This window comes from Mesoplodon mirus (assembly GCF_964341445.2).
Source record: "Mesoplodon mirus genome assembly, chromosome: 5".
NCBI classification, from domain to species: Eukaryota; Metazoa; Chordata; class Mammalia; order Artiodactyla; family Ziphiidae; genus Mesoplodon; species Mesoplodon mirus.
The window spans coordinates 143,251,169-143,539,526 of NC_138980.1; the positions used below are offsets into that span (position 1 = coordinate 143,251,169).

A 288,358-nucleotide genomic window follows, 5' to 3' on the forward strand; every position below is an offset into this window, starting at 1 on the left:
CTTTTATAGCTCACTGGCATCCTGCATTCACTATAACTAAAACTGAATTCATCTTCCCACACACAGATTTATAAACAGAAAACCAAATAACACCAGAAATGAATGTTTCATCAAATAAGGCATGTTAAGAATTTTGTTTTGTTTTGTTTTACACAATAATGGAAAACTAGAGAAGTATCTAATTTTTTGGTTTTTGCAGATGTCAATTTTGAGTAATATTTCTTCCAATATTTCTTCACTTTGCCTTGTTCCACATGGACCATCCTAGTCGTGGTGCAAATGCTGCAGGAATGGAAAATCTGACTTTTATTCTGTATATGAATTTTAACACATTGATCTTCTCAAGTCATCAAAAACTTTATATATAGTTGTTTTCCTGTTTAACCATTATAAGCCATATTGAATGCTCATGGACTATGCACGTTGTAAGTGCTGCTCTGACATCACACTGAGGTTTGTCTTTATGTTTAAATCAATTTTTATTGAGGTATAATTTACATTCACTAAGATCTACCAAATTTTAAATATAGAACTGATATGGAGTATGTCCTAAGGTATACTAAGAAAAACACACAGCAGGGTACAAAAGAGTACATATAGTATGCTTCCTTTTGTGTAAGAAAGGAGAAATATGAATATGTACATTTGCTTAATTTCCAAAATGAAACATAGCTAAGATAAATCAGAAAGTAATAAAATTGGTTACCACAGAGGGTGGGTAAGAATGGAACTCCTTCAACTTCTTAGTACAATTTTGATTTTTGAACCAGGTTAAAATTTTACATGTTTAAAAATCAGTAAGAAAGAAAAAATGCTATACATGAATACAAAGGAACAAATGAACCTAACTGTATATGAAAATAGATAATATAAAGAGTTAATTCAAGGAACTTGGGAAACAGTGCCCTCTCTTCTTTCTTCTTTTTTCTGAAGAAGAATTGTGAAGAAATCTTGAACTTTACCTTGTATTTTGTTACTGGTGGTATTAATGATTTCAAAACCATTTTGTGTGTATTGTAGGATAGAGTAAGAGTAATACACTGATGTTAGGAACCAGGATTCTCACTGTGAGAGAAGGGTGATATAATATTCAGTGGGGGTGAGGGAGAGTAGAGGAGGGAGATGCAGAGAAAGAACTCTGAGCTACTGGACTGGAATTGGAGGTTATCAAGATATAAAATATAAGCATGTGTGTAAACTCTGCTCACTTACATGGGTCTATATAGTACCCTAAATTTTTTTTTTGAAGTAGAATTTATAAATTTGTGTTAATTTTTGCTGTACAGCAAAGTGACTCAGTTACAGGATATTGAATATAGTTCCCTGTGCCATTCAGTAGGACCTTGTTGTTTATCCATTCTATATATACTAGTTTGCATCTACTAATCCCAAACTCCCAATCCTTCCCTCCCCCACCCCCCCTCCCCCTTGGCAACCAAAAATCTGTTCTCTAGTTCTGAGTCTCTTTCTGTTTCATAGATATGTTCATTTGTGTTGTATTTTAGATTCCACATATGTGATATATGGTATTTGTCTTTCTTTCTGACCTAATTTGCATGTATGATAATCTCTGGGTCCATCCATGTTGCTACAAACGGCATTATTTCATTCTTTTTTTATGGCTGAGTAATACTCCACTGTATTTATATACCACATCTTCTTTATCCATTCATCTGTTGATGGACATTTAGGTTGTTTCATGTCTTGTCTATTGTAAATAGTGCTGCTATGAACATAGGGGTGATACCCTAACCTTGATTTCTAAATATTACTTTCCGCTAAAAGGAAACAGGGCTCCTTGGAGAAATGACTGATTCCACGTCTGAGGGGGGAATGTACAATGTAAACCTAAAATATATTGTTCCAGAAATCCAGGAAGTGTTAAAAAGAGGGTAAAGATATGCGAAAAGGGACAGAGGCGCCAGCTTGAGGGAGCTCCCAAAGGTGAAATCTGGGACATTAAATATAATGAGAATAATGAATACTAAATAAAAAAGAATCCATAAATCAACAATAGTAATTAATAACAACAGCAAACCAGTAGGGCTAGCTAGTAAAGGGAGAATTGACAGAACTAGAAAATTACCATTTGCAGTCTCTGGTGTAATACCTGATTCAGGTAAGGACAGTCCAAAAATGCTTACACAGTTTGGTAAAGTTTTCTTGGGAAACAGGATTTATGCAACCTCAAAGCATCAACCCATAGATTATGTACTAATTAAGAGATAAAAGTACTTTGTGATGGAGACTCTGGCATGTACCACCTTAACCAAGTGATTACACTAACATCACCAATAATTGGACAGTGATTTTATGTGCCTCCAGGACTGATTCCTTGAGAACAACAAAAAATTACTAATTATTGGTGATATTAAGTTTGATCACTTGGTTGAGGTGGTACGTGCCAGATTTCTCCATCATAAAGTACTTTTATCTCTTTTAGTTAGTACATAATGTATGGGTTGACTTTTTTTTTTTTTTTTTTGTGGTACGTGGGCCTCTCACTGTTGTGGCCTCTCCCGTTGCAGAGCACAGGCTCCGGATGCGCAGGCCCAGTGGCCATGGCTCACGGGCCCAGCTGCTCTGCGGCATGTGGGATCTTCCCAGACCGGGGCACGAACCCGTGTCTCCTGCATCGGCAGGTGGACTCTCAACCACTGCGCCACCAGGGAAGCCCGGTTGACACTTTGAGATTGCATAAATCTGCTTCCCAACAAAATTTCACCGTTGTTTTAACATTCTTTGGATTATTACCAAGAATGTTTAACTTTAATCTCATCATGAGGAAACAATGAGAGAAAGCTAAATTATGGAACATTTTTTGAGGACTAGCCTGAATTCTTTGAAAACACCCAATGTCATGGAAGAAACAAAAAAGCAGGTGAACTGTTCAAGATCAAGGAGACTAAATTTAATATATAATTATTGATTGGATCCTGGACTGAAATAAATCAGTGTAAAGAACAATATAGGGGCAACCTGGCAAAGCCTGAATATGGACAATTTTTAAACTATCAAAACAGTCACATTTTTAAAAATTGTGACAATATTGTGGTAATATAGAATAATGTCTTTTTTCTAAAGAGATATTTCCCTAAGTATTTAGAGATGGTATGATGCCTGCACCTTACTTTTAAATGAAGATTGTGGGGAGGAAAGGAGGGGAGAATACATGTGACAAAATATTAACTAGTAAATTTAAGTGAAGGGTATATGAGTGTTCATTTTTAACCTTTTTTTTCTTATAATAAAAATTTATGGAAAATCCCACTGAAAAGGAAAAAAAATTAAAAATATAATCAGTGATCTTTAGATTAGGAGAAAATCTATTACAGTATAATATATTATTATGATCCCATACCATTGTTGGCAGGCTTTGGTCACAAAATCATCATCATGAGCTTCCTACCATAAATAATGACATTTCCTAGACTTATTCTTGTTAAATTGACAACTGGAGAGACACTGGAACTTCTCATTAGGTTCCCAGAGTTGCCATATATTCCAGCATTCAGTTTCCTCAACCTAGATCTACCCCTAACCAGGATCCAAAGCACAGGCGTAATCATGTCTACATCTATGGGTAATCAATTAAATCACAATTTGAAAATCTGTTTTTTTCCAATTTTGTGATTTAATCTTCATTACCCATGTAGGTTTAATATTTATCTTCCAAAAAATCCACTTTAATTAACTTTTCCTCAGTTTTTGAGAATATATGGGAGATTATTTTAACAATATTTAAGATAAAGCAAGATTGTTTTATAAAATTTAAAAAAAGTCTGAGTTCTAAAATTTTAAAAATCCATTTAAAATTAACACTTGAGTGGTCAGTATAATTCTTAGATGAGTGTAAATAACATCAACTTTTGAACAGCTATTGAATAGAGTCCCAGTAAATATCCACTAACAGTTTCAAAGACATATCAACTGAAAACTAGAAGAGAATGAGACAAACCAGGTTTGGTTTGTATTCAGAATCACTGAAACAGTCAAACTGACCATTGTTTATTGTGCTTTCCCACGAGTGAGCCTTTGTAGAAGACATTGAGAAAGAAATTTCAATACTTACAGTTTTAGTCATTTGCAGTCTGGCTAGGGAGGTAAGAGTTATATGTTTTTAAATATAAAAGCAAAAAACTGGGAAAATCAAAACGTTGAAAAACAGAGGTTTAAATTGTATATTACATGCCACAATATAAAAAATGTCTTGGGAAAACACGATATATTCAGTGAAAAAAAGGGTTTGATACCAATGCAATTTTGTTTTTCTAAAAAACATATAATGTTATTGCAGTTTTGTTTTATAAAAGCAACATATGTGTATGAAGAAAACAAATACCAGAAACATACACACCAATTGTATAACAATGGTTATCTTGGAGTGGTGGAATTTGTGATTATATTCTTTATGATTTCTATATCAAATATTTTTGCAACACTTTTATAACCAAAGCACAAATATTTTAAAGAAATAATTTAAAGACATCATTAAAAATACAAAGCAGTATACACTTTAAGCACCAAACTGCCCTGAAAGTTAGTTCTACAACACCAACTTCATATGGCTGGAGTGCTCCAGAGTATCCTCCTAGCCCACACGATGTGTAACACAGTGCCCTGTGCATGAGAGAGTAAGGGCTTAATAAAGTCACTCTGATTATATTAATTTTCACCTACCCCATTCGGTAGGTACCCCCATTTTGGAGATGAGGAAACTGAGAGAGAAATTTAATTAACTTTATAAAGATCACCAAGCTAGTAAATGACTGAACCAGAATTCAAGTCCAAGTAGTCTAACTCAATCTTTACTCATACTAAATAATTAGCAATTGCTGGCAGAATATAAGCTTCCTCTGTAGGTCTATAACACAAGAGCAGGGCAACCTTGTCAGTCTTGTCACTATGGTTCACAACCAAGGACTGGATAACTTAAACCTGGGGTTCAGATTCAGTCAATAAAGGTAATAACTTTATACCCACAATCAAAATGATGGTACTAAAAACTTTAAATTAAAATTGTGTAAAGGAGTAAGATAAATGATGTTAAAAGTCATTAAAACATGTTTGTTATTGACACTCTATTTCAGGACTATTGGCGAAGTACTTGGTTTTTGACTTAGAAAATTTATATCACGGGATCCTTTAGCATAAGACAGATACTATAAAAATGAGAGCCGTCTAGGTTATTTTCTTTGTTTTTGGATCTGTCATACTTACCCCAAAAGGCAAAACACTATTTAAAAAGGGGGGGGGGTCTCCTTTATGCTAGTCTTCTAGAAATTAAGTTATAAATTACATGAAATATGAACATAAAAGTCACTGTATCAGCAGCTCCTATAGAATGATGAGAGATGGAAACAACCCAGAAACAGTTGAGCATTGACTTATTGTGTAAATAAGGACCAGATATTACAAAAGAAAAGAATACTGAATTTTCAACAGATGCATGAGGTGGCCCATGAAGTTAGTTCTACCAGAGTAACAACAGAAATAAAAAGTGTTATATTTTATGCTAAAAACCAAAGTAAGGTGGAATGCTAAATAATTTTTTGAAGAAAACTTGCTTGTATTGCCTTACTGTATGGGATGTAAGTAGGTTTTATTTTGTTTTAACTGAAATTTAAACTCATACTCACTGAAATATCTATGGAACTTCTTAACAGCTATATTTTATCATTTTGTAGTTTACCATTTACTTAAAATTCTAAAATAGCAGTAATTAAAATGTATAATTTTTCAAGTAAAGCTTAAGATGGCAAGATATGAATTGTAGTGTAAAAATATATATTTATTATTATGTATATTTACTTATAAAACAATGTATCTTTACAGTAATATATTCAAAAAGCATACTGAAAGTTAAATAAATGTGAAAGACCCAAGACTCCTTTCTCCCACAACCAGTGGCAACCAGTAAAATCATGTTAGTAGTTTCTCATATATTTTTCCCAAAATATTCTAGATGCATATGTTAGCTCCTGCTGCCCCACCTTACACCAGATATTATCTACTACTATGTTTTTTCACTTAGCACTATACCTTGAATATCATTTCAAACAGCTCATACAGATTATTTCTTGTTCTTTATAATAGCTGTATAACACTCCATTTAACTTCATTCCCCTTTTAATAGACATTTAGATTGTTTCAACTTATTAGCTATTAGAAACAGTTCTGTAATATCCTTGTACATTCACTTCTGTGTACATCCATAGGCTATTTGCCTAGAAGAGGATTTTTAAAATTAAATGGAATGTGCAGTTAACATTTTGAAAAGACACTACTAATACGCTCTCCAAAAACAATATCGTACAAATTTTTACTCTGACGTGTTTTCTTTGTTGGGCTAGGTCAGTGTGCTATGAGTGTTTTTATGAAATGTGATTGTGAGAGACTGTATATTTAGTATATAATTTTTGAAACATCGAAGAATGTATTAGCAATCCAAAGAAATCATCTGCTATTAATCAATCCTATTTCTCTGTAACTAAAGTAATTAACAGTATGGGCTTTGAAGACAGACAGACTTGGGTTCAAGTGCCAGCTTTCACTTAGGTGATTTTGAGCATGTTATTTAGTCACTTTAAGCCTTGATTTATGTCTTTGCAAAATGGGGAAAATAGTGAATTATTATGAATTATTATGAAGATTAGTATAGAATGTTTATTGAGGTAACCAACAAGAGTGTGTGCTTGGTAACTCATACTGTATGACCTAAATGATTAGCACATAACAAAAGCATATATCTATATTTTCTAAAAATAACAGTGAATACTAATCATCTCTAACAAACAAAGAACTGGTTTTTATATTCTGAGTCTTTTAATTCACAAGAATATAAAATCTTTACCTGAACCTCACAATCATGAAGTGTTGATTTGTGGGCAGCATTTAGTATGGAACACAATTCATTCAGGCTCAAAGAAACTTAGAGAATATTTCTAATTAAAGAAGAGAATTTCAATAATAAGGAGATTTGGATTTAGGTTTATCAGATTGCAATGTAATCATGAATTTCTTTACCTATGATAAAAGGAAAATTTCTAAGACAGCATTTTGATAATGATGGCTGGTAGTTTATAAATATTATTAACTTGAGAATGGTCATAAAAAGCAAGTATAAAACTTCAATATTGCAGATTTCAAGTATTCCTTTTAATAGATTTTTAAGTGCCGAAATTTCCTAGAGGTATGATCACCTGAAAAAGTCTCTCTATAAAGGAAATTATAACAAGTTTAATTTGAGACATCAAAAAACATTTAAAATTACACCACAAAATGTATCTGTAGTTTAAAGTTCAAATTTATTAGGAGATTGAGGTGTAATATACACGGACTATAAATACTGAACAGCTGACTTTATTCACAGTCAAGCAGAGATATAATCCGTGCCAACCTATTTTGTGGATACTCTTGTTCTTTTGTTCCAAGAAAAGTTCGCGCCATAAGACTTTGACTTTGGTTTCGGAACCCTTCTCTCTTCAACATCATAGCTCCATCCTAGAAAACAAAAACAAAAATAAACACATAAGAACAGAATTAAAGAGGATACCTGAAGAACACAGCGAGCAGAGGCTAACTTTCATAAATTTAATGTTCATTTATCACGAGTATGTGTCAACACATTTGAACTCTAAATACTTAGTATTGCGTTCCCTTGTAATCCTGTGTGACAAGAGGGTCTAAAGTATTGCCTGAAGATGATTTACCATATCTTAAAGGTGTAAGCCATGATTTAATTTCTCCTTGCTGAATATTACTTGTTCAAATATCCATTAGTTATGTATTATGTAAAAATTTCCATTCCTCTTTGTGGTTTAATATGTGATTTCTTTAGCTGTAATGAGCAACACTGAACAATATAACCCATCTCACTGCTTTCTAAGAGCTGGTGCCTTTATAACAGTTTGGAGCTCACTTGAAGTGATACAGAGAAACATGTACAGAACTATCTATATAAATCAGAGTTAGAGGAGACCATAAGATATTACTTGGTTGAGCTCCCTGGAGTTTGACAGGCTGATTAAACTCAAAACGTTTTTCAACATTTGTTTTAAGGGCTGTCTACGTTAGAATCCCATTGAAGTATCTGATAACAGTGAAAATTCTTAGGCCTGACCAGAGATCCATTGGATCAGAATCTCTTGTGGGGACCTGGGAATCTGTACTTAATTGATCCCAGGAGATTTTTATGCATAGAAATTTGAGTACCACTGGTCTAAACTGTCTATTCCCTTCTGAGAGTTTATACCTTCTCTCCAAAGCCCTTCTCAGTGTTTTACAATTTTGAAAACTAGATTCATATATGTCTATATCTTCTGCTTTAAGTATAGTTCAGTTCTTCTAAGACATGGAGAAAAACCAAATAAAAACACACTCCTCCTTGAAAATATAATTAAGTAAGTCATACTTTTATTCCCTAGTCCAAGCAACCTATCTATATAACTCACTTTTCTTCATTAGATCCATTTTCCATCTCTGTAATTTGTCATTCTCTTCTAGAACTTTCTTCAAATAACTCATCTTGAAACATTTGATTCATGGCTGAATCATGCAGTCAAATATAAAATGTCCAAACTGAATACTGTAGTCTAATTAAGTAAGCTTCTTGATCTTGTGAGTTGTTATGAATTCTAGTGCCTCTAGGTGAGTATCGTATTTGCTACCACAAAGCTTACGTTTCAACAAGCCTTTTAGAATTCAATTTTGCCATAAAAGTGAAGCCTATGAAACTCAAATCATCAAAGTATACTGCTAGTATGCCTATTTCAGTGCCCAAAAAGGGGAAATAATTAATAAGTCCACTGCTAGAACACTATCTTCAAAGAGAGCCCATCTGCTATAAGGAAATGGAGGAGGAATGCAAATGAAACAAATGGTTTAAAATACATCTTACTTTCACAGAACCCAAAATACTGGTATATTAACAAGTGGTTGTTTGAATTTCAAAAAATTTACTAAAGAGCATAAGAATAGTATCTACTTTATAGGTTGTCATGAGGATTAAACAAGCTAATTCATGTAAACTCCTGGCATTTATTAAGTTCTATGAGAAAGGTATTTTTCTAAAACCTTTATATGAATTAATATTAGTTCTTTTATATAACTGAGGAAACTGAGGCACAGAATGGTTAGGTAACTAGCACAAGGTCACTCAGCTAGGAAAGGGCAGAAACACGATTTGAACACAGTCTGATTCTGGAGCCTGTGCCTTAACTATACTCTGTTGTTTCTTGTGGTTTATAGTAAGCACTTGATAAACGTAAAGCTATTATTTCTCCCTCAAGTTTGATTTGCAACTTCCTAGCAACTTATCTTCTATATGAAGTATTAATGTGAATAAAATCTGTCATATTGGAACCCATTAATTTTGAACTTATGATGCTTTGAATCTAGTTAGGCATAATTTAGCCTAGTTACTAACTACAGAAAGCGGTTTTGGTAAGCAAATTAATACTGTGAACTAAGCATAATTTTAACATTATAAACTTCTCAAGCATTTCCTACATTAATCAGCAAGTGGTGCTGATAATTATAAAATCCTTAATTCAGTAAAGCAGGTATAACAATAATATTTACTGAGCATTTGTTATACATTTAACAAATATTATCAATTGCCTTCTTTCTGTGTCAGGAACTGTTTAGACACCAGAGGTAAAGCAGTAAACAAAAAATTCCCAAACTTCTTCAAGTCAGTAGGGGAGGAGAAGTTAATAAGTAAATGCATAGTATATTACGTGCTAATATAGTAAAATGTACAATTAAAAATATATATTATACACTAATGAGTACTAAAGAGAAAACATTTTAGAGAGGGCAGATAGGGGCACCTTCCGTCCCTGAGAAGATCACATTTGAGCAAAGACATCAGAGAGTTAGTCATGTGGATGTCTGGAAAGAGAGCTTGAAGGCAAAAAGAACACAAGTACAAAGACCTCCATTCAGGAATGCGCCTGGTATTCTGTGTTCTAGGTCCTGCACTGAGTTTTAAAATTGAGTTCATAGGTTGCCTGGCTTATAAGGTAGGCATTATAAATACCCTGATTTTATATCTAATTATGAGGAAAAATAGAGAACATAAGCAGCCTAAAGCCACGTGGCTAATAAGTGGCAAAGCCTGGATTTTAATTCAGGTTAAGTCTATGCACCCAACCCCCTCAAAATAAAATGGCATTTCCCTGTAACTGCAATTTTTATCTATTTCCCCCATCTCCTTTCAACCTGTGTGATTTCCTAACTTTTTTTTTCTGTTTATTTTTGTAAATGAGTTGAAAAGACTGTTTTAAGAATCCCTGGAAAGTAAGGCTACGTCCTCCATATGTCCCCCCATAGTTGTGAAGAAAGGAAATCGTTTCTAGTGTGGATTCTATGTCTGGTTATTGTAATGATTACTGGTAAGTTACCCAAGACTCTGTGATCTTTTCTTGCCAAATGATGGGTGAGACGACGTACGTTTCCTCCCCCTCTGCCTCCCTACACACACTCTCCAGCCCAATAAAGACACTAAGAGGAACTGAAGAATAAATGAGAAAGCACTTAGAAATATTTAGTAATTGGTACTATACCCACACACACATACTTCATAATCACTCCCATTTACAGTTAATCCTTCAAGCACGAAGGAGAAAAAGAATTTTTTTTTTTTACTGCATCAGAATGCAGACATAGCTCTATTATCTGTTCTGTCCATGGAGTCTGAAAACGCTGTCAGGGTCACTGCAATGTGAGAAGACTGGGGTTTTGTACACATAAAAGAACAACTGGTTTGGGTTTTCTCCTGGTAACTAAGGAGTGAGCTGACTCTTGGGAATTGTGAGCCAGATTATAGTTGCTGTTGATAGTGATAACAACAATAAATAGAAGTATCATTATAGGGATTGGAATGTGGATGGGCAAAACACCCTGTGAAACAAACAGAAACACCCATGGAAGAAACGTGCGTTTGCTAACGGCATCCGTCTCTATGCTATTACTTTCCACTTTATCACAGCCACCAGTGATTTTTCTGCGGAAAACTCTGTTCCCAAAGCGATACAAGCAACTGTGTTTCTCTGATTAAGTAAAAGCAAAGAAGGGTATGAGGAAGTCTAATGACAATTCACAATAGAGACTGAAACTCAAGTCAGAGTATACGTAAAATCTCCCTTTGGATTTTTCAGCAGTTTTCTACTATGTAGGACTGACGTTACGATGAAAATTTGCCCTTTTCTGGAACCCTGTTAAGAATCTGACCACATTTCCAAGCATCCCTCTACAAAGTGTTTACCTTACAGTGCCTGGATGAACAAATTTACTGGTCCCACTAAAAACTTCATACCACAATCTTTCCCAAATTATTTTTTGTAATATTGTAGCAATACAAAGGCTACTGGAGCAAGCTGTAGCTTTAACTAAAAAGACAAGATAACTACAAGAGTAAAAGCACTTGAAAGGACATTGAACATTTGTACTTAATGAGTATGTTACATGAATTGTACTCATCTTTTCTACTTCCTATTTGAAACTTGTTCTTAGAAGGATAGAAGATAATATAACCTGCGGGAAATAAAACATAGACCTTTAAGAATGGAATCTTATTTGTGAAATGCTTAAATTTCCACAGGAATTTTTTTCAACCTGAAAAAAATTTTTTAAAGAAATAACTCAAACTTGAGTTTTTGAATGAGATTATGAAAGTGAAAACGCTTGCACTCTCTGAAGAATGCTGGTATAAAATCAAGGTGTAGTCTATGACAGTGGTTTCATGTATTGTTCTGTTGTTCTGGTTGTTCTGAAAACCAGCCCTTGCTCCTCCCAGCTGTGCAACAGAAGAAGATCAAAGCAACTGAGTCTAAGGCAGCTGCCCAGGGATGGGGTAAAGCTCCTCGGGCTGCCGTCACTTCCCACTGAGGAGAGCAGCCATATGGCATGGATTAGCCACAAATCCAACCAACAGCACCCAAATGATGAGAAGCTGACTCCCTTTGCTGTTTCACACACTGGAATGCTTTCACAAAGATATTTTGAACTTTAAGCCCTAGTATCAGAGAAATACCTCTGGCAAATGCTCCAATAAACTTAAAATGTGATCTGTGATATCCCATGCTCAATTTCTTTTTCAGAAATATGCCCATTTATTTTGTTGACCTCCAGATTGTGGCTGGGATATTCTACTTCCTAGATATGAATGTCTGGTGTAACCTTTTCAAATACTACCAAAAAACAAAAACAGAAAAGCCTCTGAACGAAACGAGACCCCAATAATTTATGAATTCCATGTATAAGACAAAAGAAAATCCCATTCATTTAAATTTACAGAACCATTTTATTTATGGTTCAGTAATGCAGAAATACAGAGAAACATTCATCAGTGTTTTTACTGCTTGTGAAATATGTTAACCTCTAGTAACCTTGGTTCAAGTCCTGTTAAAGGTCTTTCTCCTCCAATAACCTAATCGCAAACTCTGATAATATTTGGAAGTGAACGATTTAATGATTTTTCCTACTGTCCATTTGTGTACAAAGTAAGAACGATCACATAATTTGGCACAAACTGACATACCTGGCAGTCACTGCTAACAGAGGCATGGGATCAGAATAGCAAAGACTTTGAGAGGTATGTTGATACTTAGAAAGTTTCAAGATTCCCCACCAGGCCATGGACCCATACTATGCGTCTAGGTAAAAGCAAAGCATAAACTTAAAATATAATTTAAGGAAGGAAGGGGAGAAGGAAGAAAAGTAGCTTTACAGGCGCTCAAAAGTACCTCGGGACTTCCCTGGTGGTCCAGTGGATAAGCCTCTGCGCTTCCACTGGAAGGAAGCGCCGGTTTGATCCCTAGTCGGGGAAATAAATAAGATCCTGAATGCCGCGTAATGTGGCCCCCAAAAAAGTACCTCTATTTGAAATTCTCACGTATCTAATATTTTGGGGGAGAGGAAGAGGTTCAGCATAATTTTAAAATATCTTAGATCTTCTTTTAGAAAATATTATAGAGGAGAAATGTATTTTGGATGCACTGGCAAAGCAATTCTTTCTATGAAAATTATATAAGATGGATTAGCAACACCCTACACCTGCCACAGCTGCAAGACCAAAAAAAAAAAAAACCTTTGATATGATAGTTAATGCTCCCTTAAATTTTATCTGTTCAAATAATATATTTGCTATACCGTATTATTATTTTGGAGCCACATTATTCAGAATTTGCCACAAAACAAACTGGTTTGTGTTCCAAAAGTACATTTGAAAATCAGTCATTAGAAATTTACAACACATTTGTCTAGAGAACGAAACTACAAAACAAAGGTAGATGTTCAAAAATCACTCAGGGGCTTCCCTGGTGGCACAGTGGTTGAGAGTCTGCCTGCTGATGCAGGGGACGCGGGTTTGTGCCCTGGTCTGGGAAGATCCCACATGCCGCGGAGCGGCTGGGCCCGTGAGCCATGGCCTCTGAGCCTGCGCGTCCGGAGCCTGTGCTCCGCGACGGGAGAGGCCACAACAGTGAGAGGCCCGTGTACCTCAAAAAAAAAAATCACTCAGATTTTGACATAATTGATCTGGGTGTGGTCTGTGTGTAGGGATCTCCAGAATCCTGTAGATTTCCAGAATCCTATATAACCCAAAATACACTAGAACCTCACTAAGCCACCATGTATAACACTATCTCTATGAGAAAAATTATTTCAGACTTCCAACAGGGAATCTAAGGAACTCACATCTGTCTGTCTGTCTGTCTTTCTCCTTAGCAGCCAAACTGAACATTTCCCTAGCCGCAAGACAGTCAGTACTGGGACTGGGGACTGGGAAGAAAGAATTATGTAGAAAAAAAATTTGGTGCTTCAGTAGAGACTACGCAGTGTTTATAGAACAACGATCATAGCTCTGTTAATCTTCTTTGAGTTACTTTGCAATTCCAAATGTTGTATGCACAAATAATCTTCATTATTCTCAGATACTGTATTTTCAAATTCGCCTACTCACTCAAATTCATTTGTAAACCCAAAATGAATACTTGTGATGCTTCCCATGGTCATTCATGACATGCACAGAGCAATGAAAATTTTGAGTCACCCAACACACATGCTCCAGCTGAGATCAAACGAGGTAATGCTCTGCCTTCTTGTTTCAGCTCTCACACTGTAAACAAGTATCCTTTTTGTAGTCTATTCACAGCCACGTTTTTTGCATTTTTGCGCTTCTTGTTGGTAATTTCACTGTTTAAAATGACCCCCAAGGGTAGTGGTTTAGTGCTGTTTAGTGTTTCTAAGTGCAAGAAGGCTGTGATGTGCCAACTTGTGTTAGATAAGCGTCATTCAGGCATAAGGTATAATGCTGTTGGCCATGAGTTCAATGTTCATGAAGAGACAAAATACATTAAATAAGGTACTTTTAAACAGAAACACATAAAAACAAGATGGTGTATTGACTGGCTGACAAAATTTTGTGATCAGAGTCTCACAGGAATCATTTTCCCTAGGAGCAATATTTCAGTATTCACTAATTTAGTGTTTGTGGTGACTTTATAAAACATAACTACCATGAATAATGTGAATCAACTGTACTTGATGGATATATAAATTCTGTCCTGCCTGGTGACTCCCTAGGCCTTGCAAAAACCAGTTTTGTCTCTATTTGCAATTCATCTCATTCTTTCACTCTATATAAATTTGTGCTGTACAGACTTTTCCTTTGAACTGGTTATAACGTCTGCCTGGCTCCCTTATTTCATGAGTAAAATAAATTCTTCAACACATGTTCACTTATATCTATATTAAATCATAATCTCATCTTTTTCAGGCTATTCTTTTAACAATTTTGGAGGTCCTACTGAGATGCCCAATAGGTTCACCAACGAAAACCAAGTAAACTTCTTCACCAGAAGTTGTGTACCTTATTTTAAGCTCAGGCATATCTTTTCTTGGCTTTTGAAAGAAAGAGAACTTTGCTGATTCTCGTTTTTCAAATTTCAATGTTGTTCTCTACTAATTTGGGGAACTGATTCTAAGGTCTGATCATTTAATGATTCCCTTAAAATGGATTAATGGGGACTTCCCTGGTGGCTCAGTGGTTAAGAATTGCCTGCCAATGCAGGGGACACAGATTTGATCCCTGGTCAGGGAAGATCCCACATGCCGTGGAGCAACTTAAGCCCGTGCACGGCAACTACTGAGCCCTTGTGCTGCAACTACTGAAGCCCGCGTGCCTAGAGCCCATGCTCCGCAACAAGAGAAGCCACCACAATGAGAAGCCCACGCACCACAACGAAGAGTAGCCCCCGCTCACTGCAACTAGAGAAAGCCTGCACACAGCAACAAAGACCCAATGCAGCCAAAAATAAATTTTAAAAAATTATAATAAAATTTTTAAAAATTAATTTAAAAAACACAAAATGGATTGATGGCTTTAGAAATCCATTCTCAGATGAGAAAAGACAAAGTCTGGTTTGTTAGTCCTTTCTATTTGAGGTCAAATAAATGAAGAAGTTGTAATCACTGAGTAGAGAACAGCTCTTTAGCGTGGACCAGTGAATATTAAAATTCTATGTTTACTATTAGCCCATGGCTGAAATTTCAGAATTGAAATTATAAGTTCTTTGTGTGACTATGTGTCTGTCTACATAACCTATTAATTTAGAAATGCCTTTACTTCTCATTATGTGTGTGGCTAATGTTTTTCTACCTCCAGATGGAATTAATGAATTAGATTATAAAATATCTTTAAGGGGCTCTGTTCTGACTGGGTATAGAGAAAATACGTGCTTGTATAAGTGGAATATTCCTAAAATGAGGAAACTGAATTTCTAATACCTTGAATGTGCTAGGTTTAAAAAGTATTCTTATAGGACCTAACATTTAAGAATTCAAATTCAAGTAATATAGGTAAATTTTGGCAAACGGCAAATTTAATTTTTGTTTAATAAAAACAGCTATGTTTTCTCTAATATATCAGTGTTAAATATAACACAAGCATAGATTTTTATTCTACCTGAATACGTTCTTTCTAAACTTATACAAGTTTTCTAATCAAATAAGCTAACATTACTTCTGTTCAATGTTTTACAATCCTGCAAAATGTAAATTTGTGTTTATCTATAATGATTAGTTATTCTAACAATTTTATTTCAACACTAATTACATTTTGCAATATGTCATCTTTAAAATTAATTTCCAGGATCTTTAGGTAACCTACAACCTTAAATGATATTAATGAATATTTATTAGATACCTAGATAATTTCTACAATAAAATACTGAACAACTGGTTACTAAGCAAAAATTTTAATTTAGGTACTTTTGCTTCTTTTATATGCTACAGGGAGGCTGTATCTTTGGTTTGTTAATGGACACGTTCATTTTTGCCACTTGGATAAGTTGGACTGTAAGGAATGCACACGGAAGATGGCTTACTAGGAGGAAGCGGAATTTGCATCTCCTCACAACTAGGGCACCTACCAGGCACCGGTGGGGGACCACGGTCATCTAAGGGGACGGGAGAAACCCCCAGCGACTGGGTAGGATGTGGGGAGTGAAGGGGGAGGAGAAGTGGAGGGGGGATGGGACTGGCACCCCTGAGGAGCGGCTGGGGGAGGGAAAAAGATCCCACGCCTGAAGGGGGAAATTGGTGAACCATTAGGAGGGCAGAGGATCAAAAGGGAGCGTGGCCAGGTTTCCCCTGCCCACCTGGATCCCCAGGAACCTGTTGAGATCCTGGGCCGAATTCTCTGCCCACCTAGGCACCCCCCCTCCAGCTGCCTGGGTCCTGAGGGAATGGGAGGGAGGTAAGGCGGTGCAAAAGTAAAGGCCGGACCTCTGGGACCGGCACCCTTGAGTGGTGGCTGGGGGAGAGAAGGAGTTCCTACACCCAGTGGGATCCACCCACAGTTAGAGGTCCAGTGGCGACAGGGGAGACCCTGGGGGAGATGGTGGGGAAGGGGTGCGAAGTAACGGAAGGAAACACAGCCAGTGCTTTCCCTGGCCACGTAGGTAGGCACCAGGAAGCCTGTTGGGTTCCTGGGCCTAATCCACTGCCCTCAGAGCCTCCTTCCTGCTGCACAGAGCCCAAGCCCACCCCTACACCCCCACCCAGGGCCCTACCTCTACACTCGGAGAACCCCTCCAATGCGCTGGGCGTAAACCCCACCCACACGCCCTCACCCAGGGCCTTACCTCCTAACTCCAGAACTCCACACTCCAGAGGCCCTTCCTTTCCACTTACTGCCTCTCCCCTTCCCGACAGGTCCTAAGCAGAGGCCCTTGCCCCATGCTTAAAAATCGCCCACCTAGGCCATGCCCAAGGGACCTTTCCCAGCTATGTGGGTACTGAGCCTAGGCCGTGCCCCACCCTAAACCCTGCCCCTGCCTAAGTACCACCCCCTGCCTAAGCTCTGCCCTCATAGACAAGGATGTTTTCTTTTCTTTTTTCTCTATTAGATTGGAGGTCTGTTTTACCTTGTTGATTCATTGTTGTCCATTCTTTTATATCTTTATTTTTCCTAATCTTTTATTTTTCTAATTTTATTTTATTCTTTATACTTTGTTAATGATCTCTCCTTTTGGCTTGTTCCCCATGCCCCCCCCTTTTTTTGTTGTTTTCTTTTTTCTGCTGTGGTTTTATTTTACCTTGTTGCAGTTGTTTCAATTATAGTTTTATTTTTCCTAATATATTTTTTATCTTTCTAATTTTATTTTCTTTTTTATTCTTTGATATTATACTGCTCCTTGTTTCCTTCCCTCCCTCCCTCCTTCCTTCCCGTTTTTTTTTTATTTTGCCATGAAGCTTGTGGGATCTTGGTTCCCAGGCCGGAGGTCGGGCTTGAGCTCCTTTGGTGGGAGCTCCAAGTCGAAACCACTGGACTAACAGACAATCTCAGACGCCAGGGAATATCAGTCGGAGTGAGGCCTCCTGGAGGTCCTCATCTCAGCACTAAGAATGAGCTCTATCTATCTAACTAACTACCTGCAAACTCCAGTGCTGGATGTCTCAGGCCAAACAACCAGTAAGAGAAGAATACAGCACCACCAATCAAAACAAACAAACAAAAAAGAAATGACAAAAAAAAAATATGTTAGAGACGAATGAGCAAGGTAAAAACCTCCAAGACCAAATAATAAGTGAAGATGAAATAGGTAACCTATTTGAAAAAGAATTCAGAGTAATGACAGTAAAGATGATCCAAAATCTCAGAAACAGAATGGAGAAAATACAAGAAACATTTAACAAGGATTTAAAAGAACTAAAGAGCAAACAAACAGTGATGAACAACACAATTACGGAAATTAAGAATACTCTAGAAGGAATCAATAACAGAATAACTGAGTCAGAAGAATGGATAAGTGAGCTGATAGATAAAATGGTGGAAATAACTGCCAGGGAGCAGAATAAAGAAAAAAGAATTGAACACAATCTCAGAGACCTCTGGGACAGCAGTAAACACACCAACATTTGAATTGTAGGGTTCCCAGAAGAAGAAGAGAAAAAGAAAGGGACTGAGAAAATATGTGAAGAGATTATAGTTGAAAACTTCCCTAATATGGGAAAGGAAATAGCCAATCAAGTCCAGGAAGCACAGAGAGTCCCATACAGTATAAAACCAAGGAGAAACACGTCAAGACGCATATTAATCAAACTATCAAAAATTAAATACAAAGAAAAAATATTAAAAGCAGCAAGGGAAAAACAACAAATGACATACAATGGAATCCCCATAAGGTTAACAACTGATTTTTCAGCAGAAACTCTGCAAGCCAGAAGGGAGTCGCAGGACATATTTAAAGTGATGAAAGGGAAAAACCTACAACCAAGATTACTCTACCCAGCAAAGGTCTTATTCAGATTCGATGGAGAAATTAAAACCTTTACAGATAAGCAAAAGTTAAGAGAATTCAGCACCACCAAACCAGCTCTACAACAAATGCTGAAGGAACTTCTCTAGGCAGGAAACACAACAGAAGGAAAAGACCTACAATAAAACACGCAAAACAATTAAGAATATGGTAATAGGAACATACATATGGATAATTACCTGAAATGTAAATGGATTAAATACTCCAACTAAAAGATACAGACTGGCTGAATGGATACAAAAACAAGACCTGTATATATGCTGTCTACAAGAGACCCACTTCAGACCTAGGAACCCATACAGACTGAAAGTGAGGGGATGGAAAGAGATATTCAATGAAAATGGAAATCAAAAGAAAGCTGGAGCAGCAATTCTCATATCAGACAAAGTAGACTTTAAAATAAAGACTATTACAAGAGGCTAAGAAGGACACTACATAATGATCAAGGGATCAATCCCAAAAGAAGATATAACAAATGTAAATATTTATGCACCCAACATAGGAGCACCTCAATACATAAGGCAAATGCTAACAGCCATAAACGGGGAAATAGACAGTAACACAATAGTAGGGGACTGTAACACCCCACTTTCACCAGTGGACAGATAATCCAAAATGAAAATAAATAAGGAAACACAAGCTTTAAATGACACATTAAACAAGATGGACTTAACTGATATTTATACGACATTCCATCCAAAACCAACAGAATACACTTTCTTCTCAAGTGCTTATGGAACATTCTCCAGGATAGATCATAGCTTGGGTCACATATCAAGCCTTGGTAAATTTAAGAAACTTGAAATCAAGTATCTTTTCCGACTACAACACTATGAGACTTGATATCAAATACAGGAAAAAAACTGTAAAAAATACAAACACATGGAGGCTAAACAACACACTACGAAATAACCAAGAGATCACTGAAGAAATCAAAGAGGAAATCAAAAAATACCAAGAAACAAATGACAATGAAAACATGATAACCCAAAACCTATGGGATGCAGCAATGGCAGTTCTAAGAGGGAATTTTATAGCAATACGATCCTACCTCAAGAAACAAGAAACATCTCAAATAAACATCCTAACCTTACACCTAAAGCAATTAGAGAAAGAAGAACAAAAAATCCCCAAAGTTAGCAGAAGGAAAGAAATCATAAAGATCAGATCAGAAATAAATGAAAAAGAAATGAAGGAAACAATAGCAAAGATCAATAAAACTAAAAGCTGGTCCTTTGAGAAAATAAACAAAATTGAAAAACCATTAGCCAGATTCATCAAGGAAAAAAGGAAGAAGACTCAAATCAACAAAATTAGAAATGAAAAAGGAGAAGTAACAACTGACACTGCAGAACTACAAAGGATCATTAGAGATTACTATAAGCAACTATATGCCAAGAAAATGGACAATCTGGAAGAAATGGACAAATTCTTAGAAGAGCACAACCTTCCAAGACTATATGCCAAGAAAATGGACAATCTGGAAGAAATGGAGAAATTCTTAGAAAAGCACAACCTTCCGAGACCGAACCAGGAAGAAATAGAAAATATAAACAGACCAATCACAAGCACTGAAATTGAAACTGTGATTAAAAATCTTCCAACAAACAAAAGCCCAGGACCAGATGGCTTCACTGGCCAATTCTATCAAACATTTAGAGAAGAGCTAACACCTATCCTTCTCAGACTCTTCCAAAATATAGCAGAGGGAGGAACACTCCCCAACTCATTCTACGAGGCCACCATCACCCTGATACCAAAACCAGACAAAGATGTCACAAACAAGAGAAAACTACAGGCCAGTATCACTGATGATATGCAAAAATGCTCAACAAAATACTAGCAAACAGAATCCAACAGCACATTAAAAGGATCATACACCATGATCAAGTGGGGTGTATCCCAGGAATGCAAGGATTCTTCAATATATGCAAATCAATCAATGTGATACACCATATTAACAAATTGAAGAAGAAAAACCATATGATCATCTCAATAGATGGAGAAAAAGCTTTTGACAAAATTCAACACCCATTTATGATAAAAAAAACTCTTCAGAAAGTAGGCATACAGGGAACCTACCTTGACATAATAAAGGCCATATATGATAAACCTACAGCCAACATCATTCTCAATGGTGAAAAACTGAAACCATTTACACTAAGATCAGGAACAAGACAAGGTTGCCCTCTCTCACCACTATTATTCAACATAGTTTTGGAAGTTTTAGCCACAGCAATCAGAGAAGAAAAAGAAACAAAATAATCCAAGTCAGAAAAGAAGAAGTAAAACTGTCACTGTTTGCAGATGATATGACACTATACATAGAGAATCCTCAAGATGCTACCAGAAAACTACTAAAGATGCTACCAGAAAACTACTAGAGCTAATCAGTGAATTTGGTAAAGTAGCAGGATACAAAATTAATCCACAGAAATCTCTTGCATTCCTATACACTAATGATGAGAAATTAAGGAAACACTCCCATTTACCATTACAACAAAAAGAATAAAATACCTAGGAATAATCCTACCTAAAGAGACAAAAGACCTGTATGCGGAAAACTATACGGTTCTGATGAAAGAAATTAAAGATGATACAAACAGATGGAGAGATATATACTATATTCTTAGATTGGAGGAATTAATATTGTGAAAATGACTATACTACCTAAAGCAATCTACAGATTCAGTGTAATCCCTATCAAACTACCAATGGAATTTTTCACAGAACTAGAACTAAAAATTTCACAGTTTGTATGGAAACACAGAAGACCCCGAATAGCCAAAACAATCTTAAGAAAGAAAAATTGAGCTGGAGCAATCAGGCTCCCGGACTTCAGACTATACTATAAAGCTACAGTAATCAAGACAGTATGGTACTGGCACAAAAGCAGAAATACAGATCAATGGAACAGCATAGAAAGCCCAGAGACAAACCCATGCACATATGGGCACCTTATCTTTGATAAAGGAGGCAGGAATATACAATGGAGAAAAGACAGCCTCTTCAGTAAGTGGTGCTGCGAAAATTGGACAGCTACATGTAAAAGAATTAAATTAGAATACTTGTAACACCATACACAAAAATAAACTCAAAATGGATTAAAGACCTAAATGTAAGGCCAGACACTCTAAAACTCTTAGAGGAAAACACAGGCAGAACACTCCATGACATAAATCACAGCAAGATCCTTTTTCACCCACCTCCTAGAGAAATGGAAATAAAAACAAAAATAAACAACTGGGACCGAATGAAACTTAAAAGCTTTTGCACAGCAAAGGAAACCATAATCAAGATGAAAAGACAACCCTCAGAATGGGAGAAAATATTTCAAATGAAGCAACTGACAAAGGATTGATCTCCAAAATATACAAGCAGCTCATGTAGCTCAATATCAACAAAACAAACCACCCAATCCAAAAATGGGCAGAAGACCTAAATAGATATTTTCCCAAAGATATACAGCTTGCAACAAACACATGAAAAGATGCTCAAAATCACTAATCATTAGAGAAATGCAAATCAAAACTACAATGAGGTATCACCCCACACAGGTCAGAATGGCCATCATCAAAAAATTTAAAAACAATAAATGCTGGAGAGGGTGTGGAGAAAAGGGAACCCTCTTGCACTGTTGGTGGGAATTTAAATTGATACAGCCACTATGGAGAACAGTATGGAAGTTCCTTAAAAAACTACAAATAGAACTACCATATGACCCAGCAATCCCACTACTGGGCATATACCCTGAGAAAACCAGAATTCAGAAAGAGTCATGTACCACAATGTTCACTGCAGCACTATTTACATTAGCCAGGGGGCTTCCCTGGTGGCGCAGTGGTTGAGAGTCCGCCTGCCAATGCAGGGGACGCGGGTTCGTGCCCCGGTCCTGGAAGATGCCACATGCCGCGGAGCAGCTGGGCCCGTGAGCCATGGCCACTGAGGCTGCGTGTCCGGAGCCTGTGCTCCACAACGGGAGAGGCCACAACAGTGAGAGGCTCGCGTACGGCAAAAAAAAAAAAAAAAAAAAAAATAGCCAGGATATGGAAGCAACCTAAGTGTCCATCGACAGATGCATGGATAAAGATGTGGCACATATATAAATGGAATATTATTCAGCCATAAAAAGAAATGAAATTGAGTTATTTATAGTGAGGTGGATGGACCTAGAGTCTGTTATACAGAGTGAAGCAAGTCAGAAAGAAAAACAAATACCATATGCTAACACATATATATAGAGTCTGAAAAAAAAATGGTTCTGATGAACCTAGGGGCAGGACAGGAATAAAGACACAGACATAGAGAATGGACTTGAGGACACGGGGAGGGGAATGGGTAAGCTGGGACAAAGTGAGAGAGTGGCATGGACATATAGACACTACCAAATGTAAAATACATAGCTAGTGGGAAGCAGCTGCATAGCACAGGGAGATCAGCTTGGTGCTTTGTGACCACCTAGAGGGGTGAGATAGGGAGGGTGGGAGAGAGATGCAAGAGGAAGGGGATATGGGGATATATGTATGCATATAGCTGATTCACTTTGTTATACAGCAGAAACTAACACAACACTGTAAAGCAATTATACTCCAATAAAGATGTGAAAAAAAAAAAAGAATGCACACAGTTGTAGAAAGTTGTGTTATGTGTATTAATGACCTTTGCTTGTCTACTAAAATGCTGGTGTGTAAGAGTTTTCAACTTATGTCTGTTTTCTCTATGAAATCAAAGTAACTTTCGTCAAAAGATAGAATTAATACACACAAATGAAACTCCACTGGGAGTGATGGTGGCAAAGGGAATAACTTTGTATACAAGGTTATGAGATGTGTTTTTGTTTACCAAGGGGAAAAGGGAATAGTTAGTAAAATGGCTGTTCCAGAATGAGAAAGAGAACTATGAAGGACAAAACCTGAATGGGTACAGAAAGTTATGTAAGATTTGGAAAAAGTAAATTTTATTTGCCTTAGAGTACAGTATGTCTGGAAAATAAGTCTGAAAAGCTATGATATGTGTTAAAATCCTTGCAAAGTCTGCTCCATTTTGATGGGCTTGTTTCATTAGTTTACTGTTTATTGCTTTCACCTACAAAATGAAGGGTTATTCTTTTTGTCTAATCTGCCTAGATTGCAAAGATTCTGTGGCTTAACAGAATAATTTTATATGCTTTATGTTGACTTTAAGTACTTGATGACTTATTGTAAGAGCTCAGGTTCTTCACAGTTATGCTAACTTCGATGTTTATAAGTTTGTCACTTTGACATGAGCAGTCAAATACTGTTTCTCAGGCACCTGTGATTCTATTTCCTAAATGTTCAAATCTATTGAAAATGTTTTATTTTTGCCTGCCACAAATCAAATCCTAAATGTAAAATAAAATATTCAGCGTATCTTTGCATCTAAAACTATCTTTGTGATTCTCCACAGGCCCTCTGGGGAATCTCAAAGATGTGTGCTTTCAACTTTGTAAAAAGAGATGTGCTAGACACAATTAGATTTATTTGATATGTTACTATTGATGAGCTACATTGGAAGAGCTGTCAAGTCAGAAGAGATGCTTAACCATCCTGAGGTTAAATCTGTATGGCTAAAATGTTACTAATGTAAGTATTTCACAAATTGTATGCTATATGCTAAGTATAGAGATTTGTCAATACCCTCACTGTCTATGATAGGTTTTATTTATCTGATCTCTGGTGCTGCTTTGCCTGATATCAGAAAACGGTATAGGTTATCAGTCACAATTTCAGTTAATTTTAAAAACATTAACTTGGTTACATCTTCTTTAGTTTAGAACTTTTATGTTCTAGGCCACTATATGTCAACTAGGAATCCATACTGCATATCTATGGAGTTTTATTAATATACAGATGTTTAGGACCTACCCTAGACTTACTGGATATTTTTACTTGATACATTTTTTGACATATTCTTACTATGTTTGGTATAGTCATGGTATATTATGTCTCAGGATTACTTTGTTTTAAGATTTTTTTCTCTGTAAAGAGTATGTTCATCTATTTTCATAAATTCGATGAACAGTCACTGTCTTCTTTGAAAACAGGCTTACCTAATTGTGTACAGATATTTTGCTTGTAACATTTTTTGGAATGCCTTCAAATTGCATTATTCTTGTTATTAACTCCTATCATATATTTCACTTTTGAAATTTATCTGTAATGTTAACTACATCCATTTTAAGTCTTTAATCATTTATGAAAAGATTGTTAAATTTTACTCTACTGCTTTCCTAAGAGCTCTTGCAAACAGCTACAGGCAGAGAGCTTTATCTTCAACAACGAAAGACTGTCTCAAAGCCCTGTGAAGAATATGTATAGGCTTCTGATGGCATCACTTAAACAATTATAAGACCGCATCAGTGGACTCAGTCAAAATTTCCAGAACTCTAGTTAAGAAGCAGGTACATTTATGATCCAGTGAAACAAGAATTAGTTATACAGGACTGAAAAATTTGATGAGAGATAATTCTATGGTTTGGGGGAGAATATTTTTCATATTGTTTTAATGTTCTATTTTCTGGACATATCAGGAAGTTCTTCCCCTCTCCTCTTGAGGTATCTATAACTCATTACAATTTAACAGAAACAATGGTTATGCAACCAAGGCCTTACCTGGAATGACATATTTGAGAATGATGCTCATTTACTCAGGTATGACCAGACATTTGTAAGGAACTAAAGTTGATTTTATGGAGCCAATGCTTCCAAAGTCCTTCCATGGCACTAGGGCTTACAAAGTTCCCTAAGGTATTAAGGAACCTTAGGATATTTTTGGGACCTTGAGAAGGGAGGAATTTGCCCAATTTAATAGGTACTGCAGGAGAAATCTGGTGGCAAGTTATTGGCTTGGCTTCCTAGTCTTAAAAGGGTTTGAAAAATCCAATTTGAGATTCCTTCTGAAATTTTCAGCAAAGCAAATGTAAGAAAACTTATGTGGTAAAGAGGAGTAGAATATGCCATTCCAAAATATGCCTCTTTGGCAATAAGGATTGTCTTGAGCTGGTTATTTTTAAGAAACAGTAAACACAGGAAATCTCTGAAAACAGAGAAGTTGCCCTATTCTGAGGGGCATTTACATTTATAAGGGAAATTTCCATTTGTAAGCTGTCCCCTTCTCTGTAGCAGGAGGAGAAAGGATGACTGAAACTCTAGAAACTTATCAATGGAGAAGGCTTTAACTTAAATCTGCATAACAACCATACCCTTGTTTATGATACTTTGCCTGATAACCTCCCATAACTCACTCCCCACCCACAATATCTCTCGTCTTTAACTGAAGACCGTATTTAAGGACTAAGAATTAAATTGACATGAGATAGATGAACAGGAGAAAATCAAACAAAAGTTTAATAACGTATAGACATGGGAGAGACCCAGCAGAAGTAAGTAATTAAAAACTGCCAAAGCCCTCTCCTTAAATACCATCCTCAGCTAAAGACAAAAGAGAACACTAAGGATAGGGAAAGTCAATTCTGTGAGATCACCAGGAAAAAAAACAGTAAACAAGGGTGAGACTGTTATGCAGATTTAAGTCATTGCCTTCTCCACTGATAAGAGTTTCCGGAGATAAGGTCATCCTCCTCTTTCAGGTACATCCAGGGAGATACCCTTACAAATCGATACTTCCCTTATAAATGTAAATGCTTATTACAAAAGGGTAACTCCTACTTTCCTCCAAGTATGCAGTTTCTTAGAAAATAATCAGCTTAAAATAATATGCCAAAGAAACGTATTTGGGGGTGGCAAATTATGCTCCCCTACAGAGTAAAATAAATCCTTTAACAAGCATTTTATATCTATACGAGAGTGATAATTCTTACTTTTGTTTTGAAAGTTGTCTTTTCTTGTTCGTTTTATTTTTTTGAAAGTTGTTTTTTTAATAATAGATATATGGATGTGAGGTTGAGACCCTCATTACAAGGTTTACATTAGGTGGAAATCCAGACCTTGCTGATGGTGTCCACTTCTGGGGTAATTCTACGTTCTGGGCTGCAACTCCAATTATCTCTTTATTTTCCTGAATCCAGGGCCTAACCTGTCTGCTTCCTTAGTTGCTTCCACCTTCTTTTACTTCAGAGGTGGGTTTTCCTCCCCAAGAGACCACTACAGCAGTTTCAATGCTTATTCACTATGGTCCTATTCCTGAAGGAAACCCTCCTCTATTTTGAGAATTTCAAAGAGTTTTTACAGCTAACAGCAATGAGAAAAACACAGGGGGTAAAATGACATACCAGAGGAAACTCACAAAGTTTCAAATCAGATCAAATGGGGGTGGGGAGGGGAGCCTTTCTGGTTCATTAGCATGTAAATGGTAGCAGATCCTAGCTTGTTATGGAAATTTTCCACAGCTTCTACCTCCTCTCTCAAGGATGCAGCTTCCTTCTCCTCCCCCCACCCTTTGACTCCAACATGAAACAAGAAAAGACAAAAGCCACATGGGTGAGAAAGGTGGGTCTTTTCTGTACACAAAGAACTAAAATAAGGTTCATCTACATTTCAGAGGAAACCTCAGATAACCTTTCTTTGTAAACAGAAAAGAGTTTGAAGAGTTCCTCTGGAATATATGCTCTTTGAAGAGTTCCTCTGGAATATATGCTGCGTTCAAAGGGGGACCTTTAGGATGAGGAGGATGAGGCTCTGGAGTTAAAACCCAAAGACATAGGGGTATTTGTAATTTACTTTGTGTGTGTTGGGGGAGGGAGAAGTAAGAGGTGGGAAGCAGGGGGAAAAAGAAGCCATGGGAAAGCATTCAGTCTTTTCTTCTATCCAAATCCTCAGTTCACAGAACCAGCCTTCCACAGGAAGTGAGCTATGGTGAGAAGGGAGACCTAGGCAAAAAAGAGGAGCAGAGAGGTAGTTGCTGGAATTATCAATAGCAGGAAGAAGAAAACTTTTAGTCTTAGAGATGAGGGCATTCTTAGGTAAAAAAGATGGACTTACACAATGCTTTATTTGATTAAGAAATTGAAAATAGGTGATTAATATGGGTTTTATGATGTAATATAGGTCTCTTTTAGCTATTTTATTTCGCTATTATATATAATGTAAGAGTCTACACTTATCCTTGATTGATATTGGGTAAGAGTGTCTGAAGAACAGAACTGCATTTCTTTTTTAAAATTTTTTTAAAAAATTTTATTTTTTAGTCAAGCCGTGCAACTTGTGGGATCTTAGTTCCCCAACCAGGGATTGAACCCAGGCCCTTGGCAGTGAAAGTGCTGAGTCCTAACCACTGGACTACCAGGGAATTTCCTGCATTTCTTAAGTAATAAAATGTGAACTTTTAAAAATTGGGTAAGTAAGTTTTCCTGTTTTTTTTTATATTCACCATAGAATATATATTAATGAAATACTTAGAATATGTGTATAATGAATGTCTTGTATAGCTTGAAGTATTCTAGATTAGTGCTGTCCAATATAAACAGAATGTGAACCATACATATGATTTTAAATTTTCTAGGAGCAACATTTTAAAAAATGACTAAAAAGAAACAGGTAAGCCTTTAATCATTTTTTTCCTAGCCCAATACATATGTGAAATATTGTCATTTAAATATGTAATCAATACAAAAAGATATTTAATGCTTTTTTATACTAAGTCGCTGAAATCCAATGTATATTTTACACTTAACAGCACACCTCAATTCCAACTAAACACATTTCAAGTGCTACACAGCCACGTGTGCCTACCATACTGGACAGTGCACATCTAGATGACTGATTTTTTAAGATCTACCAGCAGCATAGTATCATAGAAGAAACACTGGACTTGGAACCTAGAAACTTGGGCCCTATCAGCTGGGAGCTATGTGATGGATACTGGTCTTGTTTTATTAACTTCTCTAGGTCTCAGCATCCTTTAAAAAGAAAAGTTTAGAACAAATAGCATACAGCTTGGAAATAACTCTAAAGTTATGAAATAATCATCTTAAGTACCCTGGAATATACTTTAGGGTACTAACTCTTAAACTAAGGATAAGCTTCAAATTAACTTCACAGAAAAACGTTTACTGGTTGCATTTTACAAACACACTAAAATATAAGAAATTGCTAATCATTCTACTATAATTTTGTTTCTTCAGGTTTCTCCTTAGAGGGAATTAACAGTTCTTCTAAAAGATAGAACAAGTAGCCAAATTAATTTAAAGTGATTTAAGGAAAAGTTTAAAACATGATCTGGAGAATAATTTATAACATCACTAAATATACTGTTGAATTTACCAGTTTTTATTGAGCACATTAAAAGATGAAGATGAATGAGACTGGGTGTTTTCCCTGGTAGGTGCTTATAATTCAGTAAGCAGGGTAAAGTATTACAGTTTGAGTAAGAGGACTATGCCTTATTAACTAATGATCCCCAGAACCTAGCCACCACTGCTGGCATATGACAGGGTACTCAACATACGTATGACTGAATGCAATACAAAAGAAGTAAAATACAATACCATACTATAAGAGCTGTAAGAAAGGAACAAATAACTGTGGAAGTTAAAAGGAAGAGAGAGCACATCTATTTGGAGGTGGGAAAGGGAAATAATAAGAAAAGGGATCAGGAAGGAGATAACACTTAAAATGTATTTTGAAGACTAGGTTGGAGCTCACAGGCAGGAAAAAAGAAGAGAAAGGGAACAGAATGAGGAAGAGGTTATAGGAGGAAGAAACTAAAGCAGGCTTGGGGATAAGGGCAGGAAGAAGAGCTGAGGCATGGTATGATAAAGTTAGGTTAGTACTTGAGTGATAATTCAAGTTCTTCACAATATAAGCACTAACTTATCAATTGAGAAAAGTGTATCTATTAAGCACAGGCCTTTTGAAGTGTCTGAATAAAGAGTATTTTGGATTTATAAAAATGTCAGGGAAGAAAGGGTCTCAGTATTGAGGGAATACATATAATTGTTTAGACGAGGGGTCAGGAAATATTTTCTGTAAGTGGCCAAGTAGAAAATATTTTTAGACTTTGGGGGCCATAAGGTCTCTATTACAACTATTTAATTCTACTATTATAGCTGAAAAGAGGTCATAGATACTACATGAATGAACATACCTGTGTTCAAATAAAACTTATCCCCTTATAAGTATGTGGCCTTGTTAATGTTATAATATCTCTAAAACCTCAACTTCCTTGAACTGTAAAATGAGAATAACTGTTCTTGCTTCATAGAGTTGTAGTGAGAATGTAAATTAGAATGAAAAGCACTTAGCATAGTGACTAGCTCATGACTTGGTGTTTATGAATGTTAGCTTTATGTTATGATGATACCCATTAACTGAGTCTGATATATAGGCATTAAAAATGTTTTCTAGAAAGCAACGGAATCTGTAAATCTTGTTCTTCATTGTACTGATTCTCTACAGTACAGTCTTTTGTGTCAAGGGAAATGATGGTCATGACTTTTTTAGAAAACCATTTAAAAGTAAGGGAAATTAGAAAACTAAGGAGGAGATGAAAGGTAGATTGTTTATTTTCAGAACAGTTCCTTTAGTGTACAAATTATCTTTTTTTTTTTTGTGGTAGTTTTACCCTAACCTCCTATTTCTAGACACTATTGAAAGGCAAACTAATGCTCATAACTGGATTGCCAGATTTTACTATCAACACAGAATTATCTATATCAACAAAAACAAATGTTTCCTTCTAGAGCATATGATGAATAAGGCACTGGGTTAGGCAGTAAAGAAATAAAGATATATATGAGCTGGTTCATGGGCTTGACATCCTTAAGTCTATAGTTTTTGATCATTACTCAATCCAACTTATTTTAAAGATGAAGAAATGTTTATCAATGGCTATAGTGAAACATGACTTGCTCAAGCTCTCCTGTGGGGCAATTACAGAACGAGAATCCTAGTTTCTAGCCTCTTAATCCAATAGTCTTTCATGTTAGTGCTTCTGAACCATTTCTTTTTATTGTCTTAACCTACCAGAACACTGGTTCACGTAACCTTCAATAGCACTAGCTTACAACAAAATGATGTTTGGTGTGGAGGGGAAGCGGGCATCCGTTTGTATGCCCCCCACCACTATGCACCTACCCAAGAGAGCAAAATCAGAATAGAGGACATGCTGGGCAATTTGGAAAAGATCCTCCATCCCATGATTCTGTACCATTTCAATGGTGTTTGTTTAGACTTGCTGCCACAATAGCTGTAGAAACAGGACTTATCTATTTAAAGACAGACATATAATGCTAAATGTTAAATAAATGAGGAATGAGGAATAATCATTGAGGACTTCCCCAGGAGATGAAAGTGGCTTCAAATTCTTGAGTAGAGGAAAATATTTTAGAAAGTCAATAATTTCACCACATAAGCAAGTGTCCATTATATACGTTTTGTGTTATGTTGCTTTGTTTCCAGTATGTACCTAACTCTTGCTACATTGTAGGTTAGAATTCCTGATCCACTGTTTTTCTGTTTTTGTTTTTATTTTATGTTGGCTATGCCACATGGCTTGCGGGATCTCAGCTCCCCAACCAGAGACTGAACCCGAGCCACAGCAGTGAAAGTGCCAAGTCCTAATCACTCAACCACCAGGGAACTCGCCTGATCCACTGGTAGCTTATAGTTTTATAAGGTAATATCCTCTAAACTTTTTCAAGTTTTACTGTCTATTGACTTTGATAATGTTCCTCAATTTTCATTCTGGTGTTGGGGGTAGAAATCAGAATGGAAAGGCACTTGATTTTAACAGCAGCAGTGGTTAGGTCACACCTGCAAATCACATGGCAACTATAGTCAGGCAGTCCTTGTGCCCACTCAGAGACTAGTCAGCAATGAGTTTAATTAGATTTCCTGTCATTAAACTCACAGTACAGACATTTTTGAAGTGTCAGACATGAAATACGGTAGGCTGCAAAACATTAACAGAACTGTTGCTGATAAGCTATATAACAGTTTAATTTTAAAAAGAGCAATGTAAATGTTAAATCATAATAATATTTTAAAGACTATAACCACTTTGAGAATATGTAATTCAGAAATTTGGAAATTGCCAAGAAAGTATTAATAAGGAATCACACTTAAATCTTTTTAATTTCAGAAGTCTACTACTAATAAAATAAACTGATATACTATTACATACTTACTTAACTATGTTCTAAGCACTTTAATTAACCCATTCAATCCTCACAACAATTTCCATTGTACTTCCATTTCCTCCTGTACAGAGTCAAACAGTGATCCGACATGGATTCAAACCCAGGCAGTTTGGCTTTAGACTCTTAATCGTAAGGTATATATGAACTTAGGATGAAAAGAAAATATTTCAGATAATAATAATCTTTACAGTGCTTTCACGTTTATATCAAATGTTAGATAATGCTAATAATCTTTTACACTTATATATTGCCTTATAGTAATAACATACTTAAATGGACAGTATGTCATTCAAATAGATAGCTAAATTAGATTCAAATTCAATTTGACCGACTAGAACAACAGAATGCATTAGATACAAATGCACAGTACTGCATTAAAATCCGAGAGAAACAGCAGAAATAACAGATGGAGAGGGAGGTAAGGAACAGGACTAATAGTTACCAAACGTCTATTATGTATCAAGTGCTGGACTAAGTACACCTTAAGATAAGTACCATTATTTCAACAACGAAGAAACATTAAGTCCATGATGAAATTAATCCAAAATCATGTAGCTTCAAGTGGCATAATAAGGATTAGAATTCAGAATGGTCTGCCTCCAAAGCCTCCTTTCACTACTGTGTTGCATGGCTTAACAGCAGGAAATGAGAAAAAAAGACATTCTGTATTTTTGTTGAAAGCAAGACCAACATAGGCCAATAGTTTTAGGTGGCTACAGTAGTTTTGAGGTATAATATACTCTGAGGCTGTATTAATATAATTGTAGACATGAGATTATGCTTGGTACTAGGCCCAACATATCAATAAAAGTGGCAAATGTAGACATTTAGGCTTACATGAAATTTTAGAGGAAGTATGATAATGATAACTATTTTCAAATAATTGAAAAGCTATTAGGTAAAGTAACAGACATGAGATTTTGGCTCAAAGTAAGAAAGTAAGAAAATAATAACCAGATGTCAAAACTGGAATAGGTTGCCTTATGAGATGTTTAATTGGAGTTTAGAGACCTAATGTTAATGATTTTGCAGAGGAATTCATAAGCAAGATAGGAATTAGACAAGTAGTTTTATTCCCTGTCTCTACTTCAAATTTAGAGCAGTTTGACTTACGTTACATGTGCATTTACTTTTATATTTTTTTTTGGAGGGGTATGTTCTCAGGTTGTAACAAAAAATCTAAAAACCACTGGATTAGATACATTGAGAGATTTCATTCAACTTAATGCCAGTTAGGGATATAGAATCTGACTAAGGTTAAGAACATAAGATCATATCTTGATTTTATTTGTCAAAGCAAAACAAAAACAAACCAAACTTACCATTTTTTTCTGCAAAGGCAATTGCGTCATCTTTAGTACTGAAAGCTAGAACCATGTTGGACAATGGATCAGCCCTGTAAGAAACAATTTTTTTCCAGGATTTAACATTAGCCTCTGGCTGAAAATTACTTATTTTAAATCATTTCTTTAAAACTGTTAAATGTTTGAATATGTTTTTCTGTGTTAAATTTGACTTTTCTAACATGTATTGATTGCCAGATTAAAAAATTTAAAATTGCAGAGATATTCAGCAATCTTTAATCTCAAATAAAATCATTTATTAAACTTAAAAAAAACTAGAGGAGAATGAGAATCCTCTTGGGTTTTTCTTTAAAACTTACAAATTCGTCAAAAGGAGAAGGAACGTGGCCAAAATGGTGGACTACGAAGACCCTGAGCTCACCTCTCTCACAGACACACCAAAATTAAAACTATTTACACAGCAATTATTGAGACAAACTGGAATCTAGTGGAAAAGATCTTCTATAACTAAAGATATAAAGAAGGAACCACAATGAGACAGGTGGGAGAGGGAGACCCCTACCCATGGTGGGCTACCCACAAAGAGAAGGATAATTACAATTGTAGAGGTTCTGCTCAAGGAGCAATGGGTCTAAGCCCCACATCGGGCTCCCAAGCCCAGGGATCCTGCACTGGGAAGACGAGCCCCTGTATAGCCAATGGACCTTACTCTCAGGAGACCCAGAGGGCTGTGGGAAGTAGAGACTAACTCTTAAAAGGTTCACACAAAATCTCACATACTTTGGGACCCAGGGCAGAAGAGTAATTTGAAGGCAGCCTGGGTCAGACTCACCTACTTATCTTTGAGAGTCTCCAGAAGAGGCAGGAGGCAACTGTAGCCTGGGTATGTAGAAAACTGGCAACAGCCATTTTGGGGAGCTCATTCTACCACGAGGACAGTGGCAAGTGCCATTCTGGAACACTCCCAATACCTTATTACCACTGGAACCCACAAGGCTGTAGGCACCAATTGTGAGGTGCCTCAGGCCAAGCAATTAACAGGGTGGGAACACAGCTCTACTCACCAGCAGGCAGGCTGCCTTAAAAACTTCTGAGCCCATAGTCGCCCTGGGACACAGCACTCTCCACCAGAGGGCCCTGCAGCCAGAGACCCCAGGACCACAGCACACCCTCAGCCTGCCATAGAGGACCCAGCCAACCCACCAACAGGCAGTACCAGCCCTGGGACCGCATAGGCCCTGGCTCTGTGGACCATCAGGACGACACCAGCTCTGAGACACCGTGGATCGTGGATCCCTCACAATCCCTCACCTCCCTCAGCTGTCCTGGTACCACCCAGCAGTGGACAACAGCAGTTCAGCAGGAACCCCCAGGATTCTGTAGCCAGAGATCCCAGGACCCAGCTCTGCCTACCAGTGAGCCAGGACTAGCCCCAGAACCCCTTGGCCTTGGCCCCACTCACTATTCGTTCGACACCAGCTGTAGGACCCCTGGGCCCTGCAGCAAGAGACCACAGGACTTAAATTCATGCAACAGTGGGAGGACATTAGCCCCAGAACCAGACCCTGCCCACCAGCAGGTGGTCCCAATCCCAGGACCACTGCAGCCCCACAGCCTGCTTTATCCAGGATCCAGCCAACACACCAGGAGGTTGACACCAGAACTGAGACATCTTGGACTACTAAACCAGCTGACCTGGAGTCCAGCCCCACTCACCATGAGGCCAGCATTAGTGTTGGGACACCATAGAACCCACAGCCAGCCATGTCAGGAAATGACCCCACCGACCAGTAGGCTGACACTAGATCCAGGAACCCAGCTCTGCCAACTAGTGAGCCAGCACTAGCCCTGTGACACCCTGGGTTTCTGCAGCCAGCCTCCTCCACACAAGGTAAGGCCTAGCAAACAACTGGACCAGGGGCCAGCCACATCTATCTGACTGCCCACAGTAGTCAACCTGCCACAACAGAAGGACCCATGCAGCCCACACAAGCGGCACGCCTAGCGCATATAGCTTTGGTGACAAGAGGGGAATGTGCTGCTAGGACACATAGGACATCTACAAAAGGCCACTTCTTGAATGTTGGGAAACAAAACTAACCTGCAAGATACATAGAAATAAAAAGAGCAAATCAGGCAAAATGAGGCAAGAGAATCAGTTCCAAACGAGGGAACAAGATAAAACACCAGAAGAACTAAGTGAAGTGGAGATACCCGATAAAGTGTTAAAAGTAATGATTGTAAAGATCAAAAAAATCAGGATAAAAATGGATGACACAGTGAGAAGTTTAACAAAAAGAAGATGTAAAGAAGTACCAAACAGAGTTGAAGAATACAGTAATTGAAATAAAAAGTACACTAGAAGGAATCAACAGATGATGCAGAGGAATGAATCAGTGAGCTGGAAGTTGGAGTACTAGAAATCACTGAAGCTAAAAAAAAAAAGAAAAAAAAAGAAAAGAATAAAAAGAAATGAGGACAGATTAAGAGACCTCCGGGACAACATCAAGCACACTAACATTTGCATTATAGGGGTCCCAGAAGAAGAAAGGAGAAAAAAAGGGGTAGAGAACATATTTGAAAACATAATAGTTGAAATCTCTAACCTGGGAAAAAGAAACAGACATCCAGGTCCAGGAAGCACAGCAAGTCCCAAATAAGATCACTCCAAAGAGGACCAGAGCAAGACACATTGTAATTAAAATGGCAAAAATTAAAGATAGCGAATATTAAAAATTAAGAGGGAAAAGCAACAAGTTACTTACAAGGAAACTCCCCATAAGGCTACCAGCTGACTTTTCAGTGGTAACTTTGCAGGCCAGAAGGGAATGGTATAATATATTTTAAATAATACAAGTAAAAAAACCTACAAACAAAAATACTCTACCCAGCAAGGCTTTCATTCAGATTTGGTGGAGAAATCAAAAGTTTTACAGACAAGCAAAGGCTAAGAGATTAGCATCACCAAATCAGCTTTACAGGAAATGTTAAAGGTAGTAAATCAACCATGTAGAAAGCTACTAGGAAGATTAAAAGACAAAAGTAGTAAAATCATATATGTCCTCATAAGCAGTTAAAAGATACACATAACAAAGATGTAAAATATGCTGTCAAAAACTGTATTCTTAGGGGGAGGGGAGTAAAAATGCAGGGTTGTTAAAATGAGTTTGAAATTAAGAAAGCAACTTAAAATAACCACACACACACATATAAATTGCTATATACAAACCTAATGGTAACCACAAACCAAAAATCTATAATAATACACAAAAAAGAGAAAGTAATCCAAATATAACACTAAAGATAGTCACCAAATCCCAAGGGAAGAGAACAAAATAGAAAGGAACAAAAACTATAAAACAACCCAAAACAATTAACAAAATGGCAATAAGTATATACCTGTTAATAATTACTTTAAATGTAAATGCTCCAATCAAAAGACACAGAGTAGCTGAATGGATATAAAAACAAGCCTCATATATATGTTACCTACAGGAGACTCACTTTGTACCTAAAGACACACTGAAAGTAAGGTGATGGAAAAAGGTATTCTTTGAAAATGGAAGTGAAAAGAAAGCTGGGGTAGCAATACTTATATTAAAACAACAACAACAAAACAGACTTTAAAACAAAGACTGCAACAAGAGACAGAGAAGGACGTTACATAATGATCAAGGCATCAATCCAAGAAGGAAATATAACAATTATAAATATATATGCACCCAACATAGGAGCACCTAAATACATAAGCAAAATTAACAGACATAAAAGAAGAAATTGATGGGGCTTCCCTGGTGGCGCAGTGGTTGAGAGTCCGCCTGCCGATGCAGGGGACACAGGTTCGTGCCCCGGTCTGGGAAGATCCCACATGCCGCAGAGCCGCTAGGCCCGTGAGCCACGGCCGCTGGGCCTGCGTGTCCAGAGCCTGTGCTCCGCAACGGGAGAGGCCACAACAGTGAGAGGCCCGCGTACCACAAAAAAAAAAAAAGAGAGAGAGAGGAAAAAAAAAGAAGAAATTGACAGTAACACAATAATAAAAGGGGACCTTAATACTCCTTCTATCAATGAACAGATCACCCAGACAGAAAATCAATAAGGAAACACTGGCCTTAAATGACAAAACAAACGGCCTTAAAAGTTATACATTTGTATAAAACTATATATATATCCAACAACATTCCAAACACAAGCAACAGAATACAAATTCTTCTCAAGTGCACATGGAACATTCTCCAGAATAGATCACATGCTAGGCCACAAAACAAGTCTCCGTAAACTTCAGAAAACTGAAATCATATCAGTCATCTTTTCCAACCAAAACACTATGAGACTAGAAATTGACTACAAGAGAAAAGCTGCAAAAAAACCAAACACATGGAGGTTAAACAATATGCTACTAAACAACAATGATCCAAAATCTATAGGATGCAGCAAAAGCCACTCCAGGAGATAAGTTTAAGGTGATACAAGTCAACAACCTCAACAACCTCACCTTATACGTAAAGGAACTAGAAAAAGAACAAATAAAACCCAACGTTAGTAGAAGGAAAGAAATCATAAAGGTGATAGCAGAAATAAATGACAGAAACTAAAAAAATAGAGAAGATCAACAAAACTAAGAGCTGATTCTTTGAAAAGATAAACAGAACTGATAAACCTTTAGCCAGACTCAGCAAGGAACAAAGAGGGCCCAAATCAACAGAATTAGAAATGAAAAAGGAGAAGTTACAGGCTGCACCAGAGAAACACAGGAATCATAAGAGATTACTATGAACAACTATATGCCAATAAAATGGACAATCTAGAAGAAACGGACAAATTCCTAGAAATGTACACTCTCCTAAGACTGAACCAGAAAGATATAGAAAATATAAACAGACCAATTACCAGTGATGAAATTGAATCAGTAATTTAAAAACTCCCAACAAAAGGAAGCCCAGGACCAGATGGCTTCATAGTTTAATTCTTTGATTCTACCAAACATTTAGAGAAGTTAACACTTACCCTTGTCAAACTATTTCAAAAAATTGCAGAGGGAAGAGCACTTCTGAACTCATTCTACAAGGTCAGCATCTTCCTGATACCAAACTAGACAAAGATATCACACAAAAAAAGGAAACTACAGGCCAATATCACTGATGAACATAGATGTAAAAATCTTCGACAAAACATTGGCAAACCAAATTCAACAACACATTAAAAGGTTCATCTACCATGATCAAATGGGATTTTTCCCAGTGATGCAAGGATGATGTAGTATCTGCAAATCAATCAATGTAATACACCACATTAACAAACTGAAGAATAAGAAACATATGATCATCTCAATAGATGCAGAAAAAGCTTCTGATAAAATCCAACATCCATTTATGTTAAAAACTCTCCACAGGGCCTCCCTGGTGGCGCAGTGGTTGAGAGTCCGCCTGCCGATGCAGGGGATACGGGTTCGTGCCCCGGTCTGGGAGGATCCCATATGCCGCGGAGCGGCTGGGCCCGTGAGCCATGGCCGCTGAGCCTGCGCATCCGGAGCCTGTGCTCCGCAACGGGAGAGGCCACAACAGTGAGAGGCCCGCGTACGGAAAAAAAAAAAAAAAAAACTCTCCACAAAGTGGGTTCAGAGGGAACATACCTCAACATAGTAAAGGCCACATATGATAAGCCCAGAGCTAACATTACAGTCAATGGTGAAAAGCTGAAAGTCTTCCCTCGAAGATCAGCAACAAGTCAAGGATGCCCCCCTCACCACCTGTATTCAATATAGTACTGAAACTCCTAGCTATAGCAATCAAGACAAGAAGGAATAAAAGGAATTCAAAGTGAAAAAAGAAGAAGTAAAACTTTCACTGTTTTGCAGATGACATGATAGCATATACAGAAAATCCTAAAGACACCAAAAAACTACGAGAGCTCATTAATGAGTTTGGTAAAGTTGCAGGATACAACATCAATATACAGAAATCTGTTGCATTTCTATACACCAATTATCAGAAAGGGAAAGTAAGAAAAAACCCCATTTACCATTGCATCAAAAAGAATAAAATACCTAGGAATAAATCTAACAAAAGAGGTAAAAAACCTGGACTTGAAAAACTCTAAGACTCTGATGAAAGAAACTGAAGACGACATAAACAGATGGAAAGATCGACAGATGGAAAGATATACCATGTTTATGGACTGAAAGAATTAATATTGTTAAAATGATCATACTACTCAAGGCAATGTACCGACTCAATGTAATCGCTATTAAAATACCAATGGCATTTTCACAAAACTAAAACAGATAATTCTAAAATCTGTATGGAAACACAAAAGATCCTAAATAGCCAAAGCAATCTTGAGAAAGAACAGAGCTGGAGGTATCATGCTCTCTGACTTCAGATTTTTCTACAAAGCTACAGTAATCAAAACAGTATGGTACTGACATAAAAACAGACACATAGATCAATGGGACAGACTACAGAACCCTGAAGTAAACCCCATGCACTAATGGCCAATCAATCTATGACAAATGAGGTAAGAGTATACAATGGAGAAAAAACAGTCTTTTCAACAAATGGTGCCGGGAAAACTGGACAGCTCCATGTAAAAGAATGGGATTAGAACATTTCCTCACACCATATACAAAAATAAACTCAAAATAGATTAAAGACCTGAATGTAAGACAAGGAACCATAAAACTAGAAGAAAACATAGGCAGAACACTCTTTGACATAATTCATAGCAATATTCTTTTACATCTGTATCCTAGGGTAAAGAAAACGAAAGCAAAAGTAAACCAATGGTACCTAATCACATTAAAAGCTTTTGCACAGCAAAAAACAAACAACAAAAAAAAAAACTGACAAAATGAAAAGATAACCTACTGAATAGAAGAAAATATTTGCAAATGATATGACTGATCTATCTAAAATAAACAGCTCAAACAACTCAATATAAAAAAAAACAACCTACCAAAAATATACAGAAGACCTGAATAGATATTTTTCCAAAGACATACATACAGATGGCCAATAGCCACATGAAAAGATGTTAAATATCCCTAATTATTATAGAAATGTAAATCAACACCACAGTGCGATATCACCTCATACCTGTCAGAATGGCTGTCATCAAAAGGCCACAATAACAAACGTTAGCAGGGATGTGGAGAAAAGGGAACCCTTGTGCACTGATGGTGGGATTGTAAATTGGTGCAGTCACTATTGAAAACAGTATGGAGGTTCTTCAAAAAAACTAAAAACAGAACTACCATATGACCCAGCAATTCCACTCCTGAGCATATATCCAGAAAAAAATGAAAACACTAATTTGAAAAGACACATGCACCCCAAAGTCCACAGCAGCATTATTTACAGTTGCCAAGATATGGAAGCAACCTAAATGTCCATCAACAGACGAATGGATAAAGATGATGTGGTATTCATATACAATGGAATACTACTCAGCCACAAAATAGAATGAAATTTTGCCATTTACAACAACATGGATAGACCCAGAGGGTATTATGCTTAGTGAAATAAATCAGACAAAGAAAGACAAATATATATTTACAAAATACATATTTATGTTATCCCTTATATGTGGAATCTAAAAAAATAAAACAAATTAATAAATATAACAAAACAGAAACAGACTCATAGACAACGAACTAGTGGTTCCCAGTGCGGAGAAGGAAGAGGGGGTAAGATAGAGGTAGAGGAGTAAGAGGTACAAGCTACTATGTACTAAATATATAAGCTGCAAGGATATATTGTAGGGACTTCCCTGGTGTTCCAGTGGTTAAGAATCCACCTGCCAATGCAGGGGACACAGGTTGGATCCCTGGTCCAGGAAGATCCCACAGGCCGCAGAGCAACTAAGCCTGTGCACCACAACTATTGAGCCTGTTGCTCTAGAGCCCACGAGCTGCAACTACTGAGCCTGCATGCTGCAACTACTGAAGCCCACGTGCCTAGAGTCCGTGCTCTGCAGCAAGAGAAGCCACAGCAATGAGAAGCCTGCACACTGCAAGGAAGAACAGCCCCCACTCGCCACAACTAGAGAGAGCACCCATGTAGGTACGAAGACCTAGCGCAGCCATAAGTAAATAAATACATACATATATAAATAAAAAATTTTAAAAAAGGATATACTGTAGAGCACAGGATATATAGCCAATATTTTATAATAACTTTAAATGGAGTATAAGCTGTAAAATTTTGAATCACTATGCTGTACACCTGAAACTAATATAATATTGTACATCAACTATACCTCAATTTAAAAAATTTAGTATCAAGAAAATTGCTGAGTATAACCGTTACTGCTACTATCATTACTGCCTCCCTGCCCCAAATAGATGGCAACAACACCTACTCTTCCTAATGAACCTTCATCATTATGGAGAATACTCTTTAGAATACATCATACTTACAATACTATTTTCAGCTTTCGGCCAGTTTAAAAAAATAATGCTCTAAGATCTGACATCTAATTGAGTTCTTCAAACGAGGATAGTGGTAATGTTTACAAATCTACATAGACTCTTTACAAAATAACCATATAATTTCAGAAATGTCACTTTTATTAGCATGTTTATTAAAAGACTGTTTTGCTACAAATATTTATTTTGAATCTCTAAGCCAAGTATAGCATTCTGTGAAACATTGTTTAGATACATGGAATAAAAAATATAGAAAAGAAGGTTCAGGAAGTAATTTGGATAGTGTAAAGATATGAGATATACACAGAAGAGAATACATGGGAAATAGCACTCACTGAAGTGAAGATTCACAAGTTGTACAAAATGGTTACTATTCTGGGACTCCCGTAAGATCCCTATATGCCAGATTAATCTTCCTAAGTTCAACTCCCAAATTCACTGTCCAACTCAAAAACTTTGAAAAAATGGAACCACAGTAGATTTGATCCAAATTTATACAATTTTTCCCCTAAAGGTGCTCTCTAGTTCAGACAGCTAGGAGCATCAAGCACTCAAGCAGAAGAAAGCCATAGTCTTGTAAGCACAAGAAGTCTGGAGATGGAATTTAGTATATTCCCAGAGAAGCTGGAAATTTAGGAGCAAAAACATTAAAAAGGAGGAATCCCCAGAACAGAGAACTTTTGAATTGCACATGAATGGACAAGGCTTTAAAACAATAGCTGAGAAGGCTGAGAGAACCCAACAGAGATTTCAGCAGCTGTCCACTTGCTACAGTGGAGACTGAGTTTGGAGTTCCACAGAGTTAGAAGGAGTTAGTAAACACCTTGTGCTTTCCATCAAAACCTCAGAAAGGCCATGCCTTTTTATTTTTCCAGATTATGTTCCAGGATTAAGAAGAGGGGTAAAACTGCAACAGACCTACCCTAATAAAGCATAAAATATATCTTCCACAAGTTCACGGTTTTCTATCAGTAATTTAATTGTCATTAACTATATAAGCATAAGGGATGGAAATTAATAATTATTGATATTTCTTAATATAAATTGGTTTATTAACTGATAATTAATGTTTCAGGGATTAATTAGCATCTTATTAGTATGAAGTCATACATTCACCAAAAGATATGTATAAGAATTTTCATTTTAGCATTATGCATAATAACGCCAAATGAAAACTACCCGATGCCATCAATAGATAGTGCAATGGATGAACCTTGTGTATAGATGAACACATTAAAAGATCATGTGACTTAAAAAATGAGTAATCTTAACATTTCAACCATTGGGTATAGACGAAGTTATTCCTTATATACTTCTTTAGTCTCTATGAGTGTGTGATTTACAACAACACTCCATATATTACATGAAACATAAAATCTAAAGATACCAAAACACCTGAAAAACTGTGCCTATGTATCATTCTGCCAAATAAAATATAATTCTATTTAAACTGCAACATGGCAGATATTTTAAACAAAAATTCTCCCAGGTACATCATCAGGAAAAGATGTTAAGTGTCATACTTTTCTAAAATGAGACATAATTTAAACTGATAACTACCTTCAACTGGAGACTAAACACATATAATGTTCCAGTAGTCTCAGTAAGAAAGATAATATTCTTGAATATCTAGCTATTTTCTCTAGTAGCAGCTTCTTTCATTCAACTAGAGGCAGTCCTGCTCTTTAACATTTGGGCCTTATCTACCATAGAGATTCAGGTCACTGATTTCATTAGTGCCACAGAATTTATGACTACTTTATTCCAATGCCTGTGAATTTATTAATCACAAGATCTCAGGAACTTACAAGTTTCCCTCAAAATAGCCAATTTCTAAACTTATCTAATCTCTTCTTATAAATAACAAAAAAATACTTTATAAGTTTTATTTTATAAACAAGTAAAAGTGTCACTAAATTATTAACACTATTCATACAGTGTATCTTAAACTAATATATATAGCTTGGGGACCATGCTAAGAGTGCTCACAATGTCAGCCATTTTTATCCAATAAATAGTACTCTGAAAAAGACTGTTTTTATGGTTTATTTTGCTGGGCCACACTTATATGAACATTATATATATATTATATATATGTAATATATACATCTATATCATCGAACATAGTGATATCTACACAAATTATCTCAAAAGGTATTGTCATAAAGCATTCTGGGGACTTCCCTGGTGGCAGAGTGGTTAAGAATCTGCCTGCCAATGCAGGGGACACGGGTTTGAGCCTTAGTCCGGGAAGATCCCACGTGCCGCGGAGCAACTAAGCCCGTGTGCCACAACTACTGAGCCTGTGCTCTAGAGCCCATGAGCCACAACTACGGAGCCCACGTGCTGCAACTACTGAAGCCCATGCGCCTAGAGCCCATGCTCCACAGCAAGAGAAGCCACCCCAATAAGCAGCATGCGCACCGCAACGAAGAGTAGCCCCTGCTCGCCGCAACTAGAGAAAACCTGCGTGTAGCAACGAGGACCCAACACAGCCAAAAATAAATAAATTAAAAAAAAAAAAGCATTCTGTACCCAGAAGAGTCTGAAAATCAGTGTCCTTAAAAGGAAAATCTACACAGAAAAACAGAGCTGAAAATAATATTCAAATAAACCAAAGTACTCACGTTGATGCCCAACCCATCAAAGGATTTTCCCATCTCTCTCTGGTATCAAACTCCATCTTCCATTTCTTCGTGTTGTTTACTCCAGACTGCATGTTATTGCGAGCAGGAACAAAGATCCTGACTTTTCTAGTTTTGATATGCTCTTCTGGAACACCAGTTAAAGCAGTAATATCCTACAGAAAAACAAGCAAACGTGTTTCTAACAGCCCACATACACTCTAAAGTGTTTTTGTTGCTTTTTGTATCTTGCAATTCTATTCATACTTATTTATAAATTTTTTTAAGCTTTCTGACTTAATTCACTACTTTGTTATTTTACCATGTAAACTGCTATTCTGATATTTGGAAAAGATATATTGGGGGAGTGTTAGGGTACAGTGGGGAAGGGTTCATAAAAAAAATTAGGTCCCTTCTGTACAACAAAGCACTGGTAATTTCTGAAGATTTTGCTGGTAGAAAAGCCTGTATACAATAGACTGTTATTTCATAAGCAAGTAATTACCTGCTAATTAGTTAGCAGAGAGAAATGTAAAGGGATATTAAAAATAATGAAATATAAAAAGTGACTAAATTTTAAATAGAAAAAAAAAATCTATTACCAATGGTTTCCATGTCAAACTGCTTACAACAAGGCATTCCCTTCAGAGGAAGGCCTGACCCTGTTTGTAAACAATTAAAATCAATTAACAACTTTAACTAGCATTTTGATTTATCTCCCTTTGGTGAAACCTATTGAAGAGAAAATGATATCAAATAGATGTCAAATCTATTCTGCAAAGCAGAGCCAAAAAATTTGCACAATTTTTGCAGAAACGTAAGATGGAAACAATGGTAACTTTCTTGACTCTTTTTCTATATTTCTATCCAGTAACAAATGCTCAACTGATGAATGCATACAATTTTGATGCCCTAGATTAGATATATTTATCAATTTATAATAGCAATCAGGATGCAAAATAATAAAGTAATTCCGAATTTAAGTCTCCATTTAGTATGGCAAAATACTTTATCAACATAAGAACACAGTAGGGTCAACTATATTATTCTTATAAATGAAGCATTTTAAAATCATGGTTCACTTACTAAGGTAAATTTTAACTGGTTAAAAACAACAGGTTTAACCTGGAAATGAGTATACCAAACTTGTGAAAACTAGAAAATATAGCCCATTTTGTCAATTTTAATTTCACTGTAATATGTCCTCTAATAAAGGCTAACGTTTATCTGTGGTTCCACTCTAATCAATGCTGTGGACCAAAGAATTAGTATAAGTACTTAGTTGCAATATGTACTGGGAAAAAACTAAATGTATTTCTGACTCGACTCGTCTTTCTACCCACAGATTAAAGAACCAATTCTTTAAAGTTATTTTAGCTGGCAACTATACCTTTCCACCTGTACCAATAATTAGGTGTGGTTACTCTGTCACAGCTTGTCTGTTTGGAGAAACTATTGAAATGATCCATACAAATATTTACACAAAAATGTATTTCTAGTATATGCCTACATTTTTTAGAAGTTTCTTTGCTTATAGGATAAAATAAAAACAAAACAAGTGCAATTGGTACATAATTTTTAAAGACATGAATATGTTTTAATTAGTAACTTCTAATTGTCAAGTTAAACCTCAAAGAAAAGTAATTTCAGGTATTATTATATTTAATGACTTTCTAAAGCATATTCTTCTACTCAAGAGCTTGAAAGAGACTCAGCTCCTGGGAAGTCCTTGATGTTTATTTCCCCCTTTGAATTCACTACAGTATTTGTAATCTTTCATATTAACTTATTATTTAATACTATATATCTTCATAGTAATATGTCCTATTTCTTCAGTTATAGTCGAAGCAAAGTATAAATAAACAGTGTAATAAGTGTATTACAAAATTATGGGGTGAGGCATCCTTGTCAAACTCCATAGCAACCCCTCCATTCTGAGCTGAGATCATAAAAACTGGAGCTGTAAGTTAGCTATTCTTTTAATTAAGACTTATAGAAAAGGAAATATATTAATCTCTTAATACCAGTTACCTCAGAAAGATGAGATCATAAGAAACACACTTACTTTTTCTTAATAAATGTCTATATTGTGTGCATATGCCAAAGTAATTTGAAAACCAATAAAGCTTTAATAAAATGGAAAGAGTATCTCTTGATTTGTACTATCAAAGCAGAAAGGGATAGAATGATTTTTTAACGATGGAAAACCTCTTTAAAATCAGTGGCTATAAAATATTGCTAAGCTCCTAGCTGCCAGTGCTTCCATGCCCCCTCAAATTACGGCAATTATTTACTGATATCTTCCCCCAATAAAGCTGGCATTCGAACAAATGAGTTTCCAAATTTTGAAGCCCAAGTTGTTCTGACATAGAATCCCTGTCTTTGCCTGCAGAAGACATGTAAGGTACTGCAGCCGAGTTGAACTGCTGCCAAAGACAGAATAAAAAGGCTTGGCATCTCTCACATACTTGACACCTAAAGGGCACAGAAGCTCTAAAATTCCTAGTCCCTCTAGGCACACTCTCAGTCTAGACAAACTGATTTCTCACACTTTTTAAATGCATCACAACACTCTATTGTTATCATTTCATCCACACAGCTTCAGCTAGTGACAGAAGAACATGTCCTTTAAGCGACATTTCAATGGGCTAAAGCTCCCATTCCAAGATTCCATTAAAACAATGTAATACTTGAAAAGAACTATGAGGCACTATGTTGAACTTTTTACTTGTGTCTTCAATGCTTTGCTTTCCTCAAAGTTGTCACTCACCTACCTGTGACTCAACTTTTGAAAATAAATAAATAAATAATCTGCAAACTACTTAAACTATATTGAACTAATGATATTCTCTCTAGATTTCTACTTCTCTATTGCAATATGGATCATCTGTGATTATTTTAAAAACCCATTTACAAAAGAGAGAAGTGCTCTGAAGATGCCCATGTTGCCTTCTACAGATTTCCCATTTGATTGGTAAAATAGGCAATTTATAAATAATAATTCATAAATTTTCTATGACTACAAAAAAGTTAAATCACATAAGATACGAGAAGCCTTCAAGTTGGCACCTGAAGAACCTCAAGACTCACCAGTTAATAATGATCTATAAATTCTAATAAAACAAGTAACCCTATAGATAATATATACAGACTTACTGAATTTTAAAACTTAATTTTAAACAGTTGGGTCAAGCCTGAAACCTGTATTTATATTATTAAAGAATGTCACTATCTTAATAAAGTTTGGGAAACACAATCTTATGTACAGTATGCTATTTTAAGAAACAGTAACTAATTAGCTCATCATGATTCATAGATTAAAGGGCATTCAAATTTAAAAATTTGCTACTGAAAAGCAGCATATCATAGTTCCAAAGTTCTACTCTTTCAGTACCATCTCTTCCACAATTTAAATTCTAGAAGAGCTGATAGCAGACCTACCATTTCACAAGTCTAGTTTAGTTAAAATGGAAGAGGAATTTGAAAAATCATTAAGAAAGTATATGCCACTATATGTAAATGAACTTTATTTTTTCAAACACCAATTTCCATTATAAAATATTAGTTTTCCATACAAAAACTGTATGACTCGGTTATCAACTGTCCCCATTTATCTTGTGTGAATTCAACTTTTTTTTTTTTTTTAAACAAAGGAAGCAGGGAACAAGCAATGGGAAGTTGGTGTCAAAATGCAGAAAAACCTCCCAGCAAGCTTCTTGCAACCACCCAGGATTTAGAGTCTTGCTGGCCGCTCTCTTTTCAATACCAGAATTTCACACATTTCAATGACTATTATGACTTCAAAGAATCAAATTTTCATCATTGTCCGTCATCTGCCAGTTGATTTGTATAAAGGAGTTCTTCTGCATGCATTCCAAACAAAAGCCTCCTTACTTTTGTGGCTATATATCAAGTTTAAAAGTTTTGTTTGTGACAGTTGTGTCTTTGGTAAATTAGGGTAACACTGAAGGAGTGCAGCTGCTCTGCAGGAACCTCCTTTTTGGCACCATTTCACTTAAATAAAAACTGAATAATTAGCTTCTGCCTTTATTAAACCACAAAAATGCCACTGGCCTTAGTAATTACTTCCGGTTGCCCCACCCACTTAACCTTAATACTTTACACTTGTCATAAAGAGAAATTAATGAAAAAGGTTTTCACCACTTTGGATGAATTTTTGATAGATCTCTCAGTACACCCAGAACAGCCAAAATTTTTACCAGGCTTTTTGGTAATAAGTTGACTAAATTGCATGTTATTATGGATCAATGTTGAAAAGTTTTAATAGAGTACATATTGGAACATTAAGTACAAATATTGCTCATAGAAACTTGTTCTATTGCAGGCTATTAGTTACCAATTATGTGTTTAAATTTATTTTAGGGCTAAAACTGATCTAAATTTGATGATCGTGTTTATATTCTACTTCAACCATGAAAGATGTTAAAAGAAAAACAATCCTGAATCTGTAATAAAAACTTCCTTTCAAGTGCCCTACAGAAACTTAACACAAGAAACTCATTAAGTGGTCTTATAAGTAATGAAGGACATTTACAAAATAAATCTTACAGTTTGAAAATTAACAAAGAGTTGGCAGATAGCATAACCATATGTATTTACTTACCATGGAAGAACTTTAAACATTTCTACAAAGTTAGTGGCCACAGCGATTCAAGATACAATCAAAACTGTAAAAATACATTAGAAGTGTGCCAGCAGAACCAATTTTTGTTTGTTTGTTAAAGCAACATATTGATGTAGGAGTCTAACCAGGTAATGAAACAAGTGTTGAAATATGATATCCATTATATCTTGCATATTGGGCAAAGTTACCATGAAACCAAAAGTTAAGTTTTAAATGGAATGTTGTCAAGATATTAACAATGGATCAAGCAAATGATGCAGCTAATCATATAAAGAGCAAAAAAAACTAAGAATTAGAGACATGTGTCTCAATCTCAAACTATTTTCATTACTCCTAGATCCTTCTGAGCAGGATAGGGTAGAGCAATGGCTAAAAGCAAAGGGCCGAGTCAAAACTGGGTTAGAATCGCAACTTATGTTGGGTAAATTAATAGACTTCTCCTAAATCATCATCTATAAGGATCAATTAAACAAAGTAAAATGAGGACTAAATAATGTATATAAAGTGCTTGGGCAATAAAGAGATGTCCCATGTATATTTAATGTCTACTATGTATTAGACAATGGACACAATGCTCAATAGTATAGACATGATCTCCATTCTCATGAAAAGTACTATTTGACTTTTCAAAAAGGACAGAGTGAACAAGTAACGAGAGGCTGTTGTTAAGATGAAAAAATTCCCATCTTCTTTGAAGAATATGAGTTAGTAAATAAAATACAACAAAAGGAACAAGGTATAATCTACCTTTGTTCATTTCAATTCAAATGGACAGATCCTACTATGCCAAGTTATCTATACCAGGGACTGAAGAGAATATAAAAATAAGACGTTAGTCCTGAATTTTAAAAGTTTATAATCTGTGTACCCATAAGGAGGGGGGGATAACGAAGTAATCATTACTGTAAAATACAGTATTAGTTAAGATTCAGATAAATCTCGAAGAACCCAAGCTCCACTGTTTGCAACCTATGCGGTATTGATAAGTTGCTTAAACTCTGTCAGTTTCCTCCTTTAAAAAAATGCACTACAAGGAATTCCCTGGCAGTCCAGTGTTTAGGACTCTGCGCTTTCACTGCTGAGGGCGCGGGTTCAATCCCTGGTGGAGAAACTAAGACCCCGCAAGCCCTGCAGCTCGGCCCCCCCAAAAAAAGCACTACAAAACCTACCTCATAGCAATGTTTGGAAGGATTAAGTCAGGATATGAAGTAAAATGTGATAAATGCCATGGGGGTCAAATAAAAGAAAGATTGCATTTGGTTTTAAAGGTGCAAAAGTATCAGAAAATACTTTTTCTGACTAAAGAGGGAGACAGAAGATGATTCTTTCAGGATACTTATGATTTTAAGAAGATACAGTTAAAACATTATAAAAAAATTAAAGAAAAATTTAAAAAATGTATCCATATGTTTAAAACCCTAGTAACTGCTTTTCTTATGCATATTACCTACCAATAATTATCTATATACATATCCACTGTGTATAGTTATAATAAAATTATTTTGCATTATTGTTAAGTATCACATCACTTACTTTTTTCTCCATGTAGTTACCCAGTTTTCATATTTCTTGTTTTAATGGCCTTATTGATAATCTATAAAGTTGATATGCCACAATTTCTTAGCTAATTCATTATTGAAAAATCAAATTGTTTTGTTATTATTTCTTTTAAAGTACAGATTACTGCAATGAAAATCTCAGTAGCCTAATTCTTTAAGGTTAGTCACTGAGGGTAATACTAACTGGATCAAAGGTTATAATAATTTCCATGGTTCCTGATGTTATCAAATTGCTTTCCAAAGGGGTGGTAAATTTTTATATTGCCAACCACATGTGGGCCAATTTCCATTTATGCTCTAAAGGCACAGAGAAACAGGTATATATTAATTGGATTGAATTTATTTATTGTGTATTCTTCCATATAGAACTATAAAGCAGATGAGTTTGATTTTTGATTTGTAAAAACATTATCCTCAAAATTGACCCTAATGATATTACTTTATAGGAGCTGATACCAGTAGAAACAGGTGGGAAAAGGTAACACCTAAAATCTAATTAACTGTTCAAAATATAACTCTGGAACATCAAAGAGATGTATAATCTTTTTGTAATGGTGTAAGGATGGTGAATATTTTCATATTCTGAAATACTGTACATAGTTACAGTATATGATTTGACATATGGCATAGCCAAATCAAGCCTACTAAACAACTATTTTAAGACAGAATACTATAATTTTTTTTTTTTTGGCTATGCCACGTGGCTTACAGGATCTCAGTCCCCAACTAGGGATTGAACCCGGCCCACGGCAGTAAAAGCCTGGAATCCTAACCACTAGGCAACCAGGGAACGCCCCTGGAATTCTATAATTTAAAAAAGATTATACAGGGCTTCCCTGGTGGCGCAGTGGTTGAGAATCTGCCTGCCAATGCAGGGGACACGGGTTTGTGCCCTGGTCTGGGAAGATCCCACATGCCGCAGAGCAAGTAGGCCTGTGAGCCACAACTACTGAGTCTGCGCGTCTGGAGCCTGTGCTCCGCAACGAGAGGCCGCGATAGTGAGAGGCCCGCGCACCGCGATGAAGAGGGGCCCCCGCTTGCCACAACTAGAGAAAGCCCTTGCACAGAAACGAAGACCCAAGACAGCCAAAAAAATAAATAAATAAACAAATGTGGAGTTTAAAAAAAAAAGAAAAGTATTTTTTAAAAATTAGGAAAAACTGAAATTAAAAAAAAAAAAAAAGATTATACAGAAATAAACTTTTTCCCCAAAATCAGGAAAAGTCTTCCATTGGAAGACTTCCTTCATTTTTATAAGCAAACACTTGAAACAATCTTCATTTTCTACTAACTTTGAAACAACTGAAAGTTACTTTAAAAAAAATGCTTAATAAATAAATCAACAGTCAATACTGCCTCACTGAAAACCAGTATGCTTCACTGAAGCATTCTGAAAGTTATTAAGCTAATAATTTTTTAAACTTAAGAGAAAGATATAACATATTAATAATGATCAACTTTTTAATACATAAACCCCTCTCCCCTTTTGCTTTTTAATCCAATGTTCCAGAATTTTTTTGATTTTTAAATCACTAACTCATGTAGCTATATTAGGTCACATAATAGCTTTTTCAGAAGCTGAAATAAAGGGAAAAAAATTTTGGACACAAAACACTTGGAACTTATATAGCATATTATATTTTTAAAAGATCCAATCTGTTATTTCTTAATCAAATAGTCTTCCTCATACCCTGGTAATAAATTAAAAAGTTGACATACACACAACATACATTAAGAATTATGAGAACAAAAGCCACAACAGCAGAGAACTAAATACGAAATAACTGTTGAATATACATCAGGGCAAAGGAAAAGAAGGTAAATAAACATCTGGAAATCAAGTGATGGTTTAAGCAATAACTGAAATTAGTTAAATCTGGAAAGGAAGCTGAAAATAATGAATCTAAAGCTGAATGTTTCTAGCTTAATAAAGCAATACTCAAGAGGCAATGCTGTGAAAGTCAAACTAGATTTCAAGGAGACACAAAATGTATAAGACAATCCCTCGTTAATTTAGCATAAGAATAGAAGTTAAGCTATGCAATAGAAGTCTCCTTTCTGACTTAGGAACTGATAGTTGTTCAGTTAACTGAAAATATTAGTGAAAATAGAGGATCATTAAGTAATACACACATGCACGCATACACAGCCACACTTTAAACACTGTATTATAACTTAAAAAGCATACATGTACATTCTTTCAATAATCTTCTGATATAGGACCAGTACCTTTCCTTTGAGTGTAAGTCCAGTGGTAAGAATTCCAAGTGTTGTTTCTTCCATAAACTACCAAGAAACTGCATATCTACAATTTATAGTTTTGGTTTTTTAAATGCGAAGTGAGAATACAAAGACACTTGTAAAACATGAGTCCAAAATCTGTCTAGATTTGCTTTTACATCACAACCTTTAATACAATTGTTTCACCTCCACCTAATTTGACAAAGATTGTGTTAGAAATTCACCTTTATTGTCTTTTCAAAGTATTCAAAAGACTGTCATATAAAGAACTCTTTGTCCCCCATATAGCAACATTCAGACTGTAGTATCCAATTAAATTATGTAATTACAATGGCAAGTAAAACTGGCATAGAAGGGTGTGGAAACAAGCACAGCTGAGTCTTGGTAAACATGACTCATTACTGAGAGCTGAAGTCTGGTAGTATACTAAAATGAAACCTAAATTAAGCCATAGTATGTAGTGTGTTGGTAAGGATGTTTTATAGAAAGAACTGAGAGCATCAATAACAGAGCAAATTGTTAAAGGTTGGTTTAAAAAATTAAAGATTCATTAAAGCCATTATTGTAAAAGATTGTCACAGTGTAGTATATGGATTTTCACTGGGATCCATGATGGAGCAACACATACCAGACTACCACTGTTGCCATGTAAAACCATAAAACTGGGAAAGTTAAGCAACTTTTTTCAGATATTAGACAACTAGATAATAGGCAGCATCATACTGTCATCCCTGAAAGAAAGAAAATTCATGTTGTAGTCCTACAAATGTCCCAGCTTTATGCCTGGAGGCACATTCCAGACCATGATGGAGCCCAAGCAAAACAACGTGGAGTCTCACTGATCAGGGAAGGTAGGGATTAGAGTTCAGGGCTACTAACGTTTGTGAGGCAGAGTTCAGAAGAGGAACAATTAGGCAAGAAAAATAAATTTAAGGCATCCAAATTGGAAAGAAAGAAGTAAAATTATCTTTGTTCACAGATTTGTAGGATTCTACACACAATCACAAAACCTGCTAGAGCTAATGAACAAGTCAGCAAAGTGGCAGGATAAAAAAAAAAAATCAACACACAACAAATATCGGTTGTGTTTCTATACACTAACAATGAACAATATGAAAATGAAACAAAGAAAATAATTCCAATTTAAAAGATATATGCACCCCTATGTTCGCTGCAGCATTACTTACAATACCCAAGATATAAAAACAACCTAAGCATCTACTGATAGATGAAAGGATAAAGAAGATGTATGTATAAATACAATGGGATATTACTTGGCCCTAAAAAAGAATGAAATCTTGCCATTTGCAACAACATGGATGGACCTAGAGGGTATTATGCTAAGTGAAATAAGTCAGACAGAGACAAATATTATATGATTTCATTTATATGTAGAATCTAAAAAACAAAACAGAAACAGACTCATAGATACAGGAAGTAAACTGGTGGTTACCATTGGGAGGAGTGGTTGGAAGGTGGACAAAATAGGTGAAGGGGATTAAGAGGTACAAACTTCCAGATATACGGAATATACTCAATAATACTACTATAACTGTATGGTAACAGATAGTAACTGGATTTATCGTAGTAAAAAAAATAAGGTGGGGGGAAACGTGCCAAGACCATTTCAATGGGGAAAGCACCAACAAATGGTGCTGGAAAAGCTGCATACCCAAATGCCAAAGAATAAAATTGGATCCTTTACTTTATACCATATACAAAAGTTAGCTCAGAATGGACCAAAGACCTAAATGTAAAAGCTTAAAACTATAAAACTCCTAAGTTTTGGGCACCAAAGGACATATATCTGATAAAGGATTAATATCCAGACTATATAAAGAACTCCTACAACTCAACAAGAAAATGTGCAAAGTACCTGAACAGACATTTCTCCAAAGAAGATATGCAAATGGCCAATGAATGCATAAAAAAATGCTCAATATCACTAGTCATTAAGAAAATGCAAATCAAAACCACAATGAGATACCATTTCACATCCATTAGGACGGCTATTATCTAAAACATGGAAAGTAAGTGCTGGTGGGGATGTAGAGAAATTGGAACCCTTGTGTATTGCTGGTGGGAATGTGAAAATGGTACAGCCACTGTGGAAAACAGTATGGTAGTTCTTCAAAATGTTAAACATAGAATTACCATATAATCCAAACAATTCCACTTCCACGTATATACCCAAAAGAACTGAAAGCAGGGACTACAACAGATATTTGTACATCCAGGTATATAGCAGCATTATTCACAACATGCAAAGGTGGAAACAACCCAAATGTCCATCAGTGGATGAATGGATAAACAAAATATGGCACATATATACAACATAACCTTAATAAGGAATGAAATTCTGACACATGCTACAACATGGATGAACCTTGAAAACATTATGCTAAATGAAATAATCCAGTCACAAAAGGACAAATATTGTATGATTCTGCTTATATTATACATGATTTGGCAAATTCGTAGAGACAGAAGGTATAATAAAGGTTACCAGGGACTAGGAGGAGGAGGTAATGGGGAGTTATTGTTTAACGGGTTCGGAGTTTCTGTTTGGGGTCATGAAAACGTTCTGGAAATGGAAAATGGTGATGGTTGCACAATACTGTGAATGTGCTTAATGCCACTGAATTGTACACTTAAAAGTGGTTAAAATGGTGAATTTTGTGTTAGGTATATTTACTACAATTTTTTTTTTTAAGAAAATGGAATGACATCTTTAAAGTGCTAAAATAAAAACCATCAATCTAGAATTCTATATCCAATGAAAAGGTTGTTATGGACTGAATGTCCATAACATTCAGCGTCCCCCTGCCCTTCAATTCATACACTGAACCGTTAACCCCAAATATCATGGTATTTGGAGACAAGGCCTTCGGGAGGTAATTAGGGTTAGATGGGTCATGATGTGGGGTCCTTATGATGGGATTAGTGCCTTTATAAGAAGAGACACCAGGGTGAATCCTCTTTCTCTCTCTTCCCTGCCATGTGAAGATTCAGTGAGAAGGCAGCCATCTACAAGCCAGGGAGACAGTCCTAACCAGAAACCAACCACGCAGACACCTCGATCTTGGACATCTAGCCTCCAGAATTATGAGAAAATTAATTTCTGCTGTTTAATCCATTCAGTCTATGGTATTTTGTTATGGTAGCCTGAGCTAAGACAAAGTATTTCAAAAGCAGAGGCAAAATAAAGGCATTTCCAGATAAACAAAAGCTAAGAGTTTTTGTCCCAATAGATCTGCACTACAAACAATGTTAAATGAAGTTCTTCAGGCTGAAGGAAAGAGACACCAGATGGAAATCTGTATCTATAAAGAGGAATGAAGAATACCAAAAATGGTAAAATTTTAAGTAAATATAAAATATTTTTCTTCTTGTTTCTTTAATTTCTTTAAAAGATAACTGATTATCTAAAGCAATATTAATAATTTACTATGAGGTTTATAAAATATGTGGAAGTGAAATCTATGTCAACATTAACACAAAGGACTAGAGAGACAGATGGAAGCACTGATTCAAGATTCTTATGTTACATGTAAAGTGATATATTATTAGTTCATGGGAGACTGTACAGAGTTAAGAATGCATGTTGTATTCCCTAAAGCAACCACTTAAAAAAAAAAGAGATACAGCTAAAACATCAACAGAGAATATAAAATGGGTTTCCAAAAATGTACTCAATCCAAAATGAAGATGAGAAAGGTAGGCAGGAGGAGAAAAGAAATCAAATGGGAATTAAAAGGCAGAGATTGTCAAACTAGATGAAATAAAAGCAAGAGCTTTTTTTTTTTTTTACACTGGCAAAAAAGAATAACCATTTATTAAAGTAGATACAGAACACTTGTTTCCTCAGATTTTAATACTGCTTTACATACTGTGTTTGTGGAACAGTGCCTATTATAACATGTTTATAAACCCAAATTTCAACTGATTACAGATTTATTTTTCACTTGTCAAACACATAGTTGATAATCTTGAGAGGAAAATACATCAAAGGAATTTATACAATTATAGAAGTTCTTTTTATACATGTCTCATGGAACATACATTTATTTATTACTTTTTATATTCAGACTGCTTGATAAACTTCTTGTGGTTGAGGTCCTTCATTTTATTTTTCGTGATAAGAAAATCTAAAATTATTAATGTTGAATTTCTCACTGTACATTCATCTAAAAACACAGTAAAAAAAAAAAACCTGTAAAGATTGTAGATTGGTTAATTTAGGTGTTTTATAGTGGCTTATTATGTAATTAACTGACTGCTGGGGATATCTGCTGGAGAAGGAAGAAAAACAATCTGGAGAAAATTCTCCCATTTATTTATATCTGATAAACAAATAAAATGAAAACACAAAGGACAAAGAGCTGCAAAGCCACATGATGCTATTTCTGGCCTAGTACATTAGGTCGTGATGGACATTTAAAGTGTTTTCTTTTTCATAAAGGTAAAAATCTGAAAAGAAAGACACATTGTAGGGACTTCCCTGGCGGCGCAGTGGTTACGAATCTGCCTGCCAATGCAGGGGACACGGGGTTGAGCCCTGGTCCGGGAAGATCCCACATGCCGCGGAGCAACTAAGCCCGTGTGCCACAACTACTGAGCCTGCACTCTAGAGCCCGTGAGCCACAACTACTGAGACCACATGCCACAACTACTGAAGCCCACGTGCCTAGAGCCTGTGCTCCGCAACAAAGAGAAGCCACCACAATGAGAAGCCCACACACCACAACAAAGAGTAGCCCCCGCTCACCGCAACTAGAGATAGCCTGCGCGCAGCAACAAAGACCCAACGCAGCCAAAACATAAATAAATTAATTTTTTAAAAAAAGAGAAAGACAGGGCTTCCCTGGTGGCGCAGTGGTTGAGAGTCCACCTGCCGATGCAGGGGACACGGGTTCGTGCCCCGGTCCGGGAAGATCCTGTATGCCGCGGAGCGGCTGGTCCCGTGAGCCATGGCCACTGAACCTGCGTGTCCGGAGCCTGTGCTCCACAACGGGAGAGGCCACAACAGTGAGAGGCCCGCGTACCGCAAAAAAAAAAAAGAAAAAAAAAAAGAGAGAAAGACACATTGTACATGTTTTTTCCCAAAATAGATTTTACAAAAATATATACACATAATATATAGAAGCTGAAATTATTCAAAACCAATAAACAAAACAGCACAGAAGAGTAAGTGGGTGCAGCATAGAGATTATAAAATGACCCCATAGCAGTTTGGGGGCTTCCCCCTCCTTTACCCATTTCATGATTTTACAATCATACCTATGTATCATCAAGCCTGAAATAAAGGCACTACTGACATCATGTAGTGCAAAGAGTTCAGATATTTCTTTAAGTATAAAATACTTTAAATGAGTAGATGAAAATGCAAAATGGCACATTATTTCAACTCATAAATACGTGCAAGGTACAAGCTTTAGCTTTACCTTGGATTAAAGACCTAAATGTAACGCCAGACACTACAAAACTCTTAGAGGAAAACACAGGCAGAACACTCTTTGACATAAATCACAGCAAGATCCTTTTTGACCCACCTCCTAGAGCAATGAAAATAAAACAAAAATAAACAAATGGGACCTAATGAAACAAAAACTTTTGCACAGCAAAGGAAAACATAAACAAGACGAAAAGACAACCCTCACAATGGGAGAAAGTATTTGCAAATGAAACAACTGACAAAGGATTAATCTCCAAAATTTACAAGCAACTCAAGCAGCTCAATATCAAAAAACAAACAACCCAATCCAAAACTGGGCAGAAGACCTAAATAGACATTTCTCCAAAGAAGATACACAGATTGCCAACAAACACATGAAAGGATGCTCAACATCACTAATCATTAGAGAAATGCAAATCAAAACTACAGTGAGGTATCACCTCACACTGGTCAGAATGGACATGATCAAAAAATCTACAAACAAGAAATGCTAGAGAGGGTGTGGAAAAAAGGGAAGCCTCTTGCACTGTTGGTAGGAATGTAAATTGATACAACCAATAGGGAAAACAGTATGGAGGTTCCTTAAGAAACTAAAAATAGAACTACCATATGACCCAGCAATCCCATATACCCTGAGAAAAATATAATTCAAAAAGAGGCATGTACCACAATGTTCATTGCAGCTCTATGTACAATAGCCAGGACATGGAAGCAACCTAAGTGTCCATCGACAGATGAATGGATAAAGAAGATGTGGCACATATATACAATGGAATATTACTTAGCCATAAAAAGAAATGAAATTGAGTTATATGTAGTGAGGTGGATGGACCTAGAGTCTGTCTGTCATACAGAGTGAAGTAAGTCAGAAAGAGAAAAACAAATACCGTATGCTAACACACATATATATATGGAATCTGAAAAAAAAAAAAAAGGTTCTGAAGAACCTAGGGGCAGGACAGGAATAAAGACGCAGATGTAGAGAACGGACTGGAGGACACAGGGCATGGGAAGGGTAAGCTGGGACGAAGTGAGAGTGGCATGGATATATACACTACCAAATGTAAAATAGATAGCTAGTGGGAAGCAGCCACATGGCACAGGGAGATCAGCTCGGTGCTTTGTGTCCACCTAGAGGGGTGGGATAGGGAGGATGGGAGGGAGACGCAAGAGGGAGGAGATACGGGGAGATATATATATATATATATATATATATGGGTTTTTTTAATTAAAAAAAGAAAAAAATAAATTAAAAAAACAAACTTTAAATATAAGCTCACAAATAGGTTAAAAGTAAAAAGGTGGAATAAGATGCACCATGCAAAACTAAGAATAAGAAAATGGAAGCAGCTATATTAATGTCATCAGAGTAGACTTCAGAACAAGGATTAGCGCCAGGATAAAGAGGGATGTTACATAAGGATAAAAACATCATTTCATCAAGAATACATAACAATCTTCAATGTTTATGTACCTAATAGGAGAGCTTCAAAATCACTGAAGCAAAAAAGTGATCCAACTAACAGAAGAAACAAATTATATTTTGAGATGTTAACACTTCTCTCTCAGTAACTGACAGAAGACAAAGACAAAAATATCAGTAAGGATAAAGAAAACTTGAACAATGCTATTAACCAACCTAAACTTAACTGAAATTTATAGATCACCAAACCGTAAAACTAAAAAAATACGCATTCTTTCCAAATGTACGTGAAACATTAATCAGAAAAGACCATATTCTGAGCCGTAAAAATAAAAAGTCTAAAAAAATTTCGTAATTGAAATCGTGAAGAGTGTGTTATTGACTACAATAAAATTAAATTAGAAATCAAAAATAATGTAGTTCACCAAATAAATGATGAAGATAATACTGTAGATATATTAGTGGATGATCACCTTGCATTGTTCTGGAAGGCTTTGTAATAAGAAAATATAGACTGACACATAAGATCTGGAGGATATTTCTCAGATACATTCTTTATATAACAAACCCTGTTACAATGCATTATAAAAAATAGAATAGCAGTAATACTAATTGCTATGCAGTGGCCTAATATTTTACATTTATTTATGATATAAATTTATCAACCTGCACACCCACAGATTGATAGTACGGTGATAGCTAAGTTCATAATGCTGATCCTCAGGATGTATTAAGCTTTGAAGTACTTTCTAATTCAATGGTACATCATTTAAGTACTATGCGTTTTTATTGTTTTCTAATTCTTAGATGTATAGTATTTATCTATTGTACAGAACTTGTTAAACCCCATGTGTCAGAGTTGGAAAGGCATCTATAGAACTGGATAATGTATACTAGAAAAAAATATAGCCCATGAAGAGCCATATCTCTAAAATTATATATAGTTAATTAGTAAAAACCTCTCAAGAAGGTTATTAATTATCTTTAGGTATCAAAAATATTTAAAATATTAATACTAAATAAGCCCTTTGATTTAGTAATCCCACTTCAAAGAATCAATCCTAAAATAAAGATGTTATCAAAGATTAAACTTAGGGGGCTTCCCTGGTGGCGCAGTGGTTGAGAGTCTGCCTGCTAATGCAGGGGACACGGGTTCGGGCCCTGGGCTGGGAGGATCCCACATGCCGCGGAGCAACTAGGCCCATGAGTTAAAACTACTGAGCCTGCGCGTCTGGAGCCTGTGCTCTGCAACAAGAGAGGCCACGATAGTGAGAGGCCTGCGCACTGCGATGAAGAGTGGCCCCCGCTTGCCACAACTAGAGAAAGCCCTCGCACAGAAACGAAGACCCAACACGGCAAAATTAAAATAAATAAATTAATAAACTCCTACCCCCCAACATCTTCTAAAAAAAAAAAAAAAAAAAGATTAGACTTAGGAATAGAGATATTCATTCTAATATTGTGTATAATTGCAAAAAATTGTAAACAACCTGCAGTATAACAAGAGAAGTTATTAGGTATAGCCATATAATGGGAGATTATATATCCATTTACAATCATTCTTTTGAATAATTTTAAAGACAAAGATATTCACAACATAATGCAAATAAAGTGAAAAAAAACAGGACATCAAACTGTAAAGCATAATCTGTGTTTTATATAAGTATGTTGGCTGTTGCTGTGTTTAAATATTCATATAAAAAAGAAGTAAATTCGGGCTTCCCTGGTGGCACAGTGGTTGAGAATCTGCCTGCTGATGCAGGGGACACGGGTTCGAGCCCTGGTCTGGGAGGATCCCACATGCTGTGGAGCGACTAGGCCCGTGAGCCACAACTACTGAGCCTGCGCGTCTGGAGCCTGTGCTCCGCAACAAGAGGCCGCGATAGTAAGAGGCCCATGCACTGTGATGAAGAGTGGCCCCCGCTTGCCACAACTAGAGAAAGCCCTCCCACAGAAACGAAGACCCAACACAGCAAAAATAAATAAAATAAATTAATAAACTCCTACCCCCAACATCTAAAAAAAAAAGCATACAAGAGAACAAACTATACCTAATAAAATACAGGTGTTGGAGGAACAACAGAGCAGAACAGAATTAAACCAGAGCCCCTAACTCCTCACTAAAAAAAAAAAAAAAAAGTAAATTCACCAAGACTATGACATTAAAGGCGATTTTAATTTTTTATGTTAATATTTCCAAGTTAATGTTTCTACAATGTACATGTTTATTAAAATCAGTAAAAAAATTTTTAATTACATACAGTTTAATGACCAAATATGAAGTTTAATACCATGAATAATGCCTTCAAAAACTCCTTTGGAGTAATACAGTTTAAAATTCGCACCGTTAAAAATAGGTTATAAATGACTAAAGAAATTTCTCATGGGAATGATAATCATACAGCAATACATCTACACAACTGATCGGCAGAAACTATGTAAAGAAAAATAGTAATATCACAGATGATTTAGTAAAATGCCATAGGCTGTAAGAAAAGGCAAGTTATATGACAAAAATCATTAAATACCAACTCGACATACATTGACATACACAAATGAACACACTTCACTAATATAAGACCACTGTAATCGAGACCAATATTTTGCTCCAAGATCCCCAAGAACTCAATACCTGAATAGCAAATTGACTTAGAACAGTAGTCTCCTCAATTAATTCAGTTTCAATTAAGGATAAGGGTTATAATTTCAGTTTGCTTTTCTTTTCAGACTAATAACTCCAAACAGGAAAAAAAGGGGGGGGGGGACTTTTACTGAATGATGAAATAAACAAGATGTTGTCTTCTCCTACTGTTTAATGTAGGTATTCTCAATTAACTTTCGAAACAACTCTAAGGACTTGTCTGGTGGTGCGGTGGTTAAGAATCTGCCTGCCAATGCAGGGGACACAGGTTCGAGCCCTGGTCCGGGAAGACACCACATGCCACGCAGCAGCTAAGCCCATGCGCCACAACTACTAAGTCTGCGCTCTAGAGCCTGTGAGCCACAACTACTGAAGCCCGCGTGCCTAGAGTCCATGCTCCACAACAAGAGAAGTCACCGCAATGAGAAGCCTGTGCACCGCAACGAAGAGAAACCCCCTCTCACCACAACTAAAGAAAGCCCATGAGCAGCAACGAAGACCCAAGGCAGCCAAAAATTTAAAAATTAATTAATTAATTAAAACAAAAAAAATACCTCTAAGTGTTTTCACTTTATGAGGACAATCACAGAGTTTAAATAACATGCTCAAGGTCACACGGCTAAAAGAAGGGATTTAAAGATCTAATGCTGGGCTTCCCTAGTGGCGCAGTGGTTGAGAGTCCGCCTGCCGATGCAGGGGACATGGGTTCGTGCCCCAGTCCGGGAGGATCCCCCATGCTGCAGAGCAGCTGGGCCCGTGAGCCACGGCCGCTGAGCCTGCGCATCTGGAGCCTGTGCTCCACAATGGGAGAGGCCACAACAGTGAGAGCCCCGCGTACCGCAAAAAAAAAAAAAAAAAAAAAAAAAAGATCTAATGCTATGTCTATAGTAAGTCCATGGTCTTTCTAGTATCCCAAGTTTCTCACTAGATTGAAAATTTCAAGTAATATAATGTACAAGTCATGGTATTTCTTCTTACAGTTAGTAAATGTCTTCAAAAGTCCTGTATATTACCAAAGGGGGAAATAAGACAGTGAAAGAAAAATGCAGTTAGAGGGTAGAGTCATCTCTGTCTCTCCTCTCTATATCTGATGTAGCTCTTCCATCATTTTGGAAGAAGGAGAGGAAAAAAAGAAACAAAGAAGAAAAAGGGCAAAAGGAACATAAGTGTGGAGAAAGAAGAGCAAGAGAGGAAGAACAACAAGGGGAACAGAAGAGACACATAAGAGTGAAAAAAAGAAAAGAATAATGATAGCCAAAGAATTGGCCAGAGAGTCAAAGCCAGACAGAGACAGAGGTGGAAAGTGCAGAGGAGGAGAAAGAAATAGCCATTGAAAGGGGGGGACAGTACGGGGGTAGGAGGAAACACAAGCAGCCAGAAAGAGAGAGACAGATGACTATCAGCTACATAGTCAGCAAAAGAAGAACAGAGAGTCACAGAGACAGACGGAAAAAGCCATATAAACAGTGGGTAATACAAACATATCTGGGGCTTTGTCAGCACCTAATCTAGTGGACAGCAGCTCAGACAATTTATCTTTCTTCACCCTGATGACAAATCTCCACTATTTCCCCGCCCCTTTTGGGGGTGGGGGTGGAGAGGAGTCAGTGTAGGAGGGCCATGGAGAGTGGAAAATTAGAGGAAGAAGATGAATTTATTACTCCAGGTCACAATACGACCTTTAAAAAAAGCAATTTCAAATTCAGAAGATTCTTTAATAGACAAATCAGTGAATTGTTATACCATATGTAAAATCTAAAATGCACAGACAAAAACTGTGGTCCTTTTTAAAAAGTAGTTGTTAAAAACTCAATTGCTGGGCTTTCCTGGTGGCGCAGTGGTTGAGAGTCCGCCTGCCGATGCAGGGGACACAGGTTTGTGCCCCGGTCAGGGAAGATCCCACATCCCGTGGAGCGGCTGGGCCCGTGAGCCATGGCCACTGAACCTGCGCGTCCGGAGCCTGTGCTCCGCGATGGGAGAGGCCACAACAGTGAGAGGTCCGCGTATTGCAAAAAAGAAAAAAAAAAAAAACTCAATTGCTTGTAGAAAACTTTGTGAAAACTATAAAAAATTCATGAATGTCCAAAAAAGGCATATGAGTAAATAAAAATAGCAACAAACAAATCACTTCCTTTAAGCTTCTTTGAAGTGACCTTTAACTGTAATAGCTAAGTAATTCTCAAGCTTTTTTTAGCAGTAAATCAGATCAAATCACTTTCCTACTTAAAACCCTATAATGGGGCTTCCCTGGTGGTGCAGTGGTTGGGAGTCCACCTGCCGATGCAAGGGATACGGGGTCGTGCCCCGGTCCGGGAAGATCCCACATACCGCGGAGTGGCTAGGCCCGTGAGCCATGGCCACTAAGCCTGCGTGTCTGGAGCCTGTGCTCCACAACGGGAGAGGCCACAACAGTGAGAGGCCCGTGTACCGCAAACAAACAAACAAACAAAAAGCCTATAAGGGCTTCCCATTAAAATTAGGATAATATTCATACTTGTTACCATGGACCTAAAATCTTACCTAATCCAGCTCCTTCCTACCTCTCTGACCTCACTTCCTATCACTCTCCCCATTTCTCACTATGTCACATAGCTTTCCTTCTCTTCTTTGACTACTACCATCAGCTAGTTAACACTTGAAGGCATTGCTGGCTTCTCACATGGCTGGCTCCTTCTCATCATTCAAATCTTAGTTCATATTTCATATCTTCTCAAAGTGTCTTTCCTTGATTGCCCTATAAATAACCCTTATTCTACCCAAACCCCCAGGTAGTCTCTATCTTATCACCTTGCTTTTTTTTTTTTCTATAACATTCATCAATCTATGCAAGTATTTTAATCATTTAGAAATAAAGTTGGCATATGCTTACACATGAAAATATTGATATAAGCTCTAAGGGGAATGATGCTGTTCCTTATTTACTGTTATATCCCCAGGGCCTAGAATATGGTACATAGCAGGTGCTCAAATAACTGAATGAACAAATGAAAAAGTACAATATGATTTTATATTATAAATAAAGGATGAGTTAAAAAAAAAAATCCCTTGAAGGATCTTCACAAACAGCTACAGACTGTCATAGTTGAAAACTCCCAGCCCTAGAGGAATTTTAGTCTCCAAACACTCCAGGCACATGCCATACCAGCCATGGTATGAATGTTTTATACATTATAAAGCTTACTAAAACAGGAACCTTATTTTAATTTTTTGGATGTCAAATTTCTAACTACTGAATTAGGCTTAAAAATCTTTTTAATTGATAGATTTTAATTATAACAATACATATTCAGTAGTCATTGTAATAGATGCAAATCAGTACACTAATCAGATCCTCAATTCTTGAATTTAAATTAGCATTCTCAGCCCAACATTTTGGTATATTTGTGTCCTATATGTTGCTTAGAGAAAGCCAAGATCATTTTTTATACCTCTTTTATTGGAAGTATTAAAATTAAAAAAGACCCTCATTAACTAACATGCAATAAACTCAAAGTTGAAACAAATAAAATATTAAACATGAAATAGGAACTGAGCAAAATGCCTATTCACACATATCTTGAAAATTATGCCTAATAAAGAGAGAGTTTTGTGGACACATAGTACACTGCAAGCAGTAAAGCTTCCATATCACTACCCTACATTTTAAGCCTCCTCATCTTGTAAAACACCAATGATATTTGCAAGCTTTCAAGTGGCATCCTAAAGAGTAAAATCAGAGCACAGATTAAGTCATATAAGATTAGCAAGCCTGAAGACAGAAACAGATTCGATGTTTGCTAGTCTCAAATTCCAAGGTCTGCATTTTCCTTTCCTTTGCTCGAATTCTATTCCCGGAGATACATGATATAAAGAGAAAAAATAATTGTCACTACAAGATGTTACTCCTATTTTCTTCATTTCTTCTCACTCCTGCCTTCATTAAGAACTTACTATAAGATGATGGACATGAGGCTTTTAACAAGTTTAATGTGGGTATTTGGAATTAATTTTTGAAATTATCTGGCAAGCTGGCCAATGAAAAAAGCTATAACTCTAAAAACAAAATATTCTCTTTCTACTACCAAAGAAACAAACAACAACAACAAAATCCTGCCTACACTCAAATACAGTATAAAATAAAGCATCATATATCTACATACTCTGATATAAACCTTGATGATTAGTTTATATTCAGTTAAATAAATAAAATTAGACAACCAATTTTCAAGAGGATAATATACAGCTTATGACTTTGAATTCATTTTTTTAAAAAGGTAATGTATTTTCACATATAAATTGTATAATTTCTAAAAAATGGCTAAAAAAATCTTAATGTAAAATCCAAACAAGTAAAATATTATCAATTCTACTTTATTGAGGGCCAAAGCTCCTACATAATAACATGCAAGAATTTTAAATTCTTGAAAGCAAGTGTCAAGTACTATACACAATTTCCATACACAGCAGGTAGCAAAGCAAGAAAAGAACTGACACAGTTACTCTCCTTAAAAGAGACATACAATAGAGAACTGTTATACAGCGCTAGCATACTACAGATCTATGCATTAAAGATGTTGTGGCTATTAACAGTTTAAACCTTTACTGTATTTTACTAATTGGTACATAGAACTTTAAAGCTTTTGAAAGATAAAACATTCCAGTCAGTTCAATTCTCCAGCATTGTTCAAGTATTCCAAGTAGGAACAAAGAGGAAAATAAATCTGCTTTAATTGCTGAAGAATCACAGATAATAGAGATGGTTGAATACTTCAGAGGAAAGGTCTTTTGTTCCTTAAACAATTTTAATAAAGAAAGATCATTCTCTATTTAAGTTTAAATGGTTCCTGTCTGCATATTAAAACTATTATAACATTCATTTCCTCTGTATTTAGTTAGTACAACTTTTATATAGCTTGACAGTATGTAAAAATAACTTATTTTAATTGGGAGTATATTTTAGAACACAAAGTTCTGTATTTACCAATATAATTTTATTTAAAATAACTGTATATAATAATTGATCTGACTTGTTTTAATCAGTATTAAATGTAAGAGTTAACCGAAGTTGTTTTAAAACTAATGACATGTCATTAATAAGAGTAGAAATATTTCTATTTAAATGATTAATTCTATTAATTTAACAGAATTCAGTAATTTAAGAGCATGTTTTACCCATAAACATAAAACAAGCTATTTTAATATAAGTTCAAATACTGAGGTATATTATGTCATGTAACAGGAATATTATATACAATTTAATAATCTTCTAAACATGTAAGCAACCACTTACTATGGGGATTAATGCTACTGGTACATAATACATTTACTGATTAACCTATACCAAAAGTGCAGAAGGAAACACATTTATTTCTAGCTATGCTAAGTCTTAACATTTTTCATTACTTGAATTTTTATATTTTCCAAAATCAATGCCCTCCCACCCTCCACACACACACACACACCAGTACTTAAAAAAAGGCCAATTAAAGAATGGCCATTTCACTATAAAATTTATACTACCAAAATCATTAGTCATTACTTCTTCCTTAGAATTTTAAGCAATAGTATTGCTACAATCTTAAAAGCTATTCACCAATTTTCTTCAGTAGTTCGTGGGTAACGTAAAACCAACAGAGAGCAAGCAGTACATTGTAAAAAACTACTGCTGTTTTTAAAACCTAAAACTATACTGCAAACTAACATTTATATTTAGTCAACACTTTTCTCTTTTTAATAGTCTCATCTAAATACAAGAATATAAATAAGCATCTGCAAAGTAAAAAACATGAAAAAACATTATTCCATATTTAGTGCAAGTCTTAAAGAAAAAAAACTTTCATGCTAAACTGCGACCATGGAAGGTTCTCAAAGGCTGCTATTCTTTGATGTAAAATGAAATACTACTTAGTGAATAAAACATAAAAAACTCCTGTCTACCCTTCAAAGAGACATATCCTTTGACCCGGTACTCCAGACTAAAGCCTTGAAATTTTTGCACAAGAATGCTGCGTGAGGAAAGTCCAGACAAAACAGACACTTGAGATGCTAGAAGGCTGTATAACCCCAATCGCAGACACTACTCCTTCCAATAATCTAGCAGAGATAGCGCTGCCATACACCAAAAGAAAGTAATCTCACCAAAAGAAAACTGACCCCTTAAAAAAAAAAAAAAAAGCAAGCAGTCAAAGCAAATATAAGCCTTTAACTTAGGTTTATCTTTTTGTGCAGTTCACCTCTTAATGACCGAATTTTAATTCAAGTTTCCAGACTTATAAAAAGTTTTCATCTATAAACTTTTAGTATTGTAGGAGGCAAAAATAACATAAAACAAATACTGTTGCTGCAAATATGGTTTTATTTTGAAAGACTTGCAAAAATCATTTTTAAAATTTCTTACAGTAATACAAGCAATGAAAAATTTAAAACCTATTAAAGTGGCAATAAATTTATATTAAATAACTTGCTGCTTGCAGACATTCTAAAACAGCAATATTTGTTGGCTGAATGTGTTAATAACATGTGCTTAATCAAGTAGCAATTACTTATTGCAAGTATCAACAAGTAACAAACCTTTAACTGCTGTGTTATTGCTATTTGGAAGTAACTGTCAAAGGGCGAAACAAAAAATTGGCAACATTCAAAACACTGACTATTTATTTTATGTGCACACCTAATTTTTAAATAAAGATATTAATACAGACTACTTAAATATCCAAAATATTAGGATTTTACATTAATAGTGTGTACTATCATGTAATTTTTCAAAAAAAAAAAAAGTTTCGAAATGGTAGCCATCCTTCACACCCCTCACCACAGATTTGAGATTTACAGATAGCTAAAAAAAAAAGTTTCCTTTCTCACATCCATGTATGTTGAGATTGCATGTGTAACTAAGTGTAACACCTTTATAAGATTTAAAACAGGTGGTACGTAATAGTTTTTAGATAAAATAACCAAGTACCTAAATGAAAACAAACCACTGAATGTATCAATATAAACACTGATGGATAGTGCCTGGCACACTTAAGTGCTCAGCCAGTATTTACTGAATAAATAAATGAAGAATGAAGGAAAGATGGCATGTAACATAATTTTATGGAAGTAATATACTAATGTCAAACTATTAAAGGCTTATTTCACATTATTTTTATTAATAAACTGAAATCAATTCTTATTTTATCGGGGTAGTTTTTTATTTTTGTGTTAAAAGATTAACTATAGCAGTTGATAGCTGATATAAGGTAATTGTGAAAAACAGTAATTAGTATTTTTTAAATACTTAATACAAATGATTAAAAAGCAAATCAAAAATGTACCTATGCAGGTCTAAGTTATGCTTTAGTTGCTTTGTGGGGGAGCCTTTACTCAAACTCTTCAAAGAGTACTGAAAATTTAACTTCTCTCTTTTGTATAATACAAGTGAATATAAAAAGACAATGTGTTCATTGGACTTGCGTATTCATCAAATGTACTGAAAGGAGACTGGGGTGGGGTGGCATAAAGAAAAAAAAGTTACTCTCTTAATAAGCACAAAGGCAAAGACATTCTTCACCCAACCTCCAAGGCACAGCAGCCCCTGCCACAAAAAACAAGGGCCTAGCAAACAACCATTCGTTGGCTTTCCTTGTTATCTGTAGGAAGTATCACATATTTGAAAATAATAATGGTGCAACCCACGAAAGTTGCCACACAAAAGTCTTTTTTTAAACACTGTGCTTCTACATAAATCAACAAGATTATTTTAAGACACTGTCATCACCTCTTCTGATATTTAACATTTTATTAGTTGCAAGAATAAATGAAAAGGATAGTTAGCAATTTATACACAACAAACAAGAGAGAAGATATTAAGAATGACTGATTAAAAATTTACCATGTGCTCTGATATAAAATTCATTATTAGCAGTTATCCAGGAATTACTACAATTTTATTCTCTGAAGATTTGTTTTCTAACAATGTGAACATTATGTATAGTTCTAAAATGACAGAATAGAATTCTTTACACTAGAAAATGCTAAGCAGACTTTACCCCTCTACATTCTATTTCTAAAAAAAAAGGATAGGATACAAGTTGTCAATATACAACTGATGCGCAGAATAAAATGTTTTTTTCTTTGTATGGTATCGACATCCACAAAACACTATAAAAATTCCTATAATTTGTTATGTTATATATATATTAAATTCTGCCTGTCAGATATAACAGTAAAAAAAAAAAAGAAAGAAAATTAAAGTTTACTTGGTGACATGCCCCTAGAGCTAATCTAATAACAGTTTAAAATAATAAGCATTGGGCTTCCCTGGTGGCGCAGTGGTTGAGGGTCTGCCTGCCGGTGCAGGGGACGCGGGTTCGAGCCCTGGTCTGGGAGGATCCCACGTGCCGCGGAGCGGCTGGGCCTGTGAGCCACAGCTGCTGGGCCTGCGCGTCTGGAGCCTGTGCCCCGCAACAAGAGAGGCCACGACAGTGAAAGGCCCGCGGACCGCGATGGGGAGTGGCCCCCGCTTGCCGCAGCTGGAGAGGGCCCTCGCACAGAAACGAAGATCCAATACACCCAAAAATAAATAAATAAATAAATAAAAAGCAGTTTCTTTAAAAAAAAATAAAAAATAAAAAATAAAATAAAATAATAAGCATTATAGGGAGTTCCCTGGTGGTCCAGTGGTTGAGAATCCACCTTTCAACGCACGGGACATGGATTTGATCCCTGGTTGGGGAACTAAGATCCCAAATGCCACAGGGCAACTAAGCCCACATGCCGCAACTACTGAGCCCATGTACCACAACGAAAGATCCTGTGTGCCACAACTAAGACCTGACACAGCCAAAAATAAATATTTTTTAAAATAATAATAAGCAGTATATACTTAAGATGAAAGAAATGAAACATGACAGGACAAATAAAAAAGGGTCTGAGGTTCTAGCTCTCCATGAAATCCACATAAGGAAGAAGTATGAGGACCTAAGTTTTAAGTTGCCTTACTAGACTGCTAAGATTAAAAAGAACAGAGGTGGGGCTTCCCTGGTGGCGCAGTGGTTGAGAGTCCACCTGCCGATGCAGGGGACGCGGGTTCGTGCCCCGGTCTGGGAAGATCCCATATACCGCGGAGTGGCTGGGCCCGTGAGCCATGGCCACTGAGCCTGTGCGTCCGGAGCCTGTGCTCCACAACAGAGAGGCCACAACAGTGAGAGGCCCGCGCACTGCAAAAAAAAAAAAGAGAGAGAACAGAGGTAATAATCTCCACCATATCCTGCACCATACATCTGGAGTATCATGAGAAATCCTGGCAACAACATTTTAAAAGGGATTCAGTCAAACTGGAAGGTAATCAAGATGATGAATTAACTGAAGCTCATGTAAAATGAACCAAAGCCCTGGGGATATTTAAGCCAGAAAAGAGAAGACTTAGGAAAATGATTCTCAAACATTTTAGTCTCAAGACTCCTTTACACTCTTAAATATTATTGGGACCCCAATGAGATTTTGCTTATATGAGATATACCTATAGATATTTATCATACAAGAAATTAAAATAGAGAGAAATTTAAACATAAACTTAGTTTAAAATAATAATAAACCGATTATATACTACTATAAATAACATTATAAAAATATATTTCAAAAACTAAAAATTTGAGAAGAGTAGCACTTTTGAAATCTCTAATGTCTAGCTTAATAGAAGACACCTGAATTCTAACTTCTGTTCTTACATTCAAACTGTTGGCTAAGTTGTCTTGCTTACTATATATGAAGAGAACTCATCCCGGCACAGATATGTAATTAGAGGAGGGAGCAATATTTTAATAACCTTAATATTTTCATTCTCTCATTAAATCCATGGTTGGTTCTTGCACTTTAATTGAAAATTTTACCAGGACTTCCCTGGTGGCGCAGTGGTTAAGAATCCGTCTGCCAATGCAGGGGACATGGGTTCAATCCTGGCCCGGGAAGATCCCACATGCCACAGAGTGACTAAGCCCGTGCGCCACAACTACTGAGCTTACGTTCTAGAGCCTGCGAGCCACAGCTACTGAAGCCCGTGTGCCACAACTGCTGAAGCCCGCGTGCCTAGAGCCCGTGCTCCGCAATGAGAAGCCACCGCAATGAGAAGCCCACACACCACAATGAAGAGTAGCCCCCGCTTGCCATAACTAGAGAAAGCCCGTGCACAGCAACGAAGACCCTGTGCAGCCAAAATAAGTAAATAAATTTACTAAAAAAAAAAAAAAGAAGAAAAAGAAAGTTTTACCCATTCATGATTTTATAACCATCATATGTTAGTTACGGAAAATACTGGTTCACAGAAGTATGCAGATCTTCCAAATGTTAACATATTTCATTACACAGTATTTTAAAAGTCACATTCATTAATATCACTACCAATCCCATTAGAACAGTTCTTAAGTACTGGGAAGTTGTCAAACTCATTCAAATCAGCGGCAGAATCAAGTTCTACAAAAATTCTAACTTTCACTCGAAAGCTTGAAGTTTATCATGGGCAACACTTCCTGTAAGTGACAGGTTTATTTCTGAAAAGATGTCTGCCACGTGCTGAATGCTGAATAACCATAATGTGTCTGTCGTCTGTTATTGTTTTTTCACTAAAAGGTGTTCCATGAAGAAAAGGACTGGGTTCAGTTTGCAACAGCAACTCAACCATACAAGTGTTTTTCCTTGATACAACGGTACTTCGGTATGCCGAGGAGTTTTACGCATACTTCTGTTTTGCTACGTGGGACATAAAAAAGATGTACATGCAGAATTGAGATTTTTGAAAATTAATAATTTTCACTGCTTCATCAAAGACATTAAGTGAAACTAGCTTCTTTTTTAAGAAACCTCAAATGCAGGGAAGTGAAGGATACAATGACAGGTGCACAGTTAGGGCCACTGCCTTGATTTACACTAAGGTGCTAATAGTTTTGCCACAGTTGCTTTTGTAACATACGTGTCAAAGTCAACACAGTGAAAAGGGCAAATAAAGTCTTTGAATAATTATGAAAATAGTTTGACTCTGTGGACCTTCTACAAGGGTCTTGCTCCCTCAGCGCCCCACCACTCTTTGAGAACCACTGATTTAGGACCAAAGAGCTGTTTTCAAATATACAGAAAGCTATCATGTAGAAAATGGCATGCCCCGTGTATTATTAGGGCAGATCTTTTTTTTTTTAATAAATTTATTTATTTTATTTTATTTTTGGCTGCATTGGGTCTTCGTTGCTGCGTGCAGGCTTTTCTCTGGTTGTGGTGAGCAGGGGCTACTCTTCATTGTGGTGCACAGGCCTGTCACTGCAGTGGCTTCTCTTGTTGTGGAGCACAGGCTCTAGGCATGTGGGCTCAGTAGTTGTGGCATGCGGGCTCAGTAGTTGTGGCTCTCGGGCTCTAGAGCGCAGGTTCAGTAGTTGTGGAGCACAAACTTAGTTGCTTGGTGGCATGTGGGATCTTCCCAGGCCAGGGATCGAATCCGTGTACCCCGCATTGGCAGGCAGATTCTTAACCACTGTGCCACCAGAGAAGCCCAAGGGCAGATCTTGAACCAATATTTATAAAGAAACAGCTTAGCACCACATTAAGAAACCTTTTCCCTTTAAAAAAAATTGATGAACAGTAAAATCCATCCTTTATACTGTACAGTTCTGTTTTTTCCAACAAATGCATCACAAAAAATACCAGTTTTGACAAAAAAATCAACACCACAATCAAGATATAGAACAGTTCCATCACCCCCTAAAATTTTCTAATGCCCTTTATAGTTAATTCCTCCTCCCACATCCAATCCTGAAAACCACTCATCAGTTTTTTGTCCCTAGAATTTTGCCTGTTCTAAAATGTCAAATGAATGAAATCACACAGTATGTACGTAGCCTTGGAGTCTGGCTTCTTATTAGCATAAAGCATGCTAATAAGCATGCTAATAAGAAACATGTTTGTTCCTAATCAGTGTGCAGAAATCCACTGACAGAGTGTTTCCAGTTACTGGAATTATTAATAAAGCTATTAAAAAACATTTACATGCAGGATTTTGTGTAAACATAGATTTCATTTCACTTTGGTAAATATTCAGAAGTGAGACTACTGCATATGTTTATAAAAAACTGCCACACTATTTTCCAAAATAGTTGTACCATTTTGCATTCCTATGAGAGTTCTAGTAGCTCTGCATACTTGCTAGCATTTGGTATGGTCAGTTTTTTTAAGCCATTCAAGTAAGTGTGTAGTGGGAGCTCATTGTAGTTTTAATATGCAATTTCATAATCACTAATGATGTTAAGCATCTTTTCATGCATTTATTTCCCATCTGAGTATCTTCTAGGTAAACTGTCTGCTCATTTTTATTTGAGTTAATATCTTATTATTTAGTTATAAGTGGTGATTTATTTTCAGATACAATTCCTTTATCAGATACATGTTTTGCAAATATTTTCTCCCAATCTATGGCTTGTCTTTTCATTCTTTTAACAATGTCTTTCAAAGCAATTTGAAAGAAAATTTTATTTGTGAGGAAGTCCTACTTCATAATTTTTAAAAAAATAAATTATGCTTTGGTGTTATAGCTAAAAAATATTTACCCAAACCAAAGTTACAAAGATTTTCTCCTACATTTTCTTCTAGAAGTTTTACAACTTTCAGTTTTATATTTCAGACTATGAGTTTATATCTAGGGCTTTGAGTTAATTCTTAAGTATGGTGCAAGGTATGAATGAAGTTTTTTGTTGTTTTTTGGTTTTTTGCATTTGGATATACAATTATTCCATCTTCCTTTCTTTTTTTGGTTTTTAAAAGAAATTATTTATTTATTTTTGGCTGTGTTGGGTCTTCGTTTCTGTGCAAGGGCTTTCTCTAGTTGCAGTGAGTGGGGGCCACTCTTCATCATGGTGCGCGGGCCTCTCACTATCACGGCCTCTCTTGTTGCGGAGCACAGGCTCCAGATGCACAGGCTCAGTAGTTGTGGCTCACGGGCCCAGTTTCTCCGCGGCATGTGGGATCTTCCCAGACCAGGGCTCAAACCCGTATCCCCTGCATTGGCAGGCAGATTCTCAACCACTGCGCCACCAGGGAAGCCCCTTCATTTGTTTTAAAGACTATTCTTTCTACATAAGAAACACGCTTCTAATAATTATGACTGATCGGTAACATAAAGAGCAGCCTCAAAAGAAATGAGAATCAGCTGGAAATTTTTAAAACAGAAGTTTAAGAACCAGTTGTTCAGTCCAATAAAAAAAGGGCAGAACATTAAATTATCCTTCCAACTCTCACTCTATGCAGTCCCCAGAGGGGCATGTTTTAGGGAAGACTTACAGGTCTTCTTCCCTCATGTTCTCAACCCTTACCCTCCAGCAGTTCAGCTTTTATCTAGTTTATGACTAACTGAATTCCCACATAAGATTTCTCTTGAATAAAAGGTTAAACAATTTTTTAGATGAAAAACAACCTGATGCAGTAATATAACTAGGCAACATCTAAAGTTATCCTTTGGTTTTAAATTCCTAAGATCCATTTTCTAAAACTAGAATAACCACTGAAATTGGTCCCCAACTAAGTTTAGTCCATATGCTTAATCACTGGGCTTTAATAGGCATACCTGTATTAATTTTAAAAATATATAACAGGGCTTCCCTGGTGGCGCAGTGGTTGAGAGTCCGCCTGCCGATGCAGGGGACATGGGTTCGTGCCCCGGTCCGGGAAGATCCCGCATGCCGCGGAGCGGCTAGGCCCGTGAGCCATGGCCGCTGAGCCTGCTCATCCGGAGCCTGTGCTCTGCAAGGGCAGAGGCCACAACAGTGAGAGGCCCACGTACAGCAAAAAAAAAAAAAAAATATATATATATATATATATAACAGTGTTCAATAGAAATCATAATAGCTAGTTCCCTTACCTTCCAAATAAGATTCAAGCTTCTATCCAATTTCAGATACAAATATAACAGTAGTCTATAACAGTAGTGTTAATTAATAAAAATGGTATACTAAGTTAACAAATGGGTTTACCTTATATAATAGTGACATTAAAATGCTGTTTCCACATCTCATGAGGAACACTCATGAGGATTTACTTCACATTTTGAAATATTTTTATCATTAGTATTGATATATACATTTTTAGAATCATTTTTTGTTCAAAATGCAAGCATAATCAACTCCAATTGCTCAATATTTCTGGAAGTACCATTCAGCCCCTGGTCTTGTCATTATGCTACTTATTAAACTCTCCATCCAACAGTGTGTAGGAACAAGAAGACATGAAACCCCTACTGGCATTATGTTACCTATCTGATTATTTAATACTTTCATTTTAATATAAAACTAAATGAATGGCAAAAACTTAGGTTTGAAAATTACCTATGGGTTTCCATATTAAGTATCATTTCAAGAACTATGAATAATTATACATAAGACTTCAACTGATTTCAACTGGAATATCACACTGACATTTTGACTACTATACTTCAAGAAAGACATAACAAAGCTAGGGAAAATCTAAAAAGGGCAACAAAATTCATTAAAACTATACAACTGATTTTAGGGGATATCATTAAAAACACAAAATTCAAAGCAGTCTGTATACCTCTCTGGTATGCTTCATAGCATCTTTTTAGAGCAATAGATTGCTGTCTGACTTATTCATTTTGCAAACGGAATAGTAAGAAAAGAACTCAGAAGTGCTACTAACAAACTCTCTAAAATTTGAAACTTTATTATAGAGAGTAAACCTCATAATACTGGAACAAGAAAGTAATCTCTTGGGGCTTAAAAGAGATGGTCATTGGAAAAGGTAAAATAATAGTACCCTCATTAATTAATGAACATGTCGCATGTGTAATTCCTCCTCCTCTCACACACACACCTGTCTCATTTTTCTTATACTTGACTAAGCAAGTGACATTTGGTTTTTTTGTTTGTTTTTTGGGGTTTTTTTTGGCTGAACCACGTGGCATGCAAGATCTTAGTTCCCCAACCAGGGACAGAACCTGGGCCCTCTGCAGTGGAAGCATGGAGTCCTAACCACTGGACCATCAGGGAATTCCCAGCAAGTGACATTTGATTAACACTTGATGAACAGGTAGATGGTACCTGGATGAAGAGCTAGGGAATTGGTAAAAAGCATCTGGGCATAATTAACTGAAATCTGAATGCCCTGAAGCAGGAAACAAGAACAGCAAGTTCCAGGCTTGGTATGGCTGAAGCACAGAGTGTAAAAGACAGAGGCACAAGATAAACTTAGAAAGGTAGGAGTTAAATCACACAAGACCTCAAAGGCCATGATAGGATTTTAATGTTTACTCTCAGGTCAGTAAAAAACAGCAAAGGATTTTACACAAAAGGATGACACAACCAGCATTTTTAAAAGACTATTCTGGTTATCTGTGGAAAATGAATTAGAGGAAGATTAAAGTATCTATGGAGATCAATTAAGAAACACTACAGCAATCTAGGTGAAAAATGATGGTAGCCTTGACTAGGATGATGGCAAGGTCGGGAGGCAGATCTAAGAGATAATTTAAAGACAAAACCAAGCAGTCTGAGGCATAACCAGCCTTACAAATTGTCTGTACTTATCTATTTATTTATCTGTTTGTATCTTTAATGGTGCAAAAAGAAACTTAAGTGTGACCCATTATTTAAATTATGTTTACAGGTTCAAAATTAAGTGACAAAAGAATGTACAGTTAGAAAGGGAGTAGTTAAGAAACATACCTGTATATCTGATAATTGTAAACCAGATATAAAATGAAAACCATGTTTATATGATTACAAATTTTTACTAGAAGTCTTAGAAACTTTACAAAATTTATGCCATTGTACAATATAAGCATAAATAACAAGTTGCATCTAAAGTAACACCACACACTGAAAAATTCTGTAAGTGACGATTACCAAAATTCTATCTGCTGCTGATTAACAGAAGAACCTTATTCATGTATTGGTAGTTGTAATCTCTCATGCATAATGAAGAAATAGGATGTGTGTGTGTACACATACCTATATATACACAGTAACAATTACAATAATTGGTTCCAGAAAAACCCAATATACTTAATTTTAGATAGTACTGGTAAGTTCTTACAACTTAAATAGGAGTGTAACTGAGAAAATTAAAAATAATATATTCATTCCAAAAATAAAAATATTGATTTCTACTTATAAATGCCACAAAAATGGAAGCCTTTTGTAATTTTAATGTTTGTATATAATATTTGTGTAAAATGCTTAACACAAATTATCTTTTTGTAATGATTATTTCTTCTTAAAATTTATATACACTTTTCCTAGAAGAACCCAGAACACCATCTGAAAAATCTGTTGTACAAAAATAACCCTGAAGGCAGAATCCTAGCAGTGTATAGTAGAGAATTCTTACCAATTTTTCATCAACCGTTATGAGTTGCGTGTCTCGAGTTTGGTCCTGTGCCAACCTCCATGTGGAAGTGCTCAGCGACCTGCAGTGAAAGACTTTAAGTTAAAAAGTGATCCATGCAATGAGAAAAGAGAGGCAGACAAATCTTACAGAAACCAGCTACTTTAACAGTTATCTGTCTTATAAAACAAAAGGAATAGAAAGAAGTAGAAGAGGGCACAAAAATCCTTTTTCTCCCCAATTAGTTCTGTCTGCTGAGTTTTTGGCAGACTCTCACTTGACAGTTCACAACAGGCTGTACTTTATGGCAGTCTATAGGCTCTCTGTCATAGAAGGGCCGCCAGTGACAAGAACTGTTCTGCTCTCTATGAATGCACACTGGCTAGTTTGTCATTACAAGGAAGAAAAATGCAAAGCTATATCAACACTTCTGGAATGCTGATTCCTAAATGATGGCATCAGAAAGAAAAAGAAAAATCTCCATCATATTCTTAATGGACTAAAGTAAAAGTTGTAGAATTTAATTATATAATGTTAACAAAAAGTTCCTTCACTCTAATTTCAAAACAAAAGTTTAAATAAGAATGATTTGCATGATCATTTAAACCAATGTTATTGGTTTAATCCTGTGACCCATTCACAGAATTGAATAAAGTCTGAATAGCTGAAATAGAAATATTAAGTCAGAAATAAAATCAGCACAGAATCTAACTCCTTTGTATTAGCATGGTCCCACTCTCACCCCAAGGAAATTATGAAAAGCTAACAGATTTTTTTTATTTCATGTACACACTGTAGTTTATACTAATGAATGCAATAGCCATCGATGATTGTGACAATTTCGCATTTTAGAATTTTCCAAAATATTAAACCATCCTACGTAGATTTCTCTTTAGAAAGTAAGTTAGTATACACAATTGACTTGAGTTTCCAAACCAACTGAATATAGAGTATTCAATTCTTTTATTTAATGCAATATAATCACCAATAATTCATGCAAAACTTCATGCCAAATGTTCAACTTTCAATAGCTATACTGTACACAGCTTTATAGAAAATCTACCTACTAATAACATAAAGATAACTCATAATACAAAAGGCTTTGTTTCATGAACATATATTTTTTTAAAATATCAATTATTTCCCCTAATTAATACAATTCATTATCACTATAAATACCTTGCTCAGAAATATATCCACACAAAATACACCTACATGGATATTATTTTATTTTATTTTTTTTTTTTTTTTTTTTTTTTTTTTTTGCGGTACGCGGGCCTCTCACTGTTGTGGCCTCTCCCGCTGCGGAGCACAGGCTCCGGACTCGCAGGCTCAGCAGCCATGGCTCATGAGCCTAGCCGCTCCGCGGCATGTGGGATCTTCCCGGACCGGGGCAAGAACCCATGTCCCCTGCATCGGCAGGCGGACTCTCAACCACTGCGCCACCAGGGAAGTCCGATGGATATTATTTTAAATTATTTATACAAACAGTTAAAATATATGTTCTAGTTGTTATAATACTAAAGAAGTATAATTAAGTACCTTTTAAAATCTATTTACTCTGGAAATCACTAAGAGCAATAATATGACAATAAGAACATTTTGAGTATTTATAACTAAATCCATATATTGCAAGAAAAAAGTGAGGCAATGATAAGGGAACTCAGGAAAACTTGAAATATTAGAAGTATTAGAAAATGTAGGGACTTCCCTCGCGGTCCAGTGGGTAAGAATCTGCCTTCCAATGCAGGGGACGCGGCTTCGATCCCTGGTCGGGGAACTAAGATCCCACATACCGCAGGGCAACTAAGCCCACACACCACAACCACTGAGCCCACGTGCTCTAGAGCCAGTGGGCCACAACTACTGAGTTCACACACCACAACTAGAGAGCCCACGCACCACAACTACTCAGCCCGCGTGCTCTAGAGCCCCCACTCTGCACACAAAGCCCACACACTGCAACGAAAGATCCCTCATGCCACAACTAAAACCCGACACAGCCAAATAAATTAAATAAATAAATAAATATTTTAAAAGGAAAAGAAAATATAGCTATATTTCAAGAAAATGGAACTACCTAATTCCTCTAATGAATAGAAGTGTTAGATCAAAATAGTGGAAATTAGATTAAAACTCTGTAATTCACGAACTGTATAATTTAAAATTATACAGTAGGTTTGATTGATTTAAACAATTTTCTTTTAAATTGTATGTTAAAATCTTATTGTGCATTAGTTGTAACCCAAAGTAAATTTTTTTTTTTTTTTTGGGCGGTACACGGGCCTCTCACTGCTATGGCCTCTCCCGCTGCGAAGCACAGGCTCCAGACGCGCAGGCTCAACGGCCATGGCTCACAGGCCCAGCCACTCCACGGCATGTGGGATCTTCCTGGACCGGGACATGAACCCGTATTCCCTGCATCGGCAGGCAGACTCTCAACCACTGCACCACCAGGGAAGCCCCCAAAGTAAATTTTTTAAAATGTTAAAGTATATATACTTTAATGGTAGATATATTTTAATAATTTTAGATTGATCTCCAACTAATCATAAGAATGAAGCTGTATGTCATTTTGTGTAAACAGATAACTATTATAAACAAATACACAGATGCAAAATTATGCTTATATTTTTATCAGCCTGTATGTAAAATGCAACACAATAAAAGACAAAGATGTTAAGTAAAATAATATAACCAGGAGAGTTAAAAATAAAAATAGTTTGTAAGAAAAAGGCTAGAATGCAAAGAAATTATAAGTAGAAATTCTTATTTAGTATTTGAAACAATATATTCACATATAATTTATTTCAGAAAAATTTGCCTAAGTAAAAAACACACAATGTATATAGGTATATGTATATATATGTGCATATGGGTTATATATATTAAGTCATGTACTAAGTAGCTACTCCTGAAACACAGAGACAGCAATTCTTAAAAAACAAACCTCATGGGCTTCCCTGGTGGCGCAGTGGTTGAGAGTCAGCCTGCCGACTCAAGGGACATGGGTTCATGCCCCGGTCCGGGAGGATCCCACATGACGTGGAGCGGCTGGGCCCGTGAGCCATGGCCGCTGAGCCTGCGCATACGGAGCCTGTGCTCCATAATGGGAGAAGCCACAACAGTGAGAGGTCCGCGTACCGCCAAAAAAAAAAACCCTCAGATGTGGAGAAAAATTTTCCTCCAATTCTAGATAGTTAAGGTAGCAACAGAGATCTAGAGTCAGTTACGAACGCAGCATTTAATTAATTATACCTACAAAATATAATCTACAGTTAATTTTAGATTAAATGTGAACTATATAGCAAATATCTTTTTGTTTATTAGCCTGTACAGAACACCACAACAGTGAGGTGGAAGAAAATATTTTTAGTCATATTAGAGTATAAAAACGTTACTAAACAAAATATAAAACCTAGAAAGCATAAAGTAAAAAATGACAGAAGCTACTACAAAAAAACTTCTAAACCAAAATACGATAAATTAAGAATAAGACAGGTAACAAACAAGAAATCTTTACAACACAAAACAGTAAAGGATCAATATTCAAAATAGGTAGGGAATTCTCTGGCGGTCCAGTGGTTAGGATTCAGTGCTTTCACGGCTGGGGTCCCAGGTTTTATCCCACAAGCTGTGCAACAGGGCCAAAAAAAAAAAAAAGGTAAAAGAGCTCCTATAAATTGGTACATAGGAATAATGAGTTTCAAAGGAGGGAGTCAAACAAGAAAAAAACAAACAACCCAATTACAAATGGGAAAAGAATTTGAAGCCACATTTATCTAAAGATCTACAAATAACCAATAAGCACATGAAAAGATGCTCAACATTACTAATCACTAGGGAAATGCAAGTCAAACCCACAATGAGATATCACTTCATACCCATTAGGATGGTTACAAAAAAATAAGCATTGGTGAAATATGGAGAAATTGGAACGCTTCTGCATTGCTGGGGGGAATGTAAAATGCAGTTGCTGTGGAAAACAGTATGGCAATTCCTAAAAAAAACTAAACAGAATTAACATGTGATCCAGCAATTCCACTTATGGGTATATACCCAAAATAACTGAAAGGAGGGACTCAAACACATATTTGTAATATTCATAGCAGCATTATTAGCAACAGCCAACAGTCAAATATTAATAATCATATTTTATTGGGTCATGCATCATAATACTAGGAAGTTAAGTGTACATACAGAAATGACTAATATGTAATGATTAGTAAATAAATGCTAATTTTATTTTGCTATTTATTTCCCTTTTTTTTTTTTTTTGGCTACATTGGGTCTTAGTTGTAGCACACGGGATCTTCATTGAGGCCTGCGGGATCTTTTGTCTCCACGCACAGGCTCTTCGTTATGGCGCACTGTCTTCTCTCTAGTTGTGGCGTGCGGGTTTTCTCTTCTCTAGTTGCAGTGTGCAGGCTCCAGGGCGCATGGGCTCTGTAGCTTGCAGCAGGTGGGCTCTCTCATTGAGGCGCATGAGCTCAGTAGTTGTGGCGCATGAGCTTAGTTGCCCTGCAGCATGTGAGATCTTAATTCCCAGACCAGGGATCAAACCCATGTCCCCTGCATTGGAAAGTGGATTCTTTACCACTGGACCACCAGGGAAGTCCCTAGTACCCATTTTTGAGAAACTTAGAAATTTTGTTTGCTTCATGAACTTGCCTTGCTATCCACCCATTTGTTTTAACTGGTCTGTTCACATTTCCAAGTTTCTTAAGTGTCAATCTTAATTCTGAGCCCAAAAGATAAACTATGAGGGCTGTGACTGTTACTAATCAATTATTATTAGAGTATACAAACAATTTATTCTATTTAGTTTTTTTGTATGTTTCCTGTAAGACAATGAGGTATCCTGGAAATGGATATTAAGAGATCTTATTTCTAACTCTGAATTTTACTACTTACTGTTGTGTCTATGAGCAAATCACTTAACGTCTCTGCATCTCGATTTCATTTTTGTAAATGTGTAAAATGAGGACTTGTTCCTCTTTTTTTCTACTGAAGAGTCTATGTGATTCTAATAAGTGGAACTGATTATAGTTCTAGTTTGTTTTAATAATCCCCTATGAAAATGCTATGGAATAACTACTCAACTCATAATCTGATTTTCTTTAAAAATCTAAGGAGTTACAATTTTCAAAAGCATATACACATTTGTTTATCCATTAATTTCATGATGAACATTTGGATTGTTTCTGCTAAATATATTCACATGCAGTTTTTGTGAGGACATAAGTTTGCAACTCTTTGGGTAAATACCTAGGAACACAACTCATGGCTTATATGTTAAGACTATGCTTAGCTTTGTAAAAAACTGCCACACTGTCTCCCAAAGTGGGTGTTCCATTTTGCATTCCCACCAGCAACAAATGAGTCTTCCTGTTCTCTTCATTCTCACAAGTGTTTGGTGTTGTCAGTTTCTTGGATTTTACCTATTTTAATAGGTGTGTAGTGGCATCTCATTGTTGTTTAAATTTTCAATTCCCTAATGACATATGATGTTGAGGCACCTTTTCATATGCTTATTTTCCATTTACATATCTCCTTTGGTGAGGTATCTGTTCAGATCTTTTGCCTATTTTTAAATTGAATTTTTTTTCCTTATTGTTGAATTTTGAATTCTTTGTATATTGTAGATAAAAATTATTTATCAGATGTGTTTTGCAAATATTGTCTCCAACTCTGTGCTTTTCTTTCTCTTAAAGTGTCTTTCAAAGAGCAGAAGCTTTTAATTTTAATGAAGTCCAACTCATCTATATTTTTCTTTCATGGATGGTGTTTTTGATGTTGTATCTAAAAACTCAGCACCAAACCAAGGTACCTAGATTTTCTCTTATGTTATTATGTTCTAGAAGTTTGATAGTTTTGTGTCTTACATTTAGATCCATGATCCATTCTGAGTTAATTTTTGTGAAAGGTGTAAGGTCAATGTGTAGATTCTTTTTTTTTTTTTTTTTTTTTTTTTTTGGCATGTGGTTATGTTCCAGTTCCACTTATTAAAAAGATTATCTTTTCTCCACTGGATTGCCCTTGCTCCTTCCTCCAAGATCAGTTACCTATCTTTGACTAGTCTATTTCTGGACTATCAATTCTATCCATTGATTTATTTGCTGATCACTGTCTTGATTATTGCAGCTGTATACTAAATCTTGAAGTCAGTTAGTGTCAGTCCTCTTTGTTATTCTTCTTCACTATTATAGTGAATATTTTGGGTCTTTTGCCTTCCAGTATATAATCAGTTTCTTGACATCCACAAAGGAGCTTGCTGGGGTTTTGATTGGAACTGTGCTGAATCTATACATCAAGTTGGGAGGAAATGACATTTTAACAATATTGAATCTTCCTATCCATGTATATTTATTAGGATCTTCTTTGATTTTTTTTCATCAAAGTTTTGTGGTTTTCTACATAGATGTCTTGCAAATACTGTTTTTAATACTTCAAAATATACTCTTCAAAAAGTCTTAATGGTAAAAAGATAAAAAGAAATCATTTGCACTAGAAAATAGTATCTGAATAAGAATCATATTGCTGACTCCAAGTACTAACACTACTCTCCTCTTGAAGCAAATTAACTTTATCAGCTAAGAATAGTAAAACTCCCATATTATTGTAGCAGTTTTAAAACATGGCTCCAAATTCCTTTGACACTCCTCCTTCCCATGAGGGGCTGGAGGTCTATGTGCCCTATTCCTAGAATGTAGTCCTGTGACACCTTGATCAATATAATACGGAAGTAAGGCTATGCGTGTTTCCAGGCTCAGACCTTAAAAAACTAATGGTTTCCACTTCTTGTCTCTTAGAACATTGTTTCTTGGGATACTGTCTCTTGGAACCCAGCCACCATGTTGTGAGGAAGTCCAGCCTGCCCCACAAAGACCCATGTGAAGAGGAATCAACAGCCAATACCACTTTGCTAGCCAAGTGGGTGAGCTATTAGACATGAATCCTCTAGCCCAAGTTGAGCCATCCCAGCAGACACTACCTGCAGCAAAGATAAACTTCCCTGCCAAGCCCTGCCCAAATTTCAGATTTCTGAGTAAAACAAATGACTGTTGCTGTTTCAAGCAACTGAATATTGGGGTAGTTTGTGTTCAACTATAGATAACAAAAACATCCCTACAAATAACTGAATATGGTTTTATAAACATTAAAATTAAACCAGTAACTTCTAGGGACCAGAAATGATCTGCTGGACTTACAAAGTAAAATTCCTAATCCTATAAAAATTATTAATGAATCAATGAATCCTCAGCCTTTTGACTAAAACCAATTATGCTTGTTGTCAATTTACCGCAAACTGAATTAACCCAAATTCACATTAAATCAGAAAGTGTTCAGTTCCATACTAAAACATAAGGAAATATTACTAGAAGTTCTAGCAGAAATAATAAGATAATAATATATCCATATACTTTGTACCACAATAACTATCTCAGGCTTAAAATATGTTGATATTTGGGTCAGTCACCTTCAAGTTGATGATCTTAAAGCTCTTCAAAATCTTGAATCTATAGAGAAAATTTAAACTGTCTTCATCACACTGTACTCACTAGACAGAAGCAAGAAAGAACTAATTGTTAACAGAAAAAATAAAGATGGGAGGTCAAGGGCTTCCCTGGTGGCGCAGTGGTTAAGAATCCACCTGCCAATGCAGGGAACACGAGTTCGAGCCCTGGTCCGGGAAGATCCCACATGCCGCAGAGCAGCTAAGGCCATGCGCCACAACTACTGAGCCCACATGCCACAACTACTGAAGCCCATGCACCTAGAGCCCGTGCTCCACGAGAGAAGCTACTGTAATGAGAAGCCCTTGCACTGCAAAAAAGAGTAGCCCCCGCTTGCCGCAACTAGAGAAAGCCCATGCGCAGCAATGAAGACCCAGTGCAGCCTAAATAAATAAATAAATAAATAAATAAATAAATAATTTTTTAAAAAAGAAAAGAAATGGGAGGTCAGGAGACCATCTTAATATTCTGGGAAAATATAGAGAGTAAAAGGAAAGGCAAAGATCCTATAAATTTAGTTAATGCAGTGGAAATAACAGTGATGACAGTTTATAATCTATTCACAAATTAGTTATTTAATTCTAAATCAGATTTATTGCAATAACTTCTTATCTTTACCTAATATTATCTTAAAATGTTCAACTGGTCAAGTCAGTAAAAATTATAATATCCTGCTCATAGATATTTTCCCTTTCTTCTGAGCCAGGTAGAACTTGTAGCAGGATCTTATAGCTGTTGTGCCTCTGGACACAGCTCAAGCCAAAACCTTAAAACCTTAAAGTAATCCTTTGAGAGTCATCCAACAGACTAAGGAGATTTGTGCAAGAGGGATAAGAGGAATTATGCTCACATACCAGACTTTGGAATGGAACTGAAGAGTAATAAGGAGGAGAATGTGGGCAAGGTTTCACAGGGTGGTAACAAAGAAACTGGAGGGCATGATGGAAAATGTAAAGGAGAAAGAAATATACCCAAGTTTATACCAACAGGATATCAAAATAAATATACATGAGCTTAAAACAAAGAGAATAAGAGATATAGATGTCATGGTGATGATAATTATATTACAAAACAACAAATACATGTGAAAAGTTCATATTTAGGGGCTTCCCTGGTGGCGCAGTTGTTGAGAATCTGCCTGCCAATGCAGGGAACACGGGTTCGAGCCCTGGTCTGGGAAGATCACATGCCGCGGAGCAACTAAGCCCGTGCGCCACAGCTACTGAGCCTGCGCGTCTGGAGCCTGTGCTCCGCAACAAGAGAAGGCCGCGACAGTGAGAGCCCCGCACACCACGATGAAGAGTGGCCCCCGCTTGCCGCAACTAGAGAAAGCCCTAGCACAGAAACGAAGACCCAACACAGCCAAAAATAAATAAATAAAGAAATAAATTAAAAATTTTTTTTAAAAAGTTCATATTTAGGAAGGTCAAATCATTGAGCTACACTGGCCATTAAAGAATAACTTTACTGGTTTGGAACGCCTTAAAGGAAGGAATTGAGTTGCTGTACTTTGTCATGTCTTGTAAATAACTGGAAGCTAATTTACCATAAAGATGTCAGTTGTTAATCAACAGATTAAATATATTAATAATAAACATCCTAGCAGAATTTTTATAAAATTAGATGATCCTTATCAGGAAGAAAAAATTCACAAAAATAACCAAGAAAATTTTGAAAACCAATTACAGGCATACCTCAGAGATATTACAGGTTCAGTTCCAGACTACTGCAATAAAGCAAATATAGCAATAAAGCAAGTCACAAATGTTTTGGTTTCCCAGAGCATATAATAGTTATATTTATACTACACTGTGATCTATTAAGTGTGCAATAGCATTGTATCTTTTTTTTAAAAAGTACATACCTTTATTTTAAAATAACTTTATTGCTAAAAAGTGCAACCATCATCTGAGCCTTCAGCAAATCATAATCTTTTTGCAATAGTAAATCAAAGATCACTGATCACCATAAAAAATGTAATAATAAAAGAGTTTGAAATATTGTGAGAATTACCAGAAGTGACAGAGACACAAAATGAGCAAATGCTGTTGGAAAAATGGTGCTGACAGACTCAATACAGGGTTCCCACAAACCTTCAATTTGTAAAAAAAAAAAAAATGCAGTACCTGCAAAGCACAATAAAGTGAAGCACAATAAAACAAGGTATGCCTGTATAAGGCAGGATTTGCCTTGCCAATTAATATGCTACAGTAATTTGGGCTTCCCTGGTGGCGCGGTGGTTAAGAGTCCACCTGCCGATGCAGGGGACATGGGTTCGTGCCCCAGTCCACGAAGATCCCACATGCCACAGAGCGGCTGGGACCGTGAACCATGGCCGCTGAGCCTGCACGTCCGGAGCCTGTGCTCCGCAACGGGAAAGGCCACAACAGTGAAAGGCCCGCGTACCGCAAACAAACAAACAAAAAAAACAAATTACGTAGATCTGTAAATTTACTATATAAGTGCAATTTCACTTATCAGTGGTGAAAAGCTAGAATATTCAATAAATGATACTGAGACAACTGGCTATCCTTTCACGGAAGAAAAATGTTTCAATACTCTTATAAAATAGTTACAGCATACACCAAGGAATTCCAGATGGATTAATACACACACACACATTGTGTTGTGTGTGTAATTACTGGATAAAACACAAGAGTTTTTTAATCAAGACACAATATCCACAAACTGTGAAAGAAAAATAACTTCTGAACAACAGAAGGCACTACACACTAAATTAAAGGAAATATCAGAGATAATAAGTATAATACACAGAGTAAATAAAAGACTAATATCTAGAATAAAGGATTCTTAAGAATCAAGACAAAAATAACCCCCAAAAATGGAGGAGTAAAGCACAGGATATGAATATAGTAGACATTAATACCAACTATGTTGCTAATCACCTTTAATGAGAATGGTCTAAACACCAACTAGAAGAGAAAATATGTCACAGTGATGAAAAAAACCCAGGACCGAACTATATGCTTCCGGAAAGAAACCCATTTTAAATATAAAGACACAGACAGATTAAACATAAAGAGATGGAAGAAGATATATTGATACCATGCTAACAGCAATCAAATCTTACTGCAGGGAGCTTCCCTGGTGGCACAGTGGTTGGGAGTCTGCCTGCCGATGCAGGGGACACTGGTTCATGCCCCGGTCCGGGAGGGTCCAACATGCTGCCAAGCAGCTGGGCCTGTGAGCCATGGCCGCTGGGCCCGCGCGTCCGGAGCGGCCACAACTGTGAGAGGCCCGCGTACCGCAAAAAACAAATGAACAAACAAACAAAAACATTGTATAGAAGTTCTAGCTAAAGCAACAGAACAAGAAAATGAAATGAAAAGTATGCCTATTAGGAAGAAACACATTAAACTGTCCTAGTTTGCAGATGACATCATTGTCTATATAGAAAAATCCAAAAGAATGGACCAAAAAACACCTGGAACTAAAAAGTAATTGTAATAGCAATTTGCAGGATACAATGTTAACATACAAAAGTCAACTGCTTTCCTATATAACCAGCAAAAAACACAGTATCATTTACATTAGCACCGAAAAATACATAACATATAGGGGTAGGTCTAACAAAACATCTATATGAAGAATACTAAAAAACTCTGAGGAAAGAAATCACAAAACATCTAATAAATGAAGGGCTATTCCATGTTTATGGATAGGAAGACTCAATATTGTTAAGATGTCAGTCCTCCCCAAGTTGATCTACAGACCAGCACATCCAAATCAAGAATCCAAAATGTTATTTTGAGGATATCACAAAGCTGATTCTAAATTCATATAGAAGGACAAAAGACCCAAAATAGTCAGCATGATACTGTAAAAGAATAACAAAGTCAGAGGACTGACACTGACCTCAGATTCACTACACACATCAGTAATCAAAACAATGTAGTACTGGCAAAAGAACAGACAAATAGATCAGTGAAACACAACTGACAGCACAGAAATAGACTACTCAGATACAGTCAACTGACCTTTGGGAAAGAAGCAAAGGCAATCCAATGGAAAAAAGACAATCTTTTTAATAAGTGGAACTGGAACACTGCCACATGCAAAAAAAATGAATCTACACACCGACCTTACACCTTTTACAAAAATTAACTCAAAACCAGATCAGAGATCTAAATGTAGGAAACAAAATTATCAAACTTCTAGAACATAAGAGAAAAGTCTAGGTGACCTTGGTTTGGTGCTGAGTTTTTATATACAATACCAAAAGCACAATCCATGAAAGAAAAAATAGATGACTTACACTTCAATAAAATTAAAAGCTTCTGCTTGGGCTTTCCTGGTGGCGCAGTGGTTAAGAGTCTGCCTGCCGATGCAAGGGACATGGGTTCATGCCCCGGTCCAGGAAGATCCCACATGCCGCGGAGCGGCTGGGCCCGTGAGCCATGGCCGCTGAGCCTGTGCGTCCGGAGCCTGTGCTCCGCAACGGGAGAGGCCACAACAATGAGAGGTCTGCGTACCGCAAAAATAAAATAAAATAAAATAAAATAATAAATTTACTTATTTTATTTATTTATTTTTGGCTGCACTGCGTCTTCGTTGCTACATGCGGGCTTTCTCTAGTTGCAGTAAGTGGGGGCCACTCTTCGTTGTGGTGCGCAGGCTTCTCACTGCAGTGGCTTCTCTTGTTGCAGAGCACGGGCTCTAGGCACATGGTCTTCAGTAGTTGCAGCATGTGGACTCAGTAGTTGTGGCGCACCGGCTTAGTTGCTCCGCGGCATGTGGGATCTTCCTGGACCAGGGCTTGAACCCGTATCCCCTGCATTGGCAGGCGGATTCTTAACCACTGCACCACCAGGAAAGCCATGAAAGACACTTTAAGGAATGAAAAGACAAGCACAGAGTGGGAGAAAACATTTGCAAAACACATATCTGATAAATAACTTTTATTTACAATATATAAAGAACTCTTAAAATTCCAACAGTAAGAAAACCCAATCAAAAGGGAGCAAAAGACCTGAACAGACACCTCACCAAAGAAGATATATAGATGGCAAAGAAGCATATGAAAGTGCCTCAACATCATATGTCATCAGGGAATTGAAAATTAAGACAAAAATGAGATGCCACTACATAGTAATTAGAATAACTAAAATCCAAAAAACTGACACCAAATACTGATAAGCATGTGGAGCAAGAAGACATCTCATTCACGCTGGTAGGAATGCAAAATGATATGTAGAGCCACTTTAGAAGACAATTTGGCAGCTTTGTACCAAGCTAAACACTCTCAACATACAATCCAGCAACTGTGTTACTAGGGTTTACCCAATTGAACTGAAATCATATGTCCACACAAAATCTGCACAAGAATGTTTATCACAGCTTTATTCATAATTGCCAAAAACTGGAAACCACCAAGATGTCATCTTCAATAGGTAAACTGGTGAACTGTGGTAGAACCATACAATGGAATGTAATTTAGTAAGGAAAAGAAATGGTCTGGAGAAAATATTTGCAAATCACTTATGTGACAAGGTATATGCAGAATATATAGAGAACTAGTTAAACTCAACAACAAAACAACAACCAACTCAATTCAAAAATGAACAAAGGACTTAAATAGACATCTCTCCAAAGGAGGTATACAAATGACCAATAAGCACACGAAAAGATCTTCAACATCGCTAATTATGAAGGAAATGTAAATCAAAACCAAGAGATACTACATCTTACTCATTAGGATGGCAAAAGGGGCAAGGGAGGGAGAGAGGAGAAAGGAGCAAGTATTGGCAAGGATATGGAGAAACTGAAACCACCAGTTAGAATGTAAAATGGTGTAGGTGTTATGGAAAACAGTATGACAATTCCTCAAAAAATTAAAAATAGAATTACCATATCATCAGGCAATTCTACTTTGGCTATTTATCCAAAATAATTGAAAGCAGGGACTCAACTAGGTATTTGTTCACCAAATGTTAATAGCAGCATTATTGACGGTAGCCAAAAAGTGAAAAAAATCAAGTGTCCACTGGTGGATAAATGGATTAAAAACAATGTGGTATATATGTACAATGAAATTTTATTCAGCCTTGAAAAGCAAGAAAGCTTTGACATATGCTACAACAGGGATGAAACTTGAAGAAATGCTAAGTGAAATAAGCCAGTCAGAGAAGGACAAACTGCATGATTTCTACTCACATGAAGTACCGAAAGTAGTCAAATTCATAGACAGAAAGTAGAATGGTGGGTGCCAGGGGCTAGTGGCAGAGGATAATGGCGAGTTATTGTTTAACCGGTACAGAGTTTCAGTTTTGGAAGATGACAAAAAGTTCCAGGGCTATATGGTGGTGACGGTTTCACAATAATATGAATGTACTTAATGTCACTGAACTACACTTTAAAATGGTTCAAATGGTAAATTTTGTGTTATGTATATTTTACAATTAAAAAAAAAAAGACTACGCCTTGTGAAGAAACTGCTGAACCCTGGTTTACACTACCAATAAAGAGAAACATACAAACAAAAGTTTCTCAAAGCCCAAGATTTATAGCTTTGCCTAGAGAAAGCCTCTCCATGTATGCATGCAGAAGTACTCTCTGTATATTAATCACTCATGTCTCTACAAATTTTTAAAAGACTAAATTGAAGCTGTTAAACTTTAATATGATTATTCATTTGTATTGCCTCATGTAGCATATTTTTTTTAATTATACACTTTTTATAAACTTCTAGTGTGTGTCTATGGAATAAAAATTAAGTAATACTTTGCTACCATACTTAATACCGATTACCACCTTTGTGATTTTTCAGACCATTGCATTGCATAAAAATAGTTGATAATTTTGAATTATTTCACTAATAGATTTGTTACAAATAAGCAAATAACAGTAAATATTTTAAAGTATATTTATAAAAATTTAATGGACAAATACAAGAAAAAGCAAGCCCAGATGAAATACTTGACTCCTACAGTAAAATAAGTAACTACTGAACATTCTCAGTTATTTAACTAGTTCACCTTTTAGCATCTAGATCCTTAATTTAATCACAATAGTATTCTTCAAAGGTACTTAGCATCCTTTTGGGGAAAAAAAAAAAAACAGATTCTACGAATCAACCATGCATAATTCTCTATGTTCCTCATAACGCCTGTTTGTTAGTTATCACAGCAGTGCACCAATATTCCAGTTCTCCTTCCAAACTTATGGTGAGCGTACACTTCACTGCCATCTCTGAAGTTGGTGTGGGCATGTGACTTACTTTAGCCAATGGAGTGAAAGTTACAGTAACCAGCAGAAGCTTTAAAAATCAGTGTGTAATTACCTATCTCTTTTCCTCTGTCAGAAAGATGGTTAGTCTGGGTACCCAAGTGAGGACAAACAGAGGAGTAGAGGTCCCAGCAGTCCCACAGGGACATGAAGCATGAACAAGAAATGAATCTTTGTCATTTTAAGCCACAGAAATTTGGGGGTTTAGTATCCTGGCAGCTTGATAAAAAATTCTCTATTCAAGTAATTTTCTAAGGAATGCCATATGAGAACGTAAGTTATATGGTCTCTGTTTTACATTGCTTGTTTGAAGTTTGAAGTGTTATAGATGGGGCTTCCCTGGTGGCATAGTGGTTATGAATCCGCCTGCCAATGCAGGGGACACGGGTTTGAGCCCTGGTCCGGGAAGATCCCATATGCCATGGAGCAACTAAGCCCATGCGCCACAACTACTGAGCCTGTGCTCTAGAGCCCGTGAGCCACAACTACTGAAGCCCGCGCACCTAGAGCCAGTGGTCTGCAACAAGAGAAGCCACTGCAGTGAGAAGCCCGCGCATGCAACAAACAGTAGCCCCCGCTCACCACATCTAGAGAAGGCCCACGCACAGCAATGAGACCCAATGCAGCCAAAAAATAAATAATTAATTTTAAAAAAAGAGTAGTTAAAAAAAAAAAAGTGTTATAGATGGAGAGTTACTATTTTCAAGTGAATCAAGATGTCGCTTCAAAAACTACATTTTGGGGGGGCTTCCCTGGTGGCGCAGTGGTTGACAGTCCGCCTGCCAATGCAGAGGACACAGGTTCGTGCCCCGGTCCGGGAAGATCCCACATGCCGCGGAGCAGCTAGGTCCGTGAGCCATGGCCACTGAGCCTGCACGTCCAGAGCCTGTGCTCCGCAACGGGAGAGGCCACAACAGTGAGAGGCAAAAAAATATATATATACATTTTTGGTCTTTTTTTTTCTTGTGGTACGCGGGCCTCTCACTGTTGTGGCCTCTCCCGTTGCGGAGCACAGGCTCCGGATGCGCAGGCTCCACGGCATGTGGGATCCTCCCGGACCAGGGCACGAACCCGTGTCCCCTGCACTGGCAGGCGGACTCTCAACCACTGCGCCACCAGGGAAGCCCCCATTTTTGGTCTTTAAGGTCAACATGATTTATTTTCTTGTGCCTCCAAAGCTCAGAAGGGGTCAAAAAGTCATTATATGATTTGCTTCACACCACCTTTAATGCTACTGCTTCATCATAGACAGCTCATCTAACTTTTTTTTTTAAAGGCTATGTATTTTATCTTCATTTATTTTCACTTTGAACTATTCGAACTTGTTGCTTATTTGCTTCAATTTAAGAATCTTTACTTTAAAACTTTTAACTACTATAAAACGATCAGCGATTGGTTTGAATCGTATGTAGAAATTATAACACATGATAGTTGAACAGCACAGCATTCATTATCTAGCAATGTTACACCAAAGAGAAAGCTAGTTGGTAGGTATTGCTTACTCTTCAATTTAAAGATGGAGTGTATGTCCATCAGGAAATCTGGTACACTTAGGCACACTATTTCTTAAAGGCTGATGATTACATGATTAAGAATAATTACAAATACATTGAGAAGAAAAAAATCACTAACATTCATATTCGTTTCATTTTTTTAAGTGGAAAATGGTCACATAGTGACTTCAGAGTTGGTCAGAGCCAAGTTAAAATTCCGTATCTGCCACTTAAGAGCAAAACAATCCTGAACAAATTACTTCACAACTCTGCACTTCAATTTCCTCATCTGCAAAAATAAGGATAATAATACCTCACAGGATGACTGTCAGAATCAAATAACATGTTAAATAATTGACATGGAGGGCCTGGTGTAGAAAGAAATAAATGTTCTTTCCTTTCCCTCCAATAACAAATAAAACCAGTTCATTTAGTGGCAAGAGAGGAAAAGGAACCCTACAAAGGATTAAGAAACACGTATCTCTCAGATTTTCTCTAAGAAATGTAAACAGCTAACTTCTTTTTCTGTCTAATTAACCACAAAATACTACAAAATCCATTACTCTATTTCTGTCCTTATTCCCTCTCAGCTGGACTAATACATCCAACACTTAACTGGCCTCCCTGACTCTAGTCTTATCTTCCTTAAAGGCGTCTTCCACATCATCAGTGAATTACATCCTATCATGCCACTCCTTTGCTTAAAATCCTTCATTGACTGGTAGTAGTTTACTTTTAAAAATGGAAGTATTTAACGATGGAGTACCACGATATTTATAATTCACTTTCAAATAGATTAGATAATAAAGACTATATGTGTATGTGCATTTTGCTCATATACATATATATGCATATATAATCATATGTATTTTTCTTATCTATATACATATAATACATAAATGCAAAATGAGCAAAAACAGCAAAATATTTACAATATTAAATTTATGTGGTGGGTTTATGGATTCATTATACTCTCTTGCATGTGTGAAGATTTTTATAAAAAGTTGTAAAATTGAAAACAAAATGGAAAATATTAGAATATTACAATTAGCATGCTTCATCTATGGAAAAATCGAAAAGAAATAAGAATGTATTTGCTTAAATATGCATAGACAAATTCCAAGCATAAGAAAGAAACTGATAACAATGATTTCTTGGGGGTGGGGGTGGGGAGAGCAGTGGTAAATGGGGAACGGAGATGAGAGGAAGACCCTTACATGCTATTTATTTTATAAACACAGAACTCTATGACTGTATTATCAATTCAAAATATTACATTGGAAAGTATTGTTGACCATATTTTTACTCAGTGCATATGGTTACTGTGAGGATTAAATGAGACAACATATATAAAGCCTTAGTAAGTGCTTGGCACTTGGTCAAGGATCAATAAATGTTTTAGCTAAGTCTAGCTGTTGAAATAAGAAAAAAATATCTTGGCAATTCCCTGGCGGTCCAGTGGTTAGGACCCTGTACTCTCATTGCCAAGGGCCCAGGTTCAATTCCTGGTTGGGGAACTAAAATCCTGTAAGCCGTGTGGCACAGCCAAAAAAAAAAGAAAACTTCAGTATTAATAATACCATCTAATGTATACAACTTAATTTTAATCTACACCCTAGGGGTGGTTAGTTATACACTCCAGAAGTGGCTACTTACAGACACGAATTTCAAAAATGATTATCAAAATTTATAACAAAGGAATTTTTTTGATTGGCATAAATCAAGACTGAAATTTTTTTCCTTGATGAAATGGTGGTACTTGAAATTTATGACTGTCTACAAAAACTGCGTGTGCACCACTGAACAAGATTTAAAATTTAGCAAGGTCAGTAGCCTAGACTTTTAGAACAACACTCAAGGTCTAAAACTCCATTTGCACCTAGGATCTCCCACTGTTGCCTGACTTGACAGTCTTGCCATCAGACTACTGCTATTGTTTATCTTTAGTGAACCAAGATTCTCATCATAAGGCCTGTGAACTACCTCTTCATAGTGAACCCTACTACCTAACCTGACTGGACAGCAGACCATTCCTATCCTAAGAATTTGTTATCGTCTACCTTTAGTCAACCAAGGTATAACTTCATAGAAATACTGAGAAGATTAAATGAGATATAAATGATAAATGCTTAGCACAGCTAATTCTAAGATATAGATTCAACTACCAAAAAAAGTTCAGATTTAAAATTAACTAGACAGGGCTTCCCTGGTGGTGCGGTGGTTGGGAGTCCACCTGCCGATGCAGGGGACACGGGTTCATGCCCCGGTCCGGGAAGATCCCACATGCCGCGAAGTGGCTGGGCTCGTGAGCCATGGCCGCTGAGCCTGCGCGTCCGGAGCCTGTGCTCTGCAGCAGGAGAGGCCACAACAGTAAGAGGCCTGCATATTGCAAAAAAAAAAAAAAATTAACTAGACAACAATTCACTATCCTAAACTGCTACGGTATATGTTTGCTACCCATGACCTGTTTCAGAACAATCATTTTTTGAAATCAGGCACAAACCAAGGGAAAATTTAGTAATGAATTACTGTAACAAGAGGTGAGTTGTTAATAAAAGAAAAACTGAAAATATCTCGTACTAGTTAGCAATGCCATACTAGTTTAAAATACAGTACATTTTAAAAATAATGCATGTCTGTAAATTTAACAGATGTATTAACTTGTTTAAATAAATTCAAATAGAATTTTTTTAAGTAATATGAAATACAATCTAGACTTTATCACCTCATAAACATTAACAAAACAAAATATATATGCATAAAAGCACAAAAGGCCACATAGAAATCAAGATACAGACAAACACTAAACTTCATAGTGGTTAGCTTAATGAAAATAAATAACCTGTTACTCAATTAACAGTTTTACAGGTCTTCATACCATTTAAGAAAAACTCAGGGACTTCCCTGGTGGTGCAGTGGTTAAGAATCTGCTTGCCAATGCAGGGGACACAGGTTCGAGCTCTGGTCCGGAAAGATCCCACGTGCTGCGGAGTAACTAAGGCCGTGTGCCACAACCACAGAGCCTGCGCTCTAGAGCCCATGAGCTACAACTACTGAGCCTGCATGCTGCAACTACTGAAGCCTGTGTGCCTAGAGCCCTGCTCTGCAACAAAAGAAGCCACACAATGAGAAGCCCACGCACCGCAACGAAGAGTAGCCCCTGCTCGCAGCAACTAGAGAAAGCCCGTGTGCAGCAATGAAGACTCAATGCAGCTAAAAATAAGTTAATTAATTAATTAATTAATTAATTAATTTTTAAAAAAGAAAGAAAAACTTAGCATTCACTACAAGATTTATGCAGGAGATCTGGTATAAATCTTGGTGTGGTCAAGATGGCATAGTAGGATGACCCTGAACTTACCTCCTCCCACGAGCACACCATCTATGAGAACAACCTGAAGACTAGCAGAAAAGACTTTCCACAGCTAAAGACATTAGGAAGGAAACAGGATGAGATGGGTAAGAGGGGCAGAGATGTGGTATAGTCAAGACCTATACTAGCAGATAGGCAACCCACAAATGGGAGAACAATCACAATTGCAGAGGTTCTCCCCAAGGAGCAAGAGGTCCAAGCCCCATATGGGGCTCCCCAGCCCAGTGGTCCTGCACCAGGAAGAGGAGAACAGCTGGCTGTGAAGGCCAAGAGGGCTTGAGTACAAGACAGCCAGAGGGCTCTAGGAAACAGAGATTCTGCTCTTAAGTGGTGCATATAAAATCTCACACATTCCAAGTCCCACTGCAGAGGCAGTAATTTGAATGGAGCGTGGGTCAGACCTACTTATTGATTTTGGAAAGACTCCCAGAGAGGCAGTAGGCAACTGAGACTCCCCCTGGGGACACAGAGGCTGGCAGCAGCCATTCTGGGGAGCTCATCCTACCATGAGGACACTGGTGTTGTCAAGTAACATTCTGGAGTCCTCCTGCTAGCTGATTAGTGGGCCAGCACCAGCTTGAGGTCGCCTTGGGCCTCACAGCCAGCCACCCTAGTCCCTGGCCCTGTCCACCAGCAGGCTGGCACCAACCCTGGAAGCCCCCAGTTAGTGGTACAGCCAGCTGTACCAGGACCCGACCCGGCCCACAAGCAGGCCAGCAGCCACCACAAAAGGCAGGTCCTCACAGCCAACCAGGTTGGGAGCTAGCCCTGCTTACCAGTGCACCCCCAGTAGTTGGTCCCACAACAGAAGGGCCCATGCAGTCCACACAGGGGGCAGCCCTAGAGCTTATAGGTCTGGTGACCAGAGTGGAGTGTGCTGCTGGGCCCCACAGGATGTAACCTATACGCTTAGTTCTCCAGGCTCAGGAAATGTAATCAACCTATCTAACACATAGGAATAGACACAGAAATTCAGGCAAAATGAGGAGAAAGAGGAATATGTTCCAAACGAAGGAACTAGAACAAAACCCCAGAAGAACAACTAAGTGAGGTAGAGATCAGCAATCTACCTGATAAAGAGTTCAAGGTAATGATCATAAAGATGCTCAACAAACTTCTGAGAAGAATGAATGAAGTGAGAAGTTTAACAAAGACATAGAAAATATAAAGGAAAACCAAACAGAACCAAAGAATACAATAACTGAAATTAAAAATAAACTAGAAGGAATCAACAATGATACAGAAGAACAGAGCATGGACCTGGAAGAGAAGTAGAATTAACCCAAGCTGACCAGAAAAAAGAATTTTTAAAAAACGAGACAGGGGCTTCCCTGGTGGCGCAGTGGTTGGGAGTCCGCCTGCCAATGCAGGGGACATGGGTTTGTGCCCCGGTCCGGGAAGATCCCACATGCCGTGGAGTGGCTGGGCCCATGAGCCATGGCCGCTGAGCCTGAGCATCCAGAGCCTGTGCTCCGCAGTGGGAGAGGCCACAGCAGTGAGAGGCCCGCGTACCGCAAAAAAAAAAAAAAAAAAAAAGAGATAGTTTAAGAGATCTCAATATCAAGCATACTAATACTCACAGTATAGAGGTCCCAGAACAAGAAGAGAAAAAGGGGCTGAGAATTTATTTGAAAAAATAAAAGCTAAAAACTTCTCTAAACTGGGGAAGGAAACAGACATGCAGGTCCAGGAAGCACAAAAAGTTCCAAACAAGATGAACCCAAAAAGATCCACACCAAGACACGTTATAATTAAATGGCAAAAACTAAAAACAGAGAATCTTAAAAAGCAGCAAGACAAAAGCAACTAGGAAAGTATAACAGAATTCCCATAAGACTATGAGCTGACTTTTCAGCACAAACTTTGCAGGCTAGAAGGGAGTAGCACAATACATTAAAAATGATGAAAGGAAAAAACCTACGACCAAGAATACTCTACCCGGCAAGGCTGCCATTCAGATATGAAAGAGAGACAAAGACAGACAAGGAAAGCTAAAGGTTTCAGCACCACCAAACAGGCTTCATAGTAAGTGTTAAAGGACGTAAAAGGAGATGGAAGAGGTATTCTATGTAAACAAAAATGAAAAGAAAGCTGGGGTATCAGTACTTGCATCAGACAAAGTAGACTTTAAAACAAAGACTGTAACAAGAGACAAAGAAGGACATTGTATAATGATCAAGGAATCAATGCAACAAGAAAAAAAACAATTGTAAATATATATGCCCCTGAGACAGGTACACATAAATACATAAAGCAAATATTAACAAACATAAAGAAATTGACAGTAATGCAAAAATACTAGGGGACTTTAACACGCCACTTACGTCAGTGGACATATCATCCAGATAGAATATCAATAAAGAAACACTGGCCTTAAACAACCTGTGAGACCATATTGACTTAATACAGATATACATATAGAACACTCCATCCAAAAAAGCAGCAGAATACACATTCTTGTCAAGTGCACATGGAACATTCCCAGGATGGATCACATACTAGGCCACAAAACAAGTCTCAATAAATTTAAGAAGACTTAACTCATATCAAGTATCATTTCTGACCACAATGCTATTGTGATCAGAAAACTATAAGAAAAAAACTGCAAAAACACAGAAACACATGGATACTAAATATGTTACTAAACAACCAAAGGGTCATGGAAAAATCAAAGATGAAATCAAGAAAGATATGAAAAAGGAAACACAATGATCCAAAATCTATGGGATGCAGTAAAAGCAATTCTAAGAGGGAAATTTATAGCAATACAAGCCTACCTCAGGAAAGAAGAAAAATCTCAAATAAACAATCTAACTTTACACCTAAATGAACTAGAAAAAACAGAACAAACAAAACTCAAAGTTAGTAGAAGGAAAGATACAATAAAAATCAGGGCAGAAATAAATGAAATAAAGACAAAAAAAAAAAAAAAGCCCAGTAGAAAAGATCAATGAAACTAAGAGCTGGTTCTTTGAAAAGATAAGCAAAATTGATAAAGCTGTAGCCAGACTCATCAAAAAAAAAAAAAAAAAAAAAAGAGGTGGCACAAATAAAGAAAACCAGAAAGTTACAACTGACACCAAAGAAATTAAAAAGGATCATAAGAGACTATGAACAATTATACTCCAATAAAATGAATAACCTGGAAGAAATGAATAAATTCCTAGAAACGTACAATCTTACAAGACTGAATGAGAAAAACAGAAAATATGAACAGACCAAATAATGGTAATGGAATTGAATAAGTAAAAAAAAAAACCTCCCAACGAATGAAAGTCCATGACCAGACAGCTTCACAGGTGAATCCTACTAGATATTAAAGCAAAGTTAACATCCATCCTTCTCAAACTATTTCAGTAATTGAAAAGGGAAGAATACACCCAAACTCATTCTATGAGGCAAGCATCACCCCAATATCAAAACCAACAAAGACATCACAAAAAAGGAAACTACAGGCCGAAATCACTGATGAAATAAAAGAAAAAATCCTCAGCAAAATATTAGCAAACAGAATTCAATGATACATTAAAAGTATCATACACCATGACCAAGTGGGCTTTATCCCAGGAATGCAAGAATAGTTCAGTATCTGCCAGTCAATCAGCGTGATACACCATATTAACAAATTGAAGAAGAAAAATTATAGAAAAGAGCATTTGACAAAATCAATATTCATTTATGATAAAAATTCTCAACAAAGTGGGTGTAGAGGGAAAATACCTCAACATAATAAAAGCCATATATGACAAACCTACAGCCCACCTCATACTCAACAGTGAAAAGTTGAAAGCATTTCCTCTAAGATCAGGAACAAGAAAAGGATGCCAACTCTCACCACTTTTATTCAACATAGTACTGTAAGTCTTAGCCATATCAATCAGGCAAGAAAAAGAAATAAAAGGAATCCAAATTGGAAAGGAAATGTAAAACTGCCACTGCTTGAGGACGACATGATACTATAAATTGAAAATCCTAAAGATGCCACCAAAAAGCTATTAGAACTAATAAATGAATTAGTAAAGCTGCAGGACAAAAAATTAATATATAGTAATCTCTTGTGTTTCTATACACTAAAAACAAACTATCAGAGATATTTTTAAAAATTCCATTCACAATTATGGCAAAAAGAATAAAAGACCTAGGAATAAATCTAACCAAGTACGTAAAAGACCAATACTTGAAAAAAAATAAGGTGGTGATGAAAGAAACTGAAGATAACACAAATAAATGAAAAGATATACTGTGTTCATGGGTTGGAAGAATTAATATTGTTAAAATGACCATACTACTCATGGCAATCTAATACAGAGTCAGTGAGATCTCTATCAAAATACCAATGGCATTTTTCACAGAACTAGAACAAATAATTCTAAAATTCATAGGGAAACACAAAAGACCCCAACTGGCCAAAACAATCTTAAGAACAAAGTTGGAGGCATCATGTTCCCTGATTTCAAACTATATTACAAAGTTACACTAATCAAACAGTATGGTACTGGCATAAAAACAGATCAGTGGAACAGAATAGAGAGCCCAGAAAGAAACCAACACTTTGGTAAATTATTCTACAAAAAAGGAGGCAAGAATATACAATGGAGGAAAGACAGCCTCTTAAATAAATGATGTTGGGAAAACTGGACAGCCACATGCAAAAGAATCAAACTAGACTACATTCTAACACTGTATACAAAAATAAACTCAAAATGGATTAAAGAGTTAAATGTAAGACCAGACAGCATAAAAATCCTAGAAGAAAACATAGGCAGTACACTGTTTAACACTGGTGTTAGCAATATACTAAAAAGCTTTTGCACAGCAAAGGACGCTGTCAACAAAGTGAGAAGGCAACCTAATGAACGGGAGAAGATATTTGCTTACAAAATATCTGATAAGAGGTTAATATCCAAATATGTACAAAGAACTCAAACAACTCAACATCAAACAAACAACCCAATTAAAAGATGGATAGAGGGCCTGCATAGACATTTTTCCAAAGATACACAGATGGACAAAAGACACATGAAAAGATGCTCAGTATCACTAATCAGGGAAATGCAAATCAAACCACAATGAGATATCACCTCACAAATTTCAGAATAGCTATTATCAAAAAGATAACAAATAACAAGTGTTAGGGAGGATGTTGAGAAAAGGGAACACTTGTGCACTATCAGCGGGAATGTAAATTGGTACACTCACCATGGAAAACAGTATGGAAGTTCCCCCCGCCAAATTTAAAAACAGAACTATCATATGGTCCAGCAATTCTGCATCTGGGTATTTTTCTGAAGAAAACAAAAACTAATTCAAAAAGGTATTTGCACCCCTATGTTCACCATAGCACTATGTACAATAGCCAAGATAAGGAAGCAAACTAAGTATCCATCCATAGATGAATGAATAAAGAAGATATAGTGTATATAAACAATGGACTATTATTCAACCATAAACAAGAATGAAATCTTGCCATTTGAGACAATACAGATGAATCTAGAGGATAGTATACTTAGTGAAATAAGTCAAGCAGAGAAGGACAAATACTGTATGATTTCACTTATATGTGGAATCTAAAAAAACAAAACAAACGAACAAACATGACAAAACAGAAACAGATTCATAGATGCAGAGAACAAACCAGTAGTTCTTAGGGGGGAGGGGATGAGGAGGATGAGACAAATAGCTAAGAAATATTTAAGTGGTACAAATGACCAGTTATAAAATAAGTAAGTCATACAGATGTAATGTACAGTTTAGGGGGTATAGTCGGTAATACTGTAATACCTTTGTATGGTGACAGATGATAACTAGACTTACTGTACTAATCATTTTGTAATGTATAAAAATATTGAATCACTATGTTGTACAGCTGAAACTAATATAACAAATCAATTATACTTCAACAAAAAAAGAAAAATTTTTTTCTTAATTTATCCAAATCCAATGAAATAATAGACTACTAAACCTGAACAGAGTACTTAGAACTCTCAATGATTTCCCTAAAGAAATTACTTAACTAAACGCTTAAGTCTATGACTTTTACACAAGAAGTATTTTCAGGTCTGTATATGCAATTTCATTCCAATCACAAAACTGACATAATCAATAAGAAAATGAGATACGGGGGTGGAGTCAAGATGGTGGTGTGGGAAGACACCGAGTTAGCATCTCCCCACAACTAGGGCACCTGTCAGTTGCTGGTGGGGGACCCTGATGCCCAAGGAGATGGAAGGAACCCCCAAGTGAACTGGTAGAACATGGTGGGACAGGGAGGGTAGAAGTGGAAGCCAGACAGGATTGGGGCCCCCGAGGCCAGGGAGATCAGGATGGGTGGCTGGGAGAGGCCCTCCGGGATAAGCAGGAGAGGAGCGCAAGCATTTGCCCCGCCCATGCGGCCTGGGGAGGCTGCTGAGTTCCCAGGCCGGTCCCCTGCCCTCCAAGGCCTCCCTCACCCCAGCCACATTGGTCCTGGGGGCACAGGAGGGAGTGCAGGGATTATCAGGAGAGGCAGGCAGGAGAAGCCATCCAGGAGGAGCAGGAGAGGAGCGGAGGGCATTTACCCCACCCACTTGAGCACGGGGAGTCTGCTGAGCTCCCAGGACGGTCCCCTGACCTCCAAAGCCCCCTCCAGGCTCTGTGGGTCCTTAGGAGCATAGGAGGGAGGCCGTGCAGATCAGGAGAGGCAGGTGGGAGGAGCCATCCGGGAGGAGTAGCAGAGGAGTGGAGGGCATTTGCCTTGCCCACTTGGGCCGGGGAGCCTGCTGATTCCCAGGCCGATCTCCTGCCCTCCAAGGCCCCCCTTCACTGGCCACACTGGTCCTGTGGGAATAGGAAGGAGGCTGAGAGGAGTTCAGGAGAGGCAGGTGGGAGGGGGCCCTCCAGGACAGAGAAGCAGGAGGGGAGAGGAGGGCATTTGCCCCACCACTCAAGCACAGGAAACCTGCTGGGCTCCAAGGTGAGGTCCCTCACCCTCTGAGGTCAGGGGTGGTGGGCGTGCCTGGGCCCCTTCCATTATTTCAGCCTAAGCCCCACCCCTCACAGCCCCCAGGGCCTTTTCCAGCCCTGTGGGTCCTAAGCATAGGCCTCACTGACTGCCCAAACCTTGCCCTTGCTTAGGCCCCGCCCTCCACAGCCAAGGCCTTCCCCCCTCCCTTTTTTTTCCTTTTTTTTTCTCTTCTCCCTCCTCTTTTTTACTACTGTGGTACTGTTGTACATTCCAGTTGTTGATTCATGTATATTTTTATTTTTATATTCTTTCTAACATATCTGTTAGATGCCTAGTCTAATTTTATTTTTTATTTTGTTTTTGTTCTCTATTTTCTTTTCCCCACCCCACACAGCTTGTGGGATCTTAGTTCACGAGCCAGGGGTTGGCCAGAGGCTCCTGCGGTGGGAGCTCCGTGTCAGAACCACTGGACTAACAGAGAATCTCAGACCCCAGGGAATATTCATCAGAGTGAGGTCTCACAGAGGTCCTCATATCAGCACAAAGACCCAGCTCTACACAACAGCCTACAAACTCCAGTAATGAAATTGAAACCATAATTTAAAATCTTCCAACAAACAGAAGTCCAGGACCAGATGGCTTCAGAGGTAAATTCTATGAAACATTTAGAGAACAGCTAACACCGATCCTTCTCAAAATCTTCCAAAAAATTGCAGAGGGAGAAACACTCCCAAATTCATTCTGTGAAGCCACCATCACACTGACATCAAAACATATCGCAAAAAAAAGAAAATTATACACCAATATCACTAATGAACATAGATGCAAAAATCCTCAACAAAATACTAGCAAACAGAATCCAACAACACATCAAAAGGATCACACACCATGATCAAGTGGAATTTATCCCAGGTATGCAAGGATTTTTCAATATACGCAAATCGATCATTGTGATACACCACATTAACAAATTAAGTAATAAAAACCATATGAGTGGGCTTCCCTGGTGGCGCAGTGGTTGAGAGTCCGCCTGCCGATGCAGGAGATGCGGGTTTGTGTCCCTGTCCAGGAAGATCCCACATGCCACGGAGCGGCTGGGCCCGTGAGCCATGGCCGCTGAGCCTGCGCGTCCGGAGCCTGTGCTCCGCAACAGGAGAGGCCACAACAGTGAGAGGCCCGCATACCACAAAAAAAAAAAAAAAAAAACATATGAGCATCTCAACAGATGCATAAAAAGCTACTGACAAAATTCAACACCCACTTATGATAAAAACTCTCCAGAAAATGGGCATAGAGGGAAACTACCTCAACATAATAAAGGCCATATATGACAAACCCACAGCAAACATCATACTCAATGGAGAAAAACTGAAAGCATTTCGACTAAGATCAGGAACAAGACAAGGATGTCCACTCTCGCCACTGTTATTCAACATAGCTTTGGAAGTCCTAACCATGACAATCAGAGGAGAAAAAGAAAAGGAATACAAATTGGAAAAGATGTAAAACTGTCACTGTTTGCAAATGACATGGTACTATACATAGAAAATCCTAAAGATGCCACCAGAAAACTACTAGAACTAACCAATGAATTTGGTAAGGTTGCAGGATACAAAATTAATGCACAGAAATCTCTGGCATTCTTACACACCAACAACCAAAAATGAGAAAGAGAAATTAAGGAAACAATCCCATTTACCATCACAATAAAAAGAATAAAATACCTCGGAATAAACCTGCATAAAGAGGTGAAAGACTTGTACTCAGAAAACTTATTATAAAACACTGATGAAAGAAATCAAAGATGACATAAACAGATGGACAAATATACCATGTTATTGGATTGGAAGAATCAATATTGTGAAAATGACTATACTACCCAAAGCAATCTACAATTCAACGTAATCCCTATCAAACTACCAATGGCATTCTTCACAGAATTAGAACAAAAAGTTTTACAATTCATATGGAAACACAAAAGGCGCCAAATACTCAAAGCAATCTTGAGAAAGAAAAACGGAGTTGGAGGAATCAGGCTCCCTGACTTCAAACTATACCACAAAGCTACAGTAATCACGACAGTATGGTACTGGCACAAAAACAGAAATATAGATTACTGGAACAGGATAGAAAGCCCAGAGATAAACCCATGCACATATGGTCACCTTATCTTTCGGAAAGGAGGCAAGAATATACAATGCAGAAAAGACAGCCTCTTCAATAAGTGGTGCTGGGAAAACGGGACAGCTACATGTAAAAGAATGAAATTAGAACACTCCCTAACACCATACACAAAAATAAACTCAAAATGGATTAAAGACCTAAATGCAAGGCCAGACACTATAAAATTCTTAGAGGAAATCATAGGCAGAACACTCTTTGACATAAATCACAGCAAGATCCTTTTTTACCCACCTCCTAGAGAAATGGAAATAAAAACAAAAATAAACAAATGGGACCTAATGAAACTTGAAAGCTTTTGCACAGCAAAGGAAACCATATGTAAGATGAAAAGACAATCCTCAGAGCAACCCAATCTAAAAATGGGCAGAAGACCTAAATAGATATTTCTCCAAAGAAGATAAAAGATTGCCAACAAACACATGAAAAGATGCTCAACATCACTAATCATTAGAGAAATGCAAATCAAAACTACAATGAGGTATCACCTCACACTGGTCAGAATGGCCATCATCAGAAAATGTAGAAACAATAAATGCTGGAAAGGGTGTGGTGAAAAGGGAACCCTCTTGCACTGTTGGTGGGAATATAAATTGATACATCCAGTATGGAAAACACTATGGAGGTTCCTTAAAAAGCTAAAAATAGAACTACCATATTACCAAGCAATCCCACTACTAGGCATTTACCCTGAGAAAACCATAATTCAAAAAGAGACATGTACCAAAATGTTCACTGCAGCACTATTTACAATAGGCAGGACATGGAACCAACCTAAATGTCTATCAACAGATGAATGGATAAAGAAGATGTGGCACATATATACAATGGAATATTACTCAGCCATAAAAAGAAATGAAATTGGGTTATTTGTAGTGAGGTGGATGGACCTAGAGTCTGTCACACAGAGTGAAGTAAGTCAGAAAGAGAAAAACAAATACTGTATTCTAACGCATATATATGGAATAAAAAAAAAAAAAGGTACTGATGAACCAACCTAGTTGCAGGGCAGGAATAAAGATGTAGACATACAGAACAGACTTGATGATACAGGGTGGGAACGGAAAGCTGGGGTGAAGTGAGAGTAGCATCGACATGTATACACTACCGAATGTAAAATAGTTAGCTAGTGGGAAGCAGCAGCATAGCGCAGGGAGATCAGCTCAGTGCTTTGTGATAACCTAGAGGGGTGGGATAGGGAGGATGGGAGGCAGGCTCAAAAGGGAGGGGATATGGGGACATATATATGCATATGGTCGATTCACTTTAGTATACAACAGAAACTAACACAGTATTGTGAAGCAATTATACTCCAATAAAGATCTATTTTTTTAAAAAAAAGAAATGAGACATGAACGAAATTTCCATAGACTTTTCATAATAACATTCTATCTTTTAAAAATATTCACCTAAAGATTTTTTTAATTGAAGTGAACAGTGTATTAGTTCCAGATGTACAACATAATGATTTGATACTTGCATATACTGTGAAATGATCAGCAGAAATAAGTCGAGTTAACATCACCACCATAGTTACAAATCCTTTTTCTTACGATAAGAACTTTTAAGTTTTACTCTCTTAGCAACTTTCAAATATGCAATATAGTGTTAACAACAGTCACAATGCCATACCTGGCCCAAGGCTTGCAGGATCTTAGTTCGCCGACCAGGGATTAAACCTGGGCCTCAAGCAGTGAAAGCACTGAGTCCTAACCATGGGACAGCCAGGGAATTCCCAAAGGGGTTTTAACTTTAAAATATTCTGGGGGCTTCCCTGGTGGCACAGTGGTTGAGAGTCCACCTGCCGATGCAGAGGACACGGGTTCGTGCCCCGGTCCGGGAAGATTCCACATGCCGTGGAGCGGCTGGGCCCGTGAGCCATGGCCACTGAGCCTGCACGTCTGGAGCCTGTGCTCCGCAACGGGAGAGGCCACAACAGTGAGAGGCCCGCGTACCGCACAAAAAAAAAAATAATAAAATAAAATAAATATTTTTGGTGATGCTGACATATACCCAGACAATAAAATACTCTGAAGAGAAGTTTGAAACATCACACGAGAGAGAGTACTTATCAACTACAAAACAGTGTATCTGTTTTCAAAACGCCTAGCTGAACTCTATTGACCATATATACTTAAGAACGTATACCAAGATTCTAAATCCTATTCTCAATTCATCAAACATCTACTGCACAATGTTAGACCCAGTAGCTGGTTTTAAAGATTTTACTGGTAGGAAGGCAAACATATAAACAGTAATTTCAATGTCACTGCTTTGAATGCTAGTGGTAATTACTATGATAAAGGTATATCAAGGTGCTTTTCTACGGATAAAGGAAAAACTGTCCATTGGGGAGTGGGAGATGTAGTGGGATATGGCAGGGTTTTCAGGAAAAACTTCCTTAACGATGTTTCCCATGCTGTCCAGATACTTTTGCTTTCATTGAGCATCCAATGTTATAGGCTTGAGAAGGGAATTACAAAAGGTTTAGCATATTACTTTGATTCATTCACACAATTAGTGCCTATGGTGTGTGGTACAGTCTTGGCAAATACGTTCATAGTTTATTTCTAAATTAGGTATAGTCCCACAAAGCCAGTAATTTAAATAGTGGCTGAAAAATCATCTATACTTTATTTTTCCAAAAATGCTTATTTTTCCACCAGTCCTTCTTATTTTACCTCCTCCCAACTCCTTTCCAGTAAATTAAATGAAATGGTAACATTTAATCATATCTAAAGTATTCAAAAATCCTTTAAACCGGGGGTCCCCAACCCCTGGGCCACAGACCAACACTGGTCTGTGGCCTGTTAGGAACCGGGCCACACAGCAGGAGGTGAGCAGCAGGCAAGCAAGTGAAGCTTCATCTGCTACTCCCCACAGCTCGCATTAGCACCTGACTATCGCTCGTGTTACCACCTGAACCATCCCTCCCTCCCCATCCATGGAAAAACTGTCTTCCATAAAACCAGTCCCTGGTGCTAAAAAGGTTGGGGACCGCTGCTTTAAACACTAATAGATTCCATACTTGCTTTTATTTCTAAAATAAATAGAACTGAACAAATTTAACTAAGTAAAATCATGTGGTTTGCTTAATGTGGACTATAACAGAAGAAAGTTATTCTCAGTCTCAAGTCAGGATTTATTCTGTATATTGTGTACTGTGCCACTCCAAAATCTATAGTATAATAGCTACAGAGCTATTCATACAGAAAAAAATTACTACTGGCAATTATTTCAATTCACAGTACATTTCCATCTTTTCCATTCTGTCTTTGATGGAAAACTTTGGAGTCATAGTGAAGACCCAATTCACCAAAAAGGTGCCTTTCTGACAGAATTCCACTTACACGTTTTAGTAAATATTTCCATAAGGTAAAGTTTGAAACAAGGATATCATAAAAAAACAAAATTACAGGTCAATATCACTGATGAACATAGATGCAAAAATCCTCAAAATACTAGCAAGCTGAATCCAACAATACATTAAAAGGATCATACACCATGATGAAATGGGATTCATCTCAGAGATGCAAGGATTTTTCAATATCCACAAATCAATCAGTGGCAATCAGTGATACACCACATCAGCAAACTGAAGAATAAAACCCTATGGTCATCTCAATAGTTGCAGAAAAAGCTTTTGATAAAATTCAACATCCATTTATGATAAAAACTCTCCAGACCTAGAGGGAACCTACCTCAATATAATAAAGCCCATATATGACAAACCCACAGCTAACATCATACTCAACGGTGAAAAGCTGAAAGCATTTCCTCTAAGATCAGGAACAAGACAATGATGTCCACTCTTGCCACTTTTATTCAACATAGTTTGGAAGTCCTAGCTACAGCAATCAGAGAAGAAAAACAAACAAAAGGAATCCAAATTGTAAAGAAAAAAGTAAAACTGCCACTGTTTGCAGATGACATGATACTATACATAGAAAATCCTAAAGACGCCACCAGAAAACTCTACTAGAACTCATCAGTGAATTCAGTAAAATTGCAGAACACAAAATTAAAATACATAAATCTTTTGCATTCGTATATAGTAACCAACAAAATATCAGAAAGAGAAATTAAGGAAACAATCCCATCTACCATTGCATCAGGGAAAATAAAAATCTAGGAATAAACCTACCTAAGGAGGCAAAAGCCTTGTACCCCAAAACCTGTAAGATACTGCTGAAAGAAATTGAAGATGACACAAACAGATGGGAAGATATACCTGTGTTCTTGGATTGGAAGACTCAATATTATTAAAATGACCATTCTACCCAAGGCAGTCTACAGATTCAATGCAATCCTATCAGTTTACCAATGGCATTTTTCACAGAACTGAAACAAAAAAATTTTTTAATTTGTATGGAAACACAAAAGACCCTGAATAGCCAAAACAATCTTAAGAAAGAAGAATGGAGCTGAAGGGATCATGCTTCCTGACTTCAGACTATACTACAAAGCTACAGTAATCAGAACAATATGGTACTTGCACAAAAACAGACACATAGATCAATGGAACAAGGGCACAAAGCCCAGAAATAAACCCACACACTTATGGTCAATTAATCCATGACGAAGGAGGCAAGAATATACAAAGGAGAAAAGACAGTCTTTCAATAAGTGGTGCTGGGAAAACTAGACAGCTATTTGCAAAAGAATGAAATTAGAACATTCTCTAACACCAAATACAAAAATAAAACTCAAAATGGATTAAAAACCTACATGTAACACTGGATACTATAAAACTCGTAGTGGAAATGCAAAACACAGGCAGAACTCTCTTTGGCATAAACTACAGCAATATTTTTTGGGGATCTGTCTCCTACAGTAATGGGAACAAAAGCAAAAATAAACAAATGAAGCCCAGTTGAACTTAAACGCTTTTGCACAGCAAACAAAATCAAAACAAAAAGACAGCCTACAGAATGGGAGAAAATATTTGCAAACAATGCAACGAAAAGGGATTAATTTCCAAAATATATAAACAGCTCATGCAGCTCAATATCAAAAAAACAAACAACCCAATCAAAAAATGGGCAGAGGGCTTCCCTGGTGGCGCAGTGGTTGAGAGTCCACCTGCCGATGCAGGGGACACGGGTTTGTGCCCCGGCCCGGGAAGATCCCACATGCCGCGGAGCGGCTAGGCCCGTGAGCCATGGCCACTGAGCCTGCGCATCCAGAGCCTGTGCTCTGCAACGGGAGAGGCCACAACAGTGAGAGGCCCGCGTACAGCAAAAAAAAAAAAAAAAAAAAAAAATGAGCAGAAGACCTAAATAGACACTTCTCCAAAGGAGACATACAGATGGCCAATATGCACAGGAAATGATGCTCAACATCACTAATTATTAGAGAAATGCAAAATCAAAACTACAATGAGGTATCATCTCACACCAGTCAGAATGGCCATCATTAAAAAGTCTACAAATAATAAATGCTGGAGAGGGTGTGAAGAAAAGGGAACCCTCCTACACTGTTGGTGGGAATGTAAATTGGTGCAGCCATTATGGAGGTTGCTTAAAAAACTGAAAATAGCGTTAACATATGATCCAGCAAGCCCACTCCTGGGCATATATCTGAAGAAAATGCTAATTCAAAAAGATACATGCACCCCAATGTTCGTAACAGCATTATTTACCACAGCCAAGACACAGAATCAACCTGAAAGTCCACTGATGAATGGATAAAGAAGATGTGGCGTGCGCATGCACGCACACACACACATATATACACAATGGAATATTACTCAGCCATAAAAAAGAATGCAATAATGTCATTTGCAGCAACACGGATGGACCCAGAGATTATCATACTGAGTAACTCAGAGAAAGACAAATACCATATGACATCACTTATATGTGGAATCTAAGAAAATGATACAAATGAGCTTATTTACAAAACAGAAATAAACTCACAGACATAGAAAACAAACTTATGGTTACCAAAGGGGAAAGGGAGGGAGGGATAAATTAGGAATTTGGGATCAACAGATACATACTACTATATATAAAACAGATAAACAACAAGGACCTACTGTATAGCACAGGGAACTATATTCATTACCTTGTAATAACATATAATGAAAAAGAATCGATATATATGTATAACTGAATCACTGCTGTACATCTGAAACACTGTAAATAACTATACTTCAATTTTTAAAAAAGGATTAAAAAAAGATAAAGTCTGCAATATGCAATACTATTGTTCAATATAAGGAAGAAACAGGACACATCATAAAATGAAAAAAAAGTCATCATTTTCCAGTAATCTATAACATCATTGCCCATGATGCTTACATTTAAAACCCAAATAGTTATTTCATAAGGAAAACAAAAATCTAAAATGCTATCCTGCTTAAGGAGATGCTGCTATGAAATATTTTAAATTTTCTATACTATTGCATAATCAAATGATCCCACAGATGTTTAGTGAGAATCTAAGTTCTGTGTTACACTGTGAAAGGAAAAAGGTGGAGAAAATAGTTCCTTCTCTCAAAGAACTTGACTATTGGGAAACACAGACAAGGAAATAGGCAATCATAATGAAGCATAACTATTACTAGAAAGAGGTAAGACATAAGAACAAGGCACTCTAAGACCACACAGAATTGGTATTTAACCTAAGCTTGTGAATTCAAATAATGCTCCTTAGAGAAAGTGATGGTTAAAGTGCCACCTGAAGGATAAACAGACCTTAAATAGGCAAAGGGTGTTGAGGTGGAGTAAGGGAAGGGAAGGACAGAGGGGAAAGCAGAAGAAACAGTCTAAGCAGACAGAACCGTAATCACATAGGAGAGAGTAAGAGAGCACACAAATGCCAGGAGTCAGGGATAGCAAGTAGTTCAGAAACACCAAAATATAATTTGTATATGGCTGGAGATTGGGCCAGAAGGGAACTGAGGAGAGGATGAATGCCAAAAAATGAACAGAAGATGTGAGCAGGGAATATGAAGGCCTCTGTGGCATGTTGAGAAGTTTGGACTTTATCCTCCAGGCAACATGGAGAACAAATTAATACCAATGGCAAGCAGACCAGTTAGGAGGCTGGATGATAGTAACTGCAGTTGCAGTAAGGATGGAATTGAATGAGGGTTAGGAAAATGAATCCTAGGATTGAATGACATTGCTAGGAGGCCTAAGAGAGGGAGGAGACAAGAATGATACATAGGTTTCTGGCTCAGATCTGGCTGGGTGTTGGTGACAGTAACTAAGAGGGAGAACGAATGAAGTGGCGGAAGAGATGATCATTATCAAATTGTTTCAGGTATGCTGTGATTAAGATGCCTGTGGAAAATCAAGTGGTTAGTTCTAAGGGTCTAGAATTCAAGAAGAAGATGCAGAGTTATATCTTATATGGAAAGTAGGTCCTAAAGTCAGTGTGTTAGGCAAAAACTGCAAACGGTAAAAATTATCTTTGGAAATTCGTTAGGAAGCCCTCTCACCCCACAGTGGAGACCCACATACCATCTCTTAATAAGCCAGTCCTCTAGCACTGGGACAAACTGCTGTTTCTTTGGTTGAGTACTAAATGATCACTAAGTAGACCATGAAAGATCCAACTTGAATTTTTAAATGCTTTTAAAACATTTTCTACTCTTATTTGCCATGTATATGGGTTGCCTTTCTTCTGTGAAGAGTGTATATGATGCAAATGAACTAGATACATTTAAGCTTTCGTATAAATAGATGGTAACTGAAGTCACAGTAGATAATGAGATACAGGAAGAGTGTACTAGTTTCCTATTGCTGCTGTAACAAATTACCACAAAGTTGGTGGATTAAAACAACACAAATTTACTCTCTTACAGTTTTGGAGGTCAGAAGTCCAAAATGAGTCTCACAGGGCTAATATCAATGTGTCAGCAAGGCTGGTTCCTTCCAAAGGTGCCAGGGGAGAATCTGTTCCTTGTCTTTTCCAGCTCTTACAGGCTGCCTTACTATGTGGTCAAATCACTCTGGTCTCTGCCTCCATGGTAATATTTCCTTCTCCTCTGACTCCTCCTGTGTCTTTCTTATGTGAACCATTTTGATTACATCAGGCCCAATAGGATAACTTCCCATCTCAAGAGCCTCAATTTAATCATACCTAGAAAGTCACTTTTGCATCCAAGGTAATAGTAATATTCACATGTTCTGGGGATTAAGACGTGGACATTTTGGGGACTTCCCTGGTGGCACAATGGTTAAGACTCCATGCTCCCAATGCAGGGGGCCTGGGTTCGATCCCTTGTCAGGGAACTAGATCCCACATGCATGCCGCAACTAAGAGTTCGCATGCCACAACTAAGGAGCCCACGTGCCACAACTAAGGAGCCCATGTGCCACAACTAAGGAGCCAGCAAGCTGCAACTAAGAAGGCCACGTGCCACAACTAAGGACCCAGCAAGCTGCAACTAAGACCCAATGCAACCTAAATAAATAAATATTAAAAAAAAAAAAGACATGGAGATTTTAGGCCGAATGGGTATCATTCAGCCTATCACAGAGAGTATGCAAAGAATAAAGGTATTGGTAGTTCTTAAATTGAATGGTGAGTCCACATCAATTCATTTTGCCATTATGCTTCCTAACATACACATGTTACATACATTTATGTGTATATAAAATATTATATAATGTAAAACACTTTAAAAAGTAAAGAACTATAAATCAAACTCTGAGAAACACTAGCAGTTCAAGGAATGGACAAAAGAAGATGGGCATTCAAAGGGAACTGAGGAGGAAAGCCAAAATAGAAGTGAAAGGAAGAATCTTTCAAGAATGAAAAAGTCATCCTTTTGGATTGCAACGGTCATGTAAGATAAGGACTGAGAAGAGTCTATTCATTTAGCAACAGGTTCACTGTCGACCTTGATGAAAGCTATTTCAGTGGAATGGTGGATACAAAAATAGATTACACTGAGCTGAGGAGTGCATGGGAGGTCACGATCTGGAAAAAGCCAGGTGCAGATAAATCTTTCACATACTAGTGAATAAAACACTGTAAATAAACAGACAAAATCTAAGATGCTCTAATAATCCAGGAAGAGGAACTAGAATATAGGTAAGATTTATGAAAGGACGGAGGAAAAGAGGTGGGGAAGAAAGAAAGGAATAAAAACTAAAAAAAAGAAGCCACAAAAGAAAGAATAATAATGGTGATGTTAATGACGATGATAATTTTGTTGTTACAATTTATTAGGCGTTAGCATATGCTGCACACTGCCCCAAGCACTTTATATACTTTATGAAACAGATTATTATGTCCAATTTACAGAACAGAAAACAGGCACAAAGTAGACACAGAGCAAGAAATGTCAGAGGTGGCACTCAAATGTCAGTAAAGGTGACTCTAAAACATGTGCTCCTAACTACTGTATTAACTGATGTGATGGCTCCAATAATTTCAAGTATGAAAAAGCTAAGAATGGCAGAATTAGCCAGAAGCTAATTACCTAAGAAACTAAGAATTAGCCTGGCAGCATGGCTAATATCGGGAGTTAACAGAAAATCTCTGGAAAGCAGTTCTTCCCAAAGCTAGAGTCAAGGACACTAAGTAAAGAGATTTTAAGGGAGTAGGCCACATCAACAGTTTGAACTCAAAACCAAAAGATTAAATTGGGGACCAAAATAAAAACTTGAGCCCTAAAGAAGGGCCATTTACAAGCAGTAACTAAGATGTACTTAAACCATTAACTTCAGCAGCAGCAGAATACCAATGTTTTAAGTCTCAACTAAAGGAAAAGAAAACTGAAATTTGTGAAATAACCCCAGATGCACATTGTATCCATACCACTACTAACTATGCACTAACATGGTATGCTGAAACACATTAATAAGATGGACAACAAGGCTACCACCAAGGTAATCAGAGAAGACAGGGGGACAGGAGCAAGAGCCTAAAAGATAGCAGTAGAAAAAAGTTCTCATAACTACCATTAAATCATTTAGACAGTGTCAGTGAAAGGAAAATATATGCTCACCCAGAGAATGAGATCAACTAGGTTACTGGCCACTAGTACCTGTTACATTCTCAAATTCAAAGAAAACTCTGTAGGTTGACCTTTGTCTGCTGGGATGTTACAGTCACTGGTCAACTGGTACACAGTACGGGAGTATTATGCCATCATGAATTCTTTAAACATGGAATTGTTCTCTTCCCTAGAGAACTTCTATTATTATTTACAGTTAAATGAGTTGTAAGACCTCAGTGTCCTGATCCTTTGTCACGTCCTTCAGAATACTGGTGAATAAAGCAAATTCTAATAAATATGAGTTATTTACAACCCTAGGAATAGATTAAACTATAATATAATTATCAATAGACCATCTAAAGTGAGATCATTCACTTTCATGAAATGAAATAACACACATAAAGCAATTACCACAGTGCCTAAGTGTTCAATAAATTATAGATATTAGAATTCTTGGGACATCCCTGGTGGTCCAGTGGTTAAGACTCTGCACTCCCAATGCAGGGGGCCCAGGTCCGATCCCTGGTCGGGGAACTAAAATCCCACATACTGCAACTAAGTCTGCATGCTGCAACTACTGAGCCCACAAGCCGCAACCAGAGAAGCCCACGGACCGCAACAAAGACCCAATATAGCCAAAAATAAATAAATTAATTAAAATGTTAAAAAATAAAACTTTAAAAAAAAAATAAAAAGAATTCTTATTAGCAACTCCCCTCCCCCCAAAAAAGGTTGCAGAGACTCTTGAGTTATAAGGAAGCCTATAACTGATACCTTTGGTGCTCACATTACATTCCTTTGGCCCATTTTTCTTTTCAGCCACAGCTACAGAAGCTCAGACTCGGGTCATCATCCACCTGATATCCATCATATCCCACCTGAAGTGAACCCATTATGCCTGAGGGTCTTCAGGAGCACTAGTATAGCTCAGAGTACAGAAGAGCTAACACCTTCAACCAAAGGGAAATGAGAACCAGTAGATAAATGTTCAAGCCTTCCAGCTTTCAAATGGATAATACTGAAAGGCATTCTGTATGCTTAGGAGATTCCAGTGGAACTGAGCCTCTTACTGCTTGCTCACTGCAGCAATCTCAATTATCACCCTTCTTCCTTCCTTCCCAGTCTCACTCCAGAGCTCCCCACTTCTAGTTCCTATGTCAACTCCCAAATAAACCACCTATACCCATGTCTTGGTCTCATACTCTTCTTTGGGAAATGTCAATCTAAGACAAAGCCCATGCACAAGATCCTAAGAAATGATCACCTATCCTTGGATTGAACACTTTTACCCTAACACATTCATCCTCAAAGCAGATGTTCCAAGGGCATACATCCTATTAAAGTGTAGAACTGCAGTCTTGGAGACTAGAAAAGAACTACAAGCATTTATTGAATGAGTGAGCAAACTAGGCAAGCAAAATCCCAGAGTTCTTTAAGAAACAGGTAAGAGATCAGTCTATACAATATATGCAAACATTATTTGTTCCCTACAGATATTGCAATATAAAATATTCCTGGTTCTTGGGACTTCCCTGGTAGCACAGTGGTTAAGAATCCGCCTGCCAATGCAGGGGACACAGGTTCGATCCCTGGTCCAGGAAGATCTCACATGCCGCAGAGCAACTAAGCCCACGCGCCACAACTACTGAGCCTGCGCTCTATCTAGAGCCCACGCGCCTACAGTTTGTGCTCTGCAAAAGAGAAGCCACTGCAATGGGAAGCCCTCGCACAGCAACGAAGAGTAGCCCCCTCTCGCAGCAACTACAGAAAGCCCGCGCACAGCAACGAAGACTCAACGCAGCCAAAAAATAAATGAATAAATAAAGTATTCCTGGTTCTTAATTTTTGTTCAAGGGGCCCAGTTTTCATTACAACCAACTTCCAGAGTTTCTATAACCTACATGTATATGATACAACAACATAAGTACAATTACAAACAATGACTATATCATAGTAAACCCTTAGTCTGTTTAATCTGACTCAATTGAGTATTCTCCCAAGATTTTTTTTTAATAAATTATTTTATTTATTTATTTTTGGCTGCATTGGGTCTTCATTGCTGCGTGCAGACTTTCTCTAGTTGCGGCGAGTGGGGGGCTACTCTTTGTTGTGGTGTGCGGGCTTCTCATTGTGGTGGCTTCTCTTGTTGTGGAGCACATGGGCTCTAGGTGTGTGGGCTTCAGTGGTTGTGGCATGCGGGGTCAGTAGTTGTGGCTCATGGGCTCTAGAGTGCAGGCTTAGTAGCTGTGGCATATGGGCTTAGTTGCTCCACAGCATGTGGGATTCTCCCCAACCAGGGCTCGAACCCGTGTCCCCTGCATTGGCAGGCGGGTTCTTAACCACTGCGCTACCAGGGAAACCCTCCCCCAAGATTTTTAAAACTTGGTACCAAAGAAAGGGATTTTCAGTCCCTCCCTCATGATAAAGCTATGAGATATAAGCCTGAAAAAAACTTCAGTTTTTCAGTGTTAAATAGCTGAACACTATTGTGTTCCATCAGCTATGATATCTGCCACATCAGAAAAAACAAGCTGAAGTAGTAGCTGACAAATGGCAGAGACAAATTAGAGAGAGAACCTAGTAGCTTTCTAGCTCTGATCCCTGGGACCAGTTAGCAGTACCCTTGCCCTTTTCATTGCTTGATAATACCAATATAAACCAATTCCATCTTCTTGTCTATGCTAGTCGTTTGAGTTTCTAGGTTTCTGTCGCTTGCAACTGAGAACGGTCTAACACAAGAGCTAGTATAAACAAAACGTCGTATAAGATCTAATGCTCTCTATGGAAGGGCTACAAAGCCTGGGATCCATGAATCCCCTGGAAATGTAACTCTTGATTTTATATATGAGTGTATACATCTCTAGAAGGAAGTCACCAAAACTTCCATCAGTTACTCAAAATAAATCTCTGACTCCTACATCCTCTCAAAGAAATTAAGATTTATTGGTTGGTGGTCTAAAACAGTGACTCAATATATTTTTCTGCCCATTTACATGGGCAACAAATTTCCATCTTCTATTAAATGTCATAATTTTCAACCAAGGGCACATGTATTTTCTTTGAAACCCTTTCTCTGGCCCATTTCTAAGATTCTTCCTCCTACCACAGTTGAGAATCAATGGTTTAGAATCTGATTCTATGAAGAACTTTTTGGGGGTCACCTTTTAGATCTTTTAAATCTATTCAGATGTGCTAAAATGCAAGAAATATTAGAATTTAGCTTTTAAATAATTCATCCTAGGCTGGCTGGCCCTGGTAAGATGTAGTAAGCACACTCTATCCTGTCTCTCCCACTGAATACAACCATAAATACTGGACACGATGCTTGGAAAAGCTATTTGAACACTGAAAGGTAAATAGCAAGCAGATCAGGGAAGATTACCAGAATTCAAAGTATCACTCAACCAGAGACAAGTTTACCACATTTTTTCCCTCCAGTAGCCCTTGCCTGAACTTAATGCAACTGAAAACCTAGAAACGAGCACTTCTGGAGGAGAAGCATTCTGTCCCAAGAAGCTAGAAAGGGAACTAACAGAAATGTTTGAGTGGGAAATCACCCATTTTTTTCTCTTTTCTTTGTTTTCTCATGCACCAAGTGGTAGGCAATCCTACAGCTTCCACACATGGAAACCTGCAAGAGCCAAAAACTAGAGGGAAGGAAACCTTCTTCTCCATTCACTGAAGTTGTGATTTTAAGAAGGTAGGACCAACACCTACTGCTTTTTTGGGCTTTTTCTCTCTCTGTCCTCCCATCCCTTAGCCCCTGAGGCAAATGTAACTGTAGGACTGCACTACAAAACAAGGTAGCAAGAGCCACAAGTTCCTAGATGGAAACTAAAAGGGAAACCCCATGGAATTGGGTCTTCAGAACATAATGGAATTAAACTAGAAATCAGAAACAGAAAGATGAGAGGAAAAATCTCCAAATTCTTGGAAATTAAAACATTTTTAAATAATCCATGCATCAAAAAGGAAGTCTGGAGGGAAATAAGATATTTTGAACCAAAAGATAATAAAATACAACGTATCAAAATTTGTGGGATGGAACTAAAGCAATTCAAAAGAAAACAGAAGATGAAGAAGTCCTTCCTAGCTCATTTTATGAGTCCAGTACTATACCCTGATATCAAAACAAAAATAGAACAAAAAAAGAAAACTACAACCAATATCCTTCATAAATATAGATGTAAAAATCCTCAACAAAGTATTAGCAAATCAAACACAGAAGTATATAAAAAGAATTAAATAATACAACCAAGTGGGATTTATCCTGAGAATGCAAGGCTGCTTCAGTATTTGAAAAATCAACATAATTCAACATATTGACAGGCTAAAGAAGAAAAACCATAATAATGTATCAACTGATACAGAAAAGGCATTAGGTAAAATATAACATCCATTCATGATTAAAACCTATTAGCAATCTAGAAGTAGAAACTTCCTCAATCTGATAAAAGGCATTTCTACCAAAAAAATCTTTAGCTAACATTATATTTAATGGTGGAAAACTGAAAGCTTTCCCTTAAGATCAGTAAATGGCAAGAATGTCTACTGTCACCACCCTTGTTTAACACTTCTGGAAACCAAAAAGAAACAAAGGTATAGAGATTGGACAGAATAAATAAACTGTCCCTATTCACATACTACATGATTACCTACTTTAAAAATCCCCAAGAATCTACAAAATACATAAAGAACTAACAAATGAATATAGCAAGCTTGCCTGCAAAGTCAAACACACAAAAATCAGTTCTACTTCTATATATGGCAATGTACAATTACAAACTGAAATTTTAAAAACAAGGCTATTTACCACAGCTCCCCCAAATTGAGATATATAGGCATAAATCTAACAGAACATACAGGATCTGCAGATTCAAAACTACGAAACACTGATGAAAGAAATCAATAAATAAATGAAGAGATGTCCATATATATGGACTGGAAGGTTCAGCATAGTAAAAATGACAACTCTCCTCAAATTAATCTATAGATCTAAAAAAAACACCAATCAAAACCTCAGGTGGATTTTTCAGAGATATGGATAAAAATGATTCTAAAATTTAGACAAAAAGGCAAAGGAACTAGAATAGCTAAAAAAATTTTGAAAAACAAGAATGAAATTGGAAGAATCACAACTCCTCAATTACAATACATTAACTATAAAGCTATAGTAATCAAGACTATGTGGTATTGGCAAACGGATTTAGAACAATGGAACAGACCCAGACAAATATAGTCAACTGATTGGGCTTCCCTGGTGGCGCAGTGGTTGGGAGTCTGCCTGCCGATGCAGGGGACACGGGTTCGTGCCCCGGTCCGGGAAGATCCCACATGCCACGGGGCAGCTGGGCCCGTGAGCCATGGCCGCTGCGCGTCCGGAGCCTGTGCTCCACAACGGGAGAGGCCACAACAGTGAGAGGCCCGTGTACCGCAAAAAAAAAAAAAAAAAAAAAAAAAAAAAATATATATATATATATATATATATATATATATATATATATATAGTCAACTGATTACTGACAAAGGTCCAAAAGCAATTCAGTGGTAAAAGAATAGTCTTTACAATAAATGGTGTTGGAACAAATATACGTCCATTTGTAAAAAAAAATTAAGCTCAACTTAAATCTCACACTTTGTATAAAAATTCACTCAATATGGATCATAGATCTGAATAAAAAGATTTCAAAACTTCAAGAAGAAAATAGAGGAAAAAATCTTCATGTCCTGGGGTTAGGCAAAGAGTTCTCTGATATGACAACAAAAGTACAATCCATAAGAGAAAAAAACTGGTGAACTTTATCAATATTAAAAACTTTTACTCTCTGAAAGATACTGTTAAAAGAATGAAAAGAAAAGCTACAGATGGGGAGAAAATATTTGCAAACTACATATCTAACAAAGGTCTTATATCCAGAATATTTTAAGAACTCTCAAAGCTCAACAATAAGAAAATAAACAACCCAACTTAAAAACTGGCAAAAGACATAACAGACACTTCACCTCAATATTATTAGCCATTAGGGAAATACATATTAAAACCACATGAGTTATCCATGATGGAAATGCAAATCAAAACCACCAGATACCACTTCATACTCACTAGGATGGTTATAATAAAGATGGTAATAACGAGTGTTGGCAGGATTGTGAAGCCAATGGAACCCTCATTCACTGCTGGTGGGAATGTAAAGTGGTGCAGACACTTTGGAAAGAGTCTGGCAGTTACTCAGAGGGCTAAACACAGAGTTATCATATTGTCCAGCAATTCAACTCCTCCGTATATACCCAAAAGAGTGAAAACCTGTGTCACACAAAAACTTGTACACAAATGTTCACAGAACGTTATTCATACTAGCCAAAAGGTGAAAACAGACCCACTGTCCATCAACTTGTGGATAAAGTGTGATATGTCCATTCAACAGAACATTATTCATCAATAAAAAGGAATCAAGTATTGATACATGCTACAACTTGGTTAAACCTTGAAAACATTAAGAGAAGCCAGTCACAAAAGACCACACTAGATTCTCTTTGTATGAAATGTCCAGAGTAGGCAAACCTAAAAGACAGAAAGCAGGTATGGTGGTTGCCTAGGGCTAGGGGAAGGGAGAAACAGGGAGTGACAGCTAATGAGCACAGGATTCTTTCTTGGAGTGATGGAAATGTTCTAAAATTGACTGTGAATGGTTGCACAACTCTGTGAATATACTAAAAACCATCAAATCATACATTTTATATGAATGAATTATATGGTAATTATATCTCAATAAAGTTGTTATAAAAAACACAATGAATTATCATTAGACACCAATTAAAATGGCTAAATTTAAAAATACTGACAATACCAATGTTAATAAGGATGCAGAGCAATTAAATTTCCCAACATTGCTGCTGGAAAAGCAAAATGGTATGACTACTCTGAAAAATAGTTTTGCAGTACCTTATAAAGTTGAAGTATATTACCTACGGCCCAGAAATCTCCCTCCTGGGTATCTACTCTAGAGAAATGAAATTATGTTTACATAAAATCCTGTACACAGATGTTTAAAGTAGCTCTATTTACCACTGTCAAAAACTGGGAAAAGGGCTTCCCTGGTGGCGCAGTGGTTAAGAACCCGCCTGCCAATGCAGGGGACACAGGTTCGAGCCCTGGTCTGGGAAGATCCCACATGCCACAGAGCAACTAAGCCCATGAGCCACAACTACTGAGTCTGCACTCTAGAGCCCGCGAGCCACAACTGCTGAAGCCTGCACGCCTAGAGCCCATGCTCCGCAACGGGAGCAGCCACCACAATAAGGGGCCCACACACCACAAAGAAGAGTAGCCCCTGCTTACCACAACTAGAGAAAGCCTGCACACAGCAACCGACCCAATGCAACCAAAAATAAATAATAAATTAATTAATTTTTTTAAAAAAACTGGAAAAAATTTAAATGTTCTTCAAGGGGTAAATGGATAAATAAACTGTGGTATATCCAAAGAATGGAATATGATTTAGCAATAAAGAGAATGAACTATTGATACACACAACTTAGAAGAATCTCAAAGGCATTATGCTAAGTGAAAGAAACCAATCTTCACAAGGTGGTATACCATATGGTTCCATTTATATTACTGTCTCAAAATTACAAAACTATGGAGATGAAGAAAAGATTATTTGTTGCCAGAGATTACAGGGGTAGGGAGGGACCCCTTTGGGGTGGAGTCTTTTGGGGTGAAGTCCTTTGGTATTCTGTACGCTGATTATTGAGATGGTTACACAAATCTATACGTTTGTTAAAATTCTAAAAACTGTTCACCAAAAGGAAAATAGTGGATTTTTCTTTATAATTTTCAAAATTAAAAAATGTTAAATCCAATTAAGAGTCAGTAGTCAATATTGAGAATCAGTAGTCAATATTGAGAGTCAATAGCTTTTCTTTAATTTGGTTTAAATTCACTAGACTACCACTTCTGATCATCTCATTTAGTTTAAAATACAGTATATAGTTCAAAGAAAGATACGGAAAAAATGAAATTCATCCTAAGGAGTACCAAGAGGTAATAAATCTGGTCATTAATTAGGAGTAAATAAACTAGACATGCTAAGCCTGGAGCACAGACTCAGAAGGAGAATGACTGATGACAAATGTCTTCAATTATCTGAAGAGCTGACATGTGCACGAGAGTTAGAATTTTTCCATATAATATTAAAGAGAAACTTCATTTACCAGTGAGCCTAAAAATATAGAAGGTTTTCTAGGGCTACCAGTAATTCACCATATATTCCTCAACTGCTAGATAATCAAGAAGCAGGAAGTTCTGGAGATTCTTGCATTAAACAAAGGGTCAGACGGGATGATCCAAGAGTTTTCTTCCACCTCAAACATTATATGAACTATAACTTCTACAGTTAACCTACCAAAGTAGAAGACACCGAACATCTAAAAAGGTATCCCTTCCTGCCAAAATATCACCTTTCATTGCATAAAAATATTAAATAGCATTCTAAGTTCCAAATTTTTAAAAAGACCAAATAAATTCAAAATCTTAACAAACACCTTATTAAGACCCATTTTATTTCTCCAAATCTCATTTGTACTAAGGATATTAAGATTAAATTCAAATTACTAATGTCTAATTAAATCTAATTTCATTAGACTTAAAAGACAAAAGTTATAAATATAAATTTCATGCAAACTTCTATAAGTATATTGAAGAAATGTCTTGAAAAAGAAGTACTCTTTCCACACAAAGGGTGGTAGTCCTCAAAAGAGCCAAAACATCTGTATTCACTTTAAAGCTCATCAAGACAGACTGACATTTTTAGGAGAAGCATATGGCTTGCTGAACAGTCATCTAGAACAGGATCTTTCGTCTAGTAAACCCTATTCAAGGACCATTTACTAATGTATGGAGTGGCTGAATAAAGAAAAGAACATATTTTTAAGTCCTAGAAAACACAAAGAAATAAACTCTTCATCTAGCTTTGTTAAGGATACAGCAAAACACATTAGAAAAGCAGCGGATCTTTACTCTCAGAGACAGTGCTCTCAACATCTGAAACAATTCTAAGAAATCACTGAAACAAAAGAACTCTAGAAAAGCTTTCTTAGAGAACTATATCCAGCCAAAGACCACCTCCCTAAAAAAGGCATTTCCATTTTAAAGGATAAAACACTTTCTTCTCAAAACTCTGAAGGGCAGAGTTCAACAGCTGCGCTATATTAAACCTGAGCCCTTCCAAAAGGAAGAACAAGAGTCTCTGGAGAGCGAGTAACATGGCCTGCTTTCTCCAAAATTATCAAAATGCCTGCTTTGCCTCAAAGGAAAGTTTCTCCAAGAAACAGCCTCTATACAATGCATGGGTGAAAAACAAAACTTAGATTAGGAAAACATGCAAAAATAGAAGCATTTGTTTCTGGAAATCTCCTCCGCCTAAGGCAAAATGCATTTTGAAGTCCTTCAAGACATAGCATGGAAACTATTAAACAAAAAAAACCAAAAACAGTAGTTTTCAGCCCTAGCTTCCCTTCAGAATCACTATAGAGCTAGGTCTCAACCTAAATTTACTGAACCAATATATATTGGGACCAAGGCATCTGAATTATTTATGCACACAGCAAGTGATTTTGATGCACAGCAAGGGTTTAAAAACAACTGAACTGGAGCATGATCCCATAGAGGAAAAATTAAAGTCTAGTGAGTAAAGACAAGAAGGAAAGGTCACATTTGAGCAACTAACTAGTTCTAAAGAACCTAAGGTTGTATACACCTACTAAAATACTCAGTAACAAACAGAAAGAGAATTTGAAACAGAAATTCTGAATTGTTCTCATGCCATTACTTAAAGGACAAAAGTCTTAGAATAGTTTGTTAAAATATCCAAATATTTAGATGAAAGTTGTTATGAAGAATGTGATCACTGCAAAGGTTCCATCAGGGTCTCTGGATACTGCAAACTGAAAAAAAGAAAAGTTATAATAAGAGCTCATGTATTATATGTATTATCTGTCAACCTTTAAAAAGTTCAAGGCTTGGGGCTTCCCTGGTGGCGCAGTGGCTGAGAGTCCTCCTGCCGATGCAGGGGACACGGGTTCGTGCCCCGGTCCGGGAAGATCCCACATGCCGCGGCGCGGCTGGGCCCGTGAGCCATGGCCGCTGAGCCTGCGCGTCCAGAGCCTGTGCTCCGCAACGGGAGAGGCCACAACAGTGAGAGGCCCGCATACCGCAAAAAAAAAAAAAAAAAAAAAGTTCAAGGCTTTAATCACAACAAAGTAAACTTCAGCCATTATCAAAGCTTTATTAAGCCTACTTCATTTTACACAAAATTCTACCAGGTTTTACTTGGTTGGTATTCAAATCCATGATAAACGAAAACTGGCAGTGGAACTGCTAAAGGGGAGCAGACCAGTCAAGGAAAGATACAAAAACACTATTAAAAAGTAGACACAAGAACTCAGAAAGCACAGCAGACACTTGATAGTTTTTAAAGGCAGCAGAATACGGTAACTCTATTTCCTAATGATCACTAGAGTAAAGAAAAAGAAAAATATGTTCAGTATACCTTGTTTAATACATACCTTACATGTATTTTGTTTAAGAGGGTAAGAAAGTATAATAATCAAGTTACCTATACAAAGTCTTTCATCAAAAATAATTACAAAATTTAGGGGAAAAAATCCTTACCACAAAAATAACCACAGGGCTTCCCTGGTGGCGCAGTGGTTGAGAGTCCGCCTGCCAATGCAGGGGACACGGGTTCGTGCCCCGGTCTGCGAGGATCCCACATGCCGCGGAGCGGATGGGCGCGTGAGCTATGGCCGCTGAGCCTGCCCGTCGGGAGCCTGTGCTCCGCAACGGGAGAGGCCACAGCAAGTGAGAGGCCCGCGTACCACAGGGGAAAAAAAACAAAACAAAAAAACCCACAAAACCCCCTAATTCCTCAATTGGAGACTCTAGCTGTATAAAAGGAACAATGGAATGAAAGTAAAGAGCATCAGATAGTCTTTTAAATAAAGAATACACCTTGAGGGGAGGGACAGACTGGGAGTTGGGGACTGACATATACACACTGCTATATTTAAAATAGATAACTAACAAGGACCTACTGTATAGCACAGGGAACTCTGCCCAATATTCTGTAATAACCTAAACGGGAAAAGAATTTGAAAAAGAATAGATTATATGTATATGTATAACTGAATCACTTTGCTATACACCTGAAACTAATAGAACATTGTTAAACAACTATACTCCAACATTAAATAAATAAATAAATATGTATATATATATATATATATATATATATATATATATATATATATATACCTTGCTAAAAGGAAAAGAAAACAGAGAAGACACTGAGGTTTTAATTTACTATTACCAGACATAATATTTCTCTCTGCAAAAGTCAACATATTCCTTTAAATTGCTAAGTCAGACCATTTCCTAGTAATGTAAACTTAAAATGTTTCTTTGTCTGAAAAATGAGAATAAAAACATGTGAGTTGTAGGATTACTGTGAGAAATGGGATAACAAAGGTAACGTCCTTGGCACAGTGGCTAATAAACAGTGAGAAATAAATTTAGCTGCCATTATTAATTTGTACTCAGAATAAACATCATAAAAATGATTCTCAATGTTCACCAAAGGATATATTTTAGAAGCTTTTCCATTTGAAATGGTCTTATTCTGCATTCACCCCATACCCAGAGACCTCTCTAAAATGTATTATACAGGAATCAAGTTGCCCCATCTTTCTTCATTAAGTCCCATGTATTATCAACTTTTAAAAACTTCATGTAAAGTAGCTTGTACACAGCAAGTCTAATAATCACATTTAGTTACTATTATTCCTAAAGAGCTCTCATGTTCTGAGTACCCTTTCTCAAATTAAATTCATTTCCACCTCTGTTTTAAATTTGAAAACAAAAGAGGAATCAGGACACTTGTCAAAGAAGTGCTTGAGTACAAAAAAAAAATCTATTTAGGGACTTCCCTGGTGGCGCAGTGGTTAAGAATCTCCCTGCCAGCGCAGGGGACACAGGTTCAATCCCTGGTCCAGGAAGATCCCACATGCCGCAGAGCAACTAAGCCCGTGCGTCACAACTTCTGAGCCTGTGCTCTAGAGCCCATGAGCCACAACTACTGAGCCCACATGCCACAACTACTGAAGCCCGTGCACCTAGAGCCTGTGCTCCACAAGAGAAGGCACCACAATGAGAAGCTCGTGCACCACAACGAAGAGTAGCCTCCACTCGCCACAACCAGAGAAAAGCCCACACGCAACAACGAAAACCCAACACAGCCAAAAATAAATAAATACATAAATTTATTAAAGAAAAAAAAAAACCTGCTCATTTTCAAGTGTGTGTGTGCACGCTCACTTGTGTGTAGAAGAGTCAGTATAGGTTGTTATGCTGAGGCAGCCAACAATCCAAACAACTTTGTGGCTTATAACAAAGTTTGTTTCTGTCACTTTACATTTTATATAACCTGTAAGAATCAGCTTCTGCTTTCCTCCATGTTATCTTTATTCCAGGATCTAGGCTGAAAGAAAAGACCCCGCCAGGGACAGCAGAGGAAAAAATGACATGGCAAAACATGGGATAACTCTTGGAGCTTCTGCTTGACATGGTATAACATTCCTGGTTAACATTTCATTGGTCAAGGGACTTTCCTGGTGATCCAGTGGTTAAGAATCTGCCTTCCAATGCAGATTACACGGGTTCGATCCCTGGTCCGGAACTAAGATCCCACATGCCATGGGGCAACTAATCCCACGTGTGGCAACTACTGAGCCCGTGTGCCACAACTAGAGAGCCCATGTGCTACAACTACAGAGCCCATGCTCTCTGGAGCCCATGCACCACAACTAGAGAGGAGCGAGCCCACGCGCCGCAATGAAAGATCCCCCGTGCCACAACTAAGACCCGATGCAGCCAAAAATAAATAAATAAATAACTTTTTTAAAAAAAGAATGGTGGGGAGAGGAGATGGTCCCCTTGGAAAAAAAAATTCATTGGTCAAAACAAGTCACTTGGCCAATGGGGTGGTGATGTATAATCCTGTCACAGGGAATGGAAATTAATATTATAAATAATAATACCATCTACCACGATATCCACCATCAAGACTAAAGAAAAGAAAAATATTCAGGCTATTCAAACCAATAATAAAATCAGCATTTATTTAGGCAAGGTTTACTATGTGCCAAGACATTATTCTAATATTTATTAATGTTAAAATATTTAAATCAACAAAGATGTCTGCTACTTATGAAAACAGACCAACTAATTATGGGTATTTTTTAATGAGGAAAATAAGCAAAACAATGAAATCTATTAGAAAACACATTAGAAACATTGGAAGCTCACAAAACTTGGCTTTGATATGGTTCAGACAGCAAAAAGTAGTTGCCCTTCAGAGGAATTTGTTTATCCAGCTTATCTGAAGCAGAAGCTAACCTACTGATTTTAAATGTCCTAAGTGTTTTTCAAATTAGGGCTGAGACAGTTTCTTAGCAAGATGTAATACACACAGAACTCTTATCAAACTTAGTGCCTCTTACTCATTGAAGGTTCCTGCAGACTCATATTCATACTGGCTTATCTAACGCTGAAAAAGGAAACATAGCAACAAAATACAGCCAGAGACTGGAGCACAAAATAGGCCTCACAAAAAGGTCCCATACACTCAGTCCCCACCAGTATTAATTAACACCCTCTGAAGACCCTAAGGAGCTATATTTGAGGTAAACACAAGACTCAGTCCAATTGAGAAGTGATAGAACAGGGCTAGCTAGGTGAGATAAGTATGCATGAATAGGTTAAAGAAAATAAAAACAAAAACACTGTTATCAAATGTCCTGAGTCCCAAGTATTGCTATTTTGAAATAGACTGCCATTTTATCTGATTTTAGATTAATATACTAAATAGTTAAACTTACCCTGGACAATCCCTTAGGAAAGTCAGGGAAAGTAAGAATAAATGTAGGCCATATATCCGGGGTTGTCCCCTCTCTCTTCAGCCCAGGCAAGTAAGAAGCACGTGGAAACAGACTCACTCTAAAGCAGGATCTCAGCAACTAGATCAGCTGAATCAACTACACTGTTTAAACAATTTTTCTTCTTTCTTGTGTGTACACATTGTTGGGTTTTTTTGGTTTGCTCTTTGGTTTTTTACAGATATACCAAAGTTAAATTCATATAAGTTAATGTAGCAGTTAACGGCTTCTTTCCTTCTGCGGATAGTTCCTTTTCTTCAATATTTATATTTGTTCACTACTCCCTTCTTTATCAAGGGCCTTACTGATTCTATCCTCCCTCATTTCACTCAAGTGATCTGAAATGTCACATCATTTGCAAATATTTTCTAAGCAATACAATAAAATGAATTTTAGATGCAGATGTCCCCATTAATTGGTTCTCTTTCCACGCTCTACCTCTTCAGATCCTCATTACTCTCAAAACATAATGTGAAGAGACTGCTTAAGGACGAAAAGCAAATAATACCTAAGAGAGAAGTGCCATAAATTTCTCTCAAGGTGAAGTGAACAACATAAGCTCTTCGGGTAAAAAAGGTGGTAAAGAAAGCAAATAAATGTATCATTTCACTTGAGCTTAAAATTTGTTTTCCTTGGCTTTTAAGTTTTTTAAAGTCTGAAACAAAGTTCATCTTACATGATTTAAAATTTTATTTTCAAATTTCTTTTAACACATTTGCAAGCAGAAACTCTTTAAATGTGGATAAGTAGTACTAATTAGCAAAGTTTCCAAAATCTAGTATCTTAACTTCGACAACTATAAATTGCTAACAAAATGGCTGTGACTTAGACATACATCCATGTTTTGATTAGCCATGGACCCTTCAAATTTGTTCTCAGTTCTAGGAATACCGTGAACTTCTCGGGAATGCAAAATTAATGCCCATAGTATCTAGGAGAATAAGAACTAACCTTGGTCACCTCTATTCTAGACCTAAGTCAACCAGTGGAGTATCTTACTTTAGAGAAATACTCATGTGTAGAACAGTTAACTGTTGTACAAACTTACCTTTCCCCAATCTTAGCATTCTTATTTTTCAATGACACTATATTATGTATACATCGCTCTATTATTGCCTTCAAGACTTTTCATAAGCCACTGACATCATCTTTCCCATCCATCATCCACTATTTAAAACCTTAATAAAACTCACCTCCAAAAATCCTTTCTAATTAACTCTAGTTCTAACTCTCTCTATTCCCTTTATGTTTAATATAACACTAATTAGCGTTTCACTAGACCCTCTTTTCAATTTTTAACCACTCCCATTCCCCCCACCCATTCACATCTGTCCATCCAGTCTTTCCATCGCTGTTCTAAGCACTCATGTAGAAGATACTGAACATAAGCCCTGGTTAGTATTTATACTAACAAGCTGTGAAAACAGCAATGAAACAAAATAATTCTTCGCAGACAAAAATGCTAGAATGTGTGTGTGCGCACGCGGGCTCGCGCATGCTGTTGTGTCAGTACTATGATAAAGTCGGGAAATTTCAGAAAAATAGGGAAATGGAGGGTTAAGTAACGCAGTCGAAAAATAAATCACCATCATAAAAATGCTTCAAGGCAAAACAATGAACGACAACAATCTCTGAATTACTGTATTACTGTGAGGCTTTAATAAAATGCTGGTTGGGAAAACTCCCGGCATTACCAGTCTTTTAAAAATTACTTTCCAGTACTACTAGCAGTGATATTTTTACTAACGTTGATTTCCAACCAAGTTTTCCTCCCAAGCAGCCTGATAAATAAAACAATCTTTCAGTGCAGAAACCCAATCAATATCACCTAAAGCCGTGGAAAGGGAGGGAGTGATTTAACCCTCCAGTAAAGACTGGAGTGATGGGCAAACAGGTAAAAAATGGAGGGGTGAGGAAAGAGGGGAGAAAAATGAGTGAGACTCCGCCCCCTCTCTCTGGGGGCTCGGCTCTTAGCTCCGGAGACAGCCCCACTCCACAGACCCCTCACAGCAGCAGTCCAAGTTTCCAAGAAACCAGAGGTACTCCTCCCCCCTCCCCGCATTCACGCCCCCGCTGGCCTGGCCAAGCTTCCCCAGGTCGCAGCTAGTCCCAAATCCGCCCGCCCTCTCCCGTGGAAAGGGTCAGCAGAGGACGTTTTCCCGAGGCCTTCTCCGGGACCCAGCAGCAGAGACCTCCGCAAAAGTGGAGAGACCCGAGAAGCTTGAAGAAGCCTCACAATGCTGTTACCTGGTAGGAACCTTGGAAACGGAAACGGCAGCTACAGCCGCTGCCCTTCTCCCCCGCAACGCTTGCCTCAGGGCCGCTGACATTGAGACCGCCGCCATCTTGCTTCAGGCAAACACTAGGACGGATCACCGCAAGGGACAAACTTCCTTCGTTTTCAAGCGAATGGAACCGCAATGCAACGGAGTGGGGTTTTTGGGTTAATTTTATCCTTGTTTGGTGTTTTGTTAAATAATGGAGTTTAGAAAAGAGGTGAAACGTTTGGTTGAAAGAGATAAGAAGGAAAGTGGACGGAAGAAAAATGCAGAAGTGCATTAAGTGTAAAGATTATCCTCATAAAGTAAAATCCTTTTTTGTTGTTTAGGACTGGTTACTTAGCAGTTAATCAAGAGACCAAAAGAAAACACTTGAAAGTTTAAACACCTGCAACTCATAATTTTTTCAAAGGACTCAATATTTAGGGCTGAGCCCACTGGAAGAGCCAGAGGGCTCGTTGGGTTCTTGAGAACCTTAAGTAGTACTTTTCCAAAGTGTTGCCAGATTAAGTTTGCAAGACCTCAGGAAAGGGCTGTATTCAGTTTGGTGTTCTGTAGTTGATAGCTATAATGATCATATTTTCCAAATGAAAAATCTAGACACATGGCCTGGCAAAGGATTATTTTTTTGACTTGTGTATTTATATGAAAAACTAACGGAAAATAATATTTTATACCACTCTTTTCCCAGTAAATCCTGAATGTGTGATCATAATCCATAGATACCAGACATATAAAACAAAAATTATCTTCTGAGGCGATTGTTGGAAACATGTTTGTATTGTGGGCTACTGACCTTAAGAACAATGATTAACTGGGGATTATGAAATGAAAAGCAGACTACTTTGTGGGATTTGTTATTTAAAAGATTTTTTTTAAGAGTTAGAACGTTGCTGCTTTTAAAATTAAGCAAGTTAAAACATAACCTTTATTAAAAGAATAGGATTAACAGGAGGATGGGGAATGCCTTGGTTTTGCATTAAGGCCAATTACAAGAAAACTCAATACATAGGGAAAAGGGGAAAAGAAAGAGATTGAGCACCATAGCACCTGGCACCAAAGAGGGAGAAAGCCATGTCCAGGAAAAGAGGAAATGCACAGAAAGATGAAAGAAGAGATGTCTCAGAGGGAATTTTCTTTTAAACTTTTAATTTTGAAATAGATTTTACAGTAAGTTGCAAAAACAGTACAGAGAGATCTTGTGTGCCCTTCACCCAGTTTCCCCCATTGATTACATCTTATATAATTGCTGTACAGTATCTAAGCTAGGAAACCGACATTGATATAAAGTGTTTATATGGTCCTATGTCATTCTATCACATGTGTCAATTCATGAAACCACGAACACAATCGAGATACAGACCTATTCCATCACCACAAAAATTTCCCCTGGTGCTACTCTTTCACAGTCGTATCCACCTCCCAATCCCTGGCCACCACTACTGTTTCCATTTTTATAATTTTGTATTTCAAGAATATTATATAATGGAATCTTGCAGTATATGACTTTGAAATTGGCTTCTTTCACTCAGCATAATGCCATTGAGATCCATCCAAGTTATTGCATTTAACAATAGTTCATCCCTTTTTATTGCTGAGTAGTGTTCCATGGTGTATTAGTCCAGATGCTGCCAAAAAACAAAACTAGTAGTATATATATCTGGACTACCACAATTTGATTAACCATTCACCTGTTGCAGGATATTTTGGTTGTTTCCCATTTGGGGCTATTACAAATAAAACTGCTATGAGCAATCATGTACAGGTTTTTATGTGGACATAAATTTTCATTTCTCTGGGATAAATGCTCAAAAGTGCAATGTATATTTAGTTTTTTAAGAAAACTGCTAAACTATTTTCCAGAAAAGCTGTACCAGTTTTCATCCCCACCAGCAATGTATGAGATCCAGTTTCTCCGTATCCCTGCCGGCATTTGGTATTGTCACTATTTTTAATTTCAGTTCACCTAACATAAATAATAGGTGTGTAGTGATATGTCATCATGGTCTTAATTTGTATTCCTCTAATGGCTAATGATGTTGAATATCTTTTCATGTGCTTATTTGCCTTTATGAATATTCTATTCAGTTAAATGTCTCATTTTGCCCATTTTCTAGTTGCATTATTTGTTTTTTACTGTTACATTTTGTCTTTATATATTCCAGATATGACTCTTTCATCAGATATGTGGTTCATAAATATTTTTTCCTATCTGTAGCTTGTCTTTTCATCCTCTTTACAGGGTGTGTTGCTAAGTAAATGTTTTTAATGTTGATGAAGTCCAGCTTAGTCATTTTTAAACTTATGGATTATGTTTTCTTTTGCTTCCATGTTTTTTACTTATGTATTTTTGTTGCATTATAATTAACATATAATATTATGTTAGTTTCAAGTGTGTAACATAGTAATTCGATACTTTTGTACATTATGAAATGATTATAGCAAGAAGACCGCTTAACATCTGTCACTGTACAAAGTTGTTAGAATATTATTGACCAAATTCCCTATGTGTACATTATATCCTGACTTAGTTATTTTATAGCTGGCAGTTTGTACTCTTAATCCCCTTCACCTATTTTGTCTGTTCCCCCTCCCCACTCCCTTTTGGCAAGCACCAGTTTGTTCTCTGTATCTATGAGTCTGTTTTTGTTTTGTTTTGTTTGTGCATTTGTTTTGTATTTTAGATTACACATGTAAGTGAAATCACATAGTATTTGTTTTTCTCTGTCTGACTTACTTCACTTAGCATAATACCCTCAAGGTCCATCCATGTTATTGCAAATGGCAAGATTTCATTATTGTTTATGGCTGAGTAATATTCCATTGTGTATATATAGACCACATCTTCTTTATCCATTCATCTATGGATGGCCACATAGGTTGCTTTCATGTCTTGCTTATTGTAAATCTTGCTGCAGTGAACATGGGGTGCATGTATCCTTTCAAATTAGCACTTTCATTTTCTTTGGATAAATACCCAGAAGTTGAATTGCTGGATCATATGGTAGTTCTATTTTTAGTTTCTTGAGGAACCTCCATACTGTTTTCCGTGGCTTTCTAATTTACACTCCCACCAGCAGTGCACAAAGATTACCTTTTCTTCGTACCCATGCCAACACGTTGTTTCTTGTTCTTTTGTATGGATTGTGCTTTTGGTGTCTTGTCTAGGTATTGTTCACCAACCCTAGGTCCTGAAGATTTTCTCCTGTGTTTTCTTCTAAAGGTTTTTAGCTTCACCTTTTACATTTAAGTCTATGATCCTCTCTGAGTTCGTTTTTAAGTTTTTAGTTAATAAGGTGTGAATTGTAGGTCAAAGTTCAGTTTTTTACCTGTGGTTATCGAATTGTTTCAGCAGTATATTTTGAAAAGACTGTTCTTCTCTCATCGAATTGCTTTTGTACCTTTGTCAAAAAATCAGTTGGCGGAGCTTATGTGTGGCTATTTCTGGGTTCTCTATTTGGGGGGATTTTAAGGCCAAGGTGGCTTTGATTTTAGATTAAATTTTTATAAATATGTTTTCTTTTTTAAGGAGAAACTTACGATCCATCCGAATGTTCACAAGGACAACTTACTATAGCCCTGCTTCTAGTCCTATTGATCGAAAGCCAACCTCTCCACCTACCACCTACTCCACTCCCTTCCTTCTATGAGCTTGCAGTCCTCAGCAAAACCCCACTGTCTGCGTTTTTTGCCTTTTTACTCAGCCCATGATCCAAAACCAGCATTGCCAATAATACACTCCTATAGAATCTCTGGTTTTACTGATTCCCTGGATTCCCTCATCCGCCCATACATGAGTTCTTTCTGACCTCACATACAGGATATAAGTCTGAGAATGGAACAGAAATAACTGGCTGTGTGCATTTCTTTAAAACAATTTCACCTAAACTATAGACTACCACTAAGCTTAATAGATTGTCTAGGTCCAAATACCATCTTATTATTGCAATAGGAGTATTAAAATATGAATCGATGGTAACTTTTGCTGGCATCTCATGCATAGTGACGAGAATTCTCCCGAGCTGCTCATCATTGCTAAACAAAACAGCAACCTAAAACACTTGTTTTAATACCAGCGAGTACTCACTATCCAACCTTATCTGACTCCTCAATAGTTTGGCATAGCTTTTAACTCAATGTCTTTTACTTCATTTACCAAATGATATTCTGGGGAGAATACTAATTGTGGAAGACTTTAACAGATGCTCCTAAAAATTGATCCCATGCTATTAAGATTCCAGACTTGGATATTCATAATATCTTTGGAGTCACTTTTATCCTCCGGCTTTATTGAGACATGACTGGCGTACAACATTGTATAAGTTCAAGGTATACGTTGGGACGATTCGATATACACATATATTGCAAAACAGCTACCACAATAGTGAATACATGTATAACTTCACACAGTTACCTTTGTGTATGTGTGTGTGCTGAGAACTTTTAAGATCGTCTCTCTTAGCAACTTTCAAGTATATAATACAGTATCATTCATTATGGTCACAAAGCTGTACATTACATCCCCAGAACTTAATCACTTTATAACTGGAAGTTTACTTTTTGCCCTTTGAATACCTTCATCCATTCCCACCCTCACCCCCATTCTCACCAGCACCACCTTGCCCTGGAAACCACCTATCTACTCTGTTTCTGAGTTCGTTTTTTTGTTTTTTGTTATTTTTTTGATTTTTATCTTTTTTTTTTTTTTTCTGCACTGTGTGGGATCTTAGTTCCCGACCAGGGATCCGACCCCTGCCCCCTGCGTTGGGAACGTGGAGTCTTAACCACTGAGCCACCAAAGAAGTCCCTTGGTTTTTTTAGATTCCACATATAAGTGGTTTCATACAATATTTATCTTACTCGGTCTGACTTATTTCACATAGCATAATGCCCTCAAGTTTCATCCATGTTGTCACAAATGGCAATAAATTTTAAAATTTCCATCTTTTTATGGCTGAATAATATTCCATTGTGTATGTGTGTGTGTGTGTGTATCACATTTTCTTTATCCTTTCATTCATTGGTGAACACTTAGGTTGCTTCCATGTCATGGCTATTATAAATAATTCTGCAATAGATATGAGGGTGCAGATATCTCTCCAATATAGTGATTTCATTTGCTTCAGATATAGCCCAGAAGTGGAATTGCTGGATCACGTGGTAACATTGGAGGCATTCTTAATTCCTCTCTTTCTTTTACTTTTCAGCTCAATCTTTTTTTTTTTTTTTTTTTTTTTTTTAAATTTTTGGCCGCATTGGGTCTTTGCTGCTGGGCCTGGGCTTTCTCTAGTTGCGGCGAGTGGGGGCTACTCTTCGTTGCAGTGCACGGGCTTCTCATCGCGGTGGCTTCTCTTGTTGCAGATTACGGGCTCCTAGGGCGCGCAGGCTCAGTAGTTGTGGCACACGGGCTCTAGAGCGCAGGCTCAGTAGTTGTTGTGCACGGGCTTAGCTGCTTCGCGGCAACTAAGGGCTCGAACCCGTGTCCCCTGCATTGGCAGGCAGATTCTTAACCACTGTGCCACCAGGGAAGTCCCTCAGTCTTTAAAATGTATCCAGAATAGGACTATTTTTCATTCCTCTACTATTAATACTCTGATCCAAGCCACCATCACCTCTTTCATGGATCCTTGCACAAGGCTTCTAATTGCTTCCACATAGCAATCAAAGCTATTAAAACAAAAGTCAGATCATGCCATTCTTCTATTCAGAACCCTCCAGGGACTTCTTATCTCAATTAGAGTAAAAGCCAAGGCCTTATTATAACATATAAAGCCCTGTATACTAGGAACCCTAAAGTCTTTCTGACCTCACTTCTTTTTTTTTTTTTTTTTTAATTATTTTTTAAGATGTTGGGGGTAGGAGTTTATTAATTAATTTGTTTATTTTTGCTGTGTTGCATCTTCGTTTCTATGTGAGGGCTTTCTCTAGTTGTGGCAAGCAGGGGCCACTCTTCACCGCGGTGTATGGGCCTCTCACTATGGCGGCCTCTCTTGTTGTGGAGCACAGGCTCCAGACGTGCAGGCTCAGTAGTTGTGGCTCACGGGCCCAGCCACTCCGCGGCATGTGGGATCCTCCCAGACCAGGGCTCGAACCCGTGTCCCCTGCATTAGCAGGCAGATTCTCAACCACTGCACCACCAGGGAAGCCCCTGACCTCACTTCTTACTGCTGTCCCTTCACTCACTGCATTCTAGACCCACTGGCCTCCTTGATATTCTCAGAATACACCAGGCCCACTTCTATCTCCAGGCCTTTGTGCTTGCCGTTCTCTGTGGCTAGAATGCTGTTCCCTGTATCTGGAATAATCTTATCTCTCTCTTTCTATCTCTCTCTCTCCCCTTCTTCACATTTTTGCTCACATGTCACCTTCTCAGTGAGGTCCTTCCTGAGCACCCTGTCTAAACTTTTCACCCCACTCCAACGCTTTCTATACGTCTTCCCCACTTTATTTTTCCTCCTTAGCGTTTTTGTAAGTTTCAGCACTTTATGAACTTCTTATGATAAATATGAATTATAAAATACGGGAGAAAATCCTCCAGTAAATAAGGTCAATCTCCTTCCACTTATGGTTGCAAACTTTTTCTTACCTTCACAGTACTGTTTCTGGGAACAATTATTCTATTTCTGCAATTAATCAAATGAAGATATTTTTACTTAGCTTGCAATAATTAGTGAACTATATAATGTTACTCTCCCTTGTACCTGGAGATCTGCAATGACCCCTACTGGGTTACCACATTCATTCTGGCCTCCAATTTATATCCACTCTGGAAGTGAACACATGTCATGTCCCCTGTATAAATCCCTCCAGTGGCTTACCATTGTCCTCAGGATAAAGACAAAATCCCTTCACCTGATCTGACAGGCTCCACATGGTCCGTCTCCCACCTTCCTTCCTCTCTAGCCCACTGACTGGCTTTCTGTAATGCCCCAGAGCCTTTCACAAATGATCATCTACTAGAGTGCTCTTCCTTGCCTCTTCTCTAGTCATCCTCCTTGCCCTTCAGATCACAGCCTGAGAGTCACTCCCTGTGGTAGAAAATGTAGGTATCTTATAAGTATTTCCCACCTCCCGCTTCCTTGATGACAGAGCCTGATTCCTACTATAGAGACTAAAAAATGTTGTATACTTGCTTTCCCATCAACTTGAAGCTAGCACATGGACATGTCCAAGGCCAAGGGACCTGAAATTCCTTCTGGGAAAAAAAGACTTCTGAAAAAAAGAGACACAATAGAAAAGGTCTCTTATCCTGCATTTGGATGCAGTTGAATGAGGACATAATGCCTAGAGCTGTGGAATCTCAGCAAAAGGAGACAGAGAAGAGCCTAATCAACAAGAAAGGATGGAAGAGCAGAGAAAGGGAAAAAATTGTTTAAGCCTATATCTGTTAGATATCCTACAACCAAAAATATTGTCACTGATGCCCTTACACAAGAATTACTTCTCTGACTTCCCTGACCATGTCAATTCCTCTTTTTATAGACCCACCTAGCACCATATCTTTCTCCTTCAGAGCACCTCCCATGCTGTGATTTTTTTTTTCTTTTTCTATCTAATGCATTTTTTTAAACATCTTTACTGGAGTATAATTGCTTTACAATGGTGTGTTAGTTTCTGCTTTATAACAAAGTGAATCAGCTATACATATACATATATCCCCATTTCTCCTCCCTCTTGCGTCTCCCTCCCACCTTCCCTATCCCACCCCTCTAGGTGGACACAAAGCACCAAGCTGATCTCCCTGTGCTATGTGGCTGCTTCCCACTAGCTATCTATTTTACATTTGGTAGTGTATATATGTCCATGCCACTCTCTCACTTCGTCCCAGCTTACCCTTCCCCCTCCCCGTGTCCTCAAGTCCATTCTCTACGTCTGCGTCTTTATTCCTGTCCTGTCGCTAGGTTCTTCAGAACCTTTTCTTTTTTTCCATATATCTGTGTTAGCATACAGTGTTTGTTTTTCTCTTTCTGACTTACTTCACTCTCTATGAGAGTCTCTAGTTCCATCCACCTCACTACAAATAACTCAATTTCGTTTCTTTTTATGACTGAGTAATATTCCATTGTATATATGTGCCACATCTTCTTTATCCATTCATCTGTTGATGGACACTTAGGTTGCTTCCATGACCTGACTATTGTAAGTAGAGCTGCAATGAACATTGTGGTACATGATTCTTTTTGAATTGTGGTTTTCTCAGGGTATATGCCCAGTAGTGGGATTGCTGAGTCATATGGTTTTTCTATTTTTAGTTTTTTAAGGAACTTCCATACTGTTCTCCATAGTGGTTGTATCAATTTACATTCCCACCAACAGTGCAAGAGGATTCCCTTTTCTCCACACCCTCTCCAGCATTTATTGTTTGTAGACTTTTTGATGATGGCCATTCTGACTGGTGTGAAGTGATACCTCATTGTAGTTTTGATTTGCATTTCTCTAATGATTAGTGATGTTGAGTATCCTTTCATGTGTTTGTTGGCAATCTGTATATCTTCTTTGGAGAAATGTCTGTTCAGGTCTTCTGCCCATTTTTGGATTGGATTGCATGCTGTGATTTTAATGCAATGTAATCATCTCTTTCTCTAGAATGTAAAGTAAGTTCTCTGAGGACAAGGGTCATATCTGTTTTTCCTAATCATTTTGCCAGTACCTAGCCTAGTTCCTGACACACAGTAGGACCCAAAGAAAGCATAGAATACATGAATGAATGAATGAATGAATGAAGATAATTGGAACTATAAAAGTATCAAAAATCTAATAAATAAATAATAAATTTTAAAAATATGTATCAAAAATCCGGGGAGAGAGCCTTTTCTTTTTGCTATTTTTGCTCATAAAAAGCTTGTACAAATTGCTTTTAGGGGATTTTTCACTCAGGTCTACAGATCTTATTGGTTTCTAATATTTCATCTTTGATCAAGTGCCATTTCCTGAAGACCTTCGTGGGATGTTAGGGGTAGGGGCCCAGTGTTGCTGGCAAAAGACCTGAAACCATAAATCTACCATTTATTAGGCTTGCATTTAAAAAAAGAATTTTAATAACCCCTTTCATTTCCTTATTTCTCACATTTCAAATACAGGATATAGGCCTGAGCTTGGAATACAAATAATTTGCTGTGTGCATTTATTTTTTTAACAATTTCACCCAAACCATAGGTTCTACCACTAGGCTTAATAAATATCTAGGTCCAAATACTATTTTATTACTTCAAATAGGAGTATTAAAATATGAATTGATTTTACTTTTTGCTTGCATTTCAAGCATGGTGGCCAAAAGAAACATTTAGTTTAGTCTTTCTGAGGCCATGTGAAATTTACAGTGGATCTGAAGTTGTCTGGTTTTAATTTTTTCCCTTTACACATGGGTCTTCAATAAAGCATCCAGAAGAAAATAAATTAAAACCAGACATTTCTATCAGAAGTTTCACATGCAATCACTATAGACATGAAAAAATTCCACCATCATTTATTGGCTACAAACTAATATTTTAAATCACATTTTATTTCTCACTGCTAATTTAATTGAAAATCTTGAATTAATACCTTATTACCTTATAAAATTATTATGACATCTGGCAGGGTTGCTGAGGCTTTGGCAACAAATGAAATAATTTCTACCTATAGTGAAGAAATACCACTTGAAATTATTTTTGGAAATCAAAGGATACAAACAATCAAAATTCAAAAAATTTGGAGGAATTTTCCCACATAAATTTGATCACATGCCCCATCAAAATCTGGAGCTCCAATCCGAAATTTTCAACCGTTTATGGGTCATTCTCAAACTTAACATGAAGAAAACCAAACAAATTATATTTCTTCCCTTTCTTTCACCCAGAGCAAATCTGTCTGTCCCATCCAGTATTCTCTGTCTTGACAAAATACTCCTATCTTTCTTCCAATATAGGATGTCATCAACTGTAAAATACATCGTTATTTTCTGTACTATTAAGTACAAAAAAATGCAACAATTAAACCATGACACAATACCAACTATATTATATATCCTGATTTCAGAGAGGTAAAATATAGGGAAATGCACATTTTAGAAGCAAAGAAATATACTAATTGCCTAACCTATTTCCTCCTCTTTTTCATTAGTAATAGAAGCCGTTATTTATTGGTCTCTGGAATAAAGATTTTATTTTATTGCTAGGAATAACCATGTAACAAGTTCTGACCAAAGAAGCGTAAGAAAAAAGTATCATGTGACAATTTTTGAGAAACCTCCTTTAAACATAGATAGTAGTTGCACCGCTTTGCCCCTCCCTCCCCCTTTTTCTTTATTTCTTCTATCACCCTGCTATGTAGATGCAAATGTGAAGACTCAGACCATGAAAACAAGAGCCCTGTGATGAGCAAATAATGAGGTGGAAGGAGCCTGGATACTCCAACCATCCTTTGATTCCATAAGAACTGCCGACCCATTGATCCTATCACCACTCCCTTGATGGTGGCTCTCCCCCCTTATCCAGATTAAGTTCCACGGCCAATTATTATGAATATTTTCTTGCTTACACTCACAACTCCCTTGCCCCTCTCTCTATTTCTTATACTCAGCAAAACTGCCACCTAAGTTAAATTCACTTGTCTTTCTATCCTGTCCCTGCACACAACTGAACACAACTGGGGAAAAGCACCAACTTATACTGATTTGTCTCACTTTATCACAAACCTCAAGTTGGCTCTTAATGTTACTTGCCAATCATATTAAACTTTCCTATGTTCTATATTCATGTATTTTTAACCCATTTACTCTTTTACACCTTCTTCTTTCTCCTCAAACCTCTGTTACCTCTTCTCCTATCCTCACTTCTTGCTGGTAACTTTCCTGCTTCACTGAGAAATTTCATTAATCAGAAGAGCCATTCTCCAGATACCCATCAACATATCACTTATCAGCAGCTGCACCTACATACTCTGCCTTCCCTTGGTTATCATAGATGAACTATCCCTGCCCCTATCTAAAGGTGATCCTCGACTTGTGCACTGGATCCATCCTCCATTACTGGAGGACATTGCCCCAGTAATTCTGTCTCTTCTCTTCTACACCATAAATATTTCACTATATCCTGGAACATCCTTCTCAGTTCCCAAGCATGTTGCCATTTCTCCCATTTTCAAAAACAACACTTATCTTGACTCAATTTATCCCACAAACTATTGCCACATCTCTGAAACAATTTTCTAAATAGTTGTCTCTATACACTGTCTGCAATTCTCCTATTCTCTCAATGCTTTGATTCCACTAAAACTGTTCTTTCAAAATCACCAATATCCTCCATGTTGTTAAGGCCAATTATCAATTCTCAGACTTCATGTCATTTGACACATTGATTTCTCATCTCTCAATACACTTGCTTCACTTGCTTTCCAGGACACCATACTGTCCTGGTTTTCCTCCCACTTCATTTATATGTTCTTTCTCAGACTCCAGTTCCTGATTCCTCCTTCTCTCCCAAACTTGTTAATGTTGGGGTGTTCTAGGACTCAATCCTCGGTCTTCTCTTCTTCTCCCTTGACAACCTCATTCAGCCCCATAGCTTTTAAATGTCATCTATTTACCAATAGCTCCCAAACCTTTATCTCCAGCTTTGTCTTTTATCATGAATTAAAGATTTGTATTTCCTCTTATTTACTTGATTTTCTCACTTAGGTGTTTAATAGATATCACCAGCTAAAAATGTCCAAAACTGAAATCTTGATCTCCCCCCCAAATCTGATAGCCTTCCCCATCTTAACTAATGGCAGCCTTATCCTTTTAGTTGTTCAAGCTAAAAACTATGGAGTTATCCTTAACTCCCTTCTCTCTCTTTGGAACACTAGTTCTGAAACATCTTGGAATATTTCTGGAAGATGGTTCCACATTACAGAGTGGCCACAAAGTCCCTCTACATGAGATTCAAGAACAGTTGAACAACTGTTCAATGTCCATTGACATTGGAAGAGGTCCAGAAGAACCTAAGGAAAATAAATTTGTGTAGCTGTTAGAGAAACACAGTCAGATAACTTCTCACTGCCATGCCAGAAGACTTCTGGTCACTTTGTATATCCCTAGCTAGACATTGCAACATCATTACAGTCCTCCTTCACTCCTCTCTTTCTCTCTCACCCTAATAAATTCCTTTGGCTCTGCCTTCAAAGTATGACTATAACATAATCACTTCTCACTACCTCTATTGCTAGCTCACAGGTCCAAGCTACCATCATCTCTTGCCTAGAATGCTGCTAGAGTCTTTGAGCATGACTTCCTTTTGTCTCTGTCCCCTATAGTATATTCTCAACACAGTTGCCACAATGGTCCTTTTAAAATATCAGGCAATTCATGATATGCCCTTGATCAAAACCCTCCATCAGAGATGATCGGGCTCCATGAGCTCTCCTACCTCACCTACTAGTATTCTCTCTTTCACTCTGCTCTTTTCTTCAACATACCAGGCATTTTCTCACCATAGGACCTTTGCATTGATTGTTCCTTCTGCCTGGAATTCACTCCCCCCATGTATCAACATGGCTAACTCCCTCCTCTCATAAGTCTTTGATCAAATGTCACCTTTCAAGGAGGCTTTCCTTGACATACATATCAGTCAATGTCCTGCCAGGAAAACAGAAACCACTGTTTCAAACAGAGGAAATTTAATTCAGGGAATTGTTTACACAGGTGATGGAATTGCTGAGGAGCCAAATGAGGGAGATTATGAGACAACTCAGATATCAGAATCAGCAGGAGCTGCTGTCACCCCTAGGGCTAAGGACCACAGGGAGTAAGTGGTGTGACCAGAGCTCCAAAGCTGGGGCGACCCATGGGCTTTGAAACCATAGCAAGGGAGGCTGAGTAGGAGCTGGGACCAGGGAGGGAGAGATAATCCAACAGGAACTGGAACAGAATGATGGAAAAAGTGCCAGACATCAACCCCCAAGCTGGAGAGGGGAGGCAGATAAATATCCAACTTGCCCTCCAGTCTGCCAGTACCTCCCATTAACTGAACCCACCTGGAAGCTCGAAGTCAAGAGAACCTGGGAGAGGTTGTTCCTTATGAAATGGCAGAGCAGGGAAGTCAAGGAAGAAATCTAAGAGAAGCTGGAAAAAGTTCAGCATACCACACTTCTACAATTTCAAGATCCCAAACCCCACATCTACCACACACTCCCTCTTACCCTGCTCTATGGTCTTGTCTCTCAGGATTCCTAGTTGGAAGGAACAGAAACCTATTGTGACTTTAGAAGAGGAAATTGTTGAAAATATGTGGGGTAGCAGATAGAATCACAGGAGGCCTGGAGAACTGAGCTCAATTAAAAAGGGCCAGTAGCACAGAAAACTAGGCAGAAAGCAGGACCAAAACAAAACATGCCGCAGAAACTAGCCCACTGAGGACTCTACCATGGCCATGATAGATACAGATGCACAGCTGTTTTGTATATCACTGGAGACTAGATCCCACTGCTGGAACCATGGCCACTGCTGTTCATGAAAACTGGGTATCACTGCCACTAGTACTGCCACCTGTCTCCGTAATGGATTCTCCACTGCCCTGGGCTCTTGGTCTCAATGACTTCCTCTCTAAAATCCAGGGCAAATGTGTCTGAATGCCTGAATCTGAGTCACATGCTTATATCCTAGCTGCACAGAGGGCTGGGAAAGGGTATGTGTTATTTTCAGATTTCTTGGTGAAAGGCAGTCTCCACCTTTTATCAATATTCAGAAGGTAGTAATTTCCCAAACATACAAAGGAGATTTACAGCCTGGGCAGCCAAAAAAATTATAAGCATTCATTGTATCTTTGTATGTATCCAAAACTACTGTGAATTTTCTCTCTTGGATAACCTTTATACCATCTTATCCCTTTAGAAGTGTCTAGTGCAACCTTCAAGATCCAACTCAGTTTCTTTTTCATTTGAAGTCACCCCTCCCCCCACCATGCAAAGGGTAGATATCAGTCTTTCTTTAGGCCACCACTCTACCTTGTACAAATTTCTGCTATGGCACTACTAAAAATTAAAAAGTAAATCTTACGAACCTACTCTGTACTGGATAATGTGCTAAGTGCTTTACATGTTTCATTTAATCTTAATCAGCCCTATGAAGTACTACATTTTCTTTCTGTTGCATGTGAGAATATTGCATTTACAGAGGACAAAGTAATTTGCACAACCTGGATACTACTAGAAAGTGACAAAAACAACATATGAAGCCTAGTCCATCACATTCCAGAATCTAAATTCTTTTTTTTTAACATCTTTATTGGAGTATAATTGCTTTACAATGTTGTGTTATTTGCTGCTATATAACCAAGTGAATCAACTATACGCATATATATATCCCCATATCTCCTCCATCTTGCGTCTCCCTCACACCCTCCCTTTCCCACCCTTCTAGGTGGATACAAAGGACCAAGCTGATCTCCCTGTGTTATGTGGCTGCTTCCCACTAGCTGTCTATTTTACATTTGGTAGTGTATATATGTCCATGCCACTCTCTCACTTCATCCCAGCTTACCCTCCTCCTCCCTGTGTCCTCAAGTCCATTCTCTACATCTGTGTCTTTATTCCTGTCCTGTCGCTAGGTTCTTCAGAACCATGGGGGTTTTTTTAGATTCCATATATACGTGTTAACATATGGTATTTGTTTTTCTCTTTCTGACTTACTTCACTCTGTATGACAGACTCTAGGTCCATCCACCTCACTACAAATAACTCAATTTCATTTCTTTTTGTGGCTGAGTAATGTTCCATTGTATATATGTGCCACATCTTCTTTATCCATTCATCTGTCGATGAACACTTAGGTTGCTTCCATATCCTGGCTATTGTAAATAAAGCTGCAGTGAACATTGTGGTACATGACTCTTTTTGGATTATGGTTTTCTCAGGGTGTGTGCCCAGTAGTGGGATTGCTGGGTTGTATAGTAGTTCTATTTTTAGTTTTTTAAGGAACCTCCATACTGTTCTCCATAGTGGCTGTATCAATTTACATTCCCACCAACAGTGCAAGAGGATTCCCTTTTCTCCACACCCTCTCCAGCACTTCTTGTTTGTAGATTTTTTGATGATGGGCATTCTGACCAGTGTAAGGTAATACCTCATTGTAGTTTTGATTTGCATTTCTTTAATGATTAGTGATGTTGAGCATCCTTTCATGTATTTGTTGGCAATCTGTATATTTTCTTTGGAGAAATGTCTATTTGGGTCTTCTGCCCATTTTTGGATTGGGTTGTTTGTTTTTTTTATATTGAGCTGCATGAATTGCTTGTATATTTTGGAGATCAATCCTTTGTCAGTTGCTTCATTTGCAAGTATTTTCTCCCATTCTGAGGAGAAATGTTTTTTTGTCTCATGTTTTCCTTCGCTGTGCAAAAGCTTTTAAATTTCATTAGGTCCCATTTGTTTATTTTTATTTTTATTTCCATTTCTCTAGGAGGTGGGTAAACAAGGATCTTGCTGTGATTTATGTCAAAGAGTGTTCTGCCTATGAGTTCCTCTAAGAGTTTTATAGTGTCTGGCCTTACATTTAGGTCTTTAATCCATTTTGAGTTTATTTTTGTGTATGGTGTTAGGGAGTGTTCTAATTTCATTCTTTTACATGTAGCTGTCCCGTTTTCCCAGCACCACTTATTGAAGAGGCTGTCTTTTCTCTATTGTATATTCTTGCCTCCTTTCTCAAAGATAAAGTGACCATATGTGCATGGGGTTATCTCTGGGCTCTCTATCCTGTTCCACTGATCTCTGTTTCTGTTTTTGTGTTTTTTCTTTGTAGTATAGTCTGAAGTCAGGCAACCTGATTCCTCCAGCTCCATTTTTCTTTCTAAAGATTGTTTTGGCTATTCGGGGTCTTTTGTGTTTCCAAACAAATTGTGAAATTTTTTATTGTAGCTCTGTGAAAAATGACACTGGTTATTTGATAGGGATTGCATTGAATCTGTAGACTGTTTTGGGTAGTATAATCATTTTCACAATATTGATTCTTCCAATCCAAGAACATAGTATATCTCTCCATCTATTTGTATCATTTTTAATTTCTTTCATCAGTGTCTTATAGTTTTCTGCATACAGGTCTTTTGTCTCCTTAGATAGGTTTATTCCTAGGTATTTTATTCTTTCTGTTACAATGGGAAATGGGAGTGTTTCCTTAATTTCTCTTTCATATTTTTCATCATTAGTATATAGGAATGCAAGAGATTTGTGTGCATTAATTTTGTATCCTGAAACTTTACCAAATTCATTGATTAGCTCTAGTAGTTTTCTGGTGACATCTTTAGGATTCTCTTATAGTATCATGTCATCTGCAAACAGTGACAGTTTTACTTCTTTTCCAATTTGGATTCCCTTAATTTCTTTTTCTTCTCTGATTGCTTTGGCTAAAACTTCCAAAACTATTTTGAATAATAGTGGTGAGAGTGGGCAACCTTGTCTTGTTCCTGATCTTAGTGGAAATGGTTTCAGTTTTTCACCATTGAGAATGATGTTGGCTGTGCATTTGTGTTATATGGCCTTTATTATGCTGAGGTAGGTTTCCTCTATGCCTACTTTCTGGAGGGTTTTTATCATAAATGGGTGTTGAGTTTTGTCAAAAGCTTTTGCTGCATCTATTGAGATGATCATATGGTTTTTCTCCTTCAATTTGTTAGTATGGTTTATCACATTAATTTAATTGTGTATGTTGAAGAATACTTGCATTCCTGGGATAAAACCCACTTGATCATGGTGTATGATCCTTTTAATGTGCTGTTGGAATCCGTTTGCTAGTATTTTATTGATGATTTTTTCATCTAGTTCATCAGTGATATTGGTCTGTGGTTTTCTTTCTTTGTGACATCTTTGTCTGGTTTTGGTATCAGGGTGATGGTGGCCTCGTAGAATGAGTTGGGGAGTATTCCTCCCTCTGCTATATTTTGGAAGAGTTTGAGAATGATAGGTGTTAGCTCTTCTCTAAATGTTTTATAGAATTTGTCTGTGAAGCCATCTGGTCCTGGGCTTTTGTTTGTTGGAAGATTTTTAATCACAGTCTCAATTTCAGTGCTTGTGATTGGTCTGTTTATATTTTCTATTTCTTTCTGGTTCAGTCTTGGCAGGTTGTGCTTTTCTAAGAATGTGTCCATTTCTTCCAGGTTGTCCATTTTATTGGCATATAGTTGCTTGTAGTTATCTCTCATGATCCTTTGTATTTCTGCAGTGTCAGTTGTTACTTCTCGTTTTTCATTTCTAATTCTATGGATTTGAGTCTTTTCCCTTTTTCTCCTTGTTGAGTCTGGCTAATGGTTTATCAATTTTGTTTATCTTCTCAAAGAACTAGTTTTTAGTTTTATTGATCTTTGCTATTGTTTCCTTCATTTCTTTTCCATTTATTTCTGATCTGATCTTTATGATTCTTTCCTTCTGCTAACTTTAGGGGGTTTTTTTGTTCTTCTTTCTCTAATTGCTTTAGGTGTAAAGTTAGGTTGCTTATTTGAGATGTTTCTTGTTCTTTGAGGTAGGATTGTATTGCTATAAACTTCCCTCTTTGAACTGCTTTTGCTGCATCCCATAGGTTTTGGGCCGTTGGGTTTTCATTGTCATTTGTTTCTAGGTATTTTTTTATTTCCTCTTTGATTTCTTCAGTGATCACTTGGTTATTGAGTTGTGTATGGTTTGGCCTCCATGTGTTTGTATTTTTACAGATTTTTTCCTGTAGTTGGTATCTCGTCTCATAGTGTTGTGGTCAGAAAATATACTTGATACAATTTCAATTTTCTTAAATTTACCAAGGCTTGATTTGTGACCCAAGCTATGATCTATCCTGGAGAATGTTCCATGACCACTTGAGAAGAAAGTGTATTCTGTTGTTTTTGGATCGAATGTCCTATAAATATCAATTAAGTCCATCTTGTTTAATGTATCATTTAAAGCTTGTGTTTCCTTATATATTTTCATTTTCATCTGTCCATTGGTGAAAGTGAGGTGTTAAAGTCCCCTATTATTATTGTGTTACTGTCAATTTCCCGTTTTATGGCTGTTAACATTTGCCTTATGTATTGGGGTGCTCCTATTTTGGGTGCATAAATATTTACAGTTTTTATATCATCATCTTGGATTGAACCCTTGATCATTATGTAGTGTCCTTCTTTGTCTCTTGTAATAGTCTTTATTATTATTATTATTATTATATATATATATATATATTTTTTTTTTTTTGTGGTATATGGGCCTCTCACTGCTGTGGCCTCTCCCATTACGGAGCACAGGCTCTGGATGCACAGGCCCAGCAGCCATGGCCTACGGGCCTAGCCGGTCCGCGGCATGTGGGATCTTCCCAGACCGGGGCATGAACCCGTGTCCCCTGCATTGACAGTTGGACTCTCAACCACTGCGCCACCAGGGAAGCCCCAATAGTCTTTATTTTAAAGTCTGTTTTGTCTGATATGAGAATTGCTACTCCAGCTTTCTTTGGATTTCTATTTTCATGGAATATCTTTTTCCATCCCCTCACTTTCAGTCTGTATGCATCCCTAGGTCTGAAGTGGGTCTCTTGTAGACAGCATATATACGGGTTTTGGTTTTGTATCCATTAAGCCAGTCTATGTCTTTTGGTTGGAGCATTTAACCCATTTACATTTAAGGTAGCTATCAATATGTATGCTCCTATTACCATTTACTTAATTGTTTTGGGTTTGTTTTTGTAGGCCTTTTCCTTCTCTTGTGTTTCCTGCCTAGAGAATTTCCTTTAGCATTTTTTGTAGAGCTGGTTTGGTGGTGTTGAATTCTCTTAGCTTTTGCTTGTCTGTAAAGGTTTTAATTTCTCCATCAAATCTGAACGAGATCCTTGCTGGGTAGAGTGATCTTGGTTGTAGGTTTTTCCCTTTCATCACTTTAAATATGTCCTGCCACTCCCTTCAGGCTTGCAGAGTTTCTGCTGAAAGATTGGTTGTTAACCTTATGGGGATTCCTTTATATGTTATTTGTTGCTTTTCCCTTGCTGTTTTTAATATTTTTTCTTTGTATTTAATTTTTGATAGTTTGAATAATATGTGTCTTGGGGTGTTTCTCCTTGGATTTAGCCTGTATGGGACTCTCTGCACTTCCTGGACTTGATTGACTATTTCTTTTCCCATATTAGGGAAGTTTTCAACTATAATCTCTTCAAATACTTTCTCAGTCCCTTTCTTTTCTCTTCTTCTTCCTGGACACCTATAATTCAAATGTTGGTGCATTTAATGTTGTCCCAGAGGTCTCTGAGACTGTCATCAATTCTTTTCATTCTTTTTTCTTTATTCTGCTCTGTGGTAGTTATTTCCACTATTTTGTCTTCCAGGTCACTTATCCGTTCTTCTGCCTCAGTTATTCTGCTATTGATTCCTTCTAGAGAATTTTTAATTTTCATTTTTTTGTGTTGTTCATCATTGTTTGTTTGCTCTTTTAGTTCTTTAGTTCATCATAGTTTATTTGCCTTTAGTTCTTCTAGGTCCTTGTTAAACATTTCTTGTATTTTCTCCATTCTATTTCCAAGATTTTGGATTATCTTTACTATTGTTATTCTGAATTCTTTTTGAGGTGGCCTGCCTATTTCCTCTTCATTTGTTTTTTCTGGTGGGTTTTCACTTTGCTCCTTCATCTGCTATATTTCTCTGTCTTCTCATTTTGCTTAACTTACTGGGGTCTCCTTTTCTAAGGCTGCAAGTTTGTAGTTCCCGTTGTTTTTGGTGTCTGCCCCCAGTGGGTAAGGTTGGTTCAGTGGGTTGTGTAGGCTTCGTGGTAGAGGGGACTGGTGCTTGTGTTCTGGTGGATGAGGTTGGATCTTGTCTTTCTGGTGGGCTCGACCACGTCCACCGATGTGTTTTGGGGTGTCTGTAAACTTATTATGATTTTAGGCAGCCTCTCTGCTAATGGGTAGGGTTGTGTTCCTGTCTTCCTAGTTGTTTGGCATAGGGTGTCCAGCATTGTAGCTTGCTGGTCGTTGAGTGGAGCTAGGTCTTTGCATTGAGATGGAGATCTCTGGGAGAGCTTTCACTGTCTAATATTACATGTGGCCGAGAGGTCTCTTGTGGACCAGTGTCCTGAACTTGGCTCTCCCACCTCAGAGGCTCAGGCCTGATACCCGGCTGGAGCACCAAGACCCTGTCAGCCACACGGCTGGGTACGTGGGGGGTTTCTTGACTTTTGGGAAGTCTGAGGTCTTCTGCCAGCTTTCAGTAGGTGTTCTGTAGGAGTTGTTCCACATGTAGATGTATTTTTGATGTATTTGTGGAGAGGAAGGTGATCTCCATATCTTACTCCTCCACCATCTTGAAGATCTCTCTCAGAATCTAAATTTTTAACCATACAAGAGATATACTGCTTTTAAAAAGTGTTCACATAGAACCAAGAGTGGCAAAATGTTGATAATTGTTGAAACTGGCTAGTGATTACATGGGAATTTATTATACTACCCTGATATTGTAAAAACATTAAAACCCATAAACACACATCCTACTCAATTTTTTTTTCTGGAGTATTTTAAAACAAATCTTGGACATCCCATCATATATTTTACCTATTAATCAACAGAAATTTATAAAGTTCATACTACAATCCCACCATTAAAATTATTCAGTTATGCTCAATTCCTACTTAGTATTTTCCTAGTACCAAATTCCTATGAAAGAAGAATCAGATTGGTCCATCTTGGATCAGATCTCCACCCCTGCCAATCAGCTGGACTGGGTGGCCATGTTACATGGACTAGAGATGGCTGCCTTTGCCCATCCCTTCAGAAGAGCCAAATTCTGAAGGAAAGTGTGTGAGCCAGGTAGAAATCCCAACTTTTGCCTAAGAAATATAGGCTTTATTTTCCTCCTGAACCCATAAAAGAAAATAAAAACTTAAAATATGTTTTTACAATAAATACAATTCATTTTCTTGATCATAAATAAGGCTGACTGTATAGTAATTTGTGAATCAAATAACATTTATTTCTGGTACATTTAATTTCCTTGTGTTAGTTAAAATAATGCTGACTGCTTTAACAAATAAACCCTAAGTTCTCAGAAGCTCATCAAAATAAAAGTTTATTTCTCACATATCAGTAAAATAAGGTGTTCCCAGTCAGACCAGGGACCCAGGCTCCACTCTTCTCAAGATCCGTAGGGAACTTTGCCTTCAATAGGTGGATGAGAAAAGATACCATGTAGATAATGTGGAAAGTTTTTAATGGATCAGACTTGGAAGTGGCATACATCACTTTTCCCACATTCCATTGGTCATAATTCAGTCATACAGTTACACTTAACTGAAAGGGGAATTCTGGGAATAGTATCATATCTATGTACTCTGAAGGAAAAGGAAATGGACTTTGGTTAACACATAAATGTCTCTAGCCCAGTCTGCTTTTTTTTTTTTTTTTTTTAATTTGCCAGAGTTCCCTGTAGGTTTTTTCTTTTTATTTATTTATTTATTTGCTGAGTTTCTCTAGTTGTGGTGAGCAGGGGCTACTGTTCATTGAGGTGTGCAGGCTTCTCACTGTGGTGGCTCCTCTTGTTGCGGAGCACGGGCTCTAGGCACACCGGCTTCACTAGTTACAACATTGCAGGCTCAGTAGTTGTGGCACACGGGCTGTGTTGCTCCGCAGCATGTGAGATCTACCCAGACCAGGGATCGAACCTGTGTCCCCTGCATTGGCAGGTGGATTCTGAACCACTGCGCCACCAGGGAAGCCCCCCAGTCTGCTCTTCTGATCACCAAATATCTTTTCTCCATAGATACATATGAAGTATGCCCTTCTTGGGAACTGCCCAGTTTTTACTGCTTGCTCTCAACATGCAAGTTTGGGCTTTTAATTGTGTTTGATAGTTCAATTCCTTCAAAATCATAGTAGATTTCTGATTGATGTATTTTTAGTTCCATATGTCAGTAACCACACCTATAGATATAACTCTCAAACCTCATTTATTTTTTGCCTCCTTGCCTTTTATGATAAATACTGTTTCAGTTAAATGCAGCTACTGAGTGACCCAACCTAGTTCCTTGTGGGGCAGAGATAATACATCCATCCCTCTGAGCTATTTCACAATTGCACAATCATGAGTAGGTAAATGGTTGTGTTTTAATCTACTAATTTTGGGATTCTTACACAGCAGTAGATAACTACATAATTCAATGCCTTTTTTTTCTCTTATCTAGCCAGCTACCTTCAGGGCACCTGAACTTAGGTTAGGAAGACTACATCTGTAATCTGATTTTTGCCAAAATGAATCATAATAATACTATCAGTATTTAGGCAGAAACAAGAGACATAAACCATGATTATCCTGGGAAAACTGGAACATACAGTTGCTGTGTAGCCCTTTTTTGCTGAAAACTTTTTTTTCAGTCTTTTTTCCTATTCCATAGGATTTAGAAGCAGTTGACTTTTCCAATCCTTGGAGGAACTAAGTTTCTGGACTGTCTTTATTCCCTTTCATCTCTGTTTGGAAACTGTGATTTTTTTCCCGAGTACATCAGTTTCTGTGATAGCTTGCTGAAAGCAGTTACCCCTACTTTTTCCAGTCATTTCCACTAGTGCTACAGGTTCAGAGGTTATATGGTCTTCCTCTTGTAACAGGGAAGAACTTTTTGTATTCTATTACAAGTTAATCACTAAATGGATGTTGCCTATAAGCTTAACTTATACATAATGGCCCATCTCTGGGAACCCTGCCTGCCTCCCAGGTAATGAACATTAAGCTAAAATACCTTTGTTTATTTCACAGGAAACATCTTGACCAAACCCACCTGTGAATGACTACAGGGAGGAAGAAATTAACGTATACCCTCCGGAGGCTGACCAGAACCAGGAAATGTTTGACTTTACACCTTCCCTTTTAGTATAAAAGAAGGCTGAATTCTAACTCAGGCAAGATGTTTCTTTGTGGCACGAGTCCATCATCTTTTTGGTTTGCTGGCTTTCCGAATAAAGTTGTTATTCCTTGCCCTAACAACTCATCTCTCGATGTACTGGCCTGACATGTGGGGAGCGGTAACACTTTAAACTATCATTGAAGACAGTTTTATCATATGTTTTGCTTCTAGGCATTATGATCCTCTATCTTTCCAGCCTCCAATATCAGTTTCCTTACTGCTTGATGCTCAACCACTAAACCCATGTCACAGATGTAGAGTTGTCATTTTCAGCCATACTCCACTTCCAGTATGAAAAATGCAATGGATTAAAAAACAATATTTATTTCTTTATTAAAAACAATAAATATTTCTTCATATATTTATTTCTAACTCATGTAAAGTCCAATAAAAGTATTCTTGATTGGTGTGGAGTTTTCCTGTAAGCAGTGTTTCTAGAATGGAGGCTAGTTCTATCTTGTGGGTCTGCCCTCCTCATCATAAGTTTTCAATGTCACCATGGTCTGAGTCAGGCTGGCAGGTGGAGAAAGGGTATAAAAGATCATTCGTGGGAGACTTTCATGGGCCAGGCCTGGCAGTGAAGCACATCCTATTAGCTAAATACATCCTACAGCTGAAACACAGTCAAATAATTACACCTAACTGCAAGGGAGGCAGGGATGTATGGCCTAGCTTTGTGCCCCAGGGAAAAAAAAGTTTTTTGAAAAGCCAGGCTGTCTCTGCTATACCAGTTCACAGAGTGACAAGATATTCATAGTTTTCAGTTTTTCACCCTTTAGAAATAAAGGCAAATTTGTGGATAATGTGTAGGTCGATAATCTAAAACACGTTGTGCATTGGACTTCGGTAGTTTATTTTCTCTCTGCATTTGAATATGTATGTGGCTGATATTCTTGGAATGCCCCTCTAACCAAATAACATGGGCTATAAAGATTTCATTCTTGCAAGGCCAAGAAACTGATCAGTTTTGTTATCTAGTCTCCCCTGCTCGGCTCTTCCTCTGGAACTACTGAAAGACAAATCTACAGCGTACCATCTTTCAAATCTTCTTTGGAGCTAAATGTGGTATTTCAATAAACTTCCTTATTGGTTTGCAGGCTAACTGTTGAGTAAGAATAAGACATAATAAAATAGGTAACTAGTCAGTATAGAATCAGAAATCATCTGGTCCACTTTGTTTAATTTTCAGATGATTATTTTGTGTTTATTTTACCATCCTTTCTGTGGGTGCTGGCAGTTAATAAGCATGAAAAGAATATTTTCAAGAAATGCAAAAGAAATTTCAGTGCTGGGCAATAGAGAGTTGACTAAACAAAATAAAATAAGATCTATAAACATTTTTGTAGTTAATTCAGTTTTGAAAAATTGCTTTCAAATTCTGTCACCATTATTTGTAGAATTTTTAAAATGGAGATGATAAAAGCTGTCAACAGTTTTCCAAACAGATTAGACTTGTCTTTTTAAACTCTTAAAATCTAATCATGAGCAAATCTAGCGATTTTATGTGCTGAGTCTTCTTTTTTTCTCATTGCTCCGGAGTTTCACTAGGACTGTACCTCCATTCAGGCATTAAAGAATTGGGCAAGAGGAGTCAATAGATTATATTACCAGAAGGAATATTAATTTCTGGAAGACAGCAAGATTCCAAAGCTTGCCTTGAAATCATCAGTTAGTCACGTGGCCCAATTGCAACAATTGAGGAAAGCAGGATGGAGCTATCCCATGCCACTAAAAGGCTTAGCATACTAATGGCCCTTTGACACTACCAGCCATTCAGAAATCAGACTTTGTCATGCTGAAGAATAGACCACTCACCCCCAACAGGAAGCATTGGGGAGGCAAACGTGACAGTAATTCCCTGTCAGATAAAACTGAGGTATTGTTTTGGATCCCATCATATGTGAAAGGAATTACCCAGTCATAAATTTAAAATTTTCTTTCTTTACCTGTTAGTCACTCTGTATTAGAGTTAAGTATCTGTGACAGGTTAAGGTTAACAATTTTGAGAATCTAGGTGTTTTTGAACAGGTTGTGGAAATTGGGATATGGCCACCTGCTGTATCTTGATAATCTAAGTATTGCTAAAGATTACACATGCAGCTATCAAAGAGAAAAACTAAGCAAGGCTCAAATGTTTTCTATCTTTTCTTAGCTAGAAGACATAAGGTAGTGTGAAAAAATAAAGCAAAGTAGAGAATAATCTGCTTTAGAGTTATTTTTCTCTGTATTTACATAGCTTTAAATGACCTCGTATTAACATGCAACAAAACACTAGAAACAATTCAAAGGAAAGCCAGCATAAAACCCCAGTAATGGTCCATGGAATCTTGGGGAGGTGGGGAACTCACACATTAACACATCAAAACTAATTTGAAGAGGATTTAATTGATCCGTGGGCTGTCAAAGGAAGACTTCAGCTTGTAAATTACAAGTGGTTGTCTGCTCATTACATTTTTTCTTTAGAAAATACGGTAGAGAGATGTAATCTTAGTGTTTTATCTGTTTATATTTATTTATTATTTCCCACCTTAACTATGTGTTCGGCACCTTATTTTGCCCAGTTATCTTTTGTTTGAATCATTTTTCAAAGGGGAAAATATTTATTTCAGGGAGATTGTCTCTTGTTCCATGAAAGAGGAAAAAACAGGTTCAAATCAGGGAGACTTCATCAAAGAGAGTTGTAATCCCTATTGTGTCTGTGTATTCTTCCCATCAGTTTAGAGAATGTGATAAATATCTCTTTGAATCAAGCATTGGCATTTACTTTTCCTGGCTCCAATGATTTAAATGTGGTGCAAAAATAAGATATTCAGATACAGTAATTTACTACATTGAGTTTCTTTTTAATGTAAAAAACTACTTGTAGCTCTTTTTAAAATGCCCCTTTTTGTTAGAAGTAGATTTTTTTTTCTGTAACTTTTATTTTATAACCCTATGTTTTGGGGGTAAAAGGAAAATAAAATAAGATCATTCTTTGTGACCCAACATGTTTCACTGAACCCAAGAAATGAATAATTGCAAAAGAAAAAGAAGCCTTTTAAGTTTCATTTAACATTGAAAACCGTCCCAGACCTTGTCAACTCCAGCAACATTCTCTTGCAAAAAGACATTATTTTAAAGTTTTGAACAGCAACTGGTTTATAACAACATAGAATTTATTTTTCTTGATTGCTCAATTACCAAAAATTCAAAAAGATTAATTTTTAAATTGTAATTTGGTTGTCCTGATCTTCTTGCCAAGCTTCCACATGGTTTTAATTTCATCAGTTGGTATCTTTATTACTCCATGCCTCCCTCTTATTGAGATACACTGGGTAATTATATTTTTCCTTTGTAAACAAGAAGAATGATAAATAAATTTTGAATTATTAAATGCTTATCAACAGTTTTTCTTTTTCTTAAGTTCAAGGATTGTCAGAACAGTTTTCTTAAGAGAGAAAAATACCACATTTTAAACGATAACATTATTATCCAGAGGATAGATATGTACTATAAATTTTCTTTTGTTGTCCTGGAAGAGGAGAAGAAAACAGTTTATTTTAAAATTAAATTTGACATTCTGAGTGGCTTCTGAACATCTGGGGCTTATTCATTTTCTAATAAGCATCTGTAAACATTTTAAATTTTACAAAACATATGTAGTAAAGGTATAATATTGTCAGAATACTAATAAGATTATTACACACACAAAACCTTTTGAAATAAAAACTTTAGCTTTATCCGATTTTTTGATGTGCTGATATGAATACTTAGTAAATATGTCTTACTTTATTACCAGTCCATAGTTTACTTTTTTAAATATTATTTTAGTTTTTAGGACTTGAAAGTTAAAGAGAACTGGTAAAATGAACAACGTTTTTTAAAGTAACAGTACGATCCAATGCGTCCTATGACATTTGCATCACGTGTTTTCTTCAGCGTTCTGTGATTTCCATCAAGTGCTGAGACACCCTGCGCAAAGTTGGAGGCTTATTTCGCAAGAGCAGCTGGTCTGTCAGTGATACTGATTTTAGGAACTGAGCGCTTTCTAGACTGAATTCCTCTCTGCTGGGATGTTACTCCTCCCCCGCACACTCAGCCCACCAGGCACTAAAACCGCAAGAAAAAACGTGACCAGCTTTTTCATGGAGTATCATTTTTACTCTAGGCTAAATAATTTAAACCTCATTTTGCACTAATATTACAGATATATTATGGATACAATGCAAAATTCTCATGATTTTTTGGATCAAATGTAAGACTTTAAAGAAATTTCAAGATTATGAAGGCCTTCCAGATTCTTTTCTCCACAGTTAGGGTACCCACGTAGAGAAGTATGAAAAACACCGAATTAACACACAAAAATGGGCAATCTTTTTTTTTCTTTTCCTAACTTTATGGTAGTGCATATATACACCATTATCTTCAATGAGTTTTCCTCATCCAAAGTCTTCAATCTCTGAAAACCCCCGGGCTCTGAAGTCAGGACTTTTGAACTAGAGAAGACCTGGAACAGCAGCATGAATTCTATTGAAATCCAAATTGAGGGATGAATGGTATTTCAAGGATAGTTGCCTTACTGAGTCACATGTAGGGAAGTAATTACGGGTTTTCTTCTCTGTTTATTTCCTTTTTAAAAAAAAGTGAGAATATTTTTCTACTTCTAACTATATTTGTCTCAAAATATAAATAGAAAAAGAAAAAGAAGGAACTAAAATTCACCTCAGGTCTTATCGCCCTGAGATTAACCCTGTTCATTTAACAAAATATGTATTCGATGCTCACTGTATGACAGAGACATCTTTCTACACACACACACACACACAATTTTACATAAATAGGGACATACCATACATGCTATTCTTTTTTTTTATGTCTACATGTCATACATGCTATTCTATTACTTGCTTCTTTATAATAAAAAATACATCACAGACAACAAATATCTATATCACCATTTTTAATAGTTGTCTAGTATTTCTCTATGCAGTGCTAGTTACTTGACCATTGTTATGGTCTTTCTCAGTTCTCATCCTTACACCAATTCTTGAGACTGAAATGTTCTCAAGTTTACTCCAAAAATGAATATTTCTGTCATTTAATGATTTTTCAACTGAAGAATGCAAAAGACAGTCCTTGTACATGTTTATGAGTTTATATATTCTCATATGTATGTCTGTTTGAAATACTTATGTAGGCTTCACATGAATTTATTTTTGCCTTATTTTTTGTCTCTGCATTTAAAATTATTTCCTCCACAGGTTATAAGAAAACGCACATATCTACCAATTTCATCAAATAATAGTTTATTTGCAAATCAAGCCTACGTAAGTTCCCTGCTGATAACATAGTCATTTCCTTTGAAGGATGTCTTTCAGAACTGTAACCACTATCCTGAGAATGAATACACCTAACTGGATCTTAATTCTCAGTATATTTGCACAACTTCAAGTATTTCTTGGTTTTTCTTGTCCTTTTCCATGTGCTTCATCTTCTCATGGAGTTAGTCACCCAAACTAAATTTCCTCTGGGGAAACTGTATGCACATTTTCTGCATAATCTCTTGAGGTTAAAAGCTTTGAGGATCTTTGTACATAATGGAAGAGGACAGTCCTTTTACTACAATTGTGTTAATCCTTAAGATGTTTTGTGTGTCCTGAATGGGAAGCCATCATTTCTTCTAAGGCTTCCTGAGACAGTATCTGCAAGATATTTGCCTCTCGGTGATTTTATTGAGTAATGCATTGAATAGACAAAGTTAATTATTACTAAATAACCGTATGCTAAATAAGTTCTCTGTAACTATATTTTAAGGTTATTTGGTGCCCTCAGGTTATATCTAATGGTATGTGATAACATTTCATAATGAAAAAGGCATTTGTCTTGTTGAAGTAAGTGATTTCTTCAGTTGGTGAGGAGGGTTGAATACCTTACTTCCAGCTGGATTTGGCACATTAAAAATTTTTTTATTATAGGGGGAATTTTTTTCATGATATTTTACATATACATAACCTTTTGCTTAATAATTATTTTGTTATCAATATCTGGATCTTAAATCATAATTCATACAGGAAACTGTTATTTTAAAAAATCATAAAATAATTTTGTGTCGTATGTAGCTAGATTTAGCATAGAATCAAAGGAACAGTCTCTCCTTTGTTTCTTTCATTGTTCCCAAAAGAAAATTCTTAGACTCACATCTCTCCTCCATTTACTTAACCTGCAGAACTTTGTCAAATATAATTGATATATTTAAGAACATGGAGGCCCAACGGAGATACAGGATTTCTCTTTCTAGAATATTTTTTTTCCCCACATGAAGACTTATTTTATTTAAAAAAAATTTTTAAATAGATCTTTATTGCAATATAATTGCTTCACAATACTGTGTTAGTTTCTGTCATATGCATACATATATCCCCATATCCCCTCCCTCTTGAGCCTCCCTCCCACCCTCCCTATCCCACATCTCTAGGTCATCACAAAACACGGAGCTGATCTCCCTGTGCTATGCTGCTGCTTCCCCCTAGCTAACTATTTTACATTCGGTAGTGTACATGTCGATGCTACTCTCACTTCACCTTAGCTTCCCCTCCCCCCAGCCCCCTCCCCCCGGTCCTCAAGTCCATTCTCTATGTCTATGCCTTTATTCCTGCCCTGCCACCAGGTTCATCAGGACCATTTTTTTTTTTTAGATTCCATATGTATGTGTTAGCATACAGTATTTGTTTTTCTCTTTCTGACTTACTTTGCCTGTATGACAGACTCTAGGTCCATCCACATCACTAAAAATAACTGAATTTTGTTTCTTTTTATGGCTGAGTAATATTCCATTGTATATATGTGCCACATCTTCTTTATCCATTCATCTGTCAAACTGGACAGCTACACGTAAAAGAATGAAATTAGAACACTCCCTAACACCATACATAAAAATAAACTCAAAATGGATTAAAGACCTAAATGTAACACCAGACACTATAAAACTCTTAGAGGAAAACACAGGAAAAACACTCTTTGACATAAACCACAGCAAGATCTTTTTTGAGCCACCTCCTAGAGTAACAGAAATAAAAACAAAAATAAACAAATGGGACCTAATGAAACTTAAAAGCTTTTGCACAGCAAAGGAAACCATAAACACGACAAAAAGACAATGCTTAGAATGGGAGAAAATATTTGCAAATGAAACAATGGACAAAGGATTAATCTCCAAAATATACAAACAGCTCATGGAGCTCAATATCAAAAAAACAAACAATTCAGTTAAAAAATGGACGGAAGACATTTCACCAAGGAAGACATACAGATGGCCAAGAGGCACATGAAAAGATGTTCAACATCACTAATTATTAGAGAAATGCAAATCAAAACTATAATGAGTTATCACCTCACACCGGTCAGAATGACCATTATCAAAAAATCTACAAACAATAAATGCTGGAAAGAGTGTGGTGAAAAAGGAACCCTCCTGCATTGTTGGTGGGAAAGTAAATTGATACAACCACTATGGAGAATGGAGGTTCCTTAATAAACTAAAAATTTAGTTTAAAATTTTTAAATGACCCAGCAATTCCACTACTGGGCATATACCCTGAGAAAACCATAATCCAAAAAGAGACATGTACCACAACGTTCATTGCAGCACTATTTACAATAGCCAGGACATAGAATACTTTTTTTTTTTTTAGAATACGTTTTTTTAAAACAAGAGACATTTACATTTCCCTAGAGCAGCTGCCTGCCTTCAGGTGATAAAATAAACAAGGTGACTTCTTGGGTCCCCTTTAGCCTCATAATAGGGGCCATCCCAGCTTCATTTATCTCTCTCTTATTTTAAAATTTCTCCAGAGATAAATGAACCCTGGAATATTTGGGTGTATAATCACAAATCTCAAAAGTTTGACTTCCAGAATCCACTTTTTATTGCCTTGCTTTGGCTCCTGAGGTATAGCCATATAGGCTTTCTTTTTTTTTTTTTTTTTTTTCCCCAAATAGGCTTTTAAATATTTTGGAAAGTAATTCACAAGTCTTCTATGGCTGGTCATATATTCCTTCATTGTGAATCAAACTACAATCCACATTTCATATGATTAAACTTGAAAATCGACTTAAATGATTATTAAAGTAATGCATGCTCATCCTAAAATATTTTAAAATCCTAGGCCAATTTAAATAAGAATGTCCATAATGTTACTATCCAGAGATAACTATGACAGGCATTTCATGCATTTTTTCTAGTCTTTTCTCCATATGTATATAAATGTATATACATATATAAATTTGAATCTTCTGTTTGTCCATATTTAAATATATTTGTCTAAGACAAATTCTTAGATGTGAGATTACTAAATAAGAGTATGAATATTTTTTAAAATATTTATTTATTTATTTGGCTGTGTGGGGTCTTAGCTGCAGCAGGTAGGATCTTTGTTGCCGTGTGCCGGACATTTAGTTGCAGCATGCGAACACTTTAGTTGCAGCAGGTGGGTCTAGTTCCCTGACCAGGGATGGAACCCGGGCCCCCTGCATTGCGAGCAATGGAGTCTTAGTCACTGGACCACCAGGGAAGTCCAAGAGTATCAATATTTTTAATGGCTTTAATTCATACTATTACATTGTTTTGAACAGATTTATACCAATTTGTAGCCTCACCAGCTGCGGATGTGTATGCATACTGTTTTTTGTCACTTTTGCTTGCACTGAATGTTCATTCTATTTAAAGCTTTGCTAATTTGATAGGTGTAGTGAGACTGAATGGTAGACTCCCCAAAAGATAAGTCTACGTCCTAATATTCACAGTCTGAGTATTACCTTACATGACAAAAGATGTGATTAAGTTAAAGATTTTGAGAGGAGGTTTTATCCTGGATTATGCAGGGGGCCCTAAATGCAATCATATGTTTTTTTTTTTTTTTTTTTTTGGCTGCATTGGGTCTTTGTTGCTGTGTGCGGGGGCTACTCTTCGTTGTGGTGCGAGGGCTTCTCATTGCAGTGGCTTCTCTTGTTGTGGAGCACGGGCTCTAGGCACGTGGGCTTTAGTAGTTGTGGCACGTGGGCTCAGTAGTTGTGGTGCATGGGCTTAGTTGCTCCGCAGCATGTGGGATCTTCCTGGACCAGGGATCAAACCTGTGTCCCCTGCATTGGCAGGCAGATTCTTAACCACTGTGCAACCAGGGAAGTCCCAATCACGTGTATTTTTAAAAGAGAGAGGCAGAGGAAGTTTTGAGGCAGACCCTCAGAGAAGAAGACAATGTGAAGACAGAGGCAGAGATGGGAGGGTGGGGACACAAGCCAGGGATGCCATGCCGGCAGTCCCCAGAAGAGGGAAGAGGTAAAGAACAGATTTTCCCTGGAGTCTGCAGAGGGAATGTGGTCCTGCCAATACCTTGATTTCAGATTTTGGGGCTCTAGAACTGCGAGAGAATAAATTGCTGTTGTTTTAAGCCACCAAGTTTTGGTGATTTCTTAGAGAGAAAAGTACAAGAAGTGAATACAACTGGTCAAAATTATATTTCAGTGTTGCTTTAACCAGCATTTCCCTCACCAGACACATGGTTATTTAAAATTTTTATTTATTTAATGAATAATAAGGTTGGATGAAGCTAGGACAGAAAGCAGAAAGGTAAAAAAAACAGTTTGGGGGCCTCCCTGGTGGCACAGTGGTTGAGAGTCCGCCTGCCAATGAAGGGGACACAGGTTCGTGCCCTGGTCCGGGAAGATCCCACATGCCGCGGAGCGGCTGGGCCCGTGAACCATGGCCGCTGAGCCTGCGCGTTCGGAGCCTGTGCTCCGCAACGGGAGAGGCCACAACAGTGCGAGGCCCGTGTACCGCAAAAAAAAAAAAAAAAAAAAAAAAACCAGTTTGGAGGCTGCTGCAATATTTTAGAAGAGAAAAATACCCTGGCTTGAGATAAGATAGTGGAGTGATAATGAACAGCACAGATTGGAGAGGTGGTTAAAGTTTTAAAAAGACAAGACTTATCGATTGCGTAAGATTGTAGAGAGGGAGGAGATGAGGATAACGGACAACCAGGTAGGTGACTGAGATAGAAAATGCTGGAGGGGAAGAAGCAGGTTTGGAGGAAAAGTAAAGAATTCAGTTAGGAAGACTTAAGGTGCCTGTGAGACATGCGGGTGAAAATGTCTCCTGGGCTGTTGGCTATACAGGCCTAGAGCTTAGGACAGAGATCGTGGCTAGAGCCGTGCATTTGTAAGCCACCAGCATTTTGAAGCTATTGACATGTGTGAGTCTTTTCTAGATAGAGTATTCAGGGTACAAAACAAACAAGACCTGGGACCAAACCCTGAGGAACAGCGTAAGTGGATGGTCAGAGAAAGAGTCTTTCAAATGTGATTGAGAAGAAGCTGAGAGAGTAACAGGGAAGAATCAGAGGATGTTTTTTAAGGACAGAATGATCCATGTCATTGAGCTGACAGATTCCAGATTTTAGTACCTCCCAAATCTGCCTCAGCTTTCAGACTGAGGCCAAGCTCTTCCTGGACAGCCCACAGCAAACGATGGAGCTTATCAAGAACATTGAGTAAGTAAGGACACTTCTGCCCAGCCCAGGGCTCCTTTAAGGAGCAATTTTTGCCCCAGGACTTCTTGTTGGATTGACTAAGAATTTTTCAGATTTTCATCACCATCTGAAGGCCTTCTATGTTCCAATCCTGCTTCCTCCCCTTTCATATTTCACAGGTGCTATTCCCAAAGAAACCTCTTACACTGTTCACTGTGTCCACTTCTGACACAGTGATCTTGCAGGAGACGTTTCCATGGAATTAGAGGAAGTTGAGGAATAAATGCCCAGTGAAGTTTGAAACTCAATGGTGAAGAGGAAGAGCGAGGGAAGAAACGAGTGGGACTCGAGTCATTGGGGACTTCACTTTAATAATAGACAGGCATGGGGACTTCCCTGGTGGTCCAATGGTTAGGACTCTGAGCTTCCACTGCAGGGGGCCCAGGTTTGATCCCTGGTTGGGGAACTAAGAGCCTGTATGCTGTGCAGTGTGACCTAAAAAAAAAAACAAAAAAAAAGAATTGACAGTCATGAAATATTTCGATCTGGTAACTTGAGTGAGTGGAAGGGGTGATAGCCCAAGATCCCTGAGAAAAATGAAAGGATGGAATCCTGAGCTTAATAGCCAGAGGAATTCAGCTGAGACAAAAGGAGAAATCTCTCTCCCACTGTGAGAGGAGGGAAGGAAGAAAGGACTGCATATAAGTTTGCAGATATAGTAACAGGTGAGACCATGTGCTGAGAGGGAAGGAAGAGGTGATAGAGCATGTTCAAGGACAGTAGAGATGGTTTGATGTTAACTGTAGTGAAGGATGGTTAATGGTGAAACACTGGAAGCATTCCAGTTTAAGCCAGGATTAGATAGAGATATTCACTATTACCACTTGTATCAGTACGGTTCCCAGCCAGAGACAGATGACACAATCAAGTCGGGGTACCGAGAGGAGAGGGGCTATTGATGAAGTTTTGGCAGCATATAAGGGAAATTGAAAGATCTAGTGCAACACCTCAGGATTAGTAACCCAGGACACTGTTACCACTCCCAGGACCGAAGTAGGAAAAAGAGGAAAGTTACTGGAACTCAGTAACTTAGAAACTGAGAAAGCTGAGTGGAAGAGGCTGGCTTCTAGGAACAGGGACTTTTGATAAGATGAGAGACACCTCCATTCATAGAGACCCACAGGTGGGGAGCTGGGAGGATAAATACTTAGACCTCACAATCCCTAATCCTTCCCTTTTCTTTGTTGGCCAAACCCAACCAAAAGCCAGAGAGCAAAGGAATAGAGTAGGGTGGGGAAGAATGAATTTGGAGGATTATAATATGCCTTACCACATGTAAAAATGTACCATAAAGCTACCAAAAAAGAAAAACAGTGCATTATTGGCTCAGAAATAGGTTATAGAAAAAGCTGGTGAGTCTAAAAATAGGACCAAGTTAAATATGGCATTCATTATATGGTAAAGGTGTATTCAAACTAGTGGCACAAAAGATGAATTATTCATCAAATAATATTTTTGAACAGCTGGCTAGTGATTTAGAAAAGATAAGTTAAATCCCTACTTTTAGATACCTGTAAACTTTAAGATAAATCAACGATTTAAATGTAAAAGAACTTGAAGGGAATCTAAGTGTATATATTTATATTTTGTTGTTTCGAAATTATCACAGGAACTGGAAACTACATTATAATTTAAAACATCTTTAGGGCAAAGAATACCATAAACGAGCTAAAAGATTCATTAAAAAATTAGGAAAAATTCATAACACATGTCAAAAAATTAATAGCCATAATGTACAAATGAATAAATCTATAAAAAATTAACAATTCAATAGGAAAAAATCTGTGATAGATTTTAACAGGCCAATGATCCCTGAAGAAACATATTGGTAAATAAATATAAAAATACTTCTGGCTTTATTAATAATCAAAGACATGAACTAAAAACAACTGTGAAAGGGACTTCCCTGGCGTTCCAGTGGTTAAGACTCCGTGCTTCCACTGCAGGTAGCGCAAGCTCTATCCCTGGTTGGGGAACTAGGATCCCTCATGCTGTGTGGCCAAAAAATTAAAAAAAAAAATCTACTAAAAAAAAACCAAACACAACTGTGAAATATAATTTCCATATCTATAAAGTTGTGAAAGATTGAAATGGGGCTTCCCTGGTGGCACAGTGGTTGGGAGTCTGCCTGCCGATGCAGGGGACGTGGGTTCGTGCCCTGGTCCGGGAGGATCCCACGTGCCGCGGAGCGGCTGGGCCCGTGAGCCATGACCGCTGGGTCTGTGCGTCCGGAGCCTGTGCTCCACAATGGGAGAGGCCACAGTGGTGAGAGGCCCGTGTACCGCAAAAAAAAAAAAGAAAAAGAAAAAAAAAGATTGATATGACCCATTGTTGTAGGAAGTGAAGGAAAACAGACCCGCTAATTTACTGTGGGTATGTAAATCAATACAACTTTTCTACAAGGCAATTTGAGACACTGTATCAAAATATAAAATGTATACAGCTTTTGACCCACCAATCCCAATTCTAGAATTTATTGTAAGGAGTAATTGCACAAATGCAAAATGTTTTATCTGTTAGGATGTCCCTTTCTGGCTTTATTTTAGCCCCCTCCCAATCCATTAATATGGTACTAGACAGAAAAATTAAGATACAATCCTACGGTGGAATACTCTGTGGCCATTAAAATTAATATATGTTTCTATATTAATTCATGTGGAAATATATGCACAAGATCTATCAGTGAAAAAGATAGCATGTATAGAATAATCCCATTGAGTTAAAATTGGTTACTAAGCATAATAATCTGGAATCACAGTATCTGGAAAGATAGTCACAAAATTGTTAGCAGCAGTTATCATTTTTGGGGTATTTTGGGTACTTTTATTCTTATTTGGCTTTTTCTGTGCTGTATGAATTTTTAATTTCTATTTTAATTAATTTTATTTTATTTTTGAATTTTTAAAGTGAATGTGTGTAATTTTACAAAATACATATATTTTGCAGATACCTGTATGTATAGTAATTACTTAAAGTACAACTTTTTAAAAACATATTATAAAGGAAGAAATGAAATAGTTTATGTGAAGGTTAGAAGCAATTGTTATATAGAGAATTACAGGATTTCAGCAAATCCTTGACAGTGCAGGTAAAACTGGAACTCATGCATTTATGTCCCCGAAGTTAGTGATGATCTCCAATAGAGCTCAGTGGCTCTATAGTCTGTCTTCTAAACGCTCCCCTTTGAATATCAAGAGCCGATCTCATGAACTCAGATTATAGAGTTTTACCATCACACATAGTGTAAGAAGCATGCAGAACATGATGGATAGGAAAGACCTTTCAGACAGGAAGAGGAAAGAGAAAGTTTTACGTGATAAGAGAAAACGAGACAGATTAGGAGGGCTGCAACCTGAGAGAAGATAAGCATAATTGAATCCTGGAATAGGAATTTGATGAGCCATCATTCTCGGCCTTGGGCAAAGGAGGGTGTAGCAAGATGATAGTAAACCCAGATAGCTTGAGGGAGAATTTGAGAACATCCAGGCTTGTAATCAGCCTCATGGCTTTATCTATCATAGCTCTGGAATGATAAATTAACAAGGGCACTGGGAGGACTCTAGAGCAATGGGCCTGAGATACAGTATTATTCAAAGCCTATGACCTTCATATGCTACTTTTTTTTTTTTTTTTTTTTGGCTGCATCATGAGGCATACAGGATCTTAGTTCCCCAACCAGTGATGGAACCCGCAAATGGAGTCTTACCCACTGGACCACCAGGGAAGTCCTATATGCTACTAAATGGTAGAAAGCAGAGATGCTGCAAGGACTGTAAACATTCTACACCCAATTAGAATGTGGGCATGTGTTGGGGGGAGTTTACCACACCACCAAGCAAACAATTCTTGGACCCCAGCTGCATGTCCTACAATTCAGCTCCATTCTGACACTATCTACCTGGAGACAGTGTCAGATTCCACAGGTTAAGGGTTCATTTCTACGAGACTGTCCCTCACACCAACTCTCTGCCTAACTTAAGATGCCAGTCGCAAGTCCAGATTGTCATCTGTACTTCTGACTATAAATCAGAGGTTCCCATGACCCACCCCCCTCATGTTCAATTAATTTGCTAGAGCAGCACATGAAACTCGGAGAAGCATTTTACTTACTAGATTACTGGTTTATTATAAAATGATGTAATTTAAGAATAACCAGATGGAAGAAATGCATAGGGAAAGTTATGGGGAAATGGCTCGGAGAGTCCATGCCCTCTCTGAGCCCACTACGCTTCCCAAATCTCCACCTGTTTACCAACCCAGAAGGGTTTTTAAACCCTGTCCTTTGGGGTTTTAGTGGATGCTTCATTACACAGGCATGATTGATTCAATCATTAGTCATTGGCGATTGATTCAACTTCCAGCCTCCAGGGGAAGGTCATGGGGGTGGGACTGAGAATTCCAACCCTCTACTCACAAGGTTGGTTCCCTGGCAACCAGCCCCACCCTTCAGTGCTTTCACAAAGTCACCTCATTAACATAACAAGACACACCTGTATCTGCTCTTGTCAGAGGAAATGCCAAGGGTTTTAGGAGCTCTGTGCCAGAAACAGGACAAAGAACAAATATGTATTTCTTATTATAAATCACAATATCACAGACTGAAAGATCAAAGTGGCTTGGGCTGGGAAAAGAAAGCTGTAGTTGGTGAAGAACTTACACCTGGAGGATTGTCCCCGCAATGGGCACAGTAGCCATCATTAGTAGTTACCATGCAGGACCAGACAGTCCTCAGCAGATGCCAGGGCTGATGACTGAGGACACACTACACTGGAGGTAGGAGAAGACCCAGAGCAGCAAGCTACACATACAATTTACAGTTTTCGAGCAGCCACATTAAAAAAGTTAAAAATAGGTGAAATTAATTTGAATAGTTAACATTTATTTAACCCAATACAAGCCAAAATATTTTCATTTTAACTTGAAATCTATATAAAATATTAAGGAGATAGTTTATGTATATACTTTTGGGTACTACACCTTGGAAAGCCAGTATGTATTTTACATTTACTGCACAGCTCCATGTGGCCTATCCACATTTCCAGTGCTCAGTAGCCACCCATGGCTAGTGACTATTGTATTGGATGGCACAGATCAAGAGAATAGGAGGTAGACTAAAGGCCCTTCTTCCCGCCATCATTAATACATAGAAGCTTCCTTCTCTACTCAGCAACAATCTTAGCAAGGAAGAGTGGGGAGAGGAGACCCCTCTGGCTGTAAGAAATGTCTTTGATAGGAAGTTAAAATTATGGATTGATTAAGAGAATTTTAACTGGAGGTAACAGTTAATTTTTTTTTTATAAACAAGAGAATTTTATTTCTCACAGTTCTAGAGGATGAGAAATCCAAGATTAAGGCCCTGACAAATCCAGTGTCTGGTGCGAGCCCACTGCCTGGTTCATAGACGACCATCTCTTTGCTGTGTCCTCACATGGTGAAAGGAGTAGGGAGCTCTCTGGGGTCTCTTTTTTTTTTTTAACTGGGGTATAGTTGTTTTACAATATTGTGTTAGTTTCTACTGTACGGTGAAGTGTACAGCAGGCTCTTATTAGTTATCTATTTTATACATATTGGTGTATATATGTCAATCCCAATCTCCTAATTCATCCCAACTCCTCTCCCCCCACCCCCTGTTTCCCTCCTTCGTGTCCATACATTTGTTCTCTCCATCTGTGTCTCTATTTCTGCCCTGCAAACCAGTTCATCTGTACCATTTTTCTAGATTCCACATATATGTGTTAATATACGATATTTGTTTTTCTCTTTCTGACTTACTTCACTCTGTATGACCCTCTCGAGGTCCATCCACATCCCTACAAATGACCCAATTTCATTCCTTTTTATGACTGAGTAATATTCCATTGTCCTTTGACAGACGTGGTAACAGAAACCTGCATGGATGAAGGCCAGATTGCAGCTGTGTGCTGTGAGTGCCTGCAGGCTTTGGAGTTTCTGCATTCGAACCAAGTTATTCATAGAGACATCAAGAGCGACAACATCCTGTTGGGAATGGATGGCTCCGTCAAGCTAACTGATTTTGGATTCTGTACCCAGATCACCCCAGAGCAGAGCAAACGGAGCACCATGGTGGGAACACCGTACTGGATGGCACCAGAGGTTGTGACACGGAAGGTCTATGGGCCTAAGGTCGACACTGGTCCCTGGGCATCATGGCCATAGAAATGATTGAAGTGGAGCCCCCATACCTCAGTGAAAGTCCTCTGAGAGCCTTGTACCCCATCGCCACCAATGGGACCCCGGAGCTTCAGAACCCAGAGAAGCTGTCAGCTATCTTCCGAGACTTTCTGAACCGCTGTCTTGAAATGGATGTGGAGAAGAGAAGTTTAGCTAAAGAGATGCTGCAGCATCAGTTCCTGAAGATTGCCAAGCCCCTCTCCAGTCTCACTCCACTGATTGCAGCAGTAAAGGAGGCAACCAAGAACAATCACTAAAACCACATTCACTCCAGTCTCTTTGTGCTAAGGCTTCTGTGAAATAAATGCTCATTTTGAAAAAAAAGAAGATGTGGTATATGTACCACATCTTCTTTATCTATTCTTCTGTTGATGGACATTTAGGTTGCTTCCATAACCTGGCTGTTGTAAATAGCGCTGCAGTGAACATTGGAGTGCATGTGTCTTTTTGAATTATGGTTTTCTAATTTTATCTAGAGACTAAGTTTTTCTTCAATTATCAGTGGCAGTGGGGACTCAAGGACAAGATGAGATTATTTGAAATAAAGAAATGTATAATCTGCTGTACATCTAAGTAGTATTGGGTACATTTCAACCCATATTACAAAAGTTTGGAGAATTTGTTTTGCTGTCTGGGAACCTAGGCCTTATTAAGCATATTGAAAAAATAAGTCACTATTCATCTCACTGGATTTAGGCATGGTTCTACAGCAAGTAAGGCAGTATTGCTTGAACCCTCCAGATGCTTGTAACCTATAGCCAAGACTACGTAACACTGGTCATTACAAGCAAGTCATGATCTTTGGGAAGGGGTTCCTTGCGGGACAGAAGTTTCATAACTAATATGATTTCAAACAGCACTAATGCAATGCTTTAGAAAAGCTCTTCTTTAAGCTGTTTTTACTACAGTGTTGTACCCACCAGGCTGGCTCTCTCTTCTTTGCCTTTACTTTCCATGTTCCCTGTCTAAAATACCTCTACCCTCTGTTCTGACACCTGATTCTATCCACACTTCACAAACCAATGTATGTTCTCTCCTTGCCATGAATCATGCTGGAACTTGTTCAATGTAAATAAAATTTATTGTGTGGCTCACATTAAGTGGCTTAGCTCTTAATTATATACTCTTTTGTATTATTTTCTAGTTGTTTTCTTTGTGAATTTCTCATCTCACCATTGAATTCTTGATCTACTATGGGAAGAAACTTTTCTTTCTTTTATATATCTGATGCATTCAAAAAGTGCTGGGCTTGAGATTAATCCTCAAAATATACTTGTTACTTGAATTAAATCAGCTAAATAGTCTGTGATGATTCAATTTGAAAATTAAAGTAGCCAAGTGTAGTCATACTCTCTTAGCATAGAGATGCATTTACAGAATGGGGAGTGCTAACTGCAAACAGATAATTATATGGAATTAATATTCTGGCCCTTGCAGAGACAATTTTGATTCTATCTTCTTTGAATATCCTGAGTTGAGAAAAGCTCTTGACTTACATTCTTCCAACCATTGTTCATAAAACTGTTGATCATTTCTTCTTAGCTGCAGTGAGAAAAAACAATGATCACCATCCGTAAATGGTTCTGCTATTTGTCATTTATTTCTTCCACTAGTTCCTAAAATGTGCTCTTCCTCCTCAAGTATTTTAATATCCAAATGAGTACAGCTCTGGTAGGTATATTTCTCCTGATGAGTCAATGGGATCACTTCCAGTACTACAATGTGCACATCTTTTATCAATGACAATGGGCTGAAACCGTTCACCATGATATGAAATAAAGGCTCACTCCCAATTTTTGGCTTCACTTTTCTTTTGGTCACACCACACAGCTTGCAAGATCTTAATTCCCCAACCAGGGATTGAACCCGGGCCAACGCAGTGAAAGCACCAAGTCCTAACCACTGGACCGCCAGGGAATTCCTGTCTTCACTTTTACCATGCTCAAGAAAAGAGTTTGGCGTGCCCACGCAAATGGAGGCAAAGTAAGTAGGGCATATGATGATGTATTACAATTGACTCATCAGGAGAAATATGCCTACCAAAGCAATATTCCATGTGTTTTACACACACACACACACACACACACACATTTTAATATGAAATACTTCAGAGACAACAGTGCTATAATACATCAGTGCTACTCAAAGCAGTGCTCAAGGAAGTATGCGTCTAATACTCTGGGGAGTCGTTTAAGTCCTTCTGGCACATTGTAAGATAATAAAGATATCTAAATAAGTTTATAGCCTCAGTTCTGATTTTGGATGACTTCACAAAACCTTGAGTTTATCATTTGTTTTTAATCATAGTCCTTTAACATTTGTCAGGCACATGGCTTTTTCTCGTTTCATCTTGAGAATTTTGATGTTGATATTCTGTCATTTAAAATCATCTTTATGCTGTTTATTTTTGTGTGTGTGCTGAAATAATAATTCTTTGACTAGAAAGGTTTGTACACTTTAGATGGGGAATTCAGTTCAAAGGGAACTGTGCTTGGTCAAAGAAATAGACACTTTAGTAATTGTGATATCTATAGATCCACAGAGTTAGAACTTCTTAGAGGCTTCAAGGAGTTATTTCAAAGCTGAGTAATTTCCTTTAAATGTGTTTTTAAAAATATTTATTTCTTTATTTTGACTGCGCTGGGTCTTAGTTGTGGCATTCAGACTTCTTAGTTGCGGCATTCGGACTTCTTAGTTGCGGCATGCATGCAGGATCTAGTTCCCTGACCAGGGATCAAACCCGGGCCCCCTGCATTGGGAGTGTGGAGTCTTACTCACTGGGCCACTAGAGAAGTCCCTAAAAGCTGAATGATTTCTTTATGTGGGTTCAACAATGGGGAATAATATGGGCTGGTAGATTAGGCAGGTAGATGGCAATGTTTTGGAGTGAAGAACTATATACAAAAAAATATATAATAATGGAGTATGTTAAAACTATTAACATAATAGTTAATTATGTTATGTTATGCAGCTATTCATTTCACAAATATCTCTTGAGGGTTTATTATGTGCCAGCAGTTTCTTAAATGGTAGGTGAGCTGTGACGAACAAGACAGACATTGTTCCTACGGAATTACCTGGTGGTCCAGTGGTTAGGACTCTGTGTTTCCACTGCAGGGGGCAGGGGTTGGATCCCTGGTCGGGGAACCAAGATCTCCACATGCTGCGTGGCAAGACCAAAAAAAGAGAAAAAGACAGACATTGTTCCTAAACTTGAGAGTTGAGAATTTAGCAGATACTAATATATTGATAACTGAATGGAGAAATAAAGTTCTTACTCTTATCTTAGGTGACCGGCGGTTTGCTGGTACATGCAGTGTTCCTTAGAGTGCGGCAAATAAAACATCAATTTAGTTTCCTTTTTCAAATTCCATGTAAATGGAAATGAAGGTTTGAGTCAGGTACATTACATCCCATAATATTACATCCCATAATATTTAGCTTCACAACAAAGGAAGCATAAAATCTCAAGTCCTTGGCTAGTTTAGGGGTTTAAAGTGCAGACTGATGGCTTGAAGGTTTGTTTGGATTCCTTTTCAGTCTAAATAATGCTTTATAAGAGACACTTCTCTTTTTTTAAACTGTCAAAATTAGGCTTGGGGAAAGTGCATACTCCTTCTCATATCTCATCCTTCACACATTTCTAGAAACATTAGATAAACTTTTAAGTATTAAGAAAACATGAGATTTTTTTTGTTTAAGTCTTGATTCTTTGAAACCCTCGGACAACTAAAATATTGACTAGGATCAAATATGAGGTTGAGGGAGCATGTTATGTCCATACAGCAAGTAGATAACAAGTATCTCTTAAGAATGTTGCTAGTTTTATAATCTTCTTTATAGTCCAGATAAACCGTGGATATGACCTTCATTTGAATCTGAAGCATGTTGCAAGTCAGCACAGAGAACAAATATAAACATTTAGAATTTTTTAAAGAAAAATTTCCACGTTTGCAAAAGTTACTGCTTTGAAGTTTTTTTGTTTTTAAATAATGCTCTATGTAGAATCAAGTCTTTTTTTTTTTCCTTTTTTAAAAAAATGTATTGATTTATTTATTTTTGACTGCATTGGGTCTTCCTTGCTGCACTCGGGCATTCTTTAGTTGCATCAAGTGGGGGCTACTCTTTGTCATGGTGCGTGGGCTTCTACCTGTGGTGGCTTCTCTTGCTGTGGAGCACAGGCTCTAGGCACGTGGGCTTCAGTAGTTGTGGCACGCGGGCTCAGTAGTTGTGGCTCGCAGGCTCTAGAGCGCAGGCTCAGTAGTTGTGGCGCACGGGCTTAGTTGCTCCACGGCATGTGGGATCTTCCTGGACCAGGGCTCGAGCACATGTCCCCTGCATCGGCAGGTGGATTCTTAACCACTGCGCCACCAGGGAAGCCCCTAGAGTCAAATCTTGAAAAAAATAAGAAGGCAAATGGAAGCAACATCAGTAAGGGTATAATAAAAAATAAATGAACGTCAACTGTTTCTCCTTACCAAAGGCAACTGGATCTGAGTCTAATAAGCAATGCTCTCCAGTCAATGAAAATGAAATGGCATAAATCATGTGGAAAGAAAACACAAAGGAGAATAAGGAGACTTTACAAGAAAGATCTCACTCTTTAATATATTTTCCTTGTTTCTACTTTCTCCAAAGAGAACAACCAAGGAGTTTCTTCAGCATCTTAGAGTATGGCTGGCATGGGAAGCAGCAACCCTCATGTAGGCAGAACACAAGGAGGCTGTGGGGTTTCCTCAAATAACCTAAAGCAGAAGCCAACAGTGGTCATGTCCCTCCTCTCCCCTCTTTCTCTTCCCTCTTCCTCAATCCCTCTTCCCCAATTCTGTGGACAATAGAATTTTTAAAATTGAAATTTGATGGTATCCTTGACCTGCTTGAATTCCTTAATGGTTTGCGATTGCTCTTCAGATAAAATTTAAAATCCTACAAATTTCTGCATGATCTGGCACTCACCTCTCCAGCTTCATTTTCTACCTTTCTCTGCCTTCCCCACTGAGATTCAAACTCAATGACCTGCTTGCTCTTTGTCAAATAAACCAAGCTCTGTCATCCTTCAGAGTATCACTGTTTCCGTCTGTGTGGGAAAATCTTCATTACCACCCGCAGCCCTCCCCAGGCTACCACTGCCAGCTAGTTCCTCCTCAACCTTCAAGTGTCAGCTTTAGAGGCTCGCCAGCCTAGGTTAGACTACATATTATTATTATTTTAATTAATTTATTTATTTTTGGCTGCATGGGGTCTTAGTTGCGGCACACAGGATCTTTCATTGCGGGGCACAGGCTCTTCATTGTGGTGCACAGGCTTCTCTCTAGTTGTGGTGCACGGGCTCCAGAGCGCGTGGGCTCTGTAGTTGTGGTGCGTGGGCTTACTTGCCCCACAGCATGTGGGATCTTAGTTCCAAGACCAGGGATCGAATTGTCGTCCCCTGCACTGCAAGATGGATTCTTAACCAATGGACCACAAGGGAAGTCCCTAGGCTACATATTATTACAGTATCCTATACTTTGCCTTTACACATACTACTTGTATAAGTGAAACTACTCAAACCAATAGTAATTTTAATAGAAACATGATGAATTATTTATTGTCTTTTTTTTTTTTTTTAATGTTTGGCCACACAGTACAGCATGTGGGATCTTAGTTTCCCAACCAGGGATTGAACCTGTGCCCCCTGCATTGGAAGCACAGAGTCTTAACCACTGGACTGCTAGGAAAGTCCCTATTGTCTCTTTCTCACTAGATTTTAAGCTCCATGAGGGCAGGGATTGTGCCTATCTTGTTTATTACTGAATTCTACGTACCTGCACTGTGCCTGACTCAGAGTTGGTGCTTTATCAGTATCTCTGAAATGAATGAGGCTCTGTTGTAGTTATGAGAGGGCTCAGTGGGAAACCTTGTCATTGACTGTTCACCTTGAACCAGGTGAACATGGTTTTTGCTTCATCTAAAAGTTCAAATCTAAATCACCTAAGAACGTGAGTAATGTAGATTTTACTGAATGCTTTCGGGGGAGCTGAAGAAGAGAATGACATCACATACCACACAGCAAAGTTTTATTGAACATTCCTATTAGCCTTTTCTACTCTTCCCCTCAAAGTTCCTTTTTAGTGTGTTGTCTTCCTCTTTACTTTTTTTTTTTTTTTTTTTTTTTTTTAGGAAGAAACAGCAAAATTTATTCTGTGCCTTCTGTGTGTTTTGTCTGGATAATAACATTTTTTTTTATTAGTTTCTGCTTTATTCCTCTTTACTTTTCAAGAACCGTGTCCAGCTTTACAGACTCAGCCTTCACCACTCTGATTTCACCAAGCCAACAGAGATCTTTCTCTATTCCTTTTCTAATGTGGAACATTATAGCCTTCATCCTTCTATAAGCTTGCAAGAATTGACATAAATGCCACAAACTTGGTAGTTTAAAGAACAGAAATTTATTGTCTCACAGTTCTAGAGGCTAGAACTCCAAGATCAAGGTATGGGTAGGACTGGTTCCTTCTCAGGGCTGTGGTGGGGAATCTGTTCCATGGATTTAGCTTCTGGTGGTTTGCTGGCAATCTTTGACATTCCTTGTCTTGTAGAAGCATTACCCTAGTCTCAGCTTTCAACTTCACATGGCGTTCTCCCGGTGTGCATCTGCATCCAAATTTCCCTTTTATTTATTTATATTCTTTTTGTGGTACGCAGGCCTCTCACTGTTGTGGCCTCTCCCGTTGCGGAGCACAGGCTCTGGACTTGCAGGCTCAGCGGCTGTGGCTCATGGGCCCAGCCGCTCCGTGGCATGTGGGATCTTCCTGGACCAGGGCACGAACCCGTGTCCCCTGCATCGGCAGGTGGACTCTCAACCACTGCGCCCCCAGGGAAGCCCCAAATTTCTTTTTTATGAGGACACAAGTCATATTGAATTAGGGTCCACCCTAAATGGACTCATCTTAACTAATTACATTTGCAGTGACCCTATTTCTAAATAAGGTCACATTCTGAGGTACTGAGAGTAGAACTTCTACATATTAATTTTCAGCGGACACAATTCAACTCATAACAAGCCTCCTGCTCCTCATCCCTCTCTATAAGAAAAAACTCTTTTTTGACTCTATCTTCCTTATGAAAGGGGTTGGAGGGAATTACAGGTGAGGGGAATTATTTATAGTGAATATATTTTATCTGTCCAAAATAATTTCCCTTACAAGTGACTGAAAAACTAAGAAATTAGTCTATCTTTTCTGTGGATTTATCTTCCAAAAATATAGATCAGGTGACATCATTCTCTTGCTCAAAGGCTGAGGGTAGACAATATCTTATCTCTCTTGGTGGTCACTGCATCTCTAGTACCTGGCTCATGGCTAGTTACATATTAGGTACTTATAGATATTTGATGAATGCAATTGAAAAACTTTAATGGCTGCTTTTCACTTGCAGAACAAAGATCAGATTCATCAGCCTAGCCCACAGCAATTTGACTGCAACTTATCTTTCTAGCTTATCCTACCATTCCACGCCTTACAGCCATATACCTTTAGCCATAAAAACCATTCTACAGGGCTTCTCTGAGTACACTCTTCACTTTCATGCCCATTCTTTAACTTAACCTTTTCCCTTTGCCTGGAATGTGTTTCTACCTTCTAGCTAGCCAGCCTTTAAGGCCCAGCTCAGACTGTCTCCACCTCTTCTGATGATAAGCCTTTTTCCTCTAGGTAGAATTGATCTCTTTTTCAGATAGTCTCATAGTACTTTGTATTCTTTTCACAGTAGAACTCATGGTAGAATTATTTTGAATTGTGTCTATCTCCCAAGTAGATTAAAATTCTTATAGGACCAAGGATATGTCCTATTCATGTTGTTATCATTCACAAAGTCAGGCACACCTCTTTGTACTATAAGTATCACCCAGCACAATTTTAATTAGTGAGTTTTAAAATTAAATGCAATTGATTTTGGACTTCTTCCCCTAGGTTAGCTTTTTCTTTTTCTTTCTTTTTTTTTTTTTTTCCAGTACAAGGACTCCTTTGTAATCATACTTTTGGGATTTTTCTGAAAAACTGTATAATGACAAAAAAGCTACGATAAATTTAATAGCATTTTAAAATAAATTTGTGTTCTACTTACCACCAAAGCATCTACAGACATAGGGAAAAAAAGGATGTTCATCTGTTACCAGACATATTATAATGTTCGGTGCGTATGTGGATTTGTGAAAAGTCAGTGGCTTACAAATTGCAAGCAGTTTTCTAGAAAATAAGGGCCCATTGCAGATTTTTGATTGGGTAATGACAAAGGAAAGTTAAAACACATAAAAATGAGATTACTTTTTTTTCAAAATATTCTGCCTTGCATTCATACCTTTATTCATTCAATGAATATTTGTTCAGTTCTAGTTATGTGCTAGACAACATCCTAGGTGCTGGCATACAAGAGGGACCAAGGTGGTGTCAGTGGAGGCGATGAGAAGTGGTTGGATATTGGACATATTGTGAAAGTAGAGCCAACAGGATTTACAGACAGATTAGATGTAGTGTGTACGAAAGAAAAGAGTCAAGGATGATTCCAAGGTTTCTGACTGGAGCAATTGGAAGAAAGGGGTTTGAGCACAGGGGGTAGTCAGGATTTTGCTTTTGGACATATTAAATTTGAGATGATTATGAGTCAAGAGAAGATATCTTTAGACATATGCTAATGTGGGTCCCTGTTCAATGAGGGTAAACACAATTAGAGGCATGCTAGAGCTGATTGTAATATTTTCAGGAATTTTCTAAGCCAATTGTTAGAAGTTAACAAGCTGTTATTCAAAATTAAGCTATGTATGTATAGGTGTATTAGTTAAATTATACCAAAACAAAAGTAATACATATTTTAAAACCCATCACTTCCTAATCATTTTACTATTATCTAAAATGATGAGGTTAATTCTCTTGTATCTGTTCAGTAAAAATACTATAGAATGGTACATATCTCTTCCCACCTCTGGGTTCAGTGGCATCACATTGGTAGCTTGAAACTGACTATGATACAATGATCAGCAAATGCCACCAAGCAGGGCTTTTTCTCCCTGGAAAACTTATTGTTAAATCACACTTCCCAGTACACCACTGAAAAATCCTCATGAAAGCAAATTGTCTCTTCACCCTCCTATATCCTTATGTCATCATCATCACCACATTTTTTCTTACTTTTTCCGCTATATAAGTGAAAACAAACAAATCAATCAAGAAGGGGAATAGTAAATAAAAGGCGAAGGAAAAATAAAGTGTTGATGAGTAGCTAGCACAGGATACCCAAAACAAGAAAGGTCTTAAAAAATAGCCTAAGTTGTGGTACATCTATGTCTTTGAACACTTTTTCTTCTTTTTTTAAAAAATAAGCCAGCTCTATACTGATATGGAACAATCTATATCTTAAGATATAAAAAGTGGACAAAGCAAACTGCACAAAAAAATTTCAGTATGGCACCTTTTATGCAGAACAAAACAAAACAAAAATACAGGTACATGCTTGCTTATGCACTGAGTATTTCTGAAAAATATACAGGAAACTGGTACCATTCATTGCTTCAGAGGAGGGGAACTTGGTGACCAGGATATACGGGTGGGAGAGAAACATTCTATTCCCTAGATATCCTTTTGTTCCCTTTGAATTTACTAACACGTGTATGCACTTCTTATTTGAATCAAACACACATGACTTTTTTTTTAAAAAGTGCTTAAGTGGTTTTAAGAACATGATGTACAAATAACCTTCAACCTAAGGTGGGTGGGAGGAGAAGCAAAGCTCTTCCACTTTAAATTTGTACCAATTTTGTCTCTTTTAAACACAATTATATTTTTTATAAATGTCATTAACATTTATAAGGAAATCTTCTGTGATATGCAGCTTCTAAATATAAAAGATTTTTGGTTAACAATTGTAACCTATAAACTTCAGGTTATGTTAATCTCCAGGCACGTTTAAGAAACTGTATGTGTTAGAATATTTGTTATACAAAATTACATTTATTCACTTAAAGTAATAAATACGTTTGTCTTAGTAATTTGAATTTATTTAACCTACTTGTGGTAATTAATACATTGACTATGACCTCACTGGTTTTATTATAATGATTCTTTCCATTATTTAAATAAGATAAGCTCCTTTGTTAATCCAAAAATGTAGCAGATTCTGAGTCTAGGATTTTCTCCTCAGTTGAGCAAGGAAATAAAGCAGTGCTTACAGCAGGCTCATTATCAGAAACACAATTGAAAAACTTGTGCTTTCAAACAGATTGGTGCCATGGTCCTGGACACAAGTCTGAACAGAGGGTGGTGGAATAGATTGCTTTAGCCCTAAAACTGGAGTGTGCTGATATAACAAGTGAAGGGGACTCAGGAAACCTCTTTCGGTTTTCAGTGGAAGTTGCCTGTCTTTGCTGCTATTCCAATTTGAGAGTGTCAAACTGCTGTATTCACTGAATTATGTACCCTAAAAATGCACACGTTCACGTGTATTGGGTAAAGGATCCGAAGTTTAGAAGCAGTGTTAGCAAAAGCAGTGTTTTTCAATGAAACGAGGCAGATCAAACTGAGAAGCAGTCATATCAGGCTGTGGTAGAGAAACTCTTCTCTTCCTGAGTGTTTTCTTTCCCCTTTTCCTATATGAATTCAGGATTGATCAACCAAAAATCAGGTCTGAATAGGAAGTCTTAGAAGACTCCTGTGTCTGTCAGGTTGAGGCAGGAAGAGAGAATCCATGCCTGGTCCCTGGCCCGAGAGTTTGATCAGAACCTTCACACAGGATAGGACTCGTCACAGTGGTGTTGCAGGGGTAAGGGAATAAGCAAGCAATGGCACCTAGACAAGTAAAAATAGGAAGACCTTACTTTCCTTAGAGAAGAACGAGGGCAAGAAATAGAGTTTCTGGACTCAAAGGGAACTGGAAATGTATAGATTGGGCCGCCCTGCTTCTCCTGGAGGGTCACGGAGGGAAGCAGCGACTACCAGAGAGCTGGTGTTGAAACGGGGAGCGAGCAAGGAACCCGGACCCCACATCTCTTTCCTCCCATCCTCTGCTTTCTTCTCATTGACCTGGCCAGACCTAGAGGTAAACCAGCCCCCACGGGGGCATTCTGTAGGGCTCAGCCTTCGAGGACACAGAGCAGGAGAGAAAAGGATGGAGACTGGGTGGGAGTGGAAGTGCAAAAAGGATAATCAGCATACTTAGTGTTTCCTGCCTTAAAATCCTCGGGGCAAATTCCAAGATAGAGCAAAAAGTGTAAGTGTTTCTCGTGACAGGTAAGCTATCAGTAACCTTTGTCAGTTCCAACCCCAACTAGCTTTGGGTGATTATGGGAACCCTATGTGAATTGAAGTAGAGTTTTAAGGGAAGATTCTCTCATTATATATGCATATGCATCATTGCCATAGTATGTTGTATATCATATTTTGAGATATATAATTAATATTCTAGATAAACAAGAAAGTGTTTGCATAAATTCTCAAATCCCTCTCCCCAAAGGAATCGAATGATCAAATTAAAATCTTTTTAAAAAAAGCACACACCTAACTTTAACTCAAGAATAAGAACCTGAGTTAAGATTGGAGGATTTTACAAAAGATCAAGATCGTATAAAGGGGCTTCCCTGGTGGCGCAGTGGTTGAGAGTCCGCCTGCCGATGCAGGGGACACGGGTTTGTGCCCCGTCCGGGAAGATCCCACATGCCGCGGAGCGGCTGGGCCCGTGAGCCATGGCCGCTGAGCCTGCGCTCCGCAACGGGAGAGGCCACAGCAGTGAGAGGCCCGTCTACCGCAAAAAAAAAAAAAAAAAAAAAAATTCTGACGTGGAAGGAATCTGTGTGAGGAAACAAGCAGAGTGAGGGGCATCCCTTTGTTAGGGGCAGTAGGTAAAGGGGCAATTTCCTGATTGTAGAAGAAAAGGTATGATCTGAAGCTCAATCAAATGTCAGGTCATAGCAATCTTCAGTCACCAGCATTTGGATTGCAGTGAAAACCAGGACAATCTGATGATAGTGGAATATTGTGGAATACATAGAAGACTGTATGGACTGAAAAGCGAGGAAGTGGAGGATGGAACTCTTGGCCAACAAAGGGCAGTCACATCAGGTAGATGAGTGAAACAAACCAGGTGAAGGACAACAGGCGACATGGGAGGTGCAGTGAACTAGGAGGCATGTACCCATCTAAAGAAAGAGCTGCTGATGTCCGTTCTGCTCCTGGTGACTGTGTGGAATCACAAGCCCAGTGATATCTGGTTCTCAGATTTTTCAAGAGAAAGTAGAAATCCAGATTTTGGGGTGGGATTTCCTAATTTTAAAATATTGTTAACTAATTCAAAATTATTTTACAGGTGTGTGTGATCAAATAAAATATAAATTGGATACAGTCCATAGGTTGCCAGCTTTTGATCCTACTTTACTGGTGAGAAGAACACGGTGCATAAGGAAGTCCCATAAGAATGGTGTGATAACGGGTGGGGGAAATTTAAAAACCAGGGGAATTGAGAAGAGCAGAGTCCGGCTGACAATGTACAAACCAAAGAGTGATTCATTAGGTAAGGACGGAGTCATCCATTGTGTCCATTGTACTGGGAGCTTGGAAGTCATTGATAATGTTTGCCAAACGTGTTTAGATGAAGAATAGGAGGAAAGACCACATTGCAGAAGGTTGAGGAATGAGGGAGAGGTGAGCTAGTGGAGACAGAATGGAGATTACGCCACAGGTTGTGTCTAGAGGAACACACAAGAAGGTTTTTTTTTTTTTTAAAGGGCTAGCCAAGGCTGAAGCATTTATGTGTGTGTGTGTATGTGTGTGTGTGTCTTTAATTAGGCAAACTTTACTAATTATTTCAATTTTCCTATCTTTATTTAAAAACATTTTTTTTTTTTTAACGTTACGCGGGCCTCTCACTATTGTGGCCTCTCCCGTTGCGGAGCACAGGCTCCTGACGCGCAGGCTCAGCGGCCATGGCTCACGGGCCCAGCCGCTCCGCGGCATGTGGGATCTTCCAGGACCGGGGCACGAACCCGTGTCCTCTGCATCGGCAGGCGGACTCTCAACCACTGCACCACCAGGGAAGCCCTAAAAACATTTTTATGAAACATATTTATAGGCTCAGGTTAATAAAACCACCATAGAGGGAAAAATTTTAAATGATGGAGGGAAAGCTCTGTTCATAGAGTGAATTTCTGGAAGAGACGGGAGGGGGTGTGGTAGAAAACACAGAAATGAAAATGAGATTCTTTGAGGTTGGAGGGAAGGTTGTTACAAATTGTATGGAATAGGGCAAACTTAGGGCAGTGGAGGAAGCTGACATAATTCTTTCCTGATGGCAGCAATTATCTAGTTGAGTAGATGAGATAAAGTTCACTGAAAGTGAGGAGAGTGGGAGTGGTTTGGAAGTGCCAGAGAGGGAAATGGGAAAAGACAGATGTATAAAATATTGCCCTTAAAGAACCCAACTGAGATTAGATTCCTTACTTGTGTAAGGGCACCCAGTGGTACTTTTTGAGGATTTCATCTTTGCTCAGGAGCATAGGTATAGTTGTAGAGAAGGTGGATTTCACTGATCCATAGTTAGGATTTTGGCCAGAGAGTGTGGGGAAATGGACAGGAATTCATAGAACTGAGGTTCTAGTGAGAGAATCATTGAGATGATTGAGGTAGGAAAAGATATGAGGCCAGGAAGAATAGAATGTCAAAAAATTGTGAGAGAGGCCCTTTCACTCTTGGTTCAGCCTATGGACCTTGGGATGTGGTTGTCTCTGGATGCATTCCTAGGAGGATATCACTTATTATAGTTTTGAGCCTGCACGTCTATTCCATCTGGTTGCTTAGATCTCCCTGTTCTTAGAAGAGGTGGATCAGATGAGTAGCAGTTTTGGCTTCCTGACCAGTGGATGAAGCTGGAAGTTCTACTCTCTAAGAAGATGATGTAGAACACCTGGAAGAAGTTGTAGGCAAGTGCTAGGGAAGGGAAGTGGAACAAATGTCAATTTAAGGGAGGTCCAGGGTTGGAATGTCACTACTCTTCATTTAAAATTCATGTCTCTTCTTGATAAACTTACCACTCAATACATATGCCTGGAAGGGATGGTAAAGGCAAGTCCACAACTCCTAGCCAGTCCAGCTTAAGTCTCATTGGGAAGATCTCCCTTAAGATAGTGAAGGCTGAGAATATTCTTAGGAAAAATGTGCCTTGTGATGTCTATGGCCAAGTATCTTTACCACCAGCAGGTACACTCCTGCAAATAAGACCAATTATGCGTGGGAATTCTGGCCAGGTCAGGCTGGCAGAACAGAATTGAATACGGTTTCTCTGTAGCCCTACCAGAGACCCATGTATGGGTATTCTGGCTGCCTTTGGAACATCAGGGAGCCAGGGCTCACTCAGAGCTTAAATTGATTCTAGGGCAGTAGTTCTCAAAATTTAGCGTGCACAAGAATCACCTGGAAAGCTTGTTAAACCATAGATTCTTGGACCGCAGGTGAATTTTGTTCAGTGGTTCTGGGGTAGTGCTCAAAAAGTTGTATTTCTAACAAGCTCCCAGGTAATTCTGATGCTGCTGGTCCAGGCACTACACCCTGAGTAGCACTGTTTATATTTGGGAATTTTATTGACTGGGTCCTGATTCTGCATAGCTAATAAATAAAGTGCCCTCAATCTATTTTGATAACTTTTCCTGGGTCACTGGGTCTACAAAAGACTCTAGGAGTTTCAAGTATTGGTAGCCTTTTGAGTAATCCAATTCTTCCCTTGTCATTGGCCCATAAGTCCACAGCAGTCTCAAGAAACTATAGAGATTGGCCAGTGCCTTGGTCTTTCACTGCCACCACTGTTTATGGGATGCATCATGACCAGGAAATCATCCCATCAATTTTTTTTGTGTGCCAGAAAAGATAGAGATCTATGAAGATCTCTTAGAACTCGAATAGATGTACAGCTCCTCTGATTCACCAGGATTGTGACTTTGCTTCTGATTTCTTGCTTGCCCAAAATCCCTGAGAAAAGCTTATACTTGTTCTTTAGCCAGAGACCTGAGTCCTTAGGGAATTAATACAACAGACTTTTGGTGGTAGTATATCTGGCTCCCGACTGTACCAGCTGGTTCCTGGGCCATATTCTTAAAATAGAAAAATAAATTATAGCTCTGCCAGGACTACGTTTGGTATAATCCAGAGAATATGTGTTTAAGTGTCTGAAGGAATCAGCCACAGGAATCTTGATGGTACCAGCCAAGATATCTGAGGTCCAAGGGTGGCAAAACCCAGGGACCATCCAGTACTCATGGGGGGATTCCAGCTAAATAGAAGCTGGGATTTGGACATGTCCGGGCAGGTCTGCTGAATACTCAGGGCAGGCATGCCTGGAGTCTATTTACATGACAACTTTTGGCTGAAGAATGATTGTTTGTTGATCTGAATGGAAAGTGGAATGGGAAGAAGAGAAATGTGTCTGTCTTAGGATGCAGGTTTTGAAAAATGTTTTTTAATAAATGAGTTTATAAATTAAATAATATATCACCTTTTTGTATCTGGTAATTGTACAATTTACATTAAGATTTTTGCTAGTTTGGAAATAATTTATTACTATCTTTAGAAACCTATGGCCCTCATGTAGGAAATCCTATCAAAATTAAAGACAGATTTAATTTAGTTTACTACCAGGGATTGTGTTGGGTGTGTGAATGAAAAGACAAAATGCATGTCTTGTGGCTTTGGAAATGTTGTTGGGTGACTGATTTTTTTCTAAATTTCCATGAAAAATGATGTATCTCAATTTGTTATTTGAACTGTGAACTTTTGCTATAGCACCTAGAACTTCCTGAAGCTCTGTTAAATATTAACGTGGCTAAAATAGTTTAAAATTTTAAATAAATTGTTTACACTTGTGCTTCTGGTCCTGATTGGTGCCACTCCTTATTCATTGCATTTTCAAGGTAGAGGCTGGTTGATGAGCTACAATCCCACTCTTTCTTTTTCTTTCTTTCTTTCTTTTTTTCTTTCTTTTTTCTTTTCTTTGTCCAGGCCATGCAGCCTGCAGTGGAAGAGCAGAGTCTTAACCACTTGACCACCAGGTAAGTCCCTCTTTTTTCTTTAATTAATAACAATTATTACAGTCCTAGAGGACACTTATTCACTGGCTGTTTTTCATGTGCAAGGCACAGATCTAAGCTCTTTACACGTTTTATTTCTTTTAATCTTCAGAACATTGTTATGAGGGAGACACTTTCACTATCCTGGTTACATACATGGGAAAACTGAGGCCTAGAGAGGTTAAATTCCTTGTCTAATTAATATATAGCAAGCAGTGGGGAGAACTGGGGTTTTGGTGTTTGAAGTGTTTTATCAAAGCTACGAATTACTCTAAATTTTAAGATGGTTATGGAAAAGAAAAGGCTGTTTCTCAGTTCAGGTATGGTTTAGATGTCAGAAATTCTCCCATTGCCAATTTTGATTCTTTAGCCCTTGCAAAGTCACCGGAATTATTTTCCAGTCTTTTGGTCATACAAAATGATTTTTTAAATGACTCTATTTCAGTTGCTTTCCTAGAGATTGGGAAAAGCAGTCTACTGTGCACCTCTCCTTGAGAATGACTTTTTAAATCTTTAAACTTTTTATTTGGATATTATTCCAAACTTACAGAAAAGTTGCAAAAATAAAGATAGTATTAAAGATACCCATACACCTTTTACGCAAATTCACTTATTGTTAATTAACATTTTACTTCTTTTATCATTTGTGTGCTCTCTATGATTACATATGGGGGGAAAAAACTATATAAAGCTACATTTTTTCTTTCTAAATCACTTAAGGGTAAATTACATACATCTTGGTCTTTCCCCCTAAATACTTCAGTGTGTCTTTCCTAAGTATAGGCATATTCTCTTATGTGTATATTTCAGTAATCAATTTCAGTAAATTTGATTTGATACAATGCTTTAATCTATGGACAGTATTCTAATTTTGTCAGTTGGACAATAATGTTATATACAGGGCTTTCCACCTGGGGTACAGGATCCAGTCTAAGGCCAGGTACTATATTGAGCTGCATTGTTTGAGAATGATTCTAATTATGCCAGATTTTATTTTTGCTATACCCATACAGCATGTAAAAATCTTAATTGAAGTGGACCTCTGATGAAAATTAGACCCCTGCTAGATTTTTCATTATTACTTGATATTTTGAAATTCCTAATGATGATTAGGATGAACTCATACTAATTAAAGCTAGTTACTAGTAACTGTTTCTATTAATTACTTTATATACCTAAACGAATTAGATTCTTTTGAGTCATAGCTGAAATTCTAACAGTAGCCTAATGGTAGTAATCTAATTTTAATTTTAAAAGAGACTTCTATTTTTTGGTACTAATTAGCCTAATGCAGGATTACTGGAAAAGTCGGAAACCCCAAGAAGGAAAATGAGATACTGTTTGGTGTTTGAGAGGAATGATTGATGCTGACAAGTATGAAATAAAAATTATAAATAAATAATCCGGATGTTGTTTAAAAGGCAAGCTGTTGATTTTATCACTCCCCCTTGCCAAGACACACATTGGTGCCTGTTAAATTTGACGTTTTTACTCTGATGTCAATGGCAGCTTTAAAGCATCAGTAGCATCCCAGGATGAGGTAATAAATCTGTTCCAGGAAGGGATGTGAAACCACGTCTGCCCGCTGTTTCCTTACCCAAGAGCCCAACCCTAGTGGCAAGCCAGCAGCTCCTGGGCACTACAGAAGTTACAATCCTTGTCTTTCCTCGGTTAATGGTGGCCTGTTTGTCTTCTGCACCTCTTTTCCCCCTTTCTCTGGGAACCGGGGGCAGAGGGCTAATGAACCCAACAGGCTCCTAATCATAATTGTGATTATATAGTTACATATCACTATGTAGTACAATGTATTACAGGGACAACCAATTGATGCCCCAGATGCCAATCTGAGACTCTGATAGTGTGACTTGGCTGTCTAATGTAAACTGCAAAATATTAATACATGTCCTCTTACCTTGAAACTGTCATTATTTACTCTCCATGAACCATGGACATCATTGTGGAAATCCACCCCTGCCCCACCCTTACTTCACCAAGTCTCTAGAATTCCAACACTATACTGCCTTTATTTCTGTAGTTGATATTCTGACTTCTAGGATGTGCTGTCATATATTAGTCTATTTTCACTTTTCCTTGTGATGTGCTTTGTTTTTTAAGGATCTAAGATCCACTGTCTTTAGATGAGGAAAGATCAAGGGCACGTTTGGCTATGGAGATGAGTTTGGAACAAGGATAGCTAAGAAGATGGTGTTTTTAAAGAGGAAACTTTAGGCCTGGTCCATTGCAAGGAAGAACAGCTACAGTGTCCTCCAGGGCTGTGTGGTAGGTATGCTATCACTCCTACAAAGGGGTGGCTGGACCTCAGATTCCTTTATCTTTTGAGCTCCACTGAGATGATCTGTAATTTACCTTGGAGTTCCTACTGCCCTGGCCACTTCATTTCAGTGATAACTCTATTTCTCAGCAAATGTATCATATACATTTTTACTCAAAAGCCCACATAACTTCTTTTACATCATCAGCAATTGAGACCATTGGCTTTTTAAAATTTTTTTATTTTTTCACTCATCATTTATTTACAAATACACATTATAACTTTTATATACATTGCACATTTACATGGTAGAAAAGTACAAAACTATATATTTAAATGAATTTATATTTAACTTGCCATGTTTGAAAATATAAAATTGCATCAGAAAAAAGTATTATGAAAAGCAAGAAACTTGAACTGATAAAGCTTTGATATAACTTTTCATGACACATTGGGTGAAAAGGACTAATTTAAAAGGTACAGCAGACTAGCTTAAAGGAAACACCTAACAAAAGGTCGAATGTGTAGCATTCCCCTTCCTTCAGGCTCCTGACACCCATATCATTCAATTTCTTTGGATCTGTAACATCTTAAAAGTACATTATTAGAAACCCAACATTGCTATCAGCCCCTCTCACAAATGTCTTCATCACAACAAGAGAACGGAAGTAGGAATTTCCTCAAAGATGTATCCTGTGTACCTTCTATCTGAGTCAGAGTTATAATGCCTTTTGGTCAGTCAAGATTCCTTGTAAACAAAACCCGAGGGATCATGTATGTACAGAACAGGCAGCAGAGAATCCAATAAATAAACATGACAGAAACTGACATGCAAGTTTGTTATAATGGAAAAGAGTCTAACAACAGTGAAATGAAGGGAGACAGATGAGTGAGTGAATAGTAAGGAATGGACTTAAATGGTTTACAAGGAAAAAAAAAAGCTTTTACTTTACAAGCAAGAGACCTCACAATAAATAACAACTGCTCTTCCTTTCACGAATAAATTTCTTCAAAAACAAGGTGTACAGTCAACCAGACATTTATGTATAAATTATAAAACATGACACAGTATAAATAAATGTCTACAAGTCTCAACTATGGGCCTCATCCAGTAGACCTCACAATGACTGCCTCTCCGGGTCCAGTGAGTAACAAGGTGGCCTGGGAGAGAGCTTTAGGACAAAGGTCCTTTATGTATAGTTTTCCCCCCAAATAAATAAGCATACACTTATTTACAGTATGGACAATATATTTTTTCTTTTTCTTTTTCTTTCTTTTTTTTTTTTTTTTTGCCCAAAGGCTATGTCAACACTGAACATTAGTGGAGGGTTTACCACTCTAGAATGGAAGATATAGGAAAGCTGTAGTCCTGGTCTTCATCTTCCTCCTCTTCCTCGGTGTCTTCCGAAATGGCTAGATGGGGGAATACAGGGGAGCTGCTGTTTAAATATGGACAACAACAGCGCAGAAGCAGCTCAGTGTACGTTTTCAAAGCCCTCTGAAACAGCCATATTACAGCGTTGCATTTTTATGTGACTTGCAGTAAGATGCTTTTTTTTGTTTTGTTTTTGGCATCTGCTGTTATGCAATAAGTTTAAAAAAAAACTTAAAAAAAAACACCATTATCTATGAAGTCAAAAACTGCAGAAAGTTCTGAAGAATCAATGGCTCAGGTTTTACGGGCAGATTCCTGAAATTAGATAAAAAGCGCTCTTGTGTTCTAGGTATAACTGCTTTGGGTCCTTAATTCAGAGTTAGTAGAGGCAGCTGCGCAAAGCAGCAGCCCATGTGTGATAATAGAAAGCTGTCTTTGAAAAAGAAAAAAAAACAACCTTTGAGGCAGTTAGTTTAGATTCAAGTGTTAATAAAGCAAACAGCAAAGCACACTACTAAAGCAAAAGAAATTAGGGGCAAATGACTGGAACTAGGTTTTTAGAGGCAACCCCCTTGATGATCATCAGACAAATCCTAAAAGCCCAGAAACATTCTAGGCAATTTTTCTGTGGATCGCGGAACTGCTGGTAAAATTTAGCAGCTACCTAACAGAAGTGGGCTTATATGGGGAGGTTTTCGTGCTTTTTACGTCTCCATTCCCTAGGGCTTGCCTGGGAAAGCCTTAAATTGCAGCAAGGTTAGAAAATGCACTTACAGTTGCAAGATCCGGAGTGCTTCACTTCCAGCAGCACGCCTGAAGAGCAGGCCGCTTCCTTCATGGCACACTCACTGGCATAGGTGGCATTGTCACTGGCACAGACAGGCTCCTCAGACTTACTCTCAGGGCACAGCTCATCGCAGAGGGAACACCGGCCTCTGCCAACCTTGAAATCCCATAAACACTTTTTTCCACCAGTGCACTGGATATCCTCACAGGACTTTGCTTCTAGGATATAATACACCTGTGATGAGTAAATCCATTTCCCCCTCGCCCCCTTTCTCTAGTCTCCTATCATTAAATGTAAACATATAACATATCTTATTACTCACTCATGGGGGTAATGGAGACATTGTGCAAAAATGCTCTATAATAAAACCAAAACACACACACACACACACACACACACACACCCCAGTTTTCTACATACTATATTAGTACATGAAAATACTGTAGCGTTTTTTGGGAACAGAATTTCACAGTATCCTTGAGTTAAATATGTATTTGATTATTTCCCACAAGTGGGATCTTTTAAAAAAAGAAAGAATTCTATCAGTTATCAGAATCTGATAACAGATTTTAGGAACTGTTAATTATTTCTTGCTTCCAGCAAGTCTAGCACTTAAAAAAAATGTGTAAAATTGAGTGAGTTCTTTGGTTTCTAAGGAGGAAAATTGTTTCCTGTGTCTTGCTGGCATTTCAATATATATGCCAATGCTTCCGGAAGACAATGGTTTTCTTAAGAAATGCTGTGGTCATGACAGTTTACCCAAACTGGAGAGTATTTCTCTCTTTGGTGAAGCTATGTGTTTGGGGAGGCTTTGGCCTTATTTATTAGTTAACCTCATAGTTTTAACACCATTTCTAGCCTCTTTCTCTTTTCGTATTTTTTCTTTTCCTTCCTCAATCCAGAATACCTACTGATACACTTTCCCTCATAGGCCAATCCAATAGACCTGCCCAGTAGGCAGGTAGCCTTTCTCAGGTGACAGGCACTGGAATAGGTTACTCCATCATTCCCACAGAGATACTGTTCAGAGGAGGTGGGCTCTGGGCAAATGCGGTTACATGTCACACAGTAGGCATTATTAGTCTGGTCCACCACGCATGTGGAGCTGCCTGGACAGAAAACATCCCGACAGGTCTCTGAAACAAAGAGGGAAACACAGATTAATAGGCACCTTCTGGTCCTTAGGGACTGAGCATTTGATAGTATCAAGGAAATCATGAAGCATCCAGCTTTCAGAAACATACTCTGGGAGCCCTGTGGTTTTCAAAAGAAAACTATGACTCTAGGTTGGTCCTTCAGTGTTTTAAGGAGTCTTTAGGAGTTAGAAAGGGTTCCTTTACTTGGTATCATCATCATTATTATTAGGCTATTACTGCAGACTACACCATCCCCCGGGGGTCTTGCAGTGGGTCTATCTCAGGTAGAAAGCTGGGGGAGGGGCCGGGTAGGACCTACTTTTACATTTGCCCTGGTACTGGACTTCCAGTTCCGGCTGCTCTTTACATCTGGCCTTGAGGAGTGCACATTCGTTGCGGTAGGTTTTTCCGTCCAGCCCACAGACTGGGCCTTTCCAGGTGATGTTAGAACAATCTGGGGCACAGACGCAGCGGGGTTTGTTCTTCTTGTTCATTCGGCATTTTTTCCCGGGCCCACAGTCCACGTTCTCGCACGTTTCTAGCAGTTGGAAAGATGCAGGGATTAAAACCGGGGCCAGGCACCATGCAGGTCAGCCAGGAGGGCTGCGGGTGCCTCGCGCAATCGTGCTGCCAGCAGTCCGAGCCCAAGGGGCTCTCACCCAGAAGTTGAGGAGGGGCAGGTGTGGGGGACAGTGGGCTGCATCCCATACCCAGATCTCTCTCAAAGTGCACGGGTTGGCTGGCTTCACCACTACATTTGGCTAAGAAGTCCGAGAACCTCTGTCGACCTTGTTTTGCCTGTAGTATGTGACACCCAAGATTCAACCCGAATGGCTTACCAGGGCTGGGGGTAGTTAAGTGGACCCCACGAACAAAGCTCTCCCAGTCCCACACCCCAGCTGGGCACTGGGAGGGTAAGACGCCCTCTACTGAGGGCCTACAAATTGGGGAGGAAGAGCCCTACCTTTACAGGGGATGCAGTTGGGGGCGCCCCCATTGAAAATCATCCACTTGAAGAGCGTGTTGTCATTTACGTCCTCTTCGGTCCATGAGGTGCTCAGGCGGCCGGTGCTGCAGCACTCCTCCTTGGTCAATTCTGTCTTGTACAGGACCTGGCAGCGGCCGTTCTTTGCTTGGCGGAGCCAGCAGTTCCCAGCTGCGGGGAGACAGGGGCGGGGAGGTGGGCGAGTGAGCAGTGGCGGGGTAGGGGGAGAGAGGCGGCGAGCCGGCAAGGGAAGGAGACCCGGCGGGGATGGGGAGGGAGTGAGCGTGGAGGAGGAGAGACGGGAGAGAAAAGCAGAAAAGCAGGAAACAAATCGGAGGGAGTGAAGGGGTGGAGAAAGAGGGGGAAAAAACCAGATTGAAGAGGTGGGAGGTGGGCGAGGGGGAGGGAAGGCGAGAGCGAGAAGCCAGGGCGCCCCAGCCATATCAATGTCAGTTACCAGTGACCCAGACACAACACGTGCAGCTTGCATTGACTTTTACTAGACTGTTTACTTTTATTCGTCCCATTTCATAACCTGCAGCGACTCGAAGAGCAGATTAAAGAACCTGACAAAAACAGGATGCGACGGGTGTTTTTACATGTTGCATTCATGTAGGCGGTACGAGTATTATTTGTGACAGGGGTTAAGAAAGTAGGAGAACTTGAGAGAGAGAAAGAAAAAGAAAGGGGGAGACAGAGAGAGACCGAGACAGACAGACAGACACACACACGCGCGCGCGCACACGCACACACACACACACACACACACACACACAAGAACAGATCAGGCAAAAGGCACTTGTGAAAAATGAAAGCAAAAAAGCAACCGGGCCCTGCCCGGCGCTGCCCCGCGCGGCCTCGAGGCGCAGCCCGCCCGACGGGCCGTTTTGCAATCCGCCAGACCCAGAGGACGCCCGCGGCCACCGCGATCTTTCGAAATCTCCCAGGGCTGCTTTCCCCGGCACCCCGGCAGCGCCTCGTCCCGAAAGGCGGGCAACTCAGAGTAGTGCGTCGCAGACGGCTAGGGGCAGTGCCCGGGGGACAGTTTACAACACACACAAAATGTTGACGCTAAAGCCAGGAAAGTTACAAGTCTGCCTCTAGAAAAGAGTGGGGGGGGGGAACAAAAGGGGGGGACTTCCTACTGTTTCATGGTTTTATATACATGTATATGTGTATACACACACCCCTATCTCATACCTACCAAGAAATCTTTGCAAGTAAATTCCGCCCCCCTTCTTCCTTTTTAATGTTCGGATTTTGGTCAGGAAGATTTCTCATGAATCATCCATATAACTTTAACAATAATTGGATCGCAAGCTGCTATTATTATTTTTAAAAAATTCTGCCCAAAGGCTAATTGAAATAAATCTAATTTTAAAAAACTTTAGAAATTTGCATCTCAGAATTTAAATCAATTGTGGGCTCCTCACTGTTCTACAGAAAGTTAACAGAGGAATGAGGCAAAGGGGAAAAAACTGTAAACTACTCAAGAGTCCGGGGCAATAATTTTTTTTTTTTTTTTTGCGGGGTTGGGGGGAGGAGGTTGGAAGAAGCATCCACTAGGCAGAAAGCTACTTCCCTCTGAAATTTTCGGCACCCACATTTCCAAGTTTGGGCAAAGTTTCTGAAACCACATCCCCCAGCCACCGAAGAAATTTCAGGATCCCCCCTCCCCACCCAGTCATTTTTTTAAGGTATCCAAAAGACGTAGGAGGGAGGGAGGTTAGACTGCAAATGGGTCGACTGAAATCTCCAGGCTACTGATGCTTGTCCCCTTCCTCAGAGCCAAACAGGGGAGATAACATCTGAACTCATTATGTCCAGAACTTGGAGCATCTAACCCTACCTACTGAGAGAGACCCAGCTCACCCCCTTTCCTTTTAAAGGATAACCGCGCTCCAAACTCGGCTTTAGGTCCTAAAGTGTCACTGCCTTTAGTTTTCCCACTCCTCTCCATCCCGGACTCGCCAAGTTGGTCCAACATCTTCCGAGAGCAGCGTTGCTCAGAACAGACCCAGTGGAGACGACCGAAAAGTACAAACCCCTGCCCTCTGCCGAACCTCCCAGCGCATCCCCCCTCGCTTACCCTGGGCACTGCGGTCCTCCATGAACTGGCAGAGCAGCAGCAGCAGGAGGCAGAGCCCGCCGGGCTGATGCCTGGGACGGACCATCCTGGGGGCAGGCGCGGGGCGAGGAGCGCGGCGGCGCGGGGAGCGGGCGCGGCGGCGGGTGGCTCGGGCAAGCGGCGCGCGTCGCAGAGGCGAGCGGCGGAGGGCTCAGCGATCCCGGCGCAGCCCCGCGCTCGCCGCCGGCCGCCCGCGCGATTCAATGGACGTCAGAAGCCGGGCGCAGCCGCGCTTTAAATCTAGACGGGGGTCTCCGCGGTTTGCGGTGGGCGGTCTCCCAGTGTGTGGGGCAGTGGGAGGGCGGCCGCGAGCGAGGGTGTGCGCGGCTCCTTGGGGGTGGGGAGCTTCTAAAAGTTCAGTATGAATCAGGTGACATTTCCCACCTTCTGGAAACCCTTCCCAATTATCTGGTGGAGGTGCCCGAAATCAAAGCTGCAGGAGGGGAATCGCCGAGTTCTTATTTGCGTAGGAGCGAGAGGGAGGGGGCAGGCGACCGGGGCGGGGGAGTGGGGAAGAACACCCACTTCAAGTCCTGCACGCCGCCGCTCGCTGGTAGCGCCGGCGCGCCGGGGGTGGCGTGTGTGTGTGTGTGTGCGTGCGTGTGTGTGTGAGAGCGTGTGTGTGTGTGTGTGTGTCGGGGGGGGCGCGCTGGGGGCTCTGGAGGCGGCGGCGGGCGGAGCGGAGCTGGGCGGCTGGGCGGGAGTTGGTCTCCGCACCGGCGCTCCTCCGCTCCAGGAAGACTTTGCAAAACGCCCGGAGAGCCCGAGCTGCAGAAATATCCCGCTTGAGGTCGGGTCGCTGCCGTTTTAGGCCCCCGCAGTCTGGGCGCGGGACCCCGAGACGTTTTGTGTCTGGGTCTGCGCGTGCTGAGCGCTGCGGCCACCCGGAGCCCAGAGGTGTGGCTGGGAACCCCGGCCCCGGCACCTTCCACCCCGGCTGAGCCGGGCCGAAACGCGGCCTTGGGTCTCGACGAGTCAGAGGCGAACAAAAATGTTGAACACCTCAGCCCCGGCCTCTCCCCCCCCCGTCAGTCTCGACCCTCTCGTTTTCTTTTCTCCCCTTTCACTTCGCCGCTTCTGGAGTCGGAACCCGGAGCGGGGGCGCCGACGCAGGCGGTCTACCCCCCTTCCCCGGCTCGGAGGCTCCCCAGTTTCCGTCCTGTGTGTCTCCGTCTCTCCCAGTCTCCTTCTCAGCATCTCTCTCTCTCTCTCTGTCTCTCTCTCTCTCCCTCTTTCCCTCTTTCCCTCTCCCTCTCTCTCCGTTCGCGGAATAAAAAAGATTGCAACATCGATAATGAACTTCTGTAGCCTCAGTTTATTAAGCACAGTGCCTGGCATTCTTCGCTGAAAGTTGGCGGGTCTCTCATTTATAACATTTTTGGCACCGCTGAATGAAACTGAGGAGGCGATATTTCCTTTTATATAAAACGATTACTTCACGGAAAATGCTATATTGTTTATTCCAAAGCTGCCTTTTAAATTTCTATTCTTTTCACTTCTGGAGCCCGAAGGACAACAGACAGCGAAGTATGCAGACAAAATTCTTGGACATTCGCAGGTCACTGGGATTTGTTCTCCTACGGATTTCAAATCCGCCCCTCTTCACGCCCCCAACCTCCCCCCGCCAGATCGCCGCCCCCCACGCCTCCTCTCGTCCTCCCACCCCCCATCTTCCACCACCCCCTCCCACCCCCTCCACAACTGCAAATAACTCAGTGATAACAGATTTTTTTCCACCAACTGCAGGAGATAGTGCTAATCTTTTAATAAAAGATCCCATTACAATGGGATCTGTCTGGACAGACTATAATAGATCCCGAAATACAGCCGTGCTAATATTAGAAGACAGTTGTTTGGGTGCCTCTCAGACGGGCCCAAGCCCCCCTTTGAAAGTGGGCATGAATCACAAAGCCCCGCGGCCGCCGCACCTGCACCGCGCGCATTCGGTGCAGCAGGCTGGTAAAAACGGGTGACCTCGCCGCTGCTTTTCGCTTTATAATTACCGTCCTGAGGACGGGAGGGGAGGGGCGCGGGCGGTCGGGGCGGGGTGGCGCTGGCTTTTTGCTCACTTCAGACGGCTCTGGGGGCTCCACATCCTTCTTAATCTTTCGGATTTATTCTTCCTCTCTCTCTCTCTGTGTCTTCCCTCTTCTCTCTTTCCCTCCCGTCCGCCCAACCCTTCTCCTCTTTTCTCTTTGCCTCCCTTTTCCCCGACTCTGCTCGTACTCTCCCCCCTTCTCCCTCCCCTCTTGCTTTTCCAGTCTTCCCTCCAATGCAGCATTAATGTAGAGTTGTTTAGTGCCCTCTAATGGCCGACGACATTAACAATTAATAGCAAACTGTCCCCTTTGCAGGAGCCGACACTCCATGGCAGAGTTCCAAAGTTGAATTTATTTCTTCTTTATTCAGGCAGATGGATATAGTGCTTATATAGTAATGTGCTGAGGGAAAGTTTGTTTTCTCCCTTTCAAATCCTCTTTCCCAGGGAAAACTTAGTTGAAGGAAAGGGGAAAGCTAACAATTATTGTTACTCGATCATTTTTTGGGGGGGGGGCGGTATAGATTTTTCTTTTAATAGCAGCAAGAGACACAGCTTCTGTTTTATCAAAGTTTATTAAACGTGTATCTAGGGTTGGAAAATAAATTCAATATTCTAAATACACAAATTATCTTAGATGGTAGGTGGTTGGATTTCATGGCAGTGTTACCAATAGCCATTAAACATTTTAAGACCCAAATGTGATTATATGATTTTATATTGTCCCCAGTTTAAACACATTTATTGGTCCTGAGTCTTCTGTAGCCTCTGGAAGCTGAAATTTCTCACTTTAGGACCATACAAAACATTTAAATTTTGCTCATGCCTGGTTGTATATGAAGTCATCTTGCCTAGAGGAACATGGGGTCATATATTAATGCATAGTTTATTTTCTCAATACTTTTGGGAAGATTGTTTTAAAGACCATAAAATCCTTATATTTTATAACCATATAGCAATGAAAATAGTGATGTAAACTGCATGTTCTCATTATGATTTAACTTATTCATTTGCATGTGCACCTAGAATATATTGATATAAAAAGAGCATACCCGATATGACTTTGCGGGGGGTGGGGGGGTGTGGTCCATGTGGCTAAATGAAAATTAGAATAAAGGCAATTTTGAGGGTTTAATCAAAAGAATATTTTATCTGGACTTTTGAGTTTTTGGTTTATTCAGATAGTTATTTTAGTTTGTGTATATAGAAACAACTCATGTCATAGAACTTTCAGAATTAACTTAATCCAAGGTATGACCACACAATTCCAATATGATGGGTAAAAAGTAAAAATTCTGTTGCTACTTTATTATCTGTCTACATAATGCCAAGTGCTCAGACCAGTCAACTGACTAAATTGACTGCATTGACTAGTTGCTTTGGCATCATGTGATTGTCTAGGCTAGGCCAAAGCAGACACAGTAGCTCTTATTGTAAAAATGCCACCACTCACAGGAGTGACCCAGAGTACCAGAGGAGTACCAGAGGCAGATCCAATACAGGATTACTTTTCTCTGCAGAGAGGGTGGCTCTGAGGGGTCAGGGTTGAGGTCACAGGCAAACACAATGTGGAAAACATAAGTGCTGTGTTGCTTTTGCCTTTGTGAATAAGCAGTTTGGTGTTTGTTTAGTGATACAAGCTCATCCTGTTTTTCAGCTGCACCTTGGATAGTATTGATCTGTTTGGGAAAATGTCTGCCCTGAATCGGCACAGATCAGTCATCAGGATTCTTGTTGGCCTGGGTTGTTTTCTGGCCAATTGGAGGAAATGAGGCACAGATCAATATTGGTCTCATATGGGCCTCCTCTGAGCATCAGCAAGAGATCCATCCAATTTCTGGGGTATGAAATGGTATCACACCTGTTCAGTGACATCACAGAAAAACAGCTGCTATTTCTTTTACTGTTTTATCTCCTGTAAATGTTAAATATTGGGTTTGTAGATGTCTAAATGTCAAGGGGACATTTTAAAATAAAAATGCCTTCTTTCATTTTTGCTGTATGCTTCCAAGTTGGACTTCTTATTTTTTTCCTTTCTGCTCTGCCAAAAAAGTAAATGTAAATTATGAGAAACACAATAGGACCACTTTGTAACTGACTTTCTGGGCAGCACACAAAAAGACTGCTGTTCTCTGATTGTTTTTTTGTCAGCTTCAAAAGCTATCTTCCTTCTAAAGTTTATAAATTTAAAATATTAGAGTTTAGCAAATGATTCAATCTAGCTCCCAAGATACCTATTTGAAATCATATGAAATTGTTGTTTGAACCAGAACTGACCTGGTTAAATTTTAGTCCCTAAAAAAAGAATATAGAAAGGGTGGGTGAGGTTACATATGGACAATTTGGAAGTCAGGACGTGAGTAGCTTTTACTTTTTTGCCTTAAAATTAAATGTCAAACTTTTTTGAAGTTAGGTATTTTCCAAAATGATACTAAGATTTCAAATGCAAACAATCAATCTTGATTAAGCAACAGAATTTAAGCACTGGAGAAATACGCTGAAGTGTTTTTAAAATCAGATTTTTTTCTTCTAGGTACAAAACCGGTTACTTAATGCGTCATAGTCTTTGGTGTTGTGTAACTTCATGGGCTAGATGAGGATTGGGTGGGGGGTAATAGTTCTGTATTGGCTGAATTGTTGCAGAACTAAAAAGTTAAGAAATGTGAGTACATAAAAGCAATGTTTATCCAAGAGGTCCAAACCATCAGGTGATTAAGTTTTTAAAAATGTCATTAGAATATATGTCTTTTTAAAATATGGTACTAAGAAAACAATCAATTGATTACCTGAACTTTTCTCGTTTCAGTGGTGCTTTTATGTTATATAGAGTCAGTCAATCATGGACAGCCTTTTTCTTTTTCTTTTTTTAAAATTTATTTATTTGTTTTTGGCTGTATTGGGTCTTTGTTGCTGCGCGCGGGCTTTCTCTAGTTGCAGCAAGCGGGGGCTACTCTTAGTTGAGGTGCGCAGGCTTCTCTTTGTGGTATCTTCTCTTGTTGCGGAGCACGGGCTCTAGGCACATGGGCTTCAGTAGTTGTGGCACATGGGCTTAGTTGCTCCGCGGCATGTGGGATCCTCCTGGACCAGGGATCGAACCCGTGTCCCCTGCATTGGCAGGCTATTCTTAACTACTGCGCCACCAGGGAAGTCCATATAGATTTTTAATTAATCATCTTTCCTGAAAAGGGAATTCATTCCAAATCTAATTTGCACTTTGCCTTTGCACTTTATAAGTGTGGATCTATTTCTGGGTTCTCTGCTTTGTTCCACTGATCTATTTGTTGATCCTATGTCAGTCTCACATTATCTTGACTACTGGGACTTTATAGTAAGTAAGGAAGTCAGGTAGTGCAATTCCTCCAACTTTATTCTTTTTCAAGATTGCTTTGGATATTCTAGTTGCATTTCCATATAAATTTTAGAATCCACTTGTTGAATTCTATAAATACACACAAAAAGCTTGACGGGATTATGATTGGGATAAATCAATTTCGGGATAATTGAAATTTTAAGGATATTGAGTCTTCAAAACCATGAACATGGTATATCTTTCCATTTACTTAGGTTTTCTTTAATTTCTCTCAACTGTGGTTTGTAGACCCATTTTGTATTTTAACTGTCATTGAAAAACATGCTGAAGTAGGATAATAAATGCAGTTTCCAACTCTTTATCTCAGAGGAACTCGATGAGTTATAGAGATTTCCTGGTGCAGGATTATGTTTTCATACTTCCTAAGGCTGATTATCTATGGTCAGTCAAAAAGAATGTATTGAGCACACTTTTCAGGAGTGGTGTGCTAACTCATCAAAATCTCTTGCATGCATTCTTTTGTTGTTTCTTTCAGACCACAGATAGTTCTTTGAATGAATAATTTCTGTCACCATGATATTTATACCCAGTGAGAGTTTAAAATTATCCTTTATTGGTTAGTGTTTTGTTGAGTAGTATTTCATAATTTTCACGTGACTAGATTCCTACTCAAAACAATCCATCATCATGCTTAAGTTTTGAGAGGTGGAAATATGCAGTTCCCATTGTGCCAACATGTAGGTGGCAGTTACTTTCTGCTTGTGTCCTTTATTGGAGAGTTATGTCATCTTTTCGTTTGTCATTGCTCTCCCTGATTCATTCATCCTCCCTGTGGTTTCCTTTCCTCTTATATCTCATTTTCCATCCACCAGAAGGATTAGCACTATAACCCAAAACTGTACCTTTTGCAACATATATTGGCTTATTTTTTTCATGTAAATGCTACATTCAAAAGTAAACTATACTTTGTATTGTTTATCCAACAGTACTATTAAATATTTAACAATGGGTTGAGGTCAAATGATGATGACACAACATGTGGAAATACAGAACAGATGATGCATTAAGTGTTGAAATAAATTATTTCAACACATGGCGAGCCTTGCTTTTTTTTTGGACTAGAATAGGAATATGTATATTATGAAGACTAGTAGATGAATGACTTAGAGGTAGTTTTGGTCAGTGTGTGCTTAATCTCCAATAAATAGTCATTCTTTTAGCAATATAAAATTGTTAGTATGTATAGGAGGCTCATTTATTTGGTTTTCCAATACATTCGTTAAATGATTCTTCTGAGCTGGCCTCAGTGTGATTTCCTCGCAAATAAGGATATGAAAATCATCAACAGGAACCATGTGTTAATGGCTCACATGCTGGGCAGATGGAAACATAGTGGAGAAGAACTATTTAGTTGAGATCATTTTGGCCCCAAGACTTCTAATCTTTGCTTTAATAGAAAACATTGCTTTGGCCAGCCAAATGACACAACCATCACACTGTCAACATTTTCATCTTTGCCAGAGCACCAGATTTCCTGAAGAAACCTTTAGGCAGTGATTCCTAATTTTTTCTTATTTGCAGTCCATCTGAGAAGCTGTTGAAAGATATGAACCATCTCCCCAGAATAGTGCACAGATACAAATACATATACACCTTCACAAAGTTTTGCATTCATTTTTAGGAAGGTCCTAAGCATTTTGAAATCCATGCATGGATCCTTACAGGGTTCCATGGACCCCAGATCAAGACCCCTGATTCTGAAAGATACAATTGCTAGGTGTTCTGATTATTCTGCCAATACACTCTAATCTGTCTACTTGCTTTGTAAGAACCATTCAGATCTCAGTTAGAGTGTCCTCCCTGGAATAATTCCATATATTAGTGTGTTTTACAAAATTAACCAATGTCACCAATAGAGCAATTGTCTTGAGAGCGTTCAAAACACACCCACCCACCCACACACATACACACACACACACTGATATGCATCTATCTATTATTTTGTCCTTTAATAATAGCTACCATGTATTGAGTACCTATTCCATGCCAGGAACATGAAATACATCATCTCTATTTTCTTAGCTTCCTTTCCAGATAGACATTATTATCACCATTTCCTAGATCTCTCCACAAAATTGGACAAAGCTGAGCCAGGAAAACGTTATAGCCTAGCATTTAGGAAGGGATTGTACTTTAGGCATTCCAGGGGGTAATGAGCAAAAGAAACAGCTCTGTAATTACTACTATATTCTAAACAATATAACATACTTTTACTGATAATGTTTTTCTACTGTTATGCATAAAATCTGCAGTTTTGAGGCACGCTAGCATAAATAGCCCGTAGTCTTTCTGTGGCTTAATTTTCCATGTAATTTCAATAAATATTTATTAAATATCTATGATATTCTCCAGACTCTGTGATAGAGATAGAGAAGGAAACAAGGCAAATCTAGTTGCAGCTTTCTTAGAACTTTTGAGATAACAGAGAAAGCAGATATTAAATAAGTCCATATAATAAACTGTGATGAGGATGGCCAGGTAAGGTCTTCCTAATGAAGTGACATTTAGCTGAGACCTTACGTTTGAGAGTTAGCCAGGAGAAGGTGGTACTTGGAGAGATGGTGGAAGAGTATTTGTGAAGCCCAGGAGGCAAAAGAGAAATCATTTGAGGAACCAAAAGATGTTTAGTAATGACCAAAGCACTTACTTTGAGAGGAAAAGTGGAAACTGAGTAATGGGAGAAGTTGATGGTGCAGATTATATAAGCTCTTATAAAAACCATGGGTTCATTGGTTTTCCAGAGGAAATCCATGGGAATATTATAATTTGGGGGGGGGGCATGAGCCATTTTTCACTTAGAAATGCTCTCTTTGCCTGAACTGTGGAGATAGATTTGCAAGGTGCTAGCATTGGTGAAAGGCTATCTTTTAGGATGCCATCCCAGTAGCAGAACTCTATCAGGGGGTGACACTTGGGTTAAAGAGGAGGATAGATTCAAGAGACAAGAGGTAGAATTGATAAGTTCTGTTGATTTATTGAATGAGGGGGATGAGGGAAAAGGAGGAGATGAGGATGACTCTTGGGTTTCTGGTATGAATAAGTGAGTGGGTGGTGGTATCATTTCCTGAGGTAAACAATAACAGAGGAAAGGCAGGTTTCTGTTTGGGACTTGTCTTTAAGGAGCCTGTGGGAATTCAAGAAATTTTGAATGCCTTGAATTGCCAGGGTCATCTTTATGAATAAATCTATTACAGTTAACACAAGACAGTCTTCTTTTCTGACTCTGGAAACAGGCACATCTACCTAGATATGACCAGTTACAACCAAGAACACAAAACACTTTGGGTTGAACTAACCAAACAAATGAATGAGAATGGGTGGTTGTTTCATAAACCAGTTCCAAGAAAATATTCCCCTATTCTAAGCACTAACTTTAAAGTATAGCAGCAACTCAATATATAAAACTTACATGAGGATAGGATGAAAGGGGCCCAAGCACTCTCTTAAGATATACAACCATGTGGGAATCTTTGTCTTGTGTAAACCAATTCCAGTCTCTAGAAGGCATTGCCATTCAGGATCTAGTTCCTGGAGAGGGGAAAGAATGAGTAGAAGATGAGCAATCCATCTTCAGCTACCTTGGACATTTATTCATACATCAAACAATACTTATTTCGTAAACAGAATTAATTGAGTACAACTGAGTAACGATAGCAAAACCATTAGATGAATGACTGATGGGGAATTGACATTTATGTCAATATGTGTACATCCTCACCAATATTTGGGTTGTTTCCAGTCTTTAGCTATTATGAATAATACTGCTGTGAACGTACTCATACAAGTTTTTATGTGTCATATGTTTTCATTTACCTTGAGTACCTAGGAATATCACATATAAATATACTTAGAAGTGGGACTTCCCTGGAGGTCCAGGGTTTAAGAATCCATGCTTCCACTGCAGGAGGCACTGGTGTGGCCAAAACAAAACAAAACAAACAAAATGTATACATAGAAGTGAAATTACTGGTTCATAAGATAACTGCATATTAAACTTTTTGAGATACTACCAAATTGTTTTCCAAACAGTACTTTGGAAACTGTTCATATCATTTTATATTTCACCAGCAAAGTATGAGTGTTCTAATTTCTCCACATTTTTGCCAATACTTGTTATTAACTGTCTTTTAATTATAGCCATCTTAATAGATGTGAAGTGGTAGCTCATGTTTTTTTTTTTTTCAAAAGTAATAAATTCTACTTGAAGCTAAAGTCATATAAAGAGATTTTGTAATGAGGAAACAAATGACAGAAGCCTGTACATTTCAAGTAAAGAAATTCAAACACACAACAGAGAACTTTTGTACTCATGCATGCAACTGAGGAAAGTAGCTTATAGAACCTGCAGCACAACATAAATGATCAATTAAGGAAGAGAACACATTTCCCAGGTAGAGTGAAAAACTGTGAGATTACAAGAAGGCAGCTCCGCATCAACACAGAAAGATCTAAGTCTTGCTACTAAAGCACTGGATGGAATGGGGGGAGAGAGGGGAAGAGTAAATTCCCAAAGCTGAAGGTCATTTGATTTTGCATCTAAGGCATAATTCCTCATGTCCTGCTTCCCTCTCTTTGTGGCTTTGAGTCACATTTTCCAATTCAGTTTTAACATTACATTAATTTAATTTTTTATTTTGTGATTTTTTTTTTTTTTTTTTTGCGGTACGCAGGCCTCTCAGTGTTGTGGCCTCTCCTGTTGCGGAGCACAGGCTCCGGATGTGCAGGCTCAGCGGCCATGGCTCATGAGCCCAGCCACTCCGTGGCATGTGGGATCTTCCCGGACCGGGGCACGAACCTGTGTCCCCTGCATCGGCAGGCGGACTCTCAACCACTGTGCCACCGGGGAAGCCCTATTTTGTGATTTTTAACTTAAATTTTATAATTTTCATGGTGCCATGAAAATCTTGATTTCTTATATCATTAATAAATCACTTATCTTCCTTTTTCTATGTTTTAAAGGGTATGGTTTCAAAACCTTGCTTTTTAATGTTATAAAAGATTTTAAAACCTTTTTAAAAAATGTTTTCTCTCAGAATTTGTTCTTTAGATTTTGGCCTTCTTTGTGGAGAGAAAGTTCTTTTTCATCAGGCTGCATTTGGAAAAAAGAAGAGAGAATTTACTGAAGCAGAAACACAAGGGAAGGGTAATGGTATGTCTTGGTAACTTAGCAAAACACAAAACTTCTTTTTTTCCCTGAGTACAAAAGTAATAAAGAACATTTGGAAAATACAGTAAAGGAGAAAATTGAAATCATGTGTTTCCTTACCATCCAGATAATGATTATTAATGCTTTGGTGTATATTCATCCAGATTTTTTTCTATGTTTAAAAGCAACGATTCAGAGGAGCACCAATACCAGTCCATTTGGGCAAGCAGAACCTCGCCAACAAAGATGTAGGTATTCTGGAAATATTTCTTACTTTTCAGGATTCCTGCCAACATGCAGAGTCTATCTCTGGGAAGGAAGACTGGTAGGATGTAGACAGGGTTCAGGGTTCTCAGCTTGCAGATTGAGATTCAAGCAAGGTTCCAGATCTCTTTGCCAAGGAAGAAGATACAGGGGACTGGATGCAAGGCTCCTGGGTCCAGGGAAACTGACCTGTTGCCAAGCTCTTTAAGAATGGTAGGGTTATGGCTACTCTGTACCTCTTTTTCCTGTTAGGACTATCTCAGGAAAGGGGATAGACTTGGCCTCTATTGAAGGAGCTCATCAGAGGCTCTGACACCTTGGGTTCTGAGGAAGACAAAGGCAGGCAACCAAGGCAAAGACTAACATTGTGCAGGTTGAAAATGAGTCTTATTTCTAATTATAATACACATTTTCTGAAAGAAGAAATCTTTAAAAATATGTTTTAGTATGGTATCTTTTTTCTTGGCTCAAGCTACCAGTGGGCTTAGTTGAATATTTAAAAGTATCATAGAGCTTGATCATAGATTATATTACGTTAATGAAAATTTTAATGGAAGAAGCAGAAAATTGTATTGCGTTATGGAAAGCAATTAGGGATATTCGAGGAATGTGTATTCTTGTTGCCCTTACAATAGCTAGACAGCTTTTAGCTTTCAGCCAAAGTTTTTTTTTTTTTTTCCTAGAAAGTTTTAATAAGATACAAGCTATACATCAGTAGAGTGCTTGGTTCAATCGTGCATTTTCATAAATATTAAACACTAACAACAACTGTGAAGTTTCCTGTGTTATGTCCATCCCAGAAAGGACTTCTTCAGTAGAGCTACAGTTTAAGGATAGTCTGGGGCTGCAAGAAAGAGAGACTTAGAAACTTTGCCCACAGCCCAATCCCACACACCAATGTGTCAGAACAAAAAGATCAGTATATGGTGGTAACTTCTGCGGTCCTCCCGGCACACTGAGATGCCTTTTCTTGCTATTGGCCCTTTATGAATAAGGAGTTGAATCAGCCTGTGATAAGGCAACTGAGAAGCGCTGGCATTTTTGAAAAGGATAACCTGTGAATATGGTCTTGGGTTTTACTTACATATTTACATCTCCCCAGGCCTAGCTGCAACTTGAGAAGAAGCTGGAAATAAGGAGATAAGTATTCTTTGGCCCAAATGAGGGGCAGAAGTCAGTTTCCCCTCTGATCTGCAGTCTGGATCTCGTATCTGTGAGCTGAATCTCTATTGCATGAGGGACGAGTGCAGATTGTGCAACAGAGGGTCCCTGTGTGCATCTGACAGGAGAAGTTTGTTCTGAGTGTCATAGTGTTGTTTTCATCTTGATAGACTAGTACAGTCTGGGTGAAATGGTAGGGGAGGGTGCTGGGGAAAGGAGAAATGCCCAGGTAGCTGAACAATGAAAGCTTATATGCTACACGGACAGAAAGGAAAGGGAGAACACAGATGGCTCAGTGAAACCACTGGTTAGCAGAGGCAATGAGAATGCAGAGTGCGGATTTCAGGAAGGATAACATTTGTGAAGTCTGAATATAATCAAGGGGATCAGAACCATATACTGGAAAAGTGATGGGAAATACAGTAATACGTCCATTAACCGCAGCACCATCACCATCAATCATCTTTAGTCTATGATGAGAATTCAAAACTCAAGAGAGGCTTCTCTTGGCCTGTGCCTATACTTCACATTAAGTATTTATTTTTGTCCTTGGTATTAGGAGATACTGCCACTGACAGCATTACTATTCATGTGTGTGAGTGGGGCTCAAAACTGACCAATTAATGATGCACAGTTCAATCCTGTCTGAGTACACATGTAGACAGGCTGTCTGTCACCCTTGGTGGCTTTCCCTCTTCACCTCTGGGGCTGCATGAAGTCTCAGTTAACAAAGAGCTTCTCCAGGTTTGAAGAAAGCAGCACCGATCTGCTGACTGCTATGGTTTCCCAGAGTCAGAGGATATGCTGCATGGCTAACTGTTGAGCTTCTACACATTCTTCCCACTTTTCTTCTGTTGACCCTGCTTCTAATCAAGCCCCTTTGGCTTGTGGTGGGTGCAGCTGCTGTGGTTTAGTGCACATGTCCAGAGGCAGAGATTCAGTGAGCAGAGCTAAGATGCTGATGGAGTGACTATACTTTGGATCTTTGTTTTCGGCACTCTTGAGTTTCCACTGATGTTAATTATGGCCCATGGGTGATGCTGTGGAGACTGCTGGAGGAAGCAGGTGGGAATCCAAGTTACTGTCGTTCTTCCTCTGGAGAGATATATACAGTGCAGAGGTTTACTTTGGCTGATTGCCTGACGCCATGTCTTTGTCTTTTGGGGAGATGTCCACCAGAAGAGAGCTTTTTTGAACAAGCATCCTGATTAAAAAAAAAAAAAATTTAGTTTATTTATTTATTTTGGCTGCGTTGGGTCTTTGTTGCTGCATGCAGGCTTTCTCTAGTTGCGGCGAGCGGGGGCTACTCTTCATTGCACTGCGTGGGCTTCTCATTGCGGTGGCTTCTCTTGTTGCGGAGCTCGGGCTCTAGGCGCACGGGCTTCAGTAGTTGTGGCACGTGGGCTCTAGAGCACAGGCTCAGTAGTTGTGCTACATGGGCTTAGTTGCTCCGTGGCATGTGGGATCTTCCCGGACCAGGGCTCGAACCCGTGTCCCCTGCATTGGCAGGCGGATTCTTAACCACTGCGCCACAAGGGAAGCCCCTGATTTTTTTTTTTAAGGCTGCCCTTGCATCTCTGAACAACAAGTTGCCTAGGAGATGGTATTTGCTTTTAGTTCTCCCCAATGGATTTCTAGAAGTTTCCTCTGTGAGGATGGCAACACCACCTCAGGCTTTGGATTACATTTTTGCATTGATATGATTTTGCATCATCTAGGACAGAATTCCGTGGAATCACATGTATTTTTTTGTGCTTTGGGCTTAGAAGTACAGTCAATGAATATAGAGAAGCTCCTGAATGATTACACCAATGTTGCATGATCCTGCCTTCTGTGCTGGCTTGATTTTTAAGAGGATGCTGGGCATAGTCTGATTCTGGCTTTTAGAATCACGGTTTTGTCTAGCACACTGCACAAATAGATGTACCCAAATTCAACTGGTGGTGAAGAGCAGATTTCATAGCTTTAGTAAAGTCTGCCACCAAATCTAACATGCTGGCTTCATCATTATTTTAGGAGTTCATGGAAATCTTCTTGTCAAGATACCTACTTGTTAAGACTCTGGTGTAAGAGTCCAAGTTAGGCTCACAAATACATTGAACCAATATATCAAAGATGTGGAAATGAAGTGGGTCAGGATTAAGTTCAAATTCAGGAATTAAATTCTGTGCTTTTTGAGGATCATCTCTGATACCACAGAACTTGACTCTCTTGCTTCACTGATGAAAAAAGCCTCTCTGTATACAGGTGTGACATTTGGACACTTGTTTTCATTTCCATATTCTATATTTTGATTCTTATCGAAACTACTCTTTTTAAAATAGGTTTATATGGCTTGGTCAAAATAAAAATAAAAGAGATGAGGTATAGATATATACTTCCTATATAGATATAGGAAGATTTCTATTATTTATTAAGTAGAGCGGTTGATATAAAATGATTTATGGGTGTAAAAATTAGAGAAAGTATACATTTAACATACAAGGCATTTAGTGGAGATAGGAATGAGTGTTTTATACATTATGAAATAAATTGAAATATTGGGGGATTAAGGAAGGATTTGCCTTTTTACTTTTAGGTATTTAAATTTTTGTAATCAATATATTAATTTTGCAAACAAAAAAATACATATACTTATCGGTCAACTCTGGTTACTTTGAGGAGAACCCCAGCCCTCTCTAAAGTGAAGCAGCATTTTTATGGATACCTAGGTGCCTTATGATAAAAGATATATGCAGGCAGACTCTTGGTCAGATGTGAGAACTCTGAGTATTGGGGTTCAGCAATCCTCAGAGATAAAATTGAAGAGAATAAACACTGAGTTAAATTATTTGGATAACGAATGAAGGTTGCCTGTACCCATAAATATGGAGCTATTCACTTTATTATACACAGCTACTGTGACTGATGCTTTTGACAAACAAGGGAACAAAAGAAAAGATAGATGTGATCTCATTTCTTAAAGATTGTCTAATTAAGGTAGAGAGTGAAGACCTGATCAGCAATGGACTAATCCCAAAGCAACCTAAAAGCAAGTTAATGACCATGCGGTACACATGGTATACATAATTTCTAAAGGAATTCAAGATAGGAAAATATTTTGTGTGGATCTGTTTAGCCGATAACAATCATTATGTTTCTAGGAAAGGATCATTTGAAATGAACAAATCCAATTCAAAAAATAAATATAAAGATTAATAAATCATACTTAGTGTTCCCCAGAAGCTAATAATTTTTTTTCTTTTTTTTTTTTGCGGTACGCAGGCCCCTCACTGTTGTGGCCTCTCCCGTTGCGGAGCACGGGCTCCGGACGCGCAGACTCAGTGGCCATGGCTCACGGGCCCAGCCGCTCCGCGGCATGTGGGATCTTCCTGGACCGGGGCACGAAACCGCGTCTCCTGCATCGGCAGGCGGACTCTGAACCACTGCGCCACCAGGGAAGCCGAGATAATAATTTTTATAAATTTTATAGATAAAATGCTACTGAAGGAAGGAGGAATCAGTAATTAAATTTTCTGAAGACGTCAGAGAAGTGGTCATAATATATGGGAAAGACCCAAAAGAGAATTATTTTATTACGAGAAGAATGGAGACATGGATATTCCAGGCAAAAGCAGAAGAAATAGCACAAATTTATGAGCCGTCTAGGATTGTGAGGCAGGTACTGTAGCTGATGAGTCTGGAAAGATTAAATTGTGCGGGTCCTAGAATGACATATTAAGGCATTTAAACTTGATCCTATAAACAGTGTAGAGCTATTAAAGGCCGTATGTCATGACTAGATCTGTAATTGTTACTGTGACATACCTAAAAAGATATAATTCAGAAATTAAACAAGTTGTGCCTGCGCAGGTGCAGTCTTGCCTCAAGGCAGAGGATGCGCGCGCAGTAATTCCCCACTTCCGCCCTCAGCGGAAGTTTCTGCGGGGCAGCTGGGGAGGACGCTAAGATGGAGTTACCAGCCCGGAGGATCTGAGGGCCGGAGTGCGGCCCTGTAAAGCATGATACCCTCTGTCCAGACCATGGCAGAAATATCGAAGCGTTCAAATTCTGCCCCGACTGTGGAGAACCTTTGCCTACAGGGGAACGTGAGGCGTCCCAGACCTTTGTGTCAGACCGCTCGAAGCATGCTTCTGAGGCTCAGGGAGAGAGCCGAATGCCGGTTCTAAAAACCTCTTGCAAGAAAGTGAAATGGGCCAGCTCTGTCACCTCTCCCCCGTTAACCACCTTCTCAGACCGTGACAGTTCTGGGTCTGAAAACACCTCCAGTCCCAATGAGAGACTCAAAGGAACCTGGTGCAGACTCCAACCGTTCCAAGCGGCCTGCATACGACCAGGTGAAGCCCTCAGACGCTAAAGTGGAGCCCGGTAACCGCCACGCCTGAGGCCTTGCCTACAGGGACGGTGCTGACACACAAAAGTGGGCAGCACTGGAAGCTGGGATCCCTCCGGACCGGGGATGACCAGGGCATTCTCTGTGAAGGTACACTGTTCGCAAGCAGCAGGGGCTGGGCTGGGCGGGGCCGTCTTTGAGCCGGGGCAAGGGGAGGGGGACCCCTTTCTGAGAATGGGAATGAAAGCCATATCCCAGTTGCAGACCCGCCTCTAGGCAACCTCTTAGACTCGGGACTGCAAACCTACCCACCTACAGGGGCCAGGCAGGTAGAATAACTGAGTGCTGGAGTCTGAGAGTGGGCCATTGGGAGTGGTGGAGAGCATGTGCCCTGTGTAAGGAGGGCACGCTTCTTCAGTTCCAGCTACTGTTGTCGTGTTGGAGTGCAGGCCCCAGTGTGGCTGGTTGATAACGGATGATGATGATCGTTGTAGCCACCCTGCAGAGATAGGATGGACCCCCATCCCACCCCCAATTTGGTTTGGATGTAAAGACCGTTGATTTCAAACACAGAACAAGAGGGTGTGAAATATTTATTGCTCGCAGAATTGAGGTCTGTGGGGAGAGCAGTTCTGAAATGCCTTGAGAGAACAGGGAAGGAACCCGGTCTGTTTTTTTTTTTTTTTTTTTCCGGTACGCGGCCCTCTCACTGTCGTGGCATCTCCCGTTGCGGAGCACAGGCTCCGGACGCGCAGGCTCAGCGGCCATGGCTCACAGGCCCAGCCGCTCCGCGGCATGTGGGATCTTCCCGGACTGGGGCACGAACCCGTGTCCCCTGCATCGGCAGGCGGACTCTCAACCACTGCGCCACCAGGGAAGCCCCCGGTCTGGTTTTTATTGTGATTGAGGGCTGGGGCTGAGGTGAGGGTTCCAGCACATGGGCCAGGGCCTCACATAGTTTGAATCTATCACAGGCACCAAAGCAGGGAACACCCAGGCTTTCTTACCAGCTTGCCCAGATGTGGGTGGGTGGGGAAGAGGGAGGGCCAGGCTTAAAAGCTATCAGTAGTCAGACATTAAAAAAAAAAGAGTCATTTTATTACAATGAAGAAAATAATAACTGTGCTGGAAGTTTTAGTATTAATCATACCTAACATTTATTGAGTGCTTACTCAAGGCCAGGCCCTGTTCTAAGCGTTTTACGTGTGTTTTTTTTCTTTTAAGCAATTTTTAAATTGAGATAAAATTCATATAACAAATGCATCATTTTAAAGGGCCTAATTCAGTGGGTTTTTGAGTATTCACAGTGTTGTGCAACTATCACCACTATCTAATTCCAGAACATTTCCATCATCTTAAAAGGAAGCCCTGTGACTTTTAGCAGGTACTTCCTATTCCCCCTTCTCCTTAGCCCTGGGCAACCACTAATCTACTTTCTGTCTCCATTTGCCTGTTCTAGACATTTCATGTAAATGGAATCAGACAATAAAAACAAACAAACAAAAACCCCCAACAGTTCAGATGGCAAGCCTATGAAATAAGTTCATAGCTTCTCAAGCAGGTGCTGTTGACATTTCAGGCCTGTCTATTTAGTCACACAACATATGATTATGACCAAAAGACATTATAATGTATACAGTCTTTGGCACACTAAACCGTTTCCTATACAGTGCTAAAACAATAAAATAGAAAAATTAAATAATAATTTTCTTTACAGTTATAGCTTTTTGGTAAATGTTGTATGAAAAAGAAAACCCCCAAAGCAGTAACAAAAAACAAAGCAAAAAGCATAAGGAATAAGAAATTCACAGTTTTACTTAAAAGCTTTTGTTGGCTTCCCACTACTATTATTACTGCTGCTACACACAATTGCTACTTACCTTTTATTGAGTGCCTGCTATGGGCCAGATTGTTTTGTTCTGTTTCAGAGGTTTTTAAGAAATTTTTTATTCTGGAAAGAACACTTAACATGAGATTTACCCTTGTAACGAATTTTAAAGTGTATATTATTGCTGACTATAGGTACAGTGTTGTACAGTAGATCTCTATGGCTTCATTCATCCTGCCTGACTGAAACTTTATGCCCATTGATTAGTTAACTCCCTATTTCCCCCTCGCCCTTGCCCCTGGCAACCACTGTTCTGCTCTTTGATTTTATGAATTTGACTATTTTAGATACCTTATATAAGTGGGATCACGTAGTATTTGTCCTTTTGTGGCTGGTTTATTATACTTAGTATAATGTCCTTAAGGTTCATTCATGTTGTTGCATACTGTGGAATTTCTTTCTTTCATTAAGGCTGAATAGTATTCCATACCACAGTTTCTTTATCCATTCATCTGTCTTGAGGACATTTAGGTTGTTTTCACATCTTGACTATTGTGAATAGTGCTGCAGTGAACATAAGCGTGCTAATATCTCTTTGAGATCCTGATTTCAGTTCTTTTGGAAAAATACCCAGAAGTGGGGTTGTTGGATCCTATGGTAGTTTTATTTTTAATTTTTTGAGGAACTTCTATACTGTTTTCCATAGCGGCTGCACCATTTTATGTTACCACCGATAGTGTGCAAGGGCTCCAGTTTCTCCACATCCTCACCAACACTTCTATTTATTTATGTGTATATGTAATAGTCATCCTGAGAGGTATGAGGTGATATCTCCTTATGGTTTTGATTTGCAATTCCCAGATGATTAGTTTAGTGATGTTGAACATTATTTCATATACCTGTTGGCTATCTGTATGTCTACTTTGGAGAAATATCTATGCAAGGCCTTTTTTTTTTTTTTTTTTTTTTGGGCCACGCCGCATGGCATGTGAGATCTTAGTTCCCGGACTAGGGAACGAACCCGCGCCGCCTGCTGTGGAAGCTCGGAGTCTTAACCACTGGACCTCCAGGGAAGTCCTTCTTAGCCCATTTTTAATTGCATTATTATTTTTTTAAATTATTGAGCTGTAGAAGTTCCTTATATAATTTGGATATTAACCCCTTATCAGATAGATGGTTTGCAAATATTTTTTCCTATCCCGTAGGTTACCTTTTCACTCTGTTGATTGTTTACTGTGTAGAACCTTTTTAGTTTGATGTAGTCCCACTTGTTCATTTATTTATTTATTTATTTATTTTTGTTGCCTGTGCTTTTGCTGTCAAATCATTGCCAAGACCAATGTCATGAAGCTTTTCTCCTATGTTTTAGGAGTTTTATAGTTTTGGGTCTCATGTTGAAGTCTTTAATCTGTTTTGAGTTGATTTTTTGTGTATGGTGTAAGATAAGCATCCAATTTCAGTCTTTTACATGTGGATATTCAGTTTTCCCAACACCATTTGTTGAAGAGACTGTTCTTTCGCCCCTGTGTGTTCTTGACTTCCTTATTGAATATCAGTTGACCATACATGTGTGGATTTATTTCTGGGCTCTCTCTATTTTGTTCTATTTGTTTACATGTCTGTCTTTATGCCACTACCATTACTGTACTTTATAATACATTTTGAAATCAGGAAGTGTGGTACTTCCAGTTTTGTTGTTCTTTCTCAAGGTTGATTTGGCTATTTGTAATCTTTTGTGGTGCCATATGAATTGTAGAACATTTTTCTATTTCTTTAAAACATGCCATTGGGATTTTGATAGGAATTGCATTGAATCTGTAGATTGCTTCGAATAGTATGGACATTTTGACCATATTAAGTCTATATATTATTCTTAATGCTTTATGTATAATAACATTTGAAACTTTTTCTAATTCTAGTTTTTACTTTTTAAAAACTTTATTTTAGGGCCTCCCTGGTGGCGCAGTGGTTGAGAGTCCGCCTGCCGATGCAGGGGATACGGGTTCGTGCCCCGGTCTGGGAGGATCCCATATGCCGCGGAGCGGCTGGGCCCGTGAGCCATGGCTGCTGGGCCTGCGCATCCGGAGCCTGTGCTCCGCAACGGGAGAGGCCACAACAGTGAGAGGCCCGCATACCGCAAAAAAAAAAAATAAATAAAAAATAAAAACTTTATTTTAGAGTAGATTTAGATTAATAGAAAAGTTGCAAAGATAGTATAGAAAGTTCCATATACCCCACACTCAATTTCTTCTATTATTAACATCTTACATTAGTATTACATTTGCATAATTAATGAATCTATATTAAACCTTATTATTAACGAAAGTTTATACTTTGTTTGAATTTCCTTAGTTTCTACCTAATTTTTGTTTGTTTGTTCGTTCTAGAATCCATCCAGTATACCATATTACCACTAGGCTCCTATTTGCTGTGACAGTTTATAGTAGTGTTCTTATTCATCACAATAATTCCATGTGGTAGGACTATTATTATTTATTTATTTTTAAAATATTTATTTATTTATTTATTTAGCTGTTTTGGGTCTTAGTTGCGGCATGCGGGATCTAGTTCCCTGACCAGGGATCAAACCTGGGCCCCCTGCATTGGGAGCGTGGAGTCTTAGCCAGCGGACCACCAGGGAAGTCCCTATCATTTATTTTTAAAGATGAGAAAACTAAGACTAGGGTCACACAGAAAAGGGAGTCAACTCTGGAAATCTGGGTCAGAGTCCTCACTCTCAACCACTGCACTGCACTGCTTCTAACATGTTAGGTACTCAGTAGAAGGTAAACAAATGCACAATTGCACACCTGGATCATGATCTAAGGGAGCATGTGGTAAATGCTTTAGAGCTCCCAAAGGTAAAGGTTATTTGTAAGAGTTTAGTGAAATTTGTGTAAGATTTCAACAATGAGATGAAGTTTGAGCTAGGCCCTGAGAATTGGGAGAAATAATTGTATAATACATTATAGTTCCTTTCAAATATGTTAGAATCCCTGTCCCAGTTCATTTTTATAACATCTCCAAGGATAGATGAATGGTTTTGCCTTGGAGTAAAAAGCTTGGGGATAAAAAGTGTGGGGTCATGGTTTAAACTTTCAGTGTCTAACCAAAGTCATGTTATAGAATTTCATTTTACTACCAAGAGGACAAAACATTTTAAAAGTACAATGTTTTTTAACCTATGAACGTTTAGTTTCAGAATTAGTTTGATCACAGTCCCAAACTCTTTCTCAACCAATTTAAGATGAGGATGGAGTCAATTTTGTTTGATTAATGCATTGTGGATTCTTTTACATCATTCTGGCACATAGGAAGTAATGAATAAATATTTGTTGAATGAGTGAATGAACCCTGATTCAATTCAAAGAGACATTAAAGATTTCTTGATTTTCTGTTGACATGTGGAGGCTACACAGGGTTTCCTTTCTCAAATGAATACACTATTAGAGAATCTTAGCATCTTTTAAGACTTGTGCTCATTCAAACTCCCTGGAGTCTGTAGAAAGGGGGAACAGAAATGTCCCAGAGAGTCTTTGCTCTTCCTTCCAGCTCCCCTAAGCAGAACCGTAAGTCCCTGAATTTGTAAAGAATAATGTTCTAGGAGTACATTTTATTAATGTTTACAGCCTTTCTAAAAAGTAAAGAGTAGGTCTTAGAATATCGTTTATTTATTTGAAATGAACTCTATTGAGAAATTGTTTTAAAATGATAACCAGCAGCTTTCCTTTGTATTAATTAACTGTGTTCACATGGGACAACAATTAAATGATTCATGATTGGCTTTATAAAGTATTGACTTTTTTAAAAAAAGGGCATTCTGCTTCAGAGGAGAATGTGATACGTACGTCACATATTTGATCTTTAGAGATTTTTGGATAATAACCAGAATTTTCAAATTTGGAACATGGTACTTATATCAATGACTGGTAGGCCTGAAAATGCTTCCTTTGGAATTATGACCCCTTCGCTGCTGCGGTCTCTTTCCTCCCAACTCTGGGAGATGTTTATAAAGGGGTAACTAGCCAATTAGAAATAGTTCTGGCAGATTAAATCTAACCCTGCAGGAACCTGGAAAACTGCCCTCTAATGGAGCTTATTGAAATTTAGGACTGGAGGGTTCCAATAGAGAAGTGTCTTAGGGTCAAGGGTTGTATGAAATTCCATATTGTTTCTCAAATTTCTCGAAAGCATTGATGGAAATGGCAGGTTAGAATGGTAAGAGTAAAGGTCAAATGTGACCTATGGAATATGCGTTTATTATTTTATTATTCTTTCTTTTTGATTATCAGCTCATGTTAGTAAGGCCTGTGTTTTCAAGGTAGTTATAAATGCATAAAAAAGATGTTATAACCCAAAATAAAATTGACAAAAACAAAATTAAAAGGTGTAGGCAGAATAATTAACCCTATGAAGAACAGAGGTGTGGTCATTTACTTTGTGGTGACTGGTTTTCATGTTTGATTTTGACTGTGACTTTGAGGAAAAAGGCAACATCTTTAAATTTAAACTTAATATATTCCATTTTCTGTATAATTATGTTTCTCTGTGGGTAGCTTGGAAATGTTCAGATGTTCTGTGAATTTATCCTGGCGATCAAGGCAAGTATGTATCGGTCATGAGAGGGAAGCTCCAAGGATCCCTACCTTATGTGTAGGGGAATAGTTATCTCTTACAGGGTTTGATTTGAGCCCTGTTTATAAGATGAATGATGTTGAATGAGAGAGCACCAAAGATGATCTTCTGCATTTCAAATATCCGTTGTCTTGCCAGCATTCCACCACTGGAGATACATATCTTTAGCTCTAAATACTTGTAGTCAGGAGTTCTTTGTTAAAACCTAAGCCATTATCAATGAATACTTTAATTACCAATAAACACCATAATGCAGTATTGCTCCATTGGTGGACCATCTGCTTCAGAATCACCTGGAGGGTCTGTTAAAAACACTGATTTAGGGGTCCCACTCCTGACCAGTTTGGTCAGAATCACTGGGTGGGAAGATGGATGAGCCTGGTGAATCTTATACCTAGTGAAGTTCTAGAATCAATGAAATAAGTTGAAAGCCCTCTGAGAACAAAACTCTTTAGAATACAGGGTAGGCATCTGAGGAGGAGGAAAGAATATGCCAAGATGAAGGAGAGAGCAGAGATGGGGCAAATGGGAGACACCTAAGCTGAGCTTTGCGTCTTCATGATTCTGTCCAGGGCCAGTCCCCAGAAGAGTTAGTATTGCAATTGTCAGTGGCTCTATGACTAATCTCCCTCATCAGGAAAATGGGAGTCATGAAAACCTTCTTTTGGCAAAGGTAGGACTAGCCCACAAGAAAGCCTGAAATACAAGGAATTCTCAGAGATAAACTCCCTCAACTTAACTGAGCCCCTCGGGGTAGAGGCTTTTCATTTGTGCTGGCCCCAGTGACATGTGGTGCAGATCCAGATACGTCCTGGGTCTTGTGATCACAGTCTTTCTTTTGAAAACAGTTGCTGACAATCTGTCACTCCTTTGTGTTAGAGCTCAGCCTGTTTGAAAATGCAGGGTATCAGCTGCTGTTGCTGTAGGTCCATTTCTATTTTCCAGCAGGTGGGTGTGCCTGTTTCTTTCCTTTCATCTCCATCCAGGCTTTCTTCTTTCAGGCACTTTCCGGTTTGTCAAGCCAAGTATGCCTGTCATGTTGGAACCCAGCCCTGGGACACTCACCAACTTCTCTTTGTGTTAGTATCTCCCTTGACTATGTTTCTACTCTTTCTTATCTTCCTAAAGCCCATCAGTCCATTCACATGTTCACCTATACATCCTATTCTCTTTATTGTGGGTACTCAAAAACTGCCAGTTAACCTTGTAGTCTCACCTTTTCTGTGTTTTTGCTTCATCTAGACTTGCCTTGTGCTTTTCCCCAGGGTCATTTTGGTCTATCCTTATCTCTTCTTCCCGTTATTTTCTATATCAAGTCATACTAAGTACTTAAGTAGCTTCCCTGAACAGAAATATTAGGGTTCAGTAGAAAGAGAATGGGTTTCAGACTCAAGGCTAGGATTGGAATCCTCTCTTCGCTACTTATTGGTAGCTCTGAAAACAATAATTTTCTCATAGAGTTCTGAAAATTTAATTAGATAATGTAGAAATATGCCAAGCACGGCACCTATAACAATAAGTGTTCAATTCATGGTAGCTATTATTATTTATAAATTAATATTTTTTTATTGAAGTATAGTTGATTTATAGTATTTCAGGTATATAGCAAAGTGATTCAGTTATATATATATGTTTATATACATATATATGTATTTTTTCAGATTTTTTTTCCATTATAGGTTATTATAAGATATTGAATATAGTTCCCTGTGTTATATAAGTAGGTCCTTGTTGTTTATGCATATTATTTTTGTATGAAAACTTTCCATTCTACTGTAGTACAGTGCTTTTTCTTCCTTTGTGTTGTGTAGATTTTCTTGGGTTTGGGGTTCCAAGAAAAGTAGGAGATTAGGATATATAGTCTTTAACCATGTGAACCAAGAATAAAGGGACTCATGAGCAGGAGGAAGCTATCATTTGCCTACTCACAGGCAGAGGTTTCTCTTAGGACCAGGCCCCTGGTTGACTTTGCCTGAGTGTTCAAGATGTTCTTTCTTTAATTAAGCACAAGCCATCCCCAGAGGTCCTTGACTGGAGGGCACATGGTTTCCTCCTGTTGAGTTAAAGCCTTGGAGTCCCAACAGGACCTGTCCAGTGAGGCCATGGAGCCCCCACCATATTCTGGGTTTTTGTTGTGTCCTGGCTCTGGTGCCAACACAATTCTCCAGCCTCCTAGTATGCTTTCCCATTGCTGTTAATTTCTGTTTTTCTCCCCTTCTGTAGGCTGTCTTTTCATTTTATTGTTTCTTTTGCTAAGCAGAAGCTGCTTAGTTTTTTTTAAATTGAAATATAGTTGATTTATAGTATTAGTTTCAGGTGTACAACATAGTGATTCAATATTTTTGTAGATTATACTCCATTTAAAGTTATTACAAAACAATGGCTATCTTTCTCTGTGCTGTGCAATATATCCTTGATGCTTATTTATTTTATACATAGTAGTTTGTATCTCTTAATCCTCTAGCCTTATCTCGCTCCTCCCCCTTTCCCTCACCCCACTGATAACAAGTAGCTTGTTTTCGGGATCTGTGAGTCTGTTTCTGTTTTGTTATATACATTCGTTTTATTTTTTAGGTTCCACATATAAATGATAACAGAGTATTTGTCTTTCTCTGTCTGACTTATTTCACTAAGCCTTATACTCTCTAGGTCCATCCAGAAGCTGTTTAGTTTGATGTAGTCCCATTTGTTGAAATAAACCAATGCATATACAGTCAATTAATACCCGACAAGAGAGCCAAGAATACTCAGTGGGGTAAGGATAGTCTCTTCAATACATGGTATTGAAAAACCAGATAATCACATGCAGAAGAATGAACTTGCACTTCTGTCTCACACCCCTCACAAAAATTAACTCAAAATGTATCAAAAACTTAAACATAAGACCTGAAATTGTAGAACTCCTAAAAGAAATCATAGTATAAAAGCTCCTTAACTTTGGTTTTAGCAATGATGTTTTGGATATGACACCAAAAGCACAAGCAACAAAAGCAAAAATAAATAAGAAAAATATTTCTTAAAACCCTTAAGTTTTCTACCAGAGTAGACAGTACAGGCCTTTCCTTTCTACTTCTTACTTCTCTCCCAGACATCCCAGTAAAGCTGAAATAAGTATATCTGAAAGCCCATCAACCAACCAACCAACCAAAGAAACAAAATATCCAACCTCCTCTTCAAATCCCTAAAACTGTCCAAAAGCCAAAAAGCTCCCCCCGGCCATCCCACTTTTTGCTCTGCTAGACTCTATTCATCCATTCTTGGACTGTGCTTGAATTTCCCTTTTACATCATCTTGCCCAGCACTGACAGTTCTGTCAGTGTTTCTAGCCACTGTCCCAAACGCTACTTCTCCTCAGGACACTCAAAGGCTTATTGTTTGTGCTTCATTTGATGCAGATCACATACTGCTTAGTAGCTGGGTTTTTTTTTTGTTGCTGTTTTTAGCAAGATTGTATGCTTCTTGAAGGTGCAGCCCCCTGTACCCTCTATAGAAGGCACAATGATTTCCAAAAAGCAGCTGCTCAATAAAAATTTCTTGACTGGTTATTGATTTTTGCTTTAGTTATATTTCACAGTTTTCTTGCTTGCCAAGTCCTGCTTCTAGCCAACATGGGATTATGTGTGGCACTTGAGGACAAAGATGGCATGGAGAATTAAAAATCTAGAGATAATCATACAAGCTCACTTAGAACAAAGGGTTTAATTATTCCCCTATCAACTGAGCCTTTATCTGAGCTGAGTTGCCATAAGCAACAAATTGGTGAGTTTCATTCACTCCTCTTGCTTTGGCTACCGTGAATAGCATAAGGAAACAAGTCAGAGTGAAGGAGAAGCAGAGGCTCTGCACAGGATAGGTAGCTTTTGTCTGATTATGTTGGCTAGAGAGCAACATGTGTTAAGTGCATCACTGAACAAGTGTTTGACCTTTCTGTTCAGGGAAATAAGCGTCTGACAATTTGTTTCATGATAAACTAGAACTAGTCTGGGAATGATACTCTCTAATGCCCACTTTTCCTTATTTATGAAACAAAAGACTAAGTGGTGCTGTCCCTGGAGATGGAGATGGCCAAGGGAATAGAGATAAAAAAGGGGATGGGGACTTCCCAGTGTGGTTTTTTATTGCTGCCAGATGGGGGCTCTTTCTCCTCCTTCCTGTACTCTCAATACCTCCTACCCCTGGAGGGTCAACAGCCAGAGGAAGCTGGTGACCAGCGGTAAAACAAAATCTTGGCATGTGGAAAGGGTATCATTTCTACCTCCCGGAAACTTCTTGAATCCATCCATCTCTTTCCATCTCCACCCTTGTCTCCATAGCAGGGTTTATATTCAAAATATTTAATAACTAATATGGCACAAGGCACTGACCTATCAGGATGGAGCCTGACTGGTTATAAATAACCAAAAATAGTCATACTGGTCACCCTTCCTCTTGGGAATCTAAGGTCCAATTGCCTCTGGCCTGGGCCCTGTAAAGGCCTCCTAAGTGGACCCTCTGGTGTACCCTAATCTACTGCACAATAGCCAGAATGATGTTTTTCAAGTGCAAATTGTATTCGTTCTCCTTCCTCCCCTCACTTCTTAAAACCCTTCCATGGCCCTCCATAGCTCTTAAGATATAGAGAACTTCTTTAACTTGGCTTTTTAAGCCTCACGTAATTTGTCCCTTGTCTCTCTGTAATATGATTGATAGCCTATTTCCTACACAAAACTGTAAGCTCAATGAGATTAGGGACTATGATTGTTTTTTCCCTGCAGTTATTTCCCCAGTGACTAACTGGTATCGTTAGTCACTAACACAGAGCAGGAGCTCATTAAATATTCTTTGAATGAATAAGCAGATCATGAAACAATCCCAACTTTTCCAACGTGTATCTTCATATCTAGTCCATGATTTTTATTGTATATATATGTGAATACGTTTTTAATAAACAGTTTCATAGAAGATACTTGTTCATATTTCTTGTATTGTTGAACAGCAGCAGCATTCTCCTCATGGTAGATGTTAGGCATCTGGGAGCTCTCTGAGGCGAGGCTGCCCTCTTTGCCCTCCCTCCTCCTCCCCACTGTCTAAATAGTCATGTGGCACTATAGTTCTGTTTCCCAAATGAGTCTCCCAAGTGATCTCTCCTCTCCAACTCCTGGCTATGCCGTGGTCCAGCTCATCATTTCTTGCAGTTACCTCTAACCTGGTTTCTCTACTTTCTTTCTTACTCTCCTTCAGTCCATCTTCTGCAGAGCTGTTAGGGGAAACTTCCTAAAACTCAAACCTGATCATATCCTTCTCTTGCCGTAAAATTCTTTAGGGTATCCCACAGAGGATCAGGTCTTAGCACAACATATAAAACCCTTAGTAATTTGGAACCTGTCTACTCTTTGAGACCTATTCATTTAACAAATAGTTACTGAACACCTACTGTGTGCCGGAGGATCTGTTGGAAATATTATGGTAAATGAGGAGTACTTCTTTTGTCCTTGTCTAATGGTGGATTCACCCCTTCGAGCAGTCATACATAGCTACTATTTGTGGATCCCAGAATCTCCCACACCCTCATATTTCTTTGTCATGGCTGGGGTTGCCTTCTATTCCTCACCTCTACCCACATCCACCAGACATACTCCTATTTATTTTTCAGGACTTAATTTAAGGACCATTTTTTTGGGGGGGGGACACTTTGATCACCTTCCATCCCCCAAGAATTACAGTTCATTCATTGTCCGCCTTCTATCAGAGTACTGGTTACATTGTTTATATTTCCTTATCTTTCTCCACACTAGTCTATAAATTCCACATTGCATGACATTTTGTCTTGGTCATCATTGTCTCTCCAGAGAATAGAAGGGTACATGTTAAGAGGTAAGCAGGCATTCAGTAATGTTTGTTGACTAAGAAAATGTTTTCTTGGAATGTGAGATCCAAGAAGATATGGTAATATATATTTAATCTATCATAAAATTTTGAGATCTTAAGAAATCATAATTTATTATAGTAATTTGTTGATATATTTAAAAATTTATTTAAATTTTATTCAATATCCTTTTGTTTAAGTGGAATCCAATTGTAAACTGACCCCTTATAAAGCTTATTATCATCTGATAATTAAAATGTATACCTTGAGGGCTTCCCTGGTGGCGCAGTGGTTGAGAATCTGCCTGCTAATGCAGGGGACACGGGTTTGAGCCCTGGTCTGGGAGGATCCCACATGCCGTGGAGCAACTGGGCCCGTGAGCCACAACTACTGAGCCTGCGCGTCTGGAGCCTGTGCTCCGCAGCAAGAGAGGCCGCGATAGTGAAAGGCCCGCGCATCGCGATGAAGAGTGGCTCCCGCTTGCCGCAACTAGAGAAGGCCCTTGCACGGAGATGAAGACCCAACACAGCAAAATAAATAGATTAATTAATAAACTCCTACCACCAACATCTTCTTTAAAAAAAAATGTATACCTTGAATGATATACACACAGCTATTGCAAATCTCAGCAGTAAAAATTTTCATATGACTTTTTCCTGCTTTGATTTATGATGGACTTTGGCATAGTCTGGTAACACAAACATTGTTATATTCCCTTCTGGAATTTGCCAGATTTTCTTCCTATTGATGGGGATAGACATTTTAGCAATTCATTTTCAAGCTAGATTTCCCAGCCATTTCTTTTTCCCCAGGACCTATTTTTATTTCCATCTCTTGGTTCTTCTTTTTTTTTTTTTTTAAATTTTTGTTGGAGTATAGTTGATTTACAATGTTGTGTTAGTTTCAGGTATAGTTTCAGGTGTACAGCAAAGTGAATCAGTTATACACATACATATATCCACTCTTTTTAAGATTCTTTTCCCATATAGGTCAATATAGAGTATTGAGTAGAGTTCCCTGTGCTATACAGTAGGTCCTAATTAGTTATTTGTTTTATATATAGTAGTGTGTATATGTCAATCCCAATCTCCCAGTTTATCCCCCCGCTTTTCCCCCCTGGTAACCATAAGTTTGTTTTCTACATCTGTGACTCTGTTTCTGTTTTGTAAACACTTTCATTTGTACCATTAAAAAAATATTTATTTATTTGGCTGCCTCAGGTCTTAGTTGAAGCACGTGGGATCTTCACTGTGGCGTGTGGGACCTTTTGTTGCAGTGCGTGGGCGTTTTGTTGTGGCACACGGGCGGGCTCCTCTCCAGCTGTGTTGTGCGGGCTCAGTAGTGGTGGTGCATGGGCTTAGTTGCCTCGCAGCATGTGGGATCTTAGTTCCCTGACCAGGGATCGAACCCGTGTTCCCTGCATTGGAAGGCAGATTCTTAACCACTGGACTACCAGGGAAGTCCCTCATTTGTACCATTTTTTTTAGATTCCACATATAAGCAATATCATATGATATGTGTGTTTCTTTGTCTGACTTACTTTGTATGACAGTCTCTTTTGGTTATTCTTAAGCATAAAGTTAATATTAACTACTTCCTGTGACAGAAGACCCTGGTTAGAGCTCTCTGGGGTATGACGGTTCCAGTGGAGGGTTGTCTGAGATGAGACTACTAGGGATTGGTCTTGGCAGTGCACAGATATTTATTAAGCACCTGCTCTGTGCTCAACTCTCCAATAAGGTATAATTACTTCTGTCCTATTCACCACTGTATTTCCAATGCCTAATAAATGCTTGATGAATATTTTTTAAATGAATAAATTTTTGGAAAATATGGAGCCTGTTCTTAGTGGAGTTGAGAAGAAGAATAGGGAGAGAACTATCAGTAATGTTCCTAGTCTGTACCAGGCCCTATGTTCACACTTTTCACACCTTGTAAGTTTTACAAAAGCCCTTTGAGGTAGCTGGGCTTATTTCATTTTCCATGCATTCCTTGTTTTCCCAATGGCAAGCTAAGGAGTAAAATAGTAATCACATAGATAATATCATCGTATTCCTAGCTCTGTACTTAAGCTGTCTCTACTGACAGCTTACTGGTCACCCTTCCTCTTGGGAATCTACGGTCCAATTGCCTCTGGCCTGGGCCCTGTAAAGGCCTCCTAAGTGGACCCTCTGGTGTACCCTAATCTACTGCACAATAACCAGAGTGATGTTCTTCAAGTGCAAATTGTATCTGTTCTCCTTCCTCCCCTCACTTAGCTCTTCCAAAGCCCACTCGGTTTTACAGAAAATGTCTGGGGGTGTCCTCTGTGTACTCATGAGAATAACTTTCCCATTTACCGCTGCCCCTTCCATTTGCCACATTGTGTCTACCATTTTCTGCCTCCCCTGGTCTGCCGCTATGCATTTTTCTGCCTGCTGATGTCTCCAGGGATTGAGCTGTGCAAGCCGTTGTGGCACTGATGCTGCTTCACTGTTCCATCATGACCTGTTTTGTGTACTGATGTAGCAGTGTCATGGATCTGTGAGAAGAACAACCTGGTGACCAGACGATCTTTCTCCAGCAGAGGACAGAGAATCCGGAGGGAAGGGCTGATGTGGGCGGGGCATTCTTCTGATGTGCTCTTACATGTGGTGTGGCAGTCAGAAGCATGGAAGTTGCTGGAGGCATTGTAGCTGGAGCTTCAGGCTAGAGAGTCCACTGTCAGGCTCAGTCCACCCATAATAGTGTTTTCTGTTAAGACAAATCTTCCAACCCTATGGGAGAAGGCGAGAGGTAGGAGAGGTTTGGGATCTGATGAGAAATGCCTCTGGGGAACAAGCAGCATGCCCCTCTTTGTAGAGACCCACCGAGATTTAACTAAGGGGAGGCAAAAAAGAACAAAAAAAATTAACCTGGTAAGTACTATTAGTCTTCTTTCTCTACCTTTGAAGGAGGAAGAGTCCTCTTTGCTTCCATAGTCCCAGGGGCTGGGATTTTGTTCTGGTTAATGTCTGGGGCATAATATTGGAAGGAGCCCCAAAAGTCTAAATTGATATCCAAGAGACAGGGTAGAGAGCTATTCAGGGAGAATAATAGATTGAGAAGGAAGGGAATATGAGAGAAATAAAACAGAAGTATGGGCTAGAGTTTTAAGGGTAGAGAATCTAAGTGAGAGGGAGAGAGAAGAGTGATTACTAAGCAGCTGTTATAAAAGACCACAGAGATGATGATGGAAAAAGAGGATCTTCATGATATTTCCTGTCTGTGAAAAATCTTGGCAGGTTCCCTGGCGGTCCAGTGGTTAGGACGTGCACTTTGCACTGCCATGGCCCGGGTTCAGTCCCTGGTCAGGGAACTAAGGTCCCCCACAAGCCATGTGGTGTGGCCAACTACAAAAAACAAAAATGAAAACAGAAGTACTTCAGTAAAAATTTAAGATATTTTAAAGTGTATGTTGGGTTTTGGACTTATGCTTCTGTTGGATACAGCACTGATATAATACTGGCCATGAGAGTGGTTCAGCTTTGTCTTACTATCTTATTGGAGAGCCAAAATGAAGCCGTGAAACCACTGGCAAATGGAGTGATGGATTGTGAGGTGCAGACAGTATGTGTTTCCAGAGATCAGACAAAGCAGGAATCAGTGTGGGCTGTGGTTGTTGGTGAAGGTCTCAAAGAGCTTAATGGAACGTAGCTGGGACTAAGATCTCAAAAAATATATAGCACTTGAATAGATGGAGAGAAGGAAGGACATTTTAGCCAGTGGGAATATATTTAAGTAAAGGCATGAGGTAGGAATGAACATTGTATTATCTAAGGGGGGCTAGTCAGGAGTTCAGCCTAAGGGAAAGAAAAAGAAGAGTGATGAGTAGCAATTGGGAATTAGAATGTATCTGTAAAGTGGGGTCAGTTTATGGAGGATTTTAGAGGCTACACAAGGAGGTTCTTAATTTATAAAGGACAACACATATGTTCTGTAGAGTGATGAAAACTAGAGTTTTAAAAAGCCTCATCTGAAGGAAGTGATTGAAATGGAGAAAGCCTGGAGAATCTGTTTTAAATCCATGTGTGAAGCATTTAGGTTTGGACTTGGTGGAGAGGAAATGTTGAAAGGACAAATCATAGGGCTCGTAACTGATATTCAGGACAGCTGTGAGATCAGAATCGAATATAATTCTAATATTTCTAGTCTAGAGGTTTTGAAGAATTATGGCTTCATTCATTTCTCCATTTACCTTTTCACTTATTTGAGAAATATTTATTGAGTACCTACTACGTTCTCCATACTGGGATACAGTGAAAAGAGACATTGAAAACTCCCTGACCTCATGGAGCTTACATTCAAGAGAGGGAGAAACCAATAATCAAACATATGAACAAGTAAAATATATAGCATTTTAGCTGCTGATAAGTTCTTTGAAGGAAAATAAAGCAGAGAAGGGGAATAATGAATTAGGGGTAGGTAAAGAGGTTACGCTGATACATAACTGAAGTAGCGGTGTTGGAAAAGGAGCCAGTTGTCAGGGAAAGGTGGGACTTGGACACTTTTGTGGAATTATTTTCTGAGAAACGTGGGTCACTAATTCTTACGGTATGTATGACTGCGGATGTAGACTTGGGAACCACCAGCGCAGCTGCAGTCATTGAGGCTTTTATCTTAGGAGAACTCGTAAAAGAGCAGGATTCGATGACAGCCCGAGGTCCCGATCCTGGAGGCTGACCATGGTTTAGGAGAATTCCTTGGGAAGAGGAATAAGACTCAGGGAGGGGGGAACAGTATTCACATGTGACCAGGGTTAGAAAGAGAGGTAGGAAAGGAAGGGAACTTGCCGTACGCGGGCCTCTCACTGTTGTGGCCTCTCCCGTTGCGGAGCACAGGCTCCGGACGCGCAGGCTCAGTGGCCACGGCTCACGGGCCCAGCCGCTCCTCAGTATGTGGGATCTTCCAGGACCGGGGCACGAACCCGCGTCCCCTGCATCGGCAGGCAGACTCTCAACCACTGCGCCACCAGGGAAGCCCTGGAACTTGCTTTTTAAGGTTGTTTTTATTGTTCTATGTGGGTGATAACTGAAAGGTACAAGCTTATCAAAAGTGTGTTCCAATATACACAGTATTCATCACCCTCTGGTAATGTCTTAAGGCAGTTATGCAAATATTTGGAAGACTGTTGACTGAAAGGGCAATGAACCAGTTTGTTGCCCAGAAATGGATAAATAAGTAAAATTCATTTTTATCTTAACACCAAAATGCACCATTAAAATGACAGTGCCTTGATTAATGAGTACCTTATGAGTACTAAAGACTTTGTAGATGTGTTTGTTTCACAACTAACCCATCCTCTCATCCTCTGTAAAACTGTTATAATGTGTGTCTCGATGCCATAGCCCCGATCTTGAGATTTGACAACGTAGCGCACCAATGTGGTAGGACATGAGAGCCTTTTTAGACAGGGAAAACCAGTAAGCAAGTATAATGCATGAAACAGAAAGTAAATAAATAGGTGACTAATACTGAGGTCTGAAGGGAATGGCCTACCAATTAGGCAACAGCTTCTCACCATTTTACGAGGTGATATTACTAATCCCCTCCTTCCTATAAAGTCAAGGCTGCTAGTGTACCTGTTATTTTTTTCCTCCACATTAGAATCTTTTTCTTTTTAATTTAAAAGTTGACTAAGATAGACAAATGAAGCAAAGAATGCTCTAACTCTGAGGGATTGAGTTATGAGTCTTTATCTGTGAACTGTAAAGGCATCTTCTGCTGACACTCCCGTGTGAACTTGCAGGGTGGTATGATAAACAGCCGTGATGCAAGAACAGCGTAACTCAGGAGACTTTAAATGATTGTGATCTACATCTCACTTTATAAAAAATTTAAATATTAATGATCTCTTTTTAAAATCAGTATGTTTTCAACTGCATGGACTTTTAATAAGAAAAAGTAAATAACATTTAATATTGATCAAAAGCCCCTAAGCCACGAATTAAAAAAATTAATTTACTACCTCTTTGTTCTATTCATTAACTTGTAGGGGAATTAAAATAATCACAAATGATGGCAGTGATTGCAAGAAAAGTTTCTTATCTTATAGTAATGCCACATGAAATTCTTAGAGGCCGAATATATTTGTTTCTATCCTTATGTTACACAGACCATCTTTCAGAAATGGAAAGAAGCAAGGGATCAACTTTACTTCTGATGCTTACAAATGATGACTCATCTCCAGTTTGGGAACCTGGAATGGCCGAATAGTATTATCTTTGATTTGCAAGCTCAGGTTTTGCTGTTGGAAGCAAATGCTTCCATTCCCATCTTCTCCTCTGCTCTTTTTTCCTATAAAGTTCAAGACTGAAAGAAAGTAAATATTTTTCCACTTGAACATTTTTTAATTTTAATTTTTCTATAGATAGTAAGCATACTATCATCATTCTTGAACTAAAGATGACAGATGTTTGAAGACAGTATGATGTCATTGATTTTAGTTGCCTGATTTAGTTTTGTCAGACTAGATATTTCTGTTACTAAAGTTGATCTGGTGTGTTTTTTTTTGAAGAAAACATTTTTTATCTTACAGTACAGTACCTTGAAAAGTACAGTAGTACAGTACAACAGCTGGCATACAGGGGTTGGCATCAAGTGAACAGGCAAGAAGAGTTACTGACTGGAGGAGGGAGAGGAGGTGGGAGATGGCAGAGCTGAAGAATCATCAGCAGTAGGAGACAGAGGGCAAGCTGCAATTTCACTCACGCCTTACGTGATTGGACATGCAGATGTACGTTCGCATCTTTGAAAGTTTGCAACTTGGGGGTTCGTATGTAGGGGACTTACTGTATAGTTCCCTGTGCTATATAGTAGGTCCTTGTTGTTTATCTATTTCATACCTAGTAGTGTGTATTTGTTAATCCCAAGCTCCTAATTTATCTCCCCCCATCTTCTGCTATCCACTTTGGTAACCATAAGTTTGTTTTCTAGGTCTATGAGTCTATCTCTGTTGGGTAAATAAGTTCATTTGTATCATTTTTTTTAGATTTTACATATAAGTGATAATTTATAACATTTGTCTTTATCTGACTTACTTCACTTAATATGATAATCTCTAGGTCCATCCATGTTGCTGCAAATGGCATTATTTCATTTTTTTCTTATAGCTGAGTAATATTCCATTGTATGTGTATACGTATGCAAATATATATTACACACACACACACACACACACACAAACACACCATATCTTCTTTATCCATTCATCTGTTGTTGAACATTTGGGTTTCTTCCACTTCTTGGCTATTATAAATAGTGCTGCTGTGAATACTGGGGTGCATGTATCTTTTCAAATTAGAATTTTCTCCAGATATATGCCTGGGGGTAGGATTGCTGGATGATACGGTAACTTTTAGTTTTTTAAGGAACCCCCATACTGTTTTCCACAGTGACCGCACCAATTTACATTCCCACCAACAGTGTAGGAGGCTTCCATTTTCTCCATACCCTCTCCTGCATTTATTATTTGTAGACTTTTTAATGATGGCCATTCTGACTGGTGTGAGTTGATACCTTGCTGTAGTTTTGATTTGCATTTTTTCCAATATTTAGTGATGTTGAGCATCTTTTCTTTTTTTTCTTTTTTTTTTTTGCTTAATAAATATTTTGAACGATTTAATACATGAATATGGAGGAATGAATATACAAGAAAGTAAACATGACATTTTAATAAAGAAAAGCGTGAAGAGACTGAAAAGAAAAACACAGTAAAATAGCTATAAGTAGAATATATTACCTTATTGAAATACAAGGACTTTTATATTAATAGAAAAAAGTTTAGATGTACTGTTTCCAAGACATGGCTCTTCAGACAAAACTGGAAAAGCAGTGTTGTAAATATAGGATAGGCCTGCTATCCCATGCCATGAAAATCAACAGAAAAGAGAAAACATTAACTAGGAGAAAAGAATGTTATCTTTTTTTTTTTTATACAGCAGGTTCTTATTAGTCATCAGTTTTATACACATCAGTGTATACATGTCAATCCCAATTGCCCAGTTCATCACACCACCACTCCCTCCGCACCACGGCTTTCCCCCCCTTGGTGTCCATACATTTGTTCTCTACATCTGTGTCTCAATTTCTGCCCTGCAAACCAGTTCATCTGTACCATTTTTCTAGGTTCCACATATATGCATTAATATACGATATTTGTTTTTCTCTTTCTGACTTACTTCACTCTGTTTGACAGTCTATAGATCCATCCACGTCTCTACAAATGACCTAATTTTGTTCCTTTTTATGGCTGAGTGATATTCCACTGTATATATGTACCACATCTTCTTTATCCATTCATCTGTCATTGGGCATTTAGGTTGCTTCCATGACCTGGCTATTGTAAATAGTGCTGCAATGTGCATTGGGGTGCATGTGTCTTTTTGAATTGTGGTTTTCTCTGGGTATATGCCCAGTAGTGGGATTGCTGGATAATATGGTAATTCTATTTTTAGTTTTTTAAGGAACCTCCATACTGTTCTCTGTAGTGGCTGTATCAGTTTACATTCCCCACCAACAGTGCAAGAGGGTTCCCTTTTTACCACACCCTCTCCAGCATTTGTTGTTTGTAGATTTTCTGATGATGCCTATTCTAACTGGTGTGAGGTGATACCTCATTGTAGTTTTGATTTGCATTTCTCTAATAATTAGTGATGTTGAGCAGCTTTTCATGTGCTTCTTGGCCATCTGTATGTCTTCCTTGGAGAAATGTCTATTTGGGTCTTCTGCCCGTTTTTGGATTGGTTTTTTTTTTTTTTTAATATTGAGGTGTATGAGCTGTTTATATATTTTGGAGATTAATCCTTTGTTGATTTGTTTGCAAATATTTTCTCCCATTCTGAGGGTTGTCTTTTCGTCTTGTTTATGGTTTTCTTTGCTGTGCAAAAGCTTTTGAGTTTAATTAGGTCCCATTTGTTTATTTTTGTTTTAATTTCCATTACTCTAGGAGGTGGATCAAAAAAGATCTTGATGTGATTTATGTCAAAGAGTGTTCTTCCTATGTTTTCCTCTAAGAGTTTTATAGTGTCCGGTCTTACATTTAGGTCTCTAATCCATTTTGAGTTTATTTTTGTGTATGGTGTTAGGGAGTGTTCTAATTTCATTCTTTTACATGTAGCTGTCCAGTTTTCCCAGCACCACTTATTGAAGAGACTGTCTTTTCTCCATGATATATCCTTGCCTCCTTTGTCATAGATTAGTTGACCATATGTGCGTGGGTTTATCTCTGGGCTTTCTATCTTGTTCTGTTGATCTGTGTTTCTGTTTTTGTGCCAGTACCATATTGTCTTGATTACTGTAGCTTTGTAGTATAGTCTGAAGTCAGGGAATCTGATTCCTCCAGCTCCGTTTTTTCCCCCTCAAGACTGCCTTGGCTATTCGGGGTCTTTTGTGTCTCCACACAAATTTTAAGATCTTTTGTTCTAGTTCTGTAAAAAATGCCATTGGTAATTTGATAGGGATTGCATTGAATCTGTAGATTGCTTTGGGTAGTATAGCCATTTTCACAATATTGATTCTTGCAATCCAAGAACATGGTATATCTCTCCATCTGTTGGTATCATCTTTAATTTCTTTGATCAGTGTCTTATAGTTTTCTGCGTACAGGTCTTTTGTCTCCCTAGGTAGGTTTATTCCTAGGTATTTTATTCTTTCTGTTGCAGTGGTAAACGGGAGTGTTTACTTAATTTCTCTTTCAGATATTTCATCATTAGTGTATAGGAATGCAAGAGATTTGTGTGCATTAATTTTGTATCCTGCAACTTTACCTAATTCATTGATTAGCTCTAGTAGTTTTCAGGTGGCATCTTTAGGATTCTCTATGTATAGTATCATGTCAGCTGCAAAGAGTGACAGTTTTACTTCTTCTCTTCCAATTTGGATTCCTTTTATTTCTTTTTCCTCTCTGATTGCTGAGGTTAGGACTTCCAAAACTATGTTGAATAATAGCGGTGAGAGTGGACATCCTTGTCTTTTTCCTGACCTTAGAGGAAATGGTTTCAGTTTTTCACCATTGAGAATGATGTTTGCTGTGGGTTTGTCATATATGGCCTTTATTATGTTGAGGTAGGTTCCCTCTATGCCCACTTTCTGGAGAGTTTTTATCATAAATGAGTGTTGAATTTTGTGAAAAGCTTTTTCTGCATCTATTGAGATGATCATATGGTTTTTATTCTTCAGTTTGTTAATATGGTGTATCACGTTGATTGATTTGTGTATCTTGAAGAATCCTTGCATCCCTGGGATAAATCCCACTTGATCGTGGTGTATGATCCTTTTAATGTGTTGTTGGATTCTGTTTGCTAGCATTTTGTTGAGGATTTTTGCCTCTATATTCATCAGTGATATTGGTCTGTAATTTTCTTTTTTTGTAGTATCTTTGTCTGGTTTTGGTATCAGGGTGATGGTGGCCTCATAGAATGAATTTGGGAGTGTTCCTTCCTCCGCAATTTTTTGCAAGAGTTTGAGAAGGATGGGTGTTAGCTCTTCTCTAAATGTTTGATAGAATTCACCTGTGAAACCATCTGGTCCTGTACTTTTGTTTGTTGGAAGATTTTTAATCACAGTTCCAATTTCATTATTTGTGATGGGTCTGTTCATGTTTTCTTTTTCTTCCTGGTTCAGTCTTGGAAGGTTATACCTTTCTAAGAATTTGTCCATTTCTTCCAGGTTGTCCATTTTATTGGCATAGAGTTGCTTGTAGTAGTCTCTTAGGATGCTTTGTATTTCTGCAGTGTCTGTTGTAACTTCTCCTTTTTCATTTCTAATTTTATTGATTTGAGTCCTCTCCCTCTTTCTCTTGATGAGTCTGGCTAATGGTTTATCAATTTTGTTTATCTTCTCAAAGAACCAGCTTTTAGTTTTATTGATCTTTGCTATTGTTTTCTTTTTTTCTATGTCATTTATTTCTGCTCCGATCCTTATGATTTCTTTCTTTCTGCTAACTTTGGGTTTTGTTTGTTCTTCTTTCTCTAGTTCCTTTAGGTGTAAGGTTAGATTATTTATTTGAGATTTTTCTTGTTTCTTGAGGTAGGCTTGTATAGCTATAAACTTCCCTCTCAGAACTGCTTTTGCCACATCCCATAGGTTTTGGATTGTTGTGTTTTCATTGTCATTTGTCTCTAGGTATTTTTTGATTTCCTCTTTGATTTCTTCAGTGATCTCTTGGTTATTTAGTAATGTAGTGATTAGCCTCCATGTGTTTGTGTTTTTTACATTTTTTTCCTCTATAATTCATTTCTAATCTCACAGCGTTGTGGTCAGAAAAGATGCTTGATATGATTTCAATTTACTTAAATTTACTGAGGCTTGATTTGTTACCCAAGATGTGATCTATCCTGGAGAATGTTCTGTTCACACTTGAGAAGAAAGTGTAATCTGCTGTTTTTGGATGGAATGTCCTATAAATATCAAATAAATCTATCTGATCTATTGTGTCATTTAAAGCTTCTGTTTCCTTATTTATTTTCATTTTAGATGATCTGTCCATTGGTGTAAGTGAGGTGTTAAAGTCCCCCACTATTATTGTGTTACTGTCGATTTCCTCTTTTATAGCTGTTAGCAGTTGCCTTATGTATTGAGGTGCTCCTATGTTGGATGCATGTAAATTTATAATTGTTATATCTTCTTGGATTGATCCCTTGATCATTATGTAGTGTCCTTCCTTGTCTCTTGTAACATTCTTTATTTTAAAGTCTATTTTATCTGATATGAGTATTGCTACTCCAGCTTTCTTTTGATTTCCATTTGCCTGGAATATCTTTTTCCATCCCCTCACTCTCAGTCTGTATGTGGCCCGAGGTCTGAAGTGGGTCTCTTGTAGACAGCCTATATATGGGTCTTGTTTTTGTATCCATTCAGCAAGCCTGTGTCTTTTGGTTGGGGCATTTAATCCATTCACGTTTAAGGTAATTATTGATATGTATGTTCCTATTACCATTTTCTTAATTGTTTTGGGTTTGTTTTTGTAGGTTCTTTTCTTTTGTGTTTCCCACTTTGAGAAGTTCCTTTACCATTTGTTGTAGAGCTGGTTTGGTGGTGCTGAATTCTCTTAGCTTTTGCTTGTCTATAAAGGTTTGATATCTCCATCAAATCTGAATGAGATCCTTGCTGGGTAGAGTAATCTTGGCTGTAGTTTCTTCCCTTTTATCACTTTAAGTATATCATGCCACTCCCTTCCGGCTTATAGGGTTTCTGCTGAGAAATCAGCTGTTAACCTTATGGGAGTTCCCTTGTATGTTATTTGTCGTTTTTCCCTTGCTACTTACAGTAAGTTTTCTTTGTCTTTAATTTTTGCCAATTTGATTACTATGTGTCTTGGCGTGTTTCTCCTTGGGTTTATCCTGTGTGGGACTCTGCGCTTCCTGGACTTGGGTGGCTATTTCCTTTCCCATGTTAGGGAAGTTTTTGACTATAATCTCTTCAAATATTTTCTCTGGTCCTTTCTCTCTCTCTTCTCCTTCTGGGACCCCTATAATTCGAATGTTGTTGCATTTAATGTTGTCCCAGAGGTCTTTTAGGTTGTCTTCATTTCTTTTCATTCCTTTTTCTTTATTCTTTTCTGCCGCAGTTAATTCCACCATTTTGGCTTCCAGGTCACTTATCCATTCTTCTGCCTCAGTTATTCTGCTATTGATTCCTTCTAGTGTAGTTCTCATTTCCGTTATTGTATTGTTCATCTCTGTTTGTTTGTTCTTTAATTCTTCTAGGTCTTTGTTAAACATTTCTTGCATCTTCTCGATCTTTGCCTCCATTGTTTTTCTGAGGTCCTGGATCATCTTCACTATCATTATTCTGAATTCTTTTTCTGGAAGGTTGCCTATCTCCACTTCATTTATTTGTTTTTCTGAGATTTTATCTTGTTCCTTCATCTGGTACATAGCCCTCTGCCTTTTCATCTTGTCTGTCTTTCTGTGAATGTGGTTTTTGTTCCACAGACTGCAGGATTGTAGTTCTTCTTGCTTCTGCTGTCTGCCCTCTGGTGGATGAGGCTATCTAAGAGGCTTGTGCAGGTTTCCTGATGGGAGGGACTGGTGGTGGGTAGAGATGGGTGTTGCTCTGGTGGGCGGAGCTCAGTAAAACTTTAATCCGCTTGACTGCTGATTGGTGGGGCTGGGTTCCCTCCCTGTTGGTTGTTTGGCCTGAGGCAACCCAACACTGGAGCCGACCTGGGCTCTTTGGTGGGGCTAATGGCGGACTCTGGGAGAGCTCACTCCAAGGAGTACTTCCAGAACTTCTGCTGCCACTGTTCTTGTCCCCACAGTGAGCCACAGCCAACCCCGCCTCTGTAGGAGACCCTCCAACACTAGCAGGTAGGTCTGGTTCAGTCCCCTGGGTTCACTGCCTCTTCTCCTGGGTCCTGATGCGCACACTACTTTGTGTGTGCCCTCCAAGAGTGGAGTCTCTGTTTCCCCCAGTCCTGTCAAAGTCCTGCCATCAAATCCCCCTAGGCTTCAAAGTCTGATTCTCTAGGAATTCCTCCTCCCGTTGCTGGACCTGCAGGTTGGGAAGCCTGACGTGGGGCTCAGAACGTTCACTCCAGTGGGTGGACTTCTGTGGTATAAGTGTTCTCCAGTCTGTGAGTCACCCACCCAGCAGTTATGGGATTTGATTTTGTTGTGATTGCGCCCCCCCCCCCCCGCCGTCTCATTGTGGCTTCTCCTTTGTCTTTGGATGTGGGGTGTCTTATTTGGTGAGTTCCAGTGTCTTCCTGTTGATGATTGTCCAGCAGCTAGTTGTGATTCTGGTGTTCTCACAAGAGGGAGTGAAAGCACGTCCTTCTACCCCGCCATCTTAGTTCAGCAAAAAAGGAACGATTTGGTTTTTTGTTTTTTGTTGTTTTCTGTATTGTGAGAAAGGAATGTTTACTTTCATAAAGTATTTAAAAATATCAAAAAATCAACATATACTAATGTTAATCCCGATATACATCTTAGTATAATATTTAAAATAGCTTAAATGTTGTTTTAGTTATTAAATTCTGTGCTCCTGTAATTTTTAAACACAACAAAGCAAAGCCAAGGAAACAGTAGTTAAATTGATTTTCATAATCCTTCTTCCATAGGATCATCTGGATTGTATTAAACACATCTTCCCTTTACCTTACTGTAAAATCTAAGGGGAAATAAATATTTTTACACAAGTGAGTCAATCACATTTGAAGTTAGTGAAATTGAGGGCACACTGAGATTTCTTTCTTCATTAAAGTAACTCCAAAGATACTTTACTTCATGGTTTATTCTGGCCAAATAAAAAGAGAAATTGGGACCAAGATGCAAGAAAAGTATGTGTTGTGTACAATATCTGTGTTGGGATATGATTTGAAAGACTGAGAAAAAACTACATATATTCCAACATATCACATATCTTTACACATTATTAACATCTTAAAAAGCTGGACATAAAATAGTGTAAAAGCCAACATTATGTCATGAGGAGCAGAAAAGAGAAGAAGCAGACATTATAAACTTTCTTATATGCTTTATACCAAAATCCTTAAAAAAATAAACTGGAATGTGGCTTGCAGCCATAGGTGCAAAATAGATTATAAATTAATTTGGAAGCAGGTGTTTCCATGGTTGTCGGAAAAACAATGCCAACTGAACATTTCCATAGCATTAAAAGAGCAGACTATGGTTATACTTACAACAAGCAAGAAAGAGAAATAAGGTCATAATGCTGGAACATATTCCTCACTCTCTGAAACAAAACCTGGAGCCACAAATGCTGCAGCTGGAAGAGTTTTGTAGGAGTTTTGATCTTGGTGGGCGAATTCGGCATTAACATCTTTAACTCAGACGCATAGCTTGCAGTAAAATCCATATCCACAAGGTATTTTCTATTCCCAACTGTGAAGTTTCTGCTCTTTCTTTTTCTTTGAAGAAGAAATAAACAAAGACCAAAAATTATTGGATTCGTTAAACTTCAATTTGTCATTTCTTGGATCAAGTGAAGTTGCAAAACAAATTCTCAAGCTAGCCATATATATAGTTATGGTAGTATAATACTTTATACTCACTAGCACAGAATCCCATTCCATTGGTGAGCTGTGTTGAAGAATAACAATGTCTGTGCTTCCATGGGCAATATTTTCCTCTGATAAGAGTTGTGTTTCCAGTTGATCACAGATTCCATCTACCAGTTTTCCTATGTTGAATTCTGGCAGTTCCCATCATCTTATTTTCAGTTTAGGGCAAAGAAAAAGATCTGATATGGGACTCATTTGTCATTTTATTCCCTGGCCTTGGCTGAATGACAATTGTGACATCTCTCCACTCTATCCTCCATAGAACTTGGACATGTTGTGGGATATATATACAAATTACAGAAATTTACCTGACCCTCCTAATAGCCACTTGCTTGATTATTAATGGGCTTGTCAGATAGTACATTTGATTTCATGATTAAAATATGCATACACATTTAGTATAAAGTATATATTTGAATATATGCATACAAATACTAAAGATGTAAAGAAATAAATACAGTTGATTTTTTCATGCTTTAGTGGTAATTTTAATCTCTGCTTGTATTTTCATTAACTTAAAACTACTAGGCAAGAAATAAATGACTCATGTACAAACAGTTAATCTCCCACCATTCTCCTCAAGTTGAGTAATCATCTGCTGATTTGTCTGGTTATTTACGTTTGGTTGAATCATATGGCATTTTTATTTCCATAGGAGAAAAACAATTGAATATTAGCAATAGCAAGTGATTCAACCTAATAGATTCACGTTCAATCACCAGTCATGTATTTCCCTTTGTTGGTTCCAGCTAATAATATTAGGACCAGGAATCTTTCCCCCAAGCACTTCTATTGGAGAGACTCAGCTTTACCCCACTAATTTACCATATGCCCTTGTTTCCTCTTTAAGGGGCCCATTTTCTCTACCTTCATGTTTCTTTTCCTTTCTTTTGTTTCTGCAGAGAGAGAGAGAGAGAGAGAGAGAGAGAGAGACGAAGAATAAAGAAAGATGGAGAACGATGAGGTGTGGTTCTTCCCCAAATCCTCCTAAAGATTCTAAACTCAAAAATGTTTGGTTATAAGTAGATTTTTGTAGAAACTGGTAAACAGACTGGGCCTTCTGCCTGGTTTGATGTGTGGGAGCATAGAGGCAGAAGCTCAAGGAAGCCAGTCCTGAGCACTCACCAGAATCATGGGGAAGATTCTGCTTTTCACAGAATTCGGATCTGTCCAAGTTTAAATATATCTCCAAGTTCCCTATTTGACATCTGTGTTTCATTTGGGGTCCTGTCCAGTATCGTTTGAATTTAGGGGCAGAGCTGAACCAGGAGTACAGCCTCGTAATGACTTCCAAACTGTGGCGGTACACTGTGCAGGGCGATTAGGGATTTGTTGGATTAGCTAAAAATTTTGATGATTTTGGAAATTCCATTGAAATTTAGAGAAAAGTTATGGAAACCATTCTGAGATAGGCAGTACAGCCTTTGGGGAAAGTACACTGTTTAATATTGGCTATTTCAGAAAAAAGGTAGGTATGTGTTGAATCACAAACAAGATGGGTGGTAACATCTGTCAGTATAAGAACATACATAGGACTTCCTGGTATACAGTGTCATTTTGTTAATGGAGAGAAGAGACATTTTGTGGCAAATGCCTGCTAGCAGGAAAAACCGTTGCCTTTCCAGAAATTCAGGTCAGGAAATGGGAAAGAAGTCAAAGAGGTGAACTGCTGCAGCACTGCGAGCAAAGGTGCTCCTATAAACACCTAACCCTTTCTTGTGTAGGGATGAGGCTCTAGAGGGAGGTGCTGCAGAGTGCAGGGTGCCCACTTAGTAATATCCAGGGTGGTCTCTGACTCTGAGTATGAAGAAAACGTGGCACAAGGTTTAGATTAGGTGTTTCACCCCCTTCTTGGGGCTCCCTTAAGCCTAGTGCTGTTGACTGTATTGACAGTAGTGCTACCTTCACAGACTTCTCTCCCGGTTTCTTGGAGACCTCTGGAACCTGCCAGACCTGCCAGAGAAGACCTTGTCTGTTTGGGCTGAGTCAGCAAGACCCCTCAAATGAATAAAGAGGCAAAGCTGGAAGAGGATTCCAATAAGACCTTTAGGGCCTGGATTTCTCTAAGGCCAGAGGAGAAGAATGGGGGAAGTTAGGGCTGTGTGGTGAAGTAGGTGTGGTGTGAAGGGGAACGGGGTGCTAAGTAGTCATCATGCTTTGTCTTCTCCTTACCTTTTCCTTTGGGGGAGAACTTGGTAAAAACTGAAAGACTGCAAATGTTCCCCTGTTCACCTTCACGTAGGGGGAATTTTAATAAGGTGGAGAAAATTACATTCACTAGAATTCACTTAAGACAAACGTCTTATTTAGGAAAGTGTGGGGTTTAGAACAAGATTCCGTCGATATGTGTGGAACTCTTTTGAGCTAGATAAGCAAAGAACTTTCTCACTTCTTGGAGGGAGGAAAGGAGAGGCTAGAACTGGTGGATCCACCCAAAGGACGGAAAGTCACATGTTCTATAATGCAGCTCTCTTCCTGACTGTGTGACAAGGTAATAAATTCAAGAAATGCTGGAGCAGGAGTGGAGTTTTGGTGGCAGCCAATGAGGAGACTCTGTGTGGAATTATGGGAGCACTTGGACTGGAGAGCATGAAGCCAGGGAGAAGGATGAGAAAACTGGACATTACCTGTAATGTTCTGCACTCTCACAGTCTGTATGATTGGCAGCCAAGTTTAACCAGATTTGTGATGTATATGTGTGTGTGTGTGGTGTGTGTGTGTGTGTGTGTGTATGTGTATGTGTGTGGTCACCTAGCTAAATAAAAGGAGTCATGTCTTCCTGGGAATCTTCCTGCCCCAGGACTGTATGTTCCCATGGAAGCACTTTGAACACTGTTTTGTAATTATCCTTCTGACTGCTTTTTTTCCCCAGACACAGACACTTCCATTCCACTGAGTTATCATAGTTCCCTCATTCAAAGGTGTCCTTGTCTCGCTGTTTTCATAGTAAGTCCATGTAGATGAGGCAAAATTCTTTCAAATAATTTTAACCTTGTCCCCATCAGATGGATCTAAGAAGACCAAAAGGAAAAGGGAGTGGGGGGAACCCCCTTGTGAATCCCCTGTGACTGCCATACTCTTGCTTTCACATCTTTGTTTATCTTAGCCTCTTGCCTAAATGGCTTTCTTCCACCCAAATCTTATCCATCCTTCAAGTCCTAGCTAAAGGCACACATCCTCCTGAAGTTTTCTCTGATCTTTCCAGTCCTTGCTGATCTCCTTTCTAGCATTTATCTTGTCTTTAACTCCACTGCATCCTCTTTGAGGATGAGGCATGTTTTATGCTTCTAAAACTTCCGCAGTACTTAGCACAATGGTGAGTGCATAGCAAGCATTTCATTTAAACACATTTCTTACTAGCCGTGTGCAAATGTGGTCTACTGATTACAGATGTAAGCCCCTAGAGGGCAGAGCCTAGGGCTTCTGGGTGTTTTTTTTGTTTTTGTTTTCTAAACAGGGCTTCACACATTTTAGGCTGTTTGGCTATATTGAACAATGAAGGCCATGAGAGTACTAGAAACCTCATTAAAAGTTTACATGGGATGCGTGCTTAGCTCTGATACTTTATGATGGATGTGAAACATCAATGAGCTGTTCTGTAGGTGTACTCCCAGTGGCCAGACATGCCAGGAGAACAATTATTACAGTTATTACCTACTGAGATTTTAATTGATTTTCCTTTGTGCAAATATTGCCATAAAGCTAAGGAACCCAACATCTTGACTTTGAATTCATCCTGAATTAAATAATGAATTATTATTGCTAGAAAAGAAATAAGAGCAAAGTATAAGTAGGAAATCAGCAACCATTGGTCAGTAGTAAAACTGGAAAAATGGACTTAAGCCAGAGTCTCTTTACTCACTTAAAGAGCTCATACCTTTCTTAAAGCCTTGTGTTATTAATAATAATAATAGGAAACTTTGTCAGCTACTTGGATCCAGAGAGCATTCCAAGACCAACAGAAATGATTTCAGGGAGCCAAGTCTTCAGGGTTTGCATAATTGCTAAACACTGTACTTCTCAACTTTCGTAAGACATATCCATCTTCAAAATTTATTTATGAGATAAATAATTGAGCCTGAAAATTTGATGCTGACATTTCCTGCCTATTGTGGACCTCTGTAGAGTTGTCTTTTTTTTTTTTTTTTTTTTAATTTTTTTTTTATTTTTATTTTTTGCTATACGCGGGCCTCTCACTGTTGTGGCCTCTCCCGTTGCGGAGCACAGGCTCCGGACGCGCAGGCCCAGCGGCCATAACTCACGGGCCCAGCTGCCCCGCGGCATGTGGGATCCTCCCGGACCGGGACACGAACCTGTGTCCCCTGCATCGGCAGGCGGACTCTCAACCACTGCACCACCAGGGAAGCCCCTGTAGAGTTGTCTTAATCACATTTTCAGTAGTGTCCAAGAATGACATTCTTCTGACTCCTTTTAAGCAGCGACTGTGGAAATTTCTAGTGTAAGGGATTGCCTCAGTTTTGGTAGCCATTTCCTTGGGGGCATACAGTTGTGCCTCTTTCACTTGTGGAGTAGGTCCTGCAGAATGGAGGAGTCACGTCCTCCCCTCAGTCTTCCTCCATGCCGTCAAGACTATGGAAGGTTTGACTTCATGAAAAGCCTTTATGTATCCTAGACAAAGGATATTCTTTTTCTTCCTTGTAAAAGTGATCTTGCCCAGGGAGTCACATAGAGAAGGGTTGGGTGAGGCAGGAATGAACTGACTCATTGATATATCTCCCATGAACTCTGGATTGCTTTAGAGTGATGAAATGAGCAGTTGAATGATTGTCTAAATTCTGAGACAGAGAACTGGCTTAAGAACAATAAACACAGTTTGGGCCTGCATAAGATAGAGGGCTTTCTAGGGGATCAGAAGAAACCTGTTTTGCACACGTGTTACTTTGTGATCCAGAGCTATGGAGAATTTCAGTGTGCTGTGGTTCCTGCGTTGAGACCACAGCTGTTATAATTCAAGTCCCTCCGCACCCTGCGTGGTGGTCTTGCATTGTTGCATAGGTCCAAAATAGGATGCACATTGAAAAACAAAACAAGATATCAAGGCTTGTGCTTGGTTCCAGTGAATGGGGGTAGCTTTGCTCCCACAGTTAGGTTTTGATCTGTCTAAAAGGCCTTTGGAGAGGCAAATGTACAAACTGAAAACTTCTTCCAGTATATAGAATCACTTGTTTTAGCGCTTACAAATGAGGATTGCACATGCTTTTATTTTAAGTTGCAGTGGAAGACAAAATTAAAGGAAAAAAAAACCAAACCTCTGGTGTTCCAGAGACTGACAACCAGGTCAATAGGATATAAGTTTCTGTTAATAAGGTTTTTTGGTGTCATTGCTCATAAAAGTTGATTTGGTCCTGAATGTTAGTCTTCAGGATATAAAAAATATTACATATATACGTATATATATATTTTTTCTGACTCTTGCAGTAAGAATAGAAAGCGTCCATTCCTTTTCATTAATGAAGTCACTTGATTGTGTGTGGGTCATTTAGTGGTCTGCTTTTAAATTGGTGGGTGTGAGTTTCCTTGAGGGTTGTCATCCTATATATTGTTGGCACAATATTGTGAAGCATGGGCCCAGCAGAGTAGACCAGTTTTAAGATAGTATGTTTGGTTTGCTGCACTTTCTGGGATGAGGCAATAAGGTACTTCATCTCTGTGAAATTAACCTTTTAAAAAATATCAACAACAAATAACTTTTCCTTGGTTATTCAGAACTCCTTATTGAGCTATCAGTACGATTGCTTTTAAATTTTGAAAATCTTGTTACACTATCCTGGGTGACATTGTCTCCAGTCTTAAACTGTCTTGGGTGTTCTTACCTCCCCAACTTTCTACACAGCTTTTCTTTTCTCTCTCAACTCTGTATAAATTGCTTCACAGTCACCTTCCCATATAGCTACATTTCAGGGCTTTTTTGCTCCCATTCCCATAGCCCCTTATATATTTTATTAGTAAAGGGATTATAAATTCTTCAAAGGTTAGGAACTGCTATATGTTTACCTCTGTATCTCTATTAATCTGAAATGTATGTATTAACTCAAAGATTATTACCCATCTCTTACTTCTTTCACATACCTTTGCTTCTTTTCTTAATATGCCCTCTTTTTATCATCCCACTGATATAGTACTTTGTTAATAACTTCAATGCAGTGGTCCTCAACCTTAACTACATATTGGGATCATTTGGATAGCCTAAAAAATTACTGATAGCTGGGTCCTATCTGCAGGAACTCTGATTGAATTGGTCTGCAGTGTGGCGTGGGCTTTGAGGTTTTATTAAAAGCTCCCTAGGTGATCCTAATATCCGGCCAAGGTTGAGGGCCACTGCTCTTGTGCCCTGTCAGTTCCAATCGTGAATTTGGGTTTACTTGGGTTTGCATTCTATGCAAATGTCTAGTGCTTTAATCTTTGCAATGATGTTTAAAATGATGATGATGATAATAGTAAAAATGATAACTAACAATAATAACTAACTGTTATTGATCACTTCTTGCCAGGCACTAAATACTTTATGTTACTTTTACAAAAATAATGAGATAAGAAATAGTATTATTCCCATTTTACAGATTAGGAAATTTAGGCATAGGGAAGTTAAATAAATTCTTCTAAGTCACATAATTAGTAAATGACAGAGCTGAGATTTGTACCTAGGCAGGTTAACCTCCAGAGTCAACACTTGCAATCACATTATGCTGTTGTCTGTCACACCTTCTTCTTGGGATAATGACTCCTGATTAATGGGGATTTCCAATTTCTAGAAAAAAATTGCTAGCCAGTCACATAGTATTTTCCCTGTTACTTTCATCTACTTACTCTGCCCTGCGAGGTATGATGAGGAAGAAATTTCTTCTAAAGAGGGACCAGGCAGATCAAAATACAGGAGAAAAACATGCTGCAGAGCCACAGAAACATCTAATCCAGTGTTTTCAAGTGTGGTACTGTTGACCAGTAGAATGCCCCCATCAGTTGTGACAATCAAAAATGTTTCAGACATTGCCAAATGTCCCCTTCTAGAGAACTACCACTCTAATTAAACGGCTTTCAAGCCAGTAATAGTAATTAAACTTGGAGTAATAAGATGTTTTGATTGATGGTGACAACTTATTTCAAAACAAACATATCATAATTTATTTATTCAAATGAAAGTGTTTCTACCCAAGTAATCTACTGGGAAGACGACACTCTTATTCCAACAATGCTGCTGTTGTTCAAAACATTTAAAAAATTGTCTTCAGATCTTGTAGTACAACTTAAAAATACTACCCAGCATAATAAATCATCCTTTGCATGGTGAATTTAATATTTAGAAATCTCTAAAAGATATTTAAAGGCAAGTCTGGTGAGTAGGGTGTGTTGATGAAGATGAACTGTAGAGTTTTTTTATAACTAACAACATGGTCTTTCTTGTATGGCTCATAAACTGTCTTTGACAGCCATTAAATAAGAAGAATTCAAACTAATGTTCTGATTAGTGATGCTCTTTGTAGAAGTCCTTTCAGAACTTCTCCTCTGAAGGACAGTACTATATAACAACACTGTATAATGCTCATTTTTGTTTGAAAATAAATTTCATTTCCTAAGCATCATATATCATGCATGTACTAAGAATTTTCATGAGTGAGCAAGTCCTAGTACTAGAGGATAGTGGGAAGGCTTCCTAAAGGAAGTTAGTCTTGAAAGAAGGAAAAGCCAAGGACTGGCTGAGAAAAGTTGGGGAAACAATTCAGGGGCAGTAATTGTGCAAAGCTTGGAGGTGGGAGGGAGTTAGTCATGAATTAAGGATGGTGAGCAGGTGCACTTAACTAGATTGGAGAGCCTGAGTGGAGGACTGTGGTCTTAATCCTGGCCACATTATCAACATCACCTGAGAAGTTTATAAAAAGCATAGCTGCCTGAATCCCACACTGGACCTTTAAATAAGACACCACTGCTGTGGTGTCCTGAGTCTCTGTTTTGTTTTGAAAATTTCACAAGATATCTTAATGCATATACATGTTTGAGTATCAGTTTTAATAAGACATATACTTGGTTGAGTAAAGGGAGCCTGCAATCCATGTTTTCCATGCTCACAAAGTGATAGTGGGCCAGGTCAGGCTTCTTAACAGGGCAGTAAGAACCTCATGCAGTTTTGTAGATACCAAGGTGATGATACCAATTTAATATAAGAGAAGCCAGAAGAGGTTAAATAACTTGTTCAAGTTCATCTAGCCAGTAAGTGCAAAGCTGAGGCGTAATTCCCAAGTCTTTTGATTTCAGTTCCCACATGGACAGATCAGAGAAAGAATTAGGGACTTTGTCGGAGAATAGGAGTGGGAGAGAGGTTAAAATAATAATGGAAGGTGTCTATACCTTTAGAGGGCCTTAGAGAGCAGGAGGGAAGAAAATGAAAATTGAATATCCACCATGTGCCAGCCTGTATCTCATTTAATCTTTCCAGTACCCCATCAGGGTAGCAGCAGTGCATGCAAGGGTTCTGAGGCTCAGAGTGGTCAATAACTTGTCTGATGCCACACAGATAGGAAGTGATATTCAGACCACACTTTGGAGCTGGCTCCGGAGCTCATCATGCTCTTTTTATTACCTCATTTGGCCCCTTATCTGAGAGTAGTGGTTCTTCACTGAGGACAGTTTTGCCCCCCAGGGACATATGGCAATGTCTAGAGACATTTTGGGTTGTTATAATTATGGGGTAGGTGGGGGCTTCTACTGCTGTCTAGTAAGTAGAGGCCAGATGTGCTTCTCAATAATGCGTAGAACAGCCACAAAGAATTATCCAGCTCAAAGTGGCAATAGTGTTGAGATTGAGAAACCTTGATGTAGGAGGATGGTTGTAGCTCAGGAAGTTGGCAATGAAAGACAAGTTTATGGGTAAGATGATGAAGTGACTTCAAACATTCATGTATTAGTTAGGTGTTCAGTTAAATCTAGCTGTCTCATCTCCTTCCACCTGAGAGTTACTTGAGGCTGAGGCATTGCTCATTGTATTCTAGTAACTGACCTCATGCCTTAACTAACTGCTTCTTTACATGGGCCCTCCTTCAGGACCCCACATAGGTTTACCACAAGAACAGTTAGTTTCTACCCACCTATTAAGGTGAAGGAGTTTTTCTCCCCCCCTTTTTTCTTTTTTCTCCTGTTTATTATTATTACTATTATTACTAATTTTTTCCTTCTTTATGGCCCATTGAGTTCTTGGCAGATTTGTTATACATTTGCTCCAAGGTTCTCTTTTTAGCCTTTTGTTTGAGGGAGGTAGATCCTTGTTTACCAGGACCCAAGTGGAAATGTCCAAGCCCAGAGGCCACAATAAGGTGGCCATTTTTAGTCACTTTCCACCTGGGCTGAATCTGAGCCAGAAGATAAGAGGCAAAACGTTTCCCATTATCAGACCCCTAAGCCGTCTACTCCCCTGATTTCTCCCATGGATGTTCTTGTTCCAACGCCAGTAAGCCCACATACTCTATTTGTGGTGGCTTGAAGCCAAAATCCAGGTGTGATATTCCAAAGCATTCTTGCAGAGGAGTTTTCAGCTGGTATTTTGTTTACCTGCATTTTTGGCCAGTCTCAATCCTTCGGGAGCCAAAAGCTTACAGAACTGAAACATCTTGAGCTTTTACCATACCTGTCTATAAAATATGTGTGAATACAGACTTTACACAGTGTGTCTGTGGCCTTTGGTGACCCCTTCCTTGCCTATTTCTTTCTTTAGGAAATTCCAAGAGGCTTTGGAAACACCTCCTATTTAGCTACTGCTGATTGGAAATCTGGTACCCTCACAAAGTGCTCTGAGGTCCTTGGCAGGAAAAAAAGCCCTCTAAAATCAAGGTATGTTGTTCTTGGGATTATTTCCTATTTTTTAGTAGAAGACTCTTCTCGAATGTTCATCTTAAGGCAGCACTGGAGGAAAATCATAATAAATAAACTAGTCATAAATGAGTTCTTCCACTCTGTCCATTCTAGGAGAAGACTTAAATGTAACATAGATTTGGATTTTTGGTGTGTTTGGCTTTGGGATCACCCTCCTCTTTGACTTCTTTGGGGCCATTGTGTTTTTCTGCTTACTTTGGGGCTTAGATGTGTGTGTTCTGGCTGGCTCTGTGACTTCCCCCTGTGCTCACCTCTGCTACTGCTCTAGCCTTTATCTCTGATACCTGCCTTGGCCTCTGGTATGCAGGGCAGTGGGGCAGGTGGAGGGTCATGAGTTAGTAGACAGTGAATTATGACAGAGCGCCTGCAGGCAAGTTCTGCTCTTATTACTTTTATTGTTGGCACATAGACTCTCTCAGTCTTATTTCTGTTATCTGTAAAATGGGGATAATACTCTCTGGCCTCTTCATCCCACACTTGAATCAGGACTTTGCCTTGTTCACCATATCTAGGTTAAGGCTTGGTGCCTAGTAACCACACAATAAATATATGTTGAATAAATGAATAAACATCATATAAAATTCTCCAATTCTGAATGAATTTAAGATATTGCTTTCTGGGAGAGAGGAGGTTGTACTTTAATCTGTTTTTATTAAACATAAGATAAAATAAAAATGTTTGACAATATTTCTGGCTTGACTTGTTTCTGGCCCTGGGCCATAGAACTATCAGACGAGCACAAGGAATCAGATTATCATAGATTTTTCCATATCAGTACTTACGGGCTTTTCAGAGTACACAGTGTTTTATTCCTAGGCGTGGCTTTAGTTGAAAGTGATTACTACTATTTGTTATGTACTTTTAAAGGGAAAATCATTGTATAGACTCTTCATCTAGATTATTGAATCTCAGTTTTTAAGATTTATGTGAAGAAGATATAGTATGTATGTAGATTTAGTGGATTTCTTAGTCCACTGCACTGTATATTGCCCAGAGACTTCAAAGCAGGGAGACCCCTGGTCTTGGCTTTCAGCTTGGGGAGGGTGAAGGCATCTACAGTCTATGCCTGTCTCTTGATTCATAGGCATGATATACCCACACATGCATAGACACATGTATACACACATTATCAGGACAGTGGCAGCTCATTTGATGGCTAACCTTGTTGTTGGAAAAGTGAAACTTGAGTGCGTGCTTTTGCCTTTTGTTAAGATTCTTTGTTGCTCTCGTGTTGAGTCTTACATAACTAGAGCTTACATATGTCTTTGCTTAAATTACTTAGTGGTAATTTTCCTTCTTTGAACACTCCTATTATTAAAATTTGAAATGTTAGGACATTTTTGCCATTGGTAATCTGTCTGATCCTTTAGCTAAAAAGTCAGGACCACTTGAAACATGGACTTTTTAGATTTGAGTTTTTTAGAGATTTTAGACTTTAAACTTTAGACTTTTGAAAGACAATGAGGTGTATTTACTAGGTTATGTAACGCTGTCATCTGGGTCTGGACCAGCATCCATAGTCAGTCAAGTTTTTGCAGTGAAATGCATGATACATATACCAAGAGGGACAAATCAAGAATGTAAATAGCCTCGTGGAAATTTAGGTCAGATTTTTGCCACCATATGAGTTTTCAGATCAAGCTAGGTTTGTCACCAAAAGAGTTTAGGAAAAAAAAAACCTTTTGCTTTTTAGAAACTTTTGGTTATCTGAGTTATGGAAAAAGGGTTGTAGACTGGTATTTTCAAAGGGTTGTAGACACAATTATTAATTAGCTTTATTTTTTTGGATTTCATTAAGAAGAGAGAAAGCTCATTTTATCCAGAGCCTTTCAGAGGGAGGCAGGTGGCTTGCCTTGGGGTCCACTGTCCGCTACAGGAAGCCTGCAGTGTTTCTGTTCGCAGTCATTTGAAAATCAGCTCAATGTATTCCTTTGTGCCGGCTGTTAAAATGGCTTGGATTCCACTAGAGGGCAGTTGGGCCTTATCTCAGTGGACTTTATGGTTATCAGATCTGGTACCGTCAAACTGGGTAATTTTCGCTATTGACCAACACTCATTTCTGTTTCTATTCAGCATCTGTCTGTCCCACTTTCATCACCTACACTTCTATATGTCACATTTATTCCCATGCTTATATCCAGCCTAGGCCGTTCTTCTGAACTCTTACTCAGCATTTTCTTGTTGGCTGTTTTAAAGACCATTGCATCTAGACATGTTGAAGGTTGACCTCAAGAACTCCACTGCCTATTATCCACCCCCAATTCTCTTCTTCCTGTGCTCCTTGGCTCAGGGAAAGTCACCCCTAAAGTCACCCCTAGAAGTCTATTTGCTTATACAACCCTTGGAACCTAGGCTTCATCCTTGATACTCCCTTTTCCTACATAATTCCTCGTCAGAGCCCCTCCATTTTACTTGCCAAATGTCTCTCAAGGTCTTTCTACTTTTGTATGTCTCCGCTCCTAGCTACCACCTTCTTTTATCTGGCTACCAGCCACCTAACTGGTCTTCTAGCTCTAGGCTTGTCTTTCTCCCTTCTTCCAAATTCCTCTTTTATCCTCTGCTTTTCCTTCTGCCAACTCTAGACCTTTCAGTCAATCTCAGCTTCTGTCCTCACACTTGTATATTTCTATCCATTATGAAATGCTGTTTTTCAAAAATGTGAAAGCCCAGTACACTGAGGATGAAGGTAAGTAAGACTCAATTTCCCAAGAGAGTAGAGGGAGGTCATATATACAAGTAGTCCTCACTTTGCATGGTTCCTTATATGTATGAATTTCAGTTAGCACAAGTCAGTTAAATAACACCAGTCCAACACCAGTTTCCCAACAACACAGTACAAATTTTAGATCTCTATTTAGTCATTTCCTTTAGAGAAGTCTTCCCCTCGGAGATTTAAGAACATTTTAAAGGCACTCGTAGCTCTCTGTATTTTTTTTCCATGGCACTTATCATAGTTTGTAATTATCTATTTCCTCTTACCTTTCCTCCTTCTCTCCCTCCCTCCCTTCCTTTCTTTCTTCCTTCTGTAAATTAGCTTATTTTTGTCTGCCTTGTTCTTACATTAAAGGGCTGTGAGGTTATACTATCTTCAGCTTGTAACAGTGACTGGGAATTCTCAGTTAATAAAGGCGGAATGAATGAATGAATGGATAAGTGAACAAAAACAGGCCCCATTTGTTTTTTCTTACCTACCAGAATCTCCCAAGGTTTTGGTTGAAATAGATTTTACACCTCAGCCCTAGCAATGAAGAGGGAGATATTTGCATCTTAATAAGAAACTAAGAAAGACAGAAAGAAAGGAATTTTAGCATGGACTTTAGTTTATAGCATACCCTCGTAAAATGTTCATTGAATGGATGACAAATCTCTGGTGCTGGAATTGATATGAAGGACATATTTAGGGAAACTAAATATGATTTTAGTTTACTGAGTCTTTCCAGTACCTTAAAAAGAATTATTTGAACAATTCAGGATTATGTATAAGAGAAAGTTAAAAAAAATCACTCATAATGCATCTTGCTCCCTCTTTTGTATTTTCTTTTATTACTCAAGTAATACATTGATACAGTCTTGTTTTAGATTCCAAACCTTACAGATGTTTGAAAAAATGAAAAATAAAAGATGAAAAACTCTTTCTACCATCATTTCCATTCCCCTCCCAGAGGAAACCATTATCAAGTCAGATGTACATTTTCTCTACTACCCCCCTGTGCGTTTCATAGCTGTATATGTACATGTACTCACATTAAAAAAAAAAAAATGGAAGAGAGAGAAAAACCAATGAGAAGGCATAAGGGCCACATGGTGGGGGCCGCCATGTGAGGCAAAGCAGTCAGTAAAAACACCCTAGTAGGACTGTTAAGGAGAAGAAGAATAACATAGTTAGCCCCAAATTGATGTGCTATAGTGCCCCCTTTCTCTGTGCCCAACCCAAAGCACTCTTCAATAAAGTCTACTTCACACATATATGTGGACATACAAACAAAACAGAGAAAAACAAAAAACACCAAAAACCCAAAAGCAAAAAGAAACAAGACCAAAGTGAGATCATGTTGTAGGGGAGGAAAAATAACTTTCCCTCTACTCTTCTAGGTTTTTGGCTGAGACCCTCCTGTAATAAAATGATAGACTAATAAGAGAAAAACAAATAGAAGTTTAATAATGTGTATACCTCCTGTGTACATGGGAGACATCCAGGAAGACTGAGTAACTCACTGAAATGGCCCAAGCCACCACCTTAAATACTATCTCCACCTAAAGACGAAAGAAAGATGTGGGGTGGAGGCAGTGGGGGAGGCCAGTTAGGGGAGATTACCAGGAAAATCACAGTAAAAAGAAGAGTATGGTTGTCTAGAGATTTAGATTCAACCTCCTCTTCCTGGTACAGAGAGGGCAACACCCTTAACAAATGGAGATATCTTTTATAAATGTAAATGTCATTGGTAGTTTGATATACCCTGAGAAAACCATAATTCAAAAGGACACATGTACCCCAATGTTCATTACAGCACTATTTACAATAGCCAGGACATGGAAACAACCTAAATGCCCATCGACAGATGAATGGATAAAGAAGATGTGTAAAATATATACAATGGAATATTACTCAGCCATAAAAAGGAACGAAATTGGGTCATTTGTAGAGATGTGGATGGACCTAGAGTCTGTCATACAGAGTGAAGTAAGCCAGAAAGAGAGAAACAAATATTGTATATTAACACATATATGTGGAATCTAGAAAAAGGATATAGATGAACCTATTTGTAGGTCAGGAATAGAGACACAGACATAGAGAACAGACATGTGGACATGGGGGTGGGTAAGGGGAGGGTGGGATGAATTGGGAGATTAGGTTTGACAGAAATACACTACCATGTGTAAAATATATAGTTAGTGGGAACCTGATGTATTGCTTAGCTTAGCTTAGGGGGCTTAGCTCGGTGCTCTGTGATGACCTAGATGGGTGGGATAGAGGGTGGTGGTGGGAGGGAGGTCCAAAAGAGAAGGGATATAGAGTATACATATAGCTGATTCACTTCATTGTACAGCAGAAACTAGCACAACATTGTAAAGCAATTTTACTCCAGTAAAAAAAAAAAATGTAAATGTCTCTTACCAAAGGGTAACTTCTACTTGGTTTTCAGAGCTTCTCCCATGTCTGCTGATTTTTAAAAAAATAACCAGTTCAAAAAAATCCTTATGCCATAGAGGCATATTTTGGGGTGGCATATTCTGCTCCTCCAGTGTTCTTCTTTTTGTTCTGTAACTACGCTCTTCTTAATGAGACTCAGAAGTCTTTCAACATGAAAGACATAAGTTTACCTTATTCTTCTTGATGTTGTCACAGTGCTTCATAATATGGATGTATCAATACTATCATTAATTTACCATTCCTCTATTAATGGAAATTTAGCTTCTCCATTTTTTTCAATTACAAACTATGCTTTGTTGAACCTCCTACTTTTGTGCACATATTGAGTCTTCTGTGTGGGTTTCTCAAAGTGGAATTGCTACATCAAAGAGTTAGCACATTCTACATTTTGATAGATATTGTCAAATTGAATCAAGCACACTATTTGAGTGTGCTTGTCTCCACTTGTCAAGACATAATTTTAAAATAATTATTTAAAATAAATAATGACGTAAAGAAGAGTGACGTCCAATGAGCAGGGTTTGGAGGGTGGTGTGATGAAAATGTTCTAAATATTCTAAAGTTGATAGTGGTGATGGTTGAACATCTCTAAATATACTAAAAGCTATGGAATTGGACACTTTAAGTAGATGTATGGTAAGGTGGATTATATCTCAATAAAGTTGTTTTTTAAAAAGCTCTAAAAAAATAAATTAAAAAAATAAAATAAATTAAAAATAAATAAAATTAATAACATCATCTGATGGATGAAAAATGTTTCATTGTTTTGGTGTGCATTTCCCTGATATATAATGTGGATGAGGATCTTTCAGTTTGTTTAGTGGATATATACATATATGTATGTATCAATTATATCTTTTGCCCATTTTTATAAACTTTTGATTTTTCATTTAGAAGAGCTTTCATAGTCATTTGCTTAATCTTGTCAACAGCATTTATCAACTACAGGCACTATATAGGCATAATGCTAGGTGTTGGGATTTCAGAGAACACAATACAATATACAATATACAATACCTGCTCTCTTAAGGGTAGGTGGGTTGGAGGAAATACAGACTTGCAAAGAAAATAAATGCAATAAGGTGTTAAAACTGTCATGTTAGACATAACCGCCTACTTAAGAATAACTTGGTTGTCGGCAGTTGCTTATAAGTCATCTCAGAGGGAGAAAAATTGAAACTGGCATAACAGTTCATCTCTCTAGTAGCAAATTCACAATGTATTGAAAGTTGCTTACTATTTTTTAGCTTGCTGTTCTACCCTTAAATGAGACTTTTTACATATTTAACTCAGCAGTTATTGCTTATGCTGTATTAGTTGTGAAGGCCAGAGAACTAAGAATAAAGGCTCTTTGAAGTAATTTAATGTTTCAATATAGTTTTTTTTCTGTATCTTTAATTGCAATGATGTTCTCACTCAACTAGATCAGAGTCCTTTGATAACTTCCATGACCTTCCACTGTACACATTTAAGCAGAAATACAAACAGATAGAGTCACAGACACAGCTGAGCCAAGTGGCATTATGAGAAAGTACTAGACAGGATGCTGGTGACTGGAATGCTGTTGAAGAGGACAGGCCAGCTGGGGAGGCCCACATTCATGAGATCTCTATTTGCCATTTAAAGCAAAGCAGATTTAATCCATCAGTGCTGCAGTTTATTAAGAACCATAGACACCTGAGTAAGTTAGTAAGATAGTAAGATAGTAAGTGCCTTACTTATGTCCAGGGAGAGGGTTAATGTTTGTATATCTTTATGGAAAATTGTAAAACTCATCATTTTTGTACAAAAGTTACCAACAATTAATTCTCTTCTTCAAGTGAAAAGCTGGACCAGGGGTTCAAATTTACTGAGAGTGAGCTTGAATCTGAGAAGGACCCTGTGGGGCTCTTGGGCATGCCTTTTTTGTCCCCCCATTTCTTGTAGGCAAGACTCCAGCCTCCATGACCTTCCCTGAGTTCCAAAGGGCAGATTTGAACAGTTGCTAATCAAGGGAGGAGCAGCCAAGAAACCACCTGAGGCAAGATTAAAGGGACCAGAGAAGCTCATCCAGATTAGGAGACTACACCACCTGAGACAAGATTAAGGCATCACAGGCCCTGCACACACCCTAATCCTGTCAGCAACCCCACCCTTGAACTATTGCTATAAAACTCTTCATCAAATCCTCCCAGGTTGGGACACATAGTTTTCGAGGGCAGGAGCCCACTGGGGCCCCCCTTTGCCTGGCAAAGCAGTAAAGCTATTCTTTTCTACTTCACCCAAAACTCTGTCCCCGAGATTCGATTCGGCACTGGTGCAGAGGCCGAGCTTTTGGCATCAAGCTCCCTGTGGCGTTAGGAAGGCAGAAGAGTAGGTAGTCTTATTTCTTTTTAAGTACAATCCCAGTTAGATTGACCAGAAAAAAGATAAGAGGGTGGGCAGAATTATTGATCAGGTCAGTACAGAGAAAGTACATGATGCCTCCTTCCGGGCTCTGTAACTGTGTGTGTTTGGGGGAGGGTGTCAGAAATATGATAAACCATGAAATATGGTAGTACATGCAATAGCTTGTAAATTGCATGACATTAGTCACAGTTATATTATTTTCTGTAAAAATATAAATCCCAACCATGGGCTTTGATGTTCAGTTATAGAATGAGTTTATAAGCAGCAATGTGATTGGAACAGAACTTGCCTCGAAGCTGTGTTTGTATAGCAAATATCTTATTTTTGTTAAGATTGTATGTGGGTTGGTAGGAAAGGCAGCAATGTAGATTATGGGTCACTACAACACCACATGTACCCTCACCCCTGAAGAGATCCCATGGGAGCACCACTGAACCTCACAAATATTTTGTCAGGGTAGACACTGAAAACAGATATAAACTCTGACCGCCATCTTGGGGTCTACCATTACCAATCACATTGAGTGTGGGGTGATAGAGGGGGAGGGGCTGAGAGAGAGACAAAAGCCACAGGTAAATGTTTTTTTCTCACCTGAGGATACTGGTAGAGACTATAGGAGAGATAAAACCCCTCGGATATGAAATTTACCACCTGGCATGAGAGCTATATTAGCTGAACCTGTAGAGGAGGTCTTCCCTTAATTTGATTTAGGTTTCTATAGCATGGAGGATCTGGAGTAGCTTTCAGGGAGAATTTGTCATTCTTATCTTCTTGTTTCCAGATCCCCTAGCTTGGGAAGGCATTTTCTTCACATTCTTCTGAGTTCAAAGAGCTTACTGAACAACAGACATTCAATATTGATTCTTCAATATTATTCCATTATTTATCACACTAGAGCCCATTTATTTTCACAACACTTAACTAGATTTCCCGGAAATGGAAAAGCCATTTGCTTTTTTATGGAGTTACTATCAGTCCGAAACCCAAAACCTCTCCAATATTTTAATACAAACCAGTCTTACTGACTTAAGTTAAAGGAATGTGTTCACAGTAGGAATAACACTGATAAAAGAGACTGTCGATACGTCCTGGATAGCACCCAGTCTGACAGGATGACATTTTGGTGGAAGTGACTACGGCATGTTATTAAAGGGAGGTCTTTCTTTCGGGAACTATTTAAAGTATACTTTGAGTTTCACTTGGCCGAACAACAACAACAACAACAAGAGAAACCGTGTGGCCATTTTTCACTTTGCAAAGCATTCTTTGCAGATGCCAGTTGTTCTTGGATGGCTTCAGTGCACAGACACCATATTCATCTTTTGAATGTTCTCTACCAGGTCCAAGTGGCTGATTGATCCCAGGAATGGGTGAGGCACATCATGCCTTACAGAGGGTTTGGTATTTTATTTGTCTGTAATGTGGCACGCTCAGGAACGTATCTGCCTGAAGACTTTCTTTTCACTGAATCTGGAACCTTGCAGGACTGCAGCATTCTATGTTTCTAAGGTAAATTTGGCAGCAGTACCTAGTGCAATGCCTGGCACATAGTAGGTGCTGAATGAATGCCCTGAGACAGACAGTCTAGCTATTACTCACAACCTAGAAGTGTACTGAAATTCTTGTATTGATTTCTACAACAGCCTTAAACCATGGCCCCATTTTTGGCTCTGTTACCATTTTGGGCAGGACAATTCTTTGTTGTAGGGGGCTGTCCTGTGCATTGTAGGAGGTTTAGCAGCATCCCTGGCCTCTACCCATTAGATGCTAGTTACATTCCCCAGTTGGGAAAACCAAAAATGTCTTCAGACATTGACAAAGTTTCCCTGGGGTGCAAAAGTTGGAGCTGCTGCCCTAAACTAAGCATACTTGTGTGGAACAGATCTGGTTTTAGGCATGAGTTGAGTCAGCAGTACTAAATAATGAAATATGATATAAGCACCCTGGAAATGCCCTTTTGACCAATAATACCTCCCCTAACTGCAGCATCTTCTAGGAAGGCTGACTATAAACATGTTAGTTGGGATAGTTACAGAAAGTTGAGAGCAAGTGACTGGGCAGTCAGCCAGGGAAATTGTTCTTTTTTGATTTAGAGAAAAGGACAGTCACTTAGGAGTCATGCAGTCACTTGTAAAAAGCAGGTGTCCAAGAGGTAATGTGATGTATTGGGAGAAAAATGGAAAGGAAATCAGGAGACTTGCACTCTAATCCTGAGTTGGCTCCTGACCAGCTGTGTCTCATAGGGGAACTCTCTTTACTTGGCTGATAACAAGGGGGCTAAACTAAGTGACCCGTGAGGTTCTTCCTAAGCCTCAGGTGTAAAAATATTATGGATTTGTTTATCCATTGAATAGCCTGTTATTACCTATTTTTGCAGAAGAGGAGTGGGGCTTTGAACGAATGCAATGTAGGAGTCAGGGAGGTGTTAGATAGGAGTATAGGAAGATCCGTAATGGGGTGGGGGATGACAGAATCTAAGATGAGGGTAATGGAGTTTGTGGTAAATGGAAGTCAGAATGTACAAGGAAACACAGAAGCCATGCAGTTTTGCTTGTGTGTGTGTGTAGGTTGATAGTCGGGGTGCTGAGTCGGCCACAGCTAGCAAGCTAGTCAGTTTCCACATGGCTCCTTAGGGAGGAGAGTTTACCCAGAAGAACAGTCTCTCTTGCCAAATACGAAAACCACCATCATAGGTTACTGACAGCAATGGGCACTCTTGGATGTGTATGAAAGCTCTCACTGGAGCATTCAGCTGATTCGACTGCATTACCTATTTTGCAGATGTACATGTCAAAACAGTCCATAAATATTATGTCTTGTGGAAACCAATGTCATGATTCATTGACTAAAAAAAGTAAAATGGCCTAAAAGATTCTGATATGCAATAATACAGAAACCAGGGTAGGACAAATCTGGCTGGAATTTGAATGTTTGAAGAGTTTATCAGCCATTTTGGGTTTGATAAAAGAGCAAACTCATTTTATGAAGCAGTCCTACCCTTATTTCTAAACACGATGTGTATTTGAAAGGAAATTCAATCCATATGCTTTTGATTAATCATCAAAATATTATTTCTTAAGAGTTGTTTGATGTCTAAGAAGTATTTAAGCCCTTTGAATAATTTAAAAGAAATATATATATATATATATTTTTTCTCTTTAAAACAGGAAATCACTTTTTAAAGAGTTTAAATGAGTTTGGACACAAATGAGATTCAGACTTGAAATCCTGACCCTGTGAGATTAGGGAAAGTTTGAAACTTGCCAAGATAGACTCTGCCATTCCTCCCTAAATGTCAGTACCTTCTGATATTGTCAGCAGAGTAAAATATTTTGTTATAGTTTTGTCCAACAGAGTAAAATATTTTGTTATAGTGTTCTCCCAAGTCATAGGGTTCATAACCTCAGTAAACTTTGACTCTCTTCTCTCTCCTTTGCATTGGGCTTTGTATCAGGTAAGTCACTAAATTCTCTACCTCTTTTAATCTGCCTCTTTCTCTTGGATTTCTGTTGCCTTCAGCCCTTTCAGGCTTCTATCACCTCAGGTCTAGATCACAGCATTTATCATCTAGCTGGTGCCTCCCTCTGTCTAGTCTCTCCTGGCACCAATCAGATGTATATGTTGCTGCCTTTTAATCCTCACCAAAATCTCCTCATTAAATCTTGCCTAAAATTCTCATTTTCCTATTAGAGAACTGTCAGTGGTTCCTAAAGCCCATGAATACTTTAATACACGTTCAACGCTTCTCTGCATTCACTGGCCCCAGTGTACTTTTTAAAAAATTTTTGGCTGAGTTGGGTTTTCATTGCTGCGTGCGGGCTTTCTCTAGTCGTGGCGAGCGGGGGCTACTCTTCATTGAGGTGCGCGGGCTTCTCATTGCGGTGGCCTCTCTTGTTGCAGAGCACAGTATCTAGGCGTGCGGGCTCACAGAATCAGTTGCTCCACGGCATGTGGGATCTTCCCGGACCAGGGATCAAACCTGTGTCCCCTGCACTGACAGGCAGATTCTTAACCACTGCGCCACCAGGGAAGTACCCCAGTGTACTTTTCAAACCCATCAGCCAGTACTGACCAGTAGAGAATCTCTTCTCAGAGTGGCTTGGTTGCTTTGTGAAACACAAGATTTGTAGGTAGGTCTGAGATGTCCTTTCTCCTTTTCCTCTTTCTCATTCAATGAGAACCAATCCTAGTCTCAACTCCTTTCTCATGACTCCTGCCTGTACTGTTACTCCCTCCTTAGAGTTCATCACTCTCTTTTACACCACTTGTCTTTCTGAGTTGGTGTCTGATCTGATGCTACTGCGTAGAATTCCTTCACTTCATAGGGGTCTATGCCTTGCCTCCTTATCTAGATGAGAGACTTGGTTCTATAGTGGTGATTCTCCAAGTATAGTTCCTGGAGCATAGTAACAGTATCATCTGAGAATTTGTTAGAACTGTAATTTCTTTGGCCCTACCAAGGGCTGCTGAATCAGAAATTCTAGGTGTGGGTCCCAGCTGTATTTTAACAAGCCTTCCAGGTGATTGGATTGCATGCTCAAATTTGAGAACCACTGTTTTAAAGGAAAAGACAAATCTTGTACTTCTTTGTATCCTGCACAATGCCAGGACAAAGCTGAAATACAGAAGTTATTAAAATTCTAGATAACTTGAATTTTGAGACAAGTTCTCAATGACATGCAAAGAAGAGAATGAAAACACAAGATTTTTTAAAATGAAATTTTAAGAAATAAAAAGCTACTATTTCTTACTGATTGTCATGGAGAATTAAATAGTTTGCAAGTTTATTAATAATCCTTTTAATGAGAATTTCTTCATATTTCCTTTTTAAAGGATTGTAGTGTTGTTTAGCATTTGAGTAATCAGATGATAGAATTCAGCACACTATGTTCCCAATGTTTTTGAAACTCTAAATCTGTAGATTATAGATGTTTTTTTTCTTTGGAGGTTGGGTGCTTGATGGCCGTATGTGAGCCTAGAGAATAATTTCCTTTTCTTCTATTTTTCCTTAAAATCCTTTATTATAGCTTAGAACTCTCATGTAGAGGTGAATGTTGCTACATAATAAAAAAGTAGTGATATACAGAAAAATCAACCCTTTGTGTATATCTATATGTCACCAGGGAAAAAATAACTTTAACTTATTGTTTCTCAGGAAGTGTAAACGTTGCATTCTTCTCTGTCCTCCTCCAATCAGTTTATGCACAGCACCACAGTTTATAGGCTTCATTGCTGTGCTGAGCCTTAACCCAGTCATATTTTTTCTGTACTCCCCAAGAAAGTTGTACAATCAGGGCAGGCCTGCCTACTGGGCAAGCCCACAATTGCACCAAGCCAGTTTGACAATGCTGGTACACGTGAGCCCAGGCAGATGACAGAGGAGCCAAGGGCTCCTCCAGTGTTTCCATCGGTAACAACCAGTGAGCCTGGCTTTTGATTAGAGGCAGCAACCGGTTAGTCAGCATAGCACTGAAGAAAACATTTGTGATTTGGAGTCAGACAGACCTGGGTTTGAAGTCCACCTCTCTATCTCTAACTAGCCATTTGCCTCCTTTTTTTTTTTTTTTTTCTTTTGGAATGAGGTTCTTAGTATCTGTCCTGCAGGGTTGTTGAAGAAGGTATGGCTAATGTATGCAGAGTGCGTGGCTCAATTTGGATGCTCAGTAAATGGAGTTATTATTGTTAGTCTCTCATAATTACTGTTGGTAAGTTTTAGTTTTGTTTTTTTTTTTTTGTGGTACGTGGGCCTCTCACTGTTGTGGCCTCTCCCGTTGCGGAGCACAGGCTCCGGACGCGCAGGCCATGGCTCACGGGCCCAGCCGCTCCGCGGCATATGGGATCTTCCCAGACTGGGGCACGAACCCATGTCCCCTGCATTGGCAGGCAGACTTTCAACCACTGCACCACCAGGGAAGCCCAGTAATTTTTAATTTTTAATCTTAAATACATAACTCGAATGAAGTCATACCCTGCCTGGCTTTTGTGCTTTCAGAGAGCTCTGCTTCTAGTTGTTCTTGTCTAACAGTAACTGTGTTACATTGATTTAAAGTGTGTTGAACAGTTTTTTTTTTTCTTTTTCTTTGCTCCTCTTTACTGAAATTGTACCTATTGAGTTTCTAGAAAGCAGGTGGGTAACTAATCAGTGCTATCATTTATTCAGAAATCAAGTCTGTCTGGACCTTCCTTCTTTTATTGAACTGGTATTTATTGGATGCTTACTCTCTGGCAGGCTCTGAAGATACACAAGTGTGCACAGGGATTAGAGCATGGTCTATTTAATTGCAGCCAATAGAGAGCAGAAATAAGAACTTGTGACTAGAATTATCCTATTGTCTGTATTGTCCCTACAAACTTGGATTTCGGAGTTGTGGAAGCAGGATATGCCTACATGGTGAGATTTTCTAAGACTTAAGGACTAGCTCTTTTATCATCTGATGAAGGAGAGTGTGAGCTGGGAATAATACTTTCCCCCTGTAGCATTCTCTGAACACATTAATAAAAATTAGCTTACCAGATCAGCAAAGCTACACTTAGTAAAGAATAGAGAAGTAAGAGGATAAACACACTAAAAATTTGCCTTGGTTGGGGAGGTCATCTGGAGAGGATGGCCAGGACAAATGCAGGCAGGCAGGCCAGTGTGGGAGGCCTTGGGCAGTTAGGGTATGTGGTAACCTCCAAGATGGCCCCCAGTGGTTCTCATTTCCACTTAGTCCCCCTTGTGTTGTTTCTACCACTTTGAGTGAGGTTAATTTGTAGCCAATAGGACATTATGGAAATGCCTCCCAAAGCTAGGTCACAATGAGGCTTCTGCATTACTCACTCTTAAATCAATCATTCTGGGGAAAGCCAGCTGCCATGTTGTGAGGATACTCAAGCAGCTTTATAGAGAATTTCTTATGGTGAAGAACTGAGGCCTTCTGCCAACAGTCAGCACAAATTAGCTGGGTATATGCATGAAGCATGTTGGAAGTGGATTCTCCAGTCTAAATGAAGCCTTCAGAAGACTGTTGACTCCAGTGTCATGAGAGACCTGCAGGCAGAAATACCCGGCTAATGCACATTCAAATTCCCGGCCTACAGAAACTCTGTGAAGTAATAAATACTTATTGTTTTAAACCACTAAGTTTTGGGGTAAGTTGTTAAACAGCAATAGATAACTAATACAGGGCCCAGCATATGGCGCTAGATTCCTGGAAGAAAAGAACAAAGTTAAGGAGGGAGATACTGAAAGGGAACATTAGAAAGGTCAAAGGCAGACACTTGTTTACACTTCATAAAGGGTATATAGAGATGGAGCTGGGAATGGTGGTAGGGGAGGAGAAATTGAATTTAATACCCAATTCCCACAGTACATGGAAGAAAGAAAAAAAGGCTAAAGGATGGACATTAGTTTGGGAAGGATGCCTGAATATGAAAACTTGCAAATGGATCTATCTTTCAACACTGTGAAGTTTTGAAAATTGATTTTTACTTGAGCAACTCTTGGATTTCATCAAACAGTATGATCATAGTATTAGAGGTAAAAAAAATTTCTAGAGATCCTTTAGGCCTTCTTTTTTTTTTCCCATACAAGATGCTAGTTAAAGCCACCAAAGGCTATCTCACCTTTTAAAAGCCAACATGCCAATGAAAGCAGCAGTTTCCAAAACCTGGCAAAAAGTTTCACATTCATTTAAACAAAAGGGGCTCTTCCTAAAACTATCTACAACTATATTAAACTATGGATCACTTTTGTAACACCAGGAAGGACTTAAGTGACATGAGCATTTAGGTAAGAAGGCTTTGTATTAGAGATTAAAAAACAATTTTTTTTAAAACAAATTACCTTCTTTCTAAGTGGTTTTATAACTGTCAATGTTTTCTGTGTTTTTAGTTGGGGAAAAGGATGAGGTTCTTTGGAGAGGGGCAAGGCAGGAAATCAGTAATGATTCATACCATTTTTTCACATGCTTCTCTGACGAGTTTTAATCACAAATCTGGGTCCACTTGTGTAACAAAAACATTTAAAGAGGGTGTTTTAAACTGTGTCTTTTTGTTAATCACGTATTTGGTCTTGTAAACAATACACGCAAGTACATCCTTGTTACGTCATTTGGAAACAGCGATTAACTAACTAGCTGTTTAACTAGGAGACAAGAGTATCTTGAAATTTTATATGTAGTTCTGAAATAGCTGTGTGTTTTCTTTTGTGCTGTTTAATTTGACTTAGGCAAATATTTTAAATTTTAGCAAGTCTTTAATTGATTTTTAATTTTAATGATCTTTTCTATCTTCCTTTACATTTAATGGCAATTTCTAAGACTCTGAAGATAGTTTTCTATGCCACAAAAGCCTTTTGAAAGAAGGGCATATTTATTTGTAAGAAATATACTTTGTTATTTCTAAGTCCCTTTGATATCACTGAAAATGGTTTTACTTTAGTTTTCCCTTCAGCCTCATTCCTTTTCCCCTTTGTTTCTATTGGGATGAGGTAATCCTGGGTTTGTAGAGTCTTTTGTGATGGAAAGGATTATGACCACACAGACACAGCATAATATTTACTAGGAATAAGAGAAAAAGAAATATCAATAGTGCTGCTCACCAAGCATTTGAAAATGCTTGAGTCCTTCATTTCCAGAGAGAAAAATGCCAATTAGCATGTTCATTATTAAATTTGGGTGACTGAAGCATAGTATGTACACATAAATTGTGAACCAAAATTGAGTGGGAAGAGAGGAGTGAAATTTAAAAATTAGTTATGACAAGTGGATGAGGTGGTCTGAAGTTAAGGAGGCCAGCTGCATTAACAATGCACTAATATAGTGTAGGACATTCATAAGTGGAGTAAGAAGGTTATGTGGCGCTGGGCAAGCTTGACAGATGAGTAGGGGCATGTGTGAATACAGTAGCTAGCTCAGTAGTTGTAGCCGAGATTCTAGAGCAGGACTTAGAGACCTTTTTCTATAAAGGACCAGATAGTAAATATTTTAAGCTTGGGGGCCATAAGGTTTCTGTCACAACTGCTCAACTGTGCAGTTGCAGTAGAAAGCTGCCATAACACATAAATGAATGGAGATAATTGTGTTCCAGTAAAACTGTATTTACAAAAACAGGCTGCAGACAAGATTTGGCCTGTGGACTGTAGTTTGCCAGTTCCTGTTCTATAGTGTGTAATTTTTCTTATTTGCTTGTTTGTAGATCAATGCATTACATAATGTTTGAAGCCTTTTATAAGAATTTATATAGCACTAAATGCTTAAAAATGCATATGGCAGGTTAGAGGGTCACTGGGACCTGCTGAGATTTTGTGGGTAGGAATAAAGTCAGCTCCAGTGTCCACTAGATTGAGTGCATCCATTGCTAGCACCAGGGAATAACTTGGGAGCAAAACCACTGTCTGTGGACCATTCTGTTTCCCTTTCACTGAATATTTAACATAGCCTGTGCCGAGGACCTACTTAGATGCCCTTCCTATTGACATTGGTGGAAGCCTTCCAGGTCCAGTAGCCAGCATCTCTCCCAGTGATCATTCAGAGATTATGCTCAATTCCTATTTGACTTTAGGCAAAGAAACCCCTCTTTTCAATGGCTTAGAATACTCTTAGATGCCCTGAGAAGGAAGGTGGGGCCCTCAACACCTAAAGGGGTGATGGTAGGGAAGGAAAATCTCTTGCATCTATACTGGTGTGTGACTAAACAGGGCTAACTCAACCCCTCCATCCCTCACCAAGTGGAATGGGAATAAAACATGCCCTCTATATATGTATATGTCCTTTGACCCTATAATGCCACTTGCCAGGAACCTATCCTAAGAAAAATTTTAGAGTAGCTGGTAAAGATTTATATATAATATTTGAATTTCAGCCTGATTTATTAAATAAAAAATTGGAAAGAAGTTAAATATCCAACAGCAGGAGAATAGGTAAACACATTATGCTGTATATGAGGTGAAATAATATATTGTCTTTTAAAACTGTTTTTGAAGATAATTTTATGACAGGCAAATGCTCAATATATTTTTAAGTGAACATAGCAGAATAAAGTGTGATCCTAATTTTGTTGAAAAAATATAGCAAAAAGTATAGAAGAAAATACACCATACAGGAGACTGCTAACTATTTACCAAAATCCCTTCTTTACTTCTTCCTGGTATATAGCCACACTACATTTCCTAGCCTTCCTTGCAGTTATGTGTGACCATGTGATTAAGTTCTCTCCAAAGGAATGTGAAATAAATGATGTATTCCACTTTCAGGGCTAACTTATAAAAATCTCCCACGTTTTTCCTGCTTTTTTCTTTTTAACTACCTTGAGTTGACTAGAATGTCAATACTCAGGGCAGCTTTGGAAGTCACATGTTGAAAATGGCAGCATGTCCATCAGCTTAGGTTCATGAGTGAACATGAAGAGGTGAGTTGCCCTGCTGACCTGAGTACTCATCTAGAACTGTCACTTGGAAAAAATACATGCCTGTGACGTTCAGCTAACCATGGTGGTGCCTGATAGGAGAACAGATGTGTGGAAATCCATGTAATACACCCACTGGGGACTTCCAGAAACATTTGGTTGGGGGCAGAAATGGCATGCTTTATAGGAACCCAAAGACTTTCATTAATAAATAGAAGTATAAACTAGTAAAATTTTAGTTACTGTTCAAGTTACCCCATTTGTATCCACATGGTGATGAGGTCTGAGGAAACTTGATCTATATGTAGTCTTAAAAATTTTATACTTAAGCATATATTACATTTTTTAATTGGGAGAGGCAGTGTAAAATACAAATGTATACATGATAAAATGGGAAAATGTAAGTAAATTAAAAATATAGGCCAGGGAAAGCATAAATTAATGTGAAAGATAAAGAACCAGTGAAGATACAACATACAAGCCATTGTGTCCTACACAGTTTCTGAAAATTGAGTGTAAGTTAACTGATCTTCTTGTCAACCAAAGTGATTAGTTAAATGATTAATACATCAGTTTCTTATATGTGCAAATGTTTCCTTTGATGATTAGTTCTGAAATTTCTCAGTGAAATTACTCAGTGAAAAGCAATCTGAAATTGCTTCAAATAGGAAGCAATGTCCTCAGCAATAGCCCTAAGAAAATATCAGAATGGGATTTACAGTGCTGCCTCTAGATTAACTAAAAGGACACTGAATCAAAACAAACCTTAGGAAGGAAAATAAAAAGTGAGAGTGCAAGGTACAGCTTGACAGTAGGACATGGGATGTGATGGCCCCGCTTGATCCAGGAAGTAAAACTATGTCTGGAGAAATGGTGGGAAATTCTGCCCTTTAAATAGTCCTTCATTAATATCTTTGATCTTCATGAAGCTTTTTTTTTTTTTATGTCAGTTAATAATGCCCAAATATAAGGTGCTTTAAAAATTTTTTTTAATTGAATATAGTTGATTTACAGTGTTGTGTTAGCTTCTGGTGTACAGCAAAGTGATTCAGTTATACATATATATATATTCTTTTTCATATTTTTTCCATTATGGTTTATGACAGGATACTGAATATAATTCCCTGTGCTCTACAGTAGGACCTTGTTGCTTATCTACTTTATATATAATAGTTTGTATCTGCTAACCCCAAATTCCTAATATATCCATCTCCCACCCCTTTCCCCTGTGGTCACCACAAATTTGTTTTCTATGTCTGTGAGTCTATTTCTGTTTTGTGAATAAGTTCATTTGTATCATATTTTAGATTCCACATATAACTGATATCATGTGCTATTTGTCTTTCTCTTTCTGAATACTCCACTCAGTATGATAATCTTTAGACCCATCCATGGTGCTGTAAATGGCATTATTTCATTCTTTTTTATGGCTGAGTAGTATTCCATTGTGTGTGTGTGTGTGTGTGTGTGTGTGTGTGTGTGTGTGTGTGTGTGTATAAGACACATCTTCTTTATCCATTCATCTGTCGATGGACATTTAGGTTGCTTCCATGTCTTGGCTATTGTAAATAATGCTGCTATGAACATTGGGGTGCATGTAGCTTTTCAAATTAGAGTTTTCTCTGGATATATGCCCAGGAGTGGGATTGCTGGATCATATGGCAACTCTATTTTTAGTTTTTTAAGGAACCTCCATACAGTTATCCATAGTGGCTGCAGCAATTTACATTCCCATGGATAGTGCAGGAGGGTTCCCTTTTCTTCACACACTCTCCAGCATTTGTTATTTGTAGACTTTTTGATGATGGCCATTCTGACGGGTGTGAGGTGATACCTCACTGTAGTTTAGATTTGCATTTCTGTAGTAATTAGTGATTTTGAGCATCTTTTCATGTGCCTATGGCCATCTGGCCATCTGTATGTCTTCTTTGGAGAAATATCTATTTAGCTCTTCTGTGCATTTTTTGATTGGGTTATTGTTGTTTTGTTACTGACTTGTATGAGCTGTTTGTATATTTTGGAAATTAAGCCCTTGTCAATTGCATCATTTGTGAATATTTTCTCCCAGTCTGTAGGTTGTCTTTTCACTGTTTATTGTTCTCTTTGCTGCTCAAAAGTTTGTAAATTTGATTAGTTTGTAAATTTGTTTATTTTTGCTTTTCTTTCTATTGCCTTCGGAGATTGGCATAAGAAAACACTGCTATGATTTATTTCAGAGAACGTTTTGCCTATGTTCTCTTCTAGGAGTTTTATGGTGTCCAGTCTTATATTTTAAGTCTTTAAGCTATGTTGAGTTTATCTTTGTGTATGGTGTGAGGGAGTGTTGTTATAACTTCGTTGATTTACAGGCAGCTTCCAGCTTTCCCAACACTACTTGCTGAAGAGACTCTCTTTCCTCCATTGTATATTCTTGCCTCCTTTGTTGAAGATTAATTGGCCATAGGTATGTGGGTTTATTTCTGGGTTCTCCATTCTGTTCAGTTGATTGATATGTCTGCTTTTGTGCCAATACCATGCTGTTGTTTTTTTTTTTGACATCTTTATTGGAGTATAATTGCATTACAATGGTGTGTTAGTTTCTGCTTTATAACAAAGTGAATAAGCTATACATATATATATATGTGTATGTATATATATATATATATATATATATGTGTATATATATATATATCCCCATATGTCCTCCCTCTTGCGTCTCCCTCCCACCCTCCATATCCCACCCCTTTAGGTGGTCACAAAGCACCGAGCTGATCTCCCTGTGCTCTGTGGCTGCTTCCCACTAGCTATCTATTTTACATTTGGTAGTGTATATATGTCTCTGCCACTCTCTCACTTAGTCCCAGCTTACTCTTCCCCCACCCCGTGTCCTCAAGTCCATTCTCTATGTCTGCGTCTTTATTCCTGTGATGCCCTTAGGTTCTTCAGAACCATTTTGTTTCTTAGATTCCATATATATGTGTTAGCATACGGTATTTGTTTTTCTCTTTCTGACTTAACTTCACTCTGTATGACAGACTCTAGGTCCATCCATCTCACTACAAATAGCTCAATTTTGTTTCTTTTTATGGCTGAGTAATATTCCATTGTATATATGTGCCACATCTTCTTTACCCATTCATCTGTTGATGGACACTTAGGTTGTTTCCATGTCCTGGCTATTGTAAATAGAGCTGTAATGAACATTGTGGTACATGACTGTTTTTGAATTAGAGCCTTCTCAGGGTATGCACCCAGTAGTGGGATTGCTGGGTTGTGTGGTAGTTCTATTTTTAGTTTTTTAAGGAAGCTCCATATTGTTCTCCATAGTGGCTGTGTCAATTTACATTCCCACCAACAGTGCAAGAGGGTTCCCTTTTCTCCACACCCTCTCCAGCATTTATTGTTTGTACATTTTTTTGTGTGTGTGGTATGTGGGCCTCCCACTACTGCGGCCTCTCCCCCTGCAGAGCACAGGCTCCGGACGTGCAGGCTCAGCGGCCATGGCCCATGGGCCCAGCCGCTCTGCGACATGTAGGATCTTCCCAGACCGGGGCATGAACCCGTGTCCCCTGCATCGGCAGGCGGACTCCCAACCACTGCGCCACCAGGGAAGCCCTGTACATTTTTTGATGATGGCCACTCTGACTGGTGTGAGGTGATACCTCACTTTAGTTTTGATTTGCATTTCTCTAATGATTAGAGATGTTGAGCATTCTTTCATGTGTTTGTTGGCTATCTGTATATCTTCTTTGGAGAAATGTCTGTTTAGGTCTTCTGCCCTTTTTGGGATTGGATAGTTTTTTTTTGATATTGAGCTGCATGAGCTGCTTGTAAATTTGGAGATTAATCCTTTGTCAGTTGCTTCATTTGCAAATATTTTCTCCTATTCTGAGGGTTGTCTTTTCATCTTGTTTATGGTTTCCTTTGCTGTGCCAAAGCTTTTAAGTTTCATTAGGTCCCATTTGTTTATTTTCGTTTTTATTTCCATTTCTCTAGGAGGTGGGTCAGAAAGGATCTTGCTGTGATTTATGTCAAATTCATTGATTAGCTCTAGTAGTTTTCTGGTAGTGTCTTTGGGATTCTGTATGTATAGTATCAAGTCATCTGCAAACAGTGACGGGTTTACTTCTTTTTTTCCAATTTGGATTCCTTTTATTTCTTTTTTTTCTCTGATTGCCTTGGCTAAAACTTCCAAAACTAGGTTGAATAAGAGTGGTGAGAATGGCAACCTTGTCTTGTTCCCGATCTTAGTGGAAATGGTTTCAGTTTTTCACCACTGAGAACGATGTTGGCTGTGGGTTTGTCATATATGGCCTTTGTTATGTTGAGGTAAGTTCCCTCTATGCCTACTTTCTGGAGGGTTTTTATCATAAATGGGTGTTGAACTTTGTCGAAAGCTTTTGCTGCATCTATTGAGATGATCGTATTGTTTTTCTCCTTCAGTTTGTTAATATGGTGTATCACATTGAGTTGCATATATTGAAGAATCCTTGCATTCCTGGGATAAACCCCACTTGATCATGGTGTATGATCCTTTTAAATGAACTGTTGGATTCTGTTTGCTAGTAGTTTGTTGAGGATTTTTGCATCTATATTCATCAGTGATATTGGCCTGTAGTTTTCTTTCTTTGTGACATATTTGTTTGGTTTTGGTATCAGGCTGATGGCGGCCTCATAGAATGAGTTTGGGAGTATTCCTCGCCCTCTCCTATATTTTGGAAGAGTTTGAGAAGGATAGGTGTTAGCTCATCTCTAAATATTTGATAGAATTTGCCCGTGAAGCCATCTGGTCCTGGGGTTTTGTTTGTTGGAAGAGTTTTAATCAGTCTCAATTTCAGTGCTTGTGATTGGTCTGTTTATATTTTCTATGTCTTCCTGGTTCAGTCTCGGTTGGTTGTGCTTTTCTAATAATGTGTCCATTTCTTCCTGGTTGTCCATTTTATTGGCATACAGTTGCTTGTAGTAATCTCTCATGTTCTTTTGTATTTCTGCAGTGTCAGTTGTTACTTCTTTTTCATTTCTAACTCTGTTGATTTGAGTCTTCTCCCTTTTTTCCTTGATGAGTCTGGCTAATGGTTTATCAATTTTGTTTATCTTCTCAAAGAACCAGCTTTTAGTTTTATTGATCTTGGCTATTGTTCTCCTCATTTCTTTTTCATTTATTTCTGATCTGATCTTTATGATTTCTTTCCTTCTGCTAACTTTGGGTTTTTTTGTTCTTCTTTCTCTAATTGCTTTAGGTGTAAGGTTAGGTTGTTTATTTGAGATGTTTCTTGTTTCTTGAGGTAGGATTGTATTGCTCTAAACTTCCCTCTTAGAACTGCTTTTGCTGCATCCTATAGGTTTTGGTTTGTCGTGTTTTCATTGTCATTTGTCTCTAGGTATTTTTTGATTTCCTCTTTGATTTTTTCAGTGATCACTTGGTTATTTAGTAGTGTATTGTTTAGCCTCCATGTGTTTGTATGTTTTACAGATTTTTTCCCTGTAATTGATATCTAGTCTCATAGTGTTGTGGTCAGAAAAGATACTTGATACGATTTCAATTTTTTAAAAGTTACTAAGTCTTGATTTGTGACCCAAGCTATGATCTATCCTGGAAAATGTTCCATGAGCACTTGAGAAGAAAGTATATTCTGTTGTTTTTGGATGGAATGTCCTATAAATATCAATTAAGTCCATCTTGTTTGATGTATCATTTAAAGCTTGTGTTTCCTTATTTATTTTCATTTTGGATGATCTGTCCTTTGGTGAAAGTGGGGTGTTAAAGTCTCCTACTATAATTGTGTTACTGTCAATTTCCCCTTTTATGGCTGTTAGCATTTGCCTTATGTATTGAGGTGCTCCTATGTTTACCACGCTGTTTTGGTTACTGTAGTTTTGTAGTATTGTCTGAAGTCTGGGAGGGTTATTGCTCCAGCTTTGGCAATTCTGGGTCTTCTGTGGTTCCATATAAATTTTAGCATTATTTATTCTAGTTCCGTGAAAATGCCAAATTAGTAATTTGTTAGGGATTGCATTACATCTATAGATTGCTTTGGGTAGTATGGCCATTTTAACAATATTAATGCTTCCTGTCTGAGAGCATGGAATATCTTTCCATTTCTTTGTATCATCTTCAATTTCCTCTCTCAATGTTGTATAGTTCTCAAAAGATAAACCTTTCTCCTTCTTGGTCAGGTTTATTCCTAAGTATTTTTTTTTTTTTGACGTGATTTTAAAAGGGAGGTGTTTTTTACTTTCCCTTCCTGATATTTCATTGTTAGTGTAAAGAAATGCAACTGATTTCTGTATGCTAATCTTGTATCCTGCTACCTTGCTGAATTTACTTCTCAGTTCTAGTAGTTTTTGTTTGGAGTCTTTATCAGTTCTAGTAGTTTTTGTGTGGAGTCTATATATAGTATCATGTCATCTGCCTGTAATGACAGTTTTATCTCTTCCCTTTCAATTTGGATAACTTTTATTTCTTTTTCTTGTCTGACTGCTGTCCCTAGGACTTTCAATACTGTGTTGAATAGAAGTTGTGAGAGGCATCCTTGTCTTGTTCCAGATTTTAGCAGGAAGGCTTTCAGCTTTTCACTGTTGAGTATTGTGTTGGCTGTGGGTTTTTCATATATAGCTTTTATTGTGTTGAGATATGTTCCCTCTATACCCACTTTGATAAGAGTTTTTTTTATCATGAATGGATGCTGAATTTTATCAAATACTTTTTCTGCATTTATTGAGATGATCATTTGGTTTTTGTCTTTTCTTTTGTTAATGTGGTATATCACATTGATTGATTTGTGTATGTTGAACCATCCTTGTGACCCTGGGATGAATTCAGCCTTGTTGAATTCATGATGTATGATCTTTTTTATGTGCTGTTGGATTTGATTTGGTGATATTTTGTTGAGAATTTTTGCATTTATATTCATCAAAGGTATTTGCCTGTAATTTTCTTTTTTGGTAGTGTCTTTGGTGTTGATATTAGGGTGATGATGGCTTCATAGAATGACTTTCAAAGTGTTCCCTCCTCTTTAGTCTTTTGGAGGAGTTTGAGAAGGATTAGTATAGTTTCTTCTTTGTGTGTTTGGTAGAATTCCCCAATGAAGCCATTTTGTGAGGCTTTTTAAAGTTGAGCAGCAGGTGATTTTCAAGAGCTTTCCCAGAAACTGCTGTAAACTCTCATCTTTTTCCATTTGTCCACATGTCTGTCTGCAATGATTGCTAGAAAATATTGGCTCTCCTCTGTTGCCTTTTTAGTCTTGCAGTAGTACCTCTTACTGACAGAATTTAACCCAGAACTATAATTAAAAGGGATTCTGGGAAATGTATTTTTGGGCTTTTCCCTTGTGATAGTAAGGACTTAGAAAGAGGAAGCTATGATGTTGACTGGATAACAGACCATTTGGCACACTGTTGAATATTATGTGTTAGATCTCCTATATGGTAAGTCAACAAATAGACAAACCAAATTGCCAACAATAGGTAATTCTAATATTATTTGTTTAAAAATCACATTAAAAACAAAATTACATGTAGAAATATTTGTTTGTAAATATGAAGGAAAAAAGATATAGATCAATCTGAGAATTAAAAGTACATCAGGGGGCAGGACTGGGATTTTGTAGGACCAAGAGAGACTTGTATATTACCTACATTATCTGATATTAAAAAAGATGAATTTCTGTATATTACTTCTTTAATTAAAAAGAAAAAATAAATGGAATTGTGTTGGCATAATTAGTACCCTAACGTAATAGTTTAAACTAATTTCTATGATATGGTATTCTGGATAGCTCTGAAGGTAAATGGTAGAAAACTTAAATTCTAGTTCAATTTCTGCATTAGCAGAAAAATGTATAACTGTATAGGTAATTTTATATTCCTAGGCCTCTGTTTTCCCAGTTGTGAAACAAGGGAATTGGGTTACATAATTTCTAAGATCCCTCTGAGCACTGATAGCTTATAATTCTAGGATTTATTGGAGAGAAATATTAGAAACATGGAACAGTTCTAGGTGTGGGGAGGAGAAGACACTACAGTGCTGGTCTCTGGGAAGCAGGAGGAACTGCCTGAAGCTGCTCAAGTTTCAGAAAATAAAAGTGGGCAGTTGAAGGCAAGTTGTGTCTACATTAAAATTTCACTGAAGTTTAGCTCTCTTCCTATGAGACACTTGAAGTTACACAGAGAAATTTGTGTTTATGTCTGTGAACAGGGCTTATATTCAGTCAGTTTGCAACAAAATTGCTCTATGGTTTATTTTTGGAGGTCATCCTTTCTGATTGTTTAGGTCTTTTCTGTTTGGATTTGTTGACTTTTAATCATACCCATACGTCATACTTGCACATCTAAAGAGATGTTGTCCTTTCTTATTTCTATTAGGAAGAATCTGGTTGTGAAGTCTTGAGGTTTCACCATTTTTTGCTATTCAGGATTAAATTTTGCAAACAATTTGCGTCAGAGCTGAGGATCTACCCTTTCAGGGCCTAAAAGACTGAAAGTGAAGGTGAATGTCCTTTAAGTAAAAGTGAAACTAGACGTCTGTTTACACAGCCAAGGAGAATAAATACATAAAGACCAAACAGCATAACAATTGGAGAAAGCCTATTAGTAAAAATCTTATTAGCAAAATTAGATGTAAAACCTAGGTTTTCTGTTATTTGTTATAATAATAATATGCATTCATATAATTTTTTGGGTAGTATTATTAACTTTTAATATTTATTAGACATAATTTATATGCTCAATACTAAATGCTAATAAACAGAGTCTTTCAGAGATACTGATTCTAAAAATTTCGAAGAAAAATACTTAGAAAGATTGATAACACAAGCATAGGGGTGAAAAAGGAAGTTTGTATATTCATGAATGGGAATAGTCAATATTGAATTAAGATGTTAATTCTCCCCAAATTGATTTATAAAGTCAGCTCAAACCCAGTCAAAATATCAGTAGAGTTTTTGTTTTGTTTTTGGGCAATCTGATTCTAAACTTTATGTGGAAATGCAAAGAATCTAGAAAAACCAAAAATATTTTTAAAAAGAACAACAAAATTGGAAGACCAGCACTACCTAATTTCGAGACTTATGATAAAGCACTGATAACCAAGAAAATATGGTATTAGTGTAAAAATAGACTAGTAAATCAATGGAACAGAATAAAAAGTCCACAAATGGACCCATGCATATATAGCCAACTAATTTTCAGAAAAGGTATCAAAGTAGTCCAGTAGGGGAAAGAATGATCTTTTCAACAGATGGTGGTGGAGCAATTGGATAGATGTGTACAGAGAAATAAACTTCTACCCTTACCTAACATCATATACAAAAATGAACTCAAAATGGATCAGAGACCTAAATATAAGAGCTAAAACTATAAAATTCATAAATGCAAACATGTAAGAAAATCTAATGAAACATTTCAGATGGTAAACTTCCTGAGGCTATAAGGACCCATAGCGCCATTCATCATTTCTCTCTCTCTCCTCAGCACCTAGCACAGTGCCTGTCTGTAGAAGATATCCAAGGACTGCAGGAACTAAGATTTAGATTTTTTTCTCTTGTATGTCATGTCTCCGGTATATTCCCTCAGGGTTGGGCTTCACTTCTTTCATACTGTACTGGTGGAGAATGGGGAGCTCCATAGCCTCAACCACAATGGGAAATTCCCTGATGCCCCTCTCCTTGGGATTTTCTCAAAGCACTTCTGAACTGAAAGAATGGGACTCTTAATCTTGACTCATAGTTTGGTATTGCCTCAGCTCCTAGTTGATCCTATTCTAGATTGGATCTGGTGATTGCGTTGCTCCCTGGCCACCCAGGTTGAGGCCCTGAGAGAACATAGAGAATCAGAGTGCTGAGGTTTATCAGTGAGAGGGTGGCTTAGCCCAGGGTAAGAGTTATTCCAAAGGAATATATGGAAAGGCACTTAAATCACCATAAACAAGTAAAATATTTATTTTTAAAGTATGCACAGGAAGGATGTGATGCTATTTTTATAAGAAGGGCAGAATTTCTTTACTTCCTGTTCTCTGAATTAGAGGTCTCCAATTTACTTTGCTCATAGCCTAGACAAGCCCTAGGAAGAAATACTGCAACTGAGAACTTTTTTTGTCTTTCCTTTTTTAAAGTCTCACCGTTGTGCTGTCTTCTTAGCACTAGTGACATCTTCACTTAAAACTTTAGCCGACCGAAAAAGAAGATGAAGAGAACCACAAAAACCCCCAAACAATGAACAAAATAGCAATAAGTACATACATATCAATAATTATTTTAAATGTAAATAGACTAAATGCTGTAATCAAAAGACAGAGTGGCTGAAAGGGTACAGAAACAAGATACACACACACGCTCATACTGCCTATAAGAGACCCATTTTATATCTAAAGACACATATAGACTGAAAGTGAAGGCATGGAAAAAGATACTCCATGCAAACAGAAACAAAAAGAAAGCTGGGGTAGCAATACTATATCAGAAAAAAATAGACTTTAAAACAAAGACTATAACAAGAAACAAAGAAGTACACTACATAATGATAAAAGGATCAATTAAACAAGAAGATACAAATAACAATTGTAAATATATATGCACCCAACACAGGAGCACCTAAATACATAAAGCAAATGTTAATAGACATCATGGGAGAAATTGACAGTAACAGAATAACAGCGGGGGACTTTAATACCCTACTTACATCAATGGGCAGATCATCCAGACAGAAAAACAATGAGGAAACACTGGCCTTAAATGACACATTAGACTGGGTGGACTTAATATATATATATAAAACATTCCATCACAAACCAGCAGAATACACATCCTTTTCAAGTGCACATGGAACGTTCTCCAGAAGAGATCACATGCTAGGACACCAAATAACTCAGTAAATTTAAGAAGATTGAAATCATATCAGTCATCTTTTCTGACCACAGTGCTCTGAGACTAGACATCAGCTACAATAAAAACACTGCAAAAATTAAATAACTTGGAGGCTAAACAATATGCTACTAAACAACCAATGGGTCACTGAAGAAATCAAAGAAGAAATAAAAATATGCCTGGAGACAAATAAAGATGAAAACACAGTGATCCAAAATCTATGGGATGCAGCAGAAGAAGTTTTAAGGGGGAAGTTTAAGGTGATAAAAGCCTACCTCAGGAAACAACAAAAATCTCAAGTAAACAACCTAAAGGAACTAGAGAAAGAACAAACAGAGTGCAAAATAAGTAGAAGGAAAGAAATCACAAAGATCAGAGCAGAAATAAATGACATAGAGACTAAAGAAACAATAGAAAAGATGACTGAAAAGGAGCTGGTTCTTTGAAAAGATAAAGAAAATTGATGAACCTTTAGCCAGACTCATCAGGAAAAAAGAGAGAGCCCAAATCAGTAAAATCAGAAATGAAAAAGGAGAAGTTACAACTGACACCAGAGAAATATAAAGGGTTATAAGGTATTACTGGGAATAATTTTATGCCAATAAAAAGGACAACCTAGAAGAAATGGACAAATTTCTAGAAATGTACAATCTCCCAAGACTAAATCAAGAGGAAATATAAATTATGAACAGACCAATTACCAGTAATTTAAAAAATTACCAACAGACAAAAAGTACAGGGCTAGATGGCTTCACAGGTTAATTCTACCAAAAATTTAGAGAAGAGTTAACATCTATCCTTCTCAAATTATTCCGAAGTACTGCAGAGGAAGGAATGCTTCCAAACTCATTCTCTGAGGCCAGCATTAACTTGATCGCAAAAAAGACAAAGATAGCACAAAAAGGGAAAATTATAGGCCAGTGTCACTGGTGGACATAGACGCAAAAATGCTCAACAAAATATTAGCAAACCATATCCAACAATACATTAAAAAGATCATACAACATGATCAAGTGGAATTTATCCCAGGAATGCAAGGATGGTTCAGTATCCACAAATCAATCAACGTGATACGCCATGTTAACATATTGAAGAATAAAAATCATATGATCATCTCAATAGATGCAAAAAAAGAAGTGTTTGACACAATTCCACATCCATTTATGGTAAACACCCTCAACAAAGTGGGTATAGAGGGAACATACCTCCACGTAATAAAGGCCATATCACAGGCCCACAGCTAACATCCTACTCAGTGGTGAAAAGCTGAAAGCATTTCCTCTAAGATCAGGAACAAGACAATGATGCTTACTCTCACCATTTTTATTCAACATAGTAATGGAAGTTCTAGCCAGAGCCGTCACACAAGAAAAGGAAGTAAAAGGAATCCAACTGGAAAGGAAGAAGTAAAACTGTCACTGTTTGCAGATGACATGATACTATTCATAGAGAATCCTAAAGATACCACCAAAAAACTACTAGAACTTGAGCTTCCCTGGTGGCGCAGTGGTTGAGAGTCTACCTGCCGATGCAGAAGACATGGGTTCATGCCCTGGTCTAGGAAGATCCCACATGCCACAGAGCGGCTGGGCCCGTGAGCCATGGCCACCAAGCGTGCGCATCCGGAGCCTGTGCTCTGCAACGGGAGAGGCCACAACAGTGAGAGGCCTGCGCACTGCAAAAAAACCCAAAAAAACAAAAAAAAACCTTCTAGAACTCATCAATGATGTCAGTAAAGTTGCAGGTTATGAAATTAATATACAGGAATCTGTTGTGTTTTTATACACTAACAACAAAGTAACAGAGAAATTAAGAAAACCATCCCATTCATAATCACATCAAAAAGAATAAAACACCCAGGAATAAATCAAACTAAGGAGATAAAAGACCTGTACTTGGACAACTATAAGGTACTAATGAAAGAAGTTGAAGATGACACAAATAGGTAGAAAGATATACCATGCTCATGGATTAGAAGAATTAATAATGTTGAAATGACCATGCTGCAAAAGGCAATCTGTAGATTCATTGCAATCCCTTACAAAATACCAATGGCTTTTTTCACAGAACTAGAATAAATAATTCTAAAATTTGTATGGAAGCATAAAAGACCCTGAATAGCCAAATCTTAAGAAAGAGCAAAACAAGAGGTATCATGCTCCCTTATTTGAAACTATAGTATGAAGCTACAGTAATCAAAATAGTATGGTACTGGGACAAAAATAGACATATAGATCAATGGAACCAAATAGAGAGCCCATAAGTGAATACACACTTATATGGGCAAATAACCTATTACAAAGGAGGTTAGGAACATATAATGGAGAAAAGATAGCCTCTTCAATAAATGGTGTTGGGAAAACTGGACAGCTGCATGCAAAAAAATCAAACTGGATTACTTTCTCACACTATATAAAAATTTTTTTTAAAGACTTAAATGTAAAACCTGAAACCATAACACATCTAAAAGAAAACACAGGCAGTAGGCTTTTTGATATCAGTCTTAGCAATATTGTTTTGAATATGTCTCTTCAGGCAAGGAAACAAAAGCAAAAATAAATGAGACTACATCAAACTAAAAAGCTTTTTCACAGTGAAGGAAGGTATCAACAAAATGAAAAGGAGGCCTATTGAACGGGAGAAGATATTTGCAAACAGTATATCTGACAAGGGATTAATGTCCAAAATATACAAAGAACTCATACAACTCAACGTCAAACAAACAAATAACCTGATTAAAAAATAGGCAGAGAGCCTTAATAGACATTTTTCCAAACAGGCATACAGATTGACAACAGGCGTATGAAAAGATTGGCTCAGTATCACTAATCATCAGGCAAATGCAAATAGAAATTACAATGAAATATCACCTCATACCTCTCAGAATGGCTATTATCAAAAAGACAGCAAATAACAAGTGTTGGCGAGGATGTTGAGAAAAGGGAACCCTTGTGCACTGTTGGTGAGAATGTAAATTGGTGCAGCCACTATGGAAAACAGTATGGAAATTCTTCAAAAAATTGAAAATAGAACTACCATATGATCCAGCAATTCCACTTCTGAGTATTTATCCAAAGAAAGAAGAAATGCTAATTTGAAAAGATATATGCCCCCCTGTGTTCATTGCAACATTTTTTACAATAGCCAAGATATGGAAGCAACCTAAGTGCCCACCAGTAGATGAATGGATAAAGAAGATGTGGTATATATATACAATGGTCAGTTATACTTCAAAAACAAACACATGAATCAACTCATAGAAAAAGAGATCAGATTTGTGGCTATCAGAGGTGGGGGTTGAGGGAGGGGAATTAGATGAAGGTAGTCAAAAGGTACAAACTTCCAGTTATAAGATAAATAAGTACGAGAGATGTAATGTACAACATGATAAAGATAATTAACACTGCTGTACATTATAAATGAAAGTTACTAAGAGAGTAAACCCCAAGAGTTCTTATCACAAGGAAAAAATATTTTCTGTTTCTTTAATGTATTTATATGAGATGATGGATGTTCACTAAACCTATTGTGGTAATCGTTTCATGATGTATATAAGCCAAATCATTATGTTGTACACTTTAAACTTATACATTGGTTATGTCAATCATATCTCTGGAAAAACAAAACAAAACTTTAGCTCATGTAGTCCATGGCAGAGTCCTTGGACTCTGGGGAGCTGTTGTCATTTAGTAACAAAAGTCATACTCTTAACAGGAATATGTTTGTGGTTTTCACTTGTTAGAAGTGAATGATTGGGGCTTCCCTGGTGGTGCAGTGGTTAAGAATACACCTGCCCATGCAGCGGACGCGGGTTCAAGTCCTGGTCCGGGAAGATCTCACACGCCGCAGAGCAGCTAAGCCTGTGCACCACAACTACTGAGCCTGCACTCTAGAGCCCACGAGCCACAACTGCTGAGCCCACGTGCCACAACTACTGAAGCCTGCACACCTAGAGCCCATGCTCCACAACAAGAGAAGCCATTGCAATGAGAAGCCTGCGCACGGCAATGAAGAGTAGCCCCTGCTCGCCGCAACTAGAGAAAGCCCGCGCACAGCAATGAAGACCCAACACAGCCAAAAATAAATAAAATAAATAAATTTATATTAAAAAAAAAAAGAAGTGAATGATTGGAAGTTGAGGATGGTTGCTTAGTCAGAGAAGCCTAAAGAGCATGCCTTGTACATCTGTGAACTTCAGATTGATGCCCTCTTAGTAGAATTCTAAACTTCACATCCTTTGCCTTGATAGTTTTTCATTCCCTTCTCTTGTGGTTCATTCATTGTTTTGTTTTATGTCAGCAGGTGATTTACTTCCAGGGATACCTTTTTTTCCTTTATGGAATACCAAAAGAGTACTGCCAGATAAGTACTCTTTAATTTAGGTCAAGATTATTCTAAAACCAGAGGAGTTCATCCAGAAGAGGGTCTCCTGCAGGATCTAGAGTTCTTCTAAACACCCTTCTCCCATGCCTTGGCACTCGGATAATCCCACTCCATGTGTCCTAATGCTTATATATGACAATCATTTAAGCAAGAACATTGATAGTTATTAGGTTGTTATAAACCTTGGTAACTAAGTAATTTAGTCCCTTCTTTCTCCCAAATCACTGCATGTATCTGCTTGGACATTGTATAAAAACTTATTTTGGGAGTTAAATTAGCAAAAATTATCTTTAAGCTGGATGGTTGTGTATATATATAATTCCTTTACAGAGACTGAGTTTGTAAAACTATTTTTGCCTCTGACTATTTTTGCCTTCCCTTACTACCTGCTACTCTAGATGATTTGAGAATAACTGGTCCTTGACTGAGGGACAATCATTGAGGCAACAGCTGAAGGAACTTCTCGTTTGTACTATGGGAGTTTATGGTTTTCTGAAAATTTCAGAGTATCTATAAGAAGAGTTAGCTTTTTATTTCAGGCACAATAATATCAATATATTTTGTGACATCTCATTTTACCGCTTTTCACCAAACCAGGTTTCCTGATAGTGTGGTTGACATTTATTTCCCCTCATTCTTTGTGTGACATATGTAAAGTAGGAAAATGAACAAAAAGTCAAGCAGAAGAAAGGCCTGGAACATCTTCTCCAGTGACCAAAAGTTGATGAACATTTCTTCTGTAGATTTCAAAGAACTAAGATTTGGACTGCTACCATGTTCTCTGCTACTGCTATAACACTGAGGTGTTCATGTATGCTGTTTTTAAAAAATCACTGCTTAGAAAGCAATGTGTGTTGATAGGCTCTAGTATGACTTAGGGGAATGCCACCTGAAGTTTGTGGTGGCTTTTGTGTGCCTGACTTGTCTTCAGTATTGGAGTTTCGCCTTAGTGTGCTTGGAATGCCAAAACAAAATACCATAGACTGGATGACTTAAACAACAGACACTTACTTCTCAAAGTTCTAGAGGCTGGAAGACCAAGATCAATGTGCTGGCAGATTTGGTTTTTGGTAAAGGCCCTTTTCCTGGATTGCGGATGGCTATCTTCTTGCTGTCCCCTCACATGGTAGAGAGAGAAAGAGGGTTCTGGTTACTTCCTTTTTTTTTTTTTTAATAAGGGTACTAATCCCATCATGGGAGTTATGTCCTCATGATCTCATATAAGCTTAATTACCCCAAAGGCCCCACCTCCAAATACCATTACACTGGGGATTAGGACTTCAACATCTGGATTTTGGGGTTAAGCACTCATTTAGTCCATAGCACACCTCTTGCCCTTAGTTGCATGTGGAGTCTTCCAGTGACTTCACTGGATATAAAGCATAAGAACTTGAATAAGAGTTCAGTTGTGCTCCATATTATTGGTCCCCAAGAGTAGAGGGTCTTGTGAATTTCAATTCTTATGAATTTGCCCTCAAGGGAAAGTTGTATAATTGTGATTAAAATCTGACATCCAGAGAGGCCCATGTTAAGCACTCCTCATATTTATCGGGGATACCCTGAATAGCACATTGGCAAGAATACTTTTTTTTTTAAAAACTGTGTCAGGCTGGAAGGATCTTAACATCTACTTTTTGATATAAACAGGTTTATCCAGCACTTACCAACAGCTTGACCTACATTTCGTGTGGTACAACAAAAAATTTCAGTGAAAAATAGAAGCCAAGAGTGCTGGATTTAAAGCTAGAAATATTCAAGAGAGGGGGGTGTTTATAGGTGCTTCTTTCTGTTTACCATCTTAAAATGGATGTAGTACCAATGAAGATTCTAGGATTTTATTTCAGCCCACATATAAAATGTTCTGAATAAACGCATGTGGTTTATTTTCACAGTGTTTACCGAGCACAGTTAAACAGCATTCGACGTCTAGGGTTAACCTCAAAATATTACACATTTTACTGAAGTAGAGTGTAATCTGAGCAGGGCTGGACAGTAGGTGCATTTATTCTGTGCTTTTTTATTCAGTCAGTTCCATTAACTCTACTGAAACCTCACTCTTTAGTTCAGTGATAACTGCTTGTAATAAATGATATTTATTGTCCCTCATCTTTCTATTTGGGTGGAGGACAGATATTGCCAGATACTTTGAAAGTCTTTTAGGAAAATAAGGAAGAAGGAGATTTCTTTTCCTTCTAATAATGCAACAGTTTAAGGATGTAGGCTTCGTTCCTTAAGCCAGTGATCAGGTATGCCGAGTTGGAGACAGTGATGACTTTGTTGACCCGTGGTCTGTTGCTTACCTCAAGGCCTAGGGAGGTAAGCCCAGGGCTAAGGGCTAGGGGTAATATTTCCCCAACGTTTCCTCAGAGTAGGAAGCAATTGTATGTTGCCTGGTCCTGGCTCTAAGGCTGGAGGAGACACTGCATTTTCATAGAGATGTGGAGCCTTTCTTCACAGGATTCAAATTCTATCATAATATTCTTTAGTCAAAATCACAGAAACCTTTTATCTAAGCCCTTTCTTGTTGATTGGGGACAGTTTCTTCCTCTATTCCTTTTAGCATTGACCTTCCTTTGAAATATATAAGGACTCTGTTTTGACTTTAGGACTCGGACGAAGTGGAGACAGAGTAACAGAGGAACAAATTCCTAAATAACAGAGAAGAAACTTCCTTTTAAAAACCTGAATTTAAGACATCCTCTTGAGCTTTTGGATAGGGCATTTATGAGTTACCTAAACACATTTACCAGTCCCACTTGCTATGAACAAAGTCACTAGTAGGCATTTCTGGATAGATCCATTTCCTCCTCTTCTGCCATATCACCAGGCCACAAGAGTTCTTGTAGTCTTGTTACTTAAAAATTAACGCACAAAAACTAATTCTTATAAAATCTATTAGAAAAAAATTAGAGAACCCACAACTGATTAAATATCTTTTTAGATTAATCTATAAGAATTTAGGTTCATGTAATTGTGCATGTTAATTTATATAAGGGTTAGTATTTATAGCATTAAATATATATTGACTGACTCAAGTGAAAAACCAGTCTTACAGCAAACTAAATATTTCTTGGAGATGTTTTCAGATGTACCTCTGAATCCTCTGCCTAGTAATTTTTACTTAAATGCATGTGTGATGGTTAATTTTATGTGTCAACTTGCCTGGGCTAAGAGATGCTCTGATAGCTGGTGAAACATTTTTCTGGTGTGTCTATGAGGGTGTTTCTGGAAGAGATTAACATTTCAATTGGTAGACTAAGTAAAGAAGATACCTCACAACAATGTGGGTGGGCATGATCCAATCCATTGACAGCCTGAATAGAACAAAAAAGACAGAGGAAGGGTGAATGTGCTGTCTGCTGAAGCTGGGATATCCATCTTCTCCTGCCCTTGGGCATCAGAACTTCTGGTTCTCAGGCCTTTGGACATGGACTGAATTACACCACTGGCTTTCCTCGTTCTTCAGATTGTACAGGCCGATTGTGGGACGTGTCAGCTTCCATTATTGTGTGAGCCTATTCTTATAATAAATCTCTCTCTCTGTGTATATATATACACACTAATATATGCTGTATTATCTCTCTCTATATGTATCTCTATATAGACTAATATATACTGTATTAAGGTTCTCTAGAGAATATCCTATTGGTTCTGTTTTTTAGAGAACCCTAATACAGCATATAAGATATAAACAAAATTACTGAATCTTAAACCCTCATCTTAGTCACGTCCACT

The 288,358-nt window shown here is 38.2% G+C and overlaps 2 protein-coding genes across 4 annotated transcripts; both read right to left on the reverse strand.

The window, feature by feature from the left end:
* Positions 1-7,288: 7,288 nt before the first annotated feature.
* On the reverse strand, positions 7,289-133,655 carry NDUFS4 (NADH:ubiquinone oxidoreductase subunit S4). Its single transcript, XM_082623400.1, has 5 exons — positions 133,543-133,655; positions 78,597-78,675; positions 44,298-44,470; positions 33,267-33,340; positions 7,289-7,503 (listed from the first exon to the last, which is right to left on the reverse strand). The coding sequence occupies exons 1-5, from the start codon at positions 133,638-133,640 to the stop codon at positions 7,400-7,402; spliced, it is 528 nt and encodes a 175-aa protein (XP_082479526.1). The 5' UTR covers positions 133,641-133,655; the 3' UTR covers positions 7,289-7,399.
* Positions 133,656-191,756: 58,101 nt separating this feature from the next.
* On the reverse strand, positions 191,757-198,421 carry FST (follistatin). Of its 3 annotated transcripts, none has more exons than XM_082623533.1 (6): positions 197,890-198,413; positions 195,780-195,971; positions 195,135-195,353; positions 194,591-194,815; positions 193,667-193,897; positions 191,757-193,207 (listed from the first exon to the last, which is right to left on the reverse strand). In XM_082623533.1, coding segments are annotated over exons 1-6 (954 nt in total). In that variant the 5' UTR covers positions 197,975-198,413; the 3' UTR covers positions 191,757-193,205. The 3 variants fall into 3 exon arrangements, with proteins under 3 accessions (XP_082479659.1, XP_082479658.1, XP_082479657.1); XM_082623532.1 differs by having other exon boundaries at positions 191,758-192,930; positions 193,667-193,894; positions 197,890-198,421; XM_082623531.1 differs by having other exon boundaries at positions 191,759-192,930; positions 197,890-198,408.
* Between the last annotated feature and the right edge of the window lie 89,937 nt (positions 198,422-288,358).

What these genes read in the sequence shown, in the direction of transcription:
- NDUFS4 (XM_082623400.1), bottom strand. Translation starts at nt 133,640, where the DNA reads ATGGCGGCGGTCTCAATGTCAGCGGCCCTGAGGCAAGCGTTGCGGGGG. An exon ending in GTTTCCAAGGTTCCTACCAG is followed by an intron (nt 78,676 to 133,542) that starts GTAACAGCATTG and finishes CTTTCACTGCAG; the next exon opens with GTCGCTGAGCACTTCCACAT. An exon ending in TGCCTTTGCAGAAAAAAATG is followed by an intron (nt 7,504 to 33,266) that starts GTAAGTTTGGTT and finishes TTTGTTTTCTAG; the next exon opens with GATGGAGCTATGATGTTGAA.
- FST (XM_082623531.1), bottom strand. Translation starts at nt 197,974, where the DNA reads ATGGTCCGTCCCAGGCATCAGCCCGGCGGGCTCTGCCTCCTGCTGCTG. An exon ending in GTACCAGGGCAAATGTAAAA is followed by an intron (nt 194,816 to 195,134) that starts GTAGGTCCTACC and finishes TCTTTGTTTCAG; the next exon opens with AGACCTGTCGGGATGTTTTC. An exon ending in GCACTCCGGATCTTGCAACT is followed by an intron (nt 192,931 to 193,666) that starts GTAAGTGCATTT and finishes TCCCCCATCTAG; the next exon opens with CCATTTCGGAAGACACCGAG.